Source organism: Lynx rufus, unplaced genomic scaffold (assembly GCF_022079265.1).
Source record: "Lynx rufus isolate CCGP_SWC_20201006 ecotype Redwood Valley unplaced genomic scaffold, mLynRuf1.p SCAF_2, whole genome shotgun sequence".
Lineage (NCBI taxonomy): Eukaryota > Metazoa > Chordata > Mammalia > Carnivora > Felidae > Lynx > Lynx rufus.
This window is the reverse complement of record NW_025814834.1, coordinates 125,118,027-125,372,648: the sequence shown is the minus strand read 5'-3', so window position 1 is coordinate 125,372,648 and position 254,622 is coordinate 125,118,027. Positions and strand designations below refer to the sequence as shown.

The 254,622-nt window shown below is 39.5% G+C and overlaps 6 protein-coding genes and 1 pseudogene across 12 annotated transcripts; 1 reads left to right on the top strand and 6 right to left on the bottom strand.

Moving 5' to 3' along the window:
- Positions 1 to 30,061: 30,061 nt before the first annotated feature.
- On the bottom strand, positions 30,062 to 90,582 carry PHTF1 (putative homeodomain transcription factor 1). Of its 2 annotated transcripts, XM_047083699.1 has the most exons (19): positions 90,499 to 90,582; positions 90,116 to 90,190; positions 89,398 to 89,454; positions 61,377 to 61,446; positions 60,518 to 60,676; positions 47,794 to 47,950; positions 46,427 to 46,561; positions 43,865 to 44,024; positions 42,823 to 42,996; positions 42,628 to 42,717; positions 41,403 to 41,624; positions 38,711 to 38,839; positions 38,036 to 38,308; positions 37,141 to 37,272; positions 36,541 to 36,627; positions 33,006 to 33,161; positions 31,702 to 31,797; positions 31,136 to 31,261; positions 30,062 to 30,599 (listed from the first exon to the last, which is right to left on the bottom strand). In XM_047083699.1, exons 2-19 carry the CDS (start codon positions 90,158 to 90,160, stop codon positions 30,579 to 30,581), a joined length of 2,289 nt encoding a protein of 762 aa, XP_046939655.1. In that variant the 5' UTR covers positions 90,161 to 90,190; positions 90,499 to 90,582; the 3' UTR covers positions 30,062 to 30,578. The 2 variants fall into 2 exon arrangements, with proteins under 2 accessions (XP_046939655.1, XP_046939656.1); XM_047083700.1 differs by lacking the exon at positions 90,499 to 90,582 and having other exon boundaries at positions 90,116 to 90,271.
- LOC124515705 (methyl-CpG-binding domain protein 2-like) lies at positions 52,619 to 58,482 on the bottom strand (annotated as a pseudogene).
- Positions 90,583 to 93,908: 3,326 nt separating the features above from the next.
- RSBN1 (round spermatid basic protein 1) lies at positions 93,909 to 140,328 on the bottom strand. Its single transcript, XM_047083496.1, has 7 exons — positions 139,623 to 140,328; positions 128,233 to 128,906; positions 107,182 to 107,319; positions 106,730 to 106,872; positions 99,576 to 99,743; positions 98,229 to 98,337; positions 93,909 to 97,594 (listed from the first exon to the last, which is right to left on the bottom strand). Exons 1-7 carry the CDS (start codon positions 140,326 to 140,328, stop codon positions 97,124 to 97,126), a joined length of 2,409 nt encoding a protein of 802 aa, XP_046939452.1. The 3' UTR covers positions 93,909 to 97,123.
- Positions 140,329 to 141,807: 1,479 nt separating this feature from the next.
- On the bottom strand, positions 141,808 to 202,482 carry PTPN22 (protein tyrosine phosphatase non-receptor type 22). Of its 2 annotated transcripts, XM_047085181.1 has the most exons (21): positions 202,268 to 202,482; positions 189,142 to 189,250; positions 188,788 to 188,864; positions 188,534 to 188,629; positions 188,061 to 188,099; positions 186,195 to 186,266; positions 186,019 to 186,078; positions 184,809 to 184,951; positions 184,233 to 184,299; positions 183,125 to 183,202; positions 180,461 to 180,547; positions 164,775 to 164,848; positions 163,831 to 164,636; positions 161,575 to 161,658; positions 161,373 to 161,419; positions 159,039 to 159,066; positions 155,346 to 155,429; positions 154,982 to 155,097; positions 153,516 to 153,546; positions 148,363 to 148,440; positions 141,808 to 142,646 (listed from the first exon to the last, which is right to left on the bottom strand). In XM_047085181.1, the coding sequence occupies exons 1-21, from the start codon at positions 202,352 to 202,354 to the stop codon at positions 142,582 to 142,584; spliced, it is 2,328 nt and encodes a 775-aa protein (XP_046941137.1). In that variant the 5' UTR covers positions 202,355 to 202,482; the 3' UTR covers positions 141,808 to 142,581. The 2 variants fall into 2 exon arrangements, with proteins under 2 accessions (XP_046941137.1, XP_046941138.1); XM_047085182.1 differs by lacking the exon at positions 188,061 to 188,099.
- A 2,374-nt stretch (positions 202,483 to 204,856) lies between these two features.
- Positions 204,857 to 216,462, bottom strand: BCL2L15 (BCL2 like 15). Of its 4 annotated transcripts, XR_006962971.1 has the most exons (6): positions 215,806 to 216,462; positions 215,363 to 215,484; positions 212,305 to 212,529; positions 211,627 to 211,700; positions 211,105 to 211,172; positions 204,857 to 205,351 (listed from the first exon to the last, which is right to left on the bottom strand). XR_006962971.1 is itself a non-coding variant. In XM_047085183.1 (4 exons), exons 1-4 carry the CDS (start codon positions 215,930 to 215,932, stop codon positions 211,683 to 211,685), a joined length of 492 nt encoding a protein of 163 aa, XP_046941139.1. In that variant the 5' UTR covers positions 215,933 to 216,462; the 3' UTR covers positions 209,789 to 211,682. The 4 variants fall into 4 exon arrangements, 1 of the variants encoding a protein (XP_046941139.1); XR_006962969.1 differs by having other exon boundaries at positions 211,105 to 211,700; XR_006962970.1 differs by lacking the exon at positions 211,105 to 211,172.
- A 5,121-nt stretch (positions 216,463 to 221,583) lies between these two features.
- AP4B1 (adaptor related protein complex 4 subunit beta 1) lies at positions 221,584 to 231,168 on the bottom strand. Of its 2 annotated transcripts, none has more exons than XM_047083500.1 (11): positions 231,078 to 231,168; positions 230,447 to 230,633; positions 228,519 to 228,743; positions 227,694 to 227,824; positions 226,957 to 227,104; positions 225,938 to 226,434; positions 224,851 to 224,934; positions 223,990 to 224,093; positions 223,095 to 223,302; positions 222,591 to 222,872; positions 221,584 to 222,328 (listed from the first exon to the last, which is right to left on the bottom strand). In XM_047083500.1, the coding sequence occupies exons 2-11, from the start codon at positions 230,557 to 230,559 to the stop codon at positions 221,901 to 221,903; spliced, it is 2,220 nt and encodes a 739-aa protein (XP_046939456.1). In that variant the 5' UTR covers positions 230,560 to 230,633; positions 231,078 to 231,168; the 3' UTR covers positions 221,584 to 221,900. The 2 variants fall into 2 exon arrangements, with proteins under 2 accessions (XP_046939456.1, XP_046939455.1); XM_047083499.1 differs by lacking the exon at positions 231,078 to 231,168 and adding an exon at positions 230,735 to 230,827.
- A 110-nt stretch (positions 231,169 to 231,278) lies between these two features.
- DCLRE1B (DNA cross-link repair 1B) lies at positions 231,279 to 236,340 on the top strand. The gene is made up of 4 exons (XM_047083501.1): positions 231,279 to 231,643; positions 232,585 to 232,750; positions 233,324 to 233,506; positions 235,113 to 236,340. The coding sequence occupies exons 1-4, from the start codon at positions 231,455 to 231,457 to the stop codon at positions 236,198 to 236,200; spliced, it is 1,626 nt and encodes a 541-aa protein (XP_046939457.1). The 5' UTR covers positions 231,279 to 231,454; the 3' UTR covers positions 236,201 to 236,340.
- Positions 236,341 to 254,622: the final 18,282 nt, after the last annotated feature.

The window sequence follows — 254,622 nt, the reverse complement described above, 5'->3', positions numbered from 1 at the left end:
ATTGTTAATACATAGTACATATCTGGAGAGTCCAAAAACCAGACAGATTGTGAGGGACTCCATCACAAAACAATCTGGTGGCAGCCATACAAGTTCAGGTGTTCAGAGGCAGAACCTGCGTGAGCCCTGCTCAGCGAGAGGATAGACATGGCGGTAGACAGAACGTGCTAGATCGTATTTTAATTTCTAGCTACATTAACTTATTTAAAAAGCAAGAAAGGGAGACTAAACATTTGCTTAGCTTGTACACATTTTCGGAGTTCTTTCCAAAAGTCTAGTGAAAGATGTTTGTCGGGAGGTAGAGACCGTTCTTAACTCCTTAAGACAGACCCAGGTTTTTCAGTCCCTTGAAGCAGCATTCAGTAGCGACTATAAATACAGGAACAATCTCAGAACAAAACCATTTTATGGGGTATTTGAACACCCCTGTTCTGTCACCTGGGTTCATCTTGTTATTGTGAAACACGTTATGTCCAGGTCGTTTCCTCTTAGAGTTCGACTGTGAAAGTCTTTAATGTAACAACAGAATCTGCCCCTGTAGCTGAGACACGCTTCCCAGAGTGAGAGTTTGAAATCCCCTTTCATCCAGAACTATATTTACCCATCTATTGTAACTACTTGAATAGAGAAAAATTAGGAGGCTTGATAAATGCTAAGAATTTAGTACCACAGAAATGATTTATTTTCCCAATAGTCCACAATTAGTGATAAAGATCCTATTTTTATTGTTAACTGTGACATAACTTTGATGTCCTCTGTTGTCAGTCTGACGTGGCTCTTTCCTTCCTAAGTAACCTGTCACTGTACTGATTATATGCTGACTTAGCAATGTGGCCTTGGAATGCTAAGCAAAATATGGATGTACTGGTTGTAAATGTTTATATATTGTACAGTACCTTTATATATACACTTGAGGTTCTGATTAGAGAAAGAGATCTGTAAATCGCTCGTTATTTTTTATATAGATATTAAAAAAAAAACAAAAAACTGTTTATGGCCTGCATTTCTTTTACTGTCGGGTTTATTTAATATTGCTTTCTCTTTGTGGAGTGGATTCCCATCACAGTCTGAGTCCTCAAATAGATTGTGTTCCCCCCGAGTAATGAACATTCAAAATGCTACAAATCAGGGAGACTCATAATGATGATTTTACCTGTATGGCTGCCTTTTATCCGTATGTAAACCTTGAAATGGGCTTGAGGTAAATATCACTCTGCCTCGTCATTGTAAAGAAAATAGCTTTGCATAAATAATTTGCTGTCTATCCCCCAAAATCTTTTATACCGTCAGGGAGAGAAAAAGACTGGTCTTTTTCTGTGCACTTTAGTATGACCAGCATTCAGAGAATATGGTTTTATGAAAGCAAGGAATATTCAAATTGAACTGTGTAACAATTTGACTAATCACCTCCACAAAGATGTGTTTAAGCTGAAGTTTAATCCATAGTGTGCCCCCAGAACTACAGAACACTGGTAGAAATGGGGACTTTTGTCCCCAAAACAAAATGTGATGTTTCAGTCTGGTGTGGATACATGAGAGCAACTTCTGACATCATCCTAGCATGCTCCGATTCCTAGGAACTCTCTAGGTTTTTTAAACAATAACAGATTTATTTATTTAGACAGCTCTTCACTGGTCATGTTATTAAGGTGTACCAGCAGTACAGTGATCTGTTTAAAGCATGCCGTGGTTATTACATGAACTCTGCAATCTTTGCTGTAGTTAACTGAATTCGTTCAAGAGATCCAATGACTTGGATCTGTTTTCATTGTTGCTGAGCAAGTGAGCCAGCCTTCTGTGAAGAGTGGGATTCTCACCACTCGAGAACTCTGAATCTTTCTCTCAGATACATTAAAAATATGAAAACATAGCCAAGTGCTTTAGCCTAAACCTATAATTTTGACAGAGAATCCTTTGGGAATTTGTCTATTTTACAGTGTTTGCATTAAAGTCAGGCAGCACTATTATTAGCAAATACACAAATCAAGAGGCTTATTTTGTCCTGAATAAACAACCATTTGTTACCTTGAGTAATACCTTATCACAGTTTATAAGCTCAGGCATGCTGCAGGAAAGGTATAGAATTACTGCACATTTGTGAAATTCAAACTTCATTATTCAAATGGGCACCAAGAACTGCAAGAAGCAAAGGATGACTTTAGATGAGTAAACTAGTCAGTACGTGTGCACATGAGATTCAGTTGAATGAATTTACTTCTCAATAATCCCAAATCACACACCATGTTGGGAATGAGACCCATTTGGCCCACTAGGAAGGTGTAGCTCTAAAACATTTCAAAGTAAGTAATTTGGAAGGGTGTTATTTTTACTGTGCACAAGTCCACTTGCCTCTAAATACAAAGACATATAAGCTTATACTTTGTGGGGCCCTGTGGTATTTAGAATTTTTGTATCTCTCTGACAGTAAAGAAAACCATACACCAATTAGGCAAGAATTTGGTTATTCAACTATACAAAGAGTTTAGCTTATATTAAACATTAGCTATAACGTGCATTTAGGAAATTTCAGGTTATACCTCCATAGCAATTTTAAGAAGGATAGTTTTTCCCGATACAGATTACTAAGGGAACGGGTTTTTCTCAACCTTAGTATGGTTACTGCTATTCCTAGTAAATATATAAATGGCCTAATCTAGTCCTGTTTTTACATCTCGGGTTTCTCGGTAACAGCCAAATATTACCAAAGTATATTAGATCTCGCTCCTTTTTTGGGATCAAAACAAAAGCCCAAGTTTCTAGAAATTATACACAGATCAGTGAATCCCTGAGGGTAGGAGAGCCATGAAGTTACAACTCTTCCGCCCTAATGGGAAGAAAGCTGCATGAAGGTGAAGTTACTTGAGGTCTACTCCTTCGGTCTAAACATTTATATGGAGCACCTAATTATGGCAGCAGGTACTGGTTTGCATTCTGGGGACCTAGGAGTGGACAAAAAATAAAGCCCCTGCCTTAAGAGGTTTACACTCTAGTGGGAAGGGACAAGTAGGCAAAAAATGAGAGGAGAGAGGGAATGCCGTGAACTGGGAAGATCCTCCCTTCCTCCCATGGACACACCAAGGCTGCAACTACATATGGTGCAACTCACTCTGAAAATGACCCGAAGACTCACAAAATCTCTCTTCCACAGCTAGAGAGAGAAAGAAAGAACCACATCAAGAAGGGTAGGAGGGGAAGAGATGCCCCATCAGGAACCAAACCCCGGCGGGGTGACCCACAGGTGGGGGAGGGAGAGCACAGGCACAGATGTCTTCAAGGAAAGGGAGGGGTTCAAGCCCCACATCAGGCACCCCTGCCCCAGCCCTGGGAATCTCTCCTGGGAAGATGAGCCTCCCATAACTTCTGGCTTTGAAACTCTAGGAACTTTGAAAATCAGCAAGCCTTAACTAGGGGACAGCTAAAGGGCTACAGGAAACAAAGACTCTGCTCCTAAAGGGCCCCTTACAATTTCATTTGCTCAGAACCAGCACAGAGGCAGCAGTTTGTAAAGTGTTTAGGTTATACTTAAAGATTTACTGCCCAACTTTAAAGCATGTGCTAGAGGAGCAGGGATCTGTAGGAAACTTCTCTGGAATGGAAGTACTGGCAGACACCATTTTTTTTTTTTTTTTGCCCTCCTCAGCCTAGCTGGCCCAGCACTGGCAGGCACCAGCCCTGACGCACTCCATCTGCCTGGTTGGCACCACAAGCCCCACCCGAGCATTCACCTGCAGACCTGCCCCACCCAACATGTGCATCCTGGCTGGCACCCCGCCAAAGCAAATACTGCCCTGCCACACCCAGCAGGGAGTCCCAGCCAGGACCGGCACTCATCCAAAGCAAATCTTGTCCTAGGGAGGAAGGAGGTGCCAGTCCCACCCACTAGCACACCCACAGTCGTTGCCTGCAGCCAGCCTGGTAGGAGAGGGCAGCCCCACCCACCTGCATGCCTGCAGCCACTGCAACCTCATCACAGTAAGAGGGCACATGCGGCCCACACTGGAAACACCCTTGGAGCACCTGGTTCTGGCAACCAGGGGGATTGAGCTACTAGGCCTCACAGGATACGTTCTATGTAAGGCCACTACCTTCAAGATCAGGATACAAAGCTGGACTACCTAATACATAGAAACAAATAGACAAAATGAGGAGATAGGAATACGTTCGAAATGAATGAACAAGACAAAACCTTAGGAAAAAGGCTAAATGAAAACCAGGTAAGCAATCTAACTGATAAAGAGTCCAAAGTAATGGTCATAAAGATGATCTCTGGATTTGAGTGAAGAGTGGATGAAATCAGAACTTCAACAAAGAGATAGAAAATATAAAAAGGAACCAATCAGAGCTGAAGAATATAACAAATGAAAAATATAAGAGGGAATCAACAGATTAGAGGGTGCAGAAGAACGTATCAGCAATCTGGACAACAGAGTAGTGGAAATCAAGTTGAACAGCATAAAAAAATTTTAAAAATGAGGATAGGTTAAGAGACTTCTAAGACAACATCAAGCACACTAACATTCACATTATAGGAATCCCAGAAGAAGAGAGAGAAAGGAGCAGAAACATTTAAAGAAATAATACCTGAAAACTCCCTAACTTGGAGAAGGAAATGGATGTCCTGGTCCAGGAACCAGAGAGAGGCCCCAAACTGATGAACACAAAGAAATCCACGCCAAGACAAATAATACTTAAAATATCAAAAATTAAAGAGGGAACCTTAAAAGCGACAAGAGAGGAAAGGAAGATGGTGGTGGAGCGGAGGACCCCACTCCCGACCCTGATGAGGCTCGGTTCACCTCATCCCACAAATACAACGAGATAACTATCATATTATCCTAAATACCCCAGAAATCAATCTGAAGACTGGCAGAAAAAACCACAACTAAAGGTAGAGAAGAGGCCACACTGAAGAAGGCAGGAAGAACAGAGAGGTGGCTTGGGAGAAAAACAGATTGTGGCTGCCATGGTCACGAAGAAGGACAAGAGACAAACTAGCACACAGGGGAGTGCATGGGGAAAACAAATCCCCATAGCTATTAGCTTGGAAAGTGAGAGGGCCCAAATTTCATGAATTCTTGCAACCAGCAGGGCTTAAAGCTGGGAATTTTAAAGGTTGTGTGCTTGGCTTGGGAAGAGTTCAGAGGACACTGGGACTGCTCTTGGAAAAAAGCCAGAGCAAACAGCCAGTGGACAGGCAGTGTGGAAACAGCGATCTGAAAAGCATCTGAGGCACACAATGGGGAAGTTACTCACTCATCTCAGAGAGGCAGTATTCATGGAGAGACCCCTCTGGGAACAAAGGAACTGGCAGGTGCCATTTCCCTCCTCCACACCTGCATAGGGCAGGAACCAGTAGAGCTATGACACTCACTACCTGACTTACTTAGTCCAAGCCCCTCAAGCTTTTGTGGAATCGCCCCTACTAGTCACATGTGCCTCAGTCACAGCACAGCAGCCCCCTCCCTCAGAACGCTGGCCCAAACCCCTGCCCACACCATGTCTCCCCAACTGGGAGGTGTGTGGAGCCTTGGTTCTGGTGGTGGCGGCAACAGCTCTCATTTCACAGGCAGGCCAGAGTACACCTAGTTAAAACTTGCCACATTAAGGCCAGCAATCAAACACTGCCCACAAAAGCCTAAGACAGCCTTTGCAGACAATTGGCCTGAAGGATAAAGTGGCAAGAACACAGTAACAGAGCACAGACAGTACACGTTAGAGATACTCTCAGAAGCACCAGGTCTTGGGGTACAGGATACAATACAATGCAAGGTACTATAGGACCTCTTCCTCATTAAGCCTTTACTCTCAAGAACATGAGATGTAGCTGGGGCGCCTGGGTGGCTCAGTCAGTTGAGCATCCAACTTCGGCTAAAGGTCATGATCTCATGGTTTATGAGTTTCAGCCCCGCATCGGGCTCTATGCTGATGGCTTGGAGCCTGGAGCCTGCTTCAGATTCTGTGTCCCCCTCTCTCTGCCCCTCCTCTACTCATGCTCTGTCTCTCAAAAATAAATAAAAACATTAAAAAGAAAAAAGAACATGAGATGTAGCTGACATTGCTAACATGCAGAAATAGGCACAGAGACTCACATAAAATGAGAAGACACAGGAATATGTCCCAAATGAAAGAAGAGCACAAGATCATGGCCTGAGATATAAGTGAAACATACATAAAACATGCCTGATAGAGAATTTAAAGCAGTGATCATAAAGATACTCTCTGGACTTGAGAAAAGAGTGGTGGGCATCAGTCAGACTATTAACAGAGATAAGGAATATAACAGAGATACAGAGCTCAAAAAACAAAGTGAGAAAAATGCATGATGGAATGAACAGGATGGAAGAAACAGGAACAAATTAATGACCTAGAAGACAGAGTAATGGAAAGTAATCAAACTGAACAAAAATGAGAGAAAAAGAATTACACAAATATACAAAATGAGCCACTCAGTGACTTCATCAAACATAATAACATTCATATTATAAGAGTCTTAGAAGAAGAGAGAAAATAAGGGGGGGGGGGCGAAGAATTTATTTGAAGAAATAATTGCTGAAAACTCACCTAATCTAGAGAAGGAAACAGATATCCTGATCTAGGATGCACAGAGAACGCCCAACAAAATTTTAAAAAAGAAGATCCACACCAAGACATAATGTAATTAAAATGACAAAATAATAAAGAAAAAAATATTAAAAGCAACAAGACAAAAGAAGTTAATAACTTACAAGTGAAGTCCCAAAAGATTCAGTGGATTTTTTTTAGCAGAAACTTTCCAAACCAGAAAGGAGTGGCATGATTACAGGCAAAGTGCTGAATTGGAAAAACTGGAAGCCAAGAATACTCTATCCAACAAGGCACCATTCAGAAAGAGACATAAAAAGTTTCCTGGATAGACAAAAATCTTAAGGAGTTCATGACTAGTAAACCAGTTCTGCAACAAATACTAAAGGGTACTCTTTGAGTGGAAGGACCAGAAATGACAGTATGAGGTCGAAAACACAAAATTAGTAAAAATGAGTATTTCAGTAAAAAAAAAAAAACAACCCGTCAAGTAACTACAAAATAAAAGGATGTAAAATATGGCATCATATACCTAACATGTGGGGAGAGAAGAATGCATTCAAACTTAAATGACCAGCAACTTAATATAGAAGATATTACATACAAACCTAATGGTAACCATATATGAAAACCCAGTAATAAACATGCAATGAATAAAGAGAAAGAAATCCAAATATATCTATCATTAAAGAAAACCAGCAAAACATAAAAGAAACATAAGAAAGGATCAGTGAAAACCTTCAGAAACAACCAAAAAACAAAATGACAACAAATACCTACTTATCAATAATTACTTTCAATGTAAATGGACCAAATGCTGCAACCAAAGACACAGGGTGACAGAATGAATAAAAAAAAACAAGACTGATCTATATGCTGCCCATAAGACACTCATTTTAGACCTACAGACACCTATAGATTGAAAGTGAGGTGATGGAGAAATCTTTATCATCCTAATGGATATCAGAAGAAAGCTGGAGTAGCAATACTTATATTGGACAAAATAGACTGTTTTAAATGTTTTATTTATTTTTGAGAGAAAAGAGAGAGCGGGAGAGGGAGTGAATATGAGTGGGAGAGGGGCAGAGAGAGGAGGGAACAGAGGATCCAAAGTAGACTCTGTGCTGATAGCAGTGAGCCCAAGGCAGGGCTCAAACCCACAAACTATAAGATCATGACATAAGCCAAAGTCAGATGCTTAACCTACTGAGCCACCCAGGCACCCCTTAAAATTTTTTTTAATGTTTATTTTTGAGAGAGAGAGTGTGAGCATGTGGGGAAGGAGCAGAGAGAGGGAGACAGAGGATCTCAAGCAGGATCCATGCAGACAGCAGACAGCCCAATGTGGGGCTTGAACTCACGACCCGTGAGTACATGACCTGAGCCAAAGTTGGATGCTTAACCACATGAGCCACCCAGGTGACCTATGGACAAAATAGACTTTAAAACAAAGACTATAAGAGACAAAGACAGCACTATATAATAATAAAGGGGACAATCCAACAAGAAGATAAAACAATTGTAAATACTTATGCACCCAACATGAAAGCACCCAAATACATAAAATAGTTACTAAGAAACATAAAGGAACTAATCAATAATAACACAATAATAGTAGGGAAGTTTAATACCCCACCTACAACAATGGACATGATGTAAACAGAAAACAATGCCTTTGAATGACACCTTGAACCAGATGGATTTAACAGATATATTCAGAACATTCCATCCTAAAACAGCAACATACACATCCTTCTCAAGTACACATGGAACATTCTCCACAACAGGTCACGTATTAGGCCACAAAACCTCAAAAATTCAGAAAGATCAAAGTCATACCATGTTAGCTACACACACACACACACACACACACACACACACACACACACACACAGTGAAATATTACTCGGCAATAAAAAAGAATGAAATCTTTTGCAAATGAAATCATTTGCAACAACATGGATGGAACTAGAGTGTATTATGCTAAGCAAAACCAGTCAGAAAAAGACAACTATCATATGATTTCACTCTTATGTGAAATTTAAGATACAAACTGAGCAAAAACAATATAAAAACAGAGAAAGACAAACCATAAGAGACTCTTAAATACAAGAGAACAAACTGAGGGTTGCTACAGAGCTGTTGTGGGGGGGCGGGGGGATGGACTAAATGGGCAAGGGGCATTAAGGAGGATACTTGCTAGGATAAGCACTGGGTGTTATATGTAAGTGATGAATCACTAAATTCTATTCCTGAAATTATTACACGGTGTGTTAACTTGGATTTAAACGAATGAATGAATGAATGAATGAACGAATGAATGAAACAAAGTCATACCATGCATCTTTTCTGACCACAATGCTTAGAAACTAGAAGCCAACCACAAGAAAAATCTGGAAAGACCACAAATACATGGAGATTAAATAACATGCTACTAAACAAATGAATGGGTCAACTAGGAAAAGAAGAAATTAAAAAGTACATGGGATGGGAATGCAAGCTAGTGCAGTCACTCTGGAAAACAGTATGGAGGTTCCTCAAAAAACTAAAAATAGAACTACCCTACAACCCAGCAATTGCACTACTAGGCATTAATCCATGGGATACAGGTGTGCTGTTTCGAAGGGACACAGCAGCACTAACAATAGCCAAAGTATGGAAAGAGCCCAAATGTCCATCGATGGATGAATGGATAAAGAAGATGTGGTATATATATACAATTGAGTATTACTCGGCAATCAAAAAGAATGAAATCTTGCCATTTGCAACTACGTGGATGAAACTGGAGGGTATTATGGTAAGTGAAATTAGTCAGAGAAAGACAACAATCATATGACTTCACTCATATGAGGACTTTAAGAGACAAAACAGATGAACAGAAGGGAAGGGAAACAAAAATAATATAAAAACAGGGAGGGGGACAAAACAGAAGACACTCATAAATATGGAGAACTGAGGGTTACTGGAGGGGGTGTGGGGGGGGGATGGGCTAAATGGGTAAGGGGCACTAAGGAATCTACTCCTGAAATCATTGTTGCACTATATGTTAACTAATTTGGATGTAAATTAAAACATAAATTAATTTTTTAAAAAAGTACATGGGAAACAAATGAAAATGAAACACAATGGTTCAAAACCTTTGGGATGTAGCAAAAGCAGAAGTTTATAGAAATCCAGGCCTGCCACAAGAAGAGCAATAAACAAAGCCTAAAACAACAGTAAGGAAATAATAAAGGTCAGAACAGGAATAAATGGCACAGAAACTACAGAAACAATAGAACAAATCAATGAAACCAGGAACTGATTCTTTGGGGGAAAAAAATCAGTAAAATTGATAAACTTCTAGCCAGACTTACCAAGAAAAACAAAGAAAGGACCGAAATAAAATCATAACTGAGAGCAGAAATAACAAAACAAACACAGAAATATAAATAATTTTGAAAGAATATTATCAAAAACTATATGCCAACAAATTAGATAACCTAGAAGAAATTGATAAATTCCTAGAAACATATAGCCTACCAAAACTGAAACAGGAAAAAAATAGGAAATTTGAGCAGACCAATTACTAGCAAAGAAATTGAATCAGTCATCAAAAACCTCCCAACTGAACAAAAGTCCAAGACTAGATGGCTTCACAGGCTAATTCTACCATATATTTAAAGAGGTAAGACCCATTCTTTTCAAACTATTCCAAAAAGTAGAAAAAGAAGGAAAACTTCCAAATTCATTCTATGAGGCCAGCATGACTCTGATACCAAAGCCAAACAAAGACACCACAAAAAAAGAACACTACAGGCCAATATCTCTGATGAACACAAATGTAAAAATCCTTAACAAAATACTAGCAAACCGAATCCAACGATACGTTAAAAAAATTATTCACCACGATCAAGAGAGATAGATTCTTGGGTTGCAAGAGTGGTCCAATATTTGCAAATCAATCACTGTTTTATGTCATATCAGTAAGAGAAAGGATAAGAACCATATGATCATTTCAATAAATGCAGAAGAAGCATTTGAAAAAATATAACATTCATTCATGATAAAAACCCTCCACAAAATAGTTTAGAGGGAACATACCTCAACATGATAAAGGCCATCTATGAAAAACCCACAGCTAACATCACCCTCAATGAGGACAAACTGACAGCCTTTACCCTCAGGTCAGGAACAAGACAGGGATATCCACTTTCACCACTTTTATTTAATATAGTACTGGAAGTCCTAGCCATAGCAGTTAGACAACAAAAAGAAATAAAAGGCATCCAAATTGGTAAGGAACAAGTAAAACTTCCACTATCTGCAGATGATATGATAATCTATGTAGAAAACCCAAAAGACTCCACAAAAAATGCTAGAACTGATCAGTGAATTCAGTAAAGTCACAAGATACAAAATCAATGTACAGAAATATGTTTTTTCTGTACACTACTAATGAAGCAGCAGGAAGAGAAACTAAGAAAACAATCACATTTACAACTGCACCAAATAAGATAACTAGGAATGAACCTAAACAAAGAGGTGAAAGACTTATACTCTGTAAACTATAAAACACTGATGAAAGAAATTGAAGATACAAAAAAATGGAAAGACATTCCATGCTCATAAACTGGAAGAAGAAATATTGTTAAAATCTACACTATCCAGAGCAATCTACACATTTAATGCAACCCCTATCAAAACACCAACAGCATTTTTCACAGAACTAGAACAAACAATCCTAAAATTTGTATGGAACCACAAAAGACCCCAAATAGCCTAAGCAATCTTGAAAGAGAAAAGCAAAACTGGAGGCATCACAATTCCAGGATTCAATTATATTACAAAGCTACAGTGATCAAAACAGTATGGTACTGGCACAAAAACAAACACATAAATCAACAGAACAGAATAGAAAACCCAGAAATAAACCCAAAGTCATATGGTGAATTAATCTTTGACAAAGCAGGAAACAATATCCAATGAGAAAAAGAAAGTCTCTTCAACAAATGGTGTTGGGAAACTGGATAGTACATGCAAAAGAATGAAACTGGACCACTTTATTATACCATACACAAAAATTAATTCAAAATGGATTAAAGACTTAAACATGAGACCTGAAACCATAAAAATCCTAGAAGAAAACACAGGGAGTAAATTCTTTGACATCAGCTGTAGCAGCATCTTTCTAGATATATCTCCTGAGGCAAGGGAAACAAAAGCAAAAAAAAAAAAAAAAAAAAAAAAAAAAAAAAAGAAAGAAAGAAACCATTGGGACTATATCAAAATAAAAAGTTTCTGTACAGTGAAGGAAACAATCAAATCTAAAAGACAATCTACAGATGAGAGAAAATATTTGTAAATAAGAGAGCCAATTAAAGGTTAGTATACAAAATATATAAAGAACTTATAAAACACAACACCCAAAAAACAAATAATCCAATTAAAAATGTGAAGACATGAACAGACATTCTCCAAAGAAGACACACAGATAGCCAACACATACATGAAAAGATCATCATCACTTATCATCAGGGAAATGGAAATCAAAACCACAATGAGATAACACCTCACACCTGTCAGAATGGCAAAAATCAACAACGCAAGAAACAAGAGGTTTTGGTGAGGATGTGGAGAAAAAGGAACCCTTCTGCACTGTTGGGAGGAATGCAAACTGGTACAGGCATTGTGGCAAACAGTATGGACATTCCTCAAAACATTAAAAATGGAACTACCCTATGATCCAGCAATCACACTACTGGGGTTTTACCCAAAGAATATCAAAACACTAATTCAAATGGATACACACTTTGTTTATCCCAAGGTTTATACACCTACTTGCAATAGCCAAGGTATGGAAGCAACCCAAGTGTCCAACGATCAATGAATGTATAAAAAAAAATATGCTATACACAAACAGTGGAATATTATTCAACCATAAAAAAGAATGAAATATTGCTATTTGCAATGACATGGATGAGGTAGAGAGTACATATAATGCCAGATGAAATAAATCAGCCAGGGAAAGATAAAGATCATATGATTTCATTCATATGGTGGAATTTAAGAAACAAAAAAAACAAGCAAAGGGAGGAAAAGGGAGACAAACCAAGAAACAGTCTCTTAACTATAGAGAACAAACTGATGGCTACCAAAGGGGAAGGGATGGAGGATGGGTACACTTGCTGTGATGAGCATTAGGTGACTAAAATAAAACCTTAAAAAAAAAGCAGCAAAAGAAAAGCAGCCAGTTATCTACAAGGGAAACCCCACCAGGTTATCAGCTGATCTTTTCAGCAGAAACTTTGCAGGCCAAAAGGTGGTAGCATGATATATTCAAAGTGCTGAAAGGTAAAAAATGCCAACCATATTCTACCCAGAAAGGTCATCATTCAGAATTGAAGAGAGAGTTTCCCAGACAAACAAAAGTCAAGGGAGTTTATTTCCACCAACTGGCCTTACAAGAAATGTTAAAAGGACTTCTTTAAGTGGAAAAGGCCAAAACATTAGTAAACATTTATGAAAAAAATATTAACCGGTAAAAGCAAACATATAGTAAAGGTAGTAGATCAATCACTTATAAAGCCAAAATGAGAATAAAAGACAAAAGTAGTGAAATCAATTATGTCAATAATTAGTTCAGGGATACACAAAATTAAAAGATGTAAAATGTAACACAAAATACGTAAAACATGGAGAAGGGGAGTAAAAATGCAGTACTTTTATGTTTTTTTTAATATTGCAGTTATTTTTTTAAATTTTTTAGAGAGAGAGAGAGCAGGAGTGGGGAGAGCAGCAGAGAGAGAGAGAGAGAGAGAGAGAGAGAGAGAGACTCTTAAGCGGGCTCCACACTCAGCATGGAGGCCAATGCAGGGCTCAATCTCACAACCCTGGGATCATGACTTGAGCTGAAATGGAGTCAGATGCTCAACCAATTGAGCCACCCAGGTGCTCCAAAATGTAGTACTTGTAGGATATATTTGAACTTAAGCAAACATCAACTTAAAATAGGCTGCTGTATACATAGGATGTTATATATGAACCCCATGGCAACCACAAACCAAAAACCGATAGTAAATACAAAAAAAAAAGAGAGAGAAAGAAATACAAGCCTAACTCTAAGGAAAATCATCAAATCACAATAAACGAGAGCAAAAAAAGAACAGAGATAAACTACAAAACAACCATGCAACAAGTAATAAAATGGAAGTAAGTACATAGCTATCAATAATTACTTTAAGTGTAAATGGACTAAATGTTCTAATCAAAAGACATTGGGTGACTGAATAGATTTTAAAAAGAAAAGACCCATCTATATGTTGCCTAGAAGATAGTCACTTCAGACCTAAGGACACACATGATGTAAGGACACACACACACTAAAAGTGAACAGGTGAAAAAAGATACTCCATGCAAATGAAATGAAAAAAAGCTGGGTAGCAATACTTATATTAGACCAAATAAACTTTAAAACAAAGACTAATACAAGAGACAAAGAAGGATATTACATAATGTAAAAAGGTATGAATCCTACAAGAGGATGTAACAATTGTAAATATCTATGCACCCAATATAGCAGCACCTAAATATATAAAGCAAATGCTAACAGATATAAAGGGACAAACTAACAGTAATACAATAATAGTAGGGGACACCCCACTTACATTTAAGAAGGTAGTTTATAGCAATATAGGCCTATCTCAAGAAATAAGAAAAAAATCCCAATCTAATCTTTTACTTAAAGAGAAACAGAAGAACAAAGCTCAAAGTCAGGAGAAGGAAGGAAATGATAAAGATTGGAGCAGGGGAGAAGATGGCGGCGTAGGAGGACGCTGGGCTCACCGGGTCCTGCTGATCACTTAGATTCCACCCACACCTGCCTAAATAACCCAGAAAACTAGCAGAACAGATTCTCCGGAGCCAAGCTAGACAAGAGGCCCACGGAAGAGGGTAGGAAGGGCGGCGAGGCGATGCACGCTACACAGACTGGCAGGAGGGAGCCGGGGCAGTGGGGCAGCCCACCAGCAAAGCAGAGCCCCTGAGTCTGGCTTGCAAAAGCGATGCGGCCACACAGAGTGTGTTCGGACAGCAAGCGGGACTTAACATCTGGAAGGTTATAAGCTAACAGCTCTGCTTGGAGAGCGGGAGGGCTGGAGGACAACGGGAGGGAGAGTTGTTGAGCCCCGGATGACAGAGCTCAGCTTGGCGGGGAACAAAGGCGCTCGCCAGCACCATCTCCCTCACCCATCCGCCAGCCAAAATCCCAAAGGGAACCAGTTACTGTCAGGGAACTTGCTTGCACCGCACAAACACCCAACTCTGTGCTTCTGCAGATCCATCCCTCTGGTGGGTCTGACTCCCTCCTGGTGCTGCAGGGCCCCTCCCAAAGTGGATCTCCGAAGGAAAAGCGAGCTGAGCCTGCCCCTCCCGCTCCTGTGCACCCTATCCACCCCAGATAATATGCCAGATCCCCAGCACCACAAGCATGGCAGGGTGCAAGTAGCCCAGACGGGCCATGCCACCCCACAGTAAATCTCGCCCCTACGAGAGGGGAAGGGAAGGCACACACCAGTCTGACTGTGGCCCCAGCAGTGGGCTCGGGGCAGATTCAGGTTGGACTGCGGCCCCACCCACCAACGCAAGTTATTCAAGAGAGCACAGGGGAAGTGCCCTGCAGTTCTGCACCACTCCAGGGACTATCCAAAATGACGAAACAGAAGAATTCCCCTCAAAACAAACTCCAGGAAGTAGCGACAGCTAACAAACTGATCAAACACGATTTAAACAATATAACAGAAAAGTGAATTTAAAATAATAGTCATAAAATTAATCGCTGGGCTTGAAAACAGTATAGAGGACAGCAGAGAATCTATTGCTACAGAGATCAAGGGACTAAGAAACAGCCAGGAGGAGCTAAAAAAAATCATATAAATGAGCTGCAAAATAAAATGGAGGCGACCACACCTCGGATTGAAGAGGCAGAGGAGAAAATAGGTGAATTAGAAGATAAAATTATGGAAAAAGAGGAAGCTGAGAAAAAGAGAGATAAAAAAATCCAGGACTATAAGGGGAAAATTAGAGAACTAAGTGATGCACTAAAGAGAAATAATCTACGCATAATTGGTATTCCAGAGGAGGAAGAGAGAGGGAAAGGTGCTGAAGGTGTACTTGAAAAAAATCATAGCTGAGAACTTCCCTGATCTGGGGAAGGAAAAAGGCATTGAAATCCAAGAGGCACAGAAAACTCCCTTCAGACGTAACGTGAATCGATCTTCTGCACAACATATCATAGTGAAACTGGCAAAATACAAGGATAAAGAGAAAATTCTGAAAGCAGCTAGGGATAAGCGTGCTGTAACATATAAAGGGAGATCGATAAGACTCATGACGGATCTCTCTACTGAAACTTGGCAGGCCAGAAAGGAAAGGCAGGAAATCTTCAAGGTGATGAACATAAAAAATATGCAGCTGAGAATCCTTTATCCAGCAAATCTGTCATTTAGAATAGAAAGAGAAATAAAGGTCTTCCCAAACAAACAAAAACTGAAGGAATTTGTCACCACTAAACCAGCCCTACAAAACATCCTAAAGGGGATCCTGTGAGACAAAGTACCAGAGACATCACTACAAGCATAAACCATACAGACATCACAATGACTCTAAACCCGTATCTTTCTATAATAACACTGAATGTAAATGGACTAAATGCACCAGCCAAAAGACATAGGGTATCAGAATGGATAAAAAAAACAAGACCCATCTATTTTCTGTCTACAAGAGACTCATTTTACACCTGAGGACACCTTCAGATTGAAAGTGAGGGGATGGAGAACTATTTATCATGCTACTGGAAGTCAAAAGAAAGCTGGAGTAGCCACACTTAGATCAGACAACTAGACTTTAAATTAAAGGCTGTAACAAGAGATGAAGAAGAGCATTATATAATAATTACAGGGTCCATCCATCAAGAAGAACTAACGATTATAAATGTCTATGCTCTGAATACGGGAGCCCCCAAATATATAAAACAATTACTCACAAACATAAGCAACCTTATTGATAAGAATGTGGCAATTGCAGGGGACTTTAATACTCCACTTACAGTAATGGATAGATCATCTAGACACAGGATCAATAAAGAAACAAGGGCCCTGAATGATACATTGGATCAGATGGTCTTGACAGATATATTTAGAACTCTGCATCCCAAAGCAACAGAATATACTTTCTTCTCGAGTGCACATGGAACATTCTCCAAGATAGATCACATACTGGGTCACAAAACAGCCCTTCATAAGTATACAAGAATTGAGATTGTACCATGCACACTTTCAGACCACAATGCTATGAAGCTTGAAATCAACCACAGGAAAAAGTCTGGAAAACCTCCAAAAGCATGGAGGTTAAAGAACACCCTACTAAAGAATGAGTGGGTCAACCCGGCAATTAGAGAAGAAATTTAAAAATATATGGAAACAAATGAAAATGAAAATACAACAATCCAAACGCTTTGGGATGCAGCGAAGGCAGTCCTGAGAGGAAAATACATTGCAATCCAGGCCTATCTCAAGAAACAAGAAAAATCCCAAATACAAAATCTAACAGCACACCTAAAGGAAATAGAAGCAGAACAGCAAAGGCAGCCTAATCCCAGCAGAAGAAGAGAAATAATAAAGATCAGAGCAGAAATAAACAATATAGAATCTAAACATAGGGTAGAGCAGATCAATGAAACCAAGAGCTGGTTTTTTGAAAAAATAAACAAAATTGATAAACCTCTAGCCAGGCTTCTCAAAAAGAAAAGGGAGATGACCCAAATAGATAACATCATGAATGAAAATGGAATTATTACAACCAATCCCTCAGAGATACAAACAATTATCAGGGAATACTATGAAAAATTATATGCCAACAAACTGGACAACCTGGAAGAAATGGACAAATTCCTAAACACCCACATACTTCCAAAACTCAAACAGGAATAGAAAACTTGAACAGACCCATAACCAGCGAAAAAACTGAACCAGTTATCAATAATCTCCCAACAAATAAGAGTCCAGGACCAGACAGCTTCCCTGGGGAGTTCTACCAAACATTTAAAGCAGAGATAATACCTATTCTTCTCAAGCTATTCCAAAAAATAGAAAGGGAAGGAAAACTTCCAGACTCATTCTATGAAGCCAGTATTACTTTGATTCCTAAACCAGACAGAGACCCAGTAAAAAAAGAGAACTACAGGCCAGCATCTCTGATGAATATGGATGCAAAAATTCTCAATAAGATACTAGCAAATCGAATTCAACAGCATATAAAAAGAATTATTCACCATGATCAAGTGGGATTCATTCCTGGGCTGCAGGGCTGGTTCAACATTTGCAAATCAATCATTGTGATACATCACATTAATAAAAGAAAAGATAAGAACCATATGATCCTGTCAATCGATGCAGAAAAAGCATTTGACAAAATTCAGCATCCTTTCTTAATAAAAACCCTCGAGAAAGTCGGGATAGAAGGAACATACTTAAACATCATAAAAGCCATTTATGAAAAGCCCACAGCTAACATCATCCTCAATGGGGATCCCTGAGATCAGGAACACGACAGGGATGTCCACTCTCACCGCTGTTGTTTCACATAGTGTTGGAAGTTCTAGCATCAGCAATCAGACAACAAAAGGAAATCAAAGGCAACAAAACTGGCAAAGATGAAGTTAAGCTTTCACTTTTCGCAGATGACATGATATTATACATGGAAAATCCAATAGACTCCACCAAAAGTCTGCTAGAACTGATACATGTATTTGTATTCAGCAAAGTTGCAGGATACAAAATCAATGTACAGAAATCAGTTGCATTGTCATACACTAATAATGAAGCAACAGAAGGACAAATAAAGAAACTGATCCCATTCACAATTGCACCAAGAAGCATAAAAAATCTAGGAATAAATCTAACCAAAGATGTAAAAGATCTGTATGCTGAAAACTATAGAAAGCTTATGAAGGAAATTGAAGAAGATATAAAGAAATGGAAAAATATTCTGTGCTCATGGATTGGAATAATAAATATTGTTAAAATGTCAATACTACCCAAAGCTATCTACACATTCAATGCAATTCCAATCAAAATTGCACCAGCATTCTTCTCGAAGCTAGAACAAGCAATCCTAAAATTCATATGGAACCACAAAAAGCCCGGAATAGCCAAAGTAATTTTGAAGAAGAAGACCAAAGCAGGAGGCATCACAATCCCAGACTTTATCATCTACTACAAAGCTGTGATCATCAAGACAGCATGGTATTGGCACAGAAACAGACACATAGACCAATGGAATAGAATAGAAACCCCAGAACTAGACCCACAAAAGTATGGCCAACTAATCTGACAAAGCAGGAAAGAATAGCTGATGGAAAAAAGACAGTCTCTTTAACAAATGGTGCTGGGAGAACTGGACAGCAACATGCAGAAGAATGAAACTACACCACTTTCTTACACCATTCACAAAAATAAACTCAAAATGGATAAAGGACCTGAATGTGAGACAGGAAACCATCAAAACCCTAGAGGAGAAAGCAGGTAAAAAAAAAACCTCTCTGACCTCAGCCACAGCAATTTCTTACTTGACACATCCCCAAAGGCAAGGGAATTAAAAGCAAAAATGAACATTGGGACCTCATGAAGATAAAAAGCTTCTGCACAGCAAAGGAAACAATCAACAAAACTAAAAGGCAACCAACGGAATGGGAAAAGATATTTGCAAATGACGTATCGGACAAAGGGCTAGTATCCAAAATCTATAGAGCTCACCAAACTCCACACCCAAAAAACAAATAATCCAGTGAAGAAATGGGCAAAAGACATGAATAGACACTTCTTTAAAGAAGACATCCAGATGGCCAACAGGCACATGAAAAGATGCTCAATGTCACTCCTCATCAGGGAAATACAAATCAAAACCACACTCAGATATCACCTCACGCCAGTCAGAGTGTCCAAAACGAACAAATCAGGAGACTATAGATGCTGGAGAGGATGTGGAGAAATGGGAATCCTCTTGCACTGTTGGTGGGAATGCAAACTGGTGCGCCGCTCTGAAAAACAGTGTGGAGGTTCCTCAAAAAATTAAAAATAGACCTACCCTATGACCCAGCAGTAGCACTGTTAGGAATTTACCCAAGGGCTACAGGAGTGCTGATGCATAGGGGCACTTGCACCCCAATGTTTATAGCAGCACTCTCAACAATAGCCAAATTATGGAAAGAGCCAAAATGTCCATCAACTTATGAATGGATAAAGAAATTGTGGTTTATATACACAGTGGAGTACTATGTGGCAATGAGAAAGAATGAGATATGGCCCTTTGTAGTAACGTGGATAGAACTGGAGAGTGTTATGCTAAGTGAAATAAGCTATACAGAGAAAGACAGATACCATATGTTTTCACTCTTATGTGGATGCTGAGAAACTTAACAGAAACCCATGGGAGAGGGGAAGGGGGAAAAAAAAAAAGAGGTTAGAGTGGGAGAGAGCCAAAGCATAAGAGACTCTTAAAAACTGAGAACTGAGGTTGATGGGGGGTGGGAGGGAGGAGAGGGTGGGTGATGGGTATTGAAGAGGGCATCTTTTGGGATGAGCACTCGGTGTTGTATGGAAACCAATTTGACAATAAATTTCATATATTAAATAAATATTTTAAAAAAACTAAAAAAACAAAAAGATCGGAGCAGAAAAAATAGAAACTAAAAAAAAAGAATAGAAAAGATCAATGAAGCTAAAAGCTAGTTCTTTGGAAAGATAAACAAAATTGATAAAACATTAGACGCTCATAAAGAAAAAAAGACTCAAAATCAGAAATGAAAAAGAAGTTACAACTGACACCACAGAAATACAAAGCATTATAAGAGACTACAAAAAATTATATTCCAACAAATTGAACAACCTATAAGAAATAGGTAAATACCTAGAAACATACAACCTTACAGTTTTTTTTAACTTAAAAAAATGTTTATTTATGAGAGAGAGACAGAGCACAAGTGGGGGAGGAACAGAGACAGAGAGAGACACAGAATCTGAAGCAGGCTGCAGGCTCTGAGCTGTCAGCACAGAGCCCGACGTGGGGCTTGAACTCACAAACCACAAGATCATTACCTGAGGTGAAGTTGGACACTTAACCGACTGAGCCAGCACCCAGGAGCCCCAAAGCACACAATCTTCCAAAACTAAAAAGGAAAGAAAAAGATAATCTGAACAGACCAATTACTAGTAATGAATTTGAATCAGTTATCAAAAATATTCCTAACAAATGTAAGTTTAGGACCAGCTGGCTTCACAAATGAATTCTACCAAACATATAAAGAAAAGTTAATAGATATCTTCAAACTCTTCCAAAAAAATTGAAGAGGAAGGAATGCTACCAAATTCATTCTACAAGGCCAGCATTAACCTGATACCAGAACAAAGACACTATGAAAAAAGAAAATTACAGGCCAATATCCTTGATGAACAAGATGCAAAAAGTCATGAACAAAATAGAGTAAAACCTTGGATTGCGAATAACTTGTTCTGTGAGTATTCCACAAGATGAGTAAACAGTTCTAATAAATTTTAGCTTGATACACGAGCGATATTTTGCAATATGAGTAGTACATAATACCAAACATCACATGATCACACCTGAGCCAATGGTTTCTCTCTATCAAATTGTGGGTGATCATCTCCCATACTCGGATGCTTGGTCTCAGGCCATGGTGTCTGGCAGAAATCAGTGATTTTTCAGAACATTGGGAAGTGCCCACAACTGGCACTAGTGTATTTTCTTGTCACTTCAGAGCACCTATGGACAGTCCTTTGCTTTCCCATACAAGAATAAGTTTACAAATGCTTTGCTTCATTCTAGGTTAGGCTGCCTGCAGACACAGACCCTAATGTAATTGCCAGTTACATTAAATGCAGTATATGACAAGAGTTTATACTGTACTGTAGTTAGTATCTGTGTGAACATATACAATGGCCCCCATGCAGAAAAAGATTCCATTGAGCCAAAAGATAGCAATGATTCATTAGTGCTAGTCAAAGTCATCCTACACAATAACCCTCCTCTCTTGTCTACCTCATACCAGCCATGAAGGTTTTAAAAGGTAACTGCAGGTTAATTTGCTCATTTTTCTTTGTGTGTTGTATTTTATTATTTTGTATTATATTACAGTATTGAAATAATTTTTATATGAATATTTTGGGGTTATAGAACGAATCATCTGAGTTTTCATTAATTATTATGGGGAAATTTGCTTTGATATATGAGTGCTTTGGATTACAAGTATGTTTCCAGAATGAATTATGCTGGCAAACCAAGGTTTTACTGTAATAGAAAATTGAATTCAACAACACCATTAAAAAGATCATTCACCATGATCAAGTGAGATTTATTCCAAGTATGCAAGGATGGTTCGATATCCACAAATCAGTCAACATGAAACACCAAATCAACAAAAAATGATAAAAATCATATAACCATCTCAACAGATGGTAGAAAAAGCATGACAAAATTCAGCATCCATTCAATGATAAAAACTGTCAACAACATGGGGATAAAGGGAACATACCTCAACATAATAAATGCCATATATTGAAAAAAAAAAAAAACAACACAGCTAATATCACACTCAAAGGTAAAAAGCTAAAAGCTTTTCCTCTAATATCAGGAAAAAGACCAGGATGTCCACTCTTACCACTTTTATTTAACATAGTACTAGAAGTCCTATCCACAGCAATCTGACAAGAAAAAGAAATAAAAGTCATCCTAATTGGTAAGAAAAAAGTAAAACTGTCACTTGCAGATGACATGATACTAGATATAGAAAACCCTAAAGATTCCACTAAAAATTATTAGAATTAATAAATGAGTCAAGTTGTAAGATGCAAAGTTATACAGAAATCTGTTGCATTTCTATACACTATTAGTGAACCACCAGAAAAAGAAATTAAGAAAACAATGTCATTTATAATTGTATCAAAAAGAATAAAATACCTAGGAATAAATTTAACCAAGGAGGTGAAAGACCTGTACTCTGAAAACTGTAAGCTATTAAAGAAATTGAAGACAACACAAATAAAAAAAATACGCCATGCTCATGTACTAAAGAATATTGTTAAAATGTCCATCCACACTACCCAAAAAATCTACAAATTTAATGCAATCCCTATCAAAATACCAATAGCAGTTTTCACAGAAGACCAAAGCCAGAGGTATCAGAATGCCAGATTTCAAACTATACCTCAGAGCTATAGTCACGAAAACACTATGGAACTGGAACAAATATTGACACACAAATCAATGGAACAGAACAGAGAGCCCCAAAAATAAACCAGCACTTATATGGTCAATTAATCTAAGACAAAGTAGGCAAAAACACACAATGGGGAAAAGACCATCTGTTCAACAAATGGTGTTGGGCTGGGGGGGCCTGGATGGCTCAGTCGGTTAAGTGTCTGTCTTCAACTCAGGTCATGATCTCGCAGTTCATGGGTTCAAGCCCCGTGCACTCAGAGCCTGGAGCCTGCTTCAGATTTTGTGTCTCCCTCTCTCTCTGCCCCTCCCCCACTCACACTCTGTGTCTGTCTCTCAAAAATGAATAAACATTTTAAAAAATGGTATTGGGAAAACTGGACAGCCACATGCAAAAGAATGAAACTGGACCATTTTCTACACTATATACAAAAATAAACGTGAGACCCCAAATTGTAAAACGCCTAAAAAAAATACAGGCAGTAATACTCTTGGACATTGGTCTTAGCAGTATTTAATCTATCTCCTCAGACAAGGGCAAAAAAAGCAAAACTAAACAAGTAGGACTCTATCAAAATAAAAAGCTTTTTCACAGCTAAGAAAACCATCAACAACAAAAAAAGAGACATACAGAATGGGAGAAGATATTTGCAAAAATATATTTAGTAAGGATTAATATCCAAAATATATTTAAAAACTCATACAACCCAATGCCAAGAAAACAAACAATGCAATTTAAAAATGGATAGAGGATCTGAATACACATTTTTCCAAAGACGACATACAGATGGCTAAGAGACATGTGAAAAGATGTTGTCAATAATCATCAGGGAAATTAAAAAAAAAAAAAAAAAAGCACAAGTGAGATATCACCTCACATCTGTCAGAATGGCCAGTATCAAAAACACAAGAAATAACAAGTGTTGGTGAGGATGCAGATAAAAGGGGACCCTCATGCACTATTGGTCTATTGTCAGAATTGTAAATTTGATACAGCCACTATGGAAAAGAGCATGGAGGTTCCTCAAAAAATTAGAAATACATAGCAGCACTTTCAACAATAGTCAAATTATGGAAAAAGCCTAAATGTCCATCAACTGATGAATGGATAAAGAAGATGTGGTTAGGGGCGCCTGGGTGGCGCAGTCGGTTAAGCGTCCGACTTCAGCCAGGTCACGATCTCGCGCTCCGTGAGTTCGAGCCCCGCGTCGGGCTCTGGGCTGATGGCTCAGAGCCTGGAGCCTGTTTCCGATTCTGTGTCTCCCTCTCTCTCTGCCCCTCCCCCATTCATGCTCTGTCTCTCTCTGTCGCAAAAATAAATAAACGTTGAAAAAAAAAATTAAAAAAAAAAAAAAAAGAAGATGTGGTTTATATATACAATGGAATACTACTTGGCAATGAGAAAGAATGAAATATGGCCTTTTGTAGCAACGTGGATGGAACTAGAGAGTGTTATGCTAAGTGAAGTAAGTCATACAGAGAAAGACAAATACCATATGTTTTCACTCTTATGTGGATCCTGAGAAACTTAACAGAAGACCATCATGGAGGGGAAGGATTTAAAAAAAAAAAAAAAAAAGAGAGGGAGGGAGCCAAACCATAAGAGACTCTTTAAAAACTGAGAATAAACTGAAGGTTGATGGGGGGTGGGAGAGAAGGGAAAGTGGGTGATGGGCATTGAGGAGGGCACCTGTTGGGATGAGCAGTGGGTGTTGTATGGAAACTGATTTGACAACAAATTTCATGTTAAAAAATGAATGAATTAATTAATTAGAAATACAAATATCATACGATCCAGTAATTCTACTACTGGGTATTTACCCAAAGAAAACAAAAACACTAATTTGACAAGATACATGCTCCCATCTTTTTACTGAAGCATTATTTACAATACCCAAGATATGGAAGCAACCTAAGTACCCAATGACAGATGAATGAACAAGGAAGATATTGTGTGCACGCATGCGTGCGTGCGTGCGCGCGCGCGCGCACACACACACACACACACACACACACACACACAAACTGGAATATTACTAAGCTATTAAAAAGGGGGGAAAAGAATCAAATCCTGCCATTTGTGACATGGATAGACTTCAAGGGGGTTATGCTAAGTGAAATAAGATAAACACAAATATATGATTTCATTTAGGTGTGGAGTCTAAAAGATAAAACAAACAAAACAGAAACAGACTCATAAATACAGAGAACAAAGTGGTGGTTGCCAGAAATGAGGGTAATAAGAAGATAAGTGAAATAGGCAAAGGGGATTAAGACATACAAACTCCCAGTTATAAAATAAATAAGTCACAGCAATGTAAAGTACAGCATAGGGAATAGTCAATAATACTATAATGTACTATAATATATAGTATATATATAATAATAATAACACTATATATATATAATAAGAGCACAAAGTCAGTAACTTTGTATGGTGACAGATGGCAACTACACTTATGGTGAGCATCTGTAATATATGTAAATGCTAAATCACTATCTGGAACTAATATATCTGGAACTAATATAATATTGTATATCAACTATACTTCAATTAAAAGCAAATAATTTTTTAAAAAGAAATAAAGGACTTCTCTGCAGTTACAATAAACAAGATAATCAGATTGTAACAAGCACCCTGAAGTAAATGAATAGGGCCATATAACTGATAACAAGGAAAGACAGGGAGCTACATTAGGGTCATCAGAGGAACAGACAGCTGAGCAGCCATTCAGGGGAGAACATAAGAAAATGTATTCTGGGCACAAATGTGATAGAAGAAAGAACTTGGTATAATGGAGGAACAGAAGGAGGCCAGTGTGATTGTACAGTATTGAGGAGTGAAGTTGCAAAAGGAGGCAAGCCTGATAATGAAGGACCTTGGAGGCCACCATAGGGAAAGCCAGGAAGGGCTTACGTAGGAATAACCTAAGTATATAGTTTCCATATTTTTAAACATATTCATGTGGCTACGGAGAACCAACTGTATGAGACAAGAGTGGAAAGGGTTAGCATGTCAACTCAAGTGAAAGTGAAGGAGGCTTAACCTACTAGCAGTGGAAAGGTAGAACTGACACAGTTTGGTGGTGGATTAGATATGGAGGCAAAGAGAGGAACCCCAAGAATAAACCCTGAGAAACTGAGTAAATTTTGTTCCATTTACTAAGATGGAAACAACTTAAAAAACTGGGGGGAAAAAAGGAAAAATATATATATATATATTTCATATATATGCATATATTTTTCATACACATATATATGAAATATGGGTTTTTGATGTTAGACAACAGATAAAACAGGATAGAGGAATTAAATGAGTTGAGCCCCATGAATGCCCCAGATTCCTCCTTAGAGGCAGTTTCTAGGTTGTGGGGCAGGAAGGGGGAACCTAAACCAAATCAAGCAGCCTCGTTATGTTCAGGAGACACAGTCAAGAATTTGCAAAAGCCAAGACGGCTGGAATTTGCAGGGCAGAGTACCAGAGGAAAGACAGCTGCATCGAGAGGAGAATACCAAAATAATGTGCAGAGAGTTCTTTTCAAGTCTTTAGGTAAGTATTGACCAGCACAATACTTGTTGGGAAATACTGAACAACAGGGAAAGAACTACCAAAAGAAGCAGGCAGACAAATTTTGAGCTGGGAAGAGTTTGTGTTCCCACAGTCAAACTGGAAAAATCTCACCTAATAAACAGGGAACTGGGTAGAATACTCAGGAGGATATTGCTTCCATAGGGGAAAAAGTAGCCTTGGATTAAAGGCTGCTCTGGCCCAACTCACAAAGCTTAAAAGCCTTGAAATGATCAAACGGTTTCCAAGTAACTTAACCATATTCCAAAATAAGCTCAAGAATATTTAAAAGAATGTAAAAACAACACACACATATACACAAAAATCCAACACCCAACAGTATAAAATTCACATCCAATAAAAAATTAGCAGGCATGCAAAGAAGAGGAAAATATGACCCAAAATAAGAAAAATCAATCATTGAAAACAAACCCCAAAATGACACACATAACTCTTTTAATGTCCTTATTTACTATTTCTATTATAAATATATTAAACAAGGTAGAGAAAAGAAATAGCATATTAAGGAGAGGCATGAAAGATTAAAAAAAAAATTTTCCATAGGCAAAAATACATTAGGTAAGATTAACAGCAAATTAGTGAAGAATAAGTTAGTGCACTTGAAGGCAAGGCAACAGAAACTATCCAAATTAAAGACAGAGAAAAAAGACTGGGAAACGTATAAAACATTAGTAAGCTGTGGGTCAACTTCAAGCATAGTAATATGCTTATAAACTGGGAGTCCCAGAAGGAGGTAGGAGAGCATGGAGTATAGAAAATTTATTTTAAGAAATAATAGCGAAAATTAAACTATATAAATATACACACATCCAATAAGTGCAACAAACCCCAAGCACAAAAATCATGAAGAACACCACACCAATGCATATTGTAATGAAACTGCACAAATTTGATGATGAAAACCTTAAATTAAAAGCAGCAGAGGTTTTAAAAAATTACATACAGAGGAACAAAGATAAGAATGACAAGAGTTCTTTTCAGAAACAACACAATCCAGAGAGCAGTAGAGCAACACTTTTAAAACCAGAATTTTAGGGGCACTGGGTGGCTCAGTCAGTTAAGCATCTGAGTCTTGATTTCCTCTCAGTTCATGATCTCATGGTTTCATAGGTTTGAGCCCCATGTCGGGATCTGCACTGATGGCACAGAGCCTGCTTGAGATTCTTCCCCTCTCTCTGCCCCACCGCCCCCACCCCCTACTCACACTCTCTCCATCTTTCTCAAAATACATAAATAAACTTTTTAAAAAACTAGAATTTTATACCCAGCCAAAATATCTTTCAAACATAGAGTCAAAAATCTTTCTCAACAAGGTGGGGCTGTACACAGTGCTGAAAGTATTTTGGATTTTTGTCTTCAAAGTAATAGTAAAGCCACTAATAGACTCTAAATGGTGAGACTTGCATTTTAGGAAAAACACATTAACTTTTGTTAAGAACAGATTGAGCTTGGGGGCCAGGGGGCCACACATATGTAAGAGCAAAGGAGCATAAACTTGTTCAAAAAACAGGATAACATTGATTGGGCTGGTAGAAGTGGGTATGAAGAATGGCAGACTGATTAGAAAAATATCTAGAAGATAATTATTTGAAGACTTGGTGCCTGGATGTGAGGTGTGAGGAAGAGGAAGGAATCAAGAACGATTCCTGTTCCTGACATGAGCAACTATACTTACATATAATTTTATCTATCTGAAAAATAATGTAAATCAATTATACACTATCAAAACTGTAACTGAAACCCACAAGAGTAAACTATTCTAAATACTGCATTTAAACTAAAGAATTCACTGTGTAAAAATGCAAATAAAAACCAAATAGCACTTTTTTGTAGGAGAGAAAGATACAGGCATAAGCATTCTTCATCTGAAATTCGCACTGAGCTCAATCTCGCATTGACACAGTTGCTATTGTTCCTTATAGAAAATAGTAAAAGAATGACTTCTACGAGCCATCTGATGAAACACTGAAGTGCCTTTACAAAACAGTTCCTTCTACAGGCAAATCACTATTATGGGGGGGGGGGGTACCTTTAAAAGTAATTATAACTCTCATGAGGCATTTAAAATGGCTGCAAATTTTTGGTAATCCCTCCTAGTTCAGCAACCTCGCTTCCTATGTTTCTATCTTCACAGGAATCTATTGGTGAAAGATTTTTAAAAGGTTTTAAATAGTAACAACAAAGGTTTGTCATGGATTTATAAAGTGCTGCGTAGTATTATGCTGTACTAAGTACCTTACATGATAATCTCATACAACCTTAAAAACTCTATTAGGTGGTAGTTATCCCCATTCAACAGATAAACTGAGATGCAAAGAGGTTAAGGAATTTGTCTTACATTATGAAGCTAATAAGTGGCACAGCTAAGGATATAAAACCAGAGAGGTCTGACCTCAATCCCTGGGGACTCTTGAGAAATTCATCTTTAAACTTCAAAAATCTTCCTGCACATTAGAATATGTGTAACTGGTATACTGATTTTGTGTGGGTACATTCTTTACATGTAATAAGTTTCTAAATTATTTCCTTTTAAAAATTCACAAAAGGGATTAAAAGTATACTTATCATGTGGTGAGCATTGAATAATGTCTAAAATTGTTGAAACATTATAATGCATGCCTGCAAATAGCACTGTATGTTAACTGTATTTCAATTAAAAATAAGATAAAATTGGGGTGCTGGGTGGCTCAGTCAGGTAAGCAGCTGACTTCAGCTCAGGTCATGATCTCGTGGTTTGTGAGTTCGAGCTCCACACTGGGCTCTGTGCTGACAGCTCAGAGCCTGGAGCCAGCTTCCAATTCTGTGTCTGCCTCTCTCTGCCCCTTCCCAGCTGGCACCCTGTCTCTGTCTCTCTCAAAAATAAATAAACGTTAAAAAAATAATTTAAAAAAAGATAAAAGAAAAATTAATAAATTCTCATCCTTAAAATGTTCAGACTTTCAATTTGCCTCAAGAAATTCTTCAAAGCAGATAAACTTAAAAAGCAAGAATTATATGTAGACTATGAGAATTTTCATGAACATATGTAGACACGTGTGTGTAACAGGGGATGCTGATAGAGAATCCAAATCATCAAAGGCATAGCTTGGCTGAGTACAGACACCACGGACCTGAAAGTGTGCTGAGGGTTGGCTATGTTAAGTTGTACAAGAGGGGCGCCTGGATGGCTCAGTCAGTTGAGCGTCTGACTCTTGATTTTGGCTCAGGTCATGATCTCACAGTTGATGAGTTCAAGCCCCACACTGTGCTCTGCACTGACACTGCAGAGCCTGCTTGGGATTCTGTCTCCCTCTTTCTCTGCCCCTCCCCTGCTGGCTCTCTGTCTCACAAAATAAATAAAAATAAACTTTAAAAAAGAAGAAGAAAGCTTTACAACAAACCATTAATGCTATCACGTAGTACTGTGATAGGAAACAGCTCAGACGATTTGTGTGGAAACCATGTTGTATGATGGACATGAAGGACTGCACACACTTAAACTTTCTCGTGCTCAATTACATGGCATGTTATATGCATGACTCTTTCATCAACAACTACACAGTTACTAGGATTAACTTCAGAATTGTGAACTCATTAAAATTTCTCTGTAGCTGAGCAGAAACTCACAATTTAAAAGGGTTTTTTTTCTCTGCCACAACAAAAAAAGCCTAGAAACTGAAATTCTCCAATAAAGTTATTTTATTTGGGTTCAACCTAAAATAGTTTAAATTTGATCTTTGTTAGAGAAAAGAAATCTCCAATTGTATAGACTTAATAAAAAGTACTGAATTTGCCACTTCCAATAGAGGATAGTTTCTTCATGCTTTGGGCATCTACCATTAGTAACCCAAAAGACTACTTGTAGTAAATATGTCACAGCACTGAAATGCCCAAAATCAATTTCCTAGCTTAGAAAGTTGCCCTTATGTTACCATAATACACAATAGTCTCCTGACTATTCATATTGTTTGAAAACCATGAAAACACAGTTTTTGGCATGCATGCCCAGTTGGAAAAGGATTTGTTCCTCTGAAAACACCATTCATAAGACTAGGCAGAGCTGAGGGCACCTCTGTGTGTGAACAAGCAGGTAGGTATCTCAGGGTTTCTGCAGCCGTCTCCTTCCTTAATGGGTAAGTACCGGTGCCAACAAGGGGAGAGTCCAGGCACATGACTCAGCTTATGACTTAATTTTCCACAGCTAAGAAAAGAAAATCACCAAAATAAGTTAGTTTTAAGACAAACAGTTGGGGTTTACAGGTCCACTTACATGACTATGAACCAAGAACCCTTTACATAAGAACAGTAGCAACTCTAGAACACCATAGAGGAAAAACCATCTAACAATTTCTAGGGTCAAAAATGACACACTGCAGTTCACGGGTTTTGGGTATGCACTCATTCTGCCTCTCAGAGGCAGACCCTTCCTCAGCCCATGCTGTTAGATTAACATGAGATTCAAACTTGATTTTTCGTTCAAGAGCAGTCTATTGTACTTGTGTCAAATGAGAAAACTTAAGCTAAGAACTTAGCCCGTGCGCCGCCATCAAAACGTGTATTTCTTTACCTGAAGAGTTATTTCCACACCAGTCCCCTAGTCTGTCTGTCTCTCTCTCAATCACAGATGCGCGCGCGCACACACACACACACACACACACACACTCACAGGGTGAAGAGCAAGGATTATTATATTTAGTAAGACTAAAGCAGATGCCACAGAGTACTAGTCACACTTACTCTTATATTAAATCCTAGAAGATCACTTATAACACCTGAGACAGCAGAAAGGATAACTACTCGTGTGATATTGTAGATTAAGGGATTCATTGTCAGTCCATAGAGTCTAAACGGTGTGTCCAGCTCCTACAAAAAACATGAAAGAATGGAGATGAAATACATGGCCTATCGATGGCCACCAGTGATTTCTGGGCTGGTTTTTAGGTCTTGGGTACGGATGAGTGTGTAAGGCCTTCCTTCATGTTCAACAGCTGCTTTCAAAAGACCTATAATGGACTCTCACCTACTTTCCACTAGCTAAGTGTTTAAAGGTGGGTTCAAGCAGTATGTTGTGAATTTTTTTTTTTTAAATATAATTTGAAAAATGTGACAGACATCAGCAATCATCAGAACCTGGATAACAAGATGGGAAATTTTTTCTTACATAGTCAGGAACCCAAAACTATCAACTTGACATTGTGAATGTACACAGCCCAGCAGCCATCTGTTACGAGGGTCTTCTCCAATAAGTACAGCATTGATTTCATTTAAGTGCTAGTGAAAGTAGATCACAGGATATTACTTACTTTCAATAACTTGGTGGACAGCTTTAATACATTATTTACTAGAGTGAGCTGTTCTTTCTTATTAGGCTTTTTTTCCATCTTAAGATATAAATTAATCTAAGGAAAAAAAGAGAGATCAAGGCAAATGTCACAGAAAAAGATAGATATACTGCACTAAGTTTGGCAGATTCGAAAGTAATATTTTCAAATAAAATAAATTTGAAAATTCCTGCAGTTATTTCTACAAAACACATATGGCACATACCCTACTCTCCAGCCCATGCAGTCACAACTGACAAAGAAAAGCCAGTTCATGAATAAAAAAAAAGTAGGGGCGCCTGGGTGGCTCAGTCGGTTAAGCGTCCGACTTCGGCTCAGGTCATGATCTCACAGTCCGTGAGTTCGAGCCCTGCGTCAGGCTCTGTGCTGACAGCTCAGAGCCTGGAGCCTGCTTCGGATTCTGTGTCTCCCTCTCTCTCTGACCCTCCCCCGTTCATGCTCTCTGTCTCAAAAATAAACATTAAAAAAAATTTTAAAAAAGTAAATATGAAGCAATTTAACTATCAAAACAATGAAAAGTGTAATGTTAATTATAACTTAACAGTTAACATGTGAACTTTTTAAGTTCAAAAGCTCTACCTACTCATTTTGGTGACACCCACATAATATAACATCCTCATTAAATATTAATGAAACATAAGAAGAAAGCTGCTTTTAACTTGTTAATTCTTTATTTTTTCTCCTATAGGAAATATTCTCCCACTATAATTCTCAGGCAAAAGAAGAAAATCTAATGATACCAAATATATTTATGTAAAACTTATGGATAACCATGAAATCAAAACCAAAACAAAAAAAAAAAAAAAAACCCTTTATACTACTCTGTCTTTATAAGAAACATTTCCCAGTCTTAATATCTATTCCCATACTAAAGAGAAAGTATTTTCTAAACTTTGAATGTATGGCTGATACAGAAGAAATTCAAGAGCTTATTAAAAACATGCTTAAATGACAAGTACTATAAAGATCTAATACTTGATGCAGAATATGAGACTTAAAGTATGCTCCATTATCACGAATAAAGATACCTTTATAATATACAAACTACTTTCAATCCATTAGATCTTAATTCTTACAATCCTGTGAGCTGGTGGGGAAGACTATAAACCCTCATTTTATAAGGAGGAAATAATTATATAGTAGCAAAGTCACCTGTAAGGTCATATAGCTAGAAAGTGCTAAATCTAGACTCAACCCTGAATCTTCTGCAGAAATCTTACGCCATCTCTAACCACAGAACTAAATTAACAAGGACCAATCGTTACCTGTTCCGTAAGTAATATTGAAACATTGCTGTATTTCTTATTGGTTTCAGACCCCAATGAGGCCAGACGCAGTAAGAAAAGTAGTAAAGCTGTTTCCCAGATCAAAAACTCCCAATTATAAGCATCATTCAGGAAAGTTTTATGCCCTTGCAGAACCTATACAAAGAACCGACAAAAAGTTAGGTTTTTCATTTGTCTCAAAATCTATAATTACTCCTTTACTCTAGCAACTTAAAAAGATTTACAAGTTACCAATATTTTATACTCAAAGCAGAATTTTAATACTCATATAAAGCCTTATCTATTTAACTAATCCCTACCTATTTCTCTAGGTTTCCTAGACTTTTTCCAGACAGCAAAGGAGGAAGTAGCAAAGGAGGAAAACATAGAAGTAAAATCAGACAAACACATTTCCAGCCTTTTAACCACTCATGTGCCCACTCACAATTATACGGTGACCATTTTTCAAAGTGTTAAATTCGCATTATCACTAGTCGGCCTTCCTAAGACATGTGGCCCATCCTACTGGTATGACTCGAAAACCCTGAGGATCAATTCTTTACTCCATTTTAGGATCCAAGTAACAACAGCAGCAGCAGCTACCATTTATCAAATGCCTATTATTACGTGTCAAGTTTGCTAGTAAAAGTTGTGTTTTTTGTTTGCTTCAAAATTTACTCAAGCCAGCCTGAGGTAAAGTGGAACACACTGGAAAATATACAGAGAATCCTCACAGAAACCAAATGCTGGCCTTTTGAAACCAGGGAGTCACAGTGCAGCTCTCCTCTCTGTCTCTCTTCCTCAAGGGTCATTTGGGCTCCCATCTCCACTCCTCTTAGTTAATTCTGTTGCTTTGCATGACCCTTGTTTACTGCTCCCTGCAAGTTTGGCTCGCTCCAGCTTTGGTTTCCCATAACACCCTACTGGCCCCACTGACCCCTACTGACTCTCTCTTCTCCAAAGGCCACCAGTGATATCTCAGGTTTTCAGTCCTAATGTCTAAAATTTGTAAATTCTAATTTCTAAATTTCTAAATACATTTGGCTTAGTCTGGGTCAGGTGTTCACCCCTGCCAATCAGTTATAACTAGAGTAGGAAAGTAACAGTAGCAACCTAGGCCCACCTCTTCAGCAGGGTGGTTTGTTGTGCGGCAATATACAACACACAAACCACAGCCAAGCGGCTATAAAATCAAACACAAAGAAAAACTCTTATAACCAGCCAGAGAAGGGGTGCATGGGTGGCTTGGCTGGTTAATCGTCCAGCTCTTGGTTTCAGCTCAGCTCATGATCTCATGGTTCATGAGTTCGAGCCCCACATTGTGCTCTGCACTGATGGTGCGGGGCATGCTTGGGATTCTCTCACTCTGCCACTCCCACGAATGTTCTCTGTCTTTCAGAATAAGTAAATTTTAAAAATTGAAAGAAAAAAAAATTAAAAAAAACCACCAGAGAAAAAGGACACTACCTTTAAAAGAGCAGCAAATAAAACTAACAGCTGACTTCTCAAGATAAAACATGGAAATCAAAAGGTAACAGAATCCCAAAAGTATTGAAAGTAACTGGCAACCTAGAAATGCATACTCAGTGAAAACATCCTTTAAACAAGAAAGCGATAAAAGACATTTTCAAACATACTAGAACAGAATTCATAACCAGATTCTTCAAACAGGAAGAAAAAAATCCCAGAAAAAAACACAGAAATGCAAGAACTAATGAAAAGCAATGAAAAAGGTAAATGTGTAGGTAAATATAAATGAATAACTGAATACAAAAAATAATCATTATATCTTGTGGGTTTAAAACATATGTAAAATTTGGGATGCCTGGCTAGCTCAGTCAGTAGAGCATGTAACTCTTGATTTCAGGGTTGTAATTTGAGCCTCACACTGGGTGTGGAGCCTACTTAAAGAAATAAGTCAAATAAATACAAGAAAATATATGTAAAATTTTAAGTAAGGATACTAATAATGGGTGAATGGATAAATGAGATAAAGTGTTCTAAGGTCCTAGCATTATCAAGGAAGCAGAAATTAATAATTTATTAGACTATAATAAGCTAAGGATGTATGTTGCAATCTCTGAGGTAAAAGTACATATAACAAGTAGTGAAAGAACATATAACACGTTAACAAAGAGGACTAAATGGAATAATACAGAATACTTGATTCATAAAAGATGCCAAGAAAGGAGAGAGAAAGAAAATTTAACAGGTAGACCAAATAAGAAATAAACAGTATTTGTATTTGTGGTAATTACATTAAATGTAAATGAGCCAGACAATCTAAAACACTAAGACTGTGAAGCTGGATTAAGGAACAAACAACCAAAAAAAGGATATGCTGATTACAGAAGCCATGACTCAAATATGAAGACAAAATAAATGAAAGGGTGGACAAAGATATAATATGCAAAAACGAATCAAAAGACAGCTGGTGTGGTTAAATTAATATCAAATAGAGCAGACTTTAAGTTAAGAAACATTAGAATCAGAGACATTTCAAAAGGTCATGAAAGATTAAGCCTGACACTTTTCCAGGTTAAAAAAGACTAAAGAGGGGTGCCTGGGTGGCTCAGTTGGGTAAGCATCTGACTCTTGATCTCAGCTCAGGTCTTGGATCCACCATCACAGTAGATGTGAACACACCTCTGTCAATGGTCGACAGAATAAGCAGACGAAAAAAACACGAGTAAGGATATAGAAGATGCCGCAATGGAACAAATAAACTTGGACTAATTTACCTAGCGAGGACATTGCTCCCCAAGACAACAGAATACAAGTTCTTTCAAAGTGCTGATGGAGATTTAATGAAACTGACCATATGCCAGATAATAAAGCAAGCCTCTACAAATTTCAAAGGAGTAAAGACATTCAGAATACGTTCTCTGAACACAGAATTAAGTTAGAACTCAATAAATGGAACACTACAAGCTACGGCTATAACTTCTTGTAATGAAGAAAGCACAGAAGTACCCCCTTACCCCAAAAAAAAGGTACAGGGACCCATCAAAAGTATGCAGGAAGGGGCTTCAAGGGTCTCCCACTGGCCAAATCTGGGACAATTTAGACATCAGAACAAATAGAGTAAATAGATTATACCCAATAGATTTACCCAAATAGGTTATAATCTATTGGGTAAAAATCAGAATATATGAGTCCATAATGAAACCAAGAAGAAACAAAGGAAAGGTCAACCACAGAGTGACAACTAACAGATGTGGAAGGAAAGATGGTGTTAGAAAAATCACTATTTTGTAACCCTCGTGGTATGGTAGCTTTATTATCAAAAAATGCCAACTAAAATTAGAGTCATCTTAGAATCTTAAAGGATTCAGAATTATTTTATTCTAATTTCAAAAGTAAGTAAAATTAAGTATTCAAAATAGCATGCTGGTGCCTTGATCCTGAGAAATAAATTTCTGTCATACACACACACGCATGCGCACACACACACACACACACACACACACCTAAAACAGATAGTGAACCTTATTAGAATTTCCACTTTTCATTACAACAGATATGAAATGTTTACCTGGGCACAACAAATGAAAGCAATGGAAAGTGTCAGTAAGAAGACTGAAGATACGACGACATCAACTGAGCGCTGTGGACCCCGTCTCTGTGGAGTGAGACATATAGGTTAATATTTAAGATTACACTTAGAGACAACAGTGGCCCTCAAATCATTCACATTCTGAGTTTTACAACATTAATGTGAAAATAAATGTTTATAAGAAGTTTCTAGCCCAGGATTTTAACATAGTTCGGACACGTTTAATTTTAAGCATTGAAATTCATGCTGTTCCAAGTTAAGGCTGTGAGTTATTCACTAATGTATTTTCAGCTAAAATATTTTCCAAAAAGTCAGAAAAAGATGAAATTTTCAACTTATCGCTCTGCCCTAGGAATTTAGATTTTCTTTTCCCTTCCTAAGCTCTCATTTACTCACCGCTAACAGCTTAGCAGATAGATCATTTCCAACTTGCTGTCCAGCACGTCTGTCTGTCAGCCACTGATATGATCTGTCTGGTTCACAGAACTACACTACCCATTGAGTATCTGCTGCCAGAAATTTCAGTGAGCATGCTTTCTGCATATTCCTGCACATATTCCATCATCAAATGAAACTCACCTTGAGAAAGGAGCGCAGTGATAACCATATCTTAATGTTCTCCACCTTTTTAAGTCTGAAATGAGGTATTTCATATTTCCTAGCCTTCCTGGCAGAAGTAATATGGCTGAAGAGTTTTGCAAATAAAAATCTCTAGAAGAGGTTTAAAAAAATCACAAAGTAAAATATACATGTTTGTCTCTCAGTATATGTTTATATAATTGTAAATAATATTCCCATATATTGGAAGCATATAAAAAATAATAAACAGATGAAATTCTAATCAGTGATCACTTAGACTAAGCTAATAGCTCATTATCCTGTTACTTCCAAATCATATTCTATAGTAATGTCTTTGTATATATGCCTTTGTAATATGGTACACTTGACATTCTCAAGGAATATTCTTTGGAGACCTTTGTGAATCCCCGACCTCACAAACAAAATTGTTTATCTGAATTCTGGTTTAGTTCCAAATTAAATTTCCATTCAAAATCACATTCTTTTGGACATGAAGACATATCAAGTCTCCAATTCTTCATTCTTACCGAAATTCAATGCATTTATTTCTCACTTAACCATTGCCTACAGAAACATTTTCACTTTCAGAATTACTACATATGTTATGGGCAAACAAGTGCAGTATTGAGACACAGGTGCTGTGCAGTCAGCTAGGCTCACTCTCTGCCTAAGCCACTTATTCCTACCCGTGAGCTCAGCGAAATCTCAGATTCCAACATGTTATTTGTGATTAATCGATATCACAAGTGTTAAACCCACAAACACCAAAAGTTTGCTCATCAATCCTTCAATGTCCACATTAACTTCTGGAGAGAGAACAAATCAATAGAACAAAAACAACTCGGTGGAATATCATATACAAAAGCAGAGGCGAGAAACTTAATTTTCTACTGACCTGTTTATATGTTCTTTCCGCCACACACATCATGAAAAAAAAAATCCAAGTAAGACACAATCGTTCAAAAAAATTAATCATAGACAAAATAATAATAGGTGTAACAGGTGGTGCCCCACAAAAGAGAGTCATGATCTCCTCAGCTGAAATAGACTTTAGCTGGTCAAAACTCTTCTCACGGAAAAGTCGATGTAAAAAAGGGAAAAATGCTAATCCAATGGTGACGACATTTCCCAGCATCTGATAACCTACTCCTTGCTGATACGCATTAACCTGGGAATTAATTTAAAACGTCGCATCGTTATTACACAGTTAAATGGAGTTATGAAGCAGTTTTTATCAATTACTATTTAGATTATTAAAAACGAAATCTGTTTCGAATCTAAAAGTACAAAGAAAAATGACGTATAGATTTTAGATTTTATTAAAAATTAGGCTTAGATAAGGAACATTCATAGAGTATACCTGAATAACTGATCATGTTCAGAGAACTTTGTAACAAAAAAAAATATACTACCAAGTAAAGACACTAACCACAAAAATTAAATATATATATATATATATATATATTCGTGTTTCAAAAGCAGAGTCAGTGCTTTGATCACTGAATAGAGCCAATGAACAGCTGATCATAAACAGGTTTTTCAAAAAATCTGAAAACTTATGAAATCTTACCCTGCTCATGATGATGCCACTTATTTCCAACACAGACATATCCATCTTTTTGCACTCATTCCCTTCCCAGATTATTGCACTAACTCGATCAGAGGCAGGACTTGAGTTCTGAAGCCAGAATAAGTGGTTCTAAAAAGAAAAATATAAAACTATTTTCATCCACCCTTCTTTCTTCCCTCAGTTAGATTTTCTCCCCATTGTCCAGCTCCCAGGCCACATTTGCCAGTGTTAGACCTCATCATTCTATTCTCTCCTTCACAGAGCTCAATACCAATGACAAACCTCCACCATGCTGATCTCTGGTCCTTTTTTCTTCACTAAGACATTTTCTTACCTAGAGAGAGGCTAAATGTCTTCTGTAATGACGGAAAGTAGGATTCCATGATCTCCAAGGTGGCCTGGCTTCCCTCTCTAAATGTGTGGAAGTGAGGATAAGCTTGGTGTATTCATGGCATGTTAAGAAGGAAAGTATTTCTAGAGCAGCATGACTATACTGGAGGTAGCAGGAAATAAGCTAGGAGAGCTGCTAATAGGCCTTACAAGTTGCATGAATAACTGAGGAGTTAAGCCTTTCTCTGGTCTAATCAGGACACAGAAAAGCATAAAAAGCTCAAGAGGACAGGGGTGCCTGGTGGCTCAGTAGGTTAAGTGTCCGATTCTTGGTTTTGGCTCGGGTCACGATTTCACGGTTCATGGGTTTGAGCCCCAGGTCGGGCTCTGCGCTGATGGTGTGGAGCCCGCTCGGGATACTCTTTCTCTCCCTCTCTCTCTGCCCCTCCCTTGCTCATGCTCTCAATCTCAAAATAAATAAATAAACTTAAGAAAGAAACAAACAAGCAAATAATCCCAATGGAGGAGGGAAAGCAATTAAAGGATTTTAAGGGGAATGGCATCATTCCAGCTGCAGCATGGAAAAGCAAAGGGAGCAGGCCCACAGAAGCTGCTATAATGATCCAGATAGCAGCCAATGACAGTCCACCCCAAGCAGGGGAGACACAAGTAGACAGACACAGATATTCAGTGGAGTCAAGAGGACATATTAGTAACACATTAGAGAGGGTGGGGTCAAGAACCACTCCAAGGATGGGGCATCTGGGTGGTTGAGTCGGTTAGGCATCCAACTCTTGGTTTTGGCTCAGGTCATGATTTCATGGGTCCGTGAGTTTGAGCCCCACATTGGGTTCTGTGCTGGTGGCACAGAGCCCGCTTGGGATTCCTTCTCTCGCCCTCTCTCTCTGCTCTTCCCCGACTCATGCTGTCTCTCTCTCAAAAGTAAATAAACTTAAAAAAAAACAAAAAAAGTAAATAAACTTAAAAAAAAAAACAAAAAAAGTAAATAAACTTAAAAAAAAAGAACTACTCCAAGGTTTCTGCCTTAGGCGGTCAGTGGTGGCATTCAAAAATATGGGGATAAAGGAAGAACAGGATGGATAGGGTAATTGGGAAATGATGAATTCCTTTTGATATGGTTTCATGTTACCTAATTATGCTTATATATGCCTTAAAATTATACTGAAAATCCCAAAAGTGCAAAGGAGGTCAAGATTATCAGGATGTCATGTATAATTACTGAGGGCTAATGTAATTTAGGTGAATCTTCAGACTAAATGTAAAGAATATTTAGATTCAAACTTTGACAGCAAAATTGAAAGAAGCTTAAAGCTTTAATAAGAAAATGTATGTTGTTTCTGGTTAGTTTTAAAAAATTGTATACATTTAATGAAGCAGGATTTTTTTATGAAAATGTGTAACCTAAATCAATGGTATCCTAGAATCAAGAAAATTCAATGATTAAACAAATGAATATCCAGAATCCAGTATTTGTAGATCACTGTGGAAATATTTAGCCTAAAGAACAACAAAAAAAGGAAGAATCATGATCATTGTCACCAAACATCTGAAATGTTGATTTGAGAATCACTTCTTAACCATTCAATCTATCCAGCAGTGGAGAAAGCTCTCTCATGAAGTTAACAATCACTCTGGCTCCAGAAGTACTTACACAGAGGCCACTGATAATCTGATGGCAATACTAATAATAATGCTAACATTTATTAGGTGCTTACCCTTTGCCAGACATTGTGCTAAGCACTTTATATTATCTCATTAGATATATCACAATAGTCCCAAGAAGGAGTAACGATGATTACCATGTAAGAATTCCTACATTGGTTGGAAGGTTCAAATACCTTCTAAGGAATCTCCAATTCCAGGTTCTCTGATTTTATGATATTAATATAAGACCTAAAATTAAAAGCACCACCCACTTGGTTTATACATTACTAGAGAAGCAAGTAATGCCATTTCTTAGTAATTCACACATAACGCTGCGATGTCCCTGAAAATATGAGGTTGATATACCATTGAAACACCACTCTGCTCACATAAAATGAACATTAAGGATCATTCTAAGGAAAATAATGAGAAAAAGTGTTATGAAGAACAATTCATGTTAGGGCAATTCCAGAGTACCTGCCCCTGAGTTCTAATTCCAACGTCTTCACTTACAAATTATGCTCATCTCTACATTAGAGATAATAATAGTATCTCTACATTAGAGATTTCCTCATCTCTACATTAGAGATAATAATAGTATCTACCTCGTTCAATTATTGTAAAGCCAAATGAGATAATACGGCCCCTGGCATGTGTAGGTATACAGTAAATATTGGCTACCGTCACCTTTACAGACCTGCTGAAAAACATCTTCTTTGGGATCACGTTTGGTCCCTGAATGGAGGGTGTTCACATGGGCCCCCTCACTGTCACTGGTGACAGATGACCGGCACTCTGGGCCATGCAGCAGGTCGTCCCATAGCATATCCTCGGTCTCTGAGTCATGGCGGGTGCTTTCTGAGTCTCTTCTGGACATGGTCAGGCTTCGAGAGCCACCACTCATGCCAGACCTAGAGCCCTTTAAAGGGAAACAGAAAAACAAAACTATTTTTTTCATTCATTTTTAAAAACAATCATATATCTGAAACAAAATTAAAGCAAGTTATCTGTGGTGATGGCTGGCAAGCTCCCGTAAACTTACCCCCAAATATTCACCTGTTCCTAAGGCTTCACATAACAATAATACATTTTAAGATATAAATGTTGAACCCTGTGTGACTCTCTAACAAGCAGGGCTGTAAAAGGACTCCCTCTAAGAACTGACTGCCAAATCATAAGGCTGTTTGACTGGAATGCCCTGGATGACAGTGACCTCTGCAAGCCCCTCCGGAGGGCCTACCCTGGAAAGGTGTGGCAGAGCCTTCTGACATTCCCAAAGTGCCCCCTACTCTAAATACGGTGAGCGTGACTGCAGATCTAGTCGTGTCCCGGGGCCCGGCCAACTACGGAAAGGACAGTCAGGCTGAGCAGAGGCTGCGCGGTGCAGCTCGCCTGCAGCATAAACAGAAACACGAATGTTTTCCCACGCCCCCAACTGCCTTGTCAATCAAAACAAAAACCGCCTACCACCATCTGCCCTGTCCCTCTCTGAATTATAATATTCCAAATATACAATATCCTATTAGCTGCATGATGAGATTTGCTGCTCATCTCTCAGGGGTCCTTTCTCAAAAATTTATCTTCATCAGCATCAGTGCCACTTACAAAGGAATGATACTTAAGAATAAACTCTATATTCCAAGTAAATATGAGGGAGCCTTCTTGTCATCTGGGGATTGAGGAAGCTCTTGCCTGCAAAGCATCAGATCATCTATGATACTTTCAAGATCAGAGTCAAAGTGAAACAGAGCTCCTTCTCTTCGTGGGGGTGAGCAACCAGAGAGGTAGACAGACAACTGACGGCAGGGGAGGCCAGGAAAATAGAACCACTACGTCAGGACAATCAATAAAAAAAGCAGTGGGTAAACTTATCACACTCAGGAATACACCCTGAACAATGACCTCTCAGAAGGATACATTACCTGACTGAAGGCTGCCGATTCAAACTCTGATTCAGCCAGACTATCTGAATCCCGTGCAATGTGACACCACTTGGTGGTGGTTTTCTTTACCTGCCAAAAATCAAGCCAATAAACAATAGGAAAACATGTCAAATATCCTGTTAGTATTCAGTGATTTAGGAGTTAATGCCTATACTTTTACAAACTAAAAATTACCTGAGTGTTTAGGTGCCTAGAAAGTATTGACTTTCTATTCTTAACTTCACAGCCGTTGTCACTTGAGGCCCCTTCCACACTCCTGCGCAACATCATCATCTGTGTCCGGGCTTCACCGTCCTCCTCGCTTGACAGATCATCTGAAATCCCATTACCCAGATGCCTAAAAGCCTCCTACAAAGAGAACAGCAATTTCTCCCCAGGGGACAGCCCAAAATACTCTAGTAAGCGGGATGTGTAAAAACAAAAAAAACAGGTAAAATCTAAGAAATGGTAAAGGTAACCCAAAACTGAACAAACCTATATCTTACTTGGTGTCAATAAAGAAAATTCTCTTGGCACTAAGCAGCCTAAATGGTGAGGCAGTATTATGTAGAGAGGTTGGAAGCGCAGGCGTTGAGTCTGAATCGGAGCCCTTCGACTTCCTGGCCACGTAACCTGAGGCAAGTAACTGAATCTCTGGGGCTCCTTTTCCTCAGAGGAAAAGGGATGATAATAAAAGCACCTATCTCACAGAGCTACCGAAACAATTAGATGACTTACTACACGTAAAGCACTTAGAATAGTGTCTGGTTGCAGTAATGACTCAAACAGATTAGCTATTTTTGTAATTACTAAATGCCACAGTCTAACAAGTGAGAAGATATTTCAAGACCATAAAATGTAGTTTTAGAGATAAAACATCTGTGCTAAAGCTAGAAAATAGCTTCCCAAACCCTACTATATTATCATTGCATCTCTGGAATATGACACAGGAGCCTCTACACACAGATCCGTTGATGAAATCGACCAGCCTACTCCTAAGGCTGGGTCAGTAGCCTATCAAATAACAAGGTCTAGTCCCAGAAATTAAAAGAATAAACTACAGTCTTCGCGTGTTACTCTCCTTTTCATGTCCTGTGGTTTTACATTTCACTTATTTGTTACGACAAATTACACAAACCTGTTAGTATCTATTTGATACCTCTAGCAGAGTCTAAGAACAGGAACATTTTATGCAGGAAAGAAAAGATTTTGCTATATATACTCATCTAAATCTTACCCTATGGCACTTTTCTCCATCTGAAAATTTTGCTTTCTCTTTTGTTTGCCACATTCTAATCTCTGGTCGACATTGTCTCTTCTTAATGATAGGATGCAGACAACTTGGGTCATTATCAGTTTCAGTTCCTTTGTTACATATTAATTTCACTCTTTTAATCCTAATTTTAGAAAAGGAAAACAAAGATTACTAGCATGAACTATCTTTCATGAAATCACTTTCTTCTGAAGAATGTAATACACCTGACCCTTGAACAACACAGGTTTGAACTACAGGTTCCACTTATTCATGGACTTTTCAAAAAATACAGTACAGTATTATAAATGTATTTTCTCTTCCTTATCATTTTCTTAATAACATTCCTTTTTCTTTACCTTACTTTGTTTTTTTTTTTTTTTTTAAATTTTTTTTTCAGCGTTTTTATTTATTTTTGGGACAGAGAGAGACAGAGCATGAACGGGGGAGGGGCAGAGAGAGAGGGAGACACAGAACCGGAAACAGGCTCCAGGCTCTGAGCCATCAGCCCAGAGCCCGACGCGGGGCTCGAACTCACGTACTGCGAGATCGTGACCTGGCTGAAGCCAGACGCTTAACCGACTGCGCCACCCAGGCGCCCCTTTACCTTACTTTATTGTAAGAATACAGTATATAATACACACAACACACACAATATATGCTTATTAACTATGTTATTAGTAAGGCTTCTAGTCAACAGGTACCTTTAACCACAGGCCAACTGTGTATTATTCTGGAAATCAAGAAAATGCAGAAATCCTATTTTTCAGGCTTCTAGCTTGCCTAAGGGTGTAGGAAGCCAGAATACAGGTATCGCTAGTCTCCAAAGACTCATCACAATTAATTTTGAGAGCAAGCCTCCTCTTTTCAGTTTTGCAAGCAGGTAGCTTCAGTCTTCTCCACTTTCCCTCTCAAACACAGTGCCAATGCCTACCTCACATCACCCGTTTATGCCACTTCCTAGAATGTCTTCCCCTCACCTGTCCCTCAAAGCCCAGCAATTCTTGGCTCCTTCATGACTCCTGCTGATTACTTCACCCCTGAATTACTCTGTCTGCTCAACTACATGGCCTTTCGTCAGCCCGTAATCACTTATAGTATTTTTACATTGCTGTGACTGTATCATACTCATATCTTCCTATTTAGACAATAAAATCACTGAGAAAGGGGATGCCCAGTGCCCAGCACAATGTTCAACACAAAGAACCCAACACTTCAACTGAAGAAGTGTAACCTGTCTTTAGCAAAGTAGGGGAATATACAAGTGTCCCCCCGCTTTTCTACAGTCCACATTGTGTCACTTAGCTTTTATGGAAGACTTACATTAACACCTGTCGTGTTAACCAAAAGAAACCTGAGGAGGATTTTTGCTTTTGCGAACAAAGGCGTAAAGTGAAACTAGCACTCAGTATTTGTTTCACCGCAAGTCATTATGGGAGCAGCGCGCCTACAAGCTGCCGGCCAGCCGCAAGAGCGGCCCCTGCGGGCACCGTCCCTGGGAACTACACTCAGCATCTCAGCATCAAGCCGCCAGAGCTTCGAACTGTGTCTGTGAGCATCTGTGCTTCATCTCAATCCACTAGCAAGATGTGTCCTAAGGTATCAGAAAAGCCTAAGAAAGGCTATTTTGGGGGGGAGGGTCTGAGAAGGCTCAAAAGTTTTTTTGCAGAAATTAATGGTAATTGCTTCTTCATTTTATTCCATTTTGACCCATGAAAGGTTTCAAAGAACACTCTGCTTTCGGAAAGTGGGGGAAATGTGTACTTCATCTTCAAAAAAAGGAACCGCAAGGGGCACCTGGATGGCTCAGTCATTTAAGTGTCCGACTTTGGCTCAGGTCATGATCTCATGGTCCATGAGTTCGAGCCCTGCATCGGGCTCTGTGCTGACAGCTCAGAGCCTGGAGCCTGCTTCGGATTCTGTGTCTCCCTCTCTGCCCTTCCCCTACCCACACTCTGTGTGTGTGTCTCTCTCTGAAAAATAAACATTTAAAAAAAAAAAAAAGGACTGCAAAAGAACTTTGTTCTTGAGTCATAATCATTAATATATGACAAAATAAGTATTTCTTCAAGTCATACTAATGTTGTCCTGACCTGCAAAATCATGAAGAAGACAGAATTATGTTTTGGATCCACTTCCCTTTCTGTCCTATAGCCCATCAACACCAGCCTCCTGCATCCCATTTCTAAAGAGGTATCAGCTTCCACACTGAAAAATATCTGATCTTTTTAAAATTCTTTTTTTCCCCTCAAGCTGTCAGCTGATACAGCTTAAAATATTTACCCTTCCAAGTATTTATATTTCTATAATCTTGTGGTCTATAATTCTGTTAAAAATCAAACAGAATGAACTTTTATGGTAGAATACTGGACTTATGGGTAACATGACAGTGGAGACACCTGGAGTAAACAAATCCTTCTAGAATCCTTAAAAATCATACCACAATTATAATATGCTTACACTGTATACTCCCAATCAGATAATATACTATGTTAACACTAATGTGAATACAAAATCAAGTAAAAATTCCAACGTAAGCCTTCTCACCTGTTGCCAAAGAGACTGTCCCAAAATCCACCAATAAAGGGTATAGATTCCAAAGTTTCTACTCCTCTGACTTTATCAGAGGAGTTATTTCCATTTTCTCGGCTCCCGTCACCATTTACAGTTTTTCGTAATTTTCTACAAAAAAAAAAAAAAAAAAGTATTTCAACAACTTCAGGTTATTCAAGAACTTGTATGTTTCTACCCAAAATATCCCTACAGAAAATGATAGCAATGGGTTACTACCTGAAATTAAGTATAGTGAACTTCTTGTAATAAGGATAAAATCATGCAAGAATGTTTCTGACTTAAGGGCAAAACCAGGTTCCAAACCAAAGTCCTATGCTATCATTTTGTTTAATATTTAAAGAAATTGAACTGATATCAAAAATATTACTAGAAAAAAATTTTTCACGTGTATGACCAAAAGTCTTTTCATGTACATTCAACACCACTAGCACAAAGAACAATGCCTTTAAATATGGATGTCAGAAATCTATCCATCTGACACATTTAATCAGACAACACAAAATAACAGCAATTGATCACTTTGTATTGATACCCTAAGCAGTTAAAATATATATCTAAATCACCAAGATACACCACATGCGATTTCCTTAGAAATCATTAACTGCAAGGAAACCTCTCTTTGAAAAAAAAATGGTTTGAAAATAGCATTCAAAAATAAGAATAAATATGTTGAAATTCATTGCACCAAATGAAAAAAAAAATCTTATTTGGTAATTGCTTAGGAAAACAAAAATTTACAGATATTCTGAGAAAAGATAATGTAACTTTTGGAAGGTAATATACCTAACATTTACCTTAAAAGCCTTTATAACAGTTCCAAAACTCACAGGTGGCATATAACCAATAAAAACAAAGTGAATTCAATGTATAGAAAAGAGAAATTAATCTCTGTTAAAAGCTTAGAGCACTTAGAAATCCATTCTTTACATACAACTGGAAAAAAGTAAAAATTTTACTAGCACTAGCCCAATGTACTAACATCCTTGTTTACATAGTAAATTTTCACCAAATTTTGATTGAGACAATGTCGAAAATTTTTTTTTTCAAAATCACTTAAGTAAATTTTAAGAGTATAACTATTGCAGTATCAAATTTTTCCTTTTAAACAACTTTACTGAATGACAAAATCCCACCTGGGATTAAATAGGTCATGACAAGGTTTCTTAGCATCTGGAAGAAGAACGAAAAGTAAAGCATTCTTTTTTTTTTTTTAAGCCAAAAAATAATTTAAAAAAAATTGTAAACCAGGAAGATTTTTTATTAATTTCATCAAAGATTTTCTAAGTCTGTTCAATGCCTCTCTCAGAAAACACAACTACAAGTGCAATTTCTTATCTTACCTTCTTCTCCGATTTCCATTGTTTCCCGATGGCCTTGTTATCTGAGTGGACACAATTTGACAGTGGACAGTTCCCATGAGTAACATAAGGCACAAGGGTCCAAGTACTTCGCTTACATTCATAATAGGCATCATAAAATATAACACGAGTGCTATAACTGAAAAGAAGAGGTTTCAAAATGTAAAACATCACGGCTCATTCTTTATGCCTAATCTTAGCAATTGTACAAACTATTGCTACAAAAATCTACCAATTTAATTTTTTTGTTTTTGTAAATTTACATCCTGGTTAGTTAACATATAGGGTAATAATGATTTCAGGAATAGAATTTAGTGATTCATCTCTTACATGTAAACACCCAGTGCTCATCCCATCAAGTGTCCTCCTTAATGCCCCTTGCCCATTTAGCCCATCCCCCTACCCGACACCCCACCAGCTATCCTCAGTTTGTTCTCTGTATTTAAGAGTCTCTTATGGTTTGTCTCCCTCTCTGTTTTTATATGTTTGCTTCTCTTCCTTTATGTTCATCTGTTTTGTATCTTAAATTCCACGTATGAGTGAAGTCATATGATATTTATCTTTCTCTGACTTACTTCACTTAGCGTAATACACTCTAGTTCCATCCATGTTATTGCAGATGGCAAGATTTCATTCTTTTTGATCACTGAGTAATATTCGATTGTGTGTATATACACATATATATACATACACACACACCACATCTTCTTTATCCATTCATCAGTTGATGGATATGTGGGCTCTTTCCATACTTTGGCTATTGTCAATAGTGCTGATATAAATATTGGGGTGCATGTGCCCCTTTGAATCAGCACTCCTATATCCCTTGGATAAATACCTAGTAGTGCAACTGCTGGGTCACAGGGTAGTTTTATTTTTAATTTTTTGAGGGACCTTCACACTCTTTTACAGAGTGGCTGCACCAGTTTGCATTCCTACCAGCAGTGCAAAAGGGTTCCTCTTTCTCCACATCCACGCCAACATCTGTTGTTGCCTAAGTTGGTAATTTTAGCCACTCTGGTGTGAGGTGGTATCTCAGTGCGGTTTTGATTTGTATTTCCCTGGTGAGTGATGTTGAGCATTTTTTCATGTGTCTGTCAGCCATCTGGATGTCTTCTTTGGAAAAGCGTCTATTCATGTCTTCATTTCTTCACTGGATTGATTATTTGGTTTTTGGGTGTTGAGTTTGATTAGTTCTTAATAGATTTTGGATACTAACCCTTTATCTGATATTTCATTTGCAACTATCTTCTCCATTCCACTGGTTGCCTTTTAGTTTTGCTGATTGTTTCCTTTCCTGTCCAGAAGCTTTTTATCTTGATGAGGTCCCAATAATTCATTTTTGCTTTTGTTTCCCTTGGCTCTGGACACATGTCAAGTAAGAAGTTACTGTGGCTGAAGTCAAAGAGCCTGTTGTCTGTTTTCTCCTCTAGGATTTTGATGGCTTCCTGTCTTATGTTTAGGTCTTTCATTCATTTTTAATTTATTTATGTGTATGGTGTAAGAAAGTGGTCCAGTTTCATTCTTCTGCACAAAGAGCTTTCATGCTGTACAGTTTTCCCAGTGCCATTTGCTGAAGAGACTGTCTTTTTTCCATTGTATATTCTTTCTACCTGTGTCATGGATTGGTTCACCATATAAATATGGGTCTGTTTCTGGGCTCTTTACCTGTCCCATTGATCTATGTGTCTGTTTTTGTGCCAGTACCATACTGTCTTGATGATTATAGCTTTATGATACAGCTTGAAGTCCAGAATTGTGATGCCTCCAGCTTTGGTTTTCTTTTTTAGGATTACTTTGGCTATTCGGGGTCTTTTCTGGTGCCATACAAATTTTAGGATTGTTTGTTTTAGCTCTGTGAAGAAAGAATGCTCATGTTATTTTGATAGGAATTGAATTGAATATGTAGATTGCTTTGGGCAGTATTGACATTTTAGCAATATTTGTTCTTCCAATACATAAGCATGGAATGTTTTTCCATTGTGTGTATGTGTGTGTGGGGGGGGGGGTTCTTCAATTTCTTTCATAAGCTTTCTATAGTTTTCAGTGTAAAGATTTTTCACCTCTTTGATTAGGTTTATTCTTATATATTTTATGGTTTTTGGTGCAATTGTAAATGGGATCAATCCTTGCATTTCTCCTTCTGCCATTTCATTATTAGTGTATAGAAATGCAACCTATTTCTGTACATTGATTTTATATCCTGTGACTTTGCTGAATTCATGGATCAGTTCTAGCAGTTTTTTGGTGGAGTCTTTTGGGTTTTCCACATAGATGATCATGTCATCTCTGAAGAGTGACAGTTTGACTTCCTCCTTGCTGATTTAGATGCCTTTTATTTCTTTGTGTTGTCTAATTGCTGAGGCTAGGACTTCCAGCACTATGTTGAATAATGGTGGCGACAGTGGACATCCGTGTCTCTTTCCTGACCTTAGGGGGAAAAGTCTCTGTTTTTCCCCATTAAAGATGATATTAGTGGTGGGTCTGTCATATATGGCTTTTATGATCTTGAGGTCTGATCCTTCTATCCCTACTTTCTTGAGGGTTTTTATCAAGAAAGGATGCTATATTTTGTCAAATGCTTTCTCTGCATCTATTGAGAGGATCATGTGGTTCTTATCCTTTCTGGTATTAATGTGATATATCACAATGATTGACTTGCATATATTGAACCAGCCCTGCATCCCAGGAATAAATCCCACTTGATCGTGGTGAATAATTCTTTTAATGTGTTGTTGGGTCTGGTTGGCTACCTTGTTCAGAATTTTTGCATCCATGTTCATTAGAGAAATTGGTCTGTAGTTCTCCTTTTGAGTGGGGTCTTTGTTTTCGGAATCAAGGTATTGCTGACCTCATAGAATGAGTTTGGAAGATTCCCTTCTATTTCTATTTTTTGGAACAGTTTCAGAAGAATAGGTGTTAACTCTTCTTTAAATGTTTGGTAGAATTCCCCTGGAAAGCCATCCAGACTTGGACTCTTGTTTGTTGGGAGATTTTTGATTACTGAATCAATTTCTTTACTGGTTATGGCTCTGTTCAAATTTTCTATTTCTTCCTGTTTTGGTAGTTTATGTTTCTAGGAACTTGTCCATTTCTTCCAGATTCCCCAAATTATTGGCATATAATTGCTCATAATATTCTCTTATTATTGTTTGTATTTCTGCAGGGTTGGCTGTGAGCCCTCCTCTCTCATATTTATTATTTCCCATTTCTGCTGGTTTTGGGCTTTCTTTGCTGTTCTTTTTCCAGCTCTTTAAGGTGTAAGGTTAGGTTGTTTATTTGAGACCTTTCTTCCTTCTTTAGGAAGGTCTGGATTGCTATACACTTCCCTCTTATGACTGCCTTTGCTGCATCCCAGAGGTTTTGGGCTGTCGTGTTTTCATTTTCATTGGCTTCCATGTATTTTTTCATCTTCTCTTTAATTTCTTGGTTAACCCGTTTATTCTTTAGTAGTATGTTCCTTAATCTCCAAGTATTCATGGTCTTTCCAAGTTTTTTCCTGTGATAGATTTCGAGTTTCATAGTGTTGTGGTAGGAAAATATGCAAGGTATGATCTTGAACTTTTTGTAGTTGCTGAGGGCTGATTTGTGTCCCCCTATGTGATCTTTTCTGGAGAATTTTCCATGTGCACTAGAGAAGTCTGTGTATTCTGCTGCTTTAGGATGAAATGTTCTGAATATATCTGTTAAGTCCATCCAGTCCAGTGTATCATTCAAAGCCATTGATTCCTTGTTGATTTTCTGCTTAGATGGTCTGTCCATTGCTGTAAGTGGGGTGTTGAAGTCCCCTACTATCATGGTGTTATTATTAATGAGCTTATCTTTGTGATTGATTTATATATTTGGGTGCTTTCTTGTTGAGGGCATAAATATTTACAATCGTTAGATCCTCTTAGTGGATAGACCCCTTAATTATGATATAATCCCCTTCTTCATCTCTTATTGCAGTCTTTATTTTAAAATCTAGTTCGTCTGATATAAGTATGGTTACTCTGGCTTTCTTTTGGCGACCATTAGCATGATAGATGGTTCTCTATCCCCTACTTTCAATCTGTAGATATCTTTAGGTCTAAAATGGGTCTCTTGTAAGCAGGATACAGATGGGGCTTGTTTTCTTACCCATCCTGATGCCCTATGTCTTTTGATTGGAGCATTTAGTCCATTGACATTTAGAGTGAGTACTGAAAGATGAATTTAGTGCCATTGTGTTGCCTGTAGAATTGGGAGTTTCTGGTAATGTTCTCTGGTCCTTTCTAATCTTTGTTGCTTTTGGTCTTTTTTGTTTTGTTTCATCTTTTCTCCACTCAAAGAGTCCAACTTAAAATTTCTTGCAGGGATGGTTTAGTGCTCACAAACTCCTTTAGTTTTTGTTTGTCTGAGAAACTCTTTATCTCTCCTTCCATTTTGAGTGACAGCCTTACTGGATAAAGAACTCTTGGCTGCATATTTTTCTGATTCAGCACGTTGAATACATCCTGCCACTCCTTTCTGGACTGCAGAGTTTCTGTGCTCAGGTCTGCTGTGAACCTGATCTGTCTTCCCTTCTTCTTTCCCTTGCTGCTTGTATTCAATATTTATGAGCACTATACATTTCTGGAACGAGGTGCATATTAAATCAAACAAGCAAGAAGCAAACATTAAGCACTTACTATGTGCTAGGGAGGGAGGGAGGGAGGCAGGGAGGGAGGGAGGGAAGGAAGGAAGGAAGGAAGGAAGGAAGGAAGGAAGGAAGGGAGGGAGAGAGGGAGGAAGGGAGGAAGGAAGGAAGAAAGGAAGGAAGGAAGGACAGTCCCTGCCCTTATGGAGTTCAGGGTCTAGTTGAAGCAAACAATCATAAATACAATGGCAAAGCACCAGGGAGGCATTATGGAAGAAGGGGCTGGTTCTGCCTGATGAATGCAGGAGCAGGCTTTACAGAGGTGGAGGCAATGGAGCTGGGCGTTGGATGAGTAGGAGTCCACCAGATGGAGAGGAAGGGGGAAGCACATTCCAAACAGAGGAAATAGCACCTGAGCAAGCAGAATCTTGAAAGCACATGCCATGGTGAAGTATTAGGAGTAGTCCAGCACAGCTAGAGCATAAAGGCGACACAATATACAATTTATTTTGATTGAGAGAATCATTCCACAGTCTCTGTTCATTCTTCTGTAATTTACCAGGCATCATCTTTCCAGTTCTGAAGTCAAAACTGCGGAGGTCAACAATATTTCCCAGGTACCTTGCCAACCGAGGTTTGCTTCTGAACTTCTTACCACTTGGACTGAACTAGTTGACATCAATCTTGCTGGCACTGAGTCCAGATTTTCGGATCACTTCCTCCTTCTTCCATGGGGTGGGGGGGAGGGCCGGGCAGTCCATCCTCTTCCTGCTCTCCGTGGCCCAGGGTCCCCTGGGCCCCAGCCCCACACTCCCCAACAGGAAAGGAACTGGCTTTTGCTGGGGGGCACCGCCAAGGCTGTCGCCGCCACTCAGGGGACACCGCAGGCCCGGCCACAGTCACCACCCTGAGCGCCTTCCCTGCACACGCCGCTCACCAGGGACAGATGGAGCGTGTTGCCCTGGCCCTCCTGCTCTGTGGCGGAGTCACCACCAGCACCGCTGCCGCCCACCCCGCGCTCCCCCCCCCCCCGCCGCTCCAGGTGGCAGCCAAAAACCTATCAATTTTAAAAGTACAAGGTAAAAGCACATAACTTCCAACAATACAATCCACCAACACATCAGCTGAGTGAAAACCTGAAGTCTCAGGTCACAGAGAAAGAGAATGATGTGTTTGAAGGATTTGCCTTTCTGACAATAATCTGGATATTTCAAAAGGCTTTCTACCAAGAAATAGCTAGATGCTGTATGACACATACCTTATGAAGTGCTGTTCTGCTCTGAGGATCAGTATTTTCTAATAATTTCCCACAATTATACAGGTAGCAATTAGCAAAGCTGGGATCTGAACCCAGCCAACTGGGCTCGAGTCCTTACTCTTAATTACTATGCTATGAACTGCTCTATGCAATATGAACTGTCCAAAGAAACAGATGGTGAAAGAAACAGAAAAATATCAAAAATTACACCCAAAATATTCCAGATACAATTTAATAGGTGAGTTCTTTCAGACTTTCATGTAAAATTAATTCTTAGATGCGCCTATGTGACTGTCAGTTGAGCATCCCACTCTTGATTTTGATTCGGGTCACAAGATCAAGTCCCACATCGGCTCTGTGCTGAGCATGGAGCCTGCTTAAGATGTTCTCTCTCTCTCTCTCTCTCTCTCTCTCTCTCTCTCTCTCTCCCTCCCTCCCTCCCTCTGCCCCTCTCCCCCCTTGTGCATGCTTGCTCTCTCTCTCTCTCTCTCTCTCTCTCTCTCAACTAAAAAAATAATTAATTGGGGCGCCTGGGTGGCGCAGTCGGTTAAGCGTCCGACTTCAGCCAGGTCACGATCTCGCGGTCCGTGAGTTCGAGCCCCGCGTCGGGCTCTGGGCTGATGGCTCAGAGCCTGGAGCCTGTTTCCGATTCTGTGTCTCCCTCTCTCTCTGCCCCTCCCCCGTTCATGCTCTGTCTCTCTCTGTCCCAAAAATAAATAAACGTTGAAAAAAAAAATTAATTAATTAAAATAGAGCACCAGGGTAGGTCACTCAGCTAAGTGTCTGACTCTTGATTTTGGCTCAGGTCACGATCTCATGGTTTGTGAGTTTGAGCCCCGCCATCAGGCTCTATGTGTACAGTGTCTGCTTGGAATTCTCTGTCTCCCTCTCTGTCTCTGCCCCTCCTCTGCTCACGCTCTCTCTCACTCCCTTTCTCAAAAATAAATAAATAAACATTAAAAAAAAAAAAAGATAATTCTTGTGCTATATAAACTATTCCTATGTGGAGAAAAAGCTACCAAATTCATTTCATGCTCCAACAGCCTATCACCCAAACATAAAAAGGACAGCACCAAAACAATAAACTACAGATCTTGCTGGCTTATGAATATGGATATAAATTTACTACTAAAAAGCAGGCACCATGAATGAAGGGATTTTTGTCTCTTGGGTTCACTGCTATAGCTAGATCAGTATGCAGCACATAACAGGCACTTATTATCTGTTGAATGAATAACTGAAACACTATCAAAGTAAATTTGACAATAAAACAAAGAATAATTCACCAAGACCATGCAGGGTTTATGCTGGAGCGAAAAATGTATCTCAGAGCCCAGACAGAACACTACTTGTGCACACATCGTAGGCACTTACATGTTTGTTTACTGAACTGATTTAATCCAATAATTTAATAACATAATTTGGGTTATATATATATATACAAATCATCTCAACTGACAATTATGTAAAAGGCCTTTGTCTCTGATTCCTGGGAGGTAACCTCTAAATCCTTGGAATTTTTCAAGTGATGGAAGTACCTTGGTTATTCACAGTGGGCCCCTTGGACCATACCTGATAGTTTACGCCAATGAGGTGACTGCAGATGGGGTAGCCATGCCAGAAAGACCAACCATGTGATTAGAGGGTTGAGGCTCTGAGGCACATTGTATCAGCCTGACCTCTGGGAAGGGGTGGGGAGGGAACAAAGGCTGAAGACTGAGTTGGCCACTTGATCAATTACTCGATCAGTTATACCTACATAATAAGTCCCCAATAGGGGCGCCTGGGTGGCTCAGTCGGTTAAGAGTCCGACTTCAGCCAGGTCACGATCTCGCGGTCCGTGAGTTCGAGCCCCGCGTCGCGCTCTGGGCTGATGGCTCAGAGCCTGGAGCCTGTTTCCGATTCTGTGTCTCCCTCTCTCTCTGCCCCTCCCCCGTTCATGCTCTGTCTCTCTCTGTCCCAAAAATAAATAAATGTTGAAAAAAAAAATTTTTTTTTAAATAAAAAAAAGTAAGTCCCCAATAAAAATTATGCATACCAAAGCTTGGGTGGAGCATCCCTGATTGACACTAGTCTGTCAGCTTTGTTACCCATCATGGCAGAATGGGTACCATATCCCTGAGGATGATGAAAACTTTGTTTTGAATCCTCTCACAGTATGCATCTCTTCTAATTTGTATAATACTCTTAATATTACAAAACTGTAATTGTAAGTATAACACCTTCCTGAGTTCTGGGAGTGAATTACCAAACATGCAGGAATGAGTGGGGGACCCTCAAAACTGTAGCCAGGGGGTCAGAAGTTAGGGTAGCACTGGGGACTCCCAAAGTGAGGCTGGTGTCTGAAGTGAGGACAGTCTTGTGAAGGACTGTACCTTTAACGACTGAGTTTGGCCAATTCCTATAGTGAAAAAGCATTCCACAAAAATTAACATTTGTTCCTGATTTGTAATTAACCTTAAAGGCCAATCTCTTCTGAAATTACAGGAATATAAAAATATGTCCCTTATATACTAAAGAGTAAGTGAACACACATCATACTAATGAAGACATTCTGAATCAAGACCAAAACAAGGATGACCATTCTTACTGTTATCACCTAAACGCTGCTCTGAAAATGTTGACTAATTCAATAATAGTAAATGAAATATATGAAAAATGAGACCAGATTTTCATCATTTGCCAAAAACATGGTTGTATAATAAGAAAATCTGAGTGGAGCACTGAAAAACTATTCAAATTAATGAGAGGATAATAAAGAGGCCGGTTATAACAATTTTAAATTTTTTTTTTTTAACGTTTATTTATTCTTGAGACAGAGAGAGAAAGAGCATGAACGGGGGAGGGTCAGAGAGAGAGGGAGACACAGAATCGGAAGCAGGCTCCAGGCTCTGAGCCATCAGCCCAGAGCCTGACGCGGGGCTCGAACTCACAGACCGCGAGATCGTGACCCGGGCTGAAGTCGGACGCTCAACTGACTGAGCCACCCAGGCGCCCCAACAATTTTAAACATAAATAGCCTTCAAATGTAACAGCACTAACCAGTTGAAATTTATAAAATAAAAAGTATCATATCTGCAGCAGCAACAACAAAAATAAACACATAAATATTTTACTGTAATGTAGAAGTACCCAGTGTCCATTGATGGATGAATATTTAAATGAAATATGGGATATACACATAATGGATTCTTATTTACCCTTCAAAAGGAAGGAAATACATGTGCTACATATGGATGAACCTTGAAAACATTATGCTAAGTGAAATAAGCCAGGCTCAAGAGGACAAATACTGCAATGTTCTACTTACATGAGGTACCAAGACTACTCTAGGTAGTCACAGAAGAACTGTGAAAGTAGAGTTCAGAGAGAAAGTAGAATGGTTGCCCGGAGCCCAAGAGGGGAGGAATTGGGGAATTATTGTTCCATGTCTCAGTTTGGAAAGATGAAAAAAGTTCTGGAGATGGACAGCAGTGATGGTTGCCTAACAATGTAAATGGACTTAATGCCACCGACTGTATATGTAAAAACAGTGAAGATGGTAAAGTATATGTTATATATATTTCACTGGATTAAAAAATCTTCCTAAAAAACTTTAGGAAGGGGTGCCTGGGTGGCTCAGTCGGTTGAGCGTCCAGCTTCGGCTCTGGTCAGGATCTTGTGGTTTGTGAGTTCGAGCCCCGTGTCGGGCTCTGTGCTGACAGCTCGGAGCCTGGAGCCCATTTCAGATTCTGTGTCTCCCTCTCTCTGACCCTCCCCCGTTCATGCTCTGTCTCTCTCTGTCTCAAAAATAAATAAACGTTAAAAAAAAATAAATTAAAAAAAAAATTTAGTAAGATCTAAGAACTAAAAATCCTACAAAGCTTTAATAAATAGAGATGTAACAGAAGACTTGATTAAAAGGTGAAATATATCAATTTTATCCCCATTCCCCCAAAATATATCAAAATCTTCATGGGAAGGGGGAAGTTACTCTAATTCCAAATTAGTTTTTCATTTTGATTAGGATAAAATTCTAAATTATTTGAAAAAAGTAAGCAAGTAAAAACATCTGAGAAATGCTGAAAAGGAATACTACTCAATGTTACTACATATTAAACAACAATAATAATTAAAGAAATGTGGTACAGATACGAGAATAACCAGATAAGCTGATGGGGCAGAATATGTAGTTTAGAAATAGACCATGGCATATATGAAAATTAATATATATATAATTTAAATTCTTCAATAACTAACATGTGGAAAAACATTTACAAGTTCATTTTTAAAAGCAGCCAAAAAAATGCAAACTATATGGGTAACACACAATTTTTTTTGTACATTCAATTAGGTAACATTTTTTTAAATTATAATAATGATAGATTGTGCTAAGACAGGCACTCTCATCCACTACTTTCCAAAAAGAAGTGTGCCCCCAGCAATTTCATTTTATGTACTAAAAGCCTTAAAATGTTTACATTCTTCAATCTCTTAATTCTATTTCAGAGAATAAATTCTAAGGAAATAATATAAAATATGGAAAATTTTGTTCATGATGGCATTATTAATAGGGATAAAAACCCAGGAATAATCTAAATGTTCATAATATGGAAACAGTTATTTAAATTATGATACTTTTATATAATGGAATACTAAGTAGCTATAAAAAGTATTTATGGTAAATCCATATGAGAGACTCACATAGACATGAAAATGATCATTTTAAATGACAGTGTATTCATATGATGGAATATTATGCAGCCATTAAAATGACAGCTATTTATTTACAATTAAATAAAATTAAAATTCAGTTCCTTAGTCACACTAACCACATTGCGAGTACTCACAAAAACCACACATGACTAACAGCTACTACACTGGGTAGTGAGACATAGAACACTTCTAGCATCATCGAAATTCTATTAGACAGCATTGTCACAACTTTAGAAAACTGAACTTACAGATCTATAAATTCATAGATTTATCTTTCCCACTATAAGTTAATTCAAAAAAACTGACACAGATAAAATAAAAATCACCCCAAATCCTTCCACCCTAACCCAACCTTCACCTACTCTGTTCTAATTCATGTCTTTTTTGCTTAGGTATAACCATAGTATATACATGGTCCCCTTTCAGAAAGTATTCCTGGTAGGCAGTGGCCATATAGTGGTAAAGAGAATGTGCTGGGTCCCTGAATGTAGAAGAGAAACGTCAACATCAGGTAGTTGTGGAATACAGAAATTAAAATAGAGGGGCGCCTGGGTGGCTCAGTCGGTTAAGCATCTGACTTCAGCTCAGGTTGTGATCTCGGTGAGTACTGACAGTTCAGACCCTGGAGCCTGCTTCGGATTCTGTGTCTTCCTCTCTCTCTCTCTCTGCCCCTCCCCTGCTCATGCTCTCTCTCTGTCTCAAAAATAAATAAAAACATTAAAAAATAAAAATAAATAAAAATAAAAAGAAATTCAAATAGATTCCTGGGGAATGGTAGGACTATTTAGAAGGTACATGGGGCACCTCCGTGGCTCAGTTGGTTGAGCGTCCGAGAATATGATCTCGAGGTTCGTGGGTTCTGGCCCCACGTCGGGCTTGGTGCTGACAGCTCGGAGCCTGAAGCCTGCTTCAGATTCTGTCTCCTCTCTCTGCCCTCCCCCCTTGCACTCGTCTCTCTCAAAAATGAATAAGCATTAAAAAAAAAAAATTAGGGGCGCCTGGGTGGCTCAGTCGGTTAAGCGTCCGACTTCGGCTCAGGTCATGATCTCATGGTTCGTGAGTTCGAGCCCCACGTCAGGCTCTGTGCTGACAGCTCAGAGCCTGGAGCCCATTTCAGATTCTGTGTCTCCCTCTCTCTCTGCCCCTCCCCTGTTCATGCTCTGTCTCTCTGTCTCAAAAATAAATAAACGTTAAAAAAAATAAAAAAATAAAAAAATTAGAAGGTACAGATAGGGCTGCCCTCTCTATGAAAGTTCCATCTGAGTTCAGATCCTAAAGATGAGAAAAAAGATAGCCTTCAAACAGAATGCAGAGTTCTGTATGAAGCACAGAAAAAGGGCCAGTATGCCTAGAGCAAGCAAGGAGGAGAGCAGTAAGACACGACCTCTAAGAAGTCAGCAGGGTACAGACTACGTAGGGCACTGAAGCCGTGGTGAGGAGTCTGGATTTTTACTCCAAGGGCAATGAGAAATCTCAAAAGAGTTTTAGCCAGAAAAATGACATGATATGAATTCTACTGTAAATGATTTGTCTAGTTGCTGTAAAAATAATGGTTGGTAGAAAGAAGGCTCAGAGTAGACATTATTCCAGTGGTCTAGGCAAAGTAATGCTAGCGCCATGGACTATGATGAAAAAAAAAAAAAATCCAGAGGTCCATTTTGGATAGGATTAGGTTCAAGATACCTGTTAAATCTCTATACAGAAATGCCTAAAAGCAGGCAGTTGGATTTATAAGTCTGAAGTTCAGCAGAGAGATCTGGCCTGGAGATATAAATTTGAGAATCACCAGTTGATCAGCTATTTTAAAGCAATGGGGCTTGACAAGAGTACCTAGAGAAGAGAATCCAGGATCCAATCTTGAGGTAATCCAATATTCAAAGGTCACACAGAAGAAAAGATTGAAAAGGCCTGGCCAGCAAGATGGGTAGAAAGAAATTCAAGAGAAGAGAGTTAGACAATCATGTTTGCTCCTGTGAGCTAATAAATTGAAGATGATCCCCAAATGGTGTACGTTCCTTCATTTCTTTGTACTTGAAACTCTTGAAGGAAGGGTAAAACTAAGAACAGTAAGGTCTGCATCATCTAACAGCAAAAGCAGCAAAAAACCAAACCAAAACAAAAAAACCTGTCATAATTTATTCCACCCCTCCAATTACCTTGCATGAGGTAAAGCAGTAGCAGCCAAACAAAGATTCTTAAAGAGGTAACCTGAATCCACCAATTGCTGAACAACGGGAAAAAGACAACTCGAACAAGCCCCTTTCGAGTCAGAGATGTCCATGGAATTTCAGGTTTGGCTTTGGCAAATGTTGAGCCTTTAAATATACAATAAAACAAAACATCAAACATTTACATATACTATAGTAATGCTTCCTTGTAACACTATATTAAAAACAGCTGAGAGTAAAAATCAACACATAACCAGTTCAGTTAAAAAGAATCCTCTCGGGGCGCCTGGGTGGCTCAGTCGGTTGAGCATCCGACTTCGGCTCAGGTCGTGATCTCACAGTCTGTGAGTTCGAGCCCCGCGTCGGGCTCTGTGCTGACAGCTCAGAGCCTGGAGCCTGCTTCAGATTCTGTGTCTCCCTCTCTCTCTTCCCCTCCCCTGCTCATGCTCTGTCTCTCTCTGTCTCAAAAATAAATAAAAACATTAAAAATAATAACAAAAAAAAATAAAAAGAATCCTCTCAGATGTTCATTAAATATAACTCCTTGCCTCAATCACTAAGACAGGAGCTCAAAATAAATCAGGCTTACATGAATGTTATACAGTATATTTTTCTCAATTACACAACAGCAATTTCCAAGTTCATCCCTTTTTTACCCTTATGGACACCATGTAATTTATATAGCCACACAGTACCAAAGCAAAGGGGAAAAAATCCTAAGGCCTGAATGAGGGAAGAATATTCCTTTTGGAGATTAAAGTACCATCATAAAGGGAAGATAATATCTAGCACCACTATGAAATAATATAATAATATACATAAGAAATGAGCCAAAGTTGGAACTCACCTCTGATTAAGTCCACGTCAATCAAGTCTGGTTTTATGTGACCCATCTTTTTTGGTTTGTTTTTGAAGCCCTAGAATAAAACAAAACAAAACCAGAGATAAGGCTGAAAAGCTCTTTTAAACACAAAAGGTAAACTCACATTTTTTTTTTCTTTATATCTGACTCCCTTTTAACGGGGACACTTTAATCCTAATGTTCCTTAAAAGAACTTATCATTGGGGCGCCTGGGTGGCGCAGTCGGTTAGGCGTCCGACTTCAGCCAGGTCACGATCTCGCGGTCCGTGAGTTCGAGCCCCGCGTCAGGCTCTGGGCTGATGGCTCGGAGCCTGGAGCCTGTTTCCGATTCTGTGTCTCCCTCTCTCTCTGCCCCTCCCCCGTTCATGCTCTCTCTCTGTCCCAAAAATAAATAAAAAGCGTTGAAAAAAAAAAATTTTTAAAAAAAGAACTTATCATTAATGTTTTAGTTTTTAGTTTATCAAGTGCAAAAAATATACTTTTACTACTTTTTAAAATGATCCAACAATAGGGCCACCTGGCTGGCTCAGGCGTACAGCATGTGACTCTTAATCTTGAGGTCGCAAGTTCAAGCCCCACATTGGGTGTGGAGCCTAGTAATGGTTTTTTTTAAAAAAAAAAAAAAAAAGAAGAAGAAAAGAAATTTTTTTAAAATAAATAAAAAAAAAATCCAACAATGCCAAAGGATCAGTAAGTATAAAATAGCAGCCCCCTCATTACCCTCCCCCCGCCCCTCCTCTCATCAAAAACAAATAACTTTCATCCTTTTTTTTTTTTAACTTTCTCTTGGTATTTACTTCCATACTTCTAAATAATATGTTTATACTGCCATTATTTCATTTATTGATTTGAAAAATAATTTACCAATTCCTAATACAGCATGTAAGAATTTAGTTCTCTTATACAGCTAATCCCCACATCCTAACTTCCACCCCTGAAACATATATCCTTACAATATAGTTATATTCATTTTTGATAAATCAGTAATCAATAGTTATAATATGATCATCATGAAATACTATTCCCTGTAAGCCATATTTTATATTTTTATTCATGGTCGGTTAAAATATTTAACATTTTCAAATACTCAAATGCCAGAAAATTAATCAAAGTCTTTTATTTCTTAAAAAAAAAAAAATTTTTTTTTTGGAAATGCCCTTCCCAGAACCTTCTATCTTCATGTTGTAATCAGATTAGTTGCTCGCCAGGCCTGCTGCACAGCTGACTGTAATGCAGGACTTCTCACTCTCACTCTGACAACCCCCTTCACCTCTGTGGTGAATCTCTAGCTCCTACACCTGTCTTCCCGACGCACATCCTTCACATGCTTCCTGAGAAAGGGGTCACAGAAGATAACTTTTTTAATCCTTACATGTCTGAAAATGAATTCAGTCTACCCTTATACCTAATTAAAGGTTACACTAGGTGTAGAAATCAAGGTTGTTAACAATTTTCCTTCAGGAATGAAGACATTGTTCTGTTTTCTAGCTTCCAATGTTGCTGTTGCAAACTCCAGTGCATTTCTGATTCCTGATCCTTTGAGCATGAATTGTTTCTTTCCTCTGAATCTCCACTTTATTCATGGTGTTCAGAAATTTCGGAATGATGTGCCTTGATAGGAGTCTTTTACATCTATTGTGCTGAAAATCCCTTCTATACGGAAATCAATGTCTTTCAGCTTTAAGGAAGTTTTCCTATAATTTATTTTCATATTTCTTCCCTCTAAGACTTAACTTTCTCTTCTATTTTCTACCTCTTTTGTCTTTTTATTCTGCTTTCCAGAAATTTCCTCAAATTTCTCTATTAAATTTTTCATTTTGACTCTTTGGGTTCATTCCTTTCTACTCTCTTTTACTTTGGGGATTTAGTCAAATATCTAATAAACATTGGCTGTTTCCTTATATACTAGAATGAGGTGCTGAAAACCTGATGGACTAAGTATTCTACTTCAAGGTTTATACCCAAGACAAATGTGTATGTATTTCACCAAATAATGTGTATAAAATGTTCATAGAAGAATTATTTGTAAGAGCCCCAAATTGGAAACTACCCATCAACACTCGTATGTTGCCCATCAATAGCAGAATGGGTAATTGTAGTGTTGTGCTAAATAAACTATAATTATACAACGACATGAATGAATCTCACAAACATAACACTGAACAGAACATATTAGATTAAAAAATGTATGTACTGTATAATTTCATTTATATAAAGTTCAAAAAGGTAAAATTAATCTATAGCACTAGCAGTTGGGATACTGGTGTACCTCTGCTGGTAGCAGTGACTGGAACAGTATGTGAGGGAAGCTTCTATGGTACTGCTAATTATCCATCTCTTGATCTTAGTGCTTGTTACACGATTATGTTCAGTTTGTGGAAATTCCTCAATCTGTACATTGAAAATTCTGTTATATACATATAAGTATATCCATATTTCCTGAACACGTTTTACTTCAACAGAAAATTTTTTTTTAATATAATTTATTGTCAAGTTAGCTAATATACGGTGTATACAGTGTGCTCTTGGCTTTGGGAATAGATTCCCATGATTCATCGCTTACATACAACACCCAGTGCTCATCCCAACAAGTGCCCTCCTCAATGCCCATCAACCGTTTTCCCCTCTCCCCAGCACCCCCAATCAACCCTCAGTTTGTTCTCTTATGTTCTCTTTGTTCTATTATAAGAGTCTCTTGTGATTTGCCTCCCTCTCTGTTTGAAACGATTTTTTCCCCTTCCCTTCCCCCCATGGTCTTCTGTTAAGTTTCTCCAGTTCCACATATGAGTGAAAATATATGATATCTTTCTCTGCCTGATTTATTTCACTTAGCATAATACCCTCCAGTTCCATCCACATTTCTGCAAATGGCAAGATTTCATTCTTTCTCATTGCCATGTAGTATTCCACTATATATATAAACCACATCTTCTTTATCCATTCATCAGTTGATGGACATTTAGGCTCTTTCCATAATTTGGCTATTGTTGACAGTGCTGCTGTAAACATTAGGGTACATGTGCCCCTATGAATCAGCACTCCTGTATCCTTTGGATAAATTCCTAGTACTGCTATTGTTGGGTCATAAGGTAGTTCTATTTTTAATTCTTTGAGGAACCTCCAATCTGTTTTCCAGAGCAGTTGCACCAGTTTGCATTCCCACCAACAGTGCAAGAGGGTTCCCGTTTCTCCACAGCCTCGCCAACATCTGTTTCCTGGGTTGTTAATTTTAGCCACTCTGACCGGTGTGAAGTGGTATCTCAATGTGGTTTTGATTTGTATTTCCCTGATGATGAGCAAATGTTGAGCATCTTTTCATGTATCTGTTGGGCATCTGGATGTCTTCTTTGGAAAGTGTCTATTCATGTTGTCTGCCCATTTCTTCACCGGATTATTTGCTTTTCAGGTACTGAGTTTGGTAAACTCTTTATAGATTTTGGATACTAACTCTTTATCCAATATGTCTAGAAATTCTTTAAAACTTATTGGAAGCTCTGTGTATATGAGCATAGCTTACAGATTTGGGGTTTCACTTCAGTGTAATCAACCAGCTAGAGGGAATCACCAAATGTCCATATCTGGAGGGATAGGAAGGCTACAGATTTCTGTGGTGGAAGTTCTGAGATTAAACCAAGGTTGGGGGGTGGGGGTCACAATTCTGGTTTTAGTATGATTCTTCCCTGCTCTTCGCTGTCCACAGACCCTCTCCAATGAATTTTCTCAGAATACCAGTGGTCTCCTTCATAAGGGGCACTGTTGCCTGTCTTTAAGGAATTGATGAGAAGACTGGAGGTCCAACCTCTCTATATTCAAAGGTCATTTAATCCCCTATTTTTAGCCCTGTGGCTCACCTCTGCCTCACATAGAACCTTGGTGCATTCAAGTCCTAAGCCTCTCTGGGGAGCTTTGCAGGCCAACTGGCATTCTCCTATGCTCTCCTGACACTCTCTTCCATTCATTTTTTATCTTCCAAATATGTGTAGATTTCTCATTTGCTGAGACATTCCTCCTCAATTTTTTTCCTTGACTTTGGGGAGGTACCCATTCTATACAACCCCTTTATGGATTCCTTTCATGTAACTTAGTGGTGATTCAGAAGGGAGAGATTATAAATGTGTATGGCTAATCTACCACATTTAACCAAAAATCTAGTCCTAAACTTTTTTTCAGGGCATGAAGAAAGAATCCTCTCAGGGCCTTTATCATCTACCACCTCAAATTAAAGCAGCTTAATTTGTGATGTTATTAGACATATATTCATTTCTCCTAAAAGATAAAAATGCATGGACTTTTATAGAGTACTTGCTACATCTCCAAGTTTCTAATGTTTCTTAAATTAATCATTATTGCGGGGCGCCTGGGTGGCGCAGTCGGTTAAGCGTCCGACTTCAGCCAGGTCACGATCTTGCGGTCTGTGAGTTCGAGCCCCGCGTCGGGCTCTGGGCTGATGGCTCAGAGCCTGGAGCCTGTTTCCGATTCTGTGTCTCCCTCTCTCTCTGCCCCTCGCCCATTCATGCTCTGTCTCTCTCTGTCCCAAAAATAAATAAACGTTGAAAAAAAATTAAAAAAAAAAAAAATTAATCATTATTGCTCCAAAGGGATGGCATTTACTCAATTTTATTAACATATAGACAACAGTTTTTTACAGGAAAAACTCAGGGCTTAAAAATCCTAATAACCTTGCTGTATATTATGAATCAAAAGTAAGTTTGTGAATTATCTTTTGTGTTTTAAACTCCTGGTTTGGGGCGCCTGGGTGGCGCAGTCGGTTAAGCGTCCGACTTCAGCCAGGTCACGATCTCGCGGCCCGTGAGTTCGAGCCCCGCGTCGGGCTCTGGGCTGATGGCTCAGAGCCTGGAGCCTGTTTCCGATTCTGTGTCTCCCTCTCTCTCTCTGCCCCTCCCCCGTTCATGCTCTGTCTCTCTCTGTCCCAAAAATAAATAAACGTTGAAAAAAAAAAAAAATTTTAAACTCCTGGTTTGCCTAAAAGTTTTATTTCACTACTTCAAAACTTTTAAAAGATGGATTTTAATTTTATAATCATCATATATAAATGCTAAACAAGTTTTAAAAATTAGGTATTTAACCTTTAAAATTAAAGTAAAAATTAAAGGTTACAGCCATTTGCTATTTCCCAATTTTAGACACTGAGCCAGTATTGATCTTCAGCTCTGTTTAACCAAATAAATGTAGTCATCTTTTTTTGGGGGGATGCAATGTTTCTAGCTTTTTTAAATTAATTAATTAATTTATTTATTTTTAATTTACATCCAAGCTAGTTAGCATATGGTGCGATAATGATTTCGGGAGTAGAATCCAGTGATTCATCCCCTACATATAACACCCAGTGCTCATCCCAACAAGTGTCCTCCTTAATGCCCCTTGCCCATTTAGCCCATGCCCCCACCCACAACCCCTCCAGCAACCCTCAGTTTGTTCTCCATATTTAAGAGTCTCTCATGTTTTGTCCCCCTCCCTGTTTTTGTATTATTTTTGCTTCCCTTCCCTATGTTCATCTGTTTTGTACCTTAAACTCCACATGAGTGAAATCATATGGTATCTGTCTTTCTCTGACTTACTATGGTTAGTTTAATACCCTCTAGTTCCATCCACCCAAACAAGTGGATCCTATGTTTCTATATAGTTCAACTACAAACTATAGATTTTACAGAAGAATGTTCTAAAACCTTAAATGTAATGAAATTAAATCTTGGAAGAAATCAAATTTTGAAAGTTAGACATTTCAGAGAAACAATCCTTTAAAAAACACATGCACTAATTTTTGAAATCTACATAATATTCATGGGAATAGTAATTATCTTGGCTATATTCAAAAGCAGAAATTAAAATTTCAAAAGGAAAAACATCACTGCATTGTATTCTAACGGACAAAGACCCTGTGGACATTTGCATCAGTACAATTCCAACTAAAGAAGCTTTAAGTGCCTTAACTTTAGAGGCAAATTAATTTTTCTGCTTCCTTTGCTTTTTAGACTTTTCACCTTTAACATAGAATTAGAATTAGCATTAACTGGAGACAATTACCAAACTATGAAAAACTCCCTTAGCAACAGAAATACATTCATTCGTTCACTTAGTCAACAAATATTCAACATGTGCCTTTACGTGCCAGATACTCCACCTGAGCTAGGTATACAGCAATAAGTCAAAACATAGCTCTATCTTCAAAAAGTGTACACTATAGAATTAGACGATAAAGCCAACGTATGAGCGTTGCTCAGGAAAATGCCCCCTGAACCTCCCTTACCATTTTTTCTGTCCTAAAGGGAGAGAAGTCATTAATCTTATGACCCCTGTTCTTGAGAGCCATGAGAAAGCCACCACAATCCTCTGTACTTGTTTATGCAGAGGAAGAATAAAAAAACACGTGCCATGCTTTTAGGATTTTTCTGCTTTATCCTACACATTCCACAGTATAGGATTTTTCTGCTTTATCCTACACTTTCCATAGTATAATACAGTAAGAGGAAACATGCACCAAGCTCTATTCTAAGCACTTTACATATACTTACATTAACTTGTTTAACTCATTTAATCCTCAGAACTGTCCTGTGAGATAGGTACCTCTGATTACCCTTGCTTTACTGAGGAGGAGACCAGGCACAGAGATTCTACCCCATTTTCCTTCCAAACCACTACATATCCTGCCCCTCATTAACTGGTACAAAATGCATTCCAAATCAATGTAGGGAGAGGATCTTTTGAGATCAAGCGAGACTGCTTGCCTCTGGAAGTTTCAGTGGGATTAAGCTCTGGGAGATGTGAGTGAATTTCCTTAGTGGACGCCATCTCTACCCTAAGAACCCGGGAGAAAGATCGCAGGAGAGAAGCAGGACAGCCCTGCCCTAGTTGCCAGAAAGGTGCTCTGGAAATTCTCTGCCCAGCCCCTGCTACAGCCTCTCCACCCACTGCCCCCGACATAACTGTGCAACCCCGCCAAGGATCAGAACCACCTGACCAGTGGAGCTCCTCCTTTTAGGCAGAGGGACAGAAGTACTGGAGGCACTGCTGCAATATTGTTGGAACATTAATGTATTCAACAGGAAAAAAAAGACAAGTGGAAACCCGATAACACATCTCCATCTTTTAGTGTGTTAAAATTTCCATCTTGTTGCCCGTGAGAGAATCAAATTACTTTATAGTTAGGCACAGAAGGAAGTCCCCCGATTTAAGGGCAGATGATGAACAACGAAACAACGACAAGGCAAGTACAGCACTACTGGAACATGCACGAAGGGCCGCTCGGTCAGATTTAGAAGTCAAAGAAAGATTTCCAAAAGAAAATAATATCTGACCTGAGACCTAAGGATGTGTGAGACTTTGGAAAGACAGACAAGGGGCATAGCACAAGGGAGAATAAAGGTAAGCATAAGAGAAGACCCAGAAATAAGAGATAGCATGACAAAAACTTAGGAAAGTTCAAGAAAGCCAAAGGAGAGTGGAAGTGAAAAGGGGTAAAGGTAAGGCAAGACAGAAGCAGGAAAGGTAAGAACCCAGGCTGTGAAGATTATAACTTGTTAAGAGTGTGTATGTATTTTATAAGGGTACCAGGAAGTCAGGACACAGCTTTAAATAGGAGAAAAACAATACCATTTATGTTAAAACAGGAACAAAGTAACCAGACGGTTTCAGTGATGTGAGGGCTGAGGAGACACTGGGCAGAGAGAACGGAGTTTTTAAAAAAAAAAAAAAAAAAAAAAAAAGCTGTTCCACTAATTTAGATGAAGAGTGGATAAACTATCTGTAAAAGGCCAGACTGCATTGTAGGCCTTGCGGACTCCACCATCTCTGTGGCGACTACTGACCTCAGCCACAATTGCACTACAGCTGACCAAGGCACAGACAATAAATATGTAAAACACAGAGGTCCGCAGTGCAGTGCTCCCGCGGATATGGCCTGCAGGCAGCGGCGTGCAGACAGAGGAGTGCAAACAGATCAGTCCAGGGAATTAGAAACATAAATTGGGAAAAGTATTCATCGTCAAAAGTTTTAGAAGACAGAATCCAGAGGTCTTGGTAATCGAAAATGTGGGGTCAGTGGGAAGACGAAGCCACAGAAGAATTCAAACCCCAGCTTTGGCACTCCAGCTTCTCACAGGATGGAGAAGGCATGAGAAAGGACAGGACTGGATCAAAGGAAGGAAGGTCACATTCTGCTCACACCCCACTCGCCAAGCTGGAAATCTGTGGGGCAGGGAAGGATTCTCCTCCCACGGGAAGGCACTGCAAGTCCCATGACAATAGGTGGAGACATAACAAAGTTCTTACAGGTAGGGAACTGAATAATTAGGAAAACAAAGATAAGATAATACACATTTAAGTCTAGTGAACTCCAAAGTTCATGCCTAAATGTTGATGAGATTTGAGGGGTTTTGCTACTGGTATAAATAAAAGACAATGGCATATTCATAACCATTCATATACCTCTATGTCTATCAAACTATCCATTTATCTCAAATGTATTACATATATACATCTATCTTATTACCCAAGGAAGTTCATTTTCTCTTTTTTGGACAGGAAATTCTTCTAAATTAAATCTTTACTGCAATACTTATATGACGAGGCTAATAACAAAAAAATACCCTTCCTTACCCCTAAGTCCTAATTCCTCATTATTCTTTCTTATTTCTAAATAAGATGTGTACAGCGCTTTCATCGACTTCAGGTACTATCCATTCATTTCTTACCATTGTGGATGAGGAGACAGCTTTCTTAGCCTGTAAAGCGAGAATAATACATCTACTTCTATAGGATTGCAGTAAGGAAAGATCAGGAGTGCGCAGGTGGTGCTTAGGATAATGCCAGGCACATACTACATGCTAGGTATTAATGATGATTATTGTACCGCCGAACACACATACCCATGCCCTCACAAACTATGGTTTCCCCCCAGATACAGTTTTATCCCAATTTTAATTAAATCAGTGATTGATGTTTAGAGTGATGTGATTACATAAATATTGTTACTGGCTAAGCCAAGTAATCAATGATTACATCTCCTTTCTTAGAAATTTTGTTTGTCCTATAATTGTAACTGCCTCATTTTTTTTCCTTTTTCTCCCTACTTTAACTGAGGTATAATTGACAAAAGTTGTATATATTTAAGGTGCACAATGTGACATTTCCATATACATTGACATTGTGAATCAAGCTAATCAACATATCCAATCACCTCACATAGTTGCCATTTTTTTTTGTATGCTAGGAATGCTTGATTTCCAATTCAAGTATATAATACAGTATTATTAACTATAGTCATCATGCTGTATGTTAGCTCTCTGGAACTTATTTACCTTATGAGTAAAAGTTTGTACCTTCTGACCAACATCTCTCCATTTCCTCTATCTCTTAACACCTGGTGACTATTCTACTCTGTTTCTATGAGTCTAACTTGTTTACATTCCACATGTGAGATTGTGCAGTATTTGCTTTCTGTGTTTGGCCTGTTTCACTTTGCATAATGCTCTTCAGGTTCATCCATGTTACTGCAAATGGCAGGATTTCCTTTTTTTTTTTTTTTTTAGATTGAGTAATATTCCATTATACACACACACACAAATACATAACACATTTTCCTTATCAATTCATCCATCAATGAACACTTAGGTTGTTTTCATAGCTTGGCTACTATGAATAATACAATGAACATGGGGGTGCAGAGATCTCTTCAAGATAGTGATTTTATTTCCTGTGGACAAATACCCTGAAAAGGGATATCTGGATCAAATGGTAGTTCTATTTTTAATTTTTTGAAAAGCCTCCATAACGTTTTCCAAAATGGCTATACCAATTTACATTCCCACCAACAGTACATAAAAGTTATCTATTCTCTACATTCTCACCAACACTTAACTATTTTTTGACTTTATTTTTTTTTAAGGTTACTTATTTATTTTGAGAGATACAGAGAGGGGGAGGGGCAGAGAGAGAGAGAGGGAGAGGGGGAGAGAATTCCAAGCAGGCTTTGTACTATCAGCGCAGAACCCGGTGCAGGGCTTGAACTCATGAACCATGCATGAGATCATGACCTGAGCGAAAACCAAGAGTCGGATGCTTAACCGACTGAGCTACCCAGGCATCCCTTTTTTGACTTTCTGCTAAGAGTCATCCTGGCAGGTAGGAGGTGATATCTCATTGTGGGTTTGATTTACATTTCCCTGATGACTCGTGATGCTAAACACCTTTTCATAAAGCCATTGGTAAATATATCTTCTTTGGAAAAATATCTGTTCAGGTCCTTTGTCTTTTTAATTGCATTACTTGTTTCTAACTATTGAGTTGTAGGAGTTCCTCTTACATTTTGAATATTAACCCCTTATCAGATATATGGTTTACAAATATTTTCTCCCATTCCACAGGTTGCCTTTATGTTTTGTTGATTGCTTCCTTTGCTAGGCAAAAACATTTTAGTTTGATGTAGTCCTACTTGTTACTTTTGCTTTTGTTGCCTGTATTTTTGTTGTCAAATCCAAAAAACTCATTGCCAAGACCAATGTCAAGGAAGTTTTCCCCTGCTTTCTTCTAGAAGTTATAAAGACTTACATTTAAGTCTTTAATTCATCTTGAGTTGATTTTTATGTATGGTATAAAATAAAGGTCCAATATCATTCTTCTGCATGGATATACCTATCCAGCATATCCAGCTGTTTTCCCAGCATCATTTATTGAAGAGACTCCTTTTCCCATTGTATATTTTTAGCACCTTCGCCAAAGATTAGTTGACTATGTACACATGGTTTTATTTCTGAGGTCTCTCTTTTGTCCCATTTATTCAGGTGTCTTTTATGCCAGTATCATAGTGTTTTGATTACTACAGCTTTGTAATAAAACTTGAAATCAGAAAGTGTGATGCCTCCAGCTTTGCTCTTAATTAATGCCTGTTTTAGCTATTTGGAGTTCCATATGAATCTTAGGCTTGTTTTTTCTGCATCTGCAAAAAACGCCATGAGAATTTTGATAGATTGTTTTTAATCGGTAGATCCCTTTGGGTAATACGGACATTTTAACAATATTAATTCTTCCAATCCATGAACATGAGATATCTTTCCATTTATTTGTGTCTTCTTCAGTGTCTTTCATCAATGTTTCATAGTTTTCAGTGTATAGATCTTTCACCTCTATGGTTAAATGTATTCCTAAATATTTTATTCTTTTGATGCTATTGTAAATGGAATTGTTTTCTTAATTTCTTTTTGAATACTTCATTGTTAATTTATAAAATTTTTCATTTTCATTGTTTCATTTCATTTGATTTCTTTGACCTATCAGTTGATCAAGAGTACACTGTTTAATTTCCACATATTTGTGAATCTTCTAGTTTTCCTCCTGTTATTGATTTCTAATTTAATACCACTGTGGTCAGAAAAGGTACTTGAAATATATTCAATCTTCCTAAATTTGTTAAGACTTGTTTTATGACCTAACGTATGATCTATCCTGGGGAAGTTTCCATGTGTGCTTGAAGAGAATGTGCACTGCTGCTGCTGTTGGACAGAATGTTCTTTCGATGTCTATTAGTTCTATACAGTCTATTCAAGTCCAATGTTTCCTTGCTGATTTTTCTCTCTGGATGATATATCCATTGCTGAAAGTAGGGTACTGAAGCTCCCAATGATCACTGTATCATTGTCTATTTCTCCCTTTCAGTCTGTTTATATTTGCTTTATATATATGGGTGCTCCTACATTGGGTGCATCAATATTTACAAATGGTATATTCTCATTGTGTTTTTTTCGTTTTGATTGTTCTTAGTATAGAGAAATGCAACAGATTTCTATGTATTGATTTTGTATCCTGCAACTTTATTGAATTCATTTATTATCATTGTCTTTGGTGGAATCTTTAGTGTTTTCTAAATATGATATAATATCATCAGCAAAAAGTAACAGTTTTACTTCTTCCTTTCTGATTTGGATGCCTTGTATTTCTTTTTCTTGCCTAATTGTTCCAGCTGGGACTTCCAATACTATGTTGAGTAAAAGTGAAAAAAATGGGCATCCGGTCTTGTTCCTGATCTTAGAGGAAAAGCTTCCAGCTCTTCACCATTGAGAATAATGTTAGCTGTGGGCTGTGAGATCTTGCCTTTTGCAACAACACGGATGGACCTTAGGGCATTATGCTAAGTGAAATAAGTCAGAGAAAGACAAATAACTTATGATCTATCTTAAATGTGGAATCTAAAAAAAACAAAACACGGGCGCGTGGGTGGCTCAGTTGGTTAAGCGTCCGACTTCAGCTCAGGTCATGATCTCACTGCTTGTGAGTTCAAGCCCCACGTCAGGCTCTGTGCTGACAGCTCAGAGCCTGGAGGCTGCTTTAGATTCTGTCTCCCTTTCTGCCCATCCCTGGCTTGCACTCTCTCAAAAATAATTAAACATTTTTTTTTTAAAAATTTTTTAAATAAAAATAAGTAAATACAAATAAATAAATAAACAAAACAATACAAATAAACCAAGCTCATAGGTACACAAAACAGATTGGTGGTTGCAAGAGCTGGGGGTAAGCGTGGGAGAAATGGGTTAACTGGATTTTTCTATTAGTTTAAATAAATGGAATAAAAATTAAAGGTAATGAGGAAACACTGGCCTCAAAAGATACATTAGATACGATGGACTTAACAGATATGTGCAGGACATCCCATCCACAAGCAACAGAATACACATTATCCAGTGTACATAAAAAATTCTCCAGGATAGGCCACAAGACAAGTCTAATAAAATTTAAGAAGAATGAAATTATGTATGTGGAGATTAAACAACGTGCTAATAACCAATGAGACAAAGAAGAAGTCAAAAAAGATATTTAAAACTTTGAGAACAAATGAAAATAAAAATACAACATACCAAAACTTAGGGGATGAAACAAAAGCAATCCTAAGAGGGAAGTTCATAGTAATAAATGCCAACCTACATTAGTAAAGAACCCTAACAAATTGACAACACTTTAACTTTACATCTCAAGAAACTAGAAAAGAGGAACAAGGAAGCTCAAAGTTAGTAGAAGGAAACAGCAAATATCAGAGCAGAAATAAATGAAATAGAGACTAAAAAGATAATAGAGAAGATCAATAAACCCAGAGCTAGTTTCTTTTAAAAGATAAACAAAATAAACCTTCAGCTAAGCTAGACTTACCAAGGTGGGGGCAGGGGTGAGAGGACTCAAATAAACAGAACCAGAAATGAAAGAGGAGATGTTACAACAGATACCATAAAAAAAAAAGGATCAAAAAAAAAAAAAAAAAAACTAACATGAACAATTATATGCCAACAAATTGGGCAGCCTAAAAGGATAAACTCCTAGAAACACAACCTCCCAAAACTGAATCAAGAAGAAATAGAAAATTTGAACAGACTGATTAATAGTAAGGAGACTGAATCAGTAATCAAAATCCTCCCAGTCAAAAAAAAATTCCTGTAGGAGCACCGGGGTGGCTTGGTCAGTTGAGCATCCGACTCTTGGTTTCGGCTCAAGTCATGATCTCACAGTTCATGAGTTCAAGCCCCACATCAGGCTCTACGCTGATGGCATGGAGCCTGCTTGGGATTCTCTCTCTCTCCCTCTCTCTGCCCTTCCCCTACTCATGCTCTCTCTCTCTCAAAATAAATAAACTTAAAAAATATTATACATTAAAAAAAAATTCCTGTACCAGATGGCTTCACTAGTAAATTCTACCTACCAAACATTCAAAGAATTAATACCAATCCTTCTCAAACTCTTTCAAAAATTAGAAGAGGTGGGAATGCTTCCAAACTCATTTTATGAGGCCAGCATTACCGTAATACTAAACCAGACAAGGACACTACAAGAAAATAATAGGCCAATATCCCTGATAAACATAGATACAAAAATTCTCAGAAAAAATATTAGCAAACTGAATTCAACAATAAATCAAAAGGATCATACACCACAACCAAGTGGGATTTATTCCAGGGATGCAAGGATGGTTCAACATCCACAAATCAATGTAATATATGACATTGACAAAATTAAAGATCAAAATGATACTATCATCTCAACAGATGCAAAAAAAAAAAAAAAGCATCTGACAAAATTCAACATCCATTTATGATAAAAACTCTCAACAAAGTGGGTATAGAGGAAATGTACCTCAACATAATAAAGGCCATATATGGCAAGCCTCATTTTCTCACTCACTTAATTTTCTGCATATACATTACTAATTCATCTTGAAACTCCCTATAAGTGTTACAAATCTGCTCCAAATATGCTAAAACACAACAAATACCAGTTTCTTTCTTTCCCCCTGGAAGATGTCTGTATCACAGTTTTCTGTCCTCTTGCTTCTTTCTGGTCTCATTGCTTTCTAGGCCTGATATAAACTGCCATCCTGGGACACCTCTTAATTATCCTGAAATTCCCTTAACCTCTCTCTGTGCTGGCTATCCTGTTTCCTGGTACTATGGATTCCCCTTTTATGGGTTACTCATTTCATTCTAATACACTACATGTCTTCCCATGCTTTCTGAAAGGGGACATGAGGTTTTGAAACTCTGAAGACCTGAATATATCTTCATGTGGTGCCTTATACTTGGTTAATAAACTCAGCATAAAAACCCCCATAGTATGGGGTTCAAAGCGCATCCAGGTTGTTGTACACATCCACCCCAGGAAGGTGATGCACCCCAACTCCACAGGGACAGAAGCTCCTATGCTCTGGATCCTCCCAGACCTTGCCCTCTGTATCTCTTTATCTGGCTGTTCATCTGCATCCGTTATGATATCCTTTAGTAAACTTGTGAATCTAAGTAAGTGTTTCTGAGTTCTGTAAGCCACCCTAGCAAATTAATCAAACCTGAGGAGCAGATCATGGGAACCTGATTTGTAGCCAAGTAGGACAGAAAGTTGTGGGGAACCTGGGGACCTACTACTTACGACTGGTATCCAAAGTGGGACTGAGCCTTTAATGTGTGGGAGCTGACACTATCTCTAAGTAGACAGTATCAGAGCTGAGTTAAATTGTAGGACTCCTGGGTGGTTTCAGGGAGAAGTGCATGGTGTTGGGGAAAACTTCCACATGGTTGGTGACACAGCAAAGTGTTTGGTGTGAGAATAGTAAAAGAGACTCACAGGAGAAACAAGGTAGACTTTAATTAAGTTCTGAAATATGATACTGCTCCTTAGTAAAGGTGTTAATCACTCAAAAGATCCTTTCAGCAACATAAGAAAGGCCATCTATGACAAACCCACAGCTCATATCATATCAGCAGTAAAAAGCTGAAAGCTTTCCTTCTAAGATCAGGAACAAGACAAGGATGTCCCCTCTCACCACTTTTATTCAACACAGTACTGACTGGACCTCCTAGCTGTGGCAATCAGACAAGAAAAAGAAATAAAAGGCATCCAAATTGGTAAGGAAGGAGTAAAACCATCCTTATTTGAAGATTACATAATATTATATCTAGAAAATCCTAGACTCTGCCCAAAACTATTAGAATAAATGAATTCAGTAAAGTTGTAGGGCATAAAGTTAATATACAAAAATTTGTTGCATTTCTACCAATAACTACTACAGAAAGAGAAATTTTAAAACAAACTCACTGTTGATTTCATCAAAAAGAATAAAATACCTAGGAACAAATTTAACCAAGGAGGTGAAAGACCTGTATTCAAAAACTTTTAAGCCACTGATTAAAGAAACTGAGGATGACACAAATAAATGAACAGATATGCCATGGCTCACGAATTGGGATAGTACTGTTAAGATGTCCATACTATCCAAAGCAATCTATGGATTCAGGGCAATCCCAATCAAAATAGCAATAGCATTTTTCACAGAACCTGAAAAAACTAATCCTAAAATTTGTATGGAGCCCCAAAAGACCTCAAATAGCCTAAGCAACCTTGAGAAGAAAACCAAAGCTGGAGGTATCAGAATACCAGATTTCAAAGTATACTACAGAGCTATAGTCATGAAAACAGTATGGTTCTGGCACAAAAACAAACCATAGATCAATGGAACAGAATAGAGGGCCTAGAAATAAACCCACACTTGTATGGTCAATTCATCTACAACAAAGGAAGCAAGACTACACAATGAGAAAAAGAGTCTCTTCAATAAATGGTTAGGGAAAACTGGACAGCTACAGGAAAAAGAATTTAACTCAACCACTTTCTTCCACCACATCCAAAGATAAACTCAAAATGCATTAAAGACCTAAATATACGACCTGAAACCATAAAACTCGTAAAAGAAAACATAAGTGGTAAACTCTTAGACACTGGTCTTAGCAACATACTTATTAATATGTCTCCTTGGGCATGGACAACAAAAGCAAAAATAAACAGGGGGACTACACCAAAATAAAAAGCTTTTGCTCAGTGAAGGAAACCATCAACAAAATGAAAAAGCAACTTACTGAATGGGAGACAATATCTGCAAATAATATATTCAATAAGGGAATAATATCCAAAATATATAAATAACTCACAGAATTCAATACCAAAAAACTAAATAAAATCCAATTAAAAAATGGGCAGAGAAACTAAATAGGCATTTTTCCAAATACATATACAGATGGCCAATAGACACATGAAAAGATATTCAAAATCACTGATTACAGGGGAAGCAAATCAAAACCACAATGAGATGTCATCTCACACCCGTCAGAATGGCTAGTATCAAAAAGACGAAATAATAGGTGTTGGCAAAGTTGTGGAGAATAGGGAACCCTTGTGCAATGTTTGTGGGAATGCAAACTGGTGCGGCCACTACTACTACAGAAAACAGTATAGCGGTTCCTCAGAAACTTAGGAGAAATTCCATCCAATCCAGCAATTCTATTTCTGGGTGTATACCTGAAGAAAACAAAAACACTAATTCAAAAAAAGATATATGCAACCCTATGTTTGCTACAGTGTTACTGAGAACAGCCTAGATATGGAAGCAACCTAAGTGTCCACTGATAGCTGCATGAATAAAGATATGGTAAATACATACAATGGAATATTAGTGAGCCATAAAAAAATAAAATAAAATACTGCCATTTAGGGCAACATGGATGGACCTAGAGCTAAGTGCAGTTAAGTCAGACAAAAAATACATGACTTCACTTATGTGTAGAATCTAAAGAACAAATGGACAAACAAATTACAGAAAGAGTCTTACAAATACAGAGAATAAATGGGGGTTGCCAGAGGAAAGGAGAATTGGGGCTGGGCAAAACAGGTGAGGGGGATTAAAAGGTACAAACTTCCAGTTACAAAATGAGTAAGTCACGGGGATGTCAAGTACAGCATAGTGAATACAGTCAAGAATATCATACTTTTATGGTGACAAATGCTAACTGCACTTATCATGGTGCATTTTATAATGTATACAAACGTCAAATCAGTGTGTAATATACCTATAACTAATATAGATATTTTTAAAAATCCTTCCAATTTGGAAATGTGTGTATTTAAGTTCTGGGAAAGGTATTATTTATTTGATAATTTCTTCCCCTCCATGTCTTTCCTTTTTTCTGGAACATCTATCTATTAGCTGTCAGGCTTCCATTATGAACTGTACTCACTTTCCTATTTTTTCTTTTTTTTTTTTTTAATTTTTTTAACATTTATTTATTTTAGAGATAGAGAGAGAAAGAGTATGAGTGGAAGAGGGGCAGAGAGAGAGGGAGACACAGAATCTGAAGCAGGTTCCAGGTTCCAAGTTGTCAGCAAAGAGCCCGATGTGGGGCTCAAACTCACAAACTGCTAGATCATGATGTGAGATGAAGTCAGATGCTTAACTAAGCCACCCAGGCTCCCCTCTATTGTCTTTTTCCTTGTTTTTTGTTTTTTTGTATAATTTTTCAGAGAAATAGCTGCAACTTTACCTTCCAACTTTTCTACTAAGCTTATTGGTTAATTTTGCTTTCTGGTTCTCTTACTTTTTCATCCTCAGTCCATTTTTCCTTTTTCTTTTTTTTTTTTTAAAGTATACAGTTCTTTATATTTATTAATTATATCTTTAAAAATAGCATTCTTGGGGCGCCTGGGTGGCGCAGTCGGTTAAGCGTCCGACTTCAGCCAGGTCACGATCTCGCGGTCCGGGAGTTCGAGCCCCGCGTCGGGCTCTGGGCTGATGGCTCAGAGCCTGGAGCCTGTTTCCAATTCTGTGTCTCCCTCTCTCTCTGCCCCTCCCCCGTTCATGCTCTGTCTCTCTCTGTCCCAAAAATAAATAAACGTTGAAAAAAAAAATTAAAAAAAAAAAATAGCATTCTTCTGATTCCTTTGTCATTTCTTTTATCTCTTTCCTTCTTTTTCTTTAGGTCTCAAATATTTGATGATCTTCAACTATCCATTTACATTTAAAAGTAACGGACGCCTGGGGGGCTCAGTCAGTTAAGCATCCAACTTCAGTTCAGGTCATGATCTTGAGGTTTGTGGGTTCAAGTCCTGCATCAGGCTGTCCACTCTCAGCACAGAGCCTGCTTTGGATCTTCTGTCTCCCTCTGTCTCTACCCCTCCTGGTCTCTTTCTCTTTCTCTCTCTCTCTCTCTCAAAAATAAATAAACATAAAAAAAAAAAAAGTGAGGCACTAACATGCTGAATGTGAGCTCAGTGTGCAAAGAGTGAAGCTTGTTAAACAGCAGGCCTCACCATAAACAGCCATTTCATTTCCAGTATGTTTAGGTCTTCTTAGCTGGCCAGTTTCTGCAAAAGGCAATCCCAGTCTTCTGTTGGAGATTATAAACCTGGCCACCAGATTTCTACTTAATCTCCATTATTAGTGCAGTATTTCACACCACTCTAACTTTGTGTCTGGTGTTCCAGAATCCAGAACTTCTCTGGCTCAGCCTCTCCAGAAAGCAAGCTTCAATCCAACCTTCTGTCAGGGGAAGATAAGGGTATCTACGTGACCATGTAGAATAAGGAAAATGATCTGGGGACAGATCGACTGACACTTATAAATAAGCTCAAACAATCCAGTTCCACCTCATTAATTCCTAAGTCTTTTAGAAATTAAATAGAGGAGTTTTCAACAGAAAGCTCACTCGTTTCCTACTGGCATTCCCTATTACAGACACTTACATTTTTACTTTCGTCACTTTCCAACTTTCAAAATTGTGTTAATAGCTCTGACTTATAGTCTTCTCTCCCATTCTTTTAAACCTTGAGGGCCGATATCTTTTTCTTATTCATTATAATTAAAAAAAAATTTTTTTTTAAATGTTTGTTTATTTTTGAGAGAGAGACAGAGTACAAGCGGGGGAGAGGCAGAGAACCTCTGAAGGAGGCTCCGAGGCTCCGCGCTGTCAGCACAGAGCCCGACGCAGAGCTCGAACCCATGAACCATGAGATCATGACCTGAGCTGAAGTTAGGCACTTAACTGACTGAGCCACCCAGGTGCCCCTTATTCATTGTAATTTTAGAGGGATTTCAGAAGAAATCAGATGGGGATCAAGGCACATATTTAAATCATCATCTTCAATGAGGAATCTCATCTGTCATGTCCCTACCATCCAGCTTAACAAACTAAAACATTACAAACACAGTTGAAGTCACTTTTGTGTTTATGATTATTAGCCTTTTAAAATTTTGTAGGCATAAAAATAAAAATATTCTAGGTATAATATCATTTTCAAACACTGAGTTTCATTACTCTAATATTAATTAGAAAAAAAATCAAAGAATAAAAAAATAACGCAGGGGCACCTGGGTGGCTCAGTCAGTTAAAGCATCCGATTTCAGCTCAGGTCACGATCTCGCAGTTCATGGGTTCGTGCCCCGTGTCAGGCTCTGTGCTGACAGCTCAGAGCCTGGAGCCTGCTTCAGATTCTGTGTCTCCCTCTCTCTCTACCCCTCTCCTGCTTGCACTCTGTCTCTCTCTGTCTCAAAAATAAACATTAAAAAAATTTTTTTAAATAAAAAAAATAATGCAAAGAGATACATGCACCCTGATATTTATAGTAGCATTACGTACAATAGCCAAATCCTGGAAACAGCCCAAGTGTCCATCAACTGATGAATGGATAAAGAAGATGTGGCATGTGTATATATATGCAATGGAATATTACTCAGCCCTATAAAAGAATGAAATCTTGCTATCTGCAACAACATTGATGGAGCTAGAGAATATTATGCTAAGTGAAATATGTCAAAGAAAGACAAATACCATATGATTTCATGGTAGTCATGAAGTCATGTGGACTTTAAGAAAACAAAACAGATGAACAAAGGGGAAAAAAAAGAGAGATAAACCAAGAAATAGACTCTTAACTATACAGAACAAACTGATGGTTAACAGTGGGGAGGTGGGTGAAGGGATGGGTTAAATCAGGGATTAAGGAGGGTGCTTGTGATGAGCACTGGATGATGTATGAAAGTGTTGAGTCACTATATTGTACACCTGAAACTAATATTATATGTTAACTAAATAGAATTTAAATTAAAACTTAAAAAAAATTTTAAATAAGTGCACCTGGGGGTGCCTGGGTGGCTCAGTCGGTTGAGTGTCCGACTTCGGCTCAGGTCATGATCTCGTGGTCTGTGAGTTCAAGCCCCGCGTCAGGCTCTGTGCTGACAGCTCAGAGGCTGGAGCCTGTTTCGGATTCTGTGTCTCCCTCTCTCTCTGCCCCTCCCCCACTCATGCTCTGTCTCTCTCTCTCTCTCTCTCTGTCAAAAATAAATAAACATTAAAAAAAAAAATAAGTGCACCTGGGTGGCTCAGTCAGTTAAGCGCCCGACTTCAGCTCAGGTCATGACCTCACAGTTCATGGGTTCAAGCCCCTTGTGGGGCTCTGTGCTGACAGCTCAGAGCCTGGAGCCTATTTCGAATTGCATCTCCCTTTCTCTCTGCCCCTCCCCCACTTGTATGCACGTATGCACTATCTCTCTCTCTCAGAAATAAACATTAAATTTTTTTTAATTTTTAAATAAAAAATAAATAAAAAGAAAAAACAATATTAATTAGAATGCTCATCTTAGCAAATATATCCCAAGGGATATGGGAGTGACTAAGGTGAGCTTCATCACTGAAAATAATGTTAGACCTTAAATTCAATATATTCTCCCAATTAAGAAATTTTAGAAGACAATTGTCATTGGGAATATGTATGAAATTCTTGTGTATAACATTATGATTTCTCCTATTTTTTTCTATTGGTGTGACTTAAGAAAATAGCTATATTGAGATATAATTCACATATTATAAAACTCACCCATTTTTAGGTGTGTAGTTTTAGTAATTAACGAACTTAGATTTCTAGTGTATTTATATAGTTGTGCAACTATCATCACATTCAAGCTTAAGAACATTTCCATCAATTCAAAAGCAAGAATGGCAATAAGTCTCTGTTCCTATCCCCCAGCCACAGGCAACCACTAATCTGCTTTCTAATCTATAGATTTGCCTTTTGTAGAAATTTCACATAAACTGAATTACACAATATATAGTCTTTTGTGTCTGGTTCCTTTCACATAGCATAACATTTTTGAGGTTCATCTATGTTGTAACATGTATTAATAGTTTTGGGGGTTTGAGAGGGAGACAGAGAGAGAGAAAGAACACACATGCACACGTGAGTGTGTGAGCAGGGGAGAGGCACTGAGAGAGAGGGAGAGAGAGAATCCTAAGGAGGCTCTGCACTGATAGCACAGAACCCTACGCTGGGCTCGATCTCACAAACCATGACACTTAACCAACTGAGCCACCCAGGTTCCCTATATTAATAGTTTTAACTGCTGAGTTGTATCCCATTGCGTAGGTAAAACACATTTGTTTATCCACCTACCAATTGATAGACATTTGGACTTTTTTCTAGTTTTTGGCGATTATGAATAGTACTGCTATGAACATTTGCATGTGCTCATATGTTTTTATTTTTCCTGGATAGATCCCCAGGAGTGGAAATGGAAATGCTAGGTCATATGTGAAGTACAGGTTTAATTTTTTAAGAAACCACCAAACTATTTTCCACTTTCCATTTCCACCAGCATTGTACAAGCATTCTAATTCCTGCATGCCAATCTAACAAGTTAATGGTAGTATCTCCCTATGGTTTTAATTTGTACTTCCCTAATGACTAATAATGTTGAGCATCTTTTCTTGTGCTCATTAACCATTCATATGCTTTCTTTGGTGAAATATCTACTCAAGTATTTTGCCCATTTTTATATTGGGTTTTTTGATGAGTTGTAGTTTTCTTACTGAGTTGTAAGAGTTCTTTATATATTATACAAACACTGTATTATATATATACACACACACACGTTATATATATGTATAATATTTTCTCCCAGCGTATGGCTTGCTTTCATTTTTCAATGGGATATTCTGAAGATAAATTTTAAATTTTTATGAAGCCCAACTTATCAATCTTTCCTTTATAGATATGTTTTCAAGAAATCTGTCCTATTCCAAGGTCACAAAGATCTTCTATCTTTTCTTCTAGAAAATCTATACTTTAGATTTTACAGTTAAGTGTATGGTCCATTTTAATTGGTTTTTGTGTGTGATGTGAGGTAAAAATCAAAGCTCATTTTTATACATGTGGATATCCAATTGTTCCAGTGCAATTTGTTGACAACACTATCATTTCTCCCTTGAAATGCTTTGGCATCTTTGTCAAAAACCAACTTATCAAAACCATAAGGATTTATTTCTAGATACTCTATCCTGTTGCATTGATCTATTTATTACTCGTGCCAATACTATATTTCCTGGATTACTATAGCTTTATAGTAAATTTTGAGATCCAGTAATGTAAGTACTCCAAGTCTTTCTTATTTTTAAACTTGTTTTGAATATTCTAAGACCTCTGCATTCTTTATCGATTTTAGACTTAGCTCATCAATTTCTACCAAAAAAGAAAAAAAAGGCTATTGGAATTTTGAAAGGATTATATTGAATCTGTAGACGCATTTGCAGAGAATTGCCACCTTAACAATAAACTTAACAATATTGAGTCTTTCAGATCATGAACGTGAAATGTTACTCTATTTATTTAGATCTTTAATTTCTCTTAGCAATGTTTTGTGGTTTTCAGTGGACAGGTCTTATACTTTCTATGTTAAACTTATTCCTAAGTACTGTATTCTTTTTTAGCTATTTGAATGAATCCTTTTCTTAATGTCACTTTTGGATTAGTCATTGCTGGTTTTTAAAAATACATGACTTCTGTTTATTGACCTGGATTCTAAAGACCTTGCTATACTCATTTGCTAATGTTAGTAATTTTTTGTAGGTGCCTTAGGATTTTCTAAATATGGGAACATATCAGGAATGAAGGCAATTTTTTCTTTTCTATCTCAATGCTTTTTATTTCTCTTCCTTCCCTTACAGCACTGGTTAGCAATGTTAAATAGCTGTGGTGAGAGCAGACTTCCTTGCTTTGTTCCTGATTTTAGGAGCAAATTACTTTTTTTTTTTTTTTTTAGAGGAAATTACTTTTTATTTCTAGTTTATTGTTAATGGGCATTAAATTCTGTCCAATGCTTTTTCTGTCATTAATGAGATCATGCAGTTTTGTCCTTTATTCAATTCATATGGTATATTATTTTCAAATGTTAAACCAATGTTCATTCCTAGGATAAACCCCACTTGGTCCCAGTAGATAGTCCATTTTATATGTTGTTGAATTTGGTTTGCTAATCTTTTCTTAAATATTTCACACCTACGTTCACAATGAATTTTCTTTGTCTGGCTTTAGAGTCAGGATAATACCGGGCTCATAAAATGAGTTGGGAAGTGTACTTCCTCCTGTTTTCTGAAAGAGTTTCTGTAGGTTTCTGTAGTATATCTGTTCTTGACTTAATTAATTGCTATTCATCCTTCAGATCTCATTTGAAGTATCAATTCCTTAGCGAAGGCTTCTCTGACCACCTTGACTAAGTCCATTTCCCTTGTCGTAAGTATAATAGTTTGTAAAGAACAGCTGTCCTTCTTAGCATTTATTACGAATTTTTATTCACTAAGAGGATTTTTATTGTTCCTCTCCCACTTTAAGCTCCATGCAAAGAAAAACACTGAGCGTTTTTGCTCATCATTATTTAGACATTAGTACCTAGTCTACTACCTGACATATGGTAGGTAGGTGCTCAACAAATATTTAGCAATTGAAGAATACATAATGACTGCCTTAGTTTTATTTTTGGTATTTCTTTCCCTTCTTGGAATTACTGTTTTGTTTCTCTAGATTCTTCATATTTTAACTTGAATCTCTATAAGTCTTCCTAGTCAATCTAGACATTTTTTTGTTCATATGTACATTTTTAGAGTGATATAATTTTATCAAGTATTACTTCAGAAACATTCCATAGATTTTGTTGTAATGTCTATTCTTCAAAAACACAAACACAATGTGGCTCCTCTATTCAAAAACCATGAAAAATTTTCCGTTTTCTACAGAATAGTATGAAAATTTCTTAGTAAAGCATTCAAGTCCGCTCCAAAATGATTTATGGCCTATCATCTCATCTATATACCTTATACTCCAATCAGATAGGGCTACTTGCTCTTCTCTTAAACAAATACTATACTTCTGTTCATAAGTACTTTTCCTCTTATGCTCAGCACCTAGCAAAATCCTTAAACACAGTAGCTCAGAAAACGTTTGCGGAAGAGTTCATATACTTTTCATAACCCAAGTTAAGATTTTTTTTAATTTACATCTTCTATGATTTTGAAGTTTTTTTTAACTGAAATAATCACTATTTTTATTGCCATGTTCCCACATTTGCAAATTTTTCTCTTTTCAGTGGTAATAACCTTTTAATCTGTTTTACTACTTTTTTATTGAGGTATAATTAACATACAGTTTCAGGTTACAATGTAATGATTCAACAATTCTGTATGTTACTTATCACACTAAGCATCCTCTTAATCCCCTTGATCTATTTCACCCATCTGCCACCCACCTCCCCTCTGGCAACTACCAGTTTGTTCTCTGTGTTTAGGAGTCTCTTTGGTCTCCTTTTTTGTTTCCTAAAATCCACATGAGTGAAATCATGTGGTATTTGTCTTTCTTTTTCTGACTTATTTCACTTAGCATTATACTCTCCAGGTCCATCCACCTTGGACCATCCACTATATATATATGTTATATATATATAATTCATTCATCTATTGATGGACATTTAGGTTGCTTCTATATCTTGACTATTGTCAGTGGTGCTTCAATAAACACAAGGGTGCATGCAATTTTTCAAATTAATGTTTTTGTTTTCTTTGGGTAAATACCCAGTAGTGAAATTACTGGATTATGTAGTGGTTGTATTTTTAATTTTTTGAGCAACCTGCATACTGTTTTCCACAGTGGCCACACCAATTTACATTCCTATCAACAGTGAACGAGGTTCCTTTTTCTCCATATCTTCATCAGTACTTGCTGGGTCTTGTGGTTTTTATTTTAGCCATTCTGACTGGTGTGAGGTGGTATCTCACTGTGGCTTGGATTTGCATATTCCTGGTGAAATGTTAAGCTTCTGTTCATGCTTCTGTTGGCCACTTTTATGTCCTCTTTGGAAAAGTGTCTTTTCAGATCCTCTGCCCATTTTTAATCATTACTTGCTTCTTTGGTCTTGACTTGTAAGAGTTCTTTGGACGTTAACCCCTATTGGATAGATCATTTGCAAATATCTTCTCCCATTGAGCAGACTGCCTTTTTGTTTTGTTGATGGTTTCCTTTGCTGTGTAAAAGTCTTTTATTTTGATGTTGATTCAATCGTTTAAATTTGTTTTTGTTTCCCTTGCCTGAGGAGACTGGTCTAGAATTTCTAAGGACAATGCCAAAGAAATTACTGGCTATGTTTTCTTCTAGGAGTCTTACGTTCTCAGGTCTCACATTCAGGTCTTTAATGCATTTTGAGTTCATTTTTGTGTATAAGAAAATAGTCCAATTTCATTCTTTTGCATGTAGCTGTTCAGTTTTCCCAGACCATTTGTTGAAGAGACTGCCTTTTCCCTATTGTACATTCTTGCCTCTTGAATTATACTTGTATTGTGTAATTTCTAATTTTATTGTACTGTGATCTGATGTTAATATTATTATTTAATTTTCTTTTTTAAATTTTTTTGTCAAAAATATTTATATTTGTGTAATCTATTTTTAAATTGCATTAAATACTTTGTGTCCTATATTTTGGTCTATTTTTGTCTGAGACTAAAACATATTTGAAAAGATACCTTGGCTCTTCTCCCACCACCACTAGACTGTGAAATTCATATATATCTTGTTGACTGTACTCTCAAAGCCTAGAACATGTTGGTACATTAGCTTAGTAAATTTTTAGAGTTGTCTTTAATTTGATCCTTTCCACTGCTGCTAAATTCAAAGTATACATTAAGGAGTTGTTAGGTAGATTACCTTGTGACAGAACAATGAATAAAAACATATATAATAGATAGCGTTAATTAAACTGAGCAACAGATACTGAGGTCCTAGTAAGAATCAAGAGGTTCTAAAAATGGGATGCAAACACAATTCCTGCTTTGAGGCCTATGAAGATGCACAGGTTAACAAATACTTTTGATTTGGTATACTAAAAGGAAGGTCTGCATAAAATGGCACGGAAACGAGAGTTGAGAAAATCTTTAGTTGGGTAGGGGAAGGCAGTCAATAAAATCTTTTTAATGATACAGAAACCAAAACCCAGAGACACTACAGCACTGTTCAAGATCACAAGGCTAGAGATCACTAAAAGAGGATCTCACTCCCAGTTCTGTGCTCTTTTCATTACATCTTACTATCAGTACTTTACAGCAACTCACAAAAGACTAACAGGCCAGGATTTTAGAGAGTTACAAAATATAATGTGGGAGTTTATTCATCCTTCCCCATGTCCCCTTAATATATAAAAAAATCAAGGACAGCCCAAAACTGTAAAAGTTTGCCATGTACCATGTAGTTCTAACAGCTTTGTAGTTGACTGGCCTGTTATGCACCCTACAAGTGTTGGTTAAATGTATTTCACCAGAGATTTAAACATCCCAGGCCAATCAATGTGACTTACAGATAAACAAAACTATTAAATTGTATTACACCCACACATACATGTATTTTTTTAAGTGTTAATAAAAGATCTGCAACAAATGTTTAAAATAGCAAGGTCCAAAAAGAAGAATCTGCCAGCCATTATTCAGCACTTTCCAAGGAAGTAAGACCCTGAATCTGTAGATCTAAGTATTAAAGTCAATAGGGAGAGACATTCTTTTAGGGGCTGGGATGGTCTTTAGGCTTTTCCACATCTCTCAAGACTATTCAATAACATTTGACTACCAAGCAACCCTCCCGTGACTAATTTGCACCAACCTCCCACCTGTCCCAGTACATACTGACACCACAACCCTGACTCTGGAGCATTAGATTATTTAACCCTCCCCTCCCCTATTATAAGTTAATAAACTGGCATTCTGAATCACACATCAGTTTTTGGTTGGTTAACATGAAATAACCCCATGAATCTGCTCAGTTCTAAGAGCAGGGTAGAAAAAAGTTTAAGAACCTGAAAAACTTAAGACCACACTCTAAACCGGTAATTGAAAAAGTGATTCAGGCCACAAATGGATGTGATGTAGCTTGCACGGGAAGAGAAAAAGGAGAAAGAAAGGAAGAAGAAGAGGGAGAAGGCGGTGAAAGAGGAAGTGGAGGAGGAGGCAGAAAGGCAGGGGGAAGGGAAGATGCTCTGAAAAAAGTCTGGATATTTCGCATAAAAAAGCATCTTCCTGAGGCTCTGGCAGTCCTTGGCCTGCATTGCCACAGAATAAAACTGACCAGAGTTAAGCAGCCACAGCCCCCTTTGTAGGGGACATTTGTTTTCTAATTCATCACAGACCAACCACACTCCTCTCTATTTCCCTGATATTGAGGTCAAATGTCAACTGTCATTTATCATTCTGCTTGCAGTGTTTTGTCTTCCTTCCAGACTTCAAAGAATAAAGAATGCCAGACTTGGTGGATAAGTGCAGATTTTATAAAAAGTGCAAACCACTCTCCACATTAATTCAGTAAAACAAAGCTAGAATCAAAGAAATCAATTTACCTTAATCTGAGTCTGTTCGATTGACTTTTCCCATATCTGCTGATCATATGCTCCAATCTGAAATAGGGAGCAGGCTATTTGAATGATGCAAAGGAAATCCTGTTATTTAGGTCAAATGTCACAAAAGTCACGAAACTACTAAGCATCAATACAGTATCTGGGGAATGTTTATGCTTCTCAGAGGTTAGAGTAAGTTATTTAAAGGACTGTTGCACTCAAAAGTCTAAAGTAGCTGGATCGAAAAGTAAGTTAAAAAGTACTGTCCAAAATATTTCAAATTAAGCATTACCTTACAAGATATTTCCACTTCTTAAGGAAAACATCAGTAGGAAAACTAGAGAGGAATAAAAAGGTAACGGACAGCTCAGTAAGACTGTTGCCAGTACCAATCTGAGCTGTGAAGATACAAGTTTCACGTCTAAAAAAAACACAGCAGTTTGATCAGAAGCAAACTTTCAGAGCGTTGCTGGGGCACGGTGTATGCGGCCTGGAGAAGGGAGGGGACTTGAGAGTCCTATTCGGGGACCGGGAACAGAGCCTAAAAGACCTAATGACCTTGCGCCTCGGTTTGTCCGTTGATGTTGGGAGAGAGACACCGTGCTGGAATTGCCGGCACTACCGAGCTTAGGGAAAGCTAACGGGGGATTCTTTGCGGGGGCATTTTGCAGGAAGTCTGCTTTACAAATAAAAAAAAAAAAAAAAAAAAGGTTGATATTACCTTCTTTTGGTACCACGATATAGCATCTCTCTCATTTGAGGCCATCTGTGTCTCCAGCCAGAGAATGGGATTTCACTGAAAACGAAGGAATAGCAGTCGGTGAGTCCGGTTGCTGAAAGGTACTCTCCCAGTTTGGGTAGAACTCAAAAATCGCTTCTCTCGGCGTCTCCATGAGCTGCTGACTGTCTCTTCTCCGGCTGGTTGCCAGGAAAAAAAGACAAAAACAGAAGCAAACCAAAAACCTCTGGTGCAGTGGCGCCGGGAGAAGCGTCTCTGCGATATTTGGTGCGAGTGTGTTCAAGGCTGCAGGGGAGGGGAGGGGAGGGCAGGTGGCTGGAGTTGGCCCGCACCCCCTCCTCCGCTCCCCGGCGTCCGGCTCTCACCTGGTGCCCGCTGCCCCGCAGTCCGGCGGCCGGGACCTTCCTCCTCAGTGGCCCCGGGCCCGCCATGAGGCCGGGGGAGAGACGGCGGGCGCCGCAGGCCGCATCTTCCCCCCGGGGCGCAGACGCCGGCGCGGCCGTTACCATGGAGACCGCGGCGGCCGCGCGGGCCTCGGGGGCAGCCGGCCGCCCGCGCCGGGAGGAGGGCAGTCTGCTGCGGCAGCCGCGGCGCCCTCCAAGCGCGACCTTCAGGGTCACCGGACCGACCCCCAAATAAGCCAGGAATCAACTGGGAAAGGACGGGGATGAGACGTGAAGGAGGGCTTCGCTGGCCGCCAGGGGCTGCGGCAACGGCCGGAGGCTCGGCGCCCGGCTCTTCGGGTGCGGAGCGGAGGGCCCCCCCCCAACCCCGGCGCGGGAGGCAGCCGCTGCGGGGCGAAGGGCGGGCGGGCGTCCTGCGAGGCCCGGCTGGCGGGCGGGCCGTGACTCAGCCGGCCGCGAACTGGGCGAGGGCAGCGCCGCAGACCACGGTGCGGCCCCGCTGCGGCTTCCGCTTTCCGGGTTTTGCACGAAAGTGGCTCCGCCCCCGCCCGGGCCTGGCCCCCGGGGCCTCCGCCGGGCTCCCGGACGCAGGGGCTGGGGAGCCACACGACCCTCAGATCACGCTTCAGGTCACTTCCTGAGAAACGACTTGCCCAGACGTCGACCTGAAGGAGGTCGGTCCAAATGTCCTAAGAGCTGCCCGTTCATTTCTTTGTAACACTTCTCTTTGTCTTACAGGTTTCTTTGTGCTCCATTATTTAGTGTCGTCCTTCCCTAAAGGGCTGTGGGTTCAGTGCAGTTGGAGCCTGGCACATAGGTTCTCAGTCTGGGCTGGATGAACGCAGTTTTCTTGCATTTACGCCGTCCCCGGACGAAGGGCGCGGTGGGCTGCTTGTCACCCTTAACTCTCAGCAGCTCTGAGATTTAAACTTTGCGGGTGCTCGAGACTGAGGGAAGAGGAGGGCCAAGGCTTGGCGCAGTTCCAGGGCACGTTTCCCAAATTAGGGTAGGGGAGGGTGACGGCAGGAAGAACTGTCTCTAGGCTAAGAGTTCGAGCAGGCTGATAGGGGTCAGGAGAAAGGAATGGCTGCGCGCTAAAAGGAGTATCTAAGGATACCTTCCTAAGGTTTTGAGCTGCTTTCCTCCTCTATAGTGCAGGGCTTTTTGGCCATTAGTGGAACACTGACCCCTAACGGCCGTTCCCACCCCACTTGAAGCAGTGTCCTTGCTTGCCCCAGCAGTCAGGTAAAGCTAATGACAGATAATGGTCACATTGGCTACACTTCAGAAAGCCTGAGAAGTGAGGTTCTAAATGTTTTACAAACATTTCTTGCCTATTAAATCGGGGTAAGGTGAAGTTATCCCATTCTACTGCTAAGGAAAATCCACTAAAAAGTATAAATAACTCCTACAGAACTAATTAAAAATTATTTCATCCAGGCTTGATTTTTATATGGCACGCATAGGCTGTGGTTCCCTTTCTGGTTTGTTTCCTGACAGCTTTCCCCCTTTCTTAAACATAATTCTGCTGGGTTTCAGAACAAATGGCCAACTTTAAAAAAAAAAAAAGTGACAAATGAGAAAGTCATCTTTATCTAAATATTTAAGTCCTAAATTACATTAATAACAAAAACATTTTACTTCGTTGCTTAGCGCACAGAGACTTTTTGGGGAATTCGTGAAAGAACTGAAGTTGCATTAGGGAATAGTAGGAAGGGGCAAATCATCTTACAAACTTTTCAGTGCTAAGACTGCCACTGAACACTGCATAGGCTTTAAACCAAGAACTGTATTCAAATCCCTGTTCCAATTAAAGCACTGTGTGATCTTCGGCAATTTACTCAACCTAACAAGCCTGTTTTCTCACCTGTATTTGTTATCTACCTAGTAAATACTAAAGGCTGTGAATATTAAATGGCCCACAGCACTTACTGAAAAACCATTAGTTCCCTTCCCAACCAAGGTCTATCAGGGCTTAGGACAAGTATTTCAAAAAGAAGTTCACACAAAATCTGGAGGAAGAAGATCCACTGCATTGTATCACTTAATACATCAACGATGTCCAAAATGTCTGCTCACCATCTTCATTAACACTGCATGCATGTACTTTGAAAAATACGGGCACAGCCAGATGAACAATTTGGCTGTCCTCAAGTAGATAAAAACCCAATTTAAGCATCAGAAGGCACAACTACCACAAATGCCAAGTGTAGCTTTTCTTCCCCCAAACTAGCTGCACCTCAATGTGACGGCATTTTCTCATTATCTATGACCTTTTCTTTTAGGAAGGACACAAGATTTTTTCTAAAACACTAGAAACTAATGGGGACATAACAAGGTGGGAGGATTAATACTTTAAAAACAGGTTTCAGGTATCTAGAATTCACACGTACTATTCATTTTCTCATGAAACATAAGTAAAGGACAAATCAGACTTTTGTTTATTAAAAAAATACTTTACAGGGAAAAAAAAAACCTCTATGCATTCCATTGTCCTATTTTACAAAGAAATAGCTTAACAATTTAACACACTTAGACAGCTACAAAAAAGCACTGTGTTAAAAGGATTATTATTCACACAAATTTAGATTTAAGACTATTCATTAAAAACCTTTTTAAAACACTCGTTAATGTCAATAAACAAACTAAGGCCACACAACGCAAATAGTCCGCCAGGCAAATTATACATTTCATCTATATGCAAAGACCTCTTAGATAAATTAAAGCCACAGGAAAAAAAGTCTTAGCTGCCAATCAAAATGGAGTTTAGTCACAGAAAACACTATTACATGAAAATTTACAACATGTGATAGAAGTAGTACATAAGTATTTCTTTAGAGAATTGAAAAGTGCTATATTAAGAGACAGTGGTCTCAACTACATGCACAAGTGGATCATAAAAAATTTATGAAGAAAATGGAAGGCCATAATATTTATGGAGATACTTGCTTTTAAAGCAACAAACTTTCAGGATGAGCATAGGTCCCTTATGTGGTAAAGAAAAACATTTGTCTTGTACATTTCCTCTACTTACTGCATGACCAATAAATACAGCTACACTTGTTTAAAAAAAAAAAAAAACTTAGCAGAAATATGAACTTCTGCCATGTACTAGTGAAAGGCTCTTTTTTTTAACCTGTAGCAATGATAAAATAGATTTATTAGAAAGACACAAACTCAATTATCCTAAAAGTATAAATGCAAATAAATTTTTAATGGCAAATACAGATGAAAATATAATGGGCTAATATTAATGATCAAGAATATATTCACTAAGGGTTTTCTTGAATCTTTGAGTCTTGTTTCTAAATTAGTTTTCATTCTAGACACTATTTATAGAGGGAAAGGCAATAAGCAAAAGTTTCTCCAGGCATTAAGTGTGAACTTTATGCCTATTAAGACTGATGCAAGATGTTGCAAGACATCTTTTCCTAAGGTTTGGTAAAGGATTTTATTTAACAAGCTCCATTTTCCCCCTACAAGAGCTTGTAATGTTAGTCAACTGATATTCCAACTGTCTCCAAGGGGAAAGGGCACCTTTCAAGATTTTAATTAAAAATAATAAAGTTAAGTGAAACAAATCCTAAGTACTGAATAAGCAAATTGAAAGTACAATTAAGCTTAGGGATTCATTTTTAAAGAGTTAAAAATTTGGAGGGGAAAACTAATATGTAGGTTTTTATTATTATTGCTTTATGAATTTGGGATACCTCTTTGAATCATAATCCTACTCCTAACATATATTGGTAATTACAGAATGACTTCTGGGGCAGGGGGAAGACTTTTATCCTTATTTATGAATACCATAAAATCATTCTAGTTACTAAGTTACGAATATTCATTTATCGGGTCCTTTCCATAAGCACATTTTTAAAATATCCCTCTGCTCCACAAAATACTCAAACTTACAGCCACGTTCTGCAAGTAATCTCAAAGAGTTGGCACAACAGATAATATACCAAAAAGGAAGATCAGCTTAAATTTCAGTTACAACTTCACTGCCATCACTACTTTACAAATCAGAAGACGCCAGATTGCTCCATGCCTCACTCCACCAAACCAAATAATTTCAAGATTTAGAAAAGTTGCAATCATTTGTATCACTAAACTAGGATACAACTTTGAAAGCAGTAATAAACTCAAAACTTGAGCTTTTATAGTCATCAGTCTTTAAAGCATGCTATTAAATCTAATACTCACATAGGACATTCAGTTTCCAGATACATGACTAGCTAAATGTTTCTCTCTCCATTCTATTGCAATTCTAACATACAATGAATTTATTAGTACATGATTTTAAACATTTGTATACTCTTTTCACGTGTTTATATTGGAGGTGAGGGTAGAATGTTTTGGAAAAGGAAAATGGGGATTTGCTTTTGATTGTAGGTCTTTGCAGATCCGCTGGTTCCTGAGTGATTATACACAGTGCTGGCTGTCAGGAGACAGTCTCCTTGTTTATTAGTAATGACCAGCTTAGATGACAGATGGCATCTGCTGGATGGCAAGTGGGAGATGGGGAAATCGGATCTTGGAAGACAAGAAAAATTAAAAAAAAAAAAAAAGTTTTTGCTTTAACAACCTTGTTCTTCATGATTATTTTAAAAAGCAAATGTTGCCTGAGAAGAATTCTACTTTGCACAGCCTAGTAAAGCTCTATGAAATTCTTCTGGACAGAAAAACAAAAACAGAGAAAACCTAAATCCACATACTTTTGTGATTAACCCCTCCCCCCTCCAAAATAACAAAAACACCCTCAAAGGCAGGTCCCTTTAAAAACTAGTCTTGATAAACTAGAATTCACCCTAGAATTTATACCCAAGATTTTAAAACACCCCTGCAATAATCACATTACTTTTCATACCATTCTAATTACCTTATTTACAAAGATAACTAAAACCAACATCACTTCCAATTCATAAATGGTTTACATTGAAATGTTTCTCTATTTGTCTTCATCCTTTGTAACAGAGAATACATACATATACATATATATAAGGAATAATACAGATTCTAACTAATCACTGCAGTATTTGCTGATGGTTACTTTTCTATCGGTTTACACAGTGACCTCTATACTTTGCTAATATGCATTTAAACTACACAACAATATTGCACAAAGTAATATTTATATAAGATTTAGCCTATTTCAGAATATTTTAGAGAAAATTCATATTTGATATTTCAAAAGATGCAGCTAAGTTTTCATGGTGACAGACATAATAAAGCAGCATCTTTTTTTTTTTTTTTTGCCTATGTTAATGTAAATATTCCAAATCTCACCCTCCAGGAAAAAAATCTCCAAATTGCACTATAACCAGGTAGATACAAGAATCTGGTCTTAGGTGTGGGGAATACTCTTCCTTTAATGAACAAAAGGCCTATTGTATTATTAACTAAGAGAAAGTGAAATGTGTATCATGTTAACATTCTAAAATAATAGAAAGTTAAGACTACACTAGCTATATGAACTGTGCCTGTTTGAAAAAAAAAATTTTAAATACTCAGGCACTAAGCATTAGGTTACCTGAAACTCTAGGATGAAGTCTAGTGCCATAATCGTTATTAGACCGTAGCAACACACAGTAATAGTAAATAAACCCAAGTATTCACCAGTTAAAACTGTGAATCAAAGTGTCTCAACAGATCTTTATCATGAAAAGATTGAAGCCAAGTGACAAAAAAAGTTTTTCCTAAGTTTCATGCACAAAATATGGCAGCCTCATCAGAAAGATTGGTATCATTCTCTAAGTTTGATACTCATGATCAGTTTAAGAAGCAAAAGTATCCACACAAAGTGTGAGGATGCTAGGTAGCAGAACGATAGAGTATCATGTCAACATTATCTCTTTTACCCAATTATCTTCCATAGTTAACCATGTTTCTAGAAGAGATTAATGAACCATGGATAATGAATGACCAAGGACTATTCATCTTTAGATATTTTTAATTGAAATATCCACTGGGCTTTAAATAACAGATACAAAAAAAAAGACAGTTTGGATCAGAAAGTGCTGTGCTTTCTCTTTTGTTAAGAAACCAGAGAGCCACTGGATTTTCCTTAGAAACTACCTGTTCTTTATGGTTGGAACTTACTTGCCCACGTACAAGATGCAGGAACACTTTCCTGCAACCTATGCCATTTTTACTGTAGAAAATTGAAGCTGTGCCATAAAGACACAAGTACTAAAGCATAAATCTGACCTTCTATCATAAAAACAGCAAATATGGCAAGAGACGAGGCAAGATAAAATTAAGGGAAGTGAATAATTTACCAAATAAGAATCTGTTATTCCAGAGAATTCTCAGTTTGATTTGAAGAAGAGATTGAATTGTTACCTCACACCTTAAAACAGAAAGTAGCAGCAGACCCACTATTACATACTGTACTAACGGGATAAGATACAACTCTTAACTTTGCATAATCTGTGTAAAAAAGATATGCTTGACATTTGTGGAATGTCATTTCTCTTTATAGAATTATAGGCAAGATTTCTCCAATAAAACTTAACTTAAGCCAGTTATAAAACTATAACTTCACATCAAAATTTAAAAAAGTTAAAAAATGTGTTTGAATATGTACATATCACACAGGAGTGCTCGAATGTTCCTGTAGATTGTGTTGCTGGTCAGAGTCCAGTCTACTTTCCACCTTTAAAACCGGAATAGGCGGAGTCATCTGATCTTGCTGTAGATTAAGTTCTGATGAAGGGAAGGACGATGAAGCAGTCGTCAAAAGCTGCATCTCTCTGCATGTCTCTTCAGATTCAGTTTTTACCCTCACACACTGGGAGTCAACTTCTAATTCTCGCTTTCCAGTTAAATCACAGTCCATGTTAGAACCGCTTTCTGTGTTTTGAGTGGCTTCCACAACAGGGTGGTACTGTTTAAGCCTTATATGCCAAGCTAAGCTGCACACTGCTGACACTGTTTTGAACTGATGAATGACATTTCTAGGGATGAAGTAAATATCATTGTCACACAGCTGAATTCTAGCATAACGAATGCCTTCCCGCCTCATTTGGTTTAGTTTAGCTTCATCCACCCACTGTACACACTGCAGAAAAAAGAAAAGTTGCATGAGACTTCAAAATATGTAGTGTAGTAATTCAGTCAAACAAAGTATTAGAATTAGCACAGGAAAACAGTAGTAGGGCCAAATTAAAGGCAGGCAATACTAAGTATCAGACAACTTTCTAAAATTTCCTGTAATGCTTGGGAAACATTTTTCCTCATATTTTACTACCTCTCTGATAACAAAGTACAGGTTCAAGTCAGGATAGCCTAAGGAATCATTTAAACAACTATTTCAAAGTGCAGCTAAGTATCAATAACATATTCTTTGCCACAACTAAGGACAACATTTATATGTTGCCTTTTATAGATGAGGGCACACAGTACTCCAGGGGGTCCTCAGCTGAGACTCTTTACAGCCAGAACTGAGCAGTCCGGACCCTCTGGCCATCTGGGCCAACCGGGTATCCCAAAGATTAAAGGGATCTCAAGCATTCTATTTGGGAAGCTCTGTGTTAATGATTTTTGACACTCTCCACACACAGCTTTTAATAGCACTTGAAATTAAATTTACCATCCCATGTATCCAACTATAAGATCAAATGCAAAATAAACTGGGTACAGATCCTTATTTCTGTTATCTCACTCAAAAGATAATAACAAAGCAAAAGTTTCACCTGGGAAACTGGAGGTTCATGAAGGTCTAACTGAAGTCTCTGTACAACATCAGTAAAATCCTCAGCATGAAAACAAATCACATCTTTGGTTATGCGAGGTTGGTCACTCCTAAGATTAACAAAATTAAGTTTTAGAAACCTGCATCTCATAACGGAAAATGATGACAAATTTCAGTTCTCCTATTCCTGGAAATGCTCCTACTAGCACAGAAATAGACACACAGGAATATACATTTGCTTCTTTAACCAACATTTAAAAAATAAATAAAACACCAATAAAGCTGTTTAAAAAAATGAAAATTAGATTAGTTGTTACAAAAAACAGCAGTGACTAAAAACAGTTTCATTCTAAACTAGTTGCAACTGCATCCTTTCACCACCCTGTAATGTCGTCATCAGGATGGAACACAGTGGAGAGAAAACATACCAGCCACATAAGAATCACACCTTCCAGTTTTCAAACTGGGGGGGTAGGGGTGGGGGGTGACAGAATGATCTTTAACTTGAAATACTTACTGTCAAGCTGTGATTGAACTATGCTTCCAAAAAAGGTCAAACTCTATAGTAATACTGAAGGCCCTGAAGTTATAAATATGAAAAACAAAACAAAACAGTTTTTAGGCAAACTAAATTCCATGCTCTGAGCTTTGGATTCCAACTGAATGTAAAAGGGTGCAGCCACTGTGGAAAATAGTATAGCAGTCCCTCCAAAAATTAAAAATAGAATTATCAAATGATCCAGCAATTCCACTTCCGGGGATATACCCAAAAGACTGAAAGCAGAGACATGAAGAGATGTTTTTTCAGAGCAGCCAAAAGGTGGAAGCAACCCAAGTGTCCGCTGATGTGTGAAACCAGATAAACAAAATGTGCCATATACATATAATGTAATACTACTCAGCATTAAAAAGGAAGGAAATTATGATACATGATATAATATGGATGAACCTTGAAGATATTATGCTAACTAAAATAAGCCAGTCACAAAAGAACTACTGTGTGATTCCACTTATACGAGGTATTTAAAGTAGTCAAATTCATAGAAACAGTAAGTACAATGAAGGCTACCAGGAGCTGGGGACAGAGGAGAAAAGGGGTTAAGGTTTACTGGTTTCAGAGTTACAGTTTTGCAAGACAAAAAAGCTCTCAAAATCTGCTTTGCAACAATGTAAATATACTTAACACCACTGAAATGTACACTTAAAATGGCAAAGATTTTTCATTTCAATTTCATGTTATGGGTATTTTACCACAATTTCTAAAAAAAGAGTCCCCAAACTTTTAAATGGAGTCCACATTTTCTCAGACAGCATTAACCAACCTTATAGCTGAGTTTCATTAACTTACCATTCACCAAACTGTACAGCTTTCAAAACCCCAACAGCAGCCGTACTCTGCCAGTCAAACCCCTGACCTACATGGTCAGCATGAGCTCTTGTCCTATCTTCAAAGAGGACTTCACGGGGTTCACTGGTCCGAGGTAGGTACTGGAGATTTTTAATTTCATTCATTGATCTGGAGTTGATTTGGTTGTGAAGTAAAGGGGGGAGGGGAGGAAAGTATTAATAGCAGTAAGGTGAAAAAGTCTGCTAAAATATCAAATTTTAAATAAGATCAGAACTGATAAGGGTTCCATGATTTTGATCATTAACATTTAACACACTATACCGTAATGCTCAATGTCATTACCTTCTTCTCTTGGGATGTCATGATAATGTAGAGGCTATATTTTTTATTTGGCTCAAATGTAGTGTTACAATTTACAAAATTTAGTTTTCAAGCAATAGGAAACACAATTCAAAGTTCAAGGCTGTATGTTTCTTCACCCTCAGTCATCTTAATTCTCAAAACAGACTTGATTCAAGATGGAAAACTGAGCATGTACATGATCTCCTTCCACATTAAAATGAAAGTAAAAGGCTTCAAACTAATATGGTAGGGGTGGGAGAGAGGAGATGGGCGAATGGATAAGAATACAGATGAAACATAACTGGCTGTGAGTTGATAACTGCTGACATTGACTACATGAGACTTTAGTATATTATCTTCTGCTTTTTCATGTGCTCAAGAATTTCTAAATATAATAATCTAAAGGTGATAGTAAAGGAATGAATAAGAACCAACAAAGGAAATGAATTAGTGCATGAACAATATCAACAAATTTCTGGAAGATGGAAAATGATTAAAAGTGTCTAGTAAAACTGAGCAGAGAAATCCACAGGCCTGGAATACACTAGAAGGGAATAGCAACTAAAAAGGCAGCTGGCCTGCCCAAAAGACCTTGAAGACTAATAGGTGCAAAAAAGAAAAAAAAAAAAAAAAAAAAGCCCATTATCATGATGTTGACAGACAGAAATGTAGTAAGGCTGAGAAAGGGGGAATTAAAGTGAAATTCTGCAAATAAACCAGTCACCCACCACCCCTGTGAGTAGAAATGAGGTCAGGCATCTACCCCCATGCTATGGTTGATCCACTCAGCATCCATCTATCCTATTTATTTCCCTGACAGAACTCTGATTCTCATTAGGTATCTGCTCCTGCCCCATAAGTGACCTCATTTACAAGTTTCAAAGGTAGATCCTGATGAATCCTGACAAACTGTGGCAAACGCATTCCCCTTGCCAGTAACTGATTTAAAAATGGACACAAACACACATGAAAAGATGCTCAACATCGCTCCTCATCAGGGAAATACAAATCAAAACCACACTCAGATATCACCTCACGCCAGTCAGAGTGGCCAAAATGAACAAATCAGGAGACTATAGATGCTGGAGAGGATGTGGAGAAACGGGAACCCTCTTGCACTGTTGGTGGGAATGCAAATTGGTGCAGCCACTCTGGAAAACAGTGTGGAGGTTCCTCAAAAAATTAAAAATAGACCTATCCTATGACCCAGCAGTAGCACTGCTAAGAATTTACCCAAGGGATACAGGAGTACTGATGCATAGGGGCACTTGTACCCCAATGTTTATAGCAGCACTCTCAACAATAGCCAAATTATGGCAAGAGCCTAAATGTCCATCAACTGATGAATGGATAAAGTAATTGTGGTTTATATACACAATGGAGTACTACATGGCAATGTGAAAGAATGAAATATGGCCCTTTGTAGCAACATGGATGGAACTGGAGAGTGTGATAAGTCAAATAAGCCATACAGAGAAAGACAGATACCATATGTTTTCACTCTTATGTGGATACTGAGAAACTTAACAGAAACCCATAGGGGAGGGGAAGGAAAAAAAAAAAAAGAGGTTAGAGCGGGAGAGAGCCAAAGCATAAGAGACTCTTAAAAACTGAGAACAAACTGAGGCTTGATGGGGGGTGGGAGGGAGGGCAGGGTGGGTGATGGGCATTGAGGAGGGCAACTGTTGGGATGAGCACTGGGTGTTGTATGGAAACCAATTTGACAATAAATTCCATATATTGAAAAAAAAAAAATGGACACAAACTGACTCTGGCCAGCAGTAAGAGAGGAAATTTGCTAAGGAGACTTCTGGGAAGTTTCCTAGCTTGTATGACAGAAGAAAAGATGCTTTTTTTCTTCTATTGCATATAACTAGATCCATATGTGATACCTAGATCACAATAATCATCCAGCAACCATAAAGAAAGCCACTGTGAGTACAAAGCCCAGGCAAAGAATATGACAGCAGAGAAAAAGACCCAATTCCTTGATGAAAGTACTGAATCGCTGACCATATATATATATTTGGTGCCAAGAGCCAAGCTCTCTAGACTTCTTAATACATAAGATAATATGTTATGAACCAGTTTGAATCAAATTTTTGCTGCTTGTAGCCAAAAGCATCCTAATAAACTTTCAGAAAAACAGAAACAAAAAAACCCTTCATGTTCTCTAAACACACTAAACTTACCATATTCATAGAACTAATGCAATCCTCTGGCATGTGGCCATACCCTTTCATGTCCAATTCTATGCCTATTAACTCTAAAGTGAAGCCTACCTAGTGATAAGCCTCACTGAAGTATAAATAGAACGTCCGGTAAGCCCAATGCTTTATTTCTAAATATGAATGTGTCAACCACAAATCACCAAATATGTGAAGACAGCCTGTAGCAGCCTGACAAAGACCAAAATAAACAATGCTAAAATGTAAGAATTCCAAAGAAAAAAGTCGAGTGAATGTCCCCAAATCAAAAGCAAACAGATAATAAGAAATATGAGGATAATCAAACTGGGAGATCTGTTACTCCGTCAACAGTAGTTTCAGAAAGAAATAACAGAAAATGAAGAGATTGCCAAAGCAGTTAAGCAAGAAAAATTCCCAGAAATGAAAGGAGAATCTTTCTAGGACCTATCAAATCACAAGAAAGATTAAATATAATAAGAATGAAAGCCCCAAGGAGGAATCATTGTGAAATTAAGCTTTCAGAGAGGAAAATAGGTTACCTATAAAAAAAAAAAAATTACATTGGCATTAAGACTTCTCATAAACAATATTAGATACCAGAAAACACTGTGGTAAGCTACAAGTTTTAAGGGAAAATACATCCTCTGGAATCCAGTTAAGCTATCAATCCTATTTCATGAGAAAAAAAGGAATTTTCAGACATATCATGACTCAGAATATTTCTGAGAATATTCCTTTTCTTCCTTTTCTTAGAATGTTACTTGAAAATGTGCTAAATCAAAAGAAGGAAATAAACCCAAGAAGACAACTGTAGGTTAATACATAAATGCATTAAGTGGGAGGTCCTACGTTGATAACTGTGAAAAAAGCTTTTCGCATTGAAGAGAACACAGAGCTCCAAAAGATTTCCAGGTAAAAAAGTTATGTGTTAGAGCATACAGTATGATTAAAGTTTTGGATTCTTGAGGATATGATAAAAGCACAGAAAGCAAGGTAACTATCAACATTCTCAAAAAAAACAAAAAACAAAAACTATATAAAAAAAAAAAACCATAGCCAAAGTCAAAGCCATAGAGAAAGGGTGATTCTAGAAGAAAGAAATGTATTTGGAGCAAAAAAGAAAATAGAAGATATTAGGGATATCGTCAAGAAAAGTGTATGTCCCCCTTCAAAAGAGGGGCAATCAGAAACTGCAGGGAAAACAGATTAAAAAACAAAACAAAACAAAACAAAAAGCACAGTCCAAACATGAAACTATTTAAAATGTAGCATGATTTTCAGTATCTAGGTGAAATATCGGAAAGATTCTTTTGTATATTACCCCTTTGAGTAATAAGTAACATTGGAACTTTAGAATGTAACTTTTTAGCCTATTGGTTGGGTCTGCATAAACTTACCTTCCCATAATATAAATGGCATTTACTGGTTTTCAAATCCTAGAATACACCTATTGATAAAGCATATAAAACCTAATTATGGCTTTAAAGCACAATATGAATTAACCTCAACAATGCATAAGCACAGCTGACAAAAAGTAGAAAGGAGGAGGAAGAAAGTAGAGAGTCATTTAACTATTGGGAGACAAAGTGAAGGGAAGGAGTCCTAATCTATCATACCAAGAAATTGGCAAATTTCCTGCCAAAGTCTTAAAACAAAAGACATTAAAAACAGAAATGGTTTTTGCCTCTGGTAAAAAGGTATCTGCATCTGGAGGGAAAGGTGGCCAGGATTTTTCATTACAAACCCTACCGTACTATTTGATTTTTTAAAACCCTGTGCATGTATTTCTTCAAAGTCCATAAATTCAAAGGCCATCTTCATTAGCAGTGCCCTTGATCACCCGACACTTCTCACAGTGATTTCACTATTTTCAGCAATAGAGCATTCTCATTAACACAAAAAAATGACGTTAGCGTTTTAAGTTCTGATTTATTCACTCTAGTTCAAAGTGCCTTTGGATACTTTGCTTAAGAATATTTAACCCCAATAAAAATAAAATTTGATAGCCCCTCATATTAGTGGAGAAAAAACAAATTATTAAGCAAATGATGTTGGTACAGGTGCCTAACTACTTGGAAAAATTGATCAATCTCTCCCTCTGTCCTGAAATCAATACCATGTAAGTAAAACATGTAAATACTGAAATCACAAAAGTACTAGGAAAAAATATAGATGAATATTTTATAATCATGAGAAAAGGCATTTCTAAGCCTGCCAGTAGGATAGAAACCTCAGAGGAAAAGACAGATCTGACAACATATAAAAATCTCTGTAAGGAGGGGCGCCTGGGTGGCGCAGTCGGTTAAGCGTCCGACTTCAGCCAGGTCACGATCTCGCGGTCAGTGAGTTCGAGCCCCGCGTCGGGCTCTGGGCTGATGGCTCAGAGCCTGGAGCCTGTTTCCGATTCTGTCTCTCCCTCTCTCTCTGCCCTTCCCCCATTCATGCTCTGTCTCTCTCTGTCCCAAAAATAAATAAACGTTGAAAAAAAAAAATTTTTTTTAATAAATAAATAAATAAATAAATAAAAATCTCTGTAAGGAAAAATAAATGGGAGGGTTGGGGGGGGAGGGGTTGAGTAAAGATAAAACTGAAGCTAAAAAAGAATGAGGAAAATGTGCAACATTAAAAAAAATAGTTAATAGTCCTATAGAGAATTTTAAATAAAAAACAGCCTAGTAGAAATATGGGTAAAATGAAAAAGGAATCACAAAAGAAACACAAACCCTCAAAGAAAAACTAATTAAAATGAGACATTTCTGCCCAATCAGATCAACAAAATTAAAAAAAATGTTAATGGGGCACCTGGGTGGCTCAGTCAGTTAAGTGTCCGACTTCAGTTCAGGTCATGATCTCACGGTCTGTGAGTTTGAGCCCCGCGTCAGGCTCTGTGCTGACAGCTCAGAGCCTGGAGCCTGTTTTGGATTCTGTGTCTCCCAACCAACCAGCCATCCATGGCCAACAAGCCAGCCAGCAGGTACCCCACAATCAGTGATGTGTTATACATTTCCAAACAACCGGTTTGGGGGGAAGATGGCTGACTGTAGCTGATTTGCTTATTTCTGTGGTATAAATACTCCCAACATGGCCAATTTCAAGCAACTAATGTGACCTCATTCTATGTGGAACAGGGAGGCTAATAATGGCCCTGTGAGCTGGCTCCAGCATACCACTGTCATGTTTGTCAAAAAATTTACACTAAAAAAGAACTGGTTAAATAAATCCTGACACAACCACTCAGTGAGAACAAAGTAGTCATTTAGAAATAATGATATAAGTGCATCTAATAGAACACATAAACTTAAGGGATTAAAAAAACCAAGTTTAAAAGTAAACATCACATAAAGAATAAGCTCATTTGTGTATAAAGTTTATGAGTATAACACAAACTAAAATCTGAAAGGCTGATATGCCTCAATGGGTGAGATTATGGGTATATTTTGCCTTTGTTTTACTATTATCTGATTTTTCTAAAAGTTTATAATAATCAAGAAACAAACAGTGGTCGCTTCCTTTTTGGAAAGATCACAGTACTGTATACATACAGTACTTAAGAATTTAGAATTTCAAGACTCATCATCATGATGTACAAAACCTGCTGTGGTCTAGCAACGTGCAGAAGTTTTAGTTTACTCCACGTTCTACCATTTCATCACCTTGCATTCACATATAGTTTTTACAAAGTACTTTTGCACAGTATCTCAAGTACCTAAGGTTATTCCATACTTAGCTTTAGCATCATTCCCCTGGGAGCTTTAAGGTAAGGTCTACACTAGTCTATTAAAATGCACTTCTGGGTACTTATCTGGGGTTGCTATTTCCATAGTCGAAACAAATATGAATCATTCTCAGTCTCATTAGATTTTTCACAGTACCAGAATAAGTTAATCTACATTTGTTTTAAGTGTCTGAAACACAAAATATGTTAGCCCAGTATGAATTACTATAGGAGATATACATTACTGGTTTCATTCAGCAAAGACTGATCACCTGCTCATGTGCCATGGAGACTGAGAAGAATAAAACAGTCACTGTCCTCAGAGCTCAAAATTTAGTAAAAACCAAAAACATGTAAACAGATCATTAATGAAGAATGATGTGTGAGCACAGAGAAGGGAACAATTAATTGTCTATGCTTCACAAAGGAAGTGACATCTAAGTTTAGTTTTGAAAACTTATTAAGCGCCTGTCAGGGAGAAAGGAAAATGGGGGAGAAGCCATTCCAAATAAAAAGAACAGTGCAAAAGCACAGAGTTGTCAAAGACCACGGTTTGAAAAGTGAACTCTGCATGGCTGGAGTAACTATAAACTGATCTAGCTAGAAGAACTTTTGGGACCAGATTATGAAAGATCCTTGTAGACCACACAAAGAAGTTTGGACTTTCACCTTGTAGGCAGTTAGGACCCAGGTTTTAAGAAAACAGGCAAAAATTAGAGTTGTTTTTTTAGAAAGATGCCTCACTCTGGTGACTAACGAGAAGGCTGGACTAAGAAACTGACCACTAAAGATTTATTTAAGATAGCTCTTAAAATGGTTTTCAAACTGTGTTCAGGTCTCAATCATTTTTATTAGCAACCAAATTTTTAAAAAGTGCTTTTGCTTATTTGGGAAAAATAAATGTTTACCGTCGTCTTTTGAAGGGTGACTTTGGCATATCTGCTGTAGGGATCATCTGCTCTCCTGGCCTAACCCACATGATAGGCCCATCATCACTCTGGGACCTACACTGGAGTCGGAGGCTGGAAAGTGTACCCCAGGGCAAAGTCATCTAGAAGTCAGATAAATGAGTCACGTTAAAAAAAATCTTTTTGACTATTTACAAGTTAATCCCACTACCACCCAAAATAAAGCTCTAGGAAGTTGATTTTGTATATGAATAAATGCTATATTAGATAGTAATTTATATGTAAAAAAGAATCATTGAAGTTAATTATTCTGAACCAATTTTTTAAACATTCCTATTCAAAACACTGGATAAAATGTAATTTTACTAGACAAAATTAACTTAACATTTTTTTCACAGAAAGTGTCCACTTAAATAATGATCAGAACTCTAATAATTGGAATTAACACTCACTTTCAGAAATGGTGATTCTTCTAACATATCAAGGAACTCTGGGAAATAATCACCAACTTCTTCATCTACTGCTCCAACAAGACTTATCTGCCGCATGGGACCTGCTCGGTAGGTGCCACAGCAGTATGTCCTGTTGACCTGAGATAAAACAAAAGAGGGAGGATAAAGGACTGAAGTACACTATAATATAATTAAAGAATTATAAAACAGTATTGTTTCCAATGTTGCTATTTCTTTTACATACTATGAACTCAACAGTCTGTACCTTGGATAAAGCCCATAGTTACAGAAAGATGCTCTCGCACACTGACAAACACATTAATATGGTAAGTGCCACAAACAGAAATTTCAAAGAGCAAGTTAGTCTGTGATCCCAACATCTCAAAGAAACATTGAAGACATTAAGATACACTTAAACTTCTCTGAGAATGATTTTTTATACTTTGAAAACACTCTAAACTGATCTTTATTTTGGAAAAAAAAAATTGGCAAATAAAAAGTAAAACTGGCAGGGCAGAGAAAATTAAAAAAAAAAAAAAAGAGAGAGAGACCACGGTCAGATTAATCTTCCATATCCATTTTGTATTCCCTAGTGAAAACCTTCATATCAGGCAAGATACCAGGCTGTTATCAAACCCAATCTCCCTCCCAGTTACTTGCATGTAAGATCCTCTACCCTAGGCAAAGTGATCTTTTTGTCTACCCAACTTATGCCAAACTTACTTCTACCTACAATGATTTTTCTCTTAAATATGCCCTACTTGGAATGTCCTCTTTTCTGTCAACCCAAATCTTGTCTTTCAAAGATCAGTTCTTTTTTTCTGGAAGCCTTCCTGATCACCCTTTTGTGATCTTTTCCTTTTGTGAAACACAGACATTTTCTTTACATCAACTCTCTAGTGAATTTAGGGCATATTTTATACCAATTTGCAGCCCAGAGAATCCAAGCATTCAAATGGAATCTACTAGTACACCTGAAACTAGTATTACACTGTATGATAACTAATTGGAATTTAAACTTAAAAAAAAATTTTAACGGAATCTACCAATTGATTCGATACAATCTGATATTATTCTTCTATGTCACTTCTTGTATTTTCTTAGGCAGAGAGAGAGGAAGACACAGAATCCAAAGCAGGCTCCAGGCTCTGACCTGTCAGCACAGAGCCCAGTGTGGGGCTCGAACCCACTAACTATGAGATCATGACCTGAGGTGAAACCAAGTCAGACACTTAACCGACTAAGGCCACCCAGGTGCCCCTTCCCACCTCCAATTTAAAATGAATGTTTCTCAGGGCACCTAGGTGGCTCAGTTGGTTAAGTGTCCAACCTGGTTTCAGCTCAGGTCATGATCTCACAGTTCATGGATTCGAGCCCACTAATAGTGCAGAGCCTGCTTGGGATTCTCTCTCTCTGCCCCTTCCCTGCACCCTCTCTCTCAAAATAAACAAACTTAAAAATAAACAAAGAAATAAATAAGTAAAATGTTTCTCAAGGATAAAGACAGATCCATGCATACAAATGACTAAACGAAAAATGTTGAATTCTAAGCAGAATTTCCATCTTGGATCAGTAACCAAACATTCACTATCTTAGTTATGGTGCAGATTAGGCCTAACATACAGTTGTACCTTTATAAGGCAGGTCACTATTGAACGTTAAAAAAAAAAAACTAAGAATCAATTGGGATTGTTTTAAATATCCTTTTGCCTCAATACAAGGCATAAATGACCATCCAGTTTTGTTTTTTTTTTTTTACTTTTTTAATGTTTGTTTATTTTTTTTTTATTTTTTTTTTTTAATTTTTTTTTTTTTCAACGTTTATTTATTTTTGGGACAGAGAGAGAGCATGAACGGGGGAGGGGCAGAGAAAGAGGGAGACACAGAATCGGAAACAGGCTCCAGGCTCTGAGCCATCAGCCCAGGGCCTGACGCGGGGCTCGAACTCCCGGACCGCGAGATCGTGACCTGGCTGAAGTCGGACGCTTAACCGACTGCGCCACCCAGGCGCCCCAATGTTTGTTTATTTTTGAGAGAGACAGTGTGAGTGGGGGAGGGGCAGAGAGAGAGGGAGACACAGATTTGAAGCAGGTTCCAGGCTCTGAGCTGTCAGCACAGAATCCAACATGGGGCTCGAACCCTTGTACTGTGAGATCATGACCTGAGCTGAAGTCGGATGCTCAACCAACTGAGCCACCCAGGCGCCCAGACCATCTAGCATTTTTTACACAGTTCTTTACCATTAGTTCTTTAGCAACATTTTCAGAACCCACTATTTTTTTCTGTAGACAATTTAATAGCACCCCTATACATACACAATACAAACAACAACAACAACAAAAGGGCTTAGATCCTATTCTCAAATATCAGGGATTTCTTAACTCCTTACAAATCTTTCCGAAAATCACCTTATATGATCATTAAGCAGCAACTGCCCAGGACAAAATTACTTTCCATATGTATTTGTAGGAGTTACCTTCCCATCATTTGTATGAATGATCATCATGCTATGAAAAGTCAGAGGGGGCAGATTGGGAAAGAAGATGATCACGGGATGCAGATAAAGGAGAAGTAGGGAAGCTTTCTAAGCATTATTCTAACTTTTCTTAGCCAAGCACCCTAAAATAACTAACGGAGATTTACTAACCTTCAGTACCAGTTCTAGGAATCGCATGCTTTCAGGAGTAATAAATATCAGTCTCCCTACAACACCCCCACCAACTATTCCCAATTATCAGAAATTCCTTTACCAAGAAAGGCTTTCAAATATACAGAATAGGGGCATTTTATGTTAAGAACTACGCTAAAGACACATTACAATTTAAAGCTTACAGAACTCAAGACTAATCCTGAAAAAGCACACTGCTATGTGCCACTTTTGCTAGCTTGGAGATTATGCAACTCTTAATGCATTATTAATTGAAGGAATTCACATTACACACAAAGTAAGACTGAATATTTTTATATCACAGTGTTTGAAGTTTACATAATTTAATCCCATTAAATCAACAGCAATGAACTTGAAGACAACTTAAAATGCAAACACCTAGGATAATTAATATGTGACATGAATAAATATAAGCATCCTTTCCTATTTGGAAATAGGGATTTGAATTATTTTTTATATAAAAAATGTAGTATTATAAACTTATAATTTATCCTGTAGCTAGAAAGGATGTAAAAACCAGCCATTAAACTGTGGCAAAAAAAAAAAGTAGTAAAGCTGAAGAATGGTGTATCGCTGATGTAAAAATGTTCATAAATGCTAATGTTTATAAAGCATTTAAATAATTAAGTGCACAAGTTAGAAGATGGACAGCATTTATGACCAGAAATTCAACATGTACCAACTGTGTGACACCTATGCCAAACAAACTACTAATTCTACCCTTCTTCTTTTTGGAAAAAGAACTTCCTGGGCATATAGCCAATGAGCTAGGGTCCTAGGCAGCCAAGTGTGGCCTGGAACTAAGTTCTGGCCAATGAGATCTTAGTACAAGTTACGTATGTAATTTCCAGAGCATGCCTTTATAAGTAAGCAGCTCTCTACTTCCTCTTTCTGTCTTGAGAGCCAGGTTCAACTATGCAGACAACACAACCAAAGGGACTGGCAAAACTTAAAAGGAAAGGAGAATCCTGGATGACATATGTAACAGAACAGAGTTGCTTAACCTCTGGATATATTACTCCAGAGAAACTTTTATTTTGTTCCAGCCACTGTATGTGACATCTCTTTGTTATGGTGGTTTAGCCTATGTCTCAGATCTTGTATACTAGCACACATCATTTTATTGCACTTCACTTTACTGCATTTCACAGATATTATGCTTCATAGATAATTGACTTTTTACAAATTGAAGGTCTGAGGCAACCCTGCCAAGAGTAAGCCTATCAGCACCACTTTTCTAACATTTGCTCACTTTGTAAGCAAATTTTTTGTAATTCTCACAGTATTTCAAACTTTTTCATTATTATTTTATTTGTTATGATGATCTGTGATCAATGCTCTTTGATGTCATTACTATAATTGTTTTGAGGCACTACGAACCACACCACACAAGACAGTGAACAATCCATATTGTGTCTGTTCTGCTTTACTGATCAGCTATTGCCCCCATCCCTCTCTCTTCTCCTCAGGCTTAGGCCTTATTCCCTGAGACACAGCAAAACTACAATTAGTTCATTTAATGACTCTACAATGGCCTTTAAGTGTTTAAGTGAAAGGAAGGGTCACAGGTCTCTCATTTTAAATCAAGAGCAAGAGATTATTATTAATTTTTTTTTGAGAGAGAGAGACCGTGTTGAGCAGGGAAGGGGCAGAGAGAGAGAGGGGACTGAATTCGAAGCAGGCTCCATGCTGTCAGCACAGAGCCCGACAGTTAAAACCCACAGAACTGTTAGTTCATGACCTGAGCCAGAGTCGGACACTCAACCGACTGAGCCACCTAAGCACCCTCAAGAGCTAGACATTATTAAGCTCAGTTAGGAAGGCAGGTCAAAAACCAAGACAGGCCAAAAATTAGGCCTCTTATACCAAACAGCCAAGTTGCCAATAAAGGAAAATTTTTGGAAGGAAATTAAAAGTGCTGCTACAGCGCAACACACAAATGATAAGGAAGAGAGCTTTACTGCTGATACAGTGGAAGTTGTAGTGGTCTGGATAAAAGATCAAACCAGACAACATTCCTTTAAGCCACAGCCTAACTCAGAGCAAAGGCCAACTCTTATCAATTCTGTGAAGGATAAGAGACTTAAGGAAGCTGCAGGAGGAGGCTGGTTCATGAGATTTAAGGAAAAAGGTCATCTCCGTAATAGAAAAGCACATGGTGAAGCAGCAAGTGCTGATGTAGAAGATGCAGCAAGTTTATCCACAAGATCCAGCAAAGACCATTAATGAAGGTGGCTACAGTAAATAACAGATTTTCTATGTAGACAAAATAGCCTTATATTGAAAGAAGATGCCATCTAGGACTCTCATAGCTAGAGAAGTCAGTGACTGGCTTCTAAGCTTCAAGGGATAGGCTGACTCTCTTATGAGAGGGTAATGCAGCTGGTGACTCTTAAGTTGAAACCAAAACTCATTTACCTTTCCAAAAATCGTAGGGCCCTTGAAAACTACCCTAAATCTATTCTGCCTGTGCTCTATAAATGAAACACAAAGCCTGGATGACAGCACATCTGCTTACAATGGTTTACACTGTTGAGACCTACTGCTCAGAAAAAAAGATACCTTTCAAAATATTACTGCTCACTGACAATGTACCTGGCTACCCAAGAGTTCTCTAATGGAGATGTACAATGAGATAAATATTGTTTTCATGCCTTCTAACACAACATCTATTCTGCAGTCCATGGATCAAGGAGTCATTTCAATTTTTAAGTCTTATTATTTAAAAAAAAAACAAAAACAAAAACAAAAAAAACATTTTGTAAGGCTTTGTAGCCACCACAGATAGTGATTCCTCTGATGGACCTGGGCAAAGTAAATGGAAAGCCTGGAAAGGCCTCACCATTGCTAGATGCCATTAAGAACATTCATGAGGTGTCTGGGCGGCTCAGTCAGTTAAGCATCTGACTCTTGATTTCAGCTCAGGTCATGATCTCAAGATTCATGAGATCAAGCCCCCCGTCGTGCTCTACACTGACAGCGTGGAGCCTGATTGGGCTTCTCTGTCTCTTTGCCCCTCCCCTGCTTGCTCATGTGCACATGCTCTCTCTCAAATTAAAAAAAAAGGAAGATTAGTGATTCATACGAAAAGGTAAAAATACAATATTAACAGGAATTTGGAATAAGTTGAATCCAGTCCTCATGGATGATTTTGAGGGGTTCCAGATTTCGGTGGAGGAAGTAGCTGTGGATGTGGTGGAAACAGCAAGTGAAATAGAATTAGAAGCAGAGCCTGAAGATGGGACTGAATGGCTGCAATCTCATGATCAAACTTGAACGGATAAGGAGCTGCTTCTGATGGATGAGCAAAGACAGTGGTTTCTTAAGATGGAATCTGCTACTGGTGAAGATGCTGTGCAGACTGTCAAAATGACAAGGATTTAGAATGTTCCAGAAACTTAGTTGATAAAGCAGCAGCAGGGTTTGAGAAGTTAGACTCCAATTTTGACAGAAGTTCTACTGTGGGTAAAATGCTATCAAACAGCATCACATGGCACAAAGATATTGTTTGTGAAAGAGAGAGTCAATCAATGTGGCAAACTTCACTGCTGTCTCAAGAAATTGCCAGCCACCCAACCTTCAGCAACTACTACTCTGATCAATCAGCAGCCATCCACATCAAGACCCATTGCCAGCAAAAAGATTACGACTTGCCGAAAGCACAGATGACGGCAGTTAGCATTTTTAGGCAATAGAGTATTTTTAAATTAAAGTATGTACGTTGTTTCTTTAGACATATTGCTATTACATACTTAATAGACTACAGTACAGTGCAAACATAACTTTTATATACACTGGGAAATCAAAACATTAATTTCCCTTGCTTTATTATGGTGGTCTGGAACCAAACCCACAACATACGCCCTTACTTTGCATACTAAGGGAGACAATACTCTGTACTAAACAGATGACATCCAGAGTATTAGCTCCTGCTCTGAGCTTTTAAAAATCTGTAACTAGGACGCCTGGGTGGCTCAGTCGGTTAAGTGACCGATGGGCTCAGGTCATGATCTCGCGGTTTATGGGTTCAAGCACTGTGACAAGCTCTGTGCAGACAGCTCAGAGGCCGGAACCTGCTTCAGATTCTGTGTCTCCCTCTCTCTCTGCCCCTCCCCGACTTGCACACACATGCACACATTCTCTCTCTCTCTCAAATAAACATTAAAAAAAGAAAAAGTATTTAACTTAAGAAGACTGAAGTAGAAGAGTGGACTCATATAAATAAAAAACAGGAATTATAGGAAAATTGGTATCACTCATTGAATAAAAGTTTACTGTTTATTACATGTCAGACACTGTCCTAAATATAGATATAGCAAACCAGACCCACTCTTGGCCCCTGGAAGTTTACAGTCTAATAGGGAGGGGCAAACAGTAATCTAAACAAATATCTAATTATAAACTGTGACAAGTCCTCAGAATAGAACGAATAAATACACTGAGAAAGAGAACAAAGGATCCTGATCTAGAGAACAAAGTGTTCCTCAAAGTCACATTGAGCTAAAATCTGTAAAACAAGTTTAAAGGCAACAAAATCCCTTAAGAGTCACCCTTTCCAATGAAGAAAGCTAATAATGCTAAACACAGAAAGGAAAAGAAAAAAATAAAGATGAGACTGGACAAATCAGCTATAGCTGGATTATGCAGAGCCTTGAAGCCTACACTAAAGGCTTTGGGAAATCACTGAAGGATCTAAAGTAGTAACAGGAAAGTTATCGATTTATCTTTTCAGGGCAGAGGGGGCTTGGCGTTATTGTTTCTGTTTCATTTTCTCAGAGGGTTACTGAAAGAAACCAGTTACGCTTCTGTACTATTCCAAATAAACAATAAACTAAACTAGTAACAGTGGAGCTGATTAGAAAAAAGTAAAGAAAAAGGATCTGAAAAAATATTCAGGACATAAAATTGTCAGAACTTGGAGACACACTAGATATGACACAGCAAAGAAGTGACTGTCAAAGATGTTTCCCCAGCTCTGCCCTTTGCAACCCAATAGAGAAACCACTCTTTGGGTGGGAAGGTGAGGTCTTCAGTCTTGAACATGAGGAGCTTCAAATGTGTGGTGGGCTGAATAATGGGTTCCAAAGATATCCAGGTCCTAATCCCTGGAACCTGTGAACGTTACCTTATATGGCAAAAGAACTTTGCAGCTGTAAATAAATTAAGAATCCTGAAATGGGGAGAGTAGCCTAGTCTACCCAGGTGAGCCCTAAATATAACCACAGGCGTCCTTATTTCTTATAAGGAAGCACAGGGAGAACTGACTGCAGAGAAAAGAAGACAATGCGATGATGGAACCTGAGAGTGGAATGATGCACTTTGAAGATGGAGGAAGAGACCACGAACCAGGTAATACAGAAGACTACTAGAAGCTAAAATAAGCAAAAAACAAACAAACAAAACCCAGATTCTCCTTCAGAGCCTTCAGAACTGTAAAAAGCTATAAATTTGTATTGTTTTAAGGCATTATGTTTATGGTAATTTGTTACAGGAGCAATAGGAACTAATACCAAATACCTCTAAAATGCCCAAGTGGGTATGTCAAGAGGGAAGCTGGGTCTGAAATCAAGTGATTTAGACTAAGGATATAAATCTTATCACTGGCACAGAAAATATAAAGAATTCAAAGAGTAGGGGTCTTGGAAAGATACAATTAAAAAAAAAAAAGCTGACAAAAAAAAAAACATAAAGGAGTTGTCAAATGGTCAGAGAAGAAGAAAACCAAGACAGCACAAAATAATGAAAGTCAAAATAAGAAAATATTTGAAGAGGTTGGGTCAAAATGTTGCTGAGACTTCAGTAAGATGAAGATGAAAAATGGAGGGGCACACGGGTTAAGCGTCCAACTTCAGCTCAGGTCATGATCTCACAGTTCATGAGCTCAGCCCCGCGTCGGGCTCTGTGCTGACAGCTCAGAGCCTGGAGCCTGCTTTGGATTCTGTGTCTCCTTCTCTCTCTGCCCCTCCCTTGCTTGCTCTCTGTCTCCCTCTAAAAAATAAATAAAACATTAAAAAAAATTGTTTTTAAATGCCCATTGGTGACCTTAACACGAGAGGTTTTTCAGATAAATTATGAGGGCAGAAACAAAACCCAGTAGCCTGAGGAGAGATGAGAAAATGAGGACAGCAAGTGTAAACAACTCAAGAAGTTAGGCTGTGAAAATAAAAAAGGCTGGTAGAGAGGAGGAAATAAGATCAAGAGAGAATTTTTTAAACGGAAAGACCATGCAAACCTCAATAGGAGTGTATAAACTTTCATTCCCCCTAGCACTCTAAGAAAGTATGTGTTGCCCTACGACCTCACTATTAAGAATGTTATCAAGCTTTTGGATTTTTATTAATTTGGTAAGAACTACCATCTTAGTAGTGTTAATTTCACTCTCTTAGGAATGAAGCTATAGATCTTTTAAAACAAGACATTAAAGGGCCCTTTGTAGGGGGTGCCTGGGTGGCTCAGTCGGTTGAGCGACCGACTTCGGCTCAGGTCATGATCTCACGGTTTGTGAGTTCGAGCCCCGCGTCGGGCTCTGTGCTGCCAGCTCAGAGCCTGGAGCCTGCTTCTGATTCTGTGTCTCCCTCTCTCTCTGCCCCTCCCCCACTCATGCTCTGTCTCTCTCTGCCTCAGAAATAAATAAACATTAAAAAAAATTAAAAAAAATAATAATAATAAAGGGCCCTTTGTATTTCTTTTTCTGTGAACTACCCATTGACAATGCTTGCTTATTTTTAAATTGGGTTGCTAGTATTTATTTCTCTTACCTATTTCTAAAACTCTTAATGGTTTAGGAAGGTTAATCTTCTATCAGTGATATGAACTGTATACAACTTTTCATAACTTGTCTTTTGACTGTGTCTACAGTGATTTTTGTTTTGTTTTGGTCATAGTTAGAAAGACCTTTTGAACTCCAAAGTTATGAAAGAATTCTTCCATGTTTTCTTCTATTACATTTAGGTCTACATTTTCTACATTTAAGTCTTTGATCCCATTTGGAATTTATCTTGGTACCAGTGATATGGATACTAAGATGAATTCTAAATAAATACCCTGATGTCCCAACATGATCATCTTTCTGCCATCAGTGATTTGAGATACTGTCACTTTTATATATCAGAAGCCTGTATATACCTGGGCCTATTTCTAGACTTACTTTTCTGTTTCACCAAATAATGTTCATAAACTAATACTTATTTAATCATTAAATCTTTACTTAAGTTTATTTTTTGAGAGAGAGAGAGAGAGAGAGAGAGCGAGCGAGCACACGTGCACGCACATGCACAGAGGAGGAGCAGAAAGAGAATCCCAAGCAGGCTCCACACTGGCAGTGCAGACCCTGATGCAGCTCAAACTCACAAACTGTGAGATCATGACCTGAGCCAAAATCAAGAGTCGAATGCTTAGACTGAGCACCCAAGCACCCCATAATCATTAAATCTCTAGAACGTATTGGTATCTGGTAGAGCACTCCTCCATCACTGCTTTTCTTTTTCGTAATTTTGATGTTGGCTCTTCTTAATCTAAGAACATAATATATCTTTCTATTTAAGTTTTCTTTTGTGTGATGGTTTGATGTTAATGGGAAGAATCTGGTAAAGGTGAAAAGGTGAAGAGGACTGCTATTCAAACATGGCACACAAAACAAAAGATTTATGTCTATTCCTTATTAAAACCCACTGAAGTGAGAATAAAAGCTAAGGGCCATAAATCCCAGAAGCTCAAAGAGAACACAAGTAAAAACTGACAGATACATTAGCACATCATTTTTTATAAGGGGAAAAGTATACAGGGGAATTAGCAGACTGAGAACTTTCAATACCGAGTACCACATAGAGACAACCAAAAAGTCAGTTTATACTAAAGAATCACGGAAAGCCTAAGTAGAAGGTGGGAAACAAAGCATGGAGCTAAATGGGTTTAATATTTGTAAAAGAATTAGTTAGATCCCTCCACTCCACCTATGTTCCCTGCTCCTCACCCCATCCCATATTCTTTTCTTATCTTATTTTGTGGAGAAAGTGAACCAAAGAGACTATGGAAACAAAGATACCAGGCACAAGCATGGAACTGGACCATTATACTGACAACAGACAATTAAGTTAAATTCCATATATTAAACAATGAACTCACCTACCCATTTCCATAGTTCGGCTCCAAAAATTCTGGCAAACAGGTATAAACTACTCTACTCCACTGGTAAGTAATCCCCTGGATTCTTAGCTGTACAAATTAAAAGCCCCAGAGAAAAGATCTCTAAATATTGACATTTGGAGCTTTTCTTATAATGATATGGCCAGATTCTCTACCCAGTCATCAGCGGCAAATCCCACCTATGTGTTCACAGTTTCTAACTAGTTTTGTACTGACTTATGTTTAAACATCAACAGATCACCAGACATTTAAAGAAAATATCTAACATCAACAGAAGATTAAAACAAACAAAAAAGAACTTGATGAAACAAACTACAAGAAAATTTCAAAACAAGCATGATTAATACCATTGAATAGATGAAAGACGATACTGGATCCATGAAACAAAAAGTTATTCAAATTAAAAAAAGGACAAGGTCTTAAATTCAAAACATCACAGCTGAAATAAATCAATAGGAGGAAAAGAAGATAGTTAAATCTCCCCAGAAAGTAGACAAAAATGACGAAGAAAAATAAAAGGAGTGATAGGAAAAATTTAGAGATTCAATCAAGAGGCCTAACATTCAACTAATAAAAGTTTCAGGAAAAAAGAACAGCGAAGACTGAGGTAAGGAAAGTAACAAAAATAATACAAGAAAACTTACCCAAACAAAAGGATACATATTTCCTTATTGAGAAGGCCTAAATACTTAACAGAGTGAATACAAAAAGGCTCACACACAATGAAATCTGAGAAAATCACGTGGGTTGGAAGTGGCCTTCGATTGTATTAGTAACATTTTATTTCTGGGCCAAGTGGTAAGAGCACAGGTGTTTATTATTCTTTACACCTCTATGTATGTCTGAAATAGTTCACAATAAATTAAAACACAAAACCCAATATGAAAATAAAAACCATCTTATGGCACATTATCCTCCATATTCTGAAACTCTGCAGTAAAGAGGTTTTAAAATGTTTCCAAAGAGAAAAAAACAAGACACCTAAAAATATCAGGAATCATTACAATACTGGAGTTCTCAATAGCAGCACCAGAAGCTTAAAGACACTGGAGTTATGCCTTTGTAAATCTCAAGAAAATGATCTCCAACCTAGAATTCCACACCTATCTGAACTACCAAAAAATGTAATGGTATAATAAAGACTTCAGACATGTGAGATCTTATTGGAGTCACTAAATTCAGTCAACAGAATAGTCACGGAATCCCAGGACGGGAGAAAAAGGCAAACAAATTTCAGGGCATACATGTATAGGACACATCAGATGTATACAGGACACCTACCTCTACATTTATTCTTACTGCAACATGATAATATTACAAAACCGTAAACAACCTAAGTGTACAAAACAGGAGAATAAATAGTGATATAATCATACAACAAAATAGCAAATATAGTGGTTAAAATGAATTAGAGTTAGATGTATCAACATAATTCTCTAAAGCAATATTGAACCAAAACAATGCAAAATACTAAGTGTTAAATCACAAAAAATAGTTATATGTAGTTTATATGTTCATACATGCATAGCAAAATATTACAAGATGCAGAGAAATAATAAACCACAAATTCAGAAGGATTTATTTTTCAGGAGAAAGAAAGCTTAGTATTTTATTATAAATGAAGGAAACAAAGAATTCACCTAATATAATTCACACATTATATGAGAATGGAGGGGGAGAAGATTAAGGGGGTGGAGGTGGGTAAACATCCTAAGCAAATGAGTAGTTTCTATTTGGGATGATGAATAAGTTCTAGAAATGAATAATGGCGATGGTTGTATACCACTGTGAAAGCACTTAATGCCAATGAATTACATACTTAAAAGGAGTTAAATATTAATTTTATTATATATATTTTGTGACAATCCTAAGCAAAGTGAGGAATCGAATCTAGAACACAGGTGAAAGATTAGCTTTTGATAAGGTGGGATATCTCTTCTATTTTAATAGGAGGGAAAGGGAAAGCAGAAAAGATGTATGCAGATAAAAAGTCTGAATAGTCTTCATGAACTAGTAAGCAAGTGGACCAAAGAAAATAAGCAAGCTTTCCAGACAATGATGATGGTCCACTGGCAGGCTTATGAAACCTTAAGAAGAGACAAGCTCATAAATAATTATCAACCCCAAAATGATTTTCTAAAATATCTGCACTATGTAGTGGTTAGACAAGATTATCTCTAACAGTCCTTGGTTTATGATTTCTCTGAAATTCTAAAAGGATGACATCTACATGTCAAATGAAGGAAAACAGAGTAATTAATGGTAGATAGTATATAGTTTAAACATTTCTTAAACTTGCCTGTTCATAGGAATTGAATCACTTGAAGTATTTATCTCAGGCCTCACTCCAGACCTAATGAATCAGAATTTCCAGGAGAGGAACCTGACATTCTAAATATGTATCTGGAACTAGCAACTCCAGATTATTCCTAGGATCTGGCATGTTTGAAAAACTCTAGCCTGGAAATGGCACTCGAAAGCAAAAGAACAAGTTGAGTAGAGGAGTAGTAGGAGGGTTGGAGGGAGATAGAGACCAAAGAACAGTAAAAAGTAAGACTACTTTTGGAAGCAAGAGACATAATGCCAGAGAAAACTCAACCTTTAGTAAAAATCAGAAGGCAAAGTGGGGAGGGGAGAAGGACTGTGTAATCAAGGGAGAAAATGCCTGTAAGAAAAGTTCACTTCTCATGCATTAAAAAAAAAATTCATATAATATCGATAAAAGTTTAAGCAATTATATTTGATATACATATTGTTCTGTCAATAGATTATATAGTCCTTTAGATTAAAAACTTAACTTCACAAAATTATCCTCTATCAATTGCTGAGAGTGACATAAGCTCAACTGTGCTCCAAATACATATACTTTTTAAGACAGTCATAAATCAGTTAAAAACTTGGAAGATAGCAGCTTTATTCATAATTGCCAAAACTTGAAAGCAACCAAGATGTCCTTTAAGAGGTGAATGGATACACTATAGTATATTCAGACAGGAGAATATTATTCAAAAAAAAAAAAGCTATCAATCCATGAAAAAGACATGGAGGAGCCTTAAATGCATATTATTAAGTGAAAAAAAGCCCATCTGAAAAGGCTACACACCAGGATCCCAATTATATAACATTCTGGAAAAGGCAAAACTATGGAGACCGTAAATGGTAAGTGCTTGCCAGAGGTTGGGAGAGGAAGGAAAAGAATGAAGAGGCAGAGCACAGAAGATTTTTAGGATGCAAAAATACTCTGTATGCTAACATAATGATGGATACATGTCATTATACATTTGTCCAAACCCACAGAATGTACAACACCAAGAGTTAACTATAATGTAAACTATGGACTTTGAGTGATTATGATCAGTCAATGTAGGTTCAACACCTGCTAACTAATATACCACGGGATGGGGAGGTGGATGTTGACAATGGAGCAGGCTGTGCAAATATGGGGGCAGAGAGTATATGGGACATCTCTGTACCTTGTCCTCAATTTTGCTGTGAACCTAAAACTGATCTAAAAATTAAATTCTTCAGGGGCGTCTGGGTGGCTCAGTCGGTTCTGCATCCAACTTCAGCTCACCATTCATGGGTCGAGCCCCGCATCAGGCTCTGTGGTGACAGCTCTGAGCCTGGAGCCTGCTCTGGATTCTGTGTCTCCTTCTCTCTCTGCCCCTCCCCTACTTGTGCTCTGTCTCTTTCTCTCTCTCAAAAGTAAATAAACATTAAAAAATTTTTAAAAAAGAAAAAAGAAATTCTTTAAAAACAAAAGAAAACAAAACAAAACTTGGGGTGCCTGGGTGGCTCAGTCTTTTAAGTGTCTGACTCTTGATTTCAGCTCAGGTCACAATCTCGCAGTTTAGGAGTTCCAGCCCTGCGTTGGGCTCTATGCTGATGGTGAGGAGCCTGCTTGGGATTCTCTCTCTCCCTCTCTCTCTCTCAAAATAAATAAACAAACTTTTAAAAAATTTTAAAAAACTTTTTTAAATTCCCCAAACCTCAGAAGAACACCAAGCTAGAAATACACTATATGGACCTCCCCCATCATCCCACCACGCACTGAGGGCAGGGGTTAATTACTCTACAAAACTCCTGTTTTAGGAAGAAGCCTGTTTAAGCTGATTGTTTAAAAAACAGAAAGGAAAAAGCTAGCCGGCAATCTTCCTAACCTTGTGACCTGTGAATGGAAAAGCATTCCCACTTTAAAACATACAGTGAAAAAGCAGTGTGAGTCAAAATGAGTTAATTATAAGCTGTACTTAGAATGAGAGGGGAAAAAAAGAACCAAACCTACCATTCCTATGCTGGTTTATTTTATAAAGCCAGCTACTTAAAATATTTATTTCTCCTTTTATATAACACACTGATGTGTAGATCGTAAAGAGTTTCTCAGTTATTTACCAAGCTACAAAGCACTGTACTAGTTTGACTCTATTAATTAGTACTACCAATTCACCATAAAATGTTAACTATAGCAATCAAAGATGAGGAGCACCTAAAAAGCCCCTTTTAGGCCTTGCAACAACCCACAATGGAGAAATAACATTTGTTGATTTTCTCTGGGAAAGAGACATTACCGTTTTATAGTAATAAAGGTAATATTTATAAGAACTTCTACCACCACTTAAATAAAGAGCTATGATCCTCAATAATAGACTTCAATATTGTATGTATACAGAAAAAGTTTTTTAAGTAGAACTGAACATATGCACATTTGCCAGATAAAACAAAATCTTACTATGGAAGATATGTTGCTTTTTAAATCAAGTGCCTCTCTCCTCCACACATACATATACACATCCTCCTTCGTATACACCCTTCGATTACTTAGTTGATCTAAGATGAAAATAGTCTCAGATGGCGATATTTAAAACAACTCCTGATTTAACTTCACTATATTTTTAGTGTTTTGTTGTTGCTGCTTTGGCTTGCAATTCATGTACAGAATTTACAATCTATAGCCTTGCTGGTCTGTGACCAGCAAAATCAGAAACATCTGGAAACCCATGCAGACTATAAAGCCCCACCCAGACCTACAAAATCAAAATCTGCATTTTATATACACATAAAATTTGCTTACCCTCACCTGTAGGATTTAATTCCATTCAGTGACAGAAGAAAAAACAATTCTTCTTTGAAGATCTACCACTATTCATCCTTGGGAAAGGTCACAATCAAAATGTGACCTTCCTCATCTATAAAATGAACGCTTGGAAATGGCGCCCACCTACTCTACAATCCTGTTGGTCCATAAGATGACTAGAAGACTATTCTAATTTTCAATCAGTTTATCAACCGCCATAGGATTTTTATAAGGAGGGGAGCCAAGGATTATATACTTATTACAGAACCAAAACACTTCAAAGTTTAAAACCTTAAAAAAGTTTTTAAAGGGGTGCCTAGGTGGCTCAGTCGGTTGAGCGTCCAAACTTCGGCTCGGGTCATGATCTCACAGTTCATGGGTTTGAGCCCTGCATCAGGACTCTGTGCTGACAGCTCGGAGCCTGGAACCTGCTTCAGATTCTGTGCCTCCCTCTCTCTCCGCCCCTCCCCTGCTTGCACTATCTCTCAAAAATGAATAAACACAAAAAAAATTTTTTTTAAGTTTTTTAAAAAGCCAATAATTATAAGATATAACACCAAAGCAAAAAAATCATAAATTATACTTATTCCTAAAACATATATATTTTAGGGAGAAACATATTCTAAGTGGACACTAATTTTTCTCCATTCACTAAAAGATTGCACAAACTTTTTGATCAAATTGTTATTTAGCCAATGAATAAAACTTAATTAGATCTGGGGCACCTGGGTGGCTCAGTTTGTTAAGTGTCCAACTCTTGATTTTGGCTCAGGTCATCATCTCACGGTTCAGGAGTTCAAGTCCTGTGTCGGGTTCTGTGTCAGCACAGAGCCCACTTGGGATTCTCTCTCCCTCGCTCTTCTGTGCACACACACACATGCTCTCTCTCTCAAAATAAACTTAAAAAAAAAAAAACTTAATTAGATCTGAATAATCCTACAGAATTATAAAAATACCATGCTGTGTCAATACACATGTAGTTCTTCAGATTAGAAACAAATTTACAAAGTTATCCTGTATCAACTGCTGAGAGTTAAGTAATCAAATTTGAGGATCAGTTTGGTGTTGCACTAGGTACTTATCATGAACTTACCTCCTTTGGTGTTAGAATATGAGTTTTATAGAATATGAAAAGAAAAAACACCTTTATGTGCATCCTCACTTTGCCACTACAATAATTTAAAAATATAAAAATAACAGGAGCTAGAATTATTCTTGCACAAAACAAACCTACATTTTACTTCCTCCAACTAGTGCAGATAAGTTCTAAAGTAGTGCTTCCCAAACCTTAATGGGTCTATAAATCACCTGCAAAAATGCAGATTCTGATTCAGAAGATGTGGGCAGGAATCTGAGAGTCTGCAGTTCTAGAAAGCTCCCTGGTGATGCCAAATTCATACACAGAGCAAAAAGCCCCATCATTTACAATATTAGGCCATGGTGTGCAAAGCATTGGTCTTGACAAGCACCGGTTTCCAAGAAGATTCCTAATTGAGCAATTTGACATTTTCTCATCCTTATCTCACGATACTTAATTCTCCATCATTCTTGAAACCCAGAAAACTTGTATCCTAAATCTTCCTTCTACCGCTCCTTCTTTTTGACCTCTTTTCCACGTTCCTCATACTTACATGTGGGTGCATCACAGGATTTCATTCTCAGCTTCATCTCTTTTCCATTCTAAGGCTGTCCCTGGATCAGCTATATGCTAATGGATCCAACCGCTCCATCCCCAGCCTACACACGTCTCCCGATCTTAGATCCATATATTCAACTACCTAATAGACATCTATAACCTTTAGTCTTCCCAGGTACCTCCAACACAAAATATCTCAACCTGAACTCATCAACTGCTTCCACCCCTAAAAACTAGCTTTTTCAAGTCTGTATTAACTTTGTGACCAGGACCACCATCTGCCCACTTATCCAAACCATATTTAAGACTCTATCCTCCCTCACCAAATGCAATTCATCTCATCTTCTAATTATTTCTCAAATTTCATTCCTTCCTCTCAATGTCAATATCAGTTTAGACATCAATCATTTCTGATCTGGTTATCATAGTCATCTAACAAGTTTTCTTGCTTCCAATCTCATTCTCTTCCTCAATCCCATGTGAAGACATTACTGTGTAATCTTGGCAAACATAACTCGATAGCATTCCCCTATTAAAATTCACCAGTGATTCACCATTACCTTTAGAAAAAAGTGCTAACTTTCTTTAGGCATATCACATAAAACTCCTCACAATCCTGATCTTGTCTCTCTTGTCTTAACTCCCACCACCCCCCCTCAACGGTCAACATGTGTTCTTGCCATGTCAAGCTCCCTGAAAGTACCACATTCTCTAATGCCTCTGTGTGTTTGCCTAGGCTGTTTTTCTCTTTGCTTAAAATGCCCTTATTAAGCTAAGTACTAATCTTCTTTCAAGACTCTACTCAAGCATCACATGCTTTAAAATGCCTTTTCTAATCACCTTAAGTCTGTTAGGTAATACCACAAACTGTGCTCCCCGTATCACAAGGTTTCCCCTATGCATACCTCTATTCTAGTACTTAGCAAACTGTATTATAATTTTGGTCTATACATCTCCTCCACTAGAATGAGCTCATCAATTAGTCCTTCTAAGAACAGAATGTCCAGTACATGGTATGCTCTCAATAAATGCTTGCTGAATAAACTATCTTGAAATAATAGTCATAAATAATTATTATGGCTACATATTTAAACTATATAACTTCCAAAAACTGTCTAAGATAACAAAAAAGTATCTTCAATTTAAGAGGCTTCACAGAACTTCTCAAGACTTTATTAAACAAAGAAGTCCAAAATATTTAAGGTATTCACTTAATTCTCAACAACCTAAAGGTACTGATTAAAAATTAATAGCTTTTTGAATATTGTGTTAAACTGGGATATTTTAATTTCACTAACTACAGTGTTAGACAAATAAAAGCACTCGTCTCTTCTCCAACGGCTGAAATAAAGAATTATGGTAAAATGATAGGCATATTTTTCAAGTGGCCTAGGTTAGTACCCTCACTTCTACTTACTAGCTACATGAACTTGGGTAACAAAGCCTCAGTTTCTTCAGAGGAAAACAGAGATTAAACTGCTGCTTACCTATACCATAGGTCATTTCAAATATTCACATGTGAATGTGAAAAGATTTCTATAAACCATGAACTGCTGGATTCATTTCAACTACTGGGTTAGCTGCCATCCTAACATCTGCCAAAGATTTGACAGGTGCAAATTTCAAGTTTCATGGACTACTTCAATCTCCCATACCCACCCCATATTTCTCCTCCAATGACTGAAAATTCACAAATAGAATTAAGTTCCAGGATTACCACTGCACAAGACTTATTCAGTAGTCCTCAATATTCTTATGTGGTTGAAGTGCTTAATGATACCTAATTTAATAATAATCTGGTATGTTCTTAAGAAGTTGTTATTTTATAAGTCCAAAGTAAATCTCAAGGTAAGTTGTTGGTACAGTCATTTAAATTTCAGCTCCATTTTTAAAAAATTGGAGGACAAAAATCAGCAGGGAATATTTAGAGATACTTTTTTTCATTAACTATTTAGACTGGGTACTACTGACAAGCTTGATCCACTATAAACTAACATGAAAGTTAAAAAGTTACCATTACAAAGCCAAGACTTTTTCACCCAAATTTCTGGCCTCTTTCTCAAATATGCTTGTTGGTCTATCAGTAAGAGAAAATTTGCTGCATTTTCTAAACTAAAAAAGTGATGAAGCATGTTAATTCTGCTCTCAGCAGTATCTTTCTTTGTTAAATAGGGACTTATGGGGATTATGGCCTATATCAGGAAAACGGTTTTCAGTCCCTTCTCTACAATATTTATAAAAATAGGATTCTTAACCTTCAAAGGGCAAAACTCCTTTAAAAAAAAAAAAGTAAAAGTAAAAAGAAAATCTACTACAAAAGTCAGCACTTCGGTACCTGATTGTGGTAACAAGGCCAAAATCCAAGACGAAGCCCTTTATTGCACATCGTGTTCCAACATCTTGGGCAGCCCCATCTTGCGACCTCTCCAGATTGGCTGCTCCTGCTCTCTCTACTGCAGAGAGAACTTCAATTAGAGAAATTCTGAAGCTCATGAATCTAAACTGGATATTCCCCTCACTGGAGGCAAGGATGGGAAGAATCATTAAAAAGATTCAAGTTAGAGGAGGTTTCAAATAAATCCAAGTGGCTTGAAACCACTCTAATGCAGGCAGGCAGCTGAGAGTCTTATTATGCAACAGTCTATTTACCTAAAAAAAAAAGTCTTAAGGAAAAGAATGGCCGCAAATTATTAGATAACCTGAAAAAACAGGTTATATAATCATAAATCTCTAAAAAGCCAAATATTCTCTACTAAACTTGCATAGAATTTACATCTATGATACAAACTTATAGCTGACCATTCATATTCACAATTCTTATGAGAAAAGGAAGTTAAGAAAATAACTAGGACATGTTATTTACTTCTTTCTATACCCTAAAATAACTTCATTCAAAAAAATGTTCAGTTAAAAACCACTGTTAGGAAGGAGAGATTTCCCTGCTGACTTAAGCCTAGCTGCCCAAGCAAGGCTTTAGAAAATGTCTTCACCTACAACAGTGCATAGGCAGAAGGAGCAGAGGCTATGGCGGTCTTCCTAGTGACACTTCCAAGTCATATAAATGGGATATGTTTCTGGGATAGACTGCCAACAAGTTACTGAAAGAAGAGAAACAAAAACAGCAAAAACCTGGCAAATAAATAGGTCAATGCCCTCACGTGTTGTATCATGCCGTAAGCCAGTCTTAACTAAAGTTACCTAGATGCTACCAGCTCTAAATCACATCCTCCACGCTAACATTACCTGGTTTGTGAAAGACTGGATTCACAAATTCAAGCTGGTTTTCCATAAAGACTTGTAATTATGTACAACATATATAAAGCATTTCTTAGACCCAGTAACAAGCCACATCCCCAAGAACTTCAGCAATTAAGACTTTTCGATGAAAGCAATAAACTAACAATGTGAATCCCCTTTACCACTGTGAATTTTTATCAAGTGTGCTGGTATGTGCAAACAAAACAGAATGAGGTTAATACTGTCAAGATACTGTATTTACTAAATAATTTAACAGCGATTTTATCTTACCTGAGTGTGAAAATTTGAAATGGTGGTTGTTTCGATATCTTTCTTGCCCAGAATCTCCATTTTCACAGGAGTGTTGGGGAAATTAAAAGCAAAGTAGTCCAGGAAGTCTGGGAGATAAGCAGCCGCTCCATGCACTATTGCTAAAGCATAGTAAGCAGCATTTTTCTCATTTTCACTGAATGTCAAAGCAAGAAACTCCTCAGAAAATCTCTCCATCTCCATTGGAGACAAAAATGAGAGTTCATCCATGTAAGCATGAAGGACAAGTGCACCACCATTGGACTGGTGTTCCTCATGAATAAAGTTGCTAAATTTAGTACCTGTTTTTAAGAAATTTCTACGAATAGAATGTTCCTGGTGAGTCATAAAAGGTGTTTGTACTCCCTGGGGTACCCGATATTCTTGCATGCCCAAATTTAATCGGCACAGCTGTTCATCTTTCAGATACCTGAAGGACTCCTTATTTACTCCTGAAGTGCTATTTATTTGTCCTTGGGTGAGGATTTCCTTACTGATGCGGGTCAGGCCAGCACAGACGGTTTGTACTTCCTTATTGTACATTTTAAGGCGTCTTCCTCGCATATCTTCTCGGTGTTTCTTTTTCTTTTTCTTCTTTATTTTCTTCAAGACAAAATCATCAGCTCTCTGGGTTTTACCATTTTCATCTGGTGTTTCTGGCCACAATAATTAAAAAGAAGTTAGTTGCTAGGCCTAGTGTTAACATACAAACTTCTTAAGGTACTTGATCTCAAATTAAATGGCCTATTCTGTTTCTCTGAATTTGCCACGTTTGTAAAATCAATGAGACAAAGATCTTAAAATACAATTATATTCTGGGTTGAAAACTATGCTAAAAAGTAGATAATGGGAATGTAAGCATATAATTTGACTTGCAATCAAAAGTAAAGGAAATATCCAAGTAATTTCACATATGCCATACTATATGGAATATCCGTTCAGTAACCACTGTAAAATCTAAACTGAAGCCTGTCATATTTTGCCATGACACATACAGGCAAATCAAACAAAGGCAAATTAAGCTGTAAGACACCATTCTGCCTACCAAACTGGCATAAACTTTTCTTTTTTCGGCATTTTCATATACTGTTGCTGGAAGGATAAACCAGTATGAATTTCACGAAGGGCAATTTGGCACCCACCAAAATGGGTATATACACCAAAAGCCTTGAAAATGTTTTAATTCTCAGACCCAGAAATTCCACTCCCAAGGAAAAATTACCTGAGAAAATAACTGAAGATACACAAAAATATCCACAGCAGTTATTTAGGGACTCCCCTAAATGTCTATTCTAAGTACTAGGATATTGATTAAACTCTGGTAATTACATACTGACAAAATACTACCCACCCATTGTAAGTTATATTATAGATGAAATAACTGATGGATTACAAGGTTATAAAATGCTTACACTGCCAATCTTCCAGGAAGCATTCTCTAACAAATTCATCTCTACCCAATCTGGACAGCTACTCCTACCAAGTGCTTCGTTAGCGCTGTACTTCCCTATCACAGCTCTTAACCGCATTCTGTGTTATCACATATCTTCTACCTCTCCTCTAGACTATAAACAATCTAAGAAATATAGATCTTACCTTTCTTTCCAGAGCATCTAACATGTGTATAATCTGACTCCATGTTTATAGTAAACATACATTAAGTACCCACTAAGTGCCAGGGACATTTCTGGGCACTGGGGATATGGTGCTAAGACAGACACAATCTAATCTCCACTCTCTTCAACTTTACAATCTAGTTTGACAAGAAAAACAAAGTATCAGTAAGCTACTCTAGATGCAGAGAAACTTCTCTTTGGGAGGTGACATTTAGGGTGAGTCCTAAAGTAATAAAACAAGCCAGGCATGTTTTCTAGGGGAAAATATACCAGGGAGAGGCAAAGGACCTAAAGACAGGAAAAAATCTGTATGTTTTGCACATATACAACACAGAAGAATATCTGAAGAAATACATACCAAAGTGTTAATGGTAGTTATCTAGACTGGAAGAATTATAAATATCTGTCTTTTTTGCTTATCTGTATTTTCTAATTTCCTACCATAAACATACATTACTTTTAAAACTAAAAATTCATCTTTAATTTTTAAGGGATCATCATGGATTGACAAAGCCAAAATAAAACAGCATCTCTCATTTACTAGACGTTAAAGATATCTAGCAAGAAATCTTTAGGATTAAATAGTCCTGACCAACCTTTCAAGCTCGATGTGGTATTTACTATAGAATTTGTCCACCCAACAACAGTATTTCTGACACAATTCAAGTAATTCAGTGTTAAGACAGATACTCCAATTAATCCTATCGCTACACCTGGGAAGAAAAAGTTCAACAAAATTTACAGTAAATAATTTATTTGGTATAATATGCAAATATGATAGTTGCAGTACTCTATACAAAATTATTCCAAATCGCCAACTATTACAAGTTATAAAAACTTCTAAAGAAAATATAAGTCAAAAACTTTAGTGTATAGATACCAAATGACTTGCATTCTGTTTAATATCTGTTTTTAAACAAAAAGAAAACCCTTCATTTGCAAACATCACTTGTAATGAAACTGAGATCATACACCAAAATTATACATGTAATCGGATTGCTTAAATTGCCAAGAGAAAGAGCAGTCCATCTTTTACTCTATATACAACTAAATATTTGACAATTTGTTAAAACACTTAGTCATTTCTATTTCTTACAAATAAAATTAATCTGAACACTTTTCCTGCATTAAAAATTGGTAATTTAGGCAATTCTCCCAAGCAACTAAATGTTAATGCCATTAAATATAAAGGTTAGACCAATTTTCAAAGAGTCCTCTAATTACCCTCTGCTAAATGTTTTAGCAGTTTCATGGGGAAAAAAAAGAAAAGAAAAGAAAAGAAAAGAAAAGAAAAGAAAAGAAAAGAAAAGAAAAGAAAATATCTTTGAATAGATCCTGTTATTTTAAGCTTCAGAGGAGGTATTTGGTATGCAGGAAATGAATTGTGACCTAGATCTGCCACTGAAATTAACACCAAGAAGGTGCTGCCTTGATTGTAACACATTTTCTATATTACTATCAGCTTACCAGTGGTATTTCTAACATGGCCAAGTCTCTGTGGGTTTTATTCCAAACACATTTCAACATGGCCCATCAAAAAAAACCACCGTACAGGGAAATGAAAAGGACCTTAAATTGATCGTAATCTCACATTTCAACATAATAAAAGTTTAAATATGAAATAAATTTCAATCCTTCTCCTCGCTAATCCTGTTTTTCAAAGTTTTATTCTTAATCTAAGGCTGCATATAGAGAGCTCACCTTTGCTTATAGAGAAATGGGAGCCTACTTGTGTCATACTAGGTAATGAATTTCAATGAATAAACAAAATTTACTTTTGAATAATTGTGATGACAACTAATTGAAAATGACATATATATACAAACTTGTTAAAGGTTATTACAGTAAGATAGCCCTTGCTGCACTGTAAGAATGTCAAGGTTGTCCTGCCTTGAAATAAAAACATTAAAATTCAATGTCTTTGCAATATAAATGTATCAAATCAATATGCTGTACACCTTACACAATGTTACATGTCAGTTATGTCTCAATTTTTAAAAGTACCAATGTCTAAAGTTTTCACAATCTTTCCATTTCTGAGTTGATTGCTTTAGCTTTCCAACAGAGAACATATTCAGGAAATAACATTTTGAGTATCCCCCTCTAGTGCAAAAGCTCAAATTTATCAACAGTTCTTTTACAGAAAAAGAGCCAAGCTACTCTATTATCTGTGATTAAGGAAAGCTTTCATATATCAGACTATGAGAGTAAATATAAAGAGAAGTATGTAAGCTAAGTCTACAAAGGAAGATACATTTATCTGAGAGACAAACTGCTGCCTTAAAAAATGTCATTATAACTAGAACTAGATTAATACATGACACTATCAATAAAATCCTCATAGGTGCTAAAATTATCAACTATCAAATAGCCTCATTTAACATCACTATTGAAAAAGTTCATTAATGCAAAAATATTTAGCTTTCCAAATATTACAAAACTTAAACTACTATCACCATTCTTACCCTTGAATTATACCTAGAACTGAAAAAAATGTAATATCCTCAATTCTTAAAAATCATGGTGGATATACATTTTCAAAGCAAGTACAATTTTTTAGATTTTATTACTCATAATAAAAAAAAAGGTAAAGTTTTCTGAAAATAAACTTTGTTGTCTTATTAGGGGTCCTTCCCATTTCATATAAAAACCTGACTAAAAAGATCATTGTATGTTTATAACACTGCCTTACTTTACCACCCCCACCCCCATCCCTTTACATTATGCTGCTTAAGAGTGGCTGGCTGGGTTTGAATCCCTGCCCCTAGACCTTCCGCTCAAAATATTACCTTTCGCAACTTCATTTCTTTGCACCTTGTTCCTCATTGGTAAAATGGGGGAAAGTAACAGTACCTCCTCATAAAATCAGTGTGCACAGTAAATGAAACAAAGTACATAAAGTACTTAGAATAGTCCCAGAACATAACAAATACTCAATACATGTTAACTATTATTACCCCAAAATAGTTGAACGACAGAGGCAGTACACAGCGCTAGAAGAGCAGGTGCTTTACAGTTAGAGACCTAGCTTAATGTCCCAGCCCTAGTGCTTCCTGCTTAAGGGCTCCGTACAAGCTCTTAAGTCTCTTTAAACTTCAATTTTCTCATCTTAAGATGTTAATTCTAGTATCTACCTCACAGAGCTATTGTAAGGATTAAAAAAGACAATAAATATTAAGACCATCATCACACTACTGAAAACACAGTAAGTGTCACCATCATTATTATCATTTTCCCAATGATATTTGATAACATTCCTTGAAATAATTGGCAATTATCTCTGGGATATCAAAATTAGAGGTAGAAATTACCGACCTACAATACAATGTAGTGTATTCTAAGAGAATCCAATAAAAGGACAAAAACCTCTGAAAGAGGGAAGAAAATAATTATTCACCAAGGATCTATTAGGTATCATATATGCGATCTCATTTTAATCCTCACACAAAATCAGTGAAGTAGATATTAAGTCCATTTTATAGAGAAGAAAACAGCTTGATATAAGATGTTCTGTTATCGTAGGTCCCAGAACTAGTGGGTGACAACCAACATTCAAACGCTCATCTTGTCGGATTCCAAAACTCAAACTTTTCCCATACGCTACTACACTACACTCTTCCTTTCTGCCTTCTCAATCAACCCCTCTCTACAACACCTCCTGTGAGATGATCAACTAAAATTACCTGGTTACAATTAATGGAACTTGAGAAGGACAAGGACCTAAAAGAATCTCCAATAAAGGGAGCATTATGTCATTCAACAAATATTTTACTGAGTGCCCATTACATGATAATTCTGCATGATCACAAAGATGGCATTATTTATGTTATGCAAAAATGTCATGCCTTATAGACTTTCCCCATCCCCTCTCTAGGTGGGTAAGGAAGATATCAGTCCCTGAAGTTGTTGCTCTGATAAATGAGACTATCTATTTATTTTACTTCTCTGTATAATCAATCCCCAAATAATTCCTCACTCCTATCACCAAACAGAACTTGGATTTTAAATTCCTGCCAACAGCTTTCTGACATCACAGAAAATTTCAATTAGTTGTCTGACTTGGGGACACTCCCTGTGATAGAAATTGGGCAGTTGGTCAAAGATGAAAAAAACGTGAGAAAGGAAGGCTGACTCACAAGTGAATACAAAAGAGCAATCCTGTCATTTAATGACACTAAAGAAAAGAGCCAGGGGGATGGACTCCCCCCCTTGCCTTTTTTTTTTTAACAAAATATTGAAATATTATTAAAATCATAAATTTACTAAGCAAGAATTTAAAATAATCTTTGAGCAAGTTTGTTCTATGTTTTATGAGCGATAAAAGAAGAAAAAAAAATTCAGGTTTCAAAATACCAAGATAACTATCAGTTGAACCGAAACTTGAACCTGTTGTTTACAAGAAATAAAAAAACATTTTAATATCTCTTTATTAACTTAACAATCCAAATGGGCTTAGTGAAAAGCGAAGTGGACCACAAATCAAAAAAAAAAAAAAAAAAAGGGTCCTAGGGGCACCTGGGAGGCTCAGTTAAGGGTCCACTCTTAATTTCAGCTCAGGTCATGGTCCCAGAGTTGTGGGATCGAGCCCAATAGGGCTCCGAGCTCAGCATGATGCCTGCTTGAGAATCTGTCTCTCCCTCCGCCCCTCTCTTCTGCTTGCATGCCCTCTAAAATAAAAAACTTAAACAAAAACAAAACAAAAAAGGGGGTCCTAGATTCAGTTCTATCACTTACTAACTAGAAAATCTTAAGCATGTCACTTCACCTCTTCAAATCTCACTTTAGTTCCCATCTTAGAGATGAGAAATTGTTGTTTCAACTATTTATAAGCAACTCCAAACATCTGGAATCTGAAATTTGTGATTAACTTATACATGAAGTTGGATTCAATACAGTTGGGCTGGTGTGAAGGAACGTCTTTCAGCTGAATGATCTATCTCTGAGATTGGCAAACTGTAGTGCAAAAACCACCACAGATGATACATTTGAATGAGTGGAGTAATGTCACAAAAAAGCTTTATTTCTGGACACTGAATTTAAATTTCTCATGATTTCCACATCAGGGATTTTCTTCAACCATTTTAAATGTAAAAACCAGGGGCATCTGGGTGACTCAGTCAGTTAAGCAAGCGACTCTTAATGTGGCTCAGATCACCATCTTCTGGTTCATGGGTTTGAGCCCCATGTCAGACTCCATGCTGACAGCTCAGAGCCTGCTTAGGATTCTCTGTCTCCTTCTCTCTCTGCCCCTTTTGCGTGTGTGCTCGCTCTTGCACTCTCTCAAAATGAATAAACATTTAAAAAATAAATAAAAAATAAAATGTAAAAACCATCTTTATTTGACAAGTCATACAAAAACAGGTAGTAGAACTGATATTTTAAAAATGTGTAAAAGCCATCCAATAGAAGAATAGTCTTCAACAAAGGTGCTGGAAAAATTCAATATCCATAGGCAAAAAATATGAACCTGGACCTAAACACCTCACACCTTACACAAAACTAACTTAAATGAATCAGAGATGCACATTAAAAATTACAATTGTAAGAGGAAAAAAAAATAGAAGAAAATCTTTGAGACCTGAGTTTTGAGACCAAGACATGACACCAAAAGCATGATCCATAAAAGGGAAAAAAAAATCAGTAAATTAGACCTCACAAAATTTACTTAACTCTAACTACTAACCTCCCTGTTAAAGGAGGGAAAGACAAGCAACAAAAGTGGGAGGAAATATTTGCAAACCATATATCTGACAAAGGACTTATACCTGTAATATACAAAGAATTCTCAAAAAAATTCTGTAAAAAACAATTCAATTAGAAAATGAGCAAAAGACAAAAGACATCTTACTGATGAAGATATATGGCCAGCAAATGATGACAAAAAAAGATGTTAAATATCACTAGCCACTAGGGAAATGCAGCTTAAGTCCATGATGAAGTATTACTACACATCTATTAGAATAAATAAAAGAAAAATAGTAACAAAACCAGATACTGGCAAGGATGTGAACAAAGTGGAATTTTCATACGCTGCTGGTAGGAATGTAAAATTGTACAGATATTTTAGAAAATAGTTTGGTAATAGCTTAAAAAAAAAAACAAAACTAAACATACATTTACCACATGACCTAGCAATTGCATTCCCCGAGAAATGAAAATTTACATCCACACAAAAACCTGAATGTGAACATTCACAGAAGCTTTATTCTAATACACAAACTGGAAACGATCAAAATGTCATCTTAGTAGGTGAATGGTTAAACTGTGGTATATCCATAACATAGAATACGACTGAGCTATTGATACATAAAACTTGAATGGATCTGAAGAACACCATGCTAAATTGGGGGGGGGGGGCTTCAAAAGATCACACACTGTATTATTCCCTTGATAACATTCTCAAAATGATGAAATTATTGAGAACAGACTGGTGGTTGCTAGGAGTTAGGGAAGGGAGAGAAACATAGGTGTCTAAGACTTTCAAGAGATTACCACAAGGGGGGATCTTTGTGGTGATGGAATAGTTGTGGATCTTGATTGCAGTAGTGGTTAAACTAATCTACAGGTGATAAAATGGCACAATTATACACACACCATTGCACCACTGTCAATTTCCTGGTGTTGATATTATACAATAGTTATGTAACACATAACCATTTGGAAAAACTAATGAAGGGTAAAAACTTCTCTGTACTATTTTTGCAATTTCTGGTGAATATATAATTACCTCAAAATAAAAAGTTAGGAGAGTTTCTGAAAATCTGAGAATAAGGGAGGGAAGACCTAGCTCTGTGAATAGCCAGGGTCTAGCCACTCTTCTTATTAATCTTAGACTTGTTTCAAGGACCAAGTATGATAAAAGGCAGTTTTAAAAGCGTCTAATATCAGCCAGATACTGTTTTAAGTACTTTCCACATATTGCCCCATTTAATCTACATAACCTTGTAAAAAGAAGTACTACAACCCCTTTGTAGAGACAGGAAACTGAAAGAGGTTAAAGTAATTTGCCCAGGATCAAACAGTAAGTAATAGAGCCACAAGTTAAACTTAGATTGACTCCAGAGGCATGCCTCCTCCACACCACTGTAACAAATATAAAGATGTTCAGCCAAAAAAAAAAAAAAAAAAAAAAAAAGGTATCGATCAAAGTGTGTGCAAAAGCCTGGATTAAACAAGGGTAAATCAGGTTGTTTTCTGTAAGGTTCTCAGAACTTTTAAAACGCCAGTGTATATCTTATATCTAGAAGGCTACAAGATATACTTTTTCCTACATTCCAGTGTATATGGCCACGCAGCCCTTTCCCTGCAGAATATATAATCCAACAGTCCCTCATTCAAAAGTTAAAACGTTTAGGGGCGTCTGGGTGGCTCAGTCGGTTAAGCATCCCACTCTTGATTTCGGCTCAGGTCATGATCTTACCATTTCTGAGTTCAAGCCCCAAGCCAGGCTCTGCCCAGACAGGGCGGAGCATGCTTGGAATTCTCTCTCCCTCTCTCTCTCTCTATGCCCCTCCCTGTGCCCTTGCATGGCACTTTCTCTCAAAAATAAACATTTTTTTTAGAAAGTTAAAATGTTTAAACTAGACTTATTATGGTGATCCTTCTGCAATATATACAAATAGGGAATCGTGTTGTACACCTGAAACTAATATAACATTACATGCCTACTGTATTTCAATTAACAAAAAAAGATAAGATGTTTAAATTACCCGATCTTAACCTTAACCCACCTCTTCACATATTGGCAAACTACAAATTACAAATGCTTCAAGCTACATTGTCCAATAAGTTAACCAGAATTAAATAAAATTTAAAATGAGATTCCTCAATCATACCAGCCACATAAAAGCCTTCAAAACTTGTTTCAAGAGCCGCATATGCCCAGTGGCTACCATACTGTACAGCAAGCACAAATACAGAACATTTCCATCACTAGAGAAAGTTCTGTCAGACAACACTGAGTTAAAGGTTTGTTTTTGTCTGTTTTTTAAAGAACACAGGGCCTGTGAGTCCTCAGAGAAGCGCCCTGTTGTTTATTATACATGTAATTACCACCATCCCTCCATAAAAAGGGGCTAGGTCAGAAACTTTTGATGGTGCTGGCTACTGTCATTCTGATTCCATGGCAAAGGGAAGGAGTAAGCAAGGAAAGGGGAAAAGTAAATAGCATAAAAAAAGAAAGGAACAACATGCGGCTAGGGGAAGACGCTTGAACTGGGATTCAAGAGATCTGGGTTCTACTTCCTGTGGTGCCAATGATTCATTAAAAGAAAAAAATTTTTAATGTTTGTACTTGGTACTAATTAACTGTAACTTAATTAGACAAGTCGCCTCACTACTTTGGGCCACAGTTTCCTCTTCCACAATACAAATTTAAATTGGATGATCTCTAAGATTCCCTCCAAATCTGTGTGGTTAAAACACACACATAGAAGAAATGAGGTGAGAAATAAAAGAGAACAAGATCATCACATATTGGTGGTGGAAACTGGCACTCCTGTCAGCTTGGCACAAGTTTTATTCCTGATAATAACACCTGGATACCACCAAAGTTAGAAAGATTTAATTCAGTAAGTATTTTTTGAGCAATTATTTGCAAAACACTGCACTATTTGTACGTAGAACCACAAAAAACTTGAGTCAAGACCAAGTACGTGGAAGAAATCCAAGACTCAGAAAACTTTACATTGAAAGACTTGTTCATTAACATGTAATACCCCATCTGGCCCAATGCGACTATATAAGCATCTTAAAATCTTCTTGAGGAAATACAACTAACAAGCTATATGAAATCATATACAAACACACGGTATACTCAAACTTCATACCCCCTCCTTTCTGCGGAGAATACAAATAAATGTTCCATGTACTTGGGAACAGGAAGACATCAATATTAGTAAACCTAATTTCTCTAGATTCCACATTTAATTAGGTAGTCCTACATTTCCTGGGTTCGGTATTCTTGACTTTAGTGTGGGCTCTTGGCATTAAATAGTCAATTTTTTTGTGTGCCAGAAAGAATAAATCGCAACGGGAATTCTTCCTTCTAACGATCCATTACAGCACGTTTCTCACTTTTCTCACTTTTCAGAGGCACGGTTGGTCCTATTTCCTAGGATCATAAAAGACAGAAAACCTTCTCCATCCCTCTATCGAGAAGTATTTATATAAAATTAAAAATTATTTCACCTCCGGATAAAAAAGAACCACTATAAACTACGTTTGATATTTTACCTTGCAGAAACTAAAGCAACCTGAGTCGAGGAACCTGTGTTAAGAATTCAAACTCATTAAAGCCCCACACCATACCCGTGAATATTTTGGAGCCGAGGAGAGTTTATATTAAAGATTTCCACAAAAGAAAACAAGAAGAAAGGATTTTAGCGACAAGCCTTTACTTTAGAAAAGCAGTTTTTAATACCCCAGCTACTAATCCCACGCCAAGGACCGCGCGGCGCGGAAACCCTGGCGAATTTGAAAACAAACGTTGGTAAAGGCTGGGGGTGAAGGGCGGGGGTGGGGAAGGGAGAGCCGGGTAAGGGGGTTAGTAACTGACAGCTCGGCCTCGAAACGAGAAGCCTCAAGTAGGTCAGGCTGTGTCAACGGTTTGAAATCCAGGGTCCACCCCAGTGGGCTTAAGGGAGTAGAGCAGCAGGAGGTAAGCAGGGGTTTGGCGTCTTTCAGTGCTAAAGGGGCGGGATATCGGACCTAAGGGAGACCTAGAACCCGAGCTCGGGGTAGTTCGCCTGCTCTCACCTCTCTTGGGGGCCTTGATCAGAGGCACCCCTCCAGTTCTCTCCCCGTTTTCCTGCTTGTCCTTGTGCTTGAGATCGCCCGGAACGCAGGAGCTGGGGTCACCATCGGAGCCGCGGTGGTGATGGTGCTTGTGCCGCTCCTTGTGGCCCTTATGCTTGGGCCCGGCCGCGCTCACCGTCAAAGGAGAGAAGGTGAAGAGGGCCGATGTGCCTGGGGCCGGGAGCGGGGCAGCGACAGCGGGCCCGGCGGGTGCCAGCGAAGGTGGCGGCGGAGGCGGCAGGAGCAGAGGCTCAACAGGGCCTGGGACGGTTGGGGCTGCATTCGTTGGCGGCAGCGGCCCGGGATGTTGGCGGCTGCGACGCCGCCGGTGAGGGGGAGCGAGAGGGGGGTCCTGGCTCGGCCGCCCCCGCTTCTCCTGAGAACCCCCACTGCTCGCTCGGCGCTGCCGCTTCACTCCCCGCGGCGAGACCCCAGCATGGGGTTTCTCCTTCCCTTCTTTGTCCGGCTCCTCCTGCGCCGCCACCGCCCGTACTACGCGCACCGCTCCGACCTGCGCAGCCATTTCACCCACAAACACACATTTAAATGGCCCGACCGCCCCCCCGTCCGCGTATCGCGCAAGCGCCGCCCGCGCACGGCCCGCTGGGCATTGGAGTCTCTTCCCCGCCCTCCACTTCTCGGCCGTTCTTCCTCCGGAGCTGAACATGCCGGAAGCGGCAGTTCCCAGCGCTTCTCCGCAGGCCTCTCCGAGTGAGCTCTATTTTAAAGCACCCAGGGCCTCGCAGAGCCTCATGGGAGCGGTAGTTCCCCCGCGCTCCCGCCGCGTCCCTGGCTCTGGGAGTGGAGGAGCGGAAAGAGAGCGTGCGCCGAGTCACGCTTCGGGCTGCGACGCAACCGCCGCTGGGCGGAGAGTTGCCGCCAACCGCCTTAACGGCCGAAACAATGTTAGTGGCTTTCAAGTCTGTCTGCGCGTTCCCATTATCGTCTGTGTGTGCCCCCTTGGTCATTATACACGGAGTCGGTGGGCTCCATAGGTACTTATCAATTTCATATTCGTTCCTCTCAAAACCTTTGTGAGGAATCCCTGGCCTCTTATCCTTGGACAAGCGACGAAATGAAGAGGAAAGGGGAACTTGGTCATACGTAAAACGAGGGCGATTTGGGTTTAGAATCTGATCGGGCTGCAGTGAAGACATGTTTTAACCTCTTCGTGGGCATTGCCATGGTTACAGGTACCCGCGTAACAAGGCAGGTGCGAGAACTGCCCGGGAGCTTGGTGAGCGCCGCCGCACCTCGCCTTAGAGCCACATCTCCTCTAATGCCTGGAAAGGTAGAGGCCGTCATTTATTTTGAATCCGTCCCTAGGTGGAAAACCCACGTTTTTAAACTTCTTGAAGATTTTTTTTTCATGTCCCACGTATAAGGTTGCATAAATTTGAGAAATGTGTCTACCGCAGACCTGTCCAAAGATCGTCACTGTGCACCAATGTTGCTGCCCAGAAATTCATCCACAACTTCATTGGCGCTTTGGATTTTCCCTAAGATTCTCTTCCTATATTTGGTCCTTGATAAAGATATTTGGAAATAATTGATTACAATGAAGTACTCAGAAATGCCAGTAGTGCCTGGAGGATTCAGCTAAATGAACACTGCAGTAAAGTTAGCTTAAAGACAAAACAGTTTATTGTGCACCTATTGCGTGCAATGTACTTCAATAGACAGTTAACATTTCATCAATTTGCGCTATCATCTGGCTTTGTAATGAAAGACATTAAAGAACAAATGCTGTTTGAGTATTTTAGGTTCTGAAAGTTAAACTTTTCTAAGTTTCAAAAAAAAGTTCAATCATGAGGGGAACTCGGGAATCTTTACATAAAATTAGATTTGAAAAATCAGATTTTCTTAAAATATTTTGTAGAAGAATTTTTAGGGGCCCTGGATAGCTCAATTGGTTAAGCGTGGGACCCTTGATTTCCTCTCAGGTCCTGATCTCAGTGTTGTGAGACAGAGCCCGGTGACAGCAGGAGCCTACTTAAATATTCTCTCCCTCTCTCTCCCTCTCTCTGTCTCTCTCTCTCTCTCCCTCCCACCCTCTCCCTCTCCGTCTTTCTCCCTGCTCCTCCCTCACCTTCCCCCCCCAATAAAATTTTTTAAACTAGTAGTACCTCTGATTGGTTGGATGTAAGTTGCACATGTTTATACAGGACCTTTGAAATGAAGAAAATGCTACCAAAAGATAACGATTTTGTTGATTATTCTTCTAGATTTGGTCATTGAAGACCTTTGGTTAAAATTTACCAGAAATGTAGTTGAACATCCTGTTAGTTGGTATATACAAATACAAAAATTATTTTCATTATTCTTTTATTATTTTCATTATTGAAATATGATATTATGAAATTATTTTCATTATTATTTATTCTCTTAATTATAACGTTTCCTTTTCTTACTACTCTGGTTTTCCACCTTTGGGAAGATGTGCAAGGTATACTCCATTTAGGCAAAAATAACTCCCAGGGAATAGTCATTGTCACAAGCAGTCATTTTGTATCATTTTGTGCCACAACCACAAATCAGATTTGTGAAACACTTGCTATTGTAAAATCTGGCAATGTAGACATTCAGTTCAGATCCAATTCTTACAAATATTTTGAAGTTTCTACTTAAGTAGAATAAAAATAACTTCCAAAATGAAAAATAAGTCCATTCCAAAACTTTCTCATCCAGCATTCTCTACATAATCCCAAGTGACAAACTTATTTCCAGTTTCCAACCCAATGCAAATGAGATGAAAATGTAAAACTTCTGGCACTTCTTTGAATATGGCTTTTCTAATATTGCTATTAAACATTACAGTGTCTTCATTGTTGAAATTATAAATATGGAACACTTATTTTAGCTAGCAGTATTCCAGTAGTTTTATTTCCAGATGCACTTGCAGCTATATTCCAAAGTTGCGTTAAATATTCCAAGTCGCTGGTGGTTTCCTTGGTCCTTTGGGTTTTGAAAAACGATTTGCAAACCCTGGGAACAAAAATAAAATGGAAAAGTCTTTTAGTATATAGAAATGAATACTTAGATTTTAGAGCATGTTATAATGTATGCAAGTACATGGATTTTTTTTTCAAAACATTAGGCAGCATCTTTGATCAATTAATAATAGATTATAAAGGCACAGTAATTAAGTTAGTGCATAAATGATAACAATACTAATAACATTTTAAATTTGTAGAACACTTATAAATTTACTCATGGTAATAATTAGATGAAGAACCCTGGTGATAACAATCTTTAGTAACTCAGCATATACAGTTGACCCTTGAACATTAGCTTACTGTAAGAATACAGCATATGATATCTAGATAGATAGATAGATAGATAGATAGATAGATAGATATAAGATAAGCATAAGACTTCAGGTCAACAGTAGGCTATTAGTAGTTAAGTTTTGGGAAATTTTAAGTTTTGCAGATTTCCAACTACATGGGGGTCAGGGGGGCATACCTATTCCCCAAATTGTTCAAGGATCGATTGTAATATCCTTTTCTTCCAAGTTTCTTTTTAATGTGTGTTTATTTTTGAGAGAGAGAGAGAAGAGAGGGCGGAGGAGGGGCAGAGAGGGTGACAGACGATCCAAAGTGGGCTCCACACTGACAGCAGAGAACCCCATGTGGGGCTTAAACCCACAAACCACAAGATCATGACCTGAGCCGAAGTCAGATACTTAACCGACTGAGCCACCAGGCTCCCTTTTTTCCCCCCAGTTTTACTGACATATTATTGACCTGTAACATGTTAAATTTAAGGTATACAACATGATAATTTGATACATGTATGTATTATGAAATGATTAGCACATTAAGGCTGGATAAGACCTCCATCTCATATAAGTACCATTTTTTGTGGTGATTACATTTATGATTTACTCTAAACTTTCAAGTATAGAATACAGTACTGTTAAATATATAATTACCATGCTGTATGTTAGACCCCCAGAACTTACTCATCTTACAGCTGGAAGTTTGTACCTTTTGGCCAACATCTCTTCATTTCCCCCAGCCCCTGGCAACCACCATTCTACTGTATATTTCTGTGAGTTTAGCTTTTTTAGATTCCACATATAAGTGATACATACAGTATTTGTCTTTCTCTGACTTATCTCATTTCGTGGAATACCCCCAAGTTTCATTCATGTTGTCTCAAACAGCAGGATTTCCTTCTTTTTTATGGCTGAATAATATGTATATATATATATATATATATATATATATATATATATATATATATATATGAAATGTATATATAACACATGTTCCTTATCCATTCATCTGTCAAGTGGAAACTTAGGTTGTTTCCATGTCTTGTGTATTGTAAATAATGGTGCAGTGAACATGAGGTGCAGATACCTCTTCTGAGGTAAGGATTTCACTTATTTTAGATAGATACCCAGAAGTAGGATTACCAGATCATGTAATAGATCTATTTTCAATGTTTTGAGGAACTTCCATACTGTTTTCCGTAATGGCTACGCCAGTTCACATTCATACAACAATGTATGGGATTCTCCTTTCTCCACAGCCTAGCAAACATTTGTCTGTTGTCTCTTTGATAATGGCCATTCTGACACATGTGAAGAGATATCTCACTATGGTTTTGCTCTGCATTTCCCTGATGATTCGTGATATCTAGCATCTTTGCACACACCTGTTGGCCATTCATCTGTCTTTTTCCAGAAATATGTCTTTTCAAGTCCTTTGCCCATTTTTGAATTGTTTAGTTTTTTTGAGTAATATCTTATGTCTACATCTTTTCACCTACCACACATAAAAAAAAAAACCTGGGAAATTTCAATTTCAGAAAAATAAGCACTATTGCTTTACAAAATTATTATATTAAACTCACTCATATTTCAGGTACCTTTGTGGCTCAGTCATTAAGCATCTGACTTCGGCTGAGGTCATGATCTCACAGTTCGTGAGTTCAAGTCCCACATCTGGTGAGCACGAACCCCCCTTCAGGTGAACACAAGCCCCACTTTTCTCTCTCTCTTTCTCTCTCTCTCTGCCCCTTGTGGGATTCTCTCTCTCTCTGCTCCTCGCTCACTTGTGCCCCCCCCAAAAAAAACAAAAAACAAAAAAACTCAGGTATATTTCTACTTCGGCCCAGAAAGCCCTCAATTTACTAAGATATTGTTTGAAAAGCTTAGGAAAATAAACTAATAAACAATCGTGAAAAGCTAAAGTAATCACTTTTATTTATCTGTCTCCTTCAAACATTTCTCTCTGCCCCCTCTCTCTCCTCAAAAGAAGGAGGACAAGGAAATTGTGCAGAACCAATGAAAATTGTTTCTGGATCCTTTCAAAAAGATTTGCAGGTTGATAACATCGGCTCTTTATCACTTTAGCAACATAGGACTTTTCTGTGATGAAGGTATATTTTCAAGGCACTCTGAAAATTAACAACTTTAGGCACTCAAATTGAACAATGAAAGCTTTGAAATGCAAGGGGAGAACAGAACATGGAAAACTAAAAATATTCCTAAACCTTTAATTCCATCATCTTCCAAAATTGTGGGTATTGTACACCTTACAGAACTGATGAAAAGGTCAGATGAGATATTTCTTAAAGCATCCAGCACAATGCATGGCACATAAACACTCAAGTGCTGCTTCAATCAGAACCACACAAAAAAAAAACAAAAAACAAAAAACAAAAACCATACCAGAACTAGAAGAAAAGGTGAGTATGGAAGAGAAGAAAAGAAGATAAAAACAAGAAAACTACTAATATTAAATTTAATAATGGTGATGATAAAAAAAAATTGGGGGAGAGGCACACAGCCAAGTTCATATACATTTTACTCCTCTGAGTGATAAAAAAGAAAATAGAAGGAAGAATATTTCAGGTTAAATAGCTTCACACAAATAGTCACAAACTCATCCATTCAGTCCAGGTAGATTGACTGCAACCCAAGTAAACTGAGAATAGAAGTAAGAACATAATATGTAAGTACCAAGTATCTGAAACCTGAAAGAAATACCTGCATTCAGTCTTTTTCACTGATCAATTCTGAATAGTTTAGAACAATAGCAAGTTACCTTTTTTTTTTTTTTTTTTACTGTTTATTTTATTTTTGAGAGACAGAGCATGAGTGGGGGAAGGGCAGAGAGAGAGAGACACACACACACACACACAGAATCCCAAGCAGGCTCCAGGCTCTGAGCTGTCAGCACAGAGCCCAACATGGGGCTTGAACTCAGAAATGGTGAGATCATGACCTGAGCCAAAGTTGGACACTTAACCAACTGAGCCACCCAGGTGCCCCAGCAAGCTACCTTTTTTCGCATGTAGGCCAATTCAGAAAAAATAAAAATGTTTATAAACAGAATTTTTATTCAAAATTAAAAACGTTTGTATGTAAATTATTACTACAATTTATATTGCTTCATTAAAAAGAAAAAAGGGGGCGCCTGGGTGGCTTAGTTAAGTAAGCATCTAACTTCAGTTCAGGTCATGATCTCGCGGTTCGTGGGTTTGAGCCCCGCGTTGCACTCTGTGCTGACAGCTCAGAGCCTGGAGCCTGCTTTGGATTCTGTGTCTCCTTCTCTCTCTGCCCCTCCCCAACTTGTGCTCTGTCTCTCTATGTCTCTCAAAACAATAAATAAACGTTAAAAAAGCACAAAAAAAAGAGCCAGTGAAAGAGTTGTGCTTTTTAAGTAAGTAAATATTCAAATCTAAGCATATTTGAGAAGAAATATATTATGGAGGCAGCTCTTCAATATTTTATCTTCATATTAGATCACAGATTGTTGTAAAGTTAGATGGGTCATGAGTTACTCAAGTGGTATCACTGATGGAGAGAAAGGAAGGAAGGAAGGGAACATTTGTGTTCCAGACAAAGTTTTGTGTGTTTTTTTCATGGGGTATATGATAATCTGTATGAATTTTTTAACTAAATGATTTCATAAGAATAGTAACTTCTTTGGGGCGCCTGGGTGGCTTGGTCAGTTAAGCGTCCGACTTCGCCTCAGCTCAGGATCTCACGGTCCGTGAGTTCAAGCCCTGCGTCGGGCTCTGTGCTGACAGCTCAGAGCCTGGAGCCTGTTTCAGATTCTGTGTCTCCCTCTCTCTCTGCCACTCCCCTGTTCATGTTCTGTCTCTCTGTCTCAAAAATAAACGTTAAAAAAAAAAATTAAACAAAGAATAGTAACTTCTTTTTCTCTAACATTTTAAACCTTAGACAATATAATCTAGATAAAGATTTTTAATGTTTATTTTTGAAAGAGAGAGGACGCTAGTGGGGGAGGCGGTAGAGAGAGGGAGAGAGAGGATCCCAAGCAGGCTCCAAGCTGTCAGTACAGAATCCGATGTAGGGCTCAAACCTCAAACTGTGAGATCATGACCTGAGCTGAAACCAAGAGTCAAACCAACTGAGCCACCCAGGTGCCCCCAAATAAAATTTTTCAGCCCAAAAAATGTATCCAGAGATTCTAGTTGATATTTTGCCAAGGTGAAATGGAGACCATAATCCAGGTGTGGCCAGGGATTGCTACCTGTCCACCAGAACCTTTCCTTGGTTCTTCAGGAATAGAATTGTATTTCAGCAACTGACCACCCAGTGTTACTACTTTTCCCAGCTACTCTTGCAATTTAGATGTAGCATATGTCCAAATTCTCAAGGTAATGTGAGCTGACGCGATGTTGCCACTTCCAGGCCGATACCTCAAGACCAGAAGAGGAGATCTCACCTCTTACATATTTTTCTCTTATCTTCTTGCTACCTGCAATCTGGATGTGGCAGTAACCCAATTCTGACAATACAAATAAGGACAATACCACACAGCAACAGTTCTCAAGCTCTTGTCCCAGGGTACCATGGAGGGCTCCCAGATCCTTTCCTGGGGCGGGGGGGGGGGGGGAGGTCTGCTTTTTGGGTAATAATTTTTAGTAATTATAGCCTACACTAATTACTACATTCCTTACAAATATTTATAGCATATGTGATACTATCTTACATAGTATGAATTTATGTCATATAGAATAATAGGATGCTTAAAATAATATAAAATTATCATTTTTTATTTTTTTTTAATGTTTATTTTTAAGAGACAGAGGAGTGCACACTGGGGAGGGGCAGAGAGAGAGGGAGACACAGAATCCAAGCAGGCTCCAGGCTCTGAGCTCTCAGCGCAGAGCCTGATGTGGGGCTCAAACCCATGAACCATGAGATCATGACCTGAGCCGAAGTCAGACACTTAACCGTCTGAGCCACCCAGGCACCCCATAAAATTATCATTTTAGGTTTATAGTTTATAGTTAGGGACAGTGGGGCAAACAATTCCTTTAAACTGTCAGGATTATGCTTCAGCCCCTACTGTAGAACGAGTTCTATAAAATTAGATGGCAAGTGTTGTTCTTATGACCACACATGTATTTTTTATAACTTTGATTAGATATGAACTAGAGTCTCACAGCATCTCAGAATTTCTTCATTTGGCTAGTCACATTCATTTACTACATGGCAACATAGTCATGTGGTTACCTAGCTTTATTTTTTGCTATCCTAGGCAATTCCGTCCTAGGTAAGATGTTAAGAGGTAGGTAAGGTAAAAAGTAAACAGATAAATTGCATGAAAAAATATAGATATAAGGACCTATATATCAACCTTGAATCCTATTTAAAGTTCATACTACAAGATAAACATTTTTTTTTAATTGTGCTGGAAAATAACACACATACCAAAATTCAGAAAGGAGCTGGAGCGATTTGACTGAACAGAGTCTGCAGGCTTGTTTGCTGGAGAAGAATTAGAGACACCTAGAATCAAAAGAAAAAATGTAAGGGAAAAGATGAAGACAAACTCTGATTACTGTTTATCAGAACACATAACTTGAAATATTTCCTCCAAAGTAATTAAGACTCCCAAATTAACATATTACTATAAAATACCACAAAATACCGATGCTTACCTACAAATGGGTTAACTCTTTTGTGTGTGTGTGGGGGGGGGTATCTTTTCTTTGCAAACAGATTGTATAGTAAAGCCCAACACTAAAGAAAATCACCAGAGTATTCAGGAATAACATCCATTACATTGTGAAACAGCTTTGGGGGGATTCAAATTGTGGCTTTTGATTTCATTTTACTTTGCACTCATCACTCTTAAGACACTTTTAAATCATTTGTTTTCCACATGACTTCATCTATGGTTTTTCTTATAGCATCCTTTACTCCTAGAATATCTTCACTCTCCAGCCTACCTTTTTCCCATTATAGAGGTCCAGAATCTCCCCAAAACATTATTATATCGCTTTGTTTTGCTACGTTAGCTACTAATAGATAGGCCTAAAAATATGTTTCTCGGGCACCTGGGTGGCTCAGTTAAGTATCCGACTTTGGCTCAGGTCATGATTTCACGTTTCATGAGTTCGGGCCCGCATTGGGCTCTGTGCTGACAGCTCAGAGCCTGGAGCCTGCTTGGATTCTGTGTCTCCCTCTCTCTCTGCCCCTCCCCTGCTTGTGCTCTGTCTCTCTCTCTCTCTCAAGGATAAATAAAACACTAAAAAAATAAAATAAAATAAAAAATGTTTCTCTTCCCAGCACCCTAATATATTCATGTATCAATTTCTGCCCAATTTTAAAAACACTCCAGTTTTCACATCGTCCACATTTTGCACGTCACTATCTAGCAGTGAAAAAAAATAATAATTTCAGGTTTGTATAAACTTTCTATAAAACTTTGCGTAAAAACAGCATATGATTAGGGAGAAATTATTAAAAAGTCACCCTTTTTTGGTTTTCAACATTTTCAGTATGCAGCGTGAGGACTGCATCTATGTTTGTAAACACATGGCTAATGTTACAATTTGAGAAAAACCTCCCTCTCCGTGGAGGTACTTGAGTATGAAGCCCTGCAGGACGTAATGAATTTTAATCAGATTCTATTAAAATATATATTTATTGAATATCTTTTATGTGCCAAGCATTGGGCTAGGCGCTGAGGAGAGAGACACGCATAAGATGTGCATGAAGGTAAGAAAGTTGAGGACATATCAATCATCACCATAATGCATATGAGCTGAGAGCTGTATACATCCTTCAGAAAGAAAACAATTACACCAAAAGGAGGGAGTATTGTCTTTTTTTATAACAGGAGACGAAAGATTCTGCAAATAAATATATCAAAGGGAATTGCTGCTTTGCATACTGGCTTGCCGCAATTTGGTTTTTTTTGTTTGTTTGCTTTTTGTTTTTGGAAAATGGCATGCCATGTGGTTGAACTTGATATACTTGTAAGTACTTAGTTTTGTTATTAGGCTATTATATAAACAAGACTGATTATCCTATAATTTACTTTTTTCTTTTGTTTTAAATTTTTTTTCATGTTTCTTTATTTTTGAGAGAGAGAGACAGAGCGTGTGCAGGGGAGGGGCAGAGAGAGAGGGAGACACAGAATGCAAAGCAGGCTCCAGCCTCTGAGCTGTCAGCACAGAGCCCGACGCGGGGCTGGAACTCACGAACCGTGAGATCATGACCCTAGCTGAAGTCAGACGCTCAGCAGACTGAGCCACCCAGGTGCCCCAATTTACTTTTTTCATTTAATGAATTATCTTGTTTTTTTCCTATGGCAGCTTCAGTAGAATTGTATCATGTCACAGATATATTTATGCTGGCCTGCCCAGCGTTAATTCTTCCTTCTTCTGATAACAGAGCTTGAGTTTTTCTTTAGGAAACCACCCCAGCCCAATTTTCAGCTTCCATACTTCTGGTGAAGTTGATTCTACCATTAGATCAAGGAACTGACCTATGACTAGGGCTAATTTTCAGTTGGTACATTGCCATGATCATAGCAGTTAGGTCTGACCTCATTCCTTACTGGTCAGTGTCCATTCTGATTCTGCTTAATCAGAATCTACTGGCAATAATTGGTTCAAGGTTGGACAAATGAACCAAACTAACACAGTCAGGCCCAATCAGCAGCACTAGTCATCGGACTATTGCTTGAGCAACCAGGAAACAGCTCATTTTTTCCATCATAAGCCTGAAACCACATGGTAAAAGCCTGCCTATGAATGAGCTAACACAGAGTAAAACAAAGGTGGAGATATGGAATGAGATTGGGTCCTGATTATATCATTTGAGCTCTTGGTTACAGGCCAACGAATTCCCCTCTTCTGCTTCAGCTGGCTTAAGTTGGGTTTTCTATCACTTGCAACTGAAGGGTATCTGAGTAATTAAAAGTTTCCCACCAAAAGTAGGCATCAGGCATCATGGTTGATAGCTTTAATTCTTGTCACCCTATGATTCACTCTCCACACAGCAGCCAGAAAGATCTTTTTTTTTTTTAATTTTTTTTCAACGTTTTTTATTTATTTTTTTGGGGACAGAGAGAAACAGAGCATGAACGGGGGAGAGGCAGAGAGAGAGGGAGACACAGCATCGGAAACAGGCTCCAGGCTCCGAGCCATCAGCCCAGAGCCTGACGTGGGGCTCGAACTCACAGACCGCAAGATCGTGACCTGGCTGAAGTCGGAGGCTTAACCGACTGCGCCACCCAGGCGCCCTGAAAGATCTTTTTAAAAAACAGATCATGTGGGGCCCCCCGGGTGGCTCAGTCGGTTGGGGGTGGGAGTCTTGATCTCGGCTCAGGTCATGATCTCACAGTTGGTGGGTTTGACCTCCGCAATGGTGGCACCAAGCCTGCTTGGGATTCTGTTTCTCCCCGATCTCTCTGCCCTTCCCCTACTTGTGCTCGCCCGTGCACACACACGCCTATGCTCTCTCTCTCTCTCAAAATAAATAAACTTTATAAAAAAGAGAAAAAAAACAGCTCATGTAACATCTCCGCTTAAAGCTCTTCAACCATTGCACTTAAATAAACTCTAAACTACTTAACATGACCCATAAGGGTTTAACTACCTTCTCCCCCACCACCACCATCTTGTCAGTCACCACACTTTATTGCTCTCTCCTCATAATACCCTGCAGCCACGATGGCTTCCTCTCAGTTCCTACAACACACCAAACCCACGCTCGAGAGCTTCTACGTTTGCTACTCCCTCTATCTGGAGGGGTCCTCTCCCCACTTTTCTCCTGGCTGGCTGCTCCTTCATGTCTCAGGTTTAATCATTACTTAGAAAGGGCCTCCTGGACCACTCGTTCTAAAATAGATCCCCTTTGTTATTCTCTCTCATAATTACCCTCTTGGTTTCCTACACAGCATCTATCACCATTGCATTATTATGCATGTATCTGTGAATTTACTTGTTTAATGTCTGAATCCTTAACTGGACTTAAGTTCCACAGAGGGATAGCCCAATACCTATATACTATCATATACCCAGTGCCTTACAGAATGCCTAGCACTTAATAGGCACTCAATGAATATTCAGCGAATGCATGGATACTATGTTTAAATGCTGGCTTAAAACAACAGGTGAAGAATCCTTACTTTATCAAAATTAGGACCAGCTTTAACTACAGACCAGTTGGAGATCCAGGCTAAAGGGAGAACATCTGGAATTCAAGAGTCATAAACCATCTGGAAGGGGAAGAGGACATTTTTCCCAAGTACAGGCAGATACATCCCAAGCTTCAGGATCAGTTTTAAGGGTCAGATATTTTAAGGGCCAGTTCTTCATTTAAGGACAAAAGACCAGAGGATAAAGGCAGCTGAGAAATTGAAATTAGCCTAGACCTAGAGAATGATCTAGGAGGTCTTACTCAGAAATAATACTCAGAGTCTCTGAGTATCTCACCACATACTGAATCTATGCCAACCTAAATTTACCTGAAGTGTCTGTGTCTTTGTTTGATATCCCCAAGATAGGGTTGGAGCTATATAAAGAGTTTCTTTTCTTTTTTTTTTTTTTTTAAGAAAGAAAATTGGGTGTTTCATAAGCTAAGCTCTTCAAACCAAACTGGCTAGCTATTCAAGTCCGTCACTTCTTTGCTTTGGGCTATTTTATTTCCCCTGTTTTATACTACAATTTCCTCCGAAATGTTTAAATTCTCTTTTGACTCACATTAGAGGAAAGAGTATATTTCCCAATCATATTTTAGCCATCGTAGGTGAGAAATCTGTTCACTTCCAAGATCAGGTGTGGTGTCAATGAAAGCAGGTGAGCACAAGTCTATTGACAGGGAAGTAGAGTAAAAACTCAGAAGAAATGGGTTAGATTCAGCTGTAAGCCTTCTTATATAGGCGATACCATAAATCATGTTTTCTCAGTGCTCTTTGTCCCTCCCTCTAACACCAGTATAATACCAAATAGCTGTTGGGCCCTTGATGATTGACCAAGTGGATCAAATTTATAAAAAGTATATCACAATGCTTTATATGCTTTTAGTTGTAAATAAGGATTTCTAAGATAATCAGTTTCCCACAGTTTCAGGAGTTTTTCAGTTTTGTTTTCATTACAATATAGCAAAAAAAAAAAAAGCAACAGACTTTTATTGCTAATAATACTTGGCAAAAATGGTAATGTGTCAATACTTTGCTTGTTTCGTTAAATCAACACATTTGTTTCACAATATGCTTTGCTGTGACTATTTTCAAAGAAAATACATCTGAGGTTAGACTGCTAGGAATTTTAAATAACACACTTGCATGACAGCATCTTAGGATGGGTAGAAAGTGCCAAATATCGTATTATTATTCCTGTCTGTTAAACAGAAACCCCTCCCCCCTCCTTACTCCCTTCCAATATTACCATTGTAGAGCCTAGCACAGTACAAGGCCTAGAGGTGATTGGTCTGATACGCAGGGCCCCAGCAAGGCCCTGTATAGGAACAATAATGTTAATTTTTTCCCAGAGTGGTTATATAAGGGGAAACTACACAATTGTGGAAGCGGTGTATGTATTCTAAAAAACAAGTATAAAGAAACTTACTCTTTTTCATGTTTCTCAAAATTTTCAAGCTCTACAAAAATGAAAAGGGAAACGTTAGTCTTCTCTTGTTTTCCTGTGAAATCCAAAATACTTTAATCAAGTAGAAATACAGACGGCAGTCAAAAGGACTAATTTCCTTAAAAATAGCCTTCAAAACACACAAAATTATTTTTCCACCTTGTTATTTGAATTCAGTGCAAAGCCTCCACTTGATTTTGTCTTGCCATTTTTCCCACCTCCATAAGAATCCCCCTATGTATTTCGAAAGAATGTTCTCAAAATATCAGAGGAAAAAGATGGGAGTTTCCACTTCTCTTCTTTATTAGGACCGTTCCAGAATCCTCAATGGCTTCTGAAGATAGCTGTGATACACAGCCATTCCCATTCTAGCCGAGAACTTTTGCTAAACGTATCCCCAACTAATTTTACTAAGGTCCACTCCATACTGTTACCATACCACTTCCTTCTCCCTCCACTCAGAAAACCCACTCAGCCTCCTTGAGGGTGAAGTCTCTAACTTATCTATTCCAGGAACCTGCCCAGATTTCTTCTTTTCTTCACATTGCCTCAGCATGCTTATTTTAATCTGTTCCATGGTATTTTGTTCTTTTTATATTTTCATGTTGTTTCTCAGATAGGAGATTACCTGTAGATTACCTGTAGTCTTTTCAATGGCAGGTAGATATCCTTTATGATATTTCTGTTTTCCTAATACATAATGAAACTGTATTCTTCTATATAATACATATTTAATACATTATTTTTTGGACAATTTCTGTTTAAATTTTTGAAAATAAGTCATTCATTTATGATTCAAAATATGGTAGTAAAAAATGCTCCCATCTTGGGGCGCCTGGGTGGCGCAGTCGGTTAAGCGTCCGACTTCAGCCAGGTCACGATCTCGCAGTCCGTGAGTTCGAGCCCCGCGTCAGGCTCTGGGCTGATGGCTCAGAGCCTGGAGCCTGTTTCCAATTCTGTGTCTCCCTCTCTCTCTGCCCCTCCCCCGTTCATGCTCTGTCTCTCTGTCCCAAAAATAAATAAACGTTGAAAAAAATGCTCCCATCTTTGTTCTCCATCCACCCAGTTTCTAACACTCCCCCCACAGATAAACATTATTGTTAGTTCCTTATGTATCTTTCCAGAGTCTCTTATGAACACATATTACAAATATAGACCATATTTTCTACCTTTTAAAGAAAAGTTAATAAATTATATATAAATACACTGACAGAGTCCTCATTCTTTTTTTTAGCTATATAGTATTTCATTATATGCATATACTTTGATTTATGATTTATTTAATCAGTTCCCCTAATGATTATCAGTCTTGTCTTTCCAAATCAGCTGCTCTTATAAATAATCTAGTTTCCCTCTTGATTCTGGCAGCAGGGGAAAGGTGGAGGGTATGAACACCGTCAGAAATGGAAAGCCTTTGGCATGTTTCTTAAAACTCCCATCTTCTTTACCTTAGTCCTTGTGAAACTTTTTCCAGGAGTCTTCAATGTCTGCTTTGAAGATGTTGAATTTTCCATGGTGTTAGGACAGCTAGTAGAATAGGTCCGTATAGACTGAGCCTGCATACCTTAAAAAAAATGTTTTGTTACATAGCTTTTTAAGCCTTTGGGCTATGTACAGGTATATATTCGGTAATTCTTAGCTTTGCTTTTTTATGCATTATTTTTACAATACATTTTGGGTTTTTTTTTAATGTATTATTTTTCTCTTGTTTAACCATTCTTTATGCCTTTTCAATTTAGGTCCTATTTTATTGTTAATCTGTTAGAAGTCTCATTTTTATAGCTTTTTTGAGAGGAATGTACTTCCACTTACAATCTTCGTCAGCAAGAAGGAAGGACTCCAGGGTTCTTTCAGGGAGTGGAGGTGGGGGAGGAGAAGACCGATCTTGATGTAGATCTGTGATAAGAGAATACAAACAAAACAAAACAAATCCATCAATCAAAAGTTATAAGTCAAAATCCCTTTTTGGTGTTGTATAACTTTTCCAACTTTTCAATATTAACCCACAACAAGCAAATAAAAAATGACCAAACAATAACTGGAACCTCAAGAATTTTGTTCTTCTAGTTTTTTAGCCAAGGAGACTATGATTCATGAAAAACTTTTAGCTCACGTAGAAAAGTATTTTTCCAGGGGCACCTGGGTGGTTCAACTGGTTAAGCATCCAACTTAGGCTTAGGTCATGATCTCATGGTTCATTAGTTTGAGCCATGCATCAGGTTCTCTGCTGTCAGCACAGAGTCCTCTTCAGATACTCTGTACCCCCCCCCCCCGCCTTCCCCTCCCTCCACCTTCTGCCCTCCCCCTTTCCCTTTCCCTCCCCCCTCTTTCTTCCCCTCCCCCATGCTGTCTCTCTCTCTCTCAAAAATAATAAACATTTTTTAAAAAGGGGGGGGAGAGAACAGTATTCTTCCAAAGAAATTGAACTTAAAATTAATCAAGCTTCTAGTTCTAACTACCATTTTACATAGAATCCTGGGGATAGAGTAGCATGCTATATAAAACCATGAGAATACAAACAGGGAAATCTGGAATATCTGCAGTCTTTGACAAATGACCCATGCTCTTCTACAAATAAATGGCATGAGAAAATATAAAAAGGAAGGAAAACTGTTACAGATTTTAAAAGACTTAACAAATCTATAAACCAAATGCAGTGTGTAGTCTTTGAATCCATATTCAAATGAACCAACTGTAAAAAAACATTTTTGAGACAATTTGAGAAAATTGAATAAAATCTGGATATTAGATTAATATTAAGGAATTATTGTTCATTCCATTGGTGTGATAATGCTATTATGGTATGTTTAAAATGTGTTTGAAATTTTCCATGATGTAAAGAATTTTAAATAATAGAGCTATTTTCCCACAAAGTGAGGCTTAAAGATACAAATGGTGTATAATATCATACAGTACTGAGTATAATTATAGTAGTGTCTTTTTTTTTTTAATTTTTTTAACGTTTATTTATTTTTGAGACAGAGAGAGACAGAGCATGAACGGGTGAGGGTCAGAGAGAGAGAGGGAGACACAGAATCTGAAACAGGCTCCTGGCTCTGAGCAGTCAGCACAGAGCCCAACGCGGGGCTCGAACTCACAGACTGCGAGATCATGACCTGAGCCAAAGTCGGCCACTTAACCGACTGAGCCACCCAGGCGCCCCGTATAGTAGTGTCTTTTGAAAATGAAAATGTGGTTCAAGGCTAGAGTTTTACCTGTCTCTAGTCTTTGGGTTCTTTAGCCTTAGGATTTGTCTCTAAATCAAGTTCTCTTGTTTATTTTTATACGCTGGATGATATGCAAAATAAAGTACACTGCTTATTTCCAGCTCCTAGTGCAATCCCTGGCATATAGTAGGCACTTAATAAATATTTGATAACTACCCTGAAGTCGCTTATCATCTTCCAGCTTGCCATTAGGGAACACACTGAGAACTAAAACGAACTTTCAGTGAATGATATCCTGCCAAATATCTTCCTAAAATACCATTTTCATCTTTTTTCTACCCTGATGAAGAACCTACAATGCTTATTACTTGTCGCATTAAACTGAAATTCTTCTGCCTAGCTCTATGTGTGTATGATAGAATACACATAACAAAATTTGCCATTAATGACAGTGCATTTACAGTGCTATGCAATCATTACCACTACCTATTTCCAGACCACTTTCATCACCCTAAAAAGAAACTCTGTACCCATGTAGCAGTCACTCCCCATTCTTCCTGGATTAGATTCGCTACCATGAATCGGCTTTCCCTCTGTATAGGTTTCCTTGACTTGGATATTTCATCTAACTTTAAAATCCTTAAAAACTGGGGGATGCCTGGGTGGCTCAGTCGGTTAAACATCCGACTTCGGCTCAGGTCATGATCTCACAGTTTGTGGGTTCGAGCCCTACGTCAGGCTCTGTGCCGACAGCTCAGAGCCTGGAGCCTATTTCAGATTCTGTGTCTCCCTCTCTCTCTGACCCTCCCCTGTCCATGCTCTATCTCTCTCTGTCTTAAAAATAAATAAACATTTAAAAAAATCCTTCAGAATTGGAGCGCCTGGGTGGCTCAGTCGGTTGAGCAGCTGACTGTGGCTAAGGTCATGATCTCAAGGCTGGTGAGCCCACATCAGGCTCTGTGCAGACAGCTCAGAGCCTGGAGCCTGCTTCGGATTCTGTGTGTTCCTCTCTCTCTGCCCCTCCCCTGCTCGCACTCTGTCTCTCTCTCTTTCTCTCTCAAAAATAAACATTAAAAAAAATTAATAAAAAAAATCCTTCAGAATTAAATAAACAAAATCCTTTACAATCTTTCCACATTTTATCCATCCAAATTTATTTCCATATTTCCCAAATAGATCCTCTAGTGCAATTAAATTAACCTACTCACCATTTCTCTATGCTCATATGCTTATTGCCACCTTTGAAATCAATGTTATCCCAATCCCTGCTCCTGGAATGTTACCCTGATCCCCTCCTTTTTCCTCTAACTATATTCTTAAGTTTCTTTTTTCTACTCAGTGAAGCCTTTCCTAACCACTCCAGTGATACCTCCCCTTTTTCCAGACTCCTGGTGATTATAATCAGTGCCACACAGATTATCAGTTAATGGTTCCAAGTATCAATTTTGTCTACCCAATTTGCATATAAACATTAAACAGTACCCTTTCTTATATATCCTGCCTATTCTAACACTGTATAAAGCATACTGAACTTACTTAGGAATTGCTCGTTTAGTAATTATCTAATAAAAATGATAATAGGTAACATTTAACGAGAGCTTACTATTTGACAACCACTGTTAAAAGCTCTTTCTGCATTATCTCACTTAACTCTTACAAAAATCCTCTAAGAAATGAGTCCTTTTATCCTCATTTTATACATGAGAAAAATCAATAAAGAAGTATATAATTTAACCAAGGTTATGCATCTTGATAACTACTGGTAGGCTAAGGATTTGAACTAAAGCCTCTCCGACTCCAAAGCCTGTGCTCATTAATCTCAATGTTAAACAACCTATGCATATTTAAATAATATGTTCATATGAATAAATATGTTAAGGGCAACTACCACATCTTATAATGTATATAAACTACCTATCAATGCCCAGTAAATGTTAGCTGTGGATGTTGTTATTCGATGTATGAAACAAGCGAAGCTCAAGAAAGTACTGGAAAAGCACAGCAAGTTAAAGATCTAAAGAATCACATTTCTAACAATGGTAAAACCTATAAAACAGAAATGCTTCAAAGCTTTAAGAGATTCTATCTGAAAGAGGTATTGTTTTTTTTCTGAGGAATATATATGAAGGAACAGAATTCTAAAACCCTGTGTTTACCTTGCCCTTGACAAAACAAAACTCCTAGCCTGGGAAAATCAGAAATAAATCAATAAATAGTGGTAGCTATTATGGGAACTATGTCATCTCCTGAGGTGAATTACCCTAAACTTAATGAGTCATTTCTATAGTATAAATTCTTAGGGCTAAATGTCATCTAAAGCCAAGGGAAATTTTTTTACCTGACTGGGGACTCCGCAGTTTTACACTCTAAAAAAAAGAAAGAAAGGAAAAGTGAAAGAAGGATAGGTACACAAATTTACAAATTCAAAGCCATAAAAGACATTTTTGAAATCATATTTCATATACCTCCAGAGACAGTTACGAAATGATCCTATTTTACAAATTTATAAATGCACTCACTGAATTATGAAAAGGCATCCTTAACTCTTACAGTGCTCTATTTTCTTTTTGTAAATTTCTTTGTTCTTTTTCTTTTTTTTCAAAGCCAGCTTATGAATTTTTTAAAAATGTTTTATTATTTTTTAAACCTCAGGTATAATTAACATACAGAGTTATAGTAGTCTCAGGTGCACAATATAATGATTCAACAGTTTACTCATTACTCAGTGCTCATCAAGATAAGTATACTCTTAATTCCCTTCACTGATTTTACCCATCTCCCCACTTTCCTCCCCTCTGGCAACCACCAGTTTGTTCTCCATAGTTATGAGTCTGTTTTTCTGTTTGTCTCTTTTTTCCTTGTTTGTTTTGCTTCTTAAAGTCCACATATAAGTGAAATCATATGTCTTTCTCTGTCTTATTTCACTGAGCATAATACCCTCTTTTTTGTCACAAATGGCAAGATCTCATTCTTTTTTATAGCTAAATAATATTCCTGTGTGTGTGTGTGTGTGTGTGTGTATCATATCTTCTTTATCCATTCATCTATGGGTGGACACTTGGGTTGTTTCCATATCTTGGCTATTGTAAATAATGCTGCAGTAAACATATGGGTGCATATATTGTTTTGAATTAGCATTTTCATATTCTTTGGGTAAATACCCAGTAGTGGAATTACTAGATCATATGGAAATTCTATTTTTAACTTTTTGAGGAGCCTCCATATTGTCTTCCACAGTGGCTGCACCAGTTTGCATTTCCACCAGCAGTGCACAAGGGTTCCTTTTTTTCTATATGCTAATACTTGTTTCTTGTGTTTTTTATTTTAGCCAGTCTGACTAGTGTGAGGTGATAGCTCATTGCGATTTTGATTTGCATTTCCCTGCTGGTTAGTGATGTTGGGCATCTTTTCATGTGTCTGTTGGCCATCTCTATGTTTCTTTGGGAAAATGTCTATTCATGTCTTCTGCCCATTTTTAAATTAGATTATATGAGGTTTTTTTGGTGTTGAGTTGTGTAAGTTTTTTATATATTTTGGATATTAACCCCTGATCGAATATATCGTTTGCAAGTATCCCCTTCCAAACCTTACAGTGATTTTTATATGTCACAGTAATTGGTCTTAAATTGATCCTTTTTTTAAATTTATTTCCTTCCTATTCAGCACATTTCCCAGGAAATTTAACGGGAGGTAAATTGTTGAAATTGAAACTACTTCATGACATTAGAAAAGGAGTGATTGTTTTGGCTCTAGGAGTTGTTAAGATAAAGACTATTACATGTGGACAGATTATTAACAATAATAATTACTAATAAATTCAAAGTGTAATTAAAAAGATAGAGAATATTTGCCTGCCAGCATTGCAGTTGTAGGCACTTTGAAATGTTTGTTTAGTTAATTACTTCTCTGATCTCTGAAATTTTAAGGTAGTTGGTTCATAGAATATATAAATGCACAACAGATTACTGAAGTGTAGGTTTTTCTTCCAAAAGTGGGGAGCATTATTCCAAAAACTTTATCTTAAGTAATATGGACGTGTCATTCAAAAAATTATTCTCTACCCTATGATATCACAGCTAACATAATACAGCCTACCAAATGACTACTAGGAACAAGCTACCTACTTACGAAACATTTATTTTTGCTTTAACTGTCCTTCGGGAACCAGCTCAAATATTTCCTCTTTCACTAAGTCATCCTTAGTCACTTCCAACCTGTAAGTTTCTTAAGGGCAATAATTGTGTCTTTGTTTTAATGCTAATTTATTTATTTGTGGGGGTGGGCAGAGACAGAGGGAGAGAGAATCCCAAATAGGCTCCGTGCCGTCAGCATGGATCCCAACATGGGGCTCGAACTAACCCGTGAGATCATGGCTTGAGCCGAAATCAAGAGTTGGACACTTAACTGAGCCACCCAGGCGCCCCAATAATTGTGTCTCATACATCTTTTTATTCCCACATCCTCTAGCACGTTGCTTTACAAGTAGTACCTGCTTAGTGCTTACTGAGTGGATAGGTGCTAAAAATACAGGAAGTAGGACTACAGTCTGTTGAATCCAAATGAGTAGGGAAAAAAAAAAGTTATCGACCTTAGTTGGTCTAAGTCTCACAGAGTCATCAGATTTCTTTGACTCAGATGTTCCACTGCATTCTAATGATGTTCCAATTATTACCTTCACAGCTGAAGATAAGGATTTGGGAACAGTCCGTGGAAATTCTCCTGAAAGAAAGTAAATATGGTCCAATTCTTAGGAGTGTTGTCATTCTTTTAGAAAGCAAATGTTACTTAGCAATAGCACACAGACCATCAACAGGACCTGAGAGGTAATCTAGTTAATCCACACTTTATTTTACACTTAACTCAACCGTACTCACCGGCTTCCTCCACCACAATAAAAGATTCAGGTGTCCGTTCCGGAAGTGGAGGGGGAATGTCATCATCTATCCTTGGAGAAGTTGCTATCCAAAATGTCAGAAATATAATCATAATTTTTAATTAGAAAAATCCAAAGGAAATTCTTACGTTCTAATCGCAATGTAAATTCCATCAAACATCGCTACAACAGTTGAGCTGGTATGTGTTTACTCAAGGAGATAGCAAGATAAATTCTCCCATTTTATTTAAGTTGCAAACCCAGGAGGTTTTGCTGTTGCTTCAAAATTTACACTTTTTTTAAAAGCCCAAAAATATTTTGATTGAGTCACTGAGTACCAGTCAAGAAAATATAAAACGTTATATTGATTCAGGAAGTTTTGAATTGTTTTCTATACAACCCTTTTGTTTTACATAGAATATACAATAAAGGATGATATAGCACTTTGAAACATGCCAAGGATTCAGTGACAGAGTAGGTAGAGTTATAAATGTGTTAGTATCCGTTCTTTATTCTACAGTAAAGAATAAGTATTTTTTTTTCCTTTTTACAAAACGATGGTGTAACAGCGTTTTCTATTTTTCTGTAGAAAAATTCAGAATTTGTATAGAAAAATTCAAATGCTATTACAAGAAACTGCCGCCAGGTGGCACACATGTCAATGCCACTACAATCCCTAAAGCTAAGATTTGTTTTTACTGATGGTACTCAGAGAAGTCTAAGATACTGTGGGTATCTCAAAACAAAACAAAACAAAATCCTTTAAATTATAAAACAAGATCAAAGTATATAAAATAATCAGAGAAGGAACTAAATCCAGATAAAACATTTTTGTTACAAAGCTACATACACCATATACACACATCTATTAAAAAACTATATAATAAATAACGTTATAGGAAAAAAAGCTTTCTCTACTTCCTATTCACGTAAAATGTTATTTATAAATTTCTGATAATATACCTGTAGAGTCACACTTGCTCTTGTCTTCACATTCTTTCATATCAAGCTATTCTAGTCATCTCTAACAGGATATTTACTTCTACTTTCAAACCACTCAATAAAACAAAAATAATACGAATTTGCAAAAATCTAGAATTAAAAAAGTGAGAAAGTATGAACGTAAAGGTGTATATAAGATTAAAGGCCTACACAGGATACTAACTACACATTCTCATCTACTAAGTTATTACACAAGAACAACAAGAAATCAGGTCCTCCTCTTCCAACTCCTACATAAGAGAATTCAGTTCTTAGCTATCTGTTTAACTCAGTGTAGCCACATGATTGTGCCATAAATATCCCAAGTGGGGGCACCTGGCTGGCTCAGTCAGTGGAACATGAGACTCTTGATCTTGGGGTTGTGCGTTCAAGCCCCATGTTGGGTGTAGAAATTACTTAAAAAAAATAAAATCTTTTTTAAAAAAATGAAAATGTTTGGGGTGCATGGGTGTCCGATTCTTGGTTTCAGCTCAGATCATGACCTCACAGTTTGTGAGTTGGAGCCCCACAATAGAATCCACGCTGTCAGTGCCGAACCTGCTTGGGATTCTCTGTCTCTCTCTCTCTCTCTTTGCCCCACCCAACTTGCACTCTCTCTCAAAACAAATAAATATACTAAAAAAAAAAAAAAAAAAAAAGAGGGGCGCCTGGGTGGCTCAGTTGGTTAAGTGACCGACTTCGGCTCAGGTCATGATCTTGCAGTTTGTGAGTTCGAGCCCCACGTCGGGCTCTGTGCTGACAGCTCAGAACCTGGAGCCTGCTTCAGATTCTATGTCTCCCCCTCTCTCTGCGCCTCGCCTGCTCACGCTCTGTGTCTGTCTCAAAATTTTTTTTTAAAAAGAAAGACAGAAAAAGTGTAATAAGAATCCCCAGTGACCACGTGGTGCTGTTGATCAAATCCTTTCTGCTGTTCCTTTGGAAGTTGTTTCTGCATATTAAGGGTAAGTTGTGGACCTCTCACACACATATCAAGAAATAAGGATTGCCTTCTTTACAGGCACTCTGACTGGCATAGATCCGACTGCCTCCTCTGCTGCCTGTTTCATCAACCATTACATGTTTGTTATTGCCTTTTTTTAACTTACCGCATCATTAAAACACTTCTGGAACTTACTTCTTTGAGGAGGAGAAGGAAGAAGGAGAAAGAAGCAGAGAAAGACGAGGGGAGGGGTGTGCAGGGATGAGAAGAAACCAAATCTTCTATAGAAACAGAGTGAAATCTAAAATGTTATACACACTTTCAGAAATACTTTACCGACTACTGCTGTCTCTTGGTCCAGGGGTGGAGGGTGACCAGTTGGAGAACTCAGTGCTAAAGAATCATGTGAATTGTAGCAAGAGAAGAGGGTTGTGGAGGACGCGGGCAGTGGAGAACGAGGTAAAGCGGTTCCATCTGGCCTCTCAGGTAAATCAAGAGACATCTTAGAACCAGTGCTACTTGGTGACAATGATGAAAAAAAAGGATCTTCCAAGGACATGTAAGAATGCACCTGAACAGCACTAGAGTCCTGCTGCTTTGCATTAGAGGCATTGCCCGTTTGGCGCCGAGAGTCAGATGGCAGTGAATAATTCAGTTCTGCTGAAGAAACGTGCATCGCTTTTTGAGCCCGCCCAAGAGGAGAGTTGTGCGGTTGAGGTTCCAAACACAAAACATTCTCCTTGATATCCAGCTCCTTGGTGTCTCTTTGCTGCATCAGTTCAAAGGAAGTTGATTTGGTCCGCGTTATCGGCCCCTTTGAGTTGAAATATCCCCCTGCTACATTTGCAGGTTTGGAATTAAACAAAACGGGGCTCCAGTCTAGACTCTGATGTTTCTGAAGAGGCTCCCCAACTATTGGAAATGCCTTTGGCTCCCATTTCACAGTTGTGTCAGCATTTTTGTTACAACCACAATTTAGCTCCAAAATGTCAAACGAACTGCTCTGTTCAGCAGGGTGTAAAACTAACCCTTCCTTTTCACTTATTTCAGGAGTCCTGGGGCCAAAGGAAGAAGCGTCTGCACTTTTCAGCCTTATCTTTTGTTTATTCTGTTGCTTCACCATTTTTGCTTCTTTTATGCCACTGAAACAAAAAGAAAGCAATGATGGTACCGCAGCACCCCAAAGAGGCCTCTTCCCAGCATCACGATGAGTTCTACGCATGAGATTTGCACTCCCCCAAACAATTAGATAACGCTGAGGTGTGTAAAATTGTACTCACCTTTTTGGTAAATTAGAATAAGACTCTGCTTCTAGGGTGGGATTTTGCTCAAGAACTGAATACTTTGCTTGAATCTTCAAGAAAAATAAGACATTGGTTGTTGGTGAAGAAATGGCAATAAGATATTTTATTTTTTTAAAGTTTTATTTATTTTTGAGAGAGTGAGCATGCGAGTGGGGGAGGGGCACACAGAGAGGGGGACCGAGGATCCGAAGAGGGCTCTGCACGGACAGCAGTGAGCCCTATATGGGGTTCAAACTCACCAACCCATCAGGCTCAAATTCATGAACCGCCAAGATCATGACCTGAGCCGAAGACGGACGTTTAACCGACAGAGCCACCCAGGCACCTCAGCAATGAGGTATTTTAAATTCATAAAGTTGAGAAGTTAGTTTTCAGAAAGCATAAAGTATTTAAATAATTCACATAAGAGATTTCCAAAATATTGAGTTTCTAAAATATTGAACCTAACAAGAACTTGTTCACATACTGAGGTCAAAGGGATCCAAAAAAAGGGAATAATAGTGTTATAGAAACTAGAAAGGGTTTCTTATAGCATCAAATATGGGAGTTTTAAAATGTCTTTGGGAGTAACTTCACTCTCAAGAACACCCTATCTTCAGAAATTACATCTTCTTAACTCTTAATGTTAATAAGTGCTCATTAGGCCCTCAGACTTATTTTTACCTCTTTCTTCCTTACTATTCTCCAGCTATACTGGTTTTCTTGCCATTCTTTAAGTGTACCAAACTTGTTTCCAATTCAAGGCTTTTCCACTTACTATTCCCTCTAATTGAAATACTCTTGGCTCCAGATTTTGCATGTCTGGCTCTTTCTAAGTAATGATTCTCTACTTAAATGTCACCTGCATAAGAAAGTCTTCTCTGACCACTCAACCCCAAATCATACTCCCACACACTCGTCATCCTCTCTCGATCTTTTTTTCTTCATAGCCACTATCACATTATGAAATGTGTCACACAGAATCTTAGATACCATCAATTTGTGAAATATATCCTGATTTTAGAGATGTTTAAATATATTTTTACATGTCATTGGCAATCATCAGATTCCACCTGTTATGGGCTTAATTATGACTCCCAAAAAGAGATGTTGAAGTCTAACCCCTGACATCTGTGAATGTGACCTTATTTGGAAATAGAGTCTTTGCAGATATTATTAGTCAAGATGGATTAGGGTGAGCCCTATCATAATGACTTGTGCCCTTATAAAAACATATAGCAGAGACTCAGAGACATACAGGGAGAATGTCATGTGATGATGGAGACAGAGACTGGAGCAATGTACCCACAAGCCAATGGATGCCAAAGATTGCTGGCAAACTCCAGAAACTAAAAAGAAACAAGGAAGGCTCTCTAGAGCTATGAGAGAAAGCAGGGCCTTGCTGACACCTTGATTTTGGACTTCCTCCTCCAGAACCATGAGAAAATAAATTTGTTTTAAGCCCTCCTCAGTTTGTGATACTTGTTACAGCAAGCCTAGTAAACTGATTAGAGACATTAATACCCCACTTTCAGTAATGGATACATCAGACAGAGGATCAATAAGGAAATAGAGGGCAGATGTGAATAACACCATAAGTCAATTAGATCTAACAGCACATATATAACAGTCCACCTAACAACATACATATTCTTCCCAAATTTATATGGAACACTGTCCAGGATATACCATATGGTAGGCCACAAAACAAGTCTTAATACGTTTTAAAAGATTGCCATCATACAAAGTACCTTTTCCAATTATAATGGATTGAAACTAGAAATTAATAGCAGAAGGAAAACTGGAAAATTCACAAATGTCTAAAGTTAAACAACTAATGGGTCAAAGAAGAAATTACAACAGAAATTAGAAAATGCTTAGAAATGAATGAAAACACATCATACCAAAATGTATGAGATACAGTGAAAGTGATATTCAGAGGGAATTTACAGCTATAGACACCCATTCTTAAAAAGAAGAAAGATCTTGAGGTACTTGGGTGGCTCAGTCAGTTAAGTGTCTGACTCTTGATTTCTGCTCAGGTCATGTAGGATTTCACAGTTGTGAAATCGAGCCCCACATTGGGCTCTGTGCTGGGTGTGGATCCTACTTGAGATTCTCTCTCTCCCTCTGCCCTTCCCTCTTTCAAAAAAGGAGAAGAAGGAGAAGGAGGAGGAGGTGGAGGAGAAAGACCTCAAATCAATAACTTCATACCTAAGGAACTAGAAAAAAAAAACAAACTAAACCCAAAGAAAGCAGAAGGAAAGAAATATTAAAGATTGGAGCAGAGATAAATGAAATAGAGACTAAGAAAACAGTGGATACGATCAACAAAACCAAAAATTGATCCTTTGAAAAGATCAATAAGAGGGACAAACCTTAGTTAGACTAAGGAAAAAAAGAGGGAAGACTCAAATTACTAAAATCTCAAATTACAGAAATATAACTAGATACATTCTACCAATTTTACAGAAATAAAAAATATCACAAGACAATAGTATGAACAATTGTACACTGACAAATTGTATAACCTGGATGAAATGGACAAATTCCTCGAAACACATGATCAACCAAAACTGACTCCAGAAGAAATAGAGACATCTAAATAGACCTACAACTGGTAAGTAGATAGAATCAGTAATCAATCAAAAGACCTTCTGACAAAGAAAAGTCCAAGACCAAATGGTTTCATTATTGAATTCCACCAAACATTTAATGAAGAATTAATGCAAACTCCTCCAAAAAACTGAACAGGTGAGAACACTTGCTAAGTCATTCTATGAGGCTAGCATTTACCTAGCCTTTGGCTAATACCAAAGCCACACAAAGATACTACAAGAAAAAGAAAACTACAGATCAATATCTTTTATGATTATTGATGCAAAGTCCTCAACCAAATACTAGCAAGCTGAATTCAGCATCATATTAAAAGGATTATATAGCATGACCAAGTGGGATTTAGTCCCAGAATGCAAGGATTGTTCAACATACAAAAATCAACCCAGATAATACACCAAATTAATAAAATAAAGGGGAAAACCCCCATCTGATCACGTCAGTTGATGCAGAAGAAAAGCATTTGACAAAATTCATGATAAAAACACTCAACAATCTAGGAATAATAGAGAGTGTCCTCAACATGATAAAGACCATATATGAAAAACCCACAGCTAACATTATATTCAACGGTGAAAAACTAAAAGCTTTTCCCTAAGATGAGGAATAAGACAAGGATGCCAATTTTTACCACTTCTATTCAACTTAGTACTTAAAATTCTAGCCAGAACAATTAGGCAAGAGAAAAACAAAAGGTGCCAAAACTGGAAAGGAGGAAGTAACATTATTTTCATTTGCAGATGATGTGATCTCATATGTTGAAAGATTCCACACATGCACACAGAAACCTAGAAATAATAAACAAATTCAGTAAGGTTGAATCATCACACCCAAACCACTTGCCTTTCTATACACTAGTAATAAACAATCTGAAAAGAAAATTCAGAACACAGTTCTGATTATATTAGCATCATAAAAGGCTTAGGAATAAATTTAATCAGGGAGATGAAAGACTTGTATACTAAAAACTACAAAACATTGCTGACAGAAACTAAATAAGACATAAATGAAAGACATCCCTTGTTCATAGGAAGACATAATATTGCTACAATAATAATATTACCCAAGGTGAGCTACAGATTCCATTAGATTCCTATAAAAATCCCAATGGTGTTTTGCAAAAAATAGAAAAATCCAGGCGAAAATTCATATGGAATCTCAAGGGACCCTGAATCGCCAAACCAATCTTGAAAAGGAAGAGCAAATTCGGAGGACGCCTATTTCCTGATTTCAGAATATACTACAGGAGCACCTGGCTGGCTCAGTCAGTAGAGTATGTAACTCTTCATCTTGGGGTCATGAGTTCAAGCCCCACATTGAGCATTGAGCTTACTTTTTTTAAATGTACTATAAAGACGGGCGCCTGGGTGGCTCAGTATACCCGACTTCAGCTCAGGTCATGATCTCATGGTTTGTGGGTTCGAGCTCCCCATCGAGCTCAGTGTTGATAGCTCAGAGCCTGGAGCCTGCTTCGGATTCTGTGTCTCCCTCTCTATCTGCCCCTCCCCACTTGCACTGTCTCTCTCTGTCTCAAAAATAAATAAAAATGTTTAAAAAATTTTTTTAATATACTACAAAGGTACAGTAATAAAACAGCATGGTACTGGCATAGAACAGTCATAAAGACCAATGGAATAAAATAGAAAGCATAGCAATAAATTCACATATGTGGGAAACTGGTTTTTGGTGAGGGTGCCAAGACCATTCAATGGAGAAAAGACTCTTTTCAACAAATGGCTCTGGGACAATTGGATATCCACATGCAAAAGAATGAAGTTTTTAAACATTTTTTAATTAATTTTTTCATGTTTATTTTTGAGACAGAGAGAAAGAGAGACAGAGCGTGAGTGGGGGAGGGGCGGAGAGAGATGGAAACACAGAATTTGAAGCAATCTCCAGGTCAGAGCTGTTAACACAGAGCCCAACGCAGGGCTCAAATCCACAAACCATGAGATCATGACCTGAGCTGAAGTCGATGCTTAACGGAATGAGCCACCCAGGCACCCCTAAACATTTTTTTAACATTTATTTATTTTTGAGAGATAGATTGTGAGTAGGGGAGGGACAGAAAAAGAGGGAGACACAGAATCCAAAGCAGGCTCCAGGCTCTGAGCTGTCAGCGCAGATCCCAATGTGGGGCTCAAACCCATGAACCGTGAGATCATGATCTGAGCCCAAGTCGGACACTTAACTGACTGAGCCACCCAAGTGCCCCCAAAAGAATGAAGTTTGACTCTTACCTTACAACATATATAAAAATTAAGCCAGAATGGATCAAATACTTGAACATAAGAACTAAAACTATAAAACTCTTAGAAGAAAACACAGAAAGCTTCGTGACATTGGATTTGGTAATGATTTCTGGACATGACACCAAAGGTACTAGCAGTAATAATAAATAGAAAGATTGGATTTTATGAAAAGATTAAGAACATTTATGCATCAAAGTACATAATCAATGGTGTAAAAGGGCAGCACACAGAATGAGAGACAATATTTGCAAGTCACATATCTGGCATGAGATTAATATCCAGAATATATAGAGAACTCCTAAAACTCAACAGCGACAAAAACCCAATTCAAAAGTTGGCAAAGGACTTGACAGACATTTTTCCAAAGACAGTATACAAATGGCCAGTGAGCACATGAAGCAATATTCAGCATCGCTAATCAGGAAAATTCAAACCAGAACAACAAGAGATATTACTTTATACCCATTAGAATGGCTACCATAAACAAAATAACAAGTATTGGTGAGGATGTGGAGAAATTGGAACCCTTGGACATTGCTGGTGGGAATGTAAAATGGTGCACTGCTGTAAAAATTAGTATGGCAAAAAATTAAACTAGAATTATATGAAAAAATTAAATTAGAATTATATGATCCAGCATTTCCATTTCTGCATATATACCCCAAAGAACTGAAAACAGGGCACAAAATGATCTGTATACACTCATACTTTTAGCAGTATTATTTACAATAGTCAAAAGGTGGAAGTAAACCACCTGTTCACCAATGGATGAATGGAGAAACAAAACGTGGCATACAATGGAATATTATTCAGCCTTAAAAAGGCAGGAAATTCTGACACGTTATGATAGTGATGAACCTCGAGGACATTATGCTAAGTGAAATAAGCCAAACCCAAAGGGCGAATATCGTGTGATCTCACTGATGAGCGGTACCTAGTGGTAAAATTCACAGATATGGTAGAATAGTGGTTACTAAGGACAGTGGAGAGGGTAGGGGGGAGGAAGGAATGGAGAGCTATTATTTAATAGGTATAAAGTTTCAGTTTTTCAAGATAAAAAGAGTTCGGGGAAGAGATGATGGTCATAACTGCACAACAAAATGAATGTTCATAGTATCACTCAATTATACACCTAGAATGAGTTCACGTGGTGAATTTATGTGTATTTTACCATAATTTGAAAATTTTGAAAAAAAAAAAGTAGGCAAAGGATTTGGATATACATTTGTACAAAAAAGATATACCAATGACCAATAAGAACACAAGATGATGCTCAACATCACTAGTCATGAGGGAAATGCAAATCAAACCATAAGATACTATTTCACATCCATTAGGATGGTATCTAAACAAAACAAAACAAAACAGAAAATACCAAGTGTTGGCAAAGATGTAGAGAAATTGGGACTCTTGTGCATTGCTAGTGGGGATATAAAATTTGCAACCAGGGGCGCCTGGGTGGCGCAGTCGTTAAGCGTCCGACTTCAGCCAGGTCACGATCTCGCGGTCCGTGAGTTCGAGCCCCGCATCAGGCTCTGGGCTGATGGCTCAGAGCCTGGAGCTTGTTTCCGATTCTGTGTCTCCCTCTCTCTCTGCCCCTCCCCTGTTCATGCTCTGTCTCTCTCTGTCCCAAAAATAAATAAATGTTGAAAAAAAAATTAAAAAAAAAATTTGCAACCACTGTAAAAAATTAGTTTGGTAGTTACTTTTAAAAATAAAACCTAAAATTATTGTAGAATCCAGCAATTCCTGGATTCTTCTGGGTATATACCCCAAATAATTTAAATTAGGGACTTCAACACATATTGGCACATCAATTTTTATAGCAGCATTATTCCCAGTAGCCAAAAGGGGGAAACAATCCAAATGTCAATTGGTGGATGAACGAATAAGCAAAATGTGGAATGTACACACAATTGAATATTGTAAACCCATAAAAAGGAATGAAAGTCTGATGCATGCTAAAAAAAAGTAGATGAACCTTAAGAACATGCCACATGAAATAAGCCAGATATAAAAGAATAAATACACAATTCCACTTATCTGATGTACCTAGAATAAGCAAGTTTATAGAAACAAAAAGTAGAATAGAAGTTGCTAGGGGTTGGGGTAGGGACCGTGGAGAGTTTCTGTTTAGGATGATGAAAAACTTCTGGCAATAAATAGGAGTGATGGTCACACACATAGGGAGGATACTTAAAGCCACTGCATTGTACGCTTAAAAATGGTTAAAATGGGGGCGCCTGGGTGGCTCAGTCGGTTAAGCGTCCGACTTCAGCTCAGGTCACGATCTCGCGGTCCGTGAGTTCGAGCCCCGCGTCGGGCTCTGGGCTGATGGCTCGGAGCCTGGAGCCTGTTTCCGATTCTGTGTCTCCCTCTCTCTCTGCCCCTCCCCCGTTCATGCTCTGTCTCTCTCTGTCCCAAAAATAAATAAACGTTAAAAAAAAAATTAAAAAAAATGGTTAAAATGGTAATTTTTTCCATAGTGATAAAATGATATATCTTACCACCATAGAAAATATGAATGGGGAAAGTGTTTCCTTCTCTTCTATTTTCTGGTACAGATTGTGTAAAATTGGTGGTAATTCTTCCCTAAACATTTGGTAGAATACTCAAGTGAAATTATGTGGGCCTGGAGATTTCTTTTTTGGGAGTTTTAAAATTATGACTTCAGGTTCCTTAACTGTGATGGGGCTATTCAAATGATCTATTTCATGTTGAGTAGGCTGTGATAGTTTGGTTTTTCTTTTTGAGGAAGTAATCCATTTTGTCTAAGTGGTCAGGTTCATTTGTATTTATTATCCTTTATTATCCTTCTGATGTCTGCAGAGCCTGTAGGCCTATCCCATTTCACTCCTGATATTGGTCATTTTTATTTTCTTCTTAAAAAAAAAATCAGCCATCATAGAGGTTTGTCAATTTTATTGATCATTTCAGCTCTTTTCTCCACTATTTTTCTGTTTTCACTTCATCAATTTCCAATCATTCTTTCTTTCCTTCTGTTTTCTTTGGGTTGTTTTTTTTTTTACTCTTCCCGCCCCCCCCCTTTAGATTCTTAAAGTGGGAAGTCAGATTATTGATTTGAGACTTTTACTGTCTTCAAATGTTTGTATTCAGAGTGCTATAAGCTTCCCTCTTAATACTGCTGTAGCTCTGTCCCACAAATTTCAATATGTTGTATTTTCATTTTTATTCAGTTCAATGTGTTTTTTTTTTTAATTTCCCCTGAAACTTCCTCTTTCACTCAATGGATAATTTAGAAAAATGTAGTTTAGTTTATAAGTGTTTGAATCTTCTCCTGTTATCTTTCTGTTAATTGACTTCTAGTTTGATTCCACTGTGGACAGAGAATACATTCTGTATGATTTCAATTCTTTTAAATGCTTGAGCTTGTTTTATGGCCCATAATATGATTGATCTTGGTATATGTTCCATCAGCACTTGAAAAAAGTGTGTATTCTTGTGTTGTTGGTTCGAGTGCTCTATCAATATCAATTTGATCCTGTTGACTGATGGCGTTGTTAAGTTATCCTGTATTCTTGCTGATTTTCTATTGAGTTTTTCTATCAATTCTTAAGAGAAGGGTACTGTAGTCTTCTACTGTTGTCAGACTTGTCTATTTCTCCTTTCAGTTCTGTCAATTTTTGCTTCACAAATTTTGTAGCTCTGTTTGGTCCATACACACTTAGGATTGCTAGGTATGTATGACTTATTGGTGGATTGATTTTTTTACCATTATATATTGTCCCTTCCTGCCTGTGATAATTTTCTTGCTCTGAAGTCTACTTTATCTGGTATTAATATAGTTACTCTACTGATTTCCTTCATTCCTGTTTATATGAATACATGATGTATCTTTTTTTTCCAGTCTTTAAACCAACCTGTATATTTGCAGCATGTTTCTTACAGACACATATAGTCGTTATGTTTTCAATACGCTCTGCCAATCTGTCTCTCTCTCCTTTTTTTTTTTTAAAGAGAGAGAGAGTGCACAAGCAGGGAAGAGGGGCACAGGGGGAAGGGGGGAGAGAGAGAGAGAGAGAGAGAGAGAGAGAGAGAGAGAGAGAGAGAAGAGAGAATCCTAAGCAGGCTCCATGCTCAGCACGGAGTCCGACACCAGGCTTGATCCCATGACCCTGGGATCATGACCCGAGCCGAAATCAAGAGTCGGATGCTTAATCAACTGAGCCACCCAGGCACCCCCCCAATCTTTCTTTTAATTGGTATACTTATACCATTTACATTTAGCATAATTATTGACATGTTAGGGCTAAGTCCGCCATTTTATTTCTTGTTTTCTGTTCTGTTTTTCATTTCTCTTTTCTTTTTCCTGCATTTTTTAGAATTTCGTTTTGATTTACCTATAGTGTTTTTTAAGGTATGTCTTTGTATAGCTTCTGTAGTGGTGGCTCTAGTTATTACATTATATACACATAACCTATCACAGACTACAGGTGTTATCATTTCACTAGTTCAAGTACAGAAACCTCACCTCCCTTTACATCCGTAACCTTTCCCTGTTTATATTGGCTTAAATACTTCCTCTAATACATTTGGAACCACATAAGACTGTATAATTTTTGCATCAATCATCTAACAATTTAGAAAGCTCAAGAAGAGAAATAAAACCTATTACATCTACTCATGATTTTGCATATCATGTCCTTCCTTCTTTCATCATTTCCTTTCTGTTTAGAAAACTTCCTTTGCCATTTTTTTTTTTTATATGCAAGGTCTCCCAGACAAATTCTCTTAGTTTTTTGGTGGTTGTTGTTTGTTTGTTTATTTTTCCATCTGAGAATGTCTTGATTTCTTCTTCATTCCTGAGGGGTATTTTCACTGGGTGTGAGTTTCTGAGTTGCCAATTATTTTCTTTCTGCACTGGAGAAATATATGTCGCTTCCATCTGGCCTCTATGGTTTCTGATGACAAATTTGCTATCATTATAATTGTTTTCCCCCTATAGTGAAGACCATTTTTCTCTGGCTGCTTCATAGAAGTTTTCTTTTTAGCTTTCAGCAGCTTCATTATGATGCATCTTTTGTTGTTGTTGTTGTTTTGATAGGGAGAGAGAGTATGAGCAGGGGAGAGGGGCAGAGGGAGAGAAAGAGAGAATCCCAAGCAGGCTCTGTACTCAGTGCAGAGCCCAGCACGGGACTTGATCCCATGACACTTGGGATCATGACCTGAGCTGAAATCAAGAGTCAGACGCTCAACCAACTGAGCCACCCAGGCAGCCCAAATGTGATGAGTCTTTAAGTTCTTTTTTTGCCTTGACTTTTTTCCCCTCTCCTTCTTGAACTCTGCTGACACAAGTGCTAGTTTTTTTGTTATAGTCCCTTAATTCCCTAAGGCTCTGTTTGTTCTCTTTTCCAGTCTATTTTATTTCTGATGTTGAGACTGGGAAATTCCTATTGTTCTATTTTCTAGTTCATTAGTTCTTTTTTTCTGTAGGTACCCTGAATTCTGCTTTTGAGCCTATCTACTAAGCTATTTTGTTTCAGTTACTACCTTTTTCAGTTCTAAAATTCCCATTTGGTTCCTCTTTATATCTTCTGTTTCTTTGCTGAACCCTTTTATTAATTCTTTGCTGAGACTTTCTTTTTTTTTTTCAAAAATTTGTAATGTTTATTATTTTTTTTAATGTTTGTTTTTGAGAGAGAGAGAGCAAACAGGGGAGGGACAGAGAGAGGGAGACACAGAATCTGAAGCAGGCTCCAGGCTCCTTGCTGTCAGCACAATGTGGGGCTTGACCACACAGTGAGATCATGACCTGAGTCAAAGTCAGACGCTTAACTGAAAGGTCACCGAGGCGCCCCAAGATTTTCCATTTTTAAAATCTTTTCAAGCATGTTTGTAATTGCTCATTGAAGCATTTTTACAGTGGCTGCTCTAAAATCTTTGTCAGATAATTCTAACATCTCTATCATCTCAGTATTGTCATCTATTGATTGTCTTTCATTCATTTGGTTTGAGGTCTTCCTAGATTCTTGGTATGACATGTAATTTTCAATCGAACCCTAGACATTTCTGTATCGTTATGAGGCTCTGGATCTTAGTTAAGCCTCTTTTAACTGGGTTCTTCTATTTTTAACTCCATTCTGACAGGGGAAAGGAAAGGTGCTGCCTCATTACTGCCTTGTTATTGCCACATAGAACCGACCTCCCCTAGTCTGCTCGCTGAGCCTCTGTTGACACCCAAGCAGAGACACATCAGGAGAGGCTCCCCATGTGGTCTCCACTGACACTGCAGGAAGCTCTCATGGAGGCCAATGGGGATGAAAGTCTTCGCTCTTTACCTGATCTTCTCTGACACCACTTCAGCACTTTACTACGGTTTTAGGAAGGTGAGAATCTAGGGGGTGCCTGGGTGGCTTAGTCGGTTAAGCATCTGACTCTTGATCTCAGCTCGGGTCACCATCTCATGGTTCCTGAGTTCAAGCCCCGCATGGCGCTCTGCGCTGACAGTGTGGAGCCTCCTTGGGATTCTGTCTCTCCTTCTCTCTGCCCCTCACCTGCTTGTGCTCGCTCTCTTTCTCAAAATAAATAAACAAACCTGAAAGGAAGGAAGGAAGGAAGGAAGGAAGGAAGGAAGGAAGGAAGGAAGAAAGATGGGAATCTAGTACCCCACTCAGCCTTTGCTGACATGGGTGGGGTTAGGGGCCATTATTTTCTGTGGTGTTGACTAAAGGAGAGTAATGATTATCTAAAAGTTTTCTATCTTGCTGGACTGCCCCTTTACGGATCCTTTGCCTAGACAGAGCAGGCTTTTGTTGTTGTTTTGTTGTTGTTTTGTTTTGTTTTGTTTTGTTTTGTTTGTCTGTACCATTGGCATTTCCAGGTTGTTGACTTTCAGTTCCAAGTCTGCAAAAATGAGGCAAAAGAAAACCCAAGGAACTTATCATCATGTCTTTCCTCAGGTCTCAAAGTCCCTAGCTAGTCTGACTTCTTTCTATCTTTCAGAACCTTCTTAGAGTTGTTTTATTTATAATGTCAGTTGTTTCCAGTTGCACTTAGTGGGAGGAATAGGGGGGAAAAGGTATGTCCACTTGATCTTCCCAGAAACAGAAATCCTCTTTAGTGAACTTTAACCAATTCCCTCTATGGGAGTTTGAGCTGTGTTCCTATGTTCCCATCTACTGACTAAAGGCCCACTTCAGGCAACTCACCTGGAGCCATGACACTGCTACTGGGCTAAATTTGAGTATTGTCATTTTCTGGAACCTAAATAAAATATTAGTCCACATACTCTAGCAACACATTAAAAGAATATCTTTTGGGGGCACCTGGGTGGCGCAGTCGGTTAAGCGTCTGACTTCAGCCAGGTCACGATCTCGCGGTCCGTGAGTTCGAGCCCCGCGTCAGGCTCTGGGCTGATGGCTCAGAGCCTGGAGCCTGTTTCCGATTCTGTGTCTCCCTCTCTCTCTGCCCCTCCCCCGTTCATGCTCTGTCTCTCTCTGTCCCAAAAATAAATAAACGTTGAAAAAAAAAATTTTTTTTAAAAATAAAAAATAAAAAAAAAAAAAGAATATCTTTCGTTCAAGAAGGGTCAATTCTAAGAGTACAGGGATGGTTTGATACCACCAAATCCAGTGATATGACTGTACTAATAGGTTAAAGGAGAAAATCCATGTGATCATTCCATGAGTGCAAAAATATGCAATTGAGAGACTTCAACATTCTTTCTCTAAAAATTTCCTAGTAAAATAGAAATTAATAAATACTCTCTTTAAACAATTAAAAAACAACAGTCAAATGTATAATTGCACCAAAAAAGGATAAAATGCCTAGGAATAAATTTAACCAACGAGGTAAAAGACCTATACCTATAAGACATTAGTTAAAGGAATTGAAGATGTCAACAACAAATGGAAAGATATACCATGCTCATGAATTGGAAGAGTTTATACTGTTAACACTTGGGTTCATACAACCCAAAACAATCTACAGATTCAATGCAGCCCCTGTCAAAATACCAGTAGTAATTGGTAGAACTAGAACAAATAATCCTAAAATTTGTATGGAACTACAAAAGACCTCAAATAGTCAAAGCCAACCTTGAGAAAGAAGAAAAAAGCTAGAGGTGTCACAATCCCAGATTTTAAGATATATTCATCAAAACAGTATGGTACTGACACAAAAATAGATGCATAGATCAATGGAACAGACAGAGATCCCAAAAACAGACCCACACTTATATAGTCAACTAATCCATGACAAAGGTGAAAAGAATATACAATGGGGAATGACAGTCTTTGCAGTAAATGGTGTTGGGAAAACTGGACAGCTACATGCAAAAGAATTAAACCGGACCACTCTCTTATACCATATAAGAAAATAAAGTAAAAATGGATTAAAGACCTAAATGCGAGTCTTGAAATCATAAAACTCCTAAAAGAAAACATAGGTAATCTCTTACAGTAATCTCTTGGACATTGGCCTTAGCAAAATATTTATGGATATGTCTCCTCAGGCAAGGGAAACAAAAGTAAAAATAAAACTACTGGGACTACACTACAATGAAAAGCTTTTGCACAGCAAAGGAAATCATCAACAAAATAAAAAGTCAACCTACTGAATGGGAAAAGATATTTATAAATGATATATCCATAAGGGGTTAATATCCAAAATATATAAAGAATTTATACACTCAATACCAAAAAAAAAATCAGATTAGAAAATGGGCAGAGGACGTGAATACACATTTTCCCAAAGAAGACATGCAGATGGTCAACAGGCACGTGAAAGATGCTCAACATCACTAATCATCAGGGAGATGCAAATCAAAACCACAATGAGATGTCACCTCACACCTGTCAGAATGGCTACTATCAAAAACACAAGAAACAACATGTGTTGGAGAGGTTGTGGCAAAAAGGGAACCCTTGTGCATTGTTGGTGGGAATATAAATTGGTGTGGCCACTATGGAAAACAGTATGAAGGTTCCTTAAAAAATTAAAAATAGAACTACCATTTGATCGCGTAATCACACTACTGGGTATTTACCCAAAGAATATAAAAACGCTAATTCGAAGGGATATATGCATGCCTATGTTTATGGCAGCTTTATTTACAATAGCCAAATTATGGAAGCAGCCCAAGTGTCCATCCATAGCTGAATAAAGAAGTCAGATACATGTATATATATATATGTGCGTGTGTGTGTGTGTGTGTGAGTGTGTGTGTAAACTGGACAGCTACAGGCAATAATACATATATTACTATATATATATATATATGTATATATATATATATAATGGAATATTAGCCACAAAAAAGAATGAAATCTTGCCATTTGAAACAACATGGACGGATCTAGAGAGTATTATGCTAAGTCAAATAATTCATACAGAGAAAGACAAATACCTTATGCTTTCACTGATATGGGGAATCTAAAAGGCAAAATAAACAAGCAAAAAACAGACTCTTAACTATAGAGAAGAAACTGGTGGTTGCCAGAAGGGAGGCTTGTGGCAGAAAGGGTGAAATAGATTAAGAGGTATAAACAAACAAACAAATGTCTCCAAGTCAGCATCACACTTTATAGTGAAACATGAGAATCTTTTCCATTAAAATTCGGTTGTCCATAATCGCCTCTATCATTTAACCTGGGAATACTAGCCAATGAAGTAGACATAAACAGGATACAAGTAGCAATTTCTAACAAAACTATATTCTTATTTCCATGTCCTTCTACCACATTGTTTTTCCTTGAAGTTGACACTAACAATAGGATTACCTAGTCCATTTCAAGCCTCAACAGTTTTTCTGGCTTTCTTTCCTTTCCCCATCATGACTCAGCATTCAACTGACAGGAGTTACCATCAGAATCATGTCTTACATACTTTGTATTCTTAATACTGTGATAACAGTAGGTCCTCAGTGAATATTTTCAGATTAAGAATCCAGGGGTGTCTGGGTGGTTCAATTGGTTAAGCTTCCAACTTTGGCTCAAGTCATGATCTCACGGTTCGTGGGTTTGAGCCCCACATCAGGCTGTATGCAAACAGCTCAGAGCCTGGAGCTGGCTTCAGATTCTGTGTCTCCTTCTCTCTGTGTCCCTCCCCCACTTGTGTGTACACGTGCTCTCTCTCTCTCTTTCTCAAAAATAAATAAATGTTGAAAAAAAATTTTTAATATTAAAAATTAAGTTAATATGTATATGTAACTAAATATACCCTTGCAAGGTAAAATAGTAATTTTGTCTTCCTAAAGTTTGTTCAGAACCTAATACTTTGTGACTATATAGAACAAGTACTTGACTTCTCAATTTTCATGATGAGATCAAAATAGCATATCCTAGAATGCTCAATATTTCTTAACTGGAATTTGGTTAAATCATAATTGTTTTTATACCTAAGACCTTCAGTTGAAAATCCTCTACATGCTCTAAAATATTGACAAAATTTGATGAGGCATACACAATCAAAACGCAGCTAGAAGAACCTGAAAATTCACATCAGTACTCAACTCTGAATTCACTTTAGGGTTGTCACTCTCACTTTTAACTGGCCACACAGCTATTTACGTGGAAAGAGAATATACATTTGCCCTGTCACTCACTCCTATGGTTTCTAAATTTCGCTGAAAATCGTATACCATAGGTGAACCAAGGGATTCATTTTCTACATTGGAGTACTTCAATTAATTTGTCCTTTTCCACAGGAGATCGGCAGCATAGCCCCAACGCACCCCATGTCCCATTTACTTGTGACAATGGATCATTAGATAAGTTCGACAACTGATCTGAGATCCCTTGACCAAAATCAAATATGAAAAAGAAAGAGAGACAAAATATCAAGTTTAATGTTTACCTCTGTTCCTGACTTTTTACCCCTGATGACATCCATCTGTCTCTTAAATAGTTCTAATACAGCCTTGTAGACCAGTTCATACTGTTCCTGCAGAGCATCACAAACCGGAACAAGGGAAAACAAACAAAAAACTTGGTGAAATACAGAACCAGAGTTTGGGAGTATGCACATCAGTCAAATCTTAGTGTAGCAGATCTGAAGATCATCAACAGTAGTTTAATTGTAGTGCCCTTATGTTTGTGTGGCCCATTTCGGATTGCAAAGCACTTTTAGGCTGCTAAATGCAGCTAAATATTTGATCGTCTACCTCTAAATATACAAGGAAGGGCCTTCCAGCATGTTTTATGTTCTACTCCACCTTCTCACTTATCTTTCTCTCCACCATCATCCCTCCAGTTCTATTTTCCTTGCTTACATTTTAAAAGTTGTATTGGATCCTGGATGCATTTTTTTTTTGTCAGTTACCTTCATCTTTTCCAGAAAAAGTTAGATAGAATTGTGGTTGATGGGTAGATAGATGGCTTCAATATGTATTCTCAAACTTGACCCTCACAATTGATCTGTAAAGTAGGTAGCCTGTTATTCCTGTTCACACTGTGCAAGGTCATTCAGAAGTAAGGTCCAGACTTGAATTAGAACTTGAATCTTCTGACTCTTAGTTTAGGGCACTTGGATCAAGCTGCTGAAACGGGCTCCTAGCAGAGATACTGAAGCGACGTAGAGCACTGAAGGGTTTGGAAATTTGTGCTTGTAAAAGGATTTCACCATAGAAAATGAGACCACCACAATTACAAGATTTGTGGGGAGTTTTCTGCCGCCATACTTCATCAAGCACTTGATTTTGTATCTACTTTTCATCTGAAAGAGCCTAAACAGGGTTTCCCCTGACACTTTACACAACTCTATACAAATAAAGCACAACCTTTGCCAATTACAATTTTAGCAGGAGAACAATAGAGTCTATCACCCAACACATCCATTGGTACACTCTTCTATTTTTTTAAGAAGAGAGAAAAATCAGACAGGAAGCACCCAGCTGGTTACAGTGGTTATTTCCTGGTTAGCGTGGTGTCAGAAAAAGCAGCTACAACTGGTAAGGTATTTGTTCAGCTAGTTGCTGATAGTGCCAGCACGGGAAGGCTAACTTAAAATCTTTTCAGCTGTCTTCCAACTCTTACAAGTAGGCCTGAAATGAACTTTCTCTGAAATGGGGTATGGTTGTATTTCTTGATGCAGTTTCACAGTGTGATATTAGACAACTAGGATGCAACCTCCTGGAATCTTTATACATTTACAGGGATCAGCCTTCTTTGAAGTCTGGTAGCACTAAACCAGCCAATGCTTACATTTCACAGAAACTTTTTCCCTTACAAGCTGAATATAGAAACACCTACAGTCAACACATGAAAAAAAAAAAGTTTTTTTCCACTAGCTATTAGTGGAAAACCTGTGTGGGCCAAACAGAAGGCTTATATTATAATAGCTCTTCATTTTTTCCCTCCCATTCACAAATGCTAGATGAAAACATCTAAACTGTCGCTGTCAATTATTTTACCTCCAAATCTACGTGCAAGTTCACTTTGTAAGTGCTTTAAACACTTGAAGGTCTTGCTATTTAAGCAGCAAAAATTAGTTGTAACAAATTGTGTGAAAGTGTCTGTTGCTTAATAAATATCAGTAAACACTTGGTGAATAAGGAATGAGGAATGCCAAACTCCATCTTAAAGATGGAGACCATTTATTTAGAAATGTGGGTAAAACGATTGGTGTGGAAATCTGGGTGAAATTAACATCGTAGAGAGTGAGAGATCTGTGCTGGGAATGTTTCATCGAGGAGGCGGAGCTTGAGTAGGAGAGGAGAGGACAAAACCGAGGAAGAGCATCTGAATGGAATGAAGGGGCATGAGTAATTTGGGGTGGATTAAAATATCGTGATACATATATACATATGTACATACATACATATATATACATATAATGTATTGTGATGCATATAATATTGTGATCATATATATGTGATCCGTATATATGTGATCCATATATATAATACATGTATATTGTGATACATATATAATCATATGTATAGTATGATTGTAATTATGTTTTTTAAGTTTGCACACAATAAGGATCAGGAGAGACTATAGAACAATAATAATCGTGGCTACCTCTAGGTGATAGGATTATGGTTGATTTTATTTTTATTTTTAATTAAATCAAAAAATGAGTATATAAAATGCATTCTCCAGATTCTGTTACCACTTCCTGAAGTAGAAATTACAAGTCTCTGATTTTCTCTGGTTTCAGAAATGAATCACTACTACAAACCAGCAAGTTAACCTGACCCAGGTATTATATCTTGAGTACGTCAAAGAGCTTGTTGAATTTTTTCAACATCCCTTGTAAGAAACCTAAAGTTACTGAGTTTCTTCATATTTTTTGCACAGACAGTAGAATACAAGGAATGAGAGGAATGTGACCCAAGCCAGGGATGTAGGAAAAATATTGATATATTCAGAGTTTGAGGAAATGCAAATGGACTCATGCACTTAGTAGTAAATTGGTGTTATAGCTAAAAATCAGCTATTTGGGGATGCCTTACTATGAAACCGAGAGAGGTAGGAAGACCCAGACACATGTTACCATCCATTCACAATAGTTGCATACCTGAGTTTGAACAAATGAAGGCCTTTGTGTTCGCATTTCCTGGATCAAACTAAAAATACTGAAGTTCTCAGGAATGATCTATCAAATAAAGAGAAACAATATCTTATTCCTTTGTTCCTAGCTTTGCTAATAAATTATTTCTCATGGTTTTGTTACCCCCATGGCATCTGTTGTCCTAACACAAGATCATATCAGAAAAAGAATGCGTCTTTAAAATGAATGAGATTTCTCTTCACTTGTGTCATGATTTAGAGCCTGGTGTTTTCCCCAGAAAAGACTGAAGAAACTCTTGAGAATGATTTCACATGGGGTGACCAGATGTCTGAAGTTAAACATATAATGAAGGTGGAGCCTGGGTAGGTGAGCAAATATGAGAATTTTATGAAACAAAAGAAGTTGGCAGATAGGTTTAAAGCCCATATTTCACACTTCTCACTTCCTATTATTAGACTTTAAGAAAATGATTTCTAGGGGCACCTAGGTGGCTCAGTCCATTAGGCACTGACTTCAGCTCAGGTCATGATCTCACAGTTTGTGAGTTCGAGCCCCGCGTCGGGCTCTGTGCTGACAGGGCCTGGAGCCTGCTTAGGATTCTGTGTCTCCCTCTCTCTGCCCCTCCTCCACGTGTTCTCTCTCTCTCTTTCAAAAATAAACAAAACATTTAAAAAAAATTTTTTAAATGATTTATAGATTGGAACACAAGGCTTGATTGGGGTAGATTGAGTCCATCCATTACAGCCATTTGGATAAAGGAAGGGTACCTGTGTAATTTGGGGCTGTGATTCTCAAACGCTTCAGAAGCATCAGAAGCACCTGGAGAGCTTGCTGGGCCCCCACCTCCAGTTTCTGCTTCCGTTCACCCAAGGTAGGGCCCAAGATTTTGCATTTCTAACAAGTTCTCAGGTGATGCTGATGCTGCTTCTCTGGGAACCACACTTCGAGGACCACCAACTTAGGGACTGATTTAATCATCTGACAAAGTGAGTCTACAAGTGAATATTCTAGAAAATAGGAGTCATGGAAATAGGTGTTTGGAAGAACCAAACAATTCCTAAGTCTGCATGTAACAGGGTAGGCAAACGGGAAGCGCCTGCGGAGAGAAACTCACCCCGTCTTTTAGCAACATCCAGGTATAATCGATAGCGCAGATAACACCAGTCCTCCCACAACCGGCACTGAAAGGAAAGATCACAGTGGCACATACAGTTGCAGAGACTGGATTGTTGACAGTAGCTGGGAAATTTCACCAGCAGATTGAGGAAGAAGTAACCGAGAGGCAACAAAACGTTCTAAACCCCCCATTTCCCAGAGCACGTCTCTTGGTTGCCACATGCACACACTGAGCCTCGGGACAGATCCTTGGCCACTTCTCACCCGCAAGGGTGTCTGGAGCGGCACTGTTCTCGAGTAACTTGTCAGAAAATACTACTTTAATGCTCAGGTTGACTGTATTATGGTCTGTTTCTGCCACCGACCTTTCTCTTCCTGTCACTTTCATGTCTCAGCTTCATTCCTTTCTAATCAACTGGAGAAAGTGAGACTAGTATCAAGAGCCTATATCCTACATGCCTGTACCAGCTTACATTCCAACAAAGTCAGTCTTCCTTCGGTTTCAGCAGCAGTCCTGGCCAGGCTACGACATGTGGTTGGTTTTGGGTAGAAAGTTCAAAGAACAGCATCATACCTGCAATGAATGCACACGGGAACATGGTCATCCTCTTGGTAAGAACGCATATCCCAGATGAGCTCAAGAATAGGGTCTATGGATGAAGGCACATCATGGTCTGGCCAATTCCTGTAATGAAACTGGTAGAGAGTTCGAGTTTCCTATAAAAAAAAAAAAATAGCCAGAATAAAAGGAGGGTTCAGCGTTAGGACCCCACCTTATTCTAGCACAAGATTACTCTGACCTCCTAAGTAGCATCTCTGTCCTGTTGGCAATTTATGCTGCTTCCTTCCCTATAGGCCTCTGGTGCCCACATGCCTTCTGAGAACAATTAAAAGTGATTTCAGGTCACTGACTATTGGTCTGTCCCTATCTGCCCCACTCACACAAAAGAGGAGATAGATATTACGACTGGTGTACTTCAGGTGGGTCACAGGCATGCTGATATATTAAACCCCTTTGCCTTAGAGAGACTGGTCAGCGTGAGCTCTCAATTCCCAGTCTCTACTCACTGCACAGCCTCTATTCATCCTACAGATATTATCATTTTACATGTGTGCCATCGTGTGTAATAGATTGGGGAGCAGAGATTACACCAAAGGTCTCTTTTGCATATACATCAAAGGCCCAACTACTCCCCATTGTCTTATGCCCAGCCTGAGACACATACGTATGTTTTTATTTATTTATTTATTTATTTATTTATTTATTTAATTTATTTATTTAAATGTTTATTTTATTTTTGAGAGAGACAGACAGAACATGAGCAGGAGAGGGGCAGAAAGAGAGGGAGACACAGAATCCAAAGCAGGCTCCAGGCTCCGAGCTGTCAGCACAGAGCCCGATGTGGGGCTTGAACCCATGAACCATGAGATCATGACCCTGGCCGAAGTCGGATGCTCAACCGACTAAGCCACCCAGGCACCCCTCGTATGTTTTTTTTAAATTTATTTATTATTTTTTTTTAGTGATTATTTATTTTTGAGAGATAGAGAGCATGAGCAGGGGAAGGGCAGAGAGAGAGGGGGACACAGAATCCAAAGCAGGCTCCAGGCTCTGAGCTGTCAGCACAGAGACCCATTTGGGGCTTGAATACACCAGCTGTGAGATCATGACCTGAGGCAAAGTCAGATGCTGAACCCACTGAGCCACCCCAAGCACCCCACATACATGTTTTTACCTCTGTCTCTGTAGGCTCTTGAGTTTACCACTCCTGTTCTATACTTACACTATTGAACTTGGCTTTTAGAGTCCTGATTATGTAATCAGATTTTCTATTTTCAGCTTCCTAAGAAGTAAATTAAAATAGTAGTTACTTCAAAGACTAATATTCAAAAACTAGTCTCTATAAAGTAGATCCTGGAGCATTTGCTCAGCCACAATGGAAGCAGCCATCATACTTACACAGGATATGGAGAAAGGACCAACTTGCAGTTGTAGCTCTCCTGGCTCAGTCCAGTAGCGCTCACACTTTTTCTGTTACACAAAACAGAATGTAATGATTTCCCTCCATATATTCTAGTCTCTCCTAGGTAACAAAACCCACTCTCAATGAGAGAGACACAGGTTCTGTGTCCTTCACCTTACATTAGCAATGTCCTACCCCCTTGGGCTTTGCCCCCAACATCATGGTGGTCTGGAATCTCCAAGGACGGGGAAAACACTAAAGGATATATAAATTACAGACTTCCTAGAAGTCTGAAAAAGTAGAAATAGGGATCTGGCATTTTCAGCACAGTAGTCCCCCCCCTCGTTCACAGCTTTGCTTTCCATGGTTACAGTTACCAGTTTCAGCCTTTCGGGTACCTACCATCTGGGACGTATTGTTGGCAATACTAAGTATTGTAGTAGCCTAACCCTACATCACAAACACCTACGTCATTTCCTTTGTGTCAGCATCTGATCGTCTCACGTCATCATCAGAAGAAGGGTGAGTACAGTACAATAAGATATTTTGAGAAAGAGACCACATTCACCCAACTTATAGTATATTGCTTCAATTGTCCTATTTTATTACTGTTGTTGTTAATCTCCTAACATGCCTAGTTTACAAGTTAAACTTCACCATAGGTATGTACGTATAGGCAAAAATATGGTGCGTGTACAGTTCGTTACTGTTGTTGGTGTCAGGCATTCACTGGGGGTCTTGGAGCATATCCCACGCGAAAGGAGGGGACTGCTCTATTTTGAAAAGATTAACAGAAATCACCTCTACTAAAACAAAGCGGCACGAGCGAAGTGAAACCCCAAATTCCTTGGTTTTAACGGAACTGTGAATGTCAACAGTAGGTAAGATAGGTGCTCTCCAATGGAAACAAGATGTAAGCTACACACTCAATTTTAAGTTTTCTAATAGCCACGTTCAAAAGTCAAAAATGAAATTGATTTTAATAATATATCTTAGCCCGATCAAAACACATGTAATCCGGATAAAACAGATATTAGATATTTGACATTTCTTATCTCAGTCTTCAGACCCCGGTGTGCATTTTATATTTACAGTACATCTCAATTAATCCACTAAATTTTCATCGGAACATTTAATTTCCATTTAGGGTTCATAAAATTTATAGGTGAAAAAGATTCACGTACCTAAGTTGTTCAAATCATGCTTAAAGTTCTCCAATCACTGAATTGGAAAACTGAGTTTTTAAATTTAAACTCATTAAAATAATAAAATAAAGTTAAATTAAATTAAATAGTTCCTTGGGTACGTTAGCTATGTTTCAACTGCTTGATAGCCACATGCAGCTAGTGGATGTCATGTTGTTGGACAGCACAGGGTTAGAAGTGCTGACTGCCATTTAAGATGCTTGATTAATAAAAATGGGAAGATGAATTGTTACTTTAAAAGCATACCTTCCTTTTACTTAAAAATATAGAGCCTGGGCAAATGGACAAAAGGAGTTCTTAGAGGTAAATAAAAAATACTTGAGAGTCATTTGGCATTCCCAAACTGAAAGCTAGCAAGATGAGAATAATTTTTTTTTAATGTTTATTTATTTTTGAGAGAGAGAGACAGAGTGCAAGTGGGGGAGGGGCGGAGAGAGAGGGAGACACAGAATCCGAAGCAGGCTCCAGGCTCTGAGCTGTCAGCACAGAGCCTGACTCAGGGCTCAAACTCACGGACCGTGAGATCATGACCTGAGCCAAAGTCGGACACTTAACTGACTGAGCCACGCAGGCTCTGAGCCCAGAAAAATTTTTACGTAGGCACACTTAAGGCAAGTTCTGCAACCAAGTTTCCCCCTTCTCTTTCCTTTAACTCACCTTCCCCATCTCAAACTCCATGCACGCCATAACAATGATCTGAGGGGATGAAATAAATAGAAACCTGAGCATTGATACAGTTAGAAAAAGCAGTTAACACACGGGTCCCAGAGTCATTGTTCTTTCTGTTTTTTTTTTTTTTCTTGTTATTGAACAAAAAAGAAAACAGAAATCTTGATAAATTTTAAAATATTGCTCCTACCCTTCTTTCTGTCCTTACTTCCCTTTTCTCTATTCAAATCGGTAAATTCTTGTTAACAAATGAGCCTGTCAAGATGAGAACTTTCATTTCCTTGAGTAAAGGTGACTTTGTGATTTTGACAAAAATGTGCCTGAACACTGAAATTCTAGCGACTGACCCAAAAAGGCACTGATTTTAATACAAAGGAAACCTCAGTCACATACCCTGATACCCTCCTCCCTCCATCTCTAAAAACTAGAGAATATAGTAACAAAAGCATTTCTGCCCTTACCAGGACACTGTATTCCCAAATCATCCTCCAGAAGTCCAGGAGAGTTGTAGACAAAGGTCCCTGGGTGGCTATATAAGCTTTGGGTCCATAAACTCCCTAAAGGGGAACAGAAATTATATGGGATGACTACAGATAATATCCTTTTCTTCTTGTTTAGAATCCCCTCCACCTCTTTCTTAGGTACCTAAAGAAATATGGTCTAGTATCCCGACCCCTTTTAAGGTACCTAGAAAACTATAGAATATGGGGTGTACCTTAATGAAGTTGGCATTGATGTAGTTGGAATCTTCATCTGAGGTTATCAGAGACAGCTCTACTAAGCTATGATCATCTATAATACAAAAGATGGACATATTAGAACTAAAAGGACTTAGTCAGAGGACTTACCGTAAGTCAGAAACTAGCATGTGAATAGTGGCTGTGCAAAAGTGTTTGATGAGTGAGTGAGTGAGTGAGTTAGTGAGTGAATGTTCTTTTGTGGTTGTATATAGTACAAACTCATTTGTCAAAGCATTGTACCAGGATTGGGAACAGCAGGCAATGGGTAAAAATAGGAATGACTGGATTTGGGAGAAGGTACAAATTTATAAGGAGAAACAAAAACTTACAGGGCAAGATATCCTTGTATCTGTTTTTCTTGATATTCTTGGGTCTCTCAGCCACAGTTGTAGGATAGGTTTTGTCTGCCTTGTACTTAGTGGATTGTCTTTTCAGCCACTGTAATAAAATTCCAAAAATTAAATCTTCCTAGAGAAAAGAGGTAAGAAGCTCTCTCTGTAGAGACCTTTCCTTCTCTTTTGCCCAAACAGTCCGCTTTTGCCCTTGTAGCATCTTCTAGAACTACCTCCAATTCAGGACAGAGCCCCTGAGCATAAGGTCAGCAGACTTCAGTTTGGAGAAGTGAAAAGATCACACTTAACTGCAGCTGAGCCACAAATAGCTAAAACCTAGAGGTGAAACTAGTGAATATTTTAAAAGCCAATGTCTTTTTGAAAACAAACTATATGCTCCACACAAACGTCAAATATTAAAAGTTTACCTTCTCTACGGCTACTACAGGGCTATTTTAAGTAGAAATGGAGCTTAAGCCAAATAAAATCTCTCTCTATATAGCAAAATTTCAAAAGTTTCAGTCCCAGAAGTCTTTTCTTTTTTTTATATGACCCAAACTGTAAGCTGACCCCTCAAATAAACAACAATCTTACAACAACTGTGAGATCATGAGCTGAGCTGAAATCAAGAGTCCGACGCTTAACTGACTGAGCCACCCAGGCACCCTGAGTGGAAATCTTTTATAGTCTCCCATGTGCCTGTGGCATGTCCTTAGTTAAATTCACAGTCATGAGATCAAGCCCTGCAGAGCCCTCCACACCCAGCGGGGAGCCTGCTTAAGATTCTCTCCCTCTCCTTCTGCCCCTCCACCCCACATGTGCAGGCTCTCAAAAAAAAAAAAAAAAAAAATTTTTTTTTTTTTTAATTTCCACTCAAGTTACACCAACTTTTTCAGCTGTCTCTGCTCTTATCCACCAAAGAATGCTCACTTTCGGGGCGCCTGGGTGGCACAGTTGGTTGAGCGTCCATCTTCAGCTCAGGTCTCGATCTTGCGGTCCGTGAGTTCGAGCCCCGCGCCAGGCTCTGGGCTGATGGCTCAGAGCCTGGAGCCTGCTTCCGATTCTGTGTCTCCTTCTCTCTCTGCCCCTCCCCCCTTCGTGCTCTGTCTCTCTCTGTCTCAAAAATAAATAAACGTTAAAAAAAATTGTTTTTAAAAAAAAGAATGCTCACTTTCAGGCTGCCACTGATTCCAGAGCTGCTGAAAAGATGTCAAGTCACAGAACTGCTCCTTTTCAAAATCTCCAGAACTGAGCTTGTGCATCCACAGGGCCTGTTACACTGTTTCTACTTGTTTGTTTTGTTTTGCCTGCTTGTGGAATGTTTTCTAGGGAGCATGCTATAAGCAAAAAGCCCTTTTCTTGGTAAGATGCGCCTCTGTTAATTTGGTGAAATGTCACAGATAAAGATTGTGTGTGTGAGACATTGTGTATTTGCGTGCACACATGCGCATGTGCGTTCATCAGCCTGTGCTAGTTTCGCTCCTTTGAGTGCCGCCTTCAACAATGGAACAGGATGACTTTTTCTTCCCACTCGTTCCTGCTCCGGCGGTCATCCTGCTGGATGACTTAAGGAGACCATGCTCTTTTAGCAAAACATCACATAGGAAATGCCTATGGAATGGCTAATTTGGTAAGTGTGAAAGTTGGGTTTTGTCGTTGTTGTTTTTTGTTTTGTTTTGTTTTTAGATATCTTACCTTGAGCTCAGACCACTGTGAAGGCCTTTTTTAATTCCCCTACTCTCCCTACCAGACCCAGGGGCTGGAAACCCCCAACAGAGAACAAAACAGAGCGGAAGTAGGATGCAAGAACTGATCCACCTCACCAGAAAAGGAGGAGCCTTGAGAGTAGACAGCAAAAGGGTATAAAAGAGAAAGTATGGCCATGGGGGTGGGTTGGAGTTGAGGGAGAAAGGGTTGGTCAAAGGCAGAAGGCATTTCTCTGCCAACCGCAACGCTGGGATATGCATTCACAGTAACAAGAGAAATCGGGGGGAAAGTTGCTGAGAGAACAAGAAACAGGGCCAGCATCCCTCCTGGGCCCTGATTGGTTGAAACACATGACCAACCAGATTCTGTGTAAGCTTGATAAGCTTATAGTAAGTGCATTTGGTTTATGGTCTATACTATCCTTTTCCTTTCAAGACAGGAAAACTGAGGTCCTGGCCGTAAAAGTAGAAATCAGGACAGAGCCATTTTCAGGTATTTCTCATTGACTAGTAAGTTAATTACTAATAAATGGATTAGGGTCACTCCCAAAAGAGAACAGAAAGAAAAAGAAAAAGAAAGCACAAGACCAGAATATCTTTGCCTTGGAGGACTTCCTCATGGTATAGAAGACATAGCATAAGTTACATTTCAGAGCCGGATAAATCAAACCTGCCCCACCCCCACCCCCCGCTGTGCTAGATGAGAGAGGGGGAATCAGGTTGGGCTGTCTCTCAAGGTAGTTCCCCAATGCCTACAACTACAAGTCAGTATGATCTATTCCAAGCCTCCAATCCGCTCCAATTCGCCAGCCAAACATGTGGGGATTTGGCTGCTGTCCAATAGTCAGGTAAGTGAGCAGGTAGATAAGCAATAGCCAAAGTGGGGTGAGTAAACCAAAGAGATCAACTTTAGATACTTAAAATGTGAGGCTATGACAAAAAGTGTGATTTAAAAAAAATCCTGGGAATAACTGAAAATGTGGAGTGAGAGGCTGGGTATAGAGTTGAGAGAAATTAGAAGTGATGCGATATATTTATTCTGGTGGTAGTGATGTGGGAAACAAAGACAGAAGGAAATGGTGAATAAAATTAAATTTCCTTATTACCAGCAGCCCATGGACAAATACTTGAGGCGGGCACAGTGGAACATTTCTCTAGAAGCCTCCTACCGTCTTAATGTGCATGCTTTGCTAGAGGGAGAAACAATCTTAACCTGACAATAGCAAGGCCTCCGGGATCCTAGCAGATGAAAATACCTTTGGAAACTTCCCCTTGCCTTTACCTCCCCCAACTCCCAAGTATATAATCAGTCATTCCTCACAATCCCAGGGTAGCTCTTTCTGTCCACGGGCCCTGTCCCCATGCTTTAATAAAATCACTTTTTTGCACCAAAGACATCTCAAGAATTCTTTGTTGGTCATCGGCTCTGGACCCCTACCACCACTCCAAAACCACATCAGTAGTAGCAAAAAAAAAATTCAACTTAATGTGCACAAAAGTGAAAAAATGCTGATAAGTGTGTTCAAGGGATAGGCTGTTTCACATAAATGAATCATTTTGATGAGGGAGCAGGGGGCGGGCTGAGGACAAAGTGCAAGCTAGTGCACCACCCCCCGCCCCCAGGTGGAATGTGTGTGATATTCCTCAGGCACTCCTGGCTGCCCAAGGACAAAGGAGAGGAAAGACAAATGGCCAACTGATAGAGGTCCCAGTCATACAGGACATGGGTCTCCACCAGTTTACAAATATCTTAGTAAATTACAAGAAAAAAGCAATCTTGTCAATAGCTTAATCTCCAGAAGACCGTAGACTGTTTCCCGGAGCCCCAACATCACCCTCCCCTCCATAGTGATGTGGGGAACGAAGGCAAGAAGGAAACGGCAGGTAAAATTCAGTGTCCTTATAACCTGCAGCCCATTGGCAAATACTTGAGGCAAATACAGAGTAGAACTTTTCTGCAGGAACCCCCTACCATCCTAATGTTAATGCCTTAGTGGAGGGAAAACAACCTTAGCGTGACAATAGCAAGGCCTCAGGTATCTTAGGAAAGTCCTTCTTTAGCTTATGAGAGTCCTTCTGGAGGCTTCCCTTGTGACTTCACCTCCCCCAGCTCTATAGTGTAAAACCAGTCATTCTTCACAGCCCCAGCACAGCTCTTTCTGCCCACAGATCCTGTCCCCATGCTTTAATAAAATCACCTTTTTGCCCCAAAGACATCTCAAGAATTCTTTCTTGACTTCGGCTCCAGACCCCAAGAACCCCCCATCACCCCAAAACCTCATCAATTTCAATTCAACACATGTTTGTGCACTGGCTCCTACAGGAGGAACTATGTTCATGAGTGTATTTATTTATATACAAGTAAATATAGAAGTAGGATATATTCAGTTCTAATGTATCCATGCCTTCTCTGGTCTATGATCAGTCTCCAGAAGTTGCTACTATATCAGTCTGACTTCTAGTGTATTCCAAACCAACATTGTCGTGGCCTTTAGAACTGGGTATGTTCTTTCTGTTAGGACTCATTGAATCCTTCATATTTAATAAATACGTCTTTGTATTTGATGAATATAGTATTTACCTTTTCTGCAAATATACCTTATCCCTAAGAGACATAAAATTCACCCCCCCTTTTTTTCTTTTTATGTTTCAAATGGAATCAAACACTAAAGCAAAATTTTAAATACAGATTTCTTAAATAAAAAAGTAATGGCATATTCATTGAAGAAATTTTAGAATACAGAGAAGTAAAAAAAAATTCTAAAAATCACCTAATATCCCGCTCTACCCAGACTTAATCATTCTTAAGATTTTATATTACATTCCAATGTTTTATCTACCTGTGTAATAAAGATGGGATCACACTGTATATGGGGGTTTTCAACTTGCTCTTTTTACTTACGAATTTGTGTTATATGTTTTGTTTATTTATTATTATTTTTTTAATAATTTTTTTTAAGTTTATTTATTTTTGAGACAGAGAGAGACAGAGCATGAACGGGGGAGGGGAAGAGAGAGAGGGAGACACAGAATCGGAAGCAGGCTCCAGGCTCTGAGCCATCAGCCCAGAGCCCGACGCGGGGCTCGAACTCACAACCGCGAGATCGTGACCTGAGCTGAAGTCGGACGCTTAACCGACTGAGCCACCCAGGCGCCCCTGTGTTATATGTTTTAAATGATGGCAGAGTATTCCATACTATGGAGTGTAATATAAATTACTTAACGTGTTCCTTTATATTATTGCACCTTTAAGTTGCTTCCGATCTTCCTAAACCATCGTTCTAAACAATATTTTTATAGGTAGCCAAAACCTATAAAAATATCTTTCCTTATTTCCTTCAGATGAATTCTCAGGAGTGGTCAAAGAATTTTCCCACTTAAAATTTTTTTTAATGTTTAATTATTTTTGAGAGACAGAGGGCGAGTGGGAGGGGGGGCAGAGCGAGAAGGAGACACAGAATCCGAAGCAGGCTCCAGGCTCCAAGCTGTCAGCACAGAGCCTGACGTGGGGCTTGAACCCACGAACTGCAAGATCATGACCTGAGCTGAAGCCGGATGCTTAGCCGACTGAGCCACCCAGGTGCACCCAGAATTTGCCCACTTTAAAGGCTTTTGATCCATATTATCAAATACATACGAGATATGGTATACAAATTTTGCCTCCAGAAAGGTTACAACACCAATGCATATTTCTGAACTCTGACCAACATTAGGACTATAATGTTTTAAGTATAGATCCATCTGATAGGTTAAATGTTATTGGTTGTATTTTTTTTTAATGTTTATTTATTTATTTTTGAGAGAGAGAAAGAGGGGTGAGGAGAGACAGAGAGGGAGACAGAATCCCAAGCAGGCTCCACGCTATCGGCACAGAGCCCGATGTGGGGCTTAAACTCACCAACTGTGAGATCATGACCTGAACCAAAATCAAGAGTCAGACATCAACCGACTGAGCCACCCAGATGCCCCTTTACACATGCTTTCTAAATGAAGATGCTTCAACTACCTCCAATGTAGTAAAGGAAAGGTACACCAAAGGAGTTTTAAACAAAGACATGCAGCAAATTGACCAGCATGTGATATATATAACCAAGCCTTGACCCATATTTAATACAATGGCTGGAGTGTACATATCATAAAACCACAATCAGTTGCAGTAACTGGCCAAAGGAAATGCCTATTAACTGTAATCTATCTGATAAAGAATGGGCTAATGGAAGTGGATGGTCCTCATTAAGCCTAAAAGACCAGTAAGATGCCCAACTCTGTCACTGTTGTCCCTAGAATTGTCCAGGAAAGAGTGGTGGCCACTCCTGCAGGTTCAGACAAGGAGGTGGAGACCACACCATCGCAGCTGAGGCCACCAAAATCATTCTGCTTGGCAGGCAACTTTCTGATTATGGTTGGCTTCTCATATCAGTTTTTCTCCAAACTATAGGATATGCTGTCAGTCAATGCAAACTTCTATTCTCACAGTGATTTGTCTCCTTGAAAAATTAATACATTGGCAATCTTGTTTCTGGTGGATTTCTTATGTATGCCTAATCCTGATGATCAACTCTGGGCATAGTAACAAAATTGAATTTTTAGACTTGCAAAACTAAAGCCAAGACACTGGATGGTGGTGATCCAAGGCAGTTCTTAAGTGAGTACGTGACCTCGCTCAATGCACTCTGTGATCCCAACAGTTTGGTAATTGCATTTATTCGACCTTGATGGAATTCATAAGAAGTACTAGAAAAAAAAAATCAAGACCTGGCTACATCCAACAAAATGGATGGATTTTATAGATGTAATGTAGAGTGAAAGAAAAAAGGCCTTTAAAAAAGCCAAATACAGGGGCGCCTGGGTGGCGCAGTCGGTTAAGCGTCCGACTTCAGCCAGGTCACGATCTCGCGGTCCGTGAGTTCGAGCCCCGCGTCAGGCTCTGGGCTGATGGCTTGGAGCCTGGAGCCTGTTTCCGATTCTGTGTCTCCCTCTCTCTCTGCCCCTCCCCCGTTCATGCTCTGTCTCTCTCTGTCCCAAAAATAAAATAAAAACGTTGAAAAAAAAATTAAAAAAAAAAAAGCCAAATACATATAACATGATTTCATTAAATAGAGTTCCAAAACAGGTAAAATTAATCCCTACTGTTTAAGATATATATATATATCTTAAAGCTACGCAGAAAAACAAAGAAAATAATTCCACAGAGAAAGGCAAATATGATTTCACTTAGATGTGGAATCTTAAAAGACAAAACAACAAACAGCAACGAAAAGAGAAACAGACTCGTAAATATAAAGAGAAACTCGTGGTTGCCAGAGGGGAGGGGAGGAGGGGGATAGGCGAAATAGGTGAAGGGGATAAAAAATAAATAAAAATCATCACCATTTCAGGGCAACACCTACCTCCACTCTGGCAGGGGTTGGCAGTGGGGGGTGAGGGAGATGTGGTCCAGGACACCCAAGGGATTTCTGAGGTGTAGGCAATGTTCTGTTTCTCTATTTGAGTGGAGCTTGTATGGATGCCTGCTTTATCACTAGTTGTTAAATTGCATATGTGTGTTTAAAGTACTTTTCTGTGCATATGTGATAGTCTATCATTTTTTTAAGACTAATGCACAAATTGGGGGCACTAGAGTCAGGGATTGGAGGAAGGGCTACTAGCACAGGCTCAACAGTTAGATAGCTTTATTTCAAATCCAAGTTCCACCACTTAATGCAGGGCATGACCTGAGGCAAGTTGTTTAACCTCTCTGTTCCTCAGGGTCTACTACTTGCCAAACGTGTGCCAGTGCCGGTCACTGAGGACACCAAGACAAGCGGAACCAAATGTGAGCCTCGCCTTTGTAGAGCTTCAGTCTTATGGGAGAGCAGACATTAATCGAATAAACACACTAATAGATGTCAAATTGAACTATGAAAAATGCTGTGAGGCTGGGGGCAAAAAAAGGAACTTAAAAAAATGACGGTGCTAATGAGAACGTGTTATGTATTTGATCTACTGGGAAGGTCAAGAGAGGCTTCTCTGAGGAAATGGTTGCCAAATTGAGATCTGAAAAATTATGAAGTGTTAATTAACTAGGTAAAGAGGAATATGGGGGAATATTTAAGGAGAGGCAACGGCATGTGTGCAAAGGCCCTGTGGCAGAAGAAGCATGACAAGGACAAGAAACTCAATAGGCTGTAAGAACTGGAGAAGCACTTGAGGGCTGGTCCATGCAGGACTTTGTTAGCCATTGTAAAGGATTCTTCGGGAAGTAAATGAGGTTTTGTTTGTGAAACACATCAGCACAGAAGCTGGAACACAGTTCCGTGTGTTAGCTATTGTTGAAAGTGGATGAACAGAAAAGTTGTATGAGAAAATGCAGGTTGAAAATAACTGTGGAGTATGGAGCTGTGGAATCAGTACATTGTTCACCTAAAACTAATGTAACACCGTGTGTTCGCAATACTTCAATTAAAAAGAAAGAAAGAAAATGAAAAGAATGCTGAATATTTTTGAGGCTCTGAAAATTAACCTAACAAAGTCTTATTTTACACTAATTAAATCGGAAGAAAAAAAAGCATGCTATGATGCAGTGTACAGGTTAAGAGGTTTTGGAATCACACAAGTTTCAATCCTGGCCTTGCCATTTTATGGGTTAAATGAAGACAATATTTTCCTCTTGGGGTTGTTGTAGTGATTAAGATCATACATGGTAAACCACTTATTGCCTAACATACAGTAGGCAGTCAAAAAGATTTATTTATTTTCTTTTATAGTTACTAAGACTAGGAAGGTGGTAGAGAAGATGATAAGTTCAGACTTTGCAAATTAGAAGAGCTCTTTGAAAAATACATTTGGCTATACTTAGCCAATTAGATGCTAATACTCTTTGACCCAGTAATACCTTTGTGGATCTAGCCCAGGATATAAACCAAAAGAAGGGGAAAATCACACGGACAAACATACTTGTTGCATGTTATGTCAATAATTATGACAAATTAGGGGCGCCTGGGTGGCTCAGTCAGTTAAGCGTCCGACTTCAGCTCAGGTCATGATCTAGCGGCTTGTGAGTTCGAGCCCCGCGTCGGGCTCTGTGCTGACAGCTCAGAGCCTGGAGCCTGTTTCAGATTCTGTGTCTCCCTCTCTCTCTCTGATCCTCCCCCGTTCATGCTCTGTCTCTCTCTGTCTCAAAAGTAAATAAACATTAAAAAAAAATAATAATTATGACAAATTAGAAATAATCTAAATGTCCAGTGTATGAAAAAATTAAATTACATGGGTGCCTACTACATGTCAGGCATTTCATATATTTTCTCCATTTTCTTCACAGCAATTCTGCAATGTGACTATTTATTTGTTCCCACTTTTTAACGACTTTGTTCAAGGTCACACAGCTAACGATAGAACCTGAATTCAAACTAAGGTGTGTATGATTCCACAGTTGTTACAAATATAGATGGTGGAGCAGGCCACTTGAACTTGAATCTCTGTTCTACCACTTACTAGCTACCTGGCCCTCAGCAAGTCAGTTGACCTCTCTGTCTCAGTTTCCTCCTCTATGAAATGGAAATAATAACAGTACCTTCCTCAATGGTTTAAATGAGGTGATACATAAAAGTGTTTACAACAGTTTCTTTAAGAGCTACAGAAGTATTAGCTATTATTCAGAGTATTATGCTTCCATTACACCATGCTGCATCAGAAGCTGTAAATATAGATTTTAATCAACGTGATAGTTTTTCTGTAACGTTAAGTGAAAAATATGAGAATACAAAATTGTATCTATGCTATAATTACAACAATGTAAAAGGCAGTATATAAATGGACAAGAACTAGGATTTCTACACCAAAAAGACTGTATTTGTTGGGATATTGGTACTATGGTGAATTTATTTTCTTTTAACTTGCAATAATATTGTTTCTTAAGAGTAACAACAATAAGGTGTTTTTTTTTTAATTATGCTTAAGAAATTTTTTAGGGGCGCACACGTGGGTCAGTTGTTTAAGCGTCTGACTCTTGATTTTGGCTCAGGTCATGATCTCACGGTTCATGGAATCGAGCCTTGCGTCCAGCTCTCCGCTAACAGTGCCAGAGCCTGCTTGGGATTCTCTCTGTCCCTCGCTCTCTGCCCCTCCCCCACTCACACACAGCTGGCCCCCTCTCTCTCTCTTTCTCTCTCTCTCTCATTCTCTCCTCTCGAAATAAATAAACATTTACAAATATAGAGGAATTATTAAGAATTTTAAAAAAAAGAAATTTTCAGTAGTGTGGCTGCATACTTCTGTCTCTGCTGTGTAGAAACTCTACTAACTGGAGACTTACCCTCAGGCTAGACCCTTTGAGGGGTTCGGTGTTATTGGCTGAAGCAAGACACTTATTGCGCAAGGATTAATTTCCCAGTCTCTGAAATGATAGATCTGGATTCAGTTTCATGTCTATGGCTGAACAGCTGAGTGAGCTTAGGCCAATCACTTAACCTCTCAGAGCCTCAGTTTCCTCCTCTGAGAGGACATTCCTCATCATAGAGAACATAACTATGTCACGGGTTATGTTTTCTTTTTAATGAGTAGTAAATATGATAATGAATATGATGCTTCCTTGACACCCCACCAAGATTATCACAATTAAATATTTCCTAGAGTATGGGGCGCCTGGGTGGCGCAGTCGGTTAAGCGTCCGACTTCAGCCAGGTCACGATCTCGCGGTCCGTGAGTTCGAGCCCCGCGTCGGGCTCTGGGCTGATGGCTCAGAGCCTGGAGCCTGTTTCCGATTCTGTGTCTCCCTCTCTCTCTGCCCCTCCCCCATTCGTGCTCTGTCTCTGTCTGTCCCAAAAATAAATAAAAACGTTGAAAAAAAAATTTTAAAAAAATAAATATTTCCTAGAGTAATCAGCTGTTTAATGTTTGCCTCTCTAAGACATCCTCTGATGTCTTAGGAGATAAACCCCACCAAAGCATGGAGCACTGCATTGCATAGTGCAGCATCTAGCATAATGCTTTGCACATAGTAAGCGCTCAGTAAACACGTGGATGAATGCATGAAAACCTTATAGGAATGGTCTTGGCAGTTTCCACTATAGAAATGTGATCGGATTTAGTGTTGGCTCAGGAAAAGACTCACACAGCATGGTGTTGGCTTCAGCTGTCATAGCAAGGCTATGTGCTCTGCCCAGAGATACACAGCCAAGGCGGAAGTGTGGACCGAAATCCGAGCCACTGACCTGGCAGGGGGCAGGGGGCACAGATTGTCTACCTGGAACCAGAGATGACTTTCGATAATTCGCACAAAGGAACCACCATTTAGGCTAGCAGTGGCCTTGGGTCACAGAATCAGGGATCCAACCTCAAAAACATCCAATCCTGGGAAAATACATTAAGGGGCTTAAGGTAGGAAGGGGGAAATGACCAGATGGAAAGCCCTTCAATTTAAAGACAGTATTTACCTTGTCCAAGCAAGCAAATAACCCATTCACCACTACCCAACTCCCCCAAAAATGAATGTCTCTGGTATCTCAGCTGAACCTTTAGGTGGGGCTGAGGGCAAGACTCTGTTTTTCCACTGGAGGACATGAGTCAGTGAACAGTGAGGTTCTACTTAATCACCACCCAAAAACAAGGTCCTTAAAACCAAGAGCTAGAAAAGCAAGGAAGTGATTAATATAAAAGTCAGGATAGTGATTATTCCTTGGTCAGGGCAGGGTGGGGGTGGGGGTGGGGGTGGGGGTAAGGAACCTCATGGAGAAGCCATATATAGAGGTTTTCCGGGGTCCGAAAATGTTCCATTCCTTGACCTCTGCGGTGGTTGCTTCATAATTATACTGACACACGCTCTATGTAATTTTCTAAATGTGTCTTATATTTTACAATTTCAAACAGCTGGAAAAAAATACAAACTATACAGTGTTTTTAAGCAGGGAAAAATGACCAGATTTGTATTATTAGAAGATCACTTGGCTGTTGAATGGAACATTGATTGAAGGTGGGGCAAGGCTAGAGACAGAGAAAACAGGAGGTGAGGTGCCTGCTATAACTTGGTGGGAGATTATAAAGACAGGCCAGGACCTCCCCCTTAACCTCCCTCCCTGGTGGCTCCACTTAGAGGGACTCACACTGCCTGGCCAGTGGCACCGAGAGCACATTTTTCACAATGCCACAATATTATCCAAGTTGAGTTGACACAGGGGCTTCTGTCATAACATAGAATCACTGTCATGATATCTAATCACTCCAAACTTTACAGAGTGTTTTCACATCTGCCCTCCAGAACCAGAATGTTAGCTGCATGAGCACAGAGGCTTTGTCTTGTTCACGGCTATACCCTCAGTGCCTAGAACTGAACTTGATACACGGTGGGTGCTCACTACATATTACGGAATGAAGGAGCGCATTTAATTATCATTGATATTTAATCATCACGACAACCTGTGAGGACAGGTAGGCCACAAATGATCATCCCCATTTTGGAAGTTAGGAAACAAAGACTTGGGGAAACGAAGGAACAGATCAAAGAGCTGATAATTTGGTGGACAAGAGAATCGTGATTTGATTTCAGGTTTTCTGCTTCAACTCCCTTGTTCTTCCTGCTCCTTCACAGCTGAAGAGCCAAGCCTTCAAGTTCTTAAAGCCCTGAAACACCAGCTGGAAGGAAGTATTCCAAAATACATAATGCTATCAGATATCCTATGTCATCGGACGTGCTGGGTACAGGATGAGCGAGGCCTGCCCAGGGCTCAACACCCATCACCACAGTCCCCTCAGAGGAGATGCAGGGTTCCCCTGGCAGATCAGATCCAGTCGGCCCTAGGCCAGCTGGCATCTGTATTTCCCCACATCCCTGACTTGTCTCTGCTCCTCATCCCATTCTACCCCTCCACGCAAGAGAAGCTTCCAAAGACCCTGTTATTTAACAGCAAAAACACGCATTCTCATTTTTCTCCTTAGAAGAAAAGGAAAAGAAACAATAAAGAAATATGGCAGCAGACAGTTTCGGTGCTCCTCAAGAGCCTTTGTCACCCGAGTGGGATTCCGTGGGGAGGCTAAAAACATAATGCTCCATGAGAAGTTAATCTTGGTTTCTTTCCTCTTAATGTTAATTAAAAGTAGTCATTTGAAGCAAAAACCACAACTCGGATACCTAGGGACTCCAGATGTTCAATTAATAGGAATGTTTATACACCTGGAATTATGTATGTCCTCCGTGGGAATCTTGGTCAAACTCCAAGAACCAGCAAACACAGTATTTAAAATAGGGTTTTGGACAGAATACTTGAAACACACAAACCGCTCAAAAAAGTCAAACTTTTAGGTCACCTTCCTCCCTTCTTCCCCTGCTGCAAGGCCTGATACTCACTTTATCCCAAGAGCAGTGTGGTCTAGGAGAGTTGGACCATCCTAGTCAGTTAAACAGTCTGTGTAACCACCCTGAGAGTGTCACACGTAGGACTCACCAGAAATTCATTGGCAAACTCCTCTTTGTTAGATTTCTTGTTTTGGGCCTCATCCAGGAACTTCTGCAGAATTTCTCTTTGGTCCATGCTGCAGGGCAAGAGAAACTGTCTACCAGTGGGTTAAGAGAGGGCATGTCAAGTGGATGTCATGGCCGAGATACCACCAAGAAGCCACTGCTGCCTCCAGAGCAGAGCATGTTGAAGGCTGTGGTTAACTGACTTCATCACAAGCCCTAGAGGAAATTAGTACGCAACCAGCCTCTGTGGTCACACAACAAAGCCATCATCACTCCAGGGCCCTAGCGCCTTCCTTCTCGAGGAAGGAACCTGGTTACAGTTCAAGTGCTAACAAACAAGAGGCTAACCAGAGCATAACACATGGCCTGCTTAGCTCTGACACCGTTCCACTCCATCATCTTTAAGTCAAATTCACCCTTTTTCTTGCTTCCTAGAGAAAAGGCAGAATTACAGGTCTTAGGAATGGGGTCTGCCTCTCCCCATTTCCTCAATGAACACAAAGGCCCTGTTGATCCTTTCTGTTTCCTCCTGTCCCAAATGAACTCAGCCAAGTTCAGTTAGGGTCCGAAAGGGAGACAGACACCGTTTGGAATTAAGACACCTTCTGCCTGCACTATTCTCCCCCAAAGTTTCTTGTCCATGCGATCTGTGGAAAATTACTGTTCATCAGAGAAGGCTTTTTTATTCAGCAATCTTATGTCTGCCATATACACCTCAAACTCTCTTTTGGATGAAGCAAAGTCAGCTGCTTCTGACAGTCTGTGTCTCTCCGTGGGCTGGGGAAGTGCTGACCTCCACTAAGGGAAGTGCTGTTGATTTCAGGACTGAGTATTGGTCTGTATAAGATCCAGGAGGACAGTGGCCCCCATGAGGAGCACCTGACCAGGAAGTTGGCACAATATCCCCTGTAGGCAATGCTAGTAAACTATAAGGAACAGAAAAAGAGTAAAATCAGCCACCTTGCTGGCAGCAGTATAACTTTCAGGGCCGAAAGGCTGAAGAACCATTTCTAGAGAAGGCATTCTACTATCCAACTAGTGCCTTGGAAAAGGCCATTGCTTCAGGAAGCCACGCTGTGCGTGTGGCATTTTGTCCCTGACAGACAAGCTGTTCGAGAGAAAGCTTCCACATCTCAGCTTGCGTAAATCCTCTCCTCAGTGGGTACAAACCTACCTAAGACTGTCTCATGCGGAGTGAGAGCAACTCAAAATCAGTAGATCATCTCTGTTTGAAGACAGAAGTTCCATAAAAAATTGTTAACAAAATTAGTCTGAAATAATCCTGAAGAAAACCGGGAAATGTGCCATTAGAACTTCCTCTATTAGCAATCTTTTCTGTTTTGGATTATTTAAACTCCCTTTAGGAAATTCGAGGCACTACTAAGCTACATCCATTTTATTGAGCCTCGCAACAGGAAAAGAAAGGTCTTTGAGGGATTCTGCATGTGAAACAGTAGTTGTTGAGAACAGGATAGTATTCCTCAGTCCCCATCTAGCATTAAAGGAGACTTTTTTGTTGTAGTAAATAATGCAATGTTTTATTTGGCTATCTTAAGACTTACAGGGGAAAAACTTTAAAAGTATAAAATCGAAAATTCACAATAACTAAAACCATGTGAAAGTACGTACATGATTAAATGAAGACTAAATGGCACCGAAAAGAATGAACTGTGTGAGTGCTAGAATTAAGGATTTTTTTTTTTTTTAAAGTAGGCTTCATGGCCAACGGAGTCCAATGCAGGGCTTGAACTCACAACCCTGATCAAGACCTGAGCTCAGATCAAGAGTCAGACACTTAACCGACTGAGCCACCCAGGTGCCCCTAAGGATGCTTTGTAAAATTCTTTAAACATTATTATACCATTTTTTAAATTAGAAAAAAGCAAAAATCCATTAATTTGTTCAACAAATTTATTGAGTACCCACTAAATGCTAAGTATTATGGTAGGGCTGGATATACGAGAGCAAACAAGCCAGAATAGAGTGAAAAAACACCCTTAAACTGGTTAATAAAGCATCTCAGGACTAAGACATGGCTGTAATTACTCATTAAAATAAAAACGTTCCAAACTAACCGGTTAATTTGCAGAGTAGCAAAGCATAACCCTAAAGGAAAAATGATTTTCTGTATTTTAACAAGTTAAAAGAGATAGTTTCACAATCCCTCTGTCCCCTTAGAATGTAATTACTTCCAACAAAACTAGAACTTTACTAATTAATAAACAAAAAGATACCTAATAAAATAAGTTTTAAATCTATATTTCTCAAACTCATATTTCAGAATGATCTCTAACTTTATTCTCTTCTTAGGGAGAACTAACATAGTGATGGCTACAAGATAAAGAAAAACTCGCTGAGTTGCCCCTCCTTTTACCCCAAATATAAAAATCTAAAAATAGCGTCTGAGCCGAACTGCAGATTTCTTTTCAAAAGCAAGCAGCAATTCTTAGGAGTCTGTTCCACACTAAAACCAAAAGATACAGAAACATCGTGAAATAACCAAACCTCAAAAACCCACTTCGCTGAAAGACCATTTCCTGAGTAGACCACTCAAGCAAACGACAAACACAACTGAAGGAGAAAACAAAAAAAAAAAACTTTTATTAACAGTTTTATTTTAACAAATCTAAGCTGCTACTTAATTTTTCACACTTCCTTCTGTCGATAGGGGAAGGCGACGGGAGCATCATGCTTTTTGATACAGATTCTGATGACTCATTTATATCTTGTGGGAAGATCAACAACTGGGGAGGGGGAACATGTTCTACAGCAAAGACTGGCAAATACGTAAAAGAATTGACGAATTTATGGTGAAACATTTAAACCGGTCCGGCCTAAGCCCTAAGTGAACACAACAATTCCATGAAGTGAAAGACCCATGAGCACTTTGTCAGGACCCGCCGGGGTGAGTTCTAGTGGAAAGTAAAAGTGAATGAGCACCTGAAGAAGAGCCAGGAAGGAACACCTCACTGCTGCCTCCTGTGGTTCTGCTGTTTATTCAGAAGGTGGATGACAGCATAGAGGAGTGCCCCTCGTAGTCACCTGCACCGGCAAGAGGGGAGCGTGCCTGTATAATGTCCGACATCAGCGTCACGGAGGTTGGAATTCGATGACAAAAAAAAAAAAAGAAAAAGAAAAAGAAAAAAAAGAAACTTTAACCAAAGAGAATATCAGGGGAGATCATTAGGACAAGTATTATCAGTTAATAGGAAATACACTCAGGTTTCTCACAACATCCTTCTCTGTCTATGGGGAGGCCTGTTTTACCCTGGGGAAGCCACTTAACAATCTTTGCTTTGGTTTCACTAGGGTCATTGATTTGATACGGGCTCCGTGTAGTATCCGTGAAACACGCAGTTCTTTGTGAGCATCCTGGTGGTCACCAAGGCCTGCTTGTCATTTCTCCTCAATGTCTTGTAGATTCAACCAGTCTCTTCCATTCCCATGCTGACCCCCGCCCCTCCTTGTGAATTCCATCAGCAACAGGCTCTGAGTTGTACTCCATGCTCGCGTCTCCTAGGAACCAAGCGTGGGTGAAAGCTCTTAAAACTCCACTTAAATGCTAAAGAACCGAAGTAGTTACCGATGGTCTACTGCACGCACGTCCAGATTCCTCAGCTTGTCACCAAGCCCCTCCTGGGCTTGGGTGGGTCCCCCCCACCCAAACTATCTAGCCACATCAACCACAGGCCTTACTCATTTTACTGCCACCTCTTTTGCTACTTCTCACCTTTCCCCTAATGTTCGCCAAGATGAAAATAAAGCTGTAAAGCTTAGTTACTCTTTTCTTCACAACGCCCGCCCCTAACTCCATCTCAGCACAACTTTCTTAGTCTGCCTCCTTTCGGTCGAAGTCTTTATTTTCAGCTGTGGAAGTTTGCTTTGTTTCTCCACAGGTTTCTTGCCTCCCACAAGTTTATTGGAAGGAGTTTATTCGAAAGAAGACACATAAGCCACCCCCTGTAGTTTTAAATGTATCAAAGGCCACGGTAGCGCCTTCCATATACATTTTCGGGACCCACAGTGCTTAACGTGCTCTTAAGCACACCTAAATTACACCTGTTGTGATCAAGCACACTACGTAATGTGGTTAGGTGTTGGTGAGGGGTCCACCCTGACTTGGTTACTCTCTCCGTCAAGTACTCCAGGTCTCCTGCCTGGCACAGACCATGCCTGTCTCTGGCCAGGCACTTTTCGCTGTGCCAGGAGCAGATGGGCCTTCCCTACAGGGAGGTCCCGGAACCTGGAAAAGAGCATGTACCTGAGAGCTGCTGCCTGAGCAGCCGGGCCACTGTTACGGAAGGAATGATGCTGCCACCACTGAGGCAGAGCCCAGCTCTGTGCTGCTACAATGGCCAGGAAAAAAACGACCCCTTTATCTCCCAGAATAGACCCATTTCCCCTTCTATAAATGGACATAGTAGAGGCTGATAAAACGCCTCTGACGAGGCTTGTTGCACACATCACCCACAGCAGGAAAGTCCCCCATGCATCTCCTGGCCATGATGGCTTCTCATCGCTACAGCTTTCTGAGACCTCATCAGTCTCTTCGGTTCACCCGCTGTGAACTTCATAGTCAGCTTCCAGCCATCCACAGGGAATCACGCTCTGCCTTTGGTTTCGGAAGTACAACCCTCAGGAGGCTAACGACAACTGATAATTTGCAATTGACCCAATTTTCCTTCTATTAAAACAGAGTTGGGACTCTTGGTGAGACCTGGCATCGTGTTCAAAACGTAATCAAACTTGAAATCTTATCTTTCATTTGTTGACTCAGTATTGAGTCTATTCATTTCTTTTTTTTTATTCATTTATTCTTTTAATGAATATTTATGAGATCCATAGGTACGCAAGAGAATGGGGAGGAGGGGTGCTACAGATGTGTACAACGAGTTGTCTTCATTCAAGGATCTTTTTCTAGTAGGGGAGGGAAGTACACAAATAACTATAACTTAAGGCCATTTGTGGGAATATGCAAACAGAATGTTGAGAAGGCAAAGATCACTTTGTATTTGGGTTTTCTGGGTAGCCTTCATCGAGGAAGCGACCTTTGAGCTGGGTCTTGAATATGTCGAAGAGCCTGAGGAGAAGCAATATAAAACAGAGAACGGCAGGAGGAGGATGGCTTAGTGAGTGGCTCTCAGTCCGACTGGATGATTGGTCAATGTAGAGAAGAGTCTTGATCCACAAGGCTAGAAAGGGCAGTTGGAGACAGACCCTGAGGGAATTTGAATGCCAGGCTAAAAAGTCAGGCTTTATTTGATGGGCGATGGAAAACTGGGGAAGGTTTTATATTTTTTTTAATAACAACTTTATTGAGGGGGTGCCTGAGTGGCTCAGTCGGTTAAGCATCCGACTTCGGCTCAGGTCATGATCTCATGGTCTGTGGGTTTGAGCCCTGTGTCGGGCTGTGTGCTGACAGCTCAGAGCCTGGAGCCTGCTTTGGATTCTGTGTCTCCCTCCCTCTCTGCCCCTCCTCCACTCGCGCTCTGTCTCCCTCTCTCTCAAAAATAATTAATAAACATTAAAAAAAATTAAAAATATAACGACTTTACTGAGGTAGTACTGACATACAACAAACTACACACTTCAGAGTGTGTGGCTTGAGAAGTTTGAAATGTATATACACCCAAGAAGCCATCAGTACAATCAAAACAATGAACATATCCAATCACCTTCAAAAGTTCCGCTGGAAGATCTTAAGAAAATGGCAATCAAAGCAATGTTTCTTTCCTTTCTTTCTTTCTTTCTTTCTTTTTTTTTTTTTTTTGAAGAAATGGCCCCTCTGATAAATTTTTTTAAAAGTCTTATAATCTACTTCAGTAGTATGTAAAATTTCAAAATGATTATATCTGAAAATGACTCAGAAGACTAGACAAGGAAACCACAGCTTTGGTCAATCTGGTGGCCGTATTAGGACAGATGGGAATGGGCAAGCCTGGAACAGGACAATCAGTTAATAGCCTAAGAGACTTTACCAAAAGTCCAGGCATGGGGTAACAAACTCTCATAGAAAGAATCCGGACAAAAAGCAAGGTATAAGTGAGAAAGACTAGGTGAGTAGGGCTGGAGGCAGGGAAAAGGGGAAACATGACTGAGGTTTTGAGCTAGCTGGACAGTAATCTGAGGCAGTATAGGGATAAAAAAGGTATATAGATACAAAGAATTGGAGCTCGTGGATATGGATTTAGGAAGAAGGGAAATAAGTCCGTCAGACTTAGGAATCTTAGGAATCACACTGAGGCGAGGGGTAAAGCCAGAAGACTGGCTTAAGCCAAAACTTTATGAACTGTGACAGCAGCCCCAAACTGTTCATAGTGCAGTGTTTAAAATAGTCCAGGGGTGCCTGGGTGGCTCAGTCGGTTAAGCGTCCGACTTCGGCTCAGGTCATGATCTCACAGTCCATGAGTTCGAGCCCCGCGTCGGGCTTGGTGCTGACAGCTCGGAGCCCGCAGCCTGCTCCGCATTCTGTGTCTCCCTCTCTCTCTGCCCCTCCCCTGCTCATGCTCTGTCTCTCTATCTCTCAAAAATAAATGTTTTAAAAAAATTTATATAAAAAAAAAGGTGTGGAAACAAAGGCTCAGGGGAATTTGGATTACTTGCCCAATGTCACATGATTAGTCTTGGTGAAACTACATTGTGAACATCAGAGAACCTGAATGTATTCTTCATCTCTGGGCTACAGTGCCTTCTTCCTGCCACCCAAACACTTCAGCTCTCCCAGGAGAGGGTGCCTAGGAACGAACACAACACCTAAGCCAGAGCTGCTTCATCCATTTACTTGGTATAATCCCCAGGAGCACTGTATCCTCAGTCTCCAGATACTGCTGTATACTTGGCAACAGATTCCTATTCGGATGTCTTGCTGACAGTATAGGATAAAATGGGGAGCTAGCGAAGCTAAGAGGGAAGAGAAAAGACAAAGAGGAGGCTGCTAGCCTCTGACCTTTATCGTGTATTTTTCAGCTTTACTGAGAGAGAATTGACATTGTAACATTGTATACATTTAAGGTGTACAGGGCAATGATTTGATACATGTGTGTATTTCAAAATGATTACCACAGTAAGGTTAGTTAACACATCTGTCATCTCACCTAGTTAAACAATGTGTGTTTTGGGGCACCTGGCTGGCTCAGTTAGTGGAACATACAACTCTCAGTCTCAGGGTTGTGAGTTCAAGCCCCATGCTGGGTGTAGAAAAAAAAATTTTTTTTAAATAAATACATAAACATAGGACAGATAAATAAATAAAGTGTTTTGTGTGTATGGGTGTGGTAAGAACTTTAAAAATCTACTCTTTAGCAACTTCTAAATACAGGATATGGTATTGTTAACTATAGTCACCATGATGTACATTATTCTCCCAGACCTTTCTCATCTTATAACTGGAAATTTATACCCTTTGACTACCTTCACCCATTTCCCCCACCTCCCACCCCCTGCCCAGGGCAACCCCTAATCTGTTTCTGTATCAATCAATTAAATTGGATTTGCTGAGAATTAGTTCAAATACATAGACACAATTTTATTTCATGAACAAAACAGCATTGGTCAATGTGAAAATAGTGATTTCACCTAAGAAGTAAAATACCACAAAACCCACCCTGTTGAATTTACAGTAATGTAAGGGACAAAGAAGTACATCAAGTGTCTTCAATTGGTAGCAAAAAAAAGCTAATTGCTACTTAAAAGAAACATGAAATCTCATCTGGGATTACAAACCTATTGTGATTTCTCCAAGAATTGAGGAAATCACACAACTTGAAAAAGTCAAGATATAGTCCCAGCGCTACATCTTTAATTCTATGCATTGAGGGGAAACAGATAGCTGGCTGGCTGAAAGGAGGGGATGTGGTTACACTTTAGCCAAACTGTAACCAAACCATTAATGCCTCTCTTCAAAATAGATATAGCAAAAAAAAAAAAAAAAAAAAAAAAACCCAAAAAACAAAATAGATACAGCAATGCTTTTCTTCTTGACAGTCAGGTAAGTAGTCTGGTTTTGGGACTTAAGGAGTCTTGATGATTGCCTATGAATCTGTGAGATTATTAAGGACTATTTCAAGATATTCATAACATGGATACTGTATGCCTCATTTCCAATCACTTCCAATCACTTATGGTAGGGCCGGGGAAAATATATACCCTCTACTGACTGACTACTCAGGAGTCACAGAGCTTTCTGATTTGGTAAAGTTCTCAAGAAAGTGTGGACTATGCCAGAACCAACAGAACACTCGAAAATCTAAAAAACAGAGTAATCCTATGTACAATTGTGTTTGGCAGGAATTATCAGGATTGCCACAGAATTTAAATTATTCAAGGAGAGATGTTCATTTAGCTTTAAAGCAAGGGTCTACACACTTTTCTGTCAAGAGCCAGATAGTAAATATATTTTACAGGCCATATGGTATCTGCTGTAACTTCTCAACTCTGACGTTGTGGTACTAAAACAGTCATAGACAATATGTAAACAAGTGAGTGTAGCTGCAATCCAATAAAAGAATTTACAGAAAAAGGAGCAGGCAGGATATGGCCAATCCTTGCTCTAAAATGATGGGTCTCAATTCTGTATGTACATAAGAATCCCCTGTGGAACTGGTAGCATCCTAGGTCCCAGCCCACCCCTACAGAATCAGAATCTCTAGGGATGGGGCCTGGAAATCAGCAATTTATAAGGTCCACAAGTGGTATGCAGGCCCCTTTTTGGTTTGAAAAACACTGTGGTATGCAGCTAGTTTCATCTAAGCTGGGATGGCCCCTCTGTCCTAGATGTGGGCCAGCACTTCCTGCATCCTGTGGCAGTAAAAATGCACTCACTGTTTTATCTTTTGTCGGCCTTTCTGGTAGGAGGGCAGATGCAGAAACTGCTATTTTTTGTTTTCAACCTAAAAATGCATAAAATAATTCTGCTTTAGTGAAATTAACACAAGACTCAGGTTATGAATTCAAAAGAAATTCTCAACTTAAAGAATTGAAATCTCCCTGAAGTCCTTTAGATTGCAAAATGAGCAGACAAGATCCTTCCCAAAGGACAAGAGGAAATCTGAAGGAAGTTTACTGTGTGCTCCCTTTCCCAAAAGATCTCCAGCCAAGCCCGGCTCTGATGCTTCCAATTCCGCTCCTAACAAGTTGTTACTTTGTGTCTAGAGGTCTTTGCTTAAATGGTACCTCATTAAAACTCACATAAAAACACAAAGCACAAAATCTCTGTAGACCTCCAAGGGCTTCTCCCAACTGTAGCAATCAGTAGAAAAGAAATTATTCAGCTAAATTAGGTTCTGTTCAAAAGAAAGCAGTTTTGGATATGGTTGTCTGCTTTAACTGCCAGAAATCAATCACCTGAGCAGTCACAGGGGCAGTGATGTTCAGGCTGGCAAACAGCTCCCACCTCTTCTTCAGCTCTCCAGATTCTCCTAGGAAGAACAATGGATAGCCTACAGTCAAAGGCATGGTTTTCAGGAGCTTCCCAAAGAAACCACGAATAATCTGCAGATACCTTCAAGAAATGCGGCTCTCACTAAGGCTTCTGCTGATGCTGGAAATGAAGAGGAGTGCTCTATGAGAGCAGATGGTCTAATGATTCCTAAGACATGACCTTAGAATGCCTCCTCTAGACATCGTTTTTGTTAGACAATAGGGGGATGGTTCTGAATTTCTTCAACTTACATCCAAAGATGTTAGGGAGAGGAGACCCAGAAATTCACCAGGGAGCAGAGTGAAGCCAGGCTGAGATTAGCATTCTATCACCAGTATACTTGCTAGGCAGTTATATATAGAAAGTGGGATTTAGCTCTGTAGAGTTAGTAGTCAACATTTTAGGCAAAGTGTCTCTGGAGTCCAACACCCATAGTCCTGAGCTTCTGACTGTTCCCCTTTTTACTGCTCTTTTCAGCAAAGTAGGGTGATCTGTTTTTCTACCTGGTTTCCAACTTACAAAGAATCAGGAATTGGGAGTTCCAGGTATGAGTACAAAAACAATGCAAATGCCTATCAGAGCCAGGGCCCCAACATACTTACCCAACCTCCCTGGCCCTGGACAAACTCCCGGACGGCACTGTTCCCGTTGATCAGGTTTACTATGGGGATAGCCACCTGTCTTGATATTCCAGGAGCCATGCGGGCCACACATTCAAGAAGCTTCACGGACACTGCCAGAAAGGCTCTCTCATAAACTAAGCTGGAATCCTGAGCACACCAGGCCTGGCTGAGAGATTTTACTGTGTCCTGCAGTATAGTTCCTGCCTGGGGAGAGACATGGGATATCAGCGAAGTATCGAAAAAAAAAGTCTACAAGGAGCTGTAGGTGCAGGAATCCAGTAAAGCAAGTGTTTCCTATAGGAGAGAATAGCAAATGTACCACTGGTTGTATCTAAGATAATCTAAGGAGTAGAAGGCCAAACTTTTCCTATTTTATGATTTTGTTATTTATTGTAATGGGTATAGAGAAAACATAAGTAGCCCATCAAACCCATGATTTCAGGTGTCATTATTTAGGATGAGCAAAATGATTGAAAGAACAACAAAATTATTTGAAAGGACAATATTAAGTACGTGATAGTACTTAATAGTCAAATTGTGAAGGTACTGCTTGAATGACTGAAGTCTGGAAAATTCTGAAGTAGAAAAAAAAAAAAGATTTGTTTTTTCTCTCCCTCTTTCCTTCCCCCCCCCCCAAAATTGATCCAAAAGTCATTAGATGGGATGGGGCGCGTGGGTGGCTTAGTCGGTTAAGCGTCGGACTTCAGCTCAGGTCATGATCTTGTAGTTTGTGAGTTTGAGCCCCATGTCCGGCTCTGTGCTGACAGCTCAGAGCCTGAAGCCTGCTTTGGATTCTGTATCTCCCTCTCTCTCTGCCCCTCTCCAGCTCGTGCTCTGTCTCTCAAAAATAAATAAACGTTACAAAAAAATTAAAAAACAAAAAAACAAAAGTCATTAGATGGGGCCAAGCAAGATGTACTGTGGTGTAGTGTAGGGGGGCCCATGGGAGTCACAGCAGGGTGTCAGAGTCCAAACAAGTTGGGAGGGCCATCTACATGAGTACCTAGATCTTGGTTTCCAAATACCATTCTCCATTAAAACCAACCAGAGCTCCCTGGACAATGGCTGATTTCAGGCTGGGGCCTGGAAATACAAGAGATATGTCAGAAATTAAGGAAATACTCACAGAGCGACAGGACATGCCAAAAAGACACAGTCCAGATTGAAAGGACTCCCACGGGCCAAAACTAGGACAATTTGAACATCCAAATAAATAATGATGGTAACAGATTACTAGTAACAGATAGGAATTCATGAGTCCATGTTGATATAAAAAATAAATACATGAAAGAGTAAAAAAAAACGAAAAAGAAAAAAAATACATGAATAGATTGAAATGTTGATGAGATACTAGATATTTACATGGTTTCAAAATACCTCCCTATGCAAATTTAACTATATTAACTGCAGTAGATATAACTGCTGTAGAGAAGCCTTGCAGACACCATCTTAAGTGATTAAGTTAACATCAGTAATGGGATAAAGTGAAATTTGTGCCACTTAATAGGTACGACGAGAAGAACACCGCAACACTTTTGTGATCTTACTGCAAAGGTACATATCCTGAATCTACGCAAGAGGAAACATTGAAAAACCCCAAATTTAGGGACCTTCTACAAAATTACTGACTCATAATCTTCAAGTGTCATGGTCATGAAAAATCACGGAAAGATTGAGGAACTATTTCAGATTAAAGGATATTAAAGAGACATCACAACTAAATGCAATATCTGATTCTGGCCTAGATCTTTTTGTTGTAAGTGACATCATTGGGACAACTGGAACAATTTGAATGGAATCTGAGGATAAGATGAAAATGTGTCAGTACTAGTTTCCTGGTTTTGATGGTTTAGATCATGGTTATATATAAAAGCACAGCCTTGTTTGAAGGAAACATAGAAGTATTAGCGGATGATGGAACATCCTATCAGCCACCTACTCGCAAATGATTCAAGAGGGAAATTCTTTGTACAATATGCACAACTTTCCTATGAGTTTGGGACTGTTACAAAAAACTTTTTTTTAATTAAAAAAAAAAGTAAATTCATCTCTTAGCTACCTTAGGAAAGCTTTAGTGCAAGCAATTAGGAGTAACAAGTCTGGTTCTGCCTGAATAGGCGTACCATCCAAGCTATATTCAGTAAGAAGAATAAAGCATAATGGTGAAGAGTGTGGTTCAAATCCTAACTTCAACACTCACGGAGTAACCTAATTTCTTGTTTCCCTATCTCTCAGTTCCCGTATCTGTTTAAATGGATATCAAGTCAGAAAATACTTATCGGGGATCTCCCGCATACAAGGTGCTATTCTAGGTTGTGTGAATACTGCAGTGAACAAAGAGGTGAGATGTTTGCTCTCACAGCATTACATGCACATGAGGAGAGGTTGCACTTATGGATAATAGTTTCTACACGACCTCATAGAGTGGTATCAGGCTTAAATGAGGTAAGTGCGAAGCATTTAGAATACTGTCTGGCACGTGTTAAGTGATGAGTTAATATTACCTGCCATTATTGATATTAATCAGCAACATCTTCCAGAACATTGCCGATGGTCTTTACATCCGATACAGAATCCAAGTGCTATTGCCAATAATCATCATTCTGATGAAAAGCCAGATATGCCCTAGTGGGTTGCTGTAAGTACTTACCCCTCAGTGCAGCATACTTGTCGACTATCATTCCTGTACATAGTTTCGTTGCTGGGCCTTCTGGGGGTAGGGGAGGGGAAGACACCCACTCTCAGCAAAATAAATACTAAAACAAGTATATTAGAGACTAAAGTGCTTTACCAGGGACAAAATGCTACAGATGTGCTCTATGCCACTTAAGCACAGCTCTGATGAAAACAAATGGAAACAATGTCACTACCACTTGGGCTTTGATGAACTCCTAAAGAACTAGCAGCTGGAGAATTCCTGCTGTATCTCCTTGGATGAAGATAAGCCCCCAAATCTTTCACTAGGATATTTCTAGTCACAGTCATGTAAGAGAAGTAAGAAAAGAGCATCTGAAATAGAAAAAAGCAGCAACTTCACCTGTCCCTGAATGGTTTCTGAAATGATGTTTTTGACAGAATCTTCCATTTCTCCATTGAACTGGTCACCCAACATCCGAAGGCGACCAGCAATGATGGCCACGTCAAAAGAGCTCGACTCTCCTAAGACAGAGGGAACACATTCACATTTGTTACAGAGCTTGAAGGAATGGCAACTCCCAGGAATCTGGGCAGTGGAGAAAGTTCTTGACTTTTAAACAACATTGGGCACTGTTCTCTCCCAAGAGCACCTTCGATATTCTGTCAACACCGAGAATCAGAAAATCTCCCTTCACTGAGAATATCTTTCTCTTCCATGGAGACTACTGATTTTCAGGTATTGCTGAAAGCTTAATTTGCCTTTTGAAACTTCAGAGGAAATAAGGAAGTCTACCCAGATTCTCTCATTGACCTACAATCACCACCTCAGGCCAGGAGCCTTACCTGAATCTGTTTCATCTGCACAACGTAGGTCCCGGTTAGCAACCTGCACTGTGGGGCTCAAGAAGTCTGTGAGTAAAGAGTCCACAATGCATTGCGTTTGCTCCTCAAAAGTTCGGGGGCTCTTCATTTTAGATGGTTGCTGCAGAGTTTTGCTTCTCCACAAAACAAGCAGTTTTCAGCTCAGCAGTAAGTCAGAAATACTGGTAAGCCAGGTGTGTCCACCTCTTGTAAAGTTTCCTAAGGGGACGTAATCCGAGAGCCTGCCCTACCAATTGCCTTCAAAACTCGCTGCTCAGAAATGTGGGACTCCTCCGGATGGCTCATACAGAACTCAGGAGACTTTTCGAAGGCTTTCAGTTCCTTTTCTCAGAACCACACCCTAGCCAGTATCTAAGATTAATTAATAACTTGTATTGTTAGCCAATTTAGGACTGAAATAGAGTTGAGGAAGAGCTTTCTTGGGCAATTTCATTTAGAAATACTTCCTGTTAGGTTCTGTGTATGGCATAAGTTAAAGAAAGAAGGTTCTGAAGTTATAATAGATAAGCATTCAACGCCTGACATATGGCATTTGTTTGCCATAATCACACATTTAACTTACTATCTTTTTTTACACGTTTATTTATTTTAAGAGAGAGAGAGAGCACACACTCACACGCACACGATCAGGGGTGGGGCAGAGAGAGAGGGAGACAGAGGATCTGAAGCAGGCTCAGAAAGGGCTCTGCACTGACAGCAAAGAGCCTGGTGAGGGTCTCGAACTCACAAACCGTGAGAGCACAGCCTGAGTCAAAGTCAGTCACTTAAACAACTGAGCCACCCAGGCACCCCAAATTGCTGAGTATCTAAGGGTAGGGAACCATACCTAGCACTAGAAATAACAGAAAAATGACAGACACAGTTCCTGTCCTCAAGGAGCTTACACTTTAGCATGTATGACAGATATTACGTGACTGATCACATAATTTCTTGTGCTTATTGAGATACGGTGTGTGATTACAATGTGCAATAGGGAATCAAACCTAGGGGGTTAGAAAGACTTCCTTGAAGTAGTAACATCTGAGATGAGCTCTGAGGGACAAGTAGGGATTATGAGGCAAAGAAGAAAAATAAGACCATTCCAGGAGGAAATAGGATACATAAAAACTGAGAAGGTGGAAAAAAAACTTGGGCATTTGAGAAATTATGAATGGAGACAATACAAAGTATTTCACAGAGAAACTATGAGGATTAAATAAGATAATGTTACATGGGATGAACCAGCAGTTTCTGAAATGTAGTAAATGTTAAAGGTCTTCCTGTTAGCCCAAGGCCTAAGGACTAGGGTAAAAGGGATCTGAGATTCACTCTCTAACAGAATTAAGTAGGATTTTCCTAACAGGGTTAGATTCCATCACTGTTTTAGGAGATCTCATGATTAGACACTTACCCACAATGACCTGCCTTCTTAATGTAGCCACACCTAGTTTTGGGCTGTGGGTGTCAGCACTCAAACCTATCAGCCCTTCAAGGGTATTCTGATTGGTAGACTGATAGGAGATTCAAGCATAAACAGTGAGTCAGTTGTTCAGAATGAAAGTTCTCCTTGCAAAATACTAAGAGCCAGTCATCTGTTTTCTTTTCTTTTCTTTTCTTTTTAATGTTTATTTATTTATTTTGAGAGGGGGTGGAGCAGAGAGGGAGGTGAGAGAGAGAATCCCAAGCAGGCTCTCGGCTGTCAGCACTGAGCCCTACTTGGGGCTCAAACCCATGAGCCCACGAGATCATGACCTGAGTTGAAATCAAGAGTTGGACACTCAGCCGACAGAGTCACCCAGGAGGCCCTGGACTAGAAACACAAATTATGTTTTTGTCCTCTATCGCTAGGGCTGAAACTTCAGTTTCTACTAAGTAAGACTGAGACTTCTAAGAAAGTCCTTCAGAGAGAATCCTGAGCCAACCTCCTTTCACACTAGAGCCAGCCACTGAAAATTTAAGGATTCCAACAAATTAATTTGGCATACTTCCAAAATAACATAAAGAAAACAAAAAAAAGGGGTTATAAGATACCATCCAGCTGGTGTTAAATAGCTTACCCAAGGTAAGTGGCATCAGTAGGTGGCAGAATAGAAATTTAAAACCAAGTCCTGTCTTACCTCAAATAATAAACCTTTCCCACAGTAATTCATTTCACAACTGATATGCTTATGGGCAAATACCATCTTTGGAATCTAATCTTTGCATGATCTTATCTATCCTTTGCATTATCTTGCATAATCAATGTCATAAGGCTACAGAAATGGAGAATATCCTCTCCTGGACAAGGGTGTGGTGAAGTTTCCTGCTTTGTGCATTTCTCCTTGAGCCTTTATTGTAGCACCTTCCCAAAGAATCATCCCATCCCTTCTCCCACTGCCCATCTACCCTTGACTGCTGCACTTCAAATACCGTACTCCCAGTTAGTACTGAAAAATGAGGCCAGAAATTTTTCACATCACTTGCTTCTTTTGTGCTCTGGCCACAACATTTTACATCCCTCTCTCAAAAGCCTCATCGCCTTTTATCATGGGCTCAAGTCCAGGATCTTGTCATCTGTACCAGGTCTGCGTGTGAATGAGGATCCTTGAGTGCAGCTCCTCTCAACGTGTAAATCTATTAACTGAGAAAATCCGTTATTTGCCTCCCCTCCCCCAAACACCCAATATATGAGAAAGGGATAGAATTATTGTACCAGAACTCCCATTCGAAAAGGGGGGTGGGGGAAATGGGGGCATTTAAGAGCCACTAATCCATGGCAATAAAATTATGGTCAGGAACTACACAAATGATTGCCTCTGCAATGTTCTAAAGCACCATGGTCATCAGAGGGCACCCATTCCATGCGTTACATACTACTTCCCAACCAAGGCAGACATCAGACGGCCATTTTTCTAAAAGCACAATATCAACTACCCTCAAGGATTTAAAAAATATGCATCTACTTATGTATCACATCATCACATGTGTCACATATGTCTGCCAAGGCTAGAGAGAGCTCCTAGGGAGAAGAAATATAATTAACTCCATGGTATATTTAAGCTTTAGTCATTTTGCTTGTAAATTAGCAAACCTAGGCTACAGTTAGACATCGTTTCTTCACTGAGATTTTAAAATTACACTTTCTCAAAAACAAGTTTCATCTTCTGTTCTGCCCCACACATTACAGAAAAGCAACCAAGTGGGACTTAACCTTTTATTTATTTTCTAAATTAAATATTTATTTATTTATTGGGGGGGGGAGAGAGAGAGAGAATGCATGTGTGCACAGCGGAGGGGCAGAGAGAGGGAGAGAGAGAATTCCAAGCAGGCTCTGCACTGAAAGCACAGAGCTCAACGCAGGGCTCAAACTCACGATCCCATGAGATCATGACCTGAGTCCAAGTCAGACACTTAACCAACTGAGCCACCCAGGCACCCCAGGACTTAATTTTTTAAAAGCTCCAATATCTGGGATCGTTTTAGTTAACATTTACTCAATTGCTGAGCTATACCTACTTTTCTTTAGATCAGTATTTCAATTACAGTCTGTAATTTTTTAAAAAGTCAATTTATCCAATCTCTACATCCTGTTCCCTTGCACTTTAAATGGGCAACACTTTACACTTTGATTTGATTTCTTTTAGTACCCAAAGAACATTCACATTTTATGTATTTTTTTTTAATTTTAGTGTTTTATTGATTAAAAAAATTTTTTTTAATGTTTATTTTTGAGACAGAGGGAGACAGAGTGCGAGTGGGGGAGGGGCAGAGAGAGAGGGAGAAACAGAATCCAAAGCAGGCTCCAGACTCTGAGCTGTCAGCACAGAGCCCAGCACAGGGCTCAAACTCACAAACTGTGAGATCATGACCTGAGCTGAAGTCAGACACCTAACTGACTGAGCCACCCAGGGGCCCCTGTTTATTTATTTATTTTAAAGTTTATTTATTTTGAGAGAGAGTGCACATGAGCTGGGGAGGGGCAGAGTGAGAGAACAGGAGAGAATCCCAAGCAGGCTCTGCACTGTCAGCATGGCAGAGCCTGACACAGGGCTCGAGCCCATAAACGGTGAGATCATGACCTGAGCCAAAGTCAAGAGTCTGACGCTTAACTCACTGAGCCACCCAGGCGCCCCAAACATTCATGTTTTAACCAAACAAGTCAAACTATGGAAAATGCAATTCTGAAGCTGTTCTGATCACTCTACATCTAATCCCTGGGGACCCATGATCTAGATCAGTCATTCTCAATGGGGGGGTGATTTTGTCCCCCCCAGGCACCTTTGGCAATGTCTGCAGATATTTTTGTTACAACTGGGGGTTCTATTGGCATCTAGTGGGTATAGACCAAAGATGCTGCTAACAATCATCCTACAGGACACGGGAAAACCCTCCACAATAAAGAATTATCTGGCCCCAAATGTCAATTTTGAGAAATCCCAGTCTAGATAGACTTCCATTACGATTGTGTTTGATTGATACAATATAACAAAACATACTTCAAACACCAATCCCAAAATATCATCAGAATCTAATTACTTACAGCCACTCATTCAATAAACATTTATTGAGTAATCACCATGTGGCCAACTATGGAGATAGAAGGAAAGAAAATCACTGTCCTGGGAAATTTTCCAGGGGGGAACAATGCACAAACCCCAGGCCCTTGCCAGAAAATTCAACACTGTCTGTTATATACTCTTCTTATTAAGAGCCTAGTTGAGAGAAGTGTGAGGGGTGAAAAAAAATTTTTTAAGGTATGCAGTCCATTTATGTATCTAGGTTGAAGAAGTCATTGAATTAAGCTAGATGATATTTGGATCATGTTATCTTACGTCCTTGAAGAAATGCCCTAAATTCCATGTTAAAGTTACATTCTCTTTCACTGAAGAACACCGTTAAGTCATGACAAACCCATTGCTAACTTCCCATAACAATTTTGTACCTACCACTCAGTGCTACCCATGTGAAACTATGTGTAAATTTCTTTTAGAAATTAATATTGGAGGGTTTCTTCTTCTCTGATGACAACTATATAACTACTTCTCTTCAGCCTGACTGCTAAATCACTTACAGAACTACACTGGAGACTCCTCTCTACCAAGTATGTAGGCCCTCAAGCCTGAACATTTGTGTACCTCCCCATCTCTAACCAAGCTGGGCTTAAGAGGTATTTCTAGTTTCCCTGTTGTGGATCCTCTGGTTGTCTATAATTTACTGGTTATTTGTACTTTAAATCATTTTATTACATCTGCTCTTGCCATAAGTTGCCTCGATTAATGTATAAAAATGTGGGTAGGTATGAATAAAATTAAAAGCAAGGAAGAGTGACAGAAAACAGTTACAACAGTAGCAGGGGGACACATGCACCGGAAGCCTTGACAGCTTGAACAGGATCCATAATGAAGGCAGTGAGGGTCACAAAACACTTCCTGAAAGAGCCCATGACTGAGCGGAACACTGACAGACAGACTAGATTTCACTTAAAGAAAGAAGATAGGAGGGTAAGGAAATGTTCTAGCTAAGAAATAAAAGCAAGTACCAAAGCACAGAGGTGAGAGAGCGCCTTGTGCATTCAAGGAATGCAAGTGGTTTGCTTTGGCAAGAACAGCGTCAGGGCAAGCAGTGAGATGTGACACGGCAGAGGTACTCTGGATACTGCACTAAGGACTTTGAACTCTGGCCTTAAAAAGCACGATTAGGAATATGAGGCCAGTGAGGAATTTATTGCAGTAACACGGAAGAAAAGATGACCTCCACGAACAATGATTTCACCAGTTTCCATAGACTTCAGGCATCTTTAATGAGTATGACAATCCCTAAAACGGATTAGAAAAGAATCCAAATCCTTTCCTTAGCCTGTTCCCATCCCCTTACCAACATTAACCTTTTCAACATCACCTGGAAAAATGGGGTCATCCACCAATAGGTATGAGAGGAATAAGCCAACAGTCTTTGGACAAAACCATAAGAATCCTGATTCTGAGATTGCCCATTCTCCATTGCATTGGATAGCATCTGGACTTACAGGCAACTCTAATAAGAAAAACTAGGAACTCTGATAGCTGTTCATCTCACTTAGGACAGGCAGCAAGAATCTGTTATGATTTTATGTCTCCAATTGTTCCAAACACAGTTTCTAATACAGAAATAAAACTATTCAGTGTCTCGGTCCTCGGCTCATTTTGTTTCACAGAGATCTGCATTTCCGAGTTCTCGGACTCCAACAGCAGTTCTGTTAGGAACAGACACCCAGTGTCATCCTGAGCACTGAGATAGGCTTTCCACGGGTGAGCCCCAGCCCTGCTCATTGCGATGGTCTGGATGTTCACTACTTGTAGGGCCATCTGGAGAGTGTCAGGATGGACTGCTCCCCGCCAAGGGAACACCTGCTGATGAGCAACTTTCAGGCTAAACCAAGTTTTCTCAAAATACTCAGCAGTAAGCTGGCAATTGGGGACTAGCACGAGGGCTCCAGAATCAGGGAGTTCTTGTACCCTCTCCTTGTTCTCTTCAGGAATCAGGGGACCTAAAAGAGTCAGAAAGCTTCTGTAAGAGATCTTCTTAATCTATAGGAACTATGTTTTCTATCTAGATTTCCAAAAATACACAATGTGACTTTTATCTTTGGATACATCGTTAAAATCACCAACTAGGAACTTCTTTATTGCTCACAAAGACTTCAATTCAGGCAACAGTCTGAGATACAGCTAGGATACCCTACTTTCTACCAGTCATTACAAAAGATAAAGAGTTTTCATGATAAGATCTAAAGTAAGGACTATTTTTACCTGAGGTGGCAAAGGATGCAGTGTCAGGAAGCTCTGGGCCCCGACGCTCTGCCCCCTGGTATTTAGAGATGGTTGCCCAGCGGGCTTTGCCATAGACTGGCACCAGTGTGTTGAAGTCCGAGGCCCAGCTATTCACAGGTCTTTCTGCCTGATCCTCCAAAAGTCCAAGAGAAGGGTCAGATTTAGGGCTACAGAGGATCCGCTTCACTTCATCAATGCCGGCTAAGAGAAGGCGGTAATAGAAGAGACCTCGGTCTCGTACTGCCATATTCTTTTCTTCCTCTGAGGTAAGACAAGAGACTGAGTTAGTTACAAACAAAAACCAAAACACTCTTTCTACCCTGTGCCAACCACAACAGGGAAAACAAAAGGAAGGAGGGAGGAAGCCCCAGAAAATCATTAACATTGTCTTCTTGGGCACCAGACATGACTCACCCAACAGTGTAAGCTGTGAGGGTATTTACCATCTGACACGGCAAGCGCGACTCCCTCGGAAGAGCCTACCTATGCAGTAATGTAACAGGCGCCCCAGCGTGTCCTGGCACTCGGCGGGCCGGGAGAGGAAAAGGCGCAGCAGCGCAGTGAGCAGCTCCATCGTCACAGCTGGAAACGTCTCTGACTTCACATTCTCCACGAAGTCTTCCAACACATAGGGAGCATTGGGAATTCTCTCCCCATGGACACCAAGGAGCCAAATAAGGGCCTGTTTCCCCTAGGGAATGAAGGGGTAAGAGCAGGTGCTCAACATTCGGCTGTCTGAAACACGGTGGCAGGTTCGACTTCCCACCCCCGCCCAATGGCAGCGGAAAAAGCATAATCCTACATTTACTTCAACTCGCACTGCATCGATCCTCCACCCAACACCACTCTTTACAACAAATACGAACAAAATGCTACCACACGAAAGGAGACTCAAGACTCTCATAGCCCGTGTTGGTTAGGTAATAAGGCTTTTTCAGTTAGGGGGCCTCCGCCCCAGTCTAGGGTTTAATGTATCGGTGGAAGCAACTGAAACACTCCTCTAACCCACTTCATGAAAGTGGTAATTGACCTAGAGTGCAAATCAAAGTAGGTAGGCCTGTGGTGAAGCCCAAATATCTGTTAATTCCACAAATGATTCTGATTCTCATTCCAGCTGAAAACTCCATTGTTTAAGCCTCTGACTCAAAACTGTTCAAGAGAACGATGATATTAAAGCATCTGTAATAAAAACCATAGATCAATCTCCTGTTTTTATCTCTTCTACCCTATCTATACCCAAAAGAGAATCTGAGGTGGCAGTCAATTCTAAGGATAGCCACATTCAGACTGGGTAGAAAGAAGAATTAGATTCCATTTCACAGAGCAGGGTCCCAAGCATTCCCCTTCTGCCTGTTAGTAAAGGAGAATTACCATCTACCTCGCTATCTTGAATGTTCTCCTCACAGCCGGGCAGGGCCTGACACACAGCTTCCGTACACTGAGGACACAACCAAACCAGGTCTCGGAAAGTTTGCACCACCACTACAACACAGCTCAGGATACAAGAGCACAGGATTAGAGGCTCCACGCAGGAAGGAATCTTAAGAGAAGTCACATATTCAGACTAGTTTGCTAGATGAAGTTCGGTAAAATGGGTGTTGGAGGGGTGGTCAACGATTATCTGAGAAATGTCTGACACGGGCAGTAATTTCTTACATGAATGCTGCTCCTTTTGGATCGCTAGGAGGCTAAATGAGCTAACATGTGCAAAAGCGCTTGGTAAAATGTAAAGCAAACGTGGGGTCATGTTCAATGATATTCTGAAGACGGTGTAAATGGAGCCACCAGTGTTGGAACTAGGGTGAGGCAAACAAGGTGCTGGGGGTGTAAAATTTAAGAAAACATGCAGGGTTAGCACTTGCACGAACCTGAGAGCGAGTGCCTCTTTAAATGTTTGCATCCTGGGTACCTTGCTTGCCTCACCCCAGTCCCAGCCCTGGAAGCCACTGCTGCCATAAAGCAGTAAGAGGGTAAAGCTGGGGAATTAACAAGCACAGCATCCTAGAACCCTTCATTATGTACAGAACAGCCTTGTAGAGTCATGGCAACCTGAAAACCCCCTACCTGTTAGATCTATGGACCCTATGCTTCTCTGATGGCAACAGACGATAACGCAAAGAAAAGTTTAAACCTCTATGTTACTGAACAACAAGCATTTTTGGGGGGCAACTACTACAGGGCAAGCAATTGACAAAAAAAAGCAAAACAAAAAAATGCTCAAAGGGTAGCCAGCCATTACCTGTGGTGATGTGCTCTTGTCGAAGCCCCAGCAACTCTGTTAGAATCTGCACACACTGATCTGTGTAGGTCCTGGCGATACCACCTACAGAGGAACAGAAAGCACAGAAAAGTGGTAAGTCACATACCAGCACCTCGTTCTAAAATAATTTCCCACCAGCCAAACATAAGAAGACCAAAGATACCTTAAAAAAAAAAAAAAATCACACCTTGCTTGATCTTCCCAAGTTTGGTAAAAATGATTTTTCCATCGAACAACGTTGAAAACTTTCAGTAACAGAGGTATTCACGTGGCAGCCAGACACGAGGCCACGGCTTGGTACAGCACAGCTGCACAGGAGTGTCCCTGCTGGGAACCCTCGACAGTAGTCTCCTGACTGCAGGAGTCCTACGCTCTCCTCTTTGTTCCCTCCTCTTGCCCCTAAAAATAACCAATCTTTATTCTCATAGGACGGTTCCTTCTCCTCTTCCGCTTGAAGCCCTCCAACAAAACGTAGCTCCCCAGCTGCTTTCATTTTGTGAGTCATTCTGGCTTTTTGAATTCCACGCAGAGTAGTATGAAAAAGCCTGTGATATTTAGGATTCATTCTGCGCCGCTCTGCACTGACCACGATACACAGCCCATAGTAGAAGCTCAATAGACAATTGGTCAATTGACACAGGACGTTGAGTCTGGAGAGCTGGGTTCCAGTCGCACTTCAGGAACTACGTGACCTTCTGGCAATAACCTTCTTGTGCCTGAGTTTCTTCATTTCTAAAATGAAGCGCTAACCCTTGTCCACTTTTCCTGACTGCCTCCCAAGACCGTGCTAAGATGATATATGGGAAAGCATTCTGGACAGCAATGTAAATTTTAGGTACTATAGTCTGAGTTACCTGTAGCCTCTATCCTGGCAGATACGGCAACACCAGTGTTGACGAAAACACCTCCCCCCCCCCCCCCCACTCCTTCTGTGGTCACTGACTCCCAGTTCTTTGGTGCATGGTACTTTGTCTCTGCCGCAAGATTCGTTCCTGTTTATTCCCTATGGTTCCACAGCTTTCGGGCTGGCCTGAGTGCTCAAAAAGGAAAAGCGGCAGACACCTACCTATGGCAAAGATGGCAGCCTGGGCAAAGTCGGCTGACACATCGGTACAGTAGCCCCGGAGCTCCTCTAGCACCTGCTGCACGTTCTCATCGTTCACCAGCTCACACAGCACCTCCACCTTCTGCAGCTTGATGTAGTGCGGCTCCGAGTAAGAGCAAAAAAACTTTTTGTAATGGCTGCTAAAGTGACCCGGCAGACTATGCAAGATCTGACGCACGTGACAGAGGGCGGCAAAGCAGAGCTCGCGGCTCTCTGAAGAACAGGCGGCCAGCAAAGGTCCCTTGACTTGCACAAGCACGTCGGTTTGTACGTGGGGGAATTTTTTTGCCAAGATCAGAAAGAGTTTCGTGGCTCCCATCACCACACCTGGGCTACTGCTCTTGAGAAAGCTATCCAACAGATTGAGAATGTCAAACAGCTCCTCCTCACTGCGGGGTTCGTAGCGTAGCAGAAAGTTCAATACTTCAGCCTGGCCCCATTGGTCCAGTTTTGGCATTCTGTCCAAAAAAGGAAAGCATTATTTTAGCAACCAAATGAGGACCATCTCCGTGCAACGGTCACCTGTTCATCAAAACAAGGAGAGAAGTCTTGAAAACAGATTGTGCCATAACAGAATTATTCTTTTTAGGTACTATTTAAAGTGGACACAAAACAGGCTTTAAATTCCAAGAGGAGCTCACAGTACACATTCTCACTCATCTAAGGCCAAAGACCGTGATTGCTATACCTAGATCCAGATTCTTTAAGACAACACAAATGGCTTAGTTTGGGGGACATAATGATCGTAGAGGAGGACAGAACCTATTTCCACAGGATATTTCTGCCATCTCTCTATATGACCAAAAGAAACTAAGACAAATAAAAGAATGTTCTCTCAACAAAATATGAGGAAACTAATAGCTACTGTTAATTTTACTACTTTATAGAAGTTGTTCAAGACGTCCCTTTAATCCAACATATCAAGACCCCACTAGGATGCAGATCTCATCATAACAAAAAGAGGACTGAGGCATCCAAACCGATTTAAGAGATGGTGGGCGATGGGCTTGTTGATGACAACACCTCCTTCCTGTCTCAGAATTTCCTCTAGAGACCTCAGGCAGTTCACAACCACAATTGGATCCTGGTCACGCAGCAAACTGTATAATTCATTTACCAGAGCACCATCTATAAAAGAGCATAAAGTTCTCATATAAAGAACAGTTTCAGAGTCACAGGAATAGAACCAGGACAATAGCTCCAGGCAGATAAAGCTGAACTTCTCCGCTACAAAAATAACAAAGGCAATAATAAAATGCAAAGCACAAAAAAAAGCCATCCCCAGACTGTTCTAAGTAGCTAATGCAAAGGATCTCACCTGGGCTCCAAAGAAAAGACTTCTCCAATCTCAGAAAATACCAAGCCACCCTTTCTACTTAGAGACACATACAGGGGGTGCCTGCGTGGCTCAGTCGGTTAGGCATCTGACTGACTCTTGATCTCGGCTTAGGCCATGATCCCATGGTTTATGGGATTGAGCCCTGAGTTGGTGCAGAGCCTGCTTAGGATTCTTTCTCCCTCGCTCTCTGCCCCTCCCCCACTCATTCTCCCTCTCTCACTCTCTCACAATAAATAAATAAACCTTAAAGAAAAAAAGAGAAACAAGTACACAGCCACATTACTATTTCCTACCAAAGCCAGGTGACCTTTTCCAAAGTCAAACATATAACGGAGACACAAAAAAATATAAATCATGATGGATTACACTGAAACTTACCCACTTCCGAGTCTCCGTGAAGATTATGCATCTTGGCACAACCAAGGACTGCCACCCTCCTGACATATGAAGCCTTATCTCGCAGACCATTGAGAATAGGCTGTTGGATGTATTCCTGCACACCAGGCATCCTAAGCAACACATCCTGGAGTCAGCCAGATCCTAAACCACTAGTTTTGACATAATTCAGGCCCTATGCCCTTAACACAGAAGGTTTGGTAGATGTTTGAATGTACATCTATCATGTCATAAAAAATTAGAGAAAGCCACTGGCCAAACTTAAAAAGTCATACTTGACTTTTCATTTGGAATAACACTGCATGGGCAATAAAACTATATGTCTACATCACTGTTTAGAAATCTTTAACCAAAAGCACGAACTATCTCAGCAAGAGTGAGGATGGAAAACTCCCTTTAAGGAAACCATAGGACATAGTTTTTCAAGCCTAAGCAATGGCTGAAAACCTGAGTTCAGGTTACAACTGCATGTTCCCCATGATTAAGAAGCTCAGGGGCGCCTGGGTGGTGCAGTCGGTTAAGCGTCCGACTTCAGCCAGGTCACGATCTCGCGGTCCGTGAGTTCGAGCCCCGCGTCAGGCTCTGGGCTGATGGCTCGGAGCCTGGAGCCTGTTTCCGATTCTGTGTCTCCCTCTCTCTCTGCCCCTCCCCCCGTTCATGCTCTGTCTCTCTCTGTCCCAAAAATAAATAAACGTTGAAAAAAAAAATTAAAAAGAAGCTCAGATAAATTATCATCATTAAAAACCTGCCCCATGATCTCCCGAATACATCAACCACTGATAAACAGTCCTGGAAGAGGGTACTCACCTGAGACTACACATGCTCCGTAATGCCAGCCCCCGCACCATTGGATTGGGATCCGAACAGTCTTTGCACAGCGTATTAATGGCCAAGAGAGCCAGATCTGGTTTCAGGGGGGCATAGGTACACATGTACAGATAAACCAACTTCTTCTGAACAATATCTACGGTGGCACTGGCCTTCACCATTTCCATGAAAACACCAGACATGTCCAAGCCCTGAGTCATGTGCCTAAAACCAACACACATAGCAGGAAGAAGTAAAATACATGATCCCCAGCCTATAACGACAGGTGTTTTACCTATACACATCCCGGTTATCCAACTAGATTATGAGGAAAGCAACCGGGTCTACCTTGTCTATCACATTGCACAATACTTCACACGATAGGCCTACAATAAATTTTCTTCTATTCATTCAAGAAATAGTTATTGAATCCCTGGAACATTCCAGTGAAATTCAGCTTCTACATTCCAGGGATATGCTCTGGGGTCATAATTTTGAAAAAAGCATGGTCTCAGATCTCTAGCAACTCAAACCGTATTAAGGAGCAAGACAAAAACACCACTAATTACAATATGATCGGTAAGTATTAAAACAGAAGTAACAGACAAGGTACAGTGGGGGATCAGAGGTCTAATACTGCCAAGAAACCATAAAATGTTTCCACAGAAGTAACACTTTAGTTGAATGAGCTGGAATTTGTCAGGCAGGTGTAGTAGACAGGTAATGATAGATGCTATAAGGCACATAGGCATCAGCAAGAATGCTACATTCTTTTGAGAGTCTGCAAGTAGTTGTGTTAGGGTGTTCTTTGGGTACTGTAAGAAATTTGGACTTTATTCTGTAGATCAGTTTCTCAAACTATGGTTTCCTACAGGAGTCAGATGGGGTGTCTGTTTAAAACGCATATTCCTGGGTTCCATCCCACCCTACTGAAAGCAGCATTACTGGACTGGATGAAAACTTTTCTTTTCTTTTTTTTTTTTTTTAAAGCATTGCAAGGGACTGTTGTGCATACTAAGTTTGTGAACCACAATTGCAGGCCAAGAGTTATATACATTCAAATTCATGTTAGAAAAATTCTACTTGAAATGAGGCAAGGTAACCTATTAGCAAGCTACTGCAATTGCTTTGGTAATAAAACCAGAAGAACAGGACCAATAAAAAAATAAATACACAAAAATTCGTTAAAAAGAGGGTGGATGGGGAGCTTGGGGGGCTCAGTTGATTCAGCTTCGACTTCATCTCAGGTCATGATCTCGCGGTTTGAGTTCCAGCTCCAGCTCGCGTGGGGCTCTGTGCTGACAGCTCAGAGCCAGGAGCCTGCTTCGGATTCTGTGTTTCCCCCTCTCTCTGCCCCTCCCCCGCTCACGCTCTGTTTCTCCCTCTCCCAAAAATAAACACTAAAATTTTTTTTTTTTTAAATAAAAATAAAAGAGGATGGATATTTAGAACTGTGTATCCATACCATCTGACTTGAGAAGTGAAAATTGGGAGTCATCAAGACTGAGTCCCTCCCTTGGTCAGCTGGATGGTGACATTCATCAACCCAAACATACGTGGAAGAGCAGGTTTGGGGAGAGGGGAAGGATGTAAGGTGCTATTTTGCAGGTCTTTGAAGAAATGTCCAAGTGGGAATGCCAAGCAGCAGGATATGTGGGTCTGAAGATACAAAGGGGTTTCTGTACTAGATTCTATAGATCTGCGGGGGGGGGGGGGGGCGCAGCAGTGTAAGTTCAAGACATGGGCGTAACCACCCCGCAGAGTAAACGAAGTCAAGGAAGTCCCACAAAGGGAGGCTGCGACGGCCATGCAGAGAAGCAGGAAGCCCAAATCCCAGCCTGCCCTGAGTTCATTCACTCTTTGGGAGCGGCCGGGGGTGGAGGGCCGGGATGGGGGCTGCCACGGGGAGTTCGGGCGGTAGGGGATACCTAATCACTCGCTGGATGACATTCCGGTAGCGCAGCCTATCCGCCTGAATGTGAGGGTTACACAGAGCTTTCTTCAGCTCCTTCACCACGTCTTCGGAGCCAAGGTACGGCATCGTCCACAGTCGCGGGGCAGTCCCCGCACACCCCTAGGTAACTCGCCGGCTCCTCCCAGCCCTGACGTGAGAACCTGGGTAAAGCAAAGGTCAGTCAGCGGCGACGCGAAAGGCGTGATCTCGCCCCAGCCTCGGCTTCCCCGGGGCCGGAGCCCAGGCCCCAGCACACTCTCACCAAGCCTCTCCGCGCCCCGGCGAGCCCCGAACAAGGCTCTGTGGTTCCTGCCCGGGACCTGCAGGCCGGATCGCGGCGCCCCGACACCTCTCCCGCTACCTCGAGGCCCTCCGCCCCATTTCCAGCCGGGCCGCCGACAGTCTGCAGACCCCTCCCTCTCCAGTTCCAGCACTTCTTGCGCCTCCGCGCGGTTGCCGCCAAGGATAGGCCCAGTCAAGCTTTCTGCGGAAGTCCCGCCTCCTTGAGGCCGACCGCGCACAGCAGCTGCCACTCACCTTCTCGCGGCCAGCGCCTAGCGTCGCCCGGACGCCGACCTTAGGGCGCCCTTCCCCCCACCTCTCACCTCCAGGCGCAGCCGCGCGGCTCCCTCTGGTGGAGGCGCTGCTGGCCGTCGGAAATCGGCTGCTTCGGCCTGTCTCCGCCCAGCAGCGCGCGCTTTGAGCGCCCGGCCTTGGCCCCGGCTCCCGCGCGCGGGTAGGAGTGGCGCTCGGCCGAGAGTCTTTGGCGGTTTGCGATTCCACCCAGGACTCGCAAGAGCACGGCCACTTCCTTTTCCTCCCCACGCTAGGGACTTATTCCTCTACTGGGCTGGCTTCCCGTTAGGGGTTCTGTCCGCGTTCTTGCCCCAGCGTGACTTTCTTCAGGGCGTGGTTGCAGGAGCCTCACGCGGCAGCTCTGTGCCCATGAAGATCTCGCTGGTGACCCTCCAGCCCCGCCACCATGAACGGGACCCTGATCCCCCATACGCCCATCGCGGTGGACTTTTGGAGCCTGCGCCGGGCTGGTTCCGCACGGCTCTTCTTTTTGTCCCACATGCACTCGGACCACACCGTGGGTTTGTCTAGCACCTGGGCCCGGCCCCTCTACTGCTCCCCAATCACTGCTTACCTCGTGCATCGTCACTTACAGGTACGGGGGTGGGGGGGTGCTGGAGTCCTCTGAGAGGTGGGCCGAGCATCTGGGTGGGGATTTCCTATCTGTCACAGCCTCAGACTCGTAGGTTAGGGACCAGGAGGACCGATTTTTACCAGTGCGGGAGTTGTTTGAACCCAGAAATACGTCCTTAAGCCCAGAATGGGGGTGTGGTTTCTTGACTGGCTGACCTGCGATGTTTCAGCTAGAAGTTGGGGAGATCTTTTGGTCCAGCCAAGGAAACTGTACCTGTATTTTCATATCAGCTAGGCCAGTGTTTCCTAAACTTGTCTCAGAAGAATCCACCTAATATGCTGGGTGACTATACACATTCTCCAGTACCCCCTCCCCCATTATCCCCCCCCCCCCCGTCTGATCCAGTAGATATAGCTGGTGCAGGTCCTGGAAATCTGGTTAGAATTTTAACAGGTGCCCCCAAGAGATTATTATGATCAGATAGTTTGAGAGACGCTGCCTAGAGTGTTTTCTGGACTCTTTCATTTATTTATTTATTTTTTTAAAAAATTTTTTTTTTCAACGTTTATTTATTTTTGGGACAGAGAGAGACAGAGCATGAACGGGGGAGGGGCAGAGAGAGAGGGAGACACAGAATCGGAAACAGGCTCCAGGCTCCGAGCCATCCACCCAGAGCCTGACGCGGGGCTCGAACTCACGGACCGCGAGATCGTGACCTGGCTGAAGTCGGCCGCTTAACCGACTGCGCCACCCAGGCGCCCCTGGACTCTTTCATTTAAACTGTAGAAAGGGCGGGAGGGAAGAGTGGGGGATTTGGGAAAATCTCTATTACAGCTTCTGCTACAGGGTGGTTTAGGATGTGGTCAGCTTTCCCTCACTTGGGTAAAGGGGTGATTCCTAACCCAAGACAGTATCGAGGAGAGTTTGTGTTCAGTAGAATGACCAACTAACTTTCCCCCCAGGTATCCAAGAAGTGGATCCGAGCCCTGGAGGTTGGTGAGAGCCATGTCCTGCCTCTAGATGAAATTGGGCGAGAGACAATGACTGTAACCCTCCTGGATGCCAATCACTGCCCTGGCTCTGTCATGTTTCTCTTTGAAGGATACTTTGGAACCATCCTCTACACAGGTGGGCCTCCCAAGGGGTCTCTCCCACCTTCCCAGACTAGATACTACTTTTCTTGAGCAGCCTTAACTCAGAAGTCTGGAGGCCTCCTAGCTTCATCCCATGTGAGCACAGTGACCTTTCTCAACTGATTTTCCACGCTTTATGGGTCCAGACCTTGTAAAGAATAATAAAAACAGAAGCAGAATGGAGACATTTCTAAAAAGAAGCTATACTGTATTAGTGCCAGACTCCCTGACAGTTTTTCCACAGGCTGGTAAGCAAATGTCCATCAGCTGTTGAAAGTGAGAGAGGCTTGGGGCACTTGGGTGGCTCAGTTGGTTAAGTGTCCGACTCTTGGTTTTGGCTCAGGTCATGATCTCACGGTCCGTGGGTTTGAACCCTGTGTTGGGCTTGGTGCTGACAGTGTGGAGCCTGCTTGGGCTTCTCTGTCTTCCTCTCTTTCTGCCCCTCCTCTGCTGCTCTCTCTCCCTCTCTTTCTTTCAAAATAAATAAATAAACATTTTTTTTTAAGTGGGAGGGGCTCGTCTTCTATACTTTTGTCTCTGACTCTCTGCCCCCCATATATTCTTCCAGGTGACTTTCGGTATACACCATCCATGCTAAAGGAGCCAGCCCTGAAACTAGGGAAACAGATCCATACCTTATACCTAGATAACACCAATTGCAACCCAGCCTGGGTTCTTCCCTCCCGACAAGAAGCTGCCCGCCAGATTATCGAGCTAATTCGAAAGCATCCACAGCATAACATAAAGATTGGTGAGTGGTTTCCTTTCCTTTTTCTCTCACCGAAAGCTAGCGAATCTTGGGTTTTCGGAGGGTTTCACGTGTCTTTTAGGTCTTCGTAGATGTCCCCTTCTCCGTGAAACCTACCCTGACCACCTTATTTAAATTGCAATCTTCCAACCATCTCTACTCTCATACTCTCACATGCCCAACTCCTGATCTTCTGTAACCAACTGTTTTATTTTTTCATAGCACTCATCACCTTACTCTTATCCATGCTTCAATCCAAGCTATTACTTATTGTTTGTTCTCTACTTCTCTTGACACACACACACACACACACACACACACACACACACACACACACTCTCTCTCTCACACTCCTTGGGAGCATGGATGGAGGTAGGAAGAAGTCTTGTTTGTGGAACAGAGAGGCAGCAGGCGGTATGGTGGACATGTAGTGGGTGAGGAGGCTGGAAAGGCAGGAGGGGCTGAAGTGCTTGCTTGTAAGCTTCAACTTGATCCTAAATGTAATCCCAAATGTAACTTCATCCAAATGGTTACATTTGGACAAAAAGCTGTTGAAGGTTTTTAAATAGGAGAGGGCCAATATTGCACTCATCACCTTATAATGTATTCCACAATTTACATGCTATTGTATTTGCTTTTTGTCTCCCCCTGCTAGAATTCCACAATGGCAGGGCTCTTTGCTTTCCTTATGGATATATCTCAGATGCTTAGATTAATGCCTGAGGAGGCAATCAATAAACCTTTGTTATCTGAGCAAGTGAAATTTATCAGAACGTAGATATTCAAGTGATTGCCGAGCTTCAAATCAGACACATCGAGAAACCAACTGTGTGTTTGTTCTAGCGATTCCACAACAGCATAAAACATTTTGGGGCCTTCTAACTGGTACTTACGCTTTCAGCATCTCCTCATGCAGGCGATCCAGTAACACTGCTGTCATTTTTTTTCCCTAAAGCCCTCCTCAGATCATAATATTCCTGTGATTAAAATTAGCCATTTTCCTGGTGCAAACTCTTTAATAGCTCTCTTTCACTTACAGAATTAACTTCAAGCTCCTTAGCAATATATACAGGCTCTCTATCATACAAGCCTTGCTTACCTCTCCTGTGTCATTTCCTACCAGTTTCTTGTCTGCACTTTAGTGACACCGAACCACCCCCTTCCCCTGCCAGGTAAACTTACACCTGTCCTTTAGGACTGCTCAGTGGCCATTTTCAGGAAACCTTCCCTGTAATCAACTGGTAGATACTTTCCTATGCTCTCATAATAGTGTGTGCATGCTTCTAACATTGCTCTTGACCACACTGTGTCTGGGTCCCCATGTAGATTACACTCCTTGAGGACTGAGGCTTGTGCTTGTTTTCATAGTGCTTAACACCAGGTAGATGCTGTCCTTTGTTGAACTGAATGAGTGAGTGGATCCTGTGTGAAGCCCTCCTCCATCCTCTATGTATCTCAGCTCAAATGCCACCTCCTCCCTGATACACTCCCTGATTGCCCTGTTAGTTTTGTGTGTTTTTGTTAAACATTTGGTTGATTTATTAGGATTCTCCAGTATCTTCTTTCTCTTTCATCCCTTGCTTTTCCCATTCCCTTTGACATCGCTCAGGACTCTATAGCCTGGGAAAAGAGTCGCTGCTGGAGCAGCTGGCCCTGGAGTTTCAGACCTGGGTGGTATTGAGTCCTCGGCGCCTGGAGTTGGTGCAGCTTCTGGGCCTGGCAGACGTGTTCACGGTGGAGGAGAAGGCCGGCCGCATCCATGCCGTGGACCACATGGAGGTCTGCCGTTCTGCCATGCTACATTGGAACCAGACCCACCCTACCATTGCCATCCTTCCCACAAGCCGGAAAACCCACAGCTCCCACCCCGACATCCACATCATCCCTTACTCGGACCACTCCTCCTACTCAGAGCTCCGGGCCTTTGTGGCAGCACTGAAGCCTTGCCAGGTGGTGCCCATTGTCAGTCGGCAGCCCTGCAGGGACTACTTTCAGGACAGCCTGAGCCCCAGGCTCTCTGTGCCCCTGGTCCCGCACTCTGTGCAGCAGTATATGAATTCCTCCTCAAGAAAACCAAGCTTGCTCTGCCTGTTGTTAGAAAGGAGACTAAAGAGGCCGAGAACCCAGGGTGTCGTGTTTGACTCCTTTCCGGAAACTGCTGATCAATCTCAAGGTGACATGGACTCGCAGGAGGCCAAGAATGACAACCTTTCTGGGCACCTCGAGAAGCAGGCTTCCCACCGTCCTTTGCAGATCAAAAAACCGTTGCTTCCGGACCTCTGCAGCAAAGAGTGGGATGGGGCAGTCCCTTTCTCAGAGTCCCAGAAGATGGTGACTGTACTGACTGCCCCCTTGAATGTGTCAGTGCACTTACGGTCTACAGATGAGGAATTTATGTCTCTAGAAACTGGGGAGGAAATTGGTGTGTGGCCCCACTCGGTCCCCAGGGGAAACCATGATGGCTTAGCAGCCACAGGGAACCAGAGCACTTGGACGGGCCCGGATTGTCCCCTGACTCACAGCAGCGAGGCAGCCCCTCTCCTGGCTCCTGAGTTCAGGGGCCTGGCACTGAAATACCTTCTGACTCCAGTGAACTTTTTCCAGGCCCAGTTCTCTTCCAGGGGCTTTGACCAGCAAGTGGAAAAATACCATAAACACTTGCTGAGGTACAGGGAGGAGAATGACACCTTCGTTTGATCCAACACCGTGGTTGTAAAGATAGTGACCCATGGCTGCTGGAGAGACTTTGTTTTGGGCCTTACTTTTCTAAAAATATTTTTTTTACATTTATCCATTTTTGAGAGATAGATGGAGCACGAGCGGGGGAGGGACAGAGAGAGCCAGGGAGACAGAATCCGAAACAGGCTCCAGGCTCCAAGCTGTCAGCACAGAGCCCGATGCAGGGCTCGAACTCACAGATCACGAGATCGTGACCTGAGCGGAAGTCAGACGCTTAACCAACTGAGCCACCCAGGCACCCCTAGGCCTTACTTTTCCATCTTCACGGGATCCCCGTGGGCTCACCCTGGAGCAGTAGCTCACAAAGTGTGTTCATTGGAATCCTAGTGCCCATGGAGCCATTAGTTGCATGGTTGGCTACGTTTAAAAAACACTTTTCAGGGGCGCCTAGGTGGCTAAGTCGATTGAGCATCTAACTCTATTTCAGCTCAGGTCATAGTCTCACAGTTTCGTGGGCTTCCAGCCCCACACGGGGCTCTGTGCTAATGGCATGGAGCCTGCTTGAAAATCTCTCTCTCCCTTCTCTCTGCCCCTCCCCTGTTCACATTCTCTGTCTCTGAAAATAAAACGCTTTTCAATATACCCTCTGCACAGCGTACGTGAGCATACTAAAGGTTCTGAGAAGTCTTACAGTAACTTAATCTGTTGAACTCAGTATTTCTGCAACTTTTTTGAACATGCAGTCCTCTGACATGGGTGCAGTAAGAGATGCAGTCTGAATCAGAAAGGACCGGGTCACTCCCATTATTATTTTGTGCACCATGTGCCATTCCCAAGTCTTCTTACCCTTCTCCCCAGATAAAAATTCCATTTTTTAAGTTAGGAACTGTTGGAGGGTAAAGTGGTGATCCAGGCAGCATGATACAATCTCGAATGTCACTAACTTGCTGTGACCCTGTCCAAGTGACTTCCTGTCTTTGCCTCTGGGAGGGAACAGGAAGCAGTGAAGAACCCTGGAATGGTAGAGAAAAACTCGCCCCTGCCTCTATGAGAGTCTGCAGTTAGTGTCACTAGAGACTTCTCTGGAACAGAGCCAGCTGGCGTAGTGGGCACCCTTCGCCAAGGCCATACCTGGAACCCAGCACGTAGGGTCTGATGGTGCACGTAGGGTATGATGGCCTCCCAGCCGCCTGGAGGCCCTGACTATTTAGCCAAAATAAAGTTACAAAAGATCAAATGTGCTGCCAGATATTCCTGATTGTTCACATAGCTGGGATATTTGCTGCTCTCCCCGCCCCCCGCCCCCTTGGGTTGAGTAGGGAGCCAGAGCACACAGCCTGTTTGTTTTAGTATCCAGGGCAGAGACCAAGGAGCCAGCTGGTGGAAGGGCTGGGGGTGTGCAGCTCTGCCCTGTCCTTCTGCTCCCAGCCTGACAACGTGCCAAACCAATAAGCAGGACAGCAGACACCATAGGCTCTGAGACTGGGTACAGGCATGTAGAGCTGGGCACACGAATAAAAACTACTTCAGAACGAAGCCTCGCAATAAAGGTTGTTTCTTGCCCAGGAATAAAAAGGTTTTCTACTTTGGGAAGAAGATATGAAGTGTTTATAAAGTAAAATAAGGCCTTGCTCTTGGGCAAGCTGTACACAGCCCTGTTTTGTCACTATAAGCCTCCGGTGTGCCCACTAGGAGCTGCAGCAGGTGAGGCTTGTGGGGCAGCAGGAAACAAGGCATTGTGCTTGGCTTGAATCCAGGGCACCCCGGGGTAAAAAGAAACCAGGCCTAAATAGTGGAGCCTCAGTTCCTCATCTGTAAAACAAGGACTGAGATGCCTCCCTCTCCTGATGGCTCTGGAGGTTAGATAATTGGCAAAATTCTTTTTTTTTTTTTTTAATGTTTATTCATTTTTGAGAGAGCATGGGAGGTGGGGGGGGCTGGCGAGGGAAGAGAGAGAGAGAGAGAGAGAGGGAGACACAGAATCCGAAGCAGGCTCTAGGCTCTGAGCTGTCAGCACAGAGCCTGATGCAGAGCTCGAACCCAAAAATATAAGTGGTAAAATTCTTAGCTCAGTGTCTACCACATATGGGTATTTCAGATGTTGGTTCTCTTAGCCTCTGGTTCTCTAAAGAAATTGTTCCGTGTATAAAATGAAATTTTGGAAGTCACTGAAAAACATAAAAAGTCAATTGTAATTCCTCCATGTACATCAATTGTTCTAGTCCTTTTTTGTATGTATAAACATATTAAATATATACTATTTTTCTAAATTGGGGTAACAGTGGATATAGTTTTAATCCCACATTTTACTTTAATCCCACATTTAACTTTCTTAATCTTAAACGTTTCTTTGTATCATTAAGTACTATTCAAAATGTAGTTATGAGTAGTTGTATAATGCCTTACATAGGTAAGTAAACCATTTCCATATTATTCAACATGCTGTGTGCCCTTTTTTCACAATTAGACATATTACAGTGGACATCTTTGCTGTGCATGTATCATGGCATATTTTGTTTATTTCCTTAAATTACTGGCAGTGGGGGGCGCCTGGGTGGCTCAGTCGGTTGAGCGTCTGACTTTGGCTCGGGTCATGATCTCACAGTCTGTGAGTTCGAGCCCCGCATCAGGCTCTGTGCTGACAGCAGAGCCTGAAGCCTGCTTTGGATTCTGTGTCTCCCTCTCTCTCTGCTCCTCCCCCGCTTGCGATCTGTCTCTGTCTCAAAAACAAAAACATTAAAAAAAAAAAATTCAAAAGAAAAAAAAAATTACTGGCAGTGGGGTTACAATTTTAAGTTCTTAATATAAATTGTGCCCAGTTGCCCACCAGAAAGGTTTCCTTACTATCCTTTCTGCAGAGGAGGAGGGTATTAGAATACCTTGAAGATTCCTTAAGTTCAAATGAATGTAAACATGTACATTCAGGTACATGTAAACACGAGGCAAATCATCTTGTGTTAAGTTCATAAATATTTACTACAGCTGTGTGGTTAAGGCTTAGCTTGAGTTCCTTCAGGAGCTTCTAGCTGCCTCACTTCTCTGCTCCCCAAAGGTGCCTGGGAGAGATAAGGTAGTCTTCAGTATCAGGGCCCCCAGATTGGCACTATCTTCTAGCAACAAGGGAGCCAGTCCATTATTGGCGTGTGATGTATCGCACACATTTCTTGAAATGGAATCTATATGAATTCAGATGGGGGAGTAGAAGCAAATGGCTTTGAGGAATTTAGATGTTGATGGCATGTTTGTGTTTTAATAACGGGGAAATTCCATACTATTCTCAAGTAAATTTGTCCGGCTTATAATAGAGATTGGCAGTTGCCTTATTCATTCAGTATCTCCATAGTCTCATATAAAAGTGCTGCATTGCATATACCTAGAAGTAGCCAATTTATTTTTAGAATCTAAGGATGACCCCACAGATCTGAGATCTTACAGTTGGGCTTGAAGATACCGGGAGAAAGGAAGTTCCCTAGAGATCAATTAGCTGTTTCATGATCTGTGGGAAAACACATACTTTTCCACAAGGAAACTGACGCTAGCTTAAGTCCCTTTGGAGAAAAAAAAATCTGCCTGGCTGGCTTTGAGGGACCATCTCTCACTCCTGATACAGACTCCCCTTTGTGGTTGGAAATGGGAGATAAGTGAGTCTGCTTATTCAAGTAAAGGGATCTGGACTTGGGTTCTCCATGTCAAGACAATTCCCAGGGAGACTGGTTCTCTGTATTCTTGGAGTGCTCCTTAAGCAGGAGAAATTCCATCTGGGGGTCCATGCTACCACTAGTGAATTGCTGTCAGTTTGTTACCTGCCTTCCACCCTTTACCCTCCCCAATCACTACCACAACAGGCTGTTTTGTCTTGAGTTCATGGTGCTTCCCACTTCCTCCTCCATGGAACACCCCACTACATTGATACAGAATAATTCTGCTTGCCATTATAATCTTCTAAATTTACAACTCCCTGTGGAAATTCTCAGAATGGTTAAGCTTATCTTTATTTTTTTAACATTTTATTTTTAAAGTTTGTTTTGAGAGAGAGAGAATGAGAATGATGAGCAGAGGAAGGGTAGACAGAGAGGGAGAGAGGATCCTAAGTAGGGATACCCCTGACTCAGGAATTGAGCCACCAACGCATCCCAAGCTTGTCTTTATTTTGATCACAGTGCTTTCATTTAACTATGCCCTTCCACCTTGACCATCTCATTCCTGGGTGATTTGTCTACTTTGAACACATCCTTAACCCACTGGATCACAGAAAGCTCCCAGAATCTTGGGCTTGGTTCTTTTCCCGGCCAGATGGCTCGCTGAATCATCTTTCAATCACACAAAACTTCTGGCTAGGCTTGGGTTAGTCTTTCCCTTATAATATTCACTTATTGATTGATTTTAATATTCACATATTTACGACACAATTGTATTATGGCTATTTTACCAATTCTGAATCTTCCCATCAATTTTCAATAATTTGGGGGAATGGAATGAAAAGTTTGTTCCCAGGGCTATAGTCCCATTCTTAATGTGCTTACTATAAAGTGTGCTTTTGGGCAACAAAGAACATTGGGGGAAGCTCACTCACCCTACTAACCAGGCTCCATAGAAACAAAGCATCAGGGAGGGACTAGACTCCTGTACATAGGGAGTCAGGGATAGAAGGTTTGGAGAAAACCTGCTAAAAGGTTCTGAGCACCCAATTCCTAAACTGGGGAGGAGGGGTGCACCGTCCTCCACCAACCAACAATTCTCTGATACCTGCTGGGTGTCCTGTAATTCAACTCAATTCTGACCCTCTCCATGTGAAAATAGCCTCCAATCCCACAGGTTAAGGGTTCAAGACTACAAGACTGCTCTCCTCCCTCTCAGACACCAATTGCAAGCCCAGGTTGTCACCTGTGCTTCTGGCCACTGGCTGTCAATCGGAGGTTCCGACGACTCCTCCGTGGATTTGGATAATTTGCTGGAGCAGCTTGCAGAACTCAGAAAAACATTTTACTTACCAGATCACTGGTTTGTTACAAAAGACTATAACTTAGATGGGAGAGATGTTTAGGGCAAGGTATGAGGAAAAGGCAGGGAGTGTCCATGCTCTCTGAGCACACCAGTCTCCCCAAATTCCCACGTGTTCACTTTCTCCTTCACAAGTATGTCTTCACTCTGGATGACTTCAACATTCCAGCCTCTCAAGCTCTTTGACCTCCTCATCTCCAAAGACCTTATTTCCTTCTTCCTCACCACCCTGTCATTAACCAGAAATTGTACTACATCTGAAATCTCGATTTTAAACCTGCTTTTCGCCCACGTTATTTGCTCAAGTACCTCCACTGTCAACGCCAGCCCTCTCTCAGCTTCACACCCCACCTTGACCTGACTGTATCCCATGGTCCATCGATACAACTCCCTTTATCTCTCTCTCACCCAGGCAGACTTGCCTTGAAAAACTCCAATTCTGAATAAATTATACTATCTGCTCTTTATCTGCACTAGAGCAGCTAGATTTTGTTGAAGCAAGCCCTCAACCAGGCTGGCTGGTTTCATTTTAAATTCATGACATCATACATCAAAATGGACTTCCATTCTACTGAGCAATCCTATTGTTTCTTTAGTGGGCTTGGTTTCCTATTTTCCCTTTCTCTTTGCTTTCCCTCCCACCCACACTACCAACAGGATTTACCAACGGTAAATTTACTGTTGGTAAATCCTGTTGACTCTGCCTTGAAACATATCCCAAATCTTTCTTTTCCTCATCTTCACCTCTACCATCTTTGTCCAAGCAGACTTTGTTTCATGTCTGAGTTATTGCAAGAGCCTCTTCAACGTTCTCCTTGCTTCCAACATCTGCCTCTTCCCCTGCAGATACACGGTCTCGTACCCACAGCAGGCCTGATATAAGTCATCCCGTGTCACTTCTCTGTTCAAATCCTCAAATGTCTTTCCAGTTCACTCAGAATAGAAATGGAAGTTCTTACAGGGGTCTCCCTGGTCCACATGACCTGCCACCTTCTCTCCTCTCCTAGGACTCTCTCACCCTTCGCTTACCCTGCTCCAAGCCTGCTGACCTCCTTGCAGTCCCTCCAGTGTACCAGGTAAGCGCTCACCTCACTCGTTTCCTCTCCTTACAGTGTTTTACATCCAGATACCATCCAGATGGTTCCCTTACCTCATTCACGGTCTTGCTCAGCGAGACTATTCTTGGTCATTCTGTTTAAAATTGCAACCACCTGGTCAGCCACTCCCTCTCTCCCTTCCTCGTTTTTTCTCCATAGAGCCCTTACCACTTTCTAACACTCTAACAAATGTTGAGATCTTATTGAGGTCACTGTGTACTGTACTAGAATGTAAACTCCAGGAGTGGTTTTTTGTTTGTTTCGTTTGTTTACTGTTGCATCCATAATGTCTAGAACACACAGCAGGTTCTTTTTTTTTTTTTTTTAATTTTATTTTGAGAGAGAGAGAGAGAGCATGCACTGTGGGCAGGAAAGAGCAGGGGAGGTACAGGGAGAAAGAGGGAGAGAATTCCAGGCAGGCTCTGTGCTGTGGCTCCATCCCATGAACTGTGAGATCATGACCTGAGCGGAAATCAAGAGTTGGATGCTTCATCAACTGAGCCACCCAGGTGCCCCAGTCTGTTCTTAATAACAAACATTGGTTGAATGAATAAATTAACGAATCCAGTCCGGTTAATGGGGTTTTAGGGTGATGGTGGGGTTCAGAGCCGATGGCCAAGAAAGAATTCTTGAAGATGTCTTTGGTGCAAAAAGGTGATTTTATTAAGGCATGGGAACAGGACCCGTGGGCAGAAAAGAGCTGCATTGGGGTTGTGACTGATAGCTGATTATATACCCTGAGGTTGGGAGACGGTTACAGACAGCCTAAGTCTCTAAGGAATTCTGGAAGCAAGGTTTCCAGGACCTTGAGGGGCTAGGTGTTGTTAGGAAAATGCCATTTATTACCGTTTAGTAAAACCTGTTATGAGACCCTTCAGATGTATATCAGGGGACCATAAGCTTGGAGTATGACTGCAGCATATCTTGGGGGAGTTGAGATAAAGGAAGTTTCCAAAAGAATTTTTATATGTTAAAGTAGACGTACAGGATCTTGAGGGGTCAGGGTAATGTTAAGCCAAGATTCCCTTTTGCCCCCAGCAAAGTGTCATCACGGAGGCAGCTGAGCTCCTAGAGGAAGGTCACTCTGCCTGTTTCAAGGACTTGTCAATGGGCTGTAGGCAGTCAAGGAATTTAATTTTTCATTTGCCTTTGTTTCCCACATCACCACGGCAAGCACTTAATCCCCCTTTACATCATGATGAGGGTGATATTAGGGCTCCAGGAAACGGAGTCTATAGGTTTCTGGAGATTAGGCTATGGAGAAGATTGCCTTTTTCTTGCAGTTTACTGAGTTATCCATAACTTGAAGGAGACTCCTGTCCTGCATGACTGTGATCTCTATCAGTCAACCATCTGCTTTCTTTCCTTTCCCGTTCTGGGCAGCTAGCTGGGAGTGTCCGAGGAATATCACACATATCCCAGCTGGTGGGGGGGGGGGGGAGGTTGGGTGCTGTTAGCCTGTACTTTGCCCTCATCTTGCCCCCACCCTCCCTCATCAAGGTGAAGACCTGGAGGGTAGCATCAGTGCAAAGACCATGTGATGGGAATGAGTTTTGTGTCTAAGGAACATTAAGAAGAGCGTGGGTCGGGGTGCCTGGGTGGCTGAGTCAGTTAAGCATCTGACTTCGGCTCAGGTCATGATCTCGTGGTTCATGAGTTTGAGCCCTGAGTGGGGGCTCTGTGTGCAGAGCCTGCCTGGGATTCTCTCTCTCTCCCTCTCTCTCTCTGCCCCTCCCATGCATGCGCACATGCTCTCTCTCTCTCAAAATAAATACATAAATTAAAAAAAAAAAAAAAAGAAGCATGTGTCAGAGGGAGAGAAGAGGAGTTCAGAGAGGAAGGCAGAAGTGGGGTCAGAAGTGACTTATGGGTTAAAGTAAGAAGTTTAGGCTTTAAGTGTAAGCTACTGGAGTGCTTTAAAGTAGGGGGGAGATATTATCTGATATATATTTTTAGAAGCAACAGATGGAAAATGGGGCAAGAACGAAAGCAGGCATGCCAGTTACGAAGGGCTTGCAGCTGTAAGAGATACTGGTGAGCTGAACTGGGGTTTCTGGAAGAAAGGGGATTTGCATTGTGTCTGAACATAAATTTATTAAGGAAACCACTTTAGCACAAGCAGCTACAGAAAGAAAGACATACCTTTGCCTCCACCAAAGCTTTCACAAAGGAGAAGTATATATATAACTATATATATACCAATGAATATATACAGGTATTTGGGGGGAATAAAGAAAGGGAGAAAAAAAATGAGTTTATTTTACAAGTAACTGGAGTATTTTTTGAATCAACACTATTTCCTATAATAGACATGTTTTGTAACTATGTACTTAAGAGAAAGAAACATGTTTTACTTGCTTTGGAGTCAACACAAGCCTTGGGATTAAAGGTTACATTTTCTGAGAGACTAGGGCTCTTCAGTTGAAAAAAAAATCATTTTGTAGAGAATAGTCACTTTCTAAATTATTTAAATTATTATAAAGCTTAATAAAATTTTATTGGGAATAACATTAGTCCTGATCTTTGAATATCTGCATCTATGAGATCTAGAAGATATAATGGAGGATAGACTATAGTCAAATTTAGTCTGAATTGAACCTTTTTGATTAATTCACCAAGTTGTAATATTCTACATCCTTACAGAGGAGCACCAAAATGAACAGGTAATTTTTGGTTCATGAGACTACATTCTCTCTCTGTAAGGCTCCTAGTCAATATATTCATAACTAAAACCTGCACTCCCTTTTTATCAAGATAGGACTGAAAAATCTGTATTTATTATATTCTATATAATATTTATATTATATAGTCTATATTTCACTTCTGTCTGTGAGATCAGAAAGTCTGTATCCGTGGAGATGAATAGTAGTGGGTTCGGGATGTTTTTTGAAAGGAACATTGAAGAAACTTTCTGATGGAGGGAATGAGGGAGGTAAGGAGAAGGTGTTTATCATCTCCATTTAAGAACGAGGAGCACCTGGGTGGTTCAGTCAGTTAAGCGTCCGACTTCGGCCCAGGTCATGATCTCGTGGTTCATAAGTTCGAGCCCCGTGTCGGGCTCTGTGCTGACAGCTCAGAGCCTGGATCCTGGTTTCGATTCTGTGTCTCCCTCTCTCTCTGCCCCTGCCCTGCTCACGCTCTGTCTCTCTTGCTCTTAAAAATTAATAAACATTAGAACAGAAAGAGGAAGGTAACCTTTATAAACATGCCTACTATCACACCCTAGTTACTGGGAGACTCTGGATTCCTACTGACATCAAGGCTCCAAAGCCCATGATTTTCTTCTGTACTGGCCATTCTGGGAGCACTGAGGTTGGTCAGGCAGAAGGCTATTTCATATCAGAGAATTTACCCTTTTGGGTTTTGACAGGGCCCCTCCTCCTGTCCCACCTCCAATGGACAGAACCACTTACTAATCCCTTGATGACAGCTTATAGATTTTATAAAAGTGAGTTTCCCAAAGTAATAATAAAAAAATAAATTCACAGCCAAAGATGAAGATTGTTATTTTGAGATTTCCAAAACTCCATTGTATAGTTAACTGAATTCTGATGCTTTGACACTGTGAATAAACACTCAGTAATTTACTCAGCCAAATAGTTACTGGTACTGACCACATATCAGGAACTGTGTTAGGCAAGGGATACTTCATTGGAGCGTTTTTGATTTCTGAGTCTGTAGGAAGTGCAAAATGACTTAGCACAAATTATATTCAGTGATTGAATTTCAAGTTCCTGTCCTGATTCATAGCCTTCTCCCTTGTGGGTCTCTGTGTCCCTTCCCAGAGCATTTGTTTTGGCTTTGGCTTTGACTTAGAATCGAGAATACAGAAAGAAATATGGAGTGCAGGTGCTAAAAGCTTGTGTAACAGTTGGTCGAAGGTGAGAAGCTACAGAATTTTGGGGGCAGGATAATGAGAAATGACAATGACTCAGGGAAAGCGACAGAAAAGCACTATCCCTTGGTCTTGCCGAATAAAGTGTTGGTATATGGAGAAAGTGAGGGAGTAAGATGGTCATGTGTAGATAAAGGGGGAAACAGAAATCATTAGGGGGGAAGGAGGGTCTGAGGAGGAGTAGACACAGTTGTATGAGTATTTAAGGCACGGCTCTTCTCCCAGAAGTCTCTGGATTGACCCTTGAAAATTAGGAAAACGAGGGATCAAGTCTCTTGCTCGTTATCTCTGAATCCTGCAAATCTCCCACCCCCTCCTTTTTTTTGAAGTGAAGGTCATATAACACACAATTAACCATTAAAAAAAATTTTTTTTTTTTTTTAATTTTAGAGAGAGAGAGTGAGGGCAGGGGGGAAGGGCAGGGGGATAGAGAGCCCTAAGCAGGCTCCATGCTCAGCACGGATCCCGATGCAGGGCTCAATCCCAAGACTCTTGGATCATGACCTAAGCTGAAATCAAGAGCTGGACGCTCAACTGACTGAGCCACCCAGGCGCCCACAATTAACCATTTGAGAGTGTACAACTCAGTGGCATTTCAGGCATTCACAATGTGGTGTAAGCACTACCTCTCTCTAGTTTCACCTTCCCTTTCTTTCCATTGGTTGTATTGGACTCTTTCTCTTTAATCCCACAGCTATGGCCTTCTTGCAAACTCCCCTTCCACCGAAGCCATCATTTCTGCTGGGACCCAGTCCCCAAAATGTCCTCTTTTGATACAAAAAGAAAATAAGATTAGCAAGACTTACACCTGAGAGCAGGGAAGCCAGGTCCTACCTGCCATTGCATTATTCAGCCCGGCAACCAACCCAGCTTTAGTGGGGGAGACGCTGGGGAAGTTGAGAAGTGTGGGGGGCTGTGAGGGCACCAGGCCTTCCAACAATATAGAGGAGAGACTTTCTCTATAAAAGGAGGGTACTCACCTGATTATCCTAGGCGGATTGCTAACACAGGTGGGTACTTGACTTTTCAGCTTTGTACATGACACTCATCTTCTCTGGTTTTAGTTTCTAACCCCATGGCTCTCAGGCAGCCTAGTAAATACCAATAACTTCTTTCCAAGGAGTACCTGTCATACTTAAGAGCTCGTACCTCCTGTATATGATAATATAATGGCATATTTATTCTTCTGTTCACATTTTGCATGAAAAAGGTAGAGAGTTACTAAAAACAAAAAACATCTGGGGCACCTGGGTGGCTCAGTCAGTTGAGCATCTGACTTCATCTCAGGTCATGATCTCATGGTTCATGAGTTGGAGACCCACACCAGGCTCGTAGCTGTCAGTATGGAGCCTGCTTGGGATCTCTCTCTGCTCCTCCCCCACTCACACTCTCTCTCTCAAAAATAAATATTAAAATAATAAATTAAAAAAACCCAAGTAACAGCTCACTGATGGCCTAACCAAAATAGTGCTGCTATCTTCTTTTAAGTCCCTGCTCAGTCAATAGTGATACTTCTAGAAGCTTCTGCAGTGATCTCCAGACAGTTAACTGCTATATTCCTCAGCACTTGTAATGCCACTTTGAGGACCAATCTTGAACTTGTTATAATTGTTCCTAATTTATCTCCTTAATTACGTTGAGGACCCAGAGGTCATGGGATGTGCTTTATGCACCTTTTTATTCTGTCTAGCTCAATGCCTGGTACTTATATGCAGTCAATAAATCCTGGAAGGAAATGTTTTAAAAAGGTCCTGTTTAGTCCCCATCATACATGCTGGATTTGCCTTCTATGAAACCAGTTAAGGGGCCAGAACAACCTTTCCTGGCTCCTTCCTGTGGGGAGTAGCAAAGAGAGCAATGAAAATGATTCAGTTCATGATTTCCCAGATGTAGCCAAAGTAGACAGCATGGACCCAAGCAGCTTCCTTGGATATTAAGAACTGAATATGGGAAGTGACTACAGTAGATTTTATCACCCAGTTGGACCAAACCATCCTTCCTCATTTGTTAGTCACCACTCATATTAGGAAAAATCCCTTGTAGAAATCACATCATTTCTGTCCCCACCATGCCACTAAAATTGCTCTTACCAAGATCAGCAGTGACTTTCTAATTGCAAATCCACTGGCCACTCTTACATCCTTCTTCTCCTTTACTTCTCAGATTGGACACTACCAATTAGCTCCTTCTTCTAGAAAATCTCTCCTAGTTCTCTCCTATATTGCTTAAGACTAATTTTTTTTGACTGCAAAGAATAGAAAACTTGTCTAATAGTGTTGTTGATACACAAGAACATTTATTTACTTAAAAAAAGAAGTCCAGAAGCAGTGGGCAGTTCCAGGTTCATTCAGAAGCTTACCTATGTCATCAAGACCCGTTCTTTCTATCTGTCTCCTTTGCTGTCCTCAGCATGCTGACTGTGTCCATCTTTGTTTGCTATCACATTTATGGTCACAAGATGGCCATGGCAGCTCCAGGCCTGGTGTCTTTGTTCCTTTGTCTCAGCAAAAAGAGAGGCAGGAGCAAAAGAATTTCTTCTGTGAAGTTCCTGTCTTTTTATACAAAAAGAAAAACTTTCCTAGGAGCCTCCCAGTAGGCTTCCCTTCCTATTTTGTTGACCAGAACTGAGTCCTATACCCACCCCTAGATTAGTCATTGGTAAAGAGAAATGGAATTACCAGGACTGGTTTGGTCCACTGTGATTTATCTCCTGATTTGGTGAAAGGAAGCCACCTTTCTTGAAATCAAAGGATCTTCCTTCTATCTGTATAAAACTGGAATTCTATTAATATGGAAGATGTAACACAGGGAATGGCTTTTGGACAAGTGTGACAGAGACTGGCCTAATTTTTCTGAGTCATGTCTCCTTTCCTCTTGGCCACACAGAGAGATTTTGTCATCTCCTAATCTCTCTAGCAGCATCCACGTTCCTGAGTTCCCACCAATGTAATGTGTGCAGAGTAGATCTATGTGTTTGCTACCTGCAGGCCTGGCCTATAAAAACTTCCTACACAAATAATCCATATTTTCTGCCCCCCCCCGCCCCCTTTTTTTTCCCGGCCAGATACAAGGCATCCAGTGGAGAAATCCAAGCCTCCCAGAAATGGTGAATCTGCAAGGATCAAGACTAACCCAGAACATCTCACATTCAGACATGCTAAAAAAAAAACCACAGTTTGAAAAGGTACCCATTGACTAGATCTGGAAAATTTTAGCACCCAAATAAAGTACATAAGGAATTATAAATTATTGAAAACCATAGTAATCCATGAACCTATGTAGCATTAATAGACAACTAAATTAATTAATTAATGAGAGATAAGGGAGGATTGCTACGAACAAGAATCATCAATAGACGTTAAATCTAGGGGAATCTGTTTAACAAGAAGCAGGATATTTGCATGGTCTAAGATTCTTCCCACAGATTGCTTATTACTAGGAACAAAATAGTATCCTGTGGGGGAATCAGACACCCCAACTACCAAAATTATTATCGCCCAGTGAGGGACAGTGACATCAGCTGACTTTGGGTTTCATATCCTGGGAAGGACACAATATCAATTATGTAGTATTCTGGCCAGGAATGGATAACCGGGATCTAATAATGAATAAATGTGAGACAAACTATAAAAATAACCATTGTAAAATGAGGAACATTCTATTGTCCAAACACAGGGGACAGGCTGTACTCTTCAAAAATATCAAAGACAGGGGCGCCTGGGTGGCGCAGTCGGTTAAGCGTCCGACTTCAGCCAGGTCATAATCTCGCGGTCCGTGAGTTCGAGCCCCGCGTCAGGCTCTGGGCTGATGGCTCAGAGCCTGGAGCCTGTTTCCGATTCTGTGTCTCCCTCTCTCTCTGCCCCTCCCCCGTTCATGCTCTGTCTCTCTCTGTCCCAAAAATAAATAAATGTTGGAAAAAAAAAATTAAAAAAAAAATATCAAAGACAGAGAAAAGCTAGGGAATGGGTGCAGATTGAAGGAGATTACAGAGACAGGCGATGTATGATCTTAAACTGGATCCTATATGGGAAGGGGGAAAATGGTAAGAATGATGTATTGGATTAAGTGACAAAACTGGGAATATGAATGGTAGATTAAAGTATTATATCAATGTTAAGTCTCCTGGAATTGACAACTGTATATATGGTGTATGTAAAAGAATGTACTTATTCTTAGGACATTCAAGTATTAAGGGATAAAGGAGCATGGTGTATGCAATTTACTTTCCTTTTTTTTAAATAATTTTTTTTTTTTAATTTTTTTTTTTTCAACGTTTATTTATTTTTGGGACAGAGAGAGACAGAGCATGAACGGGGGAGGGGCAGAGAGAGAGGGAGACACAGAATCAGAAACAGGCTCTGAGCCATCAGCCCAGATGCGGGGCTCGAACTCACGGACCGCGAGATCGTGACCTGGCTGAAGTCGGACGCTTAACCGACTGCGCCACCCAGGCGCCCCATAAATAATTTTTTTAAAGTTTATTTATTTTTGAGAGATACAGAGAGACAGAGTGCGAGTGGGGGAGGGGCAGAGAGAGGGGGAACCACAGAACTCAAAGCAGGCTCCAGGCTCTAAGCTGTCAGCACAGAGCCCGATGTGGGGCTCAAACTCACAAACTGTGAGATCATGAACTGAGCTGAAGTTGGAGGCTCAACCGACTGAGCCACCCGGGCGCCCCTGCAATGTACTTTCCAATGGTCAGAAAAAAAAATGTGTATGTATATTGTCTATCTGAGACTGCAATTGTTAAAGCGAAAGGGGCAAAATATTAATAAACAAATCCAAGTAAAGGATAAAGGATATAGGAGTACTCTTTTTACTATTCTTTAACTTTTCTGTGTGTTTGGAATTATTCCCAAATAAAAAGCTTTCTGGAGACTAGATTTTAAAAGTCATTGAGGATTCCCTCTCGTTTCAAAGGATTTTTGCATGTTTTGCCCCCCATCCTTTCCTTTGGGCCTTTACTCTCATATGGTTTTTCCCTGTTTTAGAACTGTTGGCTTCTGCTTGAATTCTCTTTTCTTCCTGGCCCCTTGGGTTCACTACTTGTTCTGATAGTTTGACTAGCTTTTTGATTAAACTTTTCTCATGACACAGCCTTTGGGTCAGCTTCTCCTAGTTGGCCTTAAGCTCTGCAGCTCCTGAGCAAGTGACTTCTTGCCTGCAACACTGAATCTAGGCTCTAGGCCCAAGGGGAATGTTGTTATACCCTAGGTGAGATTTAATGCTTCCAACTGGCATTGGCTCCGTCTACTTCTGTGGCTGCACTGATTCTGTCTGGGAGCAAATAGTTCTCAATCTGCCCCCTTTCTCTCCATGTTCTCTGCTTGACCAAACCCTCATCATAGCTTATTTTTATTTTTTATTTTAGAGACAGCAAGAGAGTGAGCAGGGGAGGCCGGCAGAGGGAGAGAGAGAATCCCAAGCAGAAGTCCAACACAGGGCTCCATCCCACGACCCTGGGATCATGACCTGAGCCAAAGTCAAAAGTAAGTAGGACGGACACTCAACCAACTGAGCCACCCAGGCCCCATCATCGTAGCTTTCTAATTAGGATTTCTCTAGTGTTACACATTCTACAAGACCAGTGCTCTAACCCCTGAGCTATGGAGCCTTATCCTTAGTGTTACACATTCTAGTCAGCCATCCTCCAGCCACTAGCTTTCTCTTTAAAGCACAGATTCCTTCATATTACCTGTCTGATTAAACCTCTAATTACCTGTCTGATTAAACCTTCATTGCCTTTAAAACCTGATTCAGGGGGCGCCTGGGTGGCTCAGCAGACTCTTGAGTTCAGCTCAGGTCATGATCTCACGATTTGTGGTTTCAAGCCCTGCGCTGGGCTCTGCGCTGGCAGTGTGGAGCCTGATTGGGCTCCTCTCTCTCTCTCTGCCCTTTCCCTCTCTAAATAAATAAATAAATAAATAAATAAACAAACAAACAATCAAACAAACAAACAAACTTAAAAATCTGATTCAGGGGCGCCTGGGTGGCGCAGTCGGTTAAGCGTCCGACTTCAGCCAGGTCACGATCTCGCAGTCCGTGAGTTCGAGCCCCGCGTCAGGCTCTGGGCTGATGGCTCGGAGCCTGGAGCCTATTTCCGATTCTGTGTCTCCCTCTCTCTCTGCCCCTCCCCCGTTCATGCTCTGTCTCTCTCTGTCCCAAAAATAAATAAACGTTAAAAAAAAAAAATTAAAAAAAAAAATCTGATTCAGTTGAGGCACCTGGGTGGCTCAGTCGGATTAAGAGTCTTGATTTTGACTCAGGTCACAATCTCACAATTCGTTAGATTGAAACCGCTCCCCTCCCCCAACCCCGGGAGGTGGGGGGAGGCTCTGCTCTTACAGGGAGGAGCCTGCTTGGGATTCTCTCCCTCTCTCTCTCTCAAAATAAATAAATATTAAAACAATAAAATCCAATTCAATCTACTTTACTAATTCCACATCATGCCACTTCTCTGCCAAACTGTAAGCCCTTTCAGAGCATGGACCATGTCTTTCTTTTTTGTATCTTTAATTTCTAATACAGTCCCTGGCACACAGAAGATACTCTATTAATAGATATTTGCTGAATGGACAAATGAACCCTAACTACATTAAACTTTGACATTTCTTTGACCATTTTATGTTTAAATATCTCCTTCTCCAAAGTCTTCCCTGGCTCTGTCATTCAAGTCTCATATATGTCTCCATGAATTTTTCCCCCCCTCACAAGACTGTAAGCTAAAGGAAAAGTTCATGTCATATCCATTTGGCATCTGACCCAGTACCTAAGAGAGTTCCTGGAGTAAAGCAGGCATACAATTTGTTGGATGGATAAATGAATGATATTAGAGAGGGGAAAAAAGCAGATTTTGAGAAGGTCTCCATGCAGTGAGGCAGGCTGAGGAAATGGCCTGAGAACCATGGAAATAGACAAGAATAAACAAATAAGGCACAAGGAAGTCAATTAAGTAGACAGATGACGATGCAGAATCAAATGATTAGAATAAAGTGGGGGTCAATCAGGAAAGGCTCCTTAAAGCTGAATTTTGAGATGTGTTTGAAAAGAGGAAAGGGACATAACTTGAGTGAACAGGGGCCTAGAAGCAGGTCATGGAGTTTGGTTGAGCCAAGTCATGGTGAGCAATTAGTGTGTGTGTGAAGTCTGACTTTTGAGCACGATCAGTTTCTACACCAGAGCTCAAGTTCTGCCTTTTTCCTGGCTCCCCAAGCGGGCATACTTGCCCACTCTCTCTATTTTGATGCTTCCCAGGTCAGCCCAATGTAGAACTTTATGTTCTCTAAATTCCCTGTGAAAATAAGCAAACAAAACTGCCCTGTGAGATTGAACACTTGCTAACCTTGGTCCCCTAGGGAAGTAAACTTCCGGTTCCCAATGTAATAGTATTGCTCCCTGTGTTGTTAAGCCAGAAAAGAAAGCCTAACATAGGAACTTAGCATTATCACTTCTTCACAAAAGTATGAACACATTTTCACAAAAATTCCTTTTTTTTTGTTTTGTTTTTGGTGAGGAGATGGGGATCCAAAGAGGTCAAGAACGTATAAGTGAGATCTGAGAAGTACAGTGTAATAGGAAAATCTTAACGTAGCCACATCTGTCCACCTCTTCAAAGAGTATATGCAGACACCCCTTGTGCTGACCAGTCACTTTGTAAGGCTCAGATCATTGCTGCCTCCAGCACTTGCAGAATAGAAAAAAGTAGATTATATTATTGTCTCTCTAAAAATGGTCCCTACTTTAGGAATAAGAACATTTTACACAGCGGGAGGTACATCTGAAGTCCTACAGTCTCTTGACTCTGGAAGACGGCAACTGTCTTTCTGTAAGGATAACCTAGTTTTCAGTGTCCATTTTTTCAGAATGCTCTGTGCCCAACGCACCTCGTTTCCTGAATACCCAGCCTTACCACCTCCTGGTAGAGGCAAGAACATTACCGTAGCATTTGCTCACAGCTCGTTTTGAGGTGCTGGGTCCAGAGCACAGCTGTTCTTTCTCACCTCCTAATGCAAACCCAGGTTCCTAAGGCGGCAGTGGAAGAGCCTTAGTGAGGGGCTCCTGATGTACGTGGAGGCTTCCAGATCCCGTACATGGAGGCCACTCTGCTAGAACGTCTCTAGATTGCAACGAAACGTTAAAGCCTAAACTGAGGTAATTCCTCACCAGCAGGGTGGCTTCCCGGGTAGGCAGTGCCTCCCTGAGCGCTGCCCAATCTCTGGGGGTGTCACACTAGACTGTGGTGATGTCACACTGTCTGGGATGACATTTTACAGCTGGACCCCCCCCCCCCCCCCACCGCCACCAAGCACCTTTAAATCACCGCGGAGTCTGCCGCGGGGAGGGAGGGGGCGGGGAATCCGGCCCCCGCACTCGATCCACACTGACTCCCCACGGAGGTCCTCCCGGTCCCACTCCCATCTGTACTATGTTGTCGTCCTAATCGTCCC

What these genes read in the sequence shown, in the direction of transcription:
- PHTF1 (XM_047083699.1), bottom strand. Translation starts at nt 90,160, where the DNA reads ATGGCCTCAAATGAGAGAGATGCTATATCGTGGTACCAAAAGAAG. An exon ending in TGACGTGGACTTAATCAGAG is followed by an intron (nt 60,677 to 61,376) that starts GTGAGTTCCAAC and finishes GTATATTTAAAG; the next exon opens with GCTCAACATTTGCCAAAGCC. An exon ending in ATGGAGAAAAGTGCCATAGG is followed by an intron (nt 42,997 to 43,864) that starts GTAAGATTTAGA and finishes TTCTCTTTGTAG; the next exon opens with GAGGCTTTTAGGCATCTGGG.
- RSBN1 (XM_047083496.1), bottom strand. Translation starts at nt 140,328, where the DNA reads ATGTTCAGCTCCGGAGGAAGAACGGCCGAGAAGTGGAGGGCGGGGAAG. An exon ending in TTTCAAATTTTCACACTCAG is followed by an intron (nt 107,320 to 128,232) that starts GTAAGATAAAAT and finishes GTTTTATCTCAG; the next exon opens with GTCAACAGGACATACTGCTG. An exon ending in TCACCCTTCAAAAGACGACG is followed by an intron (nt 99,744 to 106,729) that starts GTAAACATTTAT and finishes AATCAACTCCAG; the next exon opens with ATCAATGAATGAAATTAAAA.
- PTPN22 (XM_047085181.1), bottom strand. Translation starts at nt 202,354, where the DNA reads ATGGACCAAAGAGAAATTCTGCAGAAGTTCCTGGATGAGGCCCAAAAC. An exon ending in TATTCTAATTTACCAAAAAG is followed by an intron (nt 164,637 to 164,774) that starts GTGAGTACAATT and finishes TTTTTGTTTCAG; the next exon opens with TGGCATAAAAGAAGCAAAAA. An exon ending in CAGCTCCTTTCTGAATTTTG is followed by an intron (nt 142,647 to 148,362) that starts GTATGTGTGTTA and finishes TTTTGTTCCCAG; the next exon opens with GGTTTGCAAATCGTTTTTCA.
- BCL2L15 (XM_047085183.1), bottom strand. Translation starts at nt 215,932, where the DNA reads ATGAAGAGCCCCCGAACTTTTGAGGAGCAAACGCAATGCATTGTGGAC. An exon ending in TGCAGATGAAACAGATTCAG is followed by an intron (nt 215,485 to 215,805) that starts GTAAGGCTCCTG and finishes CCTCTGTCTTAG; the next exon opens with GAGAGTCGAGCTCTTTTGAC. An exon ending in CAGAAACCATTCAGGGACAG is followed by an intron (nt 212,530 to 215,362) that starts GTGAAGTTGCTG and finishes GTCTCTCCCCAG; the next exon opens with GCAGGAACTATACTGCAGGA.
- AP4B1 (XM_047083500.1), bottom strand. Translation starts at nt 230,559, where the DNA reads ATGCCGTACCTTGGCTCCGAAGACGTGGTGAAGGAGCTGAAGAAAGCT. An exon ending in GGCTGCCATCTTTGCCATAG is followed by an intron (nt 224,935 to 225,937) that starts GTAGGTGTCTGC and finishes GTTCCTCTGTAG; the next exon opens with GTGGTATCGCCAGGACCTAC. An exon ending in TGCATCCTTTGCCACCTCAG is followed by an intron (nt 222,329 to 222,590) that starts GTAAAAATAGTC and finishes TGACTCTTTTAG; the next exon opens with GTCCCCTGATTCCTGAAGAG.
- DCLRE1B (XM_047083501.1), top strand. Translation starts at nt 231,455, where the DNA reads ATGAACGGGACCCTGATCCCCCATACGCCCATCGCGGTGGACTTTTGG. An exon ending in TCGTGCATCGTCACTTACAG is followed by an intron (nt 231,644 to 232,584) that starts GTACGGGGGTGG and finishes CTTTCCCCCCAG; the next exon opens with GTATCCAAGAAGTGGATCCG. An exon ending in TGGAACCATCCTCTACACAG is followed by an intron (nt 232,751 to 233,323) that starts GTGGGCCTCCCA and finishes ATATTCTTCCAG; the next exon opens with GTGACTTTCGGTATACACCA.